At 42.8% G+C, this 288,358-nt stretch overlaps 4 protein-coding genes across 8 annotated transcripts; all 4 read left to right on the forward strand.

Moving 5' to 3' along the window:
- Nucleotides 1–1,059: 1,059 nt before the first annotated feature.
- lrrc8c (leucine rich repeat containing 8 VRAC subunit C) lies at nucleotides 1,060–27,945 on the forward strand. 3 transcript variants are annotated; one of them, XM_078560751.1, is made up of 4 exons: nucleotides 1,060–1,170; nucleotides 1,631–1,672; nucleotides 5,678–5,820; nucleotides 17,197–27,945. In XM_078560751.1, the coding sequence occupies exons 2-4, from the start codon at nucleotides 1,660–1,662 to the stop codon at nucleotides 19,486–19,488; spliced, it is 2,448 nt and encodes an 815-aa protein (XP_078416877.1). In that variant the 5' UTR covers nucleotides 1,060–1,170; nucleotides 1,631–1,659; the 3' UTR covers nucleotides 19,489–27,945. The 3 variants fall into 3 exon arrangements, with proteins under 3 accessions (XP_078416877.1, XP_078416878.1, XP_078416879.1); XM_078560752.1 differs by lacking the exon at nucleotides 1,631–1,672; XM_078560753.1 differs by lacking the exons at nucleotides 1,060–1,170; nucleotides 1,631–1,672; nucleotides 5,678–5,820 and adding an exon at nucleotides 11,355–11,426.
- A 48,461-nt stretch (nucleotides 27,946–76,406) lies between these two features.
- LOC144692201 (volume-regulated anion channel subunit LRRC8D-like) lies at nucleotides 76,407–164,230 on the forward strand. Of its 2 annotated transcripts, XM_078560764.1 has the most exons (3): nucleotides 76,407–76,443; nucleotides 91,869–92,010; nucleotides 161,009–164,230. In XM_078560764.1, exon 3 carries the CDS (start codon nucleotides 161,011–161,013, stop codon nucleotides 163,555–163,557), a length of 2,547 nt encoding a protein of 848 aa, XP_078416890.1. In that variant the 5' UTR covers nucleotides 76,407–76,443; nucleotides 91,869–92,010; nucleotides 161,009–161,010; the 3' UTR covers nucleotides 163,558–164,230. The 2 variants fall into 2 exon arrangements, with proteins under 2 accessions (XP_078416890.1, XP_078416891.1); XM_078560765.1 differs by lacking the exons at nucleotides 76,407–76,443; nucleotides 91,869–92,010 and adding an exon at nucleotides 120,498–120,867.
- Nucleotides 164,231–180,851: 16,621 nt separating this feature from the next.
- On the forward strand, nucleotides 180,852–200,952 carry LOC144692203 (volume-regulated anion channel subunit LRRC8C-like). 2 transcript variants are annotated; one of them, XM_078560766.1, is made up of 3 exons: nucleotides 180,852–181,367; nucleotides 184,789–184,928; nucleotides 198,562–200,952. In XM_078560766.1, the coding sequence occupies exons 2-3, from the start codon at nucleotides 184,791–184,793 to the stop codon at nucleotides 200,881–200,883; spliced, it is 2,460 nt and encodes an 819-aa protein (XP_078416892.1). In that variant the 5' UTR covers nucleotides 180,852–181,367; nucleotides 184,789–184,790; the 3' UTR covers nucleotides 200,884–200,952. The 2 variants fall into 2 exon arrangements, with proteins under 2 accessions (XP_078416892.1, XP_078416893.1); XM_078560767.1 differs by lacking the exons at nucleotides 180,852–181,367; nucleotides 184,789–184,928 and adding exons at nucleotides 186,800–186,902; nucleotides 187,088–187,189.
- A 31,782-nt stretch (nucleotides 200,953–232,734) lies between these two features.
- On the forward strand, nucleotides 232,735–262,845 carry znf326 (zinc finger protein 326). Its single transcript, XM_078560768.1, has 13 exons — nucleotides 232,735–233,157; nucleotides 240,821–240,886; nucleotides 244,241–244,322; nucleotides 246,945–247,392; nucleotides 252,418–252,586; nucleotides 253,942–253,991; nucleotides 254,362–254,464; nucleotides 254,549–254,663; nucleotides 256,204–256,351; nucleotides 258,569–258,671; nucleotides 259,834–259,964; nucleotides 260,743–260,838; nucleotides 262,014–262,845. The coding sequence occupies exons 1-13, from the start codon at nucleotides 233,046–233,048 to the stop codon at nucleotides 262,155–262,157; spliced, it is 1,767 nt and encodes a 588-aa protein (XP_078416894.1). The 5' UTR covers nucleotides 232,735–233,045; the 3' UTR covers nucleotides 262,158–262,845.
- Nucleotides 262,846–288,358: the final 25,513 nt, after the last annotated feature.

Genomic DNA, 288,358 nt, shown 5'->3' on the forward strand with positions numbered 1-288,358 from the left:
AACCTGGACTTGGGTATACAGAGCATAGTTTCAAAGTTTGTAGATGACATGAACCTTGGAAATGTAGTAAATGAGGAGGATCATAACAGACTTCAGGAGGACACAGGCAGACTGGTGAAACGGGCAGATTGAAAGCAAATGCAATCGAATGCAGAGAAGTGCAAAGTGGTTCATTTGGGAGGAAGAATGAGGAGAGGCCATAAAAACTAAATGGTAGAATTATAAAAGGGGGTGCAGGAACAGAGATTCACAGGGAGTGTGCACAGTTCTTTGAAGGTGGCAGGGCAAGTTGAGAAGGAGGTGAAAAAGGTGGAATGGGATCCTTGGGTTTAATAATGGAGGAATAGAGTACAAAAGCAAAGATATTGTACCAACATTTTATAAACCCTGGTTAGGCTGAAGCTGAAGTATTGGGGTCGATTCTGGGCACTACACTTTAGCAGGGCTCTCAAGGTCTTAAAAGGGTTGCAAAGGAGATTTACTGGAATCATACCAGGGATGAAAGATTTCAATTAGGTGGAGAGAACAGAGAAATTGGGATTGTTCTCCTTACAGCAGCGAAGGTTAATGGAAGATTTGATAGAGACATTCAAAATCATGAACAATTGACAAAAGAACCAGAGGCCACATGAAGAGAAGAAGCATTTACATAGCAAGTTGATCTGAAATACACTGCCTAAAAGGGTGGTAGAAGCAGATTCGATATTAGCTTTCAAAATGGAATTGGATTAGAACTTGACAGGGGGAAAACATTGGTGGGTTATGGGGAAAGAGCAGGGAAGTGGGACTAATTGGATAGTCTTTCTGAAGAGCCAGCACAGATACATTGGGTCAAATAGTCTCCTACCATGCTGTATCATTTTATGACCATGTGCGATTGTGCAAAAATTAGATCACATCATAACTATTCTGAGCATTAGCTGCGTATATGAATGCTTTTCCATCTGAACTGAATTTGAGCCAAGAAGAGGTCTTGTAACAGGTCAGCTGGATTTTTTTTATCGCACTATTTATTTTTCCATTGCTCCAGCAGCTTTACAAGACGTTTACCCTTTTGTGTTTTGCAGGTTTTGAGATCTGGAAAATCTGGAGATCTGGAAAAAGAAAATTTATAGAATTAAGCATCAGCCCTTTTTGTTTGCTGTTGCAAGAAGCAACCCTTCCCTGTAGGTAAGTGTGAAAGATAATTAAAATTCCGTACAGGCTCGGGTTACTAACACTGGAGTTTGGAGACGCTCTTATTGGTGCTGGTGGTTAGAAGCTGCCTTGTCGCTACAGGGGCTAGAATGCAGTCCATGCTGATTGTATGAAAGCCACCTTCAGTGGTGCTTGTATGAAATAAGTCCCAACCGTCTCAAACCAGACCAGAAGGAGCTTTACTCTGCATCTAACCATCTCATATTTGGCTCTGGGAATATTTTATGCTGACACTGGGTGCCTGAATTGGAAAGTAGTTTCCTCTGGTTGACTCGACTTAGTATTGGAAAAAAAAATGCTGAATCAGAGAGATGCTTTGTGCTTAAACATATGAGTTTCCAATTCAGACTTCTCTGTGGATACATTTTCTAAATCCAAATTAACTAATAGTTCAAGCATTTATTCATTTATTTATTTATTTTCTTTTTGGCAGATTGGAAACCATTTGCTCCTAATCGCTAGATGTCGGTCCCACGTGCGTACTTGTGACTCTGTTTCATTTTGCATGCTACAATATCCAAGGCCCTTTAGAAGGGAGGAACAGCACTCTTAGTAGACGTCTGCAAAACACAAATACTGAAATTCCTTGACCTTTAATCAAGAATGTTGATGAGTGACAGTGGGTAGGAATGAAGACAACGGTGAAGAGGCCGTTATTGCTTTGTTTCTACAGTGGGATTAATGTGGGGCGTACTGCACTGAACACAGCAGACTAAGAGCATCCCAGACTAATGTGGTCTGTGCTGAGTTTGATAAATTCAACCTTGATGGGGATTGTGGGGAAAGGTGGGGGTGGTGGTCGGTAGAGCGAGAGGCTCTTAAGAAATAGGAAGGTGAGAAAAGTCTTGCTGGACCCTTGTTTCTGATCTTTTTGGAGTGCGTATATTTCTGTGTGTGTTAGCATCTTGGGTGAGTACGGGATCAGCCTCCGCTGTGATGCTCCCCAGAACCGAATATCCTTCCAACACACAAGGATGATGGTACCAAAGAAACTATCAAAACCCTTACGAGTATACTCCAGTATGAGGCAACACATTCAAAAATGCAATTAAAAACCCGGGGCCAGGTTGGTGGATCGATGCACGACGCCGTAGAGATGCAAGACATGTACTGGTGCTCATGAATGGCTTCACCTTTCTCCTGCAATGCTAATTGTGATGATAAGCACTTCCTTCCATCACCCCCCCTTTGCCAACATGACCAACATCAAGATTTGACCCTGCTAGCTCCCTCCAGATCATCTGCTCCCTTGCTTCCAAGAAGAGTTGTGCTTCTGAGAGGACTGTTCCCATTATGCTCAGGAAGTGTGTTCCTGAACATGCCATTGTCATTAATCTCTCACCCTCAGTCTGCCTTTTCTTCTCCTTGGAACTTGACTCATGCTCAGGCAACAGTTGTCCGTACCTTATTAATTACTCCATTATAACCCTTACGCTGGTACTTTCTATGGAAGCTCCTGCTAACTCTCCAATTATTCATTACCTTGAACCTTCTGGTCTGTTCCATTATCATCAGTATGAGCTTCGTTCTGGGTATTCCACTCATCATCTTATTACCAGTGTTACAAATCTGTAGAATCCTAATCTTGATTATGTCCATGACTCATCTGTTCTTACCTTTAACATCTGTGAAGCATCTGACAAGACCTGGCATTCTGCATGGCTCAACAAATTACCATTGAATAGTCTCTCACCAATGTTCACAGTTATCTAATTTTCTCTGAAATGGCTCTCTCTGATGGCAACTGCATTCTTCATTCAGGGGTTTCCCAGGGCTTTGCCGCTCTGTTCTTTCTTCATATCGATGGCCTCCTCCACTCAACATCCGAATCTGTGGCGCTCTTTTGCTGATGTTTCGACTCTACAGTTCAGCAGCTTCCTTCAGATCTCGTGTTGTCAAGTGCTTATAAACTCTTCCTCTCAATGCATTGGCTGAATCACTACATCAACATCGCCATGACCCCTGTGGGACAATGAAAATCTTCTTTCTTTTAATCTTCCTAAGGCCCAGTTCCTTTAAGTCTCTAAAGATCAACCAGCAGCTGCCAGCTGTGATTCTGATGACGCCATCTTTAGTTCTTACTATTGATACTCCTGTTGTACTATCTCCTCGGACTACAATTGGAACTCTTAGATTTTTTTCCTTTGTTGTTTCAAGATTATTGTTTTCCTCTTTATCAGATGCATCATCTTTAATTCTTGTGTGGCTGTTGAGCCCATCGGCCAAGAGGTAGCTGCCACTCTTGTATCAAAAGAGGCCCTCCTAATATCTTTCTCACAAACCTAGACAAGTTTATCACAATCTTTCTTCTCTCTCTTTTCTATCATCAAGGATAAGTGCTTGATGGGCAAGCAGCCATTGTTTTTTGTTTATTTAACACATGTATCATCCCAAATGCTCTTTAATTCACCCCCTCCCCCCAACCCATCCTACAGCCCCCTAGCTGCTGTCTATCCTTCCTTCTGCTTACATCCTTCAGGCTTTCAAAATCCATACTTAACGCCGCTAATTGATACCTCTGATTTATCTCATCTGTTTCAATCCTTGGCCTCTCACCTTAGCTGCTCAGTTTGAAGTAAGTTTTTCCATCGGGTAACTCTTTCGAGTACATTCACAGTTCTTGACTTTTTTTTTGTTCAAAGTCCTGGAGTGGGACATGAACCCACAACCTTCTGACTCAAAGGTGAGGGTGCTATGAACTGAGCCACAGCTGACACCTCATGGGAACCAACTGTAACGACAGGCAGCGAGAGAGAGAGAGAGAGAGAGAGAGAGAGAGAGATGGGTAAAATCTGAAACCTAAAAGGCAACAAGAGGAAACAAATATATAAAATACGCTCCTGTTCTCTGTCAGAAAGATGATGTATTACATTCCAGAATGTAGAGTAAAAGAGGAATTGGTGTTGTGTATCAAGGCTAGCAGAGAAGGTTTTGTGGAGCAGTGGGTAGCGTCCCTGCATCTGAGCCAGAAGTTCTGGGTTCAAGTCCCACCCCAGGCCTTGATGACCAAGGAATGTGCATTCATGACAGAGCCATACAGGTTGAGTATTAAGCTGCAAACCCTTCCAATACATGCCAATGACAGGCAGTTAATGCAAGAGAGATTCCAGGTCAGCCATGTGATTGGAAAGAAAGCTGGAGCCTCTACCATCACTGTTCATAGCTCCAGACTACAACATGCATGTCAAAAGTGTATGTTGTCACAGCAACTCAGACTCCCTGAGTGAACTGTAATTGACCACCACATCAATGGGTTCATTCAACAGGAGTCTTCAATCTCTGGGACCTGGTTTGTATATAAATTAATGAGTTCCGAAGAAGAGTCGTATTGGACTCAAAACATTGGGCAGGATTTTCCAGTCCCACAGTGGCAGACGTGGCAAGACAGCCAAAAGTCCATTGACTTCAGCAGCACTGGTAAATCCTGCCGGTTAACTCTGTTTCTCTCTCCTCAGATGCCTGCCAGGCCTGCTGAGTTTTTCCAGCACTTTCTGTTTTTATTACTAATGATTAATGTCTGCTGGCTCAAATGATCCAAAACAAAATTAGTCTGGGCAGTCTTGATCCATTTCCTATTAGGCATAGGTATGCAGCACAAAAAGCCATTGATCTGGAACAAATTGCATTGAATGGCAGAGCAGACTCAACGGGCCGAATGGCCTACTTCTGCTCCTACGTCTTATGGTCTTACATTCAGAAAGACCCAGGATGGCCAGTGTGGCACATGGAGAAATATTAACGTGTAGCAAGGTCAGACTTCAGAAGGCCTGCATTCCTCATCTTCATCAAACCTCAGTAAGATTGCTGCAACCAAATTTTAATGAAAGACCTCCTTTTAACTGTTAGTTAATCATGCAGCAAACAGAGCATAAATTAAATGCAGTATGCCCATGGAAAAGCTAAATCAGGTGTCCATTTTAATGTGATGCGCTGAAAAACGAAAGTGGGGTTACTTTGGCGAACCAATGAAATTCTCACATTGCAAACTTTCCAAAATGAAAGAAAAAACTTGCAATTTTTACCATCCTCGGCACACTGGGAATCACTCACAATCAGTAATTGAAGTTTAATGTATTAACTTGATCCTGTCTACACCAAATTATAAACTCCTGAAAGTATTAAATCACTTTAGCCGCTGGTCACATCTTAAAACCTCATCTGAAGGAGTTTGGAATGGTTCTTACACCGTAATATATTTTACATGGCAGGCGGTGATACAACCATATGTGTATGCACAGTAGTATAGGTAAAATCTCTGGGTTAAACAGCAGTCATCATAATATTAATGAGGTGGGCATGTCCCATTTATTAACACTCTTGGAACTGAACAACACATCCAATTTTCGGCTCAATGGCTTAGTGTGTAAATTCAGCTTTGATGGCGGATGTAAGACTCTCACCTAACAACTAACAAACTTGGATTCACCCATGATTATACAGGTTTTCGATTTTTTTTCTTAAATTCATCTTATTTTTACAGGAACTATGATTCCCGTCACGGAGTTTAAGCAGTTTACTGACCATCAGCCTGCATTTCGAGTGCTGAAACCATGGTGGGATGTTTTTACCGATTACATAGCCATTGCCATGTTGATGATTGGTGTCTTTGGCTGCACGTTGCAGGTAAGTCTCCTCAGACTTCAGGGCGAGTCAACTATTTGTTTGCTCCCGCATCCTGGGGCGACTTTCGCGTTGCCGCGTCCCTGTTTGCAATTTAACAATGGGGTGGTAGCAGGACCAAAATAGTGCAACGGATAATTGACCAAAACAAATTGCTCAATTCGCCAAATTGCCGCAACAGTTAGAAGGCAGCCATTTCCAGCGAGAATTAAAAGGAATCCTCACCTGGAGTAAGGACTGGAGGGAGATTTGGTAAACTGTTTTTCTGGCAGTTATTTCTGTGTATTGAACCTTAAAGGCTCCTAAGTTTAACTTATTTGCTACTGTAGGTTTTTCCACACTGTCTGCTGATTTTAATGTGCGTTTGACAATTAAAGGTCTCTCTTTAAGGTGCTGCTGTGGGCCCGAACTGCCCAATTTGCAGCCTTCACACTGGCAAGTTACCGATTGAGGGAACACATTTCCTGCTGAATGAGGGTGAATGGATCAGGTCCCACGCCAACAATTAACTGCTGCCTGCTCATAAAGAGCTCAAAGCAAAAATCAACCCACGTCATCTAATTCAGATCGTGCCACAGATACCAGAAATACTGGCAAAGGCGGGTCAAGTTATAGTTTGACAAAGGCAGCCTAGCAGAGAGAATAATAGAGACCAGAAGAAAGTATCGCTTAAGTGTACGAAACCTTCCAGCCTTTGAGAAACTTTGACTCAGCCTTCCACTCACCACCTCAATAAAAGAATAAGCCCTACATTAGAGTCATTACAGTACAGATAGAGGCCATTCAGCCTATTGAGTCCATGTCAGCTTTCTGTAGAGCAATCCAATTAGTCCTTTTTCCCCGCTCTATTCCCGGAGCCTCTGAGGTTTATTTGCCTCAAGTGCCCATTCAATTTCTTTTTGAAATTGCTCCCCACCACCCTTGGAGACAGTGGGTTCCGGGTTATTGCCACTTGCTGCATGACAAAGTTCTTCCTCTTCCTGCATCTCTTGCCCAAGCCTTACATTGGTGGCTCCTAGTCCTTGTACCATGCTAACGGGAAGAGTTTTTCCTTGCCTACCCTATCTAAACCTGTCATTACCTTGTGTACCTCTATCAAATCTCCCCTCAATCTCATTTGCTCCAAGGAGAACAACCTCAGCTTCTCCAACCTAACCTTGTAGTTAAAATCCCTCATCCCTGGAACCATTCTGGTAAATCTCTTCTGCACCCTCTCAAGGACCTTCATATCCTTCCTAGAGTGTGGTGACCTGAACTGGGCACAGTACTCTCATTGTGGCCTAACCAGAGCTTTATAAAGGTTCAGCATAGCTTCCTGCTTTTGAACTCAATACCTCGATTTAAGAAGCCATGAATCCCATATAATTCGCTAAATTAAGTAGTGCTCTCACCTCTCAATCACAAAGTTCTGAGTTCAAGTCCCACTCCAGAGCTTGTGTACAAAAATCAAGGCTGACATTCCAGTGCTTTACTAAAGGAGTGCTGCATTGTTGGGACCTCAGTTTAACGTCTTTCAGATGAGACGTTAAACCGAGGCCCCATCTGCCTGTTCGGGTGGATGTAAAAAAATTCCATGGCGCTATTTCAAAGAGAAGCAGGGGAGTTATCCCTGGTGTCCTGGTGATATTTATCCTTTAGTCAAGATCACAAAAACAGATTAACTGTTCATTCTTAAATTGTTGTTTGTGCGAGTTTGCTTTGTGCAAATTGGCTGCCGTGATTCCTACATTACAACAGTAACCATTCTTCAAAAGTACTTCAAAGGCTGCAAAGCACTTTGAGACATCTAGTGGTCATGAAAAGTGCCATATAAATTCATGTCTTTCTTTTCTTCTTTCTTTCTTTTAACTGCTCTCTCAATATGTCCTGCCACCTTCAAAGTTCAATGCACATGAACCTCAGGTTCCTCTGTCCTGCACGCTCTTTAGAACTGTACCATTTCCTAGCCCTTCTTCAAAAATTGCATCATCTCACATTTCTCTATTAAATTTCAACGGCCACTTGTCATCCATTCTGCTAATGTCCTGTTGTTAGGTATCATCCTCACTTTTGGCCACGCTTCCAATTTTGCTACCGTCAGCAAATTTTAAAATTTTACTCTGTATTTCAATATCCAAGCAATTTGCATATATGTGTATATTTATATGTTCCCAAGGGTCAGCTATGTATGTGTGGCTATGCATATATAATGGGGAGCACCCCGTCGACTATCCTTCAGTCTGAAAAACAACCATTTATCATGACTCACTGTTTTTCTGCCCTTTAGCCAATTTTTTTTTTTATCCAAGCTGACACTCGCCCTCCTGTTCCGTGAGCCTCCATTTTGTTATCGGTCGTTCATTTGGCACTTTGTCAAACACTTTCTTAAAATCCATTTGGACAACATCCACTGCATTTCCTTTGGTAACCTTCTCTATTACTTCATCAGAAATATCAATTAGACTTGTCAAACACCATCTGCCTTTTACAAACCCTTGCCAGCTCTCCTTCATTAACCCAAACCTCTCCATGTGCCTGTTATTTTTTCCTTGATTATTGTTTCTAAAACCTTACTCCCCACTGACCAGCCTGTAGTTACTGGCGCTGCCCTTATACCCTTCCTGGAATAAGGATGTCATATTTTCCACTTTCCAATGCTCTGGCACTTCCTTCGTATCCAATGAAGATTGGAAAACATCTACCATCTCCGCTTCTACCAATATTTTGTCAACATCCTCTTCCTTAGTAAACACTGATACAATCATTCAATATTCTAACTTTGTCCTGCACCTCTAGCATATATCACCTTCTTTGGCCTTAATAGGCCTATCTCACCTCTTACTACACTTAACGTTTACATGTTGGTAGAAGATTTTTCAGTTCCCTTTTATGTTAACTACCATTCTATTCCCATACTCTCTTTGCCAGTGTTATTCTCCTCTTCACATGTCCTCTCAACTTACTGTATTTGGTTTGGTTCTTGCTTGAAGAATTCACCTGTCATGCATCATACGCCCTCCTTTTTTTGTTTCATCATATTCTCTATCAACCTCATCACCCAAGGATCCCTGCTTTTCCCTTTTGTTGGAAGGTACCTAGCCTGTACCTGAAACATCTCCTCCTCAGAGATCACCCATTGTTCTGTAACAGTTTTTTGTCAAACTTTGGTTCCATTTGATCCTGGCTAAATCACTTCTCATCCCATCAAAGTTAGCAGTCTTCCAGTTTAGAAATTCGACTTGAGATTGTTCCTTGCTCTTCATACGACTCTAATTAAGATATGAAGATCACTCTTACCCATGTACATAGTTGTTTGGTCCACTTGGCCCACCTCATTCCTCAGTGCCAGATCTCCAGCAATGCCTCCTTTCTATATGACCAAGAACTTACTGGTTAAGGAAGTTATCCTGAACACCTTTCAGAAATTCCTTCCCCTCCATACCCTTTACTCTAACATTATCCCGATCCATATTTGAGAAATTGAAGTCCCCCAATTATGGTGCTCTATAGTTCTTGTACATCTCTCTGATTTCCCTGGAGATTTGCTCCTTTATCACTTTCTCACAATTGGAAGGCTTATACGATTCTCCCATCAGGGTGATCATACCTTTCTTGCTTCCCGATTGTAACCAAATGGATTCTGTCCTTTCCCTCTCAAGGACATCCTCTCTTTCCAACACTACAATGTTTTCCCTAATCAGTACTGGCACCCCTCCTCCCTTTTCCCCTTCCCTTCCTTTTCTGAACACTTTGCACCTGTGAATATTAAATGTGCCTTAGCATTTTTAAGCCATGTTTCTGTTATTGCTTCTATATCATATTCCCACACATCTGTTTGTGCTTGTAGCTCACCAATCTTATTTATCACACTTTGCGCATTTACATACATGCATTCTAAAATTGCCTTTATATTCCTCATTGTCCTTCTTAGTCTACTGCTATCAAATAGGGTACTACTTCCAGCTCTAGTACTATTCAATATTCTCACTCTTTAATGCACCTTATTCCTCTTTTTTGCTGCTACATGCTGGTGCCAAACTCTTTCCAATTTAGTTTAAATCCTCCCCAACTACACTAATGGACATCCCCACGAGGACATTAGTCACAGTCCTGTTGATGTACAACCAATCATTTTTGAATAGGTGCTTCCTGAAGAACAGGTGTCAATGCCTCAACAATCTGAAGCCCTCCATCCTGCACCATGCCTCTAGAATTGATTGTCCCTATCTTCCTATCCCTACTCTTGCTGGTGCATGGCACTAAGAGTAATCCAGAACCTTTGAGGTTCTACGTTTTAAGTTCCTCTATAGCTCTTGAAAATCTGACCATAGGACCTCAATACCTGCCCTCTCTATGTCGTTGGTTATGGTGTGTACCACAACTTCTGGCTCACTCCCCTGGCTCATTCTCCGTGATGTTCTTTACCTGACACCAGAGAGGCAAAACACCATGTGGGACTCAACGATGGTTATGGAAATGCCTATCTGTCCCCCCAATCTCCTATAATGACTGCAGTCCCTTGCCCATTGGTGTCATCATCTGGTCTACACTCCTTCATGATGTCCTCACTCCCAGCACTCTCCAATGTTGAGTACTAGTTTGAGACTGGCACACATCCCCGAAGACTCCTGCACTTTCTGCCTCTTTCTATCCTTCTGGTTGGCTACCAATCTCCTATCCTGAACTCTCACCGTCTGTAGGATGGTCACCTCCTGGAGTGTACAATCCAGCAAACTCTCATCCTCCCGGAAGCTCCTCAGAGACACCAGCTGCCTCTCAATCTCAAAAACCCTGAACTTGAACTCAAGAAGTTGGAGACACTTCCTACTCACATAGTCCCCCAGGATACATGCAGTGTCCTGAAGTTCCCATTCGGCACAGGAATTGCAAACAGGAGGTCTCAGCCCATGATCTAAACAAATACTGTTTCCTCTTTTTGAGGCTGGTTTGTACCTTGCTTAAACTTTTAATTTTAATTAATGCCTATAGACATCAGCTCTCAGGTCTCGCTGTCTCCCCCTCTCTCAGGCTGCTCTTTGTTTTTTTTTACAATGCCAGGACAGTAACTCTTACCTCACTCACCAAATTCCCAGAGTTTAATACGCCATAGAAATGGTACTCTGTAGAACTGGACCCTGTGCTACTTACTATAGTAGCATCTTGGATCCCCCCCTTATTGCCTGAAAAGAATAATATTAATTTATCGCCTTGTGTGACTTTTTGACTCAGCATTTACCAACAGACATGACATTTGGCCGAAGGCTTTGAGAAAATGAATTCTACCCCCAAGACAAGTGTTTTGGCCTTGAAGCTGTTATTGCAGGTTTTTTGTGGCTCAAGACATTGGAAAACCACAAGAGTCAGAGTTAAACGGCCTGCAAATATCCTTGGTCAATAGCCAGCATGGTTTTCAGTTCATTCGCTCAGTGGGAGTCTTAACTCAAACAAGTAGTTGGGTTTCTTGGGCATCAGGGAGGAGACATTTCAATCTTGGTGGTAAATTTGATTGATATCTTGATTGCTCCAACCTTTTGCCCATTTTTTAGAGGGTTTTTTTTTATATCTTGCCTGGCACATGTGAAAGAGTGGGGACTGATTAAACATGGAGAGATGAAAGATTGAGTTGTTTTGTAAATACTGAACATTTTTGGTTGACGTTGCTGATAAAAGGTAGTTCCAATAGTCTAGTTGCTGACCCATTCTGGTGGAAGCATGCTCTCAGTACGCTTTCTGGGTTCTCCTATGAAAGTCCACAAATATCAGGGATACATATATTTACCAATAGCAGTCCCTTTCTAAACGCTCGGAGACCCCACTGCTGGCAACATGAACTGAAATAGTGTCCAGTGAGGAAACTATAGGAAGGATGTGATCACATTGGAGTGAGTGCAGAAGAGAGTTACAAGAATAGTTCCAAGGATGAGAAACTTGAGTTATGAAGATAGATTGGAGAGGTTGGGACTGTTCTCCTTGGAGAGGAGAAGGCTAAGAGGAGATTTGATAGAGGTGTTCAAAATCATGAGGGGGCTGGATAGAGTAGATAGAGAGAAAATGTTCCCGCTCGTCAAAGGATCGAGAACGAGAGGGCATGGATTTAAAGTATATTGCAAAAGAAGCAAATGTGATGTGAGAAAAAACTTTTTCACACAGCGTGTGGTTTGGGTCTGGAATGCACTGCCAGGAAGTGTGGTGGAGGGAGGTTCAATCGAGGCATTCAAGAGGGCATTAGATGATCATTTGAATAGAAACAATGTGCAAGGGTAAGTGGAAAAAGCAGGAGAATGGCACTAAATCATGATGCTCGTTTGGAGAGCCGGTGCAGATACGATGGGCCGAATGGCCTCCTTCTACACCATTAACAATTCTATGATTCAGTTGGGTGAAGAGTGAAAGTGAGGAATCAAGTCCTCCAAAGCTTCAGCTGTCAGGAAGAGAGTTTAACATGAAGTATTACTCATTCTGATAAATTAGAAAAGATAAATAGATTTTTTTTTAAATAAAAGGCTTACCTAAGCGAAGCACAATAATAACCTAGTCTTCATCTTGAAGGTGACCATTCTTCACTACAAAGACGAGATCAGTGGTACACAACACTGCAATAAAGGAGAAAAGATGTTACTCGTTTACAGTGTCTGAAGATAATTGTCATTTCAATTCCTCAGTAATACCATTTGTATGACTTGTTTCGGTTGAGAGAAGATGATATCAAGATAACTGAACGCCTCTGCTTTCCCCTCTTTATTTCATTGTCCAAACAGATCAACTCAAAAAGGGATTGAGAGGAGTAAGATTCCTGAAATAAGGTGCAGACAATTTGCTGCATAACCAAGATTTTGATATGACCTTACCATAACTCTAGTTTCATAAAGAGCTTATTCTTAAAATAAAAGAAAGGCATGCATTTATATAGTCCCTTTTATGACCCCAATATGTCCCATAACAATCAGCAAGCACATAAATAATTAAGTTTGTTCTGTTGTATAAAAGCGGTTTACTTCTCAGGGGCAATTTTGAATGTTAAGCATAGCACAGCTATTAGAATTACAGTCAGTGAGGTACTTTTGAACTGCCACCACTGTGGTAATGTAGGAAACATAGCAGCCAATTTGTGCACAGCAAGCTCCCACAAACAGCAATGAAGTTATGATCTGATCTTCTGCTTTTCATGTTGGTTAAGGGACAAATAGTGAAAAATAGTGCCATGGGATCTTTTACTTTCACCTGAGAGAGCAGATGGGACCTTAATTCAATGTGTCATCTGAAAGAGGGCATCTCTCTCAGTGCAGCAGTCCCTCAGCACTGCATTGGTGTCAGCCTAGACTTTTCTATTCAAGTCTTTGGAGTGGGACTTGAACAAAAACCTTAAACTCGGCATACAATGCATCATCGTGATGCTTAAGCAGTGTATCATTGGGTATCAAAGTGCCTAGATTCAAGGCGTCTCTCCACCTGTCCCAAAGGCCACTGCTGAGGGGTTTATAGTTAATTCACCATGGCAGGACATTTCTCTGCAAATTGATGATGAATTAAAACCAGCAAGCACATGGAATTTAAGCTCTGGGATGAGTGATAAATGGCCATCAATGCACTGGGGTTTATTTGTGTGTCGAGCGTTCATACTGTGGTGAATCTTCAGCCATTGAACAACTCTGAACAAGAACCATATGTGCAGCTTTGTTGTGTCTGCACCCCAACTTAAGCTGTAAAATATGAGTCATCAAAATGCAATAATGCAATATTCTTCAATTGATGTGAAAAATAATAAGCACTTATCAGATCAAAACTTCCTAATTACTTCGAGTTGTAGAGGCTATAACAATCCAGCAAATGTATTAGACACATGTTAGTAATGGCACAGAAATGAAGATGTTAAGTTATTTCAATAATGCTCCATCGTTGAATAGGGTTTCTCTTATTTCAAGTCCACAGGCTGCATGGTTTGCACTGTCGGACTGTGACTACTGGTGCTTGTTGAAAGGGAATGTGCTGCCATCTTGTGGTCTGTGTGGGCATTGTTGAAATGTGTTTGGCAGAGTGATAGACAGCCCTGGAAGGTGACCTGTCTAAGGGCCAGGCACTTGCACTTGGCCATTCTAATAGCTGTGCTAAGCTTAACATTCAAAATTTCCCCTGAGAAGTAAATCGGTTTTACACAATTATTTATGTGCTTGCTGATTGTTGGTCTTCTGCAGGTACCTCGGCAAACAATGATTCTCTGGTAAATTTTAATTGTTCCCGTGAGCACTGAACTATTGAGCTATAGGATGCAAAGAGTTGCTTAAGCAGCTCTATAGGTGTCAGCCTGAGCTCAGTGGGTAGCACTCTTGCCACTGAGTCAGAAGGTTCTTGGTTCGAGTCCCACTCCAGAGATTTGAGCAGGTAGTCTAGGCTGACACACCAGGGAGTGCTGCACTACTGGAGGTGCAACTGGATGAGACTGAAGGCTCCTAAAAAAAAACCCATGGCACTATTTTAAACAGAGCAGAGGAGTTCTCCCAATTGACCAATGAATTCCAACACAGCAAGTGTGGGCTACTGCATTTTGGTGAGAAAAATAAGGATTACTTAGAAAATAAGAAGTAAAGTGTGGTAGGGGACTGAAGGGATCTGGAAGTACAAATACACAAATCACTAAAGGTAACGTCTCAGGTTAACAAGGCAAAGCAAGCACCAGGATTAATTTCTAGAGGGATAGAATTGAAAAATATAAAGCTTTCATCTAACCTTGGTTAGACTACAGTTGGAGTACTGTGAACAGTTCTGGTCTCCATATGATATAAAGGATGGAGAAGGAATAGAGAGGATGCAAAAAAATTAACAAGGATGATATCAGATCTACTTTTACATGGCATTGGCGAAGCTGCATCTAGAGTATTGTTTACACTTTTGGTCTCCTTACTTAAGGAGAGACATACTTGCTTTGGAAGTAGTTCAGAGCAGATTCACTAGGTTGATTCCAGGGATGAAGCAGTTTTCTTATGAGGAAAGGTTGAGCAGGTTGGGCCTGTACTCATTGGAGATTAGAAGAATGAGAGGTGATCTTGTTGAAACATATAAGATTCTGAGGGGGATTGACAGGGTAGATGCTGAGAGGATGTTTCCTACAACTAGGGGGCACAGTTTAAAAATAAGGGGTCTCCGATTTAAGACAGAGATGAGGAGAAATCTCTTCTCTCAGAGGGTTGTTAGTCTTTGGAATTCTCTTCCACCAAGAGCAGTGGAGGCTGGGTCATTGAATATATTCAAGACTGAGCTCGACAGATTTTTGATCTACAAGGAAATCAAGGGATATGGGGAGAAGGCAGGAAATTGGAGTTAAGATCACAATCAGATCAGCCACAATCTTATTGAATGCTGGAGCAGGCTCAAGAGACAGAATGGCTGACCCCTCCTGTTTCTTATGATCTTGTTGGGAAAGGATAAACAGGGTATAGCTCTTTTCTCTTGAAAAGAGAAGGCTGAGGGGTGACTTAATAAACTTAAGAAAAGTTTTGTTAGATTAAAGACAGAGAGGGTGTTTGCACTTGTCGGGGAGGGAAAAACTAGAGGTCATCAGGTAATCACCAAGAAATCCAATAGGGAATTCGGAAACAACCTCTTTACTCAGAGAGTGGTGAGAATGTGGAACTGGCTACCATAGGGTGCAGAAAGTGAAATGAAAGGTGTCCATGCATTTAAGGGAGGCTACATAAGCATATCATGGAGGAGGGAACAGAGGTTATTCTGGTAATGAGGAGGAGTTGGGAGTTGAGTGGAGCATAAAGGCCGTTCTGGACTGGCCTGTTTCTGGGCTGTTTATTCAATGTAATCCTGTGTCCTGGCCAATGTTTACCTCTCAACCAACATCACGAAAAGAACAGATTATCTGATTATTTGTCTCTTTGCTCTTTGTGGGCTATTCCTTTGTATTGCTGAGAAAAGAGACATGTCAAAGCTTTTTACCTTGCACTTATCAGGACACTGTGCAAGAATACCAATATAAGGGGAAAACAACAATTCATACTGTATGAGAAGAGAGTGCTGGTTGGTTGGCAAGTGGAGTCTGATTGGTCTTATCAGCAACCTTGTAAATAGGGCCCGAGTCATTTGCTCACCATTTAAGCTTGATACTGAAATAGGGCACATCAAAATCATCCTGCAAGGACTACCCTGATCAGATCATTTCGCACTGTATAACATGCAAACTCAGGAACGGGCGTCAGGCCATCACTTTTGACCCCGAAAAGTGCCCAGTCTACCTCAGATTATCCTGGAAGGGCAAGGTATCTCAAAAATTTGAGCAACAGGTGAAGCTAGCTGTTTCACATTGTTACTATGCAATAGCAAAACGAGTGGTATTCGCCACTATAGGCTGCTGCTCTCAAGCCAAAAAAATGTTCTGCCTATCACACAATTGAGTAATGTGGTATATGAATTTCAGTGCCAGTCTGATGCTAGGTGTGTAGGCCGTCCGTCGCAAAGACTGGCGGGTTATATCAAACAACACTTCCTAGCCACTGTCCGCAATGGGCAAGGTACAGACAGTACCCAACCAGTCCATGCTTGCAAAATGCAAAGCGCAGTGTCCAACATTGATGTGATTCCGCGATTGGACATTTGCTAAATAATCCTCAGTGTGCTAAGAATGACGCTGACAACCAATTTAAGATTGTCAGTTAGGCTCACAGTGTGGCTCATTTGCATGTACTGGAAGCTGTATATATTAATACACAGAGGCCTGTTCTTTACAGGCAAAAAGAACATGTACACATTGCGCCTCTTTCAGCTAAACAAAGTAAGTGACAGCCATTCGCTGGCTCATTCCTCAGGGCCATGCCTTGACCAATCAGGGTCGTCAAGCTGCATGGTTTAAATTTCAAACAATGCTCGGAGGTTAACTGTCAGTCACCATCACTGGTGCATTCTCCAGTCAGAATCCACTTGCCAACCAATCAGCACTCTCTTCTCATTTGGTATAAATTGTTGTTTTCCCCTATATTGTATTCTTGCAAAGTGTCCTGATGAGTGCAAGATGAAAAGCTTCAACATGTCTCTTTTTTCAGCAATACTCAAGTGCTGTTCTACCAAATGACTATCCTCCTTTGTGTTTCCTTCATTACAACACTTCAAAAATATTTATTTGGTTGTCAAGCACTTTGTGATCTGCTTTGCATCAATACAAGTTATCTCATTCTTTACTGCAGGCAAATCCACTTTAATACTTTTATAATCTATGGAGAGTATGTATCACTAATTGAAAAGCTGAGGTCAGCACAGGCACCCAAAATGACGTCTTTTCGTCTTATAGTTGCGATGATTATATGATTCATCGATAAATATTTATATTTAAACTTGCTCAAATGTTATACTTTTTAATGGCTTGATTTTTTTTTTTCTCCCCCGCACCCGTCCCTTCCCCAGGTGATGCAAGACAAGATCATTTGTCTTCCCAAACGGAATTCACCCCACAACCTGCGCCCCGTTCAAAATCAAACACTGGTCAACATTTCTTCCGGTCCATTTGTGACACCAGCAACATTGCCATTACCACGTCCATCCTCTCACCCTTCCGCTGAAATGAAAGGATTGAAGACAAATCTTGATCTTCAGCAGTACAGCTTTATAAACCAAATGTGCTATGAGCGCGCGCTGCACTGGTATGCCAAATATTTCCCCTATCTAGTCCTGATACACACGCTGATCTTCATGCTGTGCAGCAACTTCTGGTTCAAGTTCCCCGGATCCAGTTCGAAAATCGAACACTTCATCTCCATCCTGGGCAAGTGCTTTGACTCGCTGTGGACAACCCGCGCCCTGTCCGAGGTTTCCGGCGAAAACCCCGAGGAAAAGGACAGCAAGGGCAGCCAGAAGAACCACCAGGTCAAGATGGCGCCGGGCCTGTCCAACTCCGAGGGCAACCTGGTGAAAACGCAGTCCTTGCGATCCATTCCCGAGAAGATAGTGGTGGAGAAGCCAACCGTCAGTGCCCTGGACAAAAAGGAAGGCGAGCAGGCCAAGGCGCTGTTTGAGAAAGTCAAAAAGTTCAGACTGCACGTCGAAGAAGGGGATCTTCTATATTCCATGTATGTGCGTCAGACCATCATCAAAGTCATTAAGTTCATTTTCATCATTGCATATAACAGCATCCTGGTCTCTAAGGTCAACTTCACTGTGGATTGCGAGGTTAACATTCAGGAGATGACAGGCTACTGTAAGTTTTCCTGCAACCACACTATGGCTCACCTGTTCTCCAAGCTGTCCATTTGCTACCTGTGTTTTGTTAGTGTGTACGGCCTCACCTGCCTTTACACTCTCTACTGGCTGTTTTACCGCTCCCTTAAGGAATACTCCTTTGAGTATGTCCGGCAGGAGACTGGCATCGATGACATCCCGGACGTCAAGAATGACTTCGCCTTCATGCTGCACCTGATAGACCAGTACGACCCTTTGTACTCCAAGAGGTTCGCAGTGTTCCTGTCCGAGGTCAGCGAGAACAAACTGAAGCAGCTGAACCTGAACAACGAGTGGACCCCGGATAAGCTGCGGCAGCGGCTGCAGACGAACGCTCAGAACCGGCTGGAATTGCAGCTTTTCATGCTGTCGGGGTTACCGGATACTGTGTTCGAGCTTACAGAGCTGCAGTCCCTAAAACTGGAGATCATCAACAACGTCACCATACCGGCCACCATTGTGCAGCTCGAGGACCTGCAGGAATTGTCCCTGTACCAGTGCTCGGTCAAGATCCACAGCGCTGCTCTGGCATTCCTGAAGGAAAACCTCAAGGTTTTGCGCGTCAAGTTTGATGACATCCGGGAGCTGCCGCACTGGATGTACGGGCTGAAGAGTTTGGAAGAGTTGCACCTTCAAGGCTCTTTGAGTCCTGACCTCTCTAAGAACATCACACTGGAATCCTTGAGGGAACTCAAAAGTCTCAAGGTCCTTTACATTAAAAGTAATTTGACCAAAATCCCACCGCCAATCGTTGAAACTTCGAGTCACCTTCAAACTCTGTGCATTCAAAATGACGGCACCAAGTTAGTGATGCTCAATAGCTTGAAGAAAATGGTCAATCTAACTGAGCTCGAGCTTATTCACTGCGACCTGGAGCGAATACCCCATGCCGTGTTCAGCCTGATCAATCTTCAAGAACTTGACTTGAAGGAAAACAATCTGAAATCGGTTGAGGAAATCATCAGCTTTCAACATTGCCGCAAGCTCACCTGCCTCAAGATGTGGCACAACAGTATAACTTACATCCCCGAGCACATCAAGAAGTTATCAAGCTTGGAGCGCCTTTACTTTAACCACAACAAGATTGAGGTTCTGCCTTCGCACCTCTTCCTGTGCAACAAGCTGAGGTCCTTGGACCTGGGCCACAATGACATCCGGTTCATCCCACCGGAGATCGGGGTCCTCCAAAGCCTGCAGGACTTTACCATCACCGGCAACAAAGTGGAGAGCTTGCCAGACGAGCTGTACTTCTGCAAGAAGCTAAAGACGCTAAAAATTGGCAAGAACAACCTATCAGTCCTATCCCCAAAGATTGGCAACTTGGCGCATCTCACTGTGCTGGAACTGAGGGGGAACCATTTTGAAGGACTGCCGGCAGAGCTAGGGGCTTGCCGGGCACTGAAGCGAAGTGGTCTCCTTGTGGAGGACGCCTTGTTTGATGTGCTGCCTTCTGATGTCAGGGAGCAAATGAAAATGGAATAGACTGTGGTCAAAAGGGGGCAGTCTGAATTTCAGCCATAATGTCACCACTTTTAATGTCAAGTGACCCTTGATGGGTGAGTCTGTTGTGAGCTGGCTGTGGTTTCTTTTGGTTTGTTTTGCTCTTAAATTGTATAACTCAAGAGTTACTGCCAACATTTTTACATTAATCTTGTATTTTGTAATCCATCATGTTCGTTTTAGCTGTGTGAAACAACGGATGGGATTAGTGATGATTAAGTAATTTGTGTCTTGCCTCTAATCTAGTTAAGGAATTTCAAAGGAGTGGATGTTACTGTGCTACAAAAATTGTGGATTAGTGTCAGAGAAAACTTATCAGAGCAGACCATTGCCTTCCTGCACTGAAAGAACATTATCAGTGAACATACAAGTGACAGAAACCTCTGTGTGTGAAGCTACGACCAGCCTTTTTTAAGAATATATAATATATATATATATAAAATCAGAGATCTGTTCTCAGTAAACAGGGGCCAGACAAGATGGTGATTTTTCCCAAATTTATTTATTTAACAAAAAAAGAAGTAAAATGTGCCTTTAGTAGGGTGTCAACACCCAAAACTGCTGCACAAGCTGGTATAACGTGCCACTAAACCACGCAAAGGATACCACAAACTGATTCAAATACTCATTGATTATCAATTATTCAATGCAATGTACTAGCAGGGAAAATGGGATTTTTGCACTAAACCAAAGGATTTTCATAAAGTCATTATGGCGCAGAAGGTGGCCATTTGGCCCATTGATTGTGTAACCCAATATGAGCTAGTGCTAGCTGAAGGGACACTGGAGAGTTGGTGAGAGGTTTGGGGGGAACCATTATGCCTCAATGTTACTTATTTAGGGCATACCTATATTTGGAGGCTGCAGTGGAACTAATGCTAAGCATGTAGCTGGGAACTGAGGTACGCTGGTGCGAAGTCTTGTCAGTTTGAACTGCATCTATACAATGTATAGGCAGTGGAAGACTATGACCAGGTTACAGTGTAGCATTTCAATATAGTGTTAATGGTGTTGTAGAAGATGGATGACTGAGATGCTGCTAAAGAGCTGTTGGTAAACAAAAAAAAACCGTTATATTACAAGGAATGTTTTTTAATAATTATATGTAGGTTGGCAGAGCATGGTGGGACAGTGTGATATAGTCAAAACGCTAATTAAGAGGATAGTGACAGCCGATATATGTTTATAGCCTCAAAATGGTCAAATGACAAGTTATTTTTAAGCAGATTACTAAAAGAAGCACTATACACCTATGTGTGTGTGTGTGTGTGTGTGTGTGTGTATATGTGTAATGTGTGTGTGGGTATATAATATATATACAATACAATTACTTATTTTATTTGTGGGGAGAGGTTAATTTAGAATGCAAGTTTAAAAATACAGTTTACCATTATACTACACCTGTCAATCTGAGATTATTAGGTCAAAATCATAATGTGTACCCGCAAACCAGAGTTATATTGTAGCATGCGTGGCAATCGGTCTTAACGCTAAGTTCAATGAAGAGATAACTCTGAGAGCATCTGCTTACACAACGTACACAGCTCCACTCTGCCAGTCTAGATATATATATGCACTTCCTCTCTACAAAGCCTTACTTCCTGTTGGCATATTTTTAATCACACGTCTGTGTCAACTTTTTCTCATTATAGATTTGTATTCCCACATTTATAATGGAAAGCAAATTCACACGTTAATGGTTTTAGCATGAAAAGGACTTTTGTTTATAAGGCTGCCCAATTACAGGCACTTTTCTTTAAAGCGAAAAGTACCTCCAGACCAGACCCAAGGTAGTCCTCCAAAATGATTGAACAGCAGAGGGTGCACAACCATCTACTGCTGATGGTTTCAGTCATCAGGTCAGAGAACCAAACTACGGCCAAGTTACAATGCTGCTTATGCATCAATGTGAAATGGAAATCACTTCGCAGTAATGTAATGGCATTAGGTGAGGACCGAAGAAATAGAATTTTATTGCTTTTGGTTATCAAGGGGATAACCAAGGGTTACCAGAGCCCTCTTCTTGAATGTTTACACCATCATTAGTCACTTGCTTCAGGGAATTAAACGTCGGGACGATCATGTGGTCGTGTACATTGTCCCTGGTTCGTTGGATGGTTTGGATGAATGGACCAACTGACCTTTTCTCAATCCCTGCTTCAGATAAACACCATTCCATACTTTATATAACAGAAGATTGTATGTACAGTTTAACACTGAACTGTTTTGTTCAAAATTCATGTATCATGGATAAAACCATTTTTAACTAAACGGAGACCATGAAGGAAAAGTGAAAATAAATGATAAGTGTCTAGAAGCTACTTGCATGTGCAGCTAAAAGTGGAGAGCTTTACTTTTTCACCCCACAATCCATGGGAAGTCCAAAAATGCATTCCTTCATCTTCCTTTAGCTAGAAACGTGCTTAGAAGAACCAGTGACTTGTATTATTTTGCACAGAATTTGTGTATAACAGGGCATCCCCAATAGAGGAGAAGGATTCCAGGTTCAGACCTTTATTTCCAACAATGCCAAGAACCTACCTGACCAATAATTACGGTCTTGTCGAATGCCCTATCGTTCAATTTTAGACTCCTCACTTCGCCCCCTGCCAAATACCATTCTTTGAGCAAGAAACAAACAGCCTGACCAATCTCCATCACCAGTTATTTGTAGATGTATGAGAGCAACCTGTCCTTTGAATATCCCCCTTCTGTGCACAGAAGTACCTTGTGTTTGACATCTCTGCCCTCTGAGAACGCAGTCAAGAAAGAAAGTCATCCAAAGCTCTCCTGCCTGTGCACTTAGTCATACCAAGTCCTGCTCACCCATTCCCTGTATACACCTGTGTTACACTGACTCCTGGTTAAACAATGCCTCGATTTTAAAATTCCCATCCTTGATTTCAAGTTCCTCCATAGCCTCACTCTTCCCAATCTTTGTAATCTCCTCCAGCCCTTCAACCCTCTGTGTGCACTCCTGTACTTCTGGCCTCTTGAGCATTTCTGATTTTAATCGCTTTACCATAGGTGGCTGTGCCTTCATCTGCCTCAGCCCTCAGCTTTGGAATTCACTTTCTAAACTTCTTCTCCTCTCTACTTCCCTTTTCTCCTTTAATATGCTCCTCAAACCTACCTATTTGACCAAACTTATGCTATCTTAATGCTACCTTATGTGGCTCAGTGTCAAAGTTTGCTTTATCACGTTCCTGTGAAATGCCTTGGAATGTTTTATTATGTTAAAGATACTATATAAATACAAATTGCTGTTGTTCTATTTAGAGAACACCTTTTCTCAACCTTAGGACATTCCAAAGCATTTTACAGTCAATAAAGGTCACACAAATAGCAATGTGATAATGACCAGATGATCAGAAACTCACTGAGTAGAGAGTTACGGATGTGACTGTTACCACTTGTGCTGTAGGAGCAGTGGCACAGCAATATATTTCCGCACTGCACCATTGAAATTGGAGTGGTAAACTTGCCCTATGGTACCTCGGAACATAGCCCAGTAAATACTTCATCACACCTTTCCCAAACCCAAAACCTTTAAGTTTGTTCCCCCACTCAAACAAGAGGGATTTTTCTTCTAAAGGGCAGCAGCATCAGACCTGGGACATATTGTAGATCTTTGTCCTTGGCTTTTATAAGTATACAAGGAAGGAGAATCAGGAACAATGATAGAATTAAGGCCACATTAAACCCGACACTATCTGACAACACTGGGAGACTACAACCTATGAAATTATTCTTTGCTTTATGAGCGTACAAGCCTTTAATATCCTTGTATAACATTTCTCTATGAATATTGCTGAAAAGAGAGACATGTTACTGAAGCTTTCTGTCTTGCACTAAGGACAAACACAAGAATGCCACATTTCAAACAATCACAGCAATTTACACCACAGGAGAAGAAGAAGGGGGAGGGGGAAGGAGAAAAGGGAATATAGTATGAATTGTTGTGATCATTGCAACATATCTCTCTTTTCAGTAACGTAATGTCTTTATGCATTATCGCAATGGAGGTGTTAACCCCATGGATTTTTGCTTCTGTTATAATGGCATTTCTGAGAAATGTCACGAGTGTCCTATGTGTTCAAGAGCGTGTTGCCACCATTTGTTTCAGAGAAAACATCTGTGTTATCCGACTGATCTTGTTCCCTGTAGCAAATATGAACATCACACAGAACTATGATGATGTTTTTTTTTTATTCTTTCATGGGATGTTGGCATTACTGGCAAGGCCAGCATTTGTGGCCCATCCCTAAATACCCTTAAACCAAGTGGCTTTCTGGGCCATTTCAGTGGGCAGTTAAGAATAGACCACATGGCTGCAGAGCCACATGTAGGGCAGACCAGGTAAGGATGACAGATTTCCTTCCCTGAAGGACATTAGTGAACCAGATGGGTTTTTCTGACAATTGACGATAGTTGTCACGATCACCATTACTGAGACTAGCTATATAATTCAAGAATTTATTAATTGAATTTAAATTCCACCAGCTGCCATGGCAGGATTTGAACCTATGCCCCCAAAGCATTAACAACGCCAGCTTCTGAAGAAGAATCATACAGACTCGAAAAGTTAACTCTGTCTTTCTCTCCACAAATGCTGTCAGACCTGCTGAGTTTTTCCAGCAATTTTTGTTTTTGTTTCAGGTTTCCAGCATCCGCAGTATTTTGCTTTTACCTCCAAAGCATTAGCCTGGGCTGCTGGATTACTAGTAACAGCGACATTACCACTGTACCACCATCTCCCCCATTCTTGAGGCAGGAATCATAGAACCACACAGCAAGGAAGGAGGCCATTTGGCCCATGATGCCTGTACCAGCTCATTGGAAGACCTTCTCCATTAGCCCCACTCCCTTACTCTTCCCTACAGTTCTGCAATTTTTTCCCCCTTTTTCACGTCCTCAATCCCCTTTTGAAAGGCTCCTATTGAATCTACGTCCATCACTCTATTTGGGGCAGTCACGACAACTTGCCGCATAAGAAAAGACATTCTCCTCATCTAGTTCTTTTGTCAAAGCTGTGGTTCTTTTAAAATTGATGGAGGCAAACTAATTATGAATTTGTTTTACTTTTCTCTTAGGCTGTGGTGGAAGGTTAATAAAACACTAAAGTCTTAGTAGGCCCAAAAAATATAATTTTGGGGTTGCCATATTCCATCACTTTATCTCCTCTGGAGATTCCTCAGAGGTTTTGTTATCCCAGTTCTGTGGAAAGCTATTAAAATGATTGTTGTTCAAAAAGGATGTTTGTGATTGGCCAGTAACAGTCCGGATATAGGAAACATCTCAAATCACTTCACAGTGACTTACCTTGTACTTGTTTGTTGTCATCCAGGCAAATGCAGCAGCAAGGTTTGAGATGAATAACTAGTTAGTCTATTTGGACCGTGTTAATTGAGGAAGGAGTAGTAGTCAAGGGCACCAGGAGAGCTTCTTGCCTTACTTCAGTCAGTGCCACGTGTTCTTTCACATCAGTCATGATTTTTTGGGATGTGGGCATCACTGGCAGAGCCAGCGTTTATTGCCCATTCCTGCTTCCCCATGAGAAGGTGGCTCATGGTTCACCGCGGCAGTCCACCCACCCCCCAGGATGGGATGCCAGACAGGGGGCGGAAAGTTGGATGCCATGGCAGCGGCGTATGCCCGTTGTCTCCCCGCCCCCCGTGGGTATTTTATCTGTGGTGGGCGAACATCAGGTGGCCTACCCACCCAGGGGACAATTAAAGGCCACTTAAGGGCCTCCTCCTACCACCGCTAGGATTTTTTCCACTCCACGTGTCCAGGCCTCGGGCTGCTTCCTGTTTAGCCACCCTGTGCTCATCGAAGGCCCCAATGTATTACCCCCCCAACACAGCGTTTCTCCTCCCCCTCCCTCCCTGTCATTCAGCCCATCCCACATCCCACTCCAGGGATTGCCAGCCTGGCCCTAGTGAGGCCCTGGACTTATGTTAAATTCTGAGTCCATTGACGGCTCCTCTTTGGGAACGCATGTAGTCCCAGCAGTGGCGCTGCTGGGTAAGGGCGGTGCTGGCCAGGGAGGCAGCACTCCCACCTCAAGCCAATTAAAGGCCCAACAGCCATTAAAATTCAGCCCCCATGTGAAGGGGCTCTCACTGCATTGTTAGGCAGGGAGTTTGAGGATTTTGAACCACTGAACATGAAGGAATGGGGGGTGATATATGTCTGAGTCAGGATGGTGTGTAAGTTGGAGGAGAAATTGGCGGGGGGCTGGTTTTTCCATGTGCCTGTTGCTCTTGTCCTTCTGGGTAATGGAGGTCGTGGATTTGGTAGGCTCTGTAGCAGAAGTCTTGGGTGAGTTACTACAGTGCATTCTGTAGATGTTACACGCTGATGTACCACTCGAACCCATGCGTCTAGATCAAGCAGACCAGATCAGAATGAGGATCTTATTGGTGTCAGGTTCATTTTTAATTCCTTACTCCCTTTTACCCAAATGCTCCCAGTCAAGCCCTGGGCCATTTCTGCCAAGAGAAGTCTGTAGCTGCTTTCTGCACTTTATCACTGATGCTGCCTTTTCCTTCAGCTTTGAAAGAAACGCACATTATCTTTTGTAATCAGATTTTTTTTTTAAAAAAATACTTTGATAAGCTGGATTTAACAGGTTGAAATATCAAGCCTGTGAAGTATTCTGTTTGAAATCTTCCTTACAATAAATAATATATTTTGAATAGTTCAACCAAAGAACATTAGAGCTGACTGACAGAACAGTCACTGTGTGTTTCAAGGTTGTTCAATGAGATACTCCATGATAAGCTACTGTAAGACACATGTATATGTGACATACATGGGCCAACTTAGATTTTTTTTCCTCCTCGGGCTCCTGAAATTCTATTGCCATTTGATAAATGCATTGAACTCGCTACTTGGTGGCTGAAGGAGAATTCATTCCTTAAGTATATCTCACCATAAGTTGGGAATATCACGCTAATAAGCTGCATTTCTTTTAAGGGCTTATCTATGATCGGAATGAAGCAGAGCGGAACTCCCTGGAGGACGAATTATCACTCTGTTTTGCTTCTGAGTTAGCTGGGGCCTTCCCACTCAATTTCCAGAAGCTTAGTCACGTACAAAGCCAAACCGCTTTGCACCAACGCTATCCCTGTCCTGTAAATGCACCCAAAGAAGCACGTTTTCATATCACAGAGACCCGCTTCAGCATTTCTGGTGGAAATGTTGACATGAGATCAACGCAGTGCTCTCTGAGTCACTCTTGCAATGTGAATTGGATTTAATACTAATTCAACTGCAGGAGGGCCTCCTTGTGTTCAAAATATTATTATCACTCACTTATGCACTTACTCATTACCACAAACAAAACAGTAATTACTTGTGGTTTCTTGTATCGTTGACAAAAGGCTAGGAGGGTTTGTGTATTTCTTTGTCTGAAAACCCGAATTATCCTCAAATAAGGAAAAACCCTATTATTGTAATCCAAAGTCATTATTTTCTTCATTTGCCATCTGATTATGAGATACCTGAGTGTCCACTACTGATTTTAGAACAAAATTGCCTTTTTATTTTTTTAATGTCAATTTTTATCACACTGTATTAATATATTATATTTTATTGACATAATAGTACGACAAGGCTGAATGTGTCAATTGTGAAACTTTGTATTCGTCAATTATATTTCAAACCGAAATATTATACATGATTATGTTTCAGCACAGCACTAACAGTTGTTTGAATGGACTCCTGCTGTATCTACCCCTGTACTAGGATAAATGAAACACAATAGCCCATATGTGTGAAGGATGTACTTGCTTATTTAATGCTGTTTTTACGACCTTTTCAGACAGCTGTTTCTCAGTTAGAACAATTCTATGAAGTGGTTAGCTACGGTTTAAAAAAAAAACAATGTTTTAAATTGAACCTTGTGCAAGAGTCTGCCAAAATTAGTGCTATTTCTGTAAGGGAATTCTACACCATGTATCTTGTGTTTTGAGAAACGAACAATCGAATTACTGCAGGATTGGAGTCACAGAAATTGTAGCTACTGAAAGAAGCACAATAATGTTCCCCTAATTACAATAGATTGGATGTAACTTGCTAATGACACAAATGACTGTTTAAAAACATATTACAGCTGAATTGTTCAGTACAACTAGTTGTACAAAGTTTGTTCAATTATAAACTGTGCACACAATTCTTTCACTTGCATTGGTGCTTGTTTTTTAAAGGAAAATGTGGAGAATTTGGAATGTGATAGGACACCTAATGTTATGTACTGCACCAAGTGTTGTGAATCTTGACTTACGTAATACTGCAGAGTGTGTTTCTCAGTCAAGTCAAGTCAATCTGTTCCTTCTGGTAGTTACTTCAATGAGAGCCTAAAACTGTTTTAGTTTGTCAGAAACATTTCATACATGTTAAAAAGAAAATAAATCCAATGGCAAAAGAATACAATTTGTTGAAATATTACTGCCTGCTTATTTATGGGCTTCATCATTCACACTTGTAGTGTTGTTCAACTGTATGCAGAATGAATAACAGATCACAGAATATTGCAGCACCAAGCCATATTTTCTACTTAACTTAAGAGAAAAATCTATAACATGAGGTCTCAATGCTTCACACTTGTATCCGATTTCCTTCAACATTCATTAACAAGGAAAATATACCAAAAAGATATATTCAGGTCACTGAATCTTTACATTACACTTGCTAGCAAATAATATCTGGAGTATTGGATGGGTTTGGGATGAAGTGTGCATGTGGGCCAAGTCACATGTCACATGGTTCCTGTGCTAGCTCTTTGAAAGAATCATCCACTTAGTTCCATTCCCCTTTTCCTATAACAGTTTAATCATTACTTTTCAAATATTTATTCACTTTCCCTTCTAAAGACTATTATGATTATGCTTTCAGCCCAGGTTCTGGCAGAACATTCCAGGTCCTCTTTCCCTTTGATTAAAGGCTATTGATTTTTAATTTACTTTGTTCTAGACTGTTCTTTTTAACCTGCAAATAAGGAAGAAAAATAGTTATTGCATATACTCCATGCATGGTTTTGAAAAAGCTAGCGATGAAGCTGAACCAGACCTGGGATCAAGTCTTAAGACTCTTAAAAATGGTTCTATGGCCATTGTAAACTTGAGTGATATTAATCGTAACAACCAGAAAAAACCTCTGTCGTACTGGGTACCAGAGGGAGTTTTGTTTAAAGCTGACATTACTGGGCAAAAGTTAACTCATTTGTTCATCTACAAGTCAGATGCTGCCTTGCACCCAGACATAAACAGTTCAAACTCCCTGCATTCCACAGGTTATACATGGGGGCTGGGCTATACTTGTGTGAAGCTCATCCTCGTGGCCCAGTGATACTCTCCATGTGTTGTTAAAATAACTGAACCACATTGTCTTAGTAGCAGTCCAACTGAGTGTCCTCAGTCCAACTATTTTAAGCTGCTTCATCAGAAGGTCAGAAGTGAGGATGTTCACTGATGACTGCACAATGCTCAGTTGCATTCGCAACTCCTCAGATGATGAAACTGGCCATGCCCACTCGCAGCAAGATTGGACCACATTCTGGCTAGGGTTGATAAGAGGCAAGTAACTTGCGTGCCAAACAAGTGCCAGACAATGGCCATCTCCAACAAGAGAAAATCTAACCATCTCTCCTTGACATTCAACAGCAATGTGATCACTGAAACCTCCACCATCAGCATCCTGGGGGGCAGGCGGGGGTGGGAGGTGGGGGGAGGGTGCAAAAAGTGACTATAAACTGAACTGGACTAGCCATATAAATACTGTGATTCCAAGAGCAAATTAGAGGCTGGGAATTCTGCAGAGTAACTCATCTCCTGATTCCCCAAAGCCAGCATCCACAAGGCATAGTGTGATGGAATGTTCTCCACTTGCCTGGATGAGTACAGCTCCAACAACACTTAAGAAACTTGACACCATCCAGAACAAAGCAACCTGCTTGATTGGCACCCTGTCCACCACCTTAAATATTCACCCTCCACCACTGACGCACAGTGGCAGCAATGTGTACCAACTACAAGATGCACTGCAGCACTTGACAGCACGTTCCAAACCTGCAACTTCTACCACCCAGAAGGACAAGGGCTGCAGATGCATGGGATCATAAGTTCCCCTCCAAGCTACACAACATCCTAACTTGGAACTATATCGCCATTTCTTCACTGTCACTGGGTGAAAATCCTGGAACTCCCTTCCTAACAGCACTCTGGGTGTACCTACACCACATGGACTGTAATGGTTCAAGAACCTTCTCAGGGGAACACCAGTTATAGAGCAAAATGCACTCAGGGGACTCCTGCATTACCTGCTCGGAAGTCACCCATTCCCCCTTTGCCTGCATTCCCTTAAATTGCAGTGTGACCGCCTCTAAAAACATTCTGCCTACATATACCCAGGGATGATGAAGGATGATTCTGCGATATGAGTTGGACTGTGGCAGGCTGTTGCTTGAATAGTCTATGGGACAGCTCTCCCAACTCTGGCACAAATCCCCAGATGTTAGCAAAGAGCACTTTGAAAAGGTTGACTGGGCTGGATGTGCCTTTGTCATATCCAGTGTCCCGGAATGTTGGCTGTTCTGTCCAGTTTTGTTTTTATTCAAATTTTTCATAGCGGTTTGATACAACTGAGTGGCTTGCCAAGCCATTTCAGAGGGCAGTTAAGAGTCAACCACATTACTGTGGGTCTGGAGTCACATGTATTCTGGACCAGGTAAGGACGGCCAATTTCCTTCCTTAAAGGGCATTAGTGAGCCAGGTGGGTTTTTACAGCAATCTGGTAGTTTCATCATCACAATGACTGATAGTAAGTTTTAATTCCAAATTTAATTAATGATTTGAATTTAAATTCCCTAGGTGCCATTGTGGGATTTCAATCTCTTGTCTCCGGAGCATTAGTCAAATCTCACTTGCCTAGTAACATAACCAGTACACTAGCCTTCTCACATACAGCCACAACCACTTGTGCTAAGGCACAGGCAGTAGAGACTTTGTTCCCTCACCACCCACCGCCCGCCCAACACCGCCGGTTCCCATTGACTTCAATTTGATTCAGCTTGGGCGTTGAGGAGGCAGTGGCCCCACACCTGGCTGACAGGGGCGGGGAGGAGGAGACCACTTCAGCAGGACCAGGAAGCCCAGGCCTGAATTAATGGCCAGCTGGCTGTCAATTGGCTCATGTTGTGGCTTATGCCCATATCTTGGATGAAGCCCCCCCTTCCAAGGGCTACATGCCAATGAGATGCTGGCAGCTCTCCAGTCCCAGCAGTGCCACCTGGAACGGCGTCCGCTGCTTGGACTGCATCCAGCCCCCAGCAAGGAGCTTCACTGAAGGTGGACACAGAGGGAAGTGGAGTGGTTGTGCCGGGCGCAGCAAGGCAAGCTCCAGCAAGAGGAATTGTGGAGAGGGGGTGGGTGTGGGTGGTCCACAATAGGGTGCTAGGTGTGTGGGCAACAAGTGGAAGTGGCAGTCAACATGGTGTGGGGTCCTCCATTGGACACAAGGTTAACGTTTGAGGACTTTGGGTCTATACTCGATGGAGTTTAGAAGGATGAGGGGGGATCTGATTGAAACTTACAGATTACTGAAAGGCCTGGATAGAGTGGACGTGGGGAAGGTGTTTCCATTAGTAGGAGAGACTAGGACCCGAGGGCACAGCCTCAGAGTAAAGGGAAGACCTTTTAGAACAGAGATGAGGAGAAACTTCTTTAGCCAGAGAGTGGTGAATCTATGGAATTCATTGCCACAGAAGGCTGTGGAGGCCAGGTCATTGAGTGTATTTAAGACCGAGATAGATAGATTCTTGATTGGTAAGGGGCTCAAAGGTTACAGGGAGAAGGCGGGAGAATGGGGTTGAGAAACTTATCAGCCATGATTGAATGGCGGAGCAGACTCGATGGGCCGATTGGCCTAATTTCTGCCCATATGTCTTATGGTCTTACGGTCTTAAGGTGCCCAAACTGGAGGACCCCCCCCACTCCAAAAGCCTGCTACAAGGCAGCTAGGGTTCACCCCACCCCCCACTTCACCCTTGCCACTGGCAAAATACCATCGGAGGTGGGTAGGTGACAGGCACTGCGCCTCTGCCATGCCACCCAAGTTTACACATGCCCCACCTGCTCCCCCACTCCCAGGGGTGGGGCTAAATTCCGGCCCTTGATACTACACTCAGTCAAATGCCATCTTAATGTCACGGTTACTCACCCTGGTCTCAAATTCCCTCAATATAATCACCTCGATGTTTTTAAGGTCAACTGGCAGCTACTTACAGTTCAACTAACGAATTGAACCTACACTAAAAGTTGTTTAAAGGCTTTTGAGAGCAGCCGTATTAAGTAAGCCAGTTTTATGGCTGCACCATGTAAAATTGGCTCTGTAAAGAGCAGGCGGTCCCGAAAACAAAGTAACTCCTGCCACTAACTGGAAAGGCAGCAGGAGCCGTTGCACATGTGCACTCTGCCCACACTACGGCCACTGACGCTTGCACAATGGTTCCTGACACCTTTCCAGTTCATAGTGGGAGTTTGGAATACAGGAACATAGGAACAGGAGTAAATCATTCAGCCTGTCGAGCCTGCTCCGCTATTCAAACAGGTCATGGTTATTGTCTGCCTCTACGCCATTTTTTCCCACTATCCCCATATACCTGGATGTCATTAGCATCCAGAAGACTATCGATTTCTGTCTTGAACATACTCAATGATTGGACTTTCACAGCCCTCTGGGGGAGAGAATTCCAAAGATTCACCACCTTTTCCAAGTGAAGAAATTCTTCCTCATCTCAGTCTTAAATGGCCGGCCCCTTATTCTGAGACTGGGTCCCCTGGTTCTAGACTCAGCAGCCAGAGGAAATATCCGGTCCATATCTACCCTGTCACGCCCTGTATGTTTCAATGAGATCACCTCTCATTCTTCGAAATTCTACAATACCAGGGGCACTAAAGGTCGATCTGTCAGTTATTTTTTCTTATTACTGAACTTTGTAGAAATTATTTACAGCTAAGTCACTTACCATTCGACCCCGAGAGGGGCATCAGAGACTAATGCAATCCTCACTCAACATCCATGAATGCACAGAAACCAGGCTGGATTCTCCTTTCCTAATCCAGGAGTGTCCAGGCTAATTTGTGCATCCCCACGGTCACTCCAGTGAAATCAGCCAACGGGCACAGGTTAACTATTAAGCCTTGGACCAGCTGATCTTCAGGGCTCAATTAAATGTTGCCCTTACTAAGTGAACCATTGAGGAAGTTGTTGGAAAATTGTGGATTTTCCCATCACTTCAACAGAGGTGAGTTCAACAAGGAAACCAGTCCTTTCAAAACTGACAAAATCGCGCATGTTTCAATACTTAAAAAAAGTTTCTATAGAAAATGGCTATTTGAAAAAAAGTGAAACACTTGTATGATGTTAAGGAGCAGGTTCAGGACATCCAGTGGATATTCCAACTTGGAACAGGCCAAAATGTCTCAGACGTCTTATTAACTTGGAATTCCATCACTGCATTGGAGTGTTTCCAACCCACTTCTCAAAATGATCTTTCCAGAATTTTTTTCTTATGTGTTAAAATCATTAAGCTTATATCATGTATAAAATATCAGAGTCCAATACATTTGCAGATGTGATTGCAGCCATAAACATCAAAACCTCGTTGTTAGAAATTGCGTGCAATCCAAACGGAAGTGGTGTGAGAACATGGGCCTTTTGTAGATGTAAACACTTTCCCATTCCTCTGAAAACCCATTTGCTGATGCAGTTCTAATCTCAAAACCCTTACGCTCATTGTTCCCATAGTGACAGGAGATTGCTTTCCATGATACATTTATGCTTATGTTTTAAACCATAAATCCATGGTAACTTTGTATTTATTATTACTAGTTTTGGGATGTTTAGTTCATTAATCACAGTCTTTCTGGCCTCCACGCCTCCACCAAAATTTAATCTCTCCCTAAATTGGCCAAATGTCAGGAACTGTTTTCCTTTCTTAGCCCAGCGATGTTCCTTCCCGCCTTCTCTTTCCTTCCAAATGGAATCAGTTCTTTTTTTCCAAATTAATCAGTTCTTTTTTTCCTTCTTCTGTTCTGGACTCTTTTTCCTACATCACAACTATGGCTGCATGTATAAAAGTTATTTATTGGCTGCCAAGTGTTTTGGGGCTTGCTGAAGTTGTGAGGGAGGCTTTATAAATGACAGCTTTTTCCCCTTGCATGTCTTTGCTTTTATCCTGGCTTCTCTGCAGCCATTTTGATTCAGGGGACAACAACATCGGCTCTGAGCTGGAGAGGGGGGTGGTGGGGGAGTGTGAAATTCAGTCGCGTAGCACTGTTTGAAGACCAACCTCAGTTTTTCAAGACCAGGCTGAGCCACCAGCCACTACCTGAAAGGCCCAAGCAACATTCTCCAAGGATATGGAGCACGCAGAAGCAACCTCCATGTATGCCAGGTGGTATTGGGCGGAGTTTTCCATTATGGAGACTAAGTGCGGTGTGACGGGCGGGGTAGTCGGCATGATTCGTGCTGGGCAATGGGGCGTGTGAACACGCACGATCTTTTGCTTTTCAGCTAATTAATTATGCATCTGCGAGGAGCTCGGTGAATCTCATGGCAGGGCGAGCAGGAAGTCACCAGCCTTGCTGTTGCCTCATGGGGTCGAAAGTCCTGGTGCCATATTTAAATCGCGCCCAGACAGACATTCACTTAATGCAGGCCAGGAGATCCGCACCACTCCTACAGAGTCCTCACGGTTGATGCTCATTCTGAAGAATCTGGTAGACGTGAGCAACCATATCCCACGACATATGAGGGTGCCTCCGGCATAGCCTTTTGCTCATCTCTAGATTAGAGAACCGTTGGCGATACACCCATGGTCGGTTCAATGCTCGCCATTGCAGTAGTCCATATTCACCAGCCTCTTGTCATAGAAACATAGAAACTAGTAGCAGGAGTAGGCCATTTGGCCCTTCGAGCCTGCTCCGCCATTCATTATGATCATGGCTGATCATCCAACTCAATAGCCTGCTCCCGCTTTCTCCCCATACCCTTTGATCCCTTTCGCCCCAAGAGCTATGTCTAACTCCTTCTTGAAAACATACAATGTTTTGGTCTCAACTACTTTCTGTGGTAACGAATTCCACAGGCTCACCACTCTCTGGGTGAAGAATTTCTCCTCATCTCAGTCCTAAATGGTCTACCCCTTATCCTCAGACTGTGACCCCTGGTTCTGGACCCACCCACCATCGGGAACATCCTTCCTGCATCTACCCTGTCTAGTCCTGTTAGAATTTTATAGGTTTCTATGAGATCCCCCCTCATTCTTCTGAACTCCAGCGAATATAATCCTAATCGACTCAATCTCTCCTCATATGTCAGTCCCGCCATCCCAGGAATCAGTCGGGTAAACCTTCACTGCACTCCCTCTTTAGCAAGTACATCCTTCCTCAGATAAGGAGACCAAAACTGCACACAATATTCCAGGTGTGGTCTTACCAAGGCCCTGTACAATTGCAGCAAGACATCCCTGTTCCTGTACTCGAATCCTCTGGCTATGAAAGCCTATATATCATTTGCCTTCTTTACCGCCTGCTGCACCTGCATGCTTATCTTCAGCAACTGGTGTACAAGGACACCCAGGTCTCGTTGCACATTCCCCTCTCTCAATTTATAGCCATTCGGATAATAATCTGCCTTCCTGTTTTTGCTACCAAAGTGGATAACCTCACATTTATCCACATTATACTGCATCTGCTATGCATTTGCCCACTCACTCAGCTTGACCAAACCACACTAAAGCATCTCTGCATCTTCCTAACAGCTCACCATCCCATCCAGCTTTGTGTCATCTGCAAATTTGGAGATATTACATTTAATTCCCTCATCTAAATCATTAATACATACTGTGAATAACTGGGGTCCCAGCACCAATCCCTGCAGTACCCCACTAGTCACTCCCTGCCATTCGGAAAAAGACCCGTTTATTCCTACTCTTTGTTTCCTGTCTGCCAACCAGTTATCTATTCATCTCAATGCACTACCCCCAATCCCATAGGATAAATAAGCACGAGAGGACATGGCTTTAGGGTGAAAGGGGAAAGGTTTAGGGGGAACATTAAGGGGAACTTCTTCACTCAGAGAGTGGTGAGAGTGTGGAACGAGCTACCATCTGATGTGGTAAATGCGGGCTCACTCTTAAGTTTTAAGAATAAATTAGATAGATACATGGATGGGAGAGGTCTGGAGGGTTATGGACTAGGTGCAGGTCAATGGGACTAGTGGAATAATATTTCGGCACAGACTAGAAGGGCCAAATGGCCTGTTTTCTGTGCTGTAGTGTTCTATGGTTCTATGGTTCTAATCCCACACGTTTTAATTTTACACGCCAATCTCTTATGTGGGACTTTGTCGAAAGCCTTCTGAAAGTCCAAATAAACCACATCCACTGGCTCCCCCTCATCAACTCTAATAGTTACATCCTCGAAAAATTCCAGTAGATTTGTCAAACATGATTTCCCTTTCATAAATCCATGCTGACTCTGTCCGATTCTGCCACTGTTTTCCATGTGCTCAGCTATTAAATCTTTTATAATGGACCCTAGAATTTTCCCCACTACCGACCTCAGACTGACTGGTCTATAATTCCCTGTTTTCTCTCTGCCTCCCTTTTTAAATAGTGGGGTTACATTAGCTATCCTCCAATCTGTAGGAACTGTTCCAGAGTCTATAAAATCTCGGAAGATGACCACCAATACATCCACTGTTTCTAGGACCACTTCCTTAAGTACTCTGGGATGTAGGTTATCAGGCCCCGGCAATTTATCGGCCTTCAATCACATCAATTTCTCCAACACCATTTCCCTACTAATACTGATTTCTTTCAGTTCCTCCCTCTCACTAAACCCTGTATTCCCCAATATTTCTGGTATGTTATTAGTATCCATAAGACCATAAGACATAGGAGCAGAAATTAGGCCATTCGGCCCATCGAGTCTGCTCCACCATTCAATCATGGCTGATAAGTTTCTCAATCCCATTCTCCCTCCTTCTCCCTGTAACCTTTGATCCCCTTACCAATCAAGAACCTATCTATCTCGGTCTTAAATACACTCAACGACCTGGCCTCCACAGCCTTCTGTGGCAATGAATTCCATAGATTCACCACTCTCTGGCTAAAGAAGTTTCTCCTCATCTCTGTTCTAAAAGGTCTTCCCTTTATTCTGAGGCTGTGACCTCGGGTCTTAGTCTCTCCTACTAATGGAAACATCTTCCCCATGTCCACTCTATCCAGGCCTTTCAGTATTCTGTAAGTTTCAATCAGATCCCCCCTCATCCTTCTAAACTCCATCGAGTATAGACCCAGAGTCTTCAAACGTTCCTCATATGTTAAGCCTTTAATTCCTGGGATCGTTCTCATGAACCTCCTCTGGACCCTCTCCAGGGCCAGCACATCCTTCCTGAGTTACGGGGCCCAAAATTGCTCACAATATTCTAAATGTGGTCTGACCAGAGCCTTATAAAGCCTCAGCAGCACATCCCTGCTTTTATATTCTAGTCCTCTCAAAATAAATGCCAACATTGCATTTGCCTTCCTAACTACCGACTCATCCTGCAAGTTAACCTTAAGAGAATCCTGGACTAGGACTCCCAAGTCCCTTTGCACTCCAGATTTCTGAATTCTCTCCCCATTTAGAAAATATCTATGCCTCTATTCTTCCTACCAAAGTGCATGACCTCACACTTCCCCACGTTGTATTCCATCCGCCACTTCTTTGCCCATTCTCCTAACCTGTCCAAATCCTTCTGCAGCCTTGCCACCTCCTCAATAATACCTGTCCCTCCACCTATCTTTGTATCATCTGCAGACTTAGCCAGGATGCCCTCAGTTCCTTCATCTAGATCATTAATGTATAAAGTGAAAAATTGCGGTCCCAACACTGACCCCTGCGGAACTCCACTAGTCACCGGCCGCCATCCTGAGAAGGACCCCCTTATCCCCACTCTCTGCCTCCTGCCAGACAGCCAATCTTCTATCCATGCTAATACCTTGCCTCTAACACCATGGGCTCTTATCTTACTGAGCAGCCTCCTGTGCGGCACCTTGTCAAAGGCCTTCTGGAAGTCCAAGTAGATAACATCCATTGGCTCTCCTTTGTCTAACCTACTCGTTACCTCCTCAAAGAATTCTAACAGATTTGTCAGGCATGACCTCCCCTTGATGAAACCATGCTGACTTTGCCAGATTTTACCATGCACTTCCAAGTATTCTGAAATCTCATCCTTAATAATGGACTCTAAAATCTTACCAACGATCGAGGTCAGGCTAATCAGCCTGTAATTTCTCATCTTTTGCCTCACTCCCTTCTTAAACAGGGGGGTTACATTAGTGATTTTCCAGTCCTCTGGGACCCTCCCTGACTCCAGTGATTCCTGAAAGATCACCACTAACGCCTCCACTATCTCTTCAGCTATCTGCTTCAGAACTCTGGGGTATAATCCATCTGGTCCAGGTGATTTATCCACCTTCAGACCTTTCAGTTTTCCTAGCACCTTCTCCTTGGTAATGGCCACCATACTCACCTCTGCCCCCTAACTCTCTTGAACTTTAGGGATGTCACTCGTGTCTTCCACTGTGAAGACTGACAGAAAGTATCTATTCAGTTCCTCCGCCATTTCTTTGTTCCCCACTACTACTTCTCCAGCGTCATTTTCAAGCGGCCCAATGTCCACTTTTGCCTCTCTCTTACACTTCATATATATAAAAAAAATCTTGCAATCTTCTTTTATATTACTGGCTAGTTTACCCTCATATTTAATCTTCTCCCTCCTTATTTCTTTTTTAGTTGTCCTCTGTTGGTCTTTGTAGGCTTCCCAATCCCCTGGTTTCCCACTGCTCTTCGCCGCATTGTATGCTTTCTCTTTAGCTTTTATGCTGTCCTTGACTTCCCTTGTCAGCCATGGTTGCCTCGTCCTCCCTTTCGTATGCTTCTTCTTCCTAGGGATGAATTTTTGCTGTGTCTCCCAAATTACTCCCAAAAACTCCTGCCATTGCTGTTCCACTGTCTTTCCTGCTAGGCACATCTCCCAGTCAATTCTGGCCAGCTCCTCCCTCATGCCTCTGTAGTTGCCTTTATTCAACTGTAATATCGTTACATCTGATTCCAGCTTTTTCCTCTCAAATTGCAGGGTAAATTCTATCATATTATGGTCACTTCCTCCTAAGGGTTCCTTCACCTTAAGCTCCCTTATCAAATCTGCCTCATTACACATCATTAAATCTAGAATTGCCTGTTCCCTAGTGGGCTCCACCACAAGCTGCTCCAAAAAGCCATCTCGTAGACATTCTACAAATTCCTTTTCTTGGGATCCACTACCAACCTGATTTTCCCAGTCTACCTGCATATTGAAATCCCCCATGATCACTGTAACCTTGCCTTTCTTACACACCTTTTCTATCTCCTGGTGTATCTTGTGCCCCACATCCTGACTACTGTTCGGAGGCCTGTACATAACTCCCATTATGGTTTTTTTACCATAAGTGTCCTCCTTTGGGAAGACAGAACCAAAGTATGTATTTAGTTGGTCAGCCATTTCTTTGTTCCCCATTATAAATTCCCCTGTTTCTGACTGTAAGGGACCTACATTTGTCTTCAGTAATCTTTTTCTCTTCACATACCTATAGAAACTTTTACAGTCAGCTTTTACGTTCCCCACAAGCTTACTCTCATACTCTATTTTCCCCTTCTTAATCAATCCCTTGGTCCTCCTTTGCTGAATTCTAAACTGCTCCTAATCCTCAGGTCTGTTGTTTTTTCTGGCCTATTTGTATGCCTCTTCCTTGGATCTAATACTATCTCTAATTTCCCTTGTAAGCCATGGTTTGGCCAACTTTCCTGTTTTACTTTTGCACCAGACAGGAATAAACAATTGTTGCAGTTTACCCATGCGCTCTTTGAATGTTTGCCATTGCCTATCCGCCATCATCCCTTTAAGTAATGAGCATCTCTCGTTCTTTTTCCAAGCAAATGAGATTACAGGGGAAGAGAAGAGGCGGGTGATCCTCTTAAGTACATGTGGGAATAAGATTCATGGCTTGATTCAAAGTTTGACAGTACCCAGTGCCCCAGGCTCCAGAAATTAGGATGAATTAGCAGACCTGGTGAAGGGCCAATACCAACCAAAGCCTTCAGTAACAATGCAAAGGTTCAAGTTTAATTCAAGAATTAGAGCCCGGGGGGGAGACAGTTGCAAGCTATGTGGTAAGCTTGAAGCAATTAATGGAGCTCGGTCAGTAGTGGTGCTACTGAGCCACCCCCGGTGTCAGGCATTGAAGACCCCCACCCAGAGTACATTTTGGGCCCTCAGTGCTTCCTGCAAGTGGTGTTCAACATGGAGCAGTAGTGATTTTTCAGCTGATGGGTGTGTGGGGGTACGGTACATTGTAATCAGGAGGAGGTTTCTTGCCCATGGTTGACCTGATGCCATGACAATTCATGCGGTCCAGAGAGGTTGTCAAGAACTCCCAGGGCAATTCCCTCCCGACTGTATACCGTTGATGGGACAGAACATACCCTGGGATGGTGATGGTAGTTTCTGGACATTGATTACACAAGTATGACTATGTCAGGCTGTTGCTTGACTAGACTGTGTGACAGCTCTCCCAATTTTGGCACAAGACGTTAGCAAGGAGGGCTTTGCAGGTTCGACAGAGTTGGGTTTGCCATTGTCACTGCCGGTGCCTAAGTTGATGTTGAGTGGTCCATCCTGTTCCATTCCTTTTTATTGACCTTATAGCAGTTTGATACAACTGAGTGGTTTGCTAGACCATTTCAGAGGGCAATTAAGAGTCAACCATGTTACTGTGGGTCTGGAGTCACATGTAGGCCAGACCAGGTAAGGACAGCAGATTTCACTCCCTAAAGGGGCATTAGTGAAGCAGATGGGTTTTCACAACAATCGACAATGGTTTCATGGTCATTGTTACTGAGGTTAGCTTTTTAACTCCAGATTTATTAACTGAATTTAAATTCCACCAGCAGCCATGGTGGAATTCGAACCCATGTCCCCAGAGCATTAGCCTGGGCCTCTGGATTACTAGTTCGGTGACAGTACCACTATGCCACCGTCTTCCCCATTATCCTATCACCAGTACCCTGAGTTCTCCTTCCCCACGCCCCAGGACTCCACTGTTGACACCACCAAGCCCGTTACCTAAGATCCCCAGCCCCACCCCCCACAACTTCGCTGGACACTCTCCGCACCCTTCCCGGTAAGCCTACCTCCCTTATCTAGCATTTGCTCCACTCAACCCTCCACTTCCAGCTTTCGTCCCCACTCTACCCTCCACTATCAGACTTCGCTCCACTCTACCCTCCACTTCCAGCCTTCGCTCCACTCTATACTCCACTTCCAGCCTTCGCTCCACTCTATACTCCACTTCCAGCCTTCGCTCCACTCTACCCTCCACCACCAGCCTTCGCTCCACTCTATACTCCACTTCCAGCCTTCGCTCCACTCTATACTCCACTTCCAGCCTTCGCTCCACTCTACCCTCCACCTCCAGCCTTCGCTCCACTCTATACTCCACTTCCAGCCTTCGTTCCACTCTATACTCCACTTCCAGCCTTCGCTTCACTCTATACTCCACTTCCAGCCTTCGCTCCACTCTATGCTTCACTTCCAGCCTTCGCTCCACTCTATACTCCACTTCCAGCCTTCGCTCCACTCTATACTCCACTTCCAGCATTCGCTCCACTCTATACTCCACTTCCAGCATTCGCTCCACTCTACACTCCACTTCCAGCCTTCGCTCCACTCTATACTCCACTTCCAGCATTCACTCCACTCTATACTCCACTTCCAGCATTCGCTCCACTCTATACTCCACTTCCAGCATTCACTCCACTCTATACTCCACTTCCAGCATTCGCTCCACTCTATACTCCACTTCAAGCATTCACTGCACTCTATACTCCAATTCCAGCATTCGCTCCACTCTATACTCCACTTCCAGCATTCACTCCACTCTATACTCCACTTCCAGCTTTCGCTCCACTCTACCCTCCACTTCCAGCCTTCGCTCCACTCTATACTCCACTTCCAGCCTTCGCTCCACTCTACCCTCCACTTCCAGCCTTCGCTCCACTCTATACTCCACTTCCAGCATTCGCTCCACTCTACCCTCCACTTCCAGCATTCCCTCCACTCAACCCTCCACTTCCAGCCTTCGCTCCACTCTACCCTCCACTTCCAGCCTTCGCTCCACTCTATACTCCACTTCCAGCATTCACTCCACTCTATACTCCACTTCCAGCCTTCGCTCCACTCTATACTCCACTTCCAGCCTTCGCTCCACTCTACCCTCCACTTCCAGCCTTCGCCCCCACTCTACCGTCTACTTCCAGCCTTCGCTCCACTCTATACTCCACTTCCAGCCTTCGCTCCACTCTATACTCCACTTCAAGCCTTCGTTCCACTCTATACTCCACTTCCAGCCTTCGTTCCACTCTATACTCCACTTCCAGCATTCGCTCCACTCTATACTCCACTTCCAGCCTTCGCTCCACTCTAGACTCCACTTCCAGCCTTCGCTCCACTCTATACTCCACTTCCAGCCTTCGCTCCACTCCATACTCCACTTCCAGCATTCGCTCCACTCTACCCTCCACTTCCAGCATTCGCTCCACTCTACCCTCCACTTCCAGCATTCCCTCCACTCAACCCTCCACTTCCAGCCTTCGCTCCACTCTACCCTCCACTTCCAGCCTTCGCCCCCACTCTATACTCCACTTCCAGCCTTCGCTCCACTCTATACTCCACTTCCAGCCTTCGCTCCACTCTATACTCCACTTCCAGCCTTCGTTCCACTCTATACTTCACTTCCAGCATTCGCCCCCACTCTACCCTCCACTTCCAGCATTCGCTCCACTCTATACTCCACTTCCAGCCTTCGCTCCACTCTATACTCCACTTCCAGCCTTCGCTTCACTCTATACTCCACTTCCAGCCTTCGCTCCACTCTATACTCCACTTCCAGCATTCGCTCCACTCTATACTCCACTTCCAGCCTTCGCTCCACTCTATACTCCACTTCCAGCCTTCGCTTCACTCTATACTCCACTTCCAGCATTCGCTCCACTCTATACTCCACTTCCAGCCTTCGCTCCACTCTATACTCCACTTCCAGCCTTCGCTCCACTCTATACTCCACTTCCAGCATTCGCTCCACTCTATACTCCACTTCCAGCATTCGCTCCACTCTATACTCCACTTCCAGCATTCGCTCCACTCTATACTCCACTTCCAGCCTTCGCTCCACTCTATACTGCACTTCCAGCCTTCGCTCCACTCTATACTCCACTTCCAGCCTTCGCTCCACTCTATACTCCACTTCCAGCATTCACTCCACTCTATACTCCACTTCCAGCATTCGCTCCACTCTATACTCCACTTCCAGCCTTCGCTCCACTCTGTACTCCACTTCCAGCCTTCGCTCCACTCTGTACTCCACTTCCAGCCTTCGCTCCACTCTATACTCCACTTCCAGCCTTCGTTCCACTCTATACTCCACTTCCAGCATTCGCTCCACTCTATACTCCACTTCCAGCATTCGCTCCACTCTATACTCCACTTCCAGCCTTCGCTCCACTCTATACTCCACTTCCAGCCTTCGCTCCACTCTATACTCCACTTCCAGCCTTCGCTCCACTCTGTACTCCACTTCCAGCCTTCGCTCCACTCTATACTCCACTTCCAGCCTTCGTTCCACTCTATACTCCACTTCCAGCATTCGCTCCACTCTATACTCCACTTCCAGCATTCGCTCCACTCTATACTCCACTTCCAGCCTTCGTTCCACTCTATACTCCACTTCCAGCCTTCGCTCCACTCTATACTCCACTTCCAGCATTCGCTCCACTCTATACTCCACTTCCAGCCTTCGCTCCACTCTATACTCCACTTCCAGCCGTCGCTCCACTCTATACTCCACTTCCAGCATTCGCTCCACTCTACCCTCCACTTCCAGCCTTCGCTCCACTCTATTCTCCACTTCCAGCATTCACTCCACTCTATTCTCCACTTCCAGCATTCGCTCCGCTCTATACTCCACTTCCAGCATTCGCTCCGCTCTATGCTCCACTTTCAGCCGTGACCTGCCTCCCTTGGTGCAGCGTCTGCTAACGGCACTCAATATGAGTGAAGTTATGCGAGGTCCCCATGAAGGAGAAAGCAATGTCTATGGACCTTAAAGTCGTGGAAGGGGTGACGCCCACAAAATGCCCACATACCACTTATATGCAGTCGCAAAACTGAACATTCTAATTTCTCGCCGGCGGGAAACTTAATTTGGAGAGGGAGCTTAATTCTGGAGAGATGGCCTTTTGATGAGATGCTAATGCATCCTAATGGGGTCCCCAACATGGTTTGTCGGGAAGCTCGTTCTGCCTATTACCCGCCCCGAAAGCCGTTGGAACAAAATTCCAGATTTTTTGCCTCCGATCATGTTAAGTGCCCCTGCCCGCCACAGTTCCCATGACTGGTGGGAGCACAAAATTACGCCCATTGATTCGGCGCTACCCTGAAATCACACAACACAACCAGTTCGTGTGATGCCAGGATCCCAAATTTGGCCAATGGATATGTAGGCCATTCATAATAGAAGAAGGGTGCAGATGCAAGATGGGTCCTACAACAACATTATTTAAAGGGACCGACGCCCCGATTGCAGGTAAGTTCCATTTCTGGAACTTTCGCTATTGCAAATTGTCTGAAAGTACTGTGAACTGTTTTTTTTTTGGTGAGTTCCAGCCAGATAGTGTGACATCATCTTCGCAAGGATGGCAGAGGAGTAGGTGGCCTGTGCGCACAGCACTTGAAGGCTGCAAGAGGCAGAGGGGAAAGTAGTGGCAGTGCCTCAGGGCCTGCAGGAGGTCAGGGAGATGGGGTAGAGGCCGTGGAGAGGAAAAACGCTGCACCATTCATTCAGTCAAGCTAGAGCCAGACTCCGTCATGCTCCTTGGCCATGGCAGGAGGCTGTACGGCAGGTCAGCCAATGAACCCAGCCTATCCGTGCGCAAACCCATTCAGCCGTCATGCTGCCCATCGAGGTCCTCATCTGCATCCTCTGTTGCAGTGTTCTTCTACAAAATTGGCCCCTGGTGAGCTGGCATGCAAGCCATTCTTAACCCCAGGCCTGGCTGCAACCCGCTCATGCCCATACGTTGATCCCGACTCTATGCTCCAAGGTAAGTGCAGTGCCAGTGTCTAAGCTGGTGGCTGTGAGGGTCAGGTCAAGCGCCAGGGCCTCTTGATCAGTGCTGTGCTGTTGTTCCCTTTCCTTCTCCTGGGGATCCTGTATCTGGGCAGGCGGCAGTTCTTGGGTGTCTGAAAGCAGGGACTCAGAAGTGGGGAGGTTGATGTGAGGGGCGTGGGTGGGATGGGCTGCAGCAGGTCCATGGTCACGCCATCAGCAGCTTGTTTATCAGGCCAGATAACAGGATAAGGGTGAGCTTGGAGTTGAGAAGTATAAGGCAATAAAATACTGTCTAAATGCCAAGGGCACAATGCCTGCCATCTACCTGCCTGCTCCTACTGCAACTTTGTCAGCGTTGCCTGCCCACCCACCCATGGTCCCTTTAATGGCAAATTAATGCCTACTCAACAGCATCGTCTCGCCACCGCTAGAATTTAACCAGTGGCAAGGCAGGCCCATGCCAAGTGTCCAACCTTTCAAGTGCGTGGGTGTTATGACGGAGCATTTGGTAACGCTGGGTTATTTAAAAATCCCAGAGGGAAACTTTAAACAACTGTCATAACCTATAATTTTAAGTGTCATGTTTGAGATGCGGCTCTAAATTCAGGAATCAGGCACCAGTTCTCGAGGTTTTACATGAAACTAAGTGAAACATTTTATTAATTTATACAGGTTAAAACATATATACACATGGCTACAAATTACTACTATCATAACTTTTAACAAATTCCCAACCTAATCTCCATTAAGGCAACAGCAACCCATAGGCTCAACCAGACGCCAGGCAAAGCATTTTCACCTTACAAATTCAAAATGAGGTTCCTTTCACTTTAGTCCCTTGCAGACACAGTGGTAGGTTTTCAGGCTTTGATCTTACATAGCCTCTGTTCTGCACATCCGAAAACTGCTCAAGTTATACCTAGCACCGCTCATTGAATATAAATTATCATTGTATCACCAGCCTCTTTTAACAATAAAACTCCTTTTATAGTACCAATTTTATTAGTAATATAAACAAACTGCTTGGTATCTGCTAGATAGGTGTCAGTTTTCACCCTACTTCTTGAATGCTGTATTCAAAAAATGTAAATACGCTCTATCTCTCTTACATATCAAAACTAGTGCATGTAAAAGCATCCAGACTAGCTGGCTTTAATCCAATTAAGACACACCCACAGACTAAACCTCTATTTTAAAAGAAAAGTATTTTCCAATAATATTATATACATTAGTAGCTTCATGACATCCCCCTCCTCATCAGAAAATGAACCATCACAGTTCTAAGAGACAGCTTCATTTTAATAACACATCTCACACTATCTCCTATACTTATTACTCTATTGCGTTACGAGATACATACATTAATATAACAATATATACACACAAATTCTTGGTATCAACAGAAATCACTCCAGTTCAGTGTCCATGGGTAGAATCTTACCTATGGCAGTTGGGCTGGGCAGGCTTGGCGGGGGCGGGCGCGGAGGCGATCACTGTTTGTGATCGGCTGCGCGCAGCCATTTTACACGAGTGGGCCAATTAAGGCCCACCCAGCGTAATGCGCAGTCAGTAGCATTCAGCGCTACCTGTGTGGGCGGGAGGAGGAGGGAGAGTCGGGGCCTGCGCTCTTCCGCACATGCGTGCGAAAGAGCGCAGCAATCTCCCTGAGGCACAGAGCTGCCTCAGGGAGATTAAGTACATGATAAAAGTTTTTTTTAAATTAAGTAAAAAAAATTGAAACATGTCCTCTCATGTGACAGTGTCACATGAGCTGGGACATGTTTGTGAAGTTTACAAAATTTATTTCTTAATCTTATAAAACCTTCAGGAAACCTCATCCCGCCCGTGGATGATGTTTCCTGGAAAACGCGAATGCTGCTTGGGCTCTTCGCCTGCCCGCCAACCTTAAAGCTGGACGGGCAGCGTTGTTAAAAAGGTAAATTACTTTTGTAATGGCCTTCATAAGCCATTGCCAGCTCGGCGGGCGCGCAGCCGCCTCCAGTGAACGAAATATCGAAATGATGCGCAATGACGTCGGGACACACACCCAACGTCATCTCGCATCATTTTACGCATCAGCGTGTTGGGCCCACCTCTGCACAATGATGGCAATATACTGCCCCAGGCTTTTTAAAAAAATGTCCCATTTTCTTTTAAGCTTCAAATTCTTGATAACACATCTACGAACAGATTTTCTCTTCCAGCAATGTGTATTATATGTAGATTAAATGGTTATAACAAGAGGCTTCACCTGAAAAGCCTTGCACTTTTTTCACGAAATTTGTCCAAAAGCTTCATAGGATTGTGGTCTTTATAAACAATTGTTTCTGATGAATTGCTTGCAACATAACTTTCAAAATGCTGCAACGCTAACATCAATCCCAAAGTCTCTTTCTCGATCGTTGAATATCCTCTCTGTTGTACATTCAGCTCACGTTAAAAATACCCTATTGATTTTTCAATTCCAGTGTCACCTTCTTGTAACAGTACAGCCCCAATGCTTATATCGCTTGCAATAACGGCCGACTTAAATTGCTTGGCATAATTGGGTACTGCCAATACTGGCGTCGCAGTTAATACAATTTTCAAACTATCAAATGACTTCTGACACCCCAGTGTCCATTGAAACTTCTTGTTCTTTTTTAATAGTTCAGTCAGTGGAGCAACCACTTGGCTAAAATTTGGTACAAATTTCCGGTAAAACTCACTCATGCCCAGAAATTGCAAAACTTCTCATTTTGTTGTAGATACTGGAAATCCACGATAGCCTTGACTTTCGCATCTCTCGAAGCCACCTTACCATGTCCAATGGTATGGCCTAGATACGTAACTTGCGCTTTTGCAAATTCACTTTTAGACAAGTTCATCACCAAATTAGCTTCTTGTAGTGGAGTAAATAATTCTTCTAGATGCTGTAAGTGCTCCTCCCATGTCTGACTGAAAACAATAATATCATCAATGTAAACAGTACAATTGCTTAGACCTGCAATTACTTTGTCAGTCTTTGAAATGTTGCAGGTGCATTCTTCATACCAAATGGCATGACTTCAAATTGATATAGCCCACTTGGCATTATGAAAGCTGATATCTCCTTTGCTCTCTCAGACAATGGTACCTGCCAATATCCTTTTAGCAAGTCAATCTTTGTGATAAATTTTGATTGTCCCACTTTCTCAATGCAATCCACCAACCCCAGTATGGGATATAAATTCACTCTGGTCACCACATTCACCTTTTGATAATCCACACACAGTCTTTGTGTTCCATCCAGTTTCAGTACCAGTACGATAGGTGAACTCCAGTTACTACAATCAGACACAATGATATCATTTTGAAGCATGAAATCAATTTCTTTTTGTACTTGTGATAACTTTTCTGGATTTAATCTATAAGGTTATTGAAGATGATATTCCTACACATGCATCATGTAAAGCTAAATGTATCCTTCCCAATTTATTTCCACAAACAGGTTTGTGTGACTGCAATAGCTTTTCCAAATCACTCTGACACTTGCTTGGAAGGTAACTCAATATTTCATTTAAAATTTCAAGCACCCCCTCATTATTCAATTTGATTAGATGAAAATCAGTTTCAGAGTCCTGCACTTCTACATCTTTCCCATCATCCACCATCACTAATTCCTCTTTTTGTTCCTCTTGCCTATTAAAGTACTTTTTAAGTATATTTACATGACACACCCTCTGCTTCTTTCTTCTATCTGGGGTATTTATTAAATAATTCACTTCATACAATTTCTTTTCAATCCTGTAAGGCCCACTAAATCTTGTATTTAATGAATCACCAAGTACTGGTAACAAAGCTAGTACTTTCTCTCTAGAAACAAAACTGCGAATTATAGCCTTCTTATCTGCTTTCACTTTCATCATTTGTTGTGAAATCTTTAAATGTTCCCTAGCCAGCTCACATGCTCTGTTCAATCTTTCCCTGAAATTTGATACATAATCCAAGAGAGTAGTTTCTGAATTTTGACCCACCAATTTCTCATGAATCAATTTCAGTGGTCCCCTTACCTCATGACTATAAACTAGTTCAAAAGGGCTAAAGCCAGTTGATGCATTAGGAGCGTCTCTATTGGCAAATAACAAAAATGGAATTCAAGTATCCCAATCCTGTGCATTATCCTGACAGTATGCTCTTATCATAGTTTTTTAAAGTTTGATGCCATATTTCCAAAGTCCCTTGTGACTCCGGATGATAAGTTGTTGATTTAAACTGTTTTATCCCCAAACTGTTCATAACTTCCTTAAACAGCTAAGACATGAAATTTGACCCTGGTCTGATTGTATTTCTTTAGGTAAACCATATCTTGTAAAAAATGTAATTAACTCCTCCACAATCCTCTTAGTTGTAATATTTCTTAAAGGTATCGCTTCAGGAAACCTGGTAGACACATCCATTATTGTCAGTAAATACTGAGTTCCACTTTTAGTCTTAGGGAGGGATCCTACATAATTAATCATGACCTTGGTGAAAGGTTCTTCAAATGCTGTTATTGGAATTAAAGGCATAGGCTTAATCACTGCTTGTGGTTTTCCTGTTATTTGACATGTATAACAGGTTCTACAGAATGTGACTACATCCCTATGCAATCCTGGCCAAAATAAATACCTCTGTATCTTTTCCTGTGTTCCCCTAATTCCTAAATGTCCCCCCATTAGAATTTCATGAGCAATCCTCGGAATCTCATTTCTATACCCTAATGGGATAACAATCTGATGCACCTCCCTCCAGCTTTCATTTGCTGAGACATGCTCCAACCTCCATTTTCTCATCAGAATATTTCCCTGAAGATAATAACATACTGGAATACATTTTTCTTTGGTTTCTGAATAAGCTTTCTGATATAATTGTTTTAATTGCAAATCAATTTTCTGTAACTCCACTAACCTCTTTGGGTTAAACATTTCAACTGAACTGTCCTGCATTCCTTCCTCCTGAACAATGTTGTCAAATACAGTGCCAGCTAATTGGATTTCGACACCTTCTTCTTGCCTTTGAACTGTCTGCTTATCTTGTTTGTCTTGTTCTTTCCGATGAGCCTTTAATCTCATTATAACATAATCAGGAAACAATCCAGGATGTTCCTTCTATAACACCTCTGTTGAAAACACTTCTACAGGCTTCTCAACTACCATAGACATTGCCCACATTTGTGATCCAGCTCTATCATTACCCAGAATAAGTTGAACCCCTGCAATGGGCAATTTTTACACCACCCCAACAGTAACTTGACCTGTCTTCCATTTGCTCTTTAAATTTTCTTTCCACAACAGAATAGATTTAGAATCTCTACTTATTATGAACCCCACTTATTATTACCTTCTCCTGCAATAGTCCCTTTGAACAGCAAACATCACTATCCTACAACATTAAGGATTGACTAGCCCCTGTGTCTCTTAAAATTTTAACATCTTTACCTACTCCACCCTATACATATGGAAAGACTTTCTCTTCACATACAAAGGTTTTAAACATTTCTGGAACCTGCTCCCCCAAATTCTCTTGAGCAAACTGTGAACATATTCCCACTTCCTTACCTTTCACTGATTCTCCCTATTTCACCTGTACACAAACAATTGGTTTCTCCTGTGCCTGAACCTCAGAACCCACAGTAATTTTACTTCCAGAGCTTTTCTGTACCGTAACAATTCCTACAGATTTTTCCTGCAATCTCCAACACACTGACTCTGTGTGCCCCATTTTATTGCAACAAAAACACTTCAATTTTTGAATGTCACTTCTACCTTCTGCACAGTCCATTTTATTCTGAGAAAAAACTTCCTGGGAACTTCCAGATACTCCTTCTCTTCCCTGACTACCTACCTTCCTTTCACCTTCCCACTTTTTATTCTTTTCTAATTTGAAAGGGCGGCAGAAAAAATGTTTAGCTCTATGAACTAACTCATAATCATCAGCTATCTCTGCTGCTTGTCTTACAGAATCAACCCTCTGTTCCTCCACAGGAGTTATCATTATTGAAGGGATTGAATCTTCAAATTATTCCAAAAGAATGACTTCCCTAAGAGCTGCATAGGTTGTCTCTATTTTTAACGCCCATATCCACCCGCCAAAATTACTTTGTTTTACTGTTTCAAACTCAATGTAAGCTGTCTTCTCATATTCCTAAATTTCTGCCTGTATGCTTCAGGAACCAACTCAAAATGCTTTTTTCACCACATCATAATTCACCAACATTTCTTCTGAAAGTGAAGCATATACCTCAAGTGCCCTACCTAACAGTTTAGACTGTAATAATAATGTCCAGTTTTCCGGTGGCCATTTCATCTGTTTAGCTAGCTTCTCAAATGAAATAAAGAATGCTTCAATATCTTTTTATTCAAACTTTGGAAGAACTTGTACAAATTTAAACATATCCCCACTGGGTTCTATTCTGGAGATAAATCCTTCCTCACCTACTGGCATCTCTTTTCTAACTGCCAACACTTTCAGTTGGAATTCTCTCTCTTTCTCTCTCTTTTTCTCTTTCCTCCTTCTCCATCTTCGCAATTTCTAATTCCCTTTTAAAAGCCATTTCTCTGTCCTTGGCTTCTAATTGAAGCTTTTTCATTTGCAACTGAAGAGTCACTACCTCCAGCTGTGACTCACTAGTGTTAGGTTTCACTTCCAACTGTAGGTGCTGTGCTATACTTTTAGCTATACCTGATTTCCTAGCACCCTCAGTAACCCTCAATTTTAACTTATCTGCGAACTCTGTTAACTTACTTTTGGTTATTTTCTCCAACCCTATCAGAGTTATCTCTTCTACTCCCAGACAAGTCTAGCAATTGCCAAAGCCATCTTGCAGCCTCACCACTTCTAAAATACCTCGCCAACTCCTGAATTCAAAGTGCCTCTCGTAATCGTAACCTTAAGATTCACCAGTTCCTAACCAATCAAGGAATTAGAAATATAATTTATCCCGGCAAGAGCCCCCAGTTGTTATGACGGAGCAGTTGTTAATGCTGAGTTATTTAAAAATCCCAGAAGGAAACTTTAAACAACTGTCATAACCTATAATTTTAAGTGTTACGTTTGAGATGCAACTCTAAATTCAGGAATCAGACCATCAGTTTTCAAGGTTTTACATTAAATTAAATGAAACATTTTATTAATTTATACAGGTTAAAATATATATACACATGGCTACAAATTACTACTATCATAACTTTTAACAAATTCCCAACCTAATCTCCATTAAGTCAACAGCAACCCATAGACTCAACCAGACGTCAGGCAAAGCATTTTCACCTTACAAATTCAAAATGAGGTTCCTTTCACATTGGTCCCTTGCATACACAGTGGTAGGTTTTCAGGCTTTGATCTTACATAGCCTCTGTTCTGCACACTCGAAAACTGCTCAAGTTAAACCTAGCACCGCTCATTGAATATAAATTATCATTGTATCACCAGCCTCTTTTAACAATAAAACCCCTTTCATAGTACCAATTTTATTAGTAATATAAACATACTGCTTGGTATCTGCTGGATAGGTGTCAGTTTTCACCCCACTTCTTGAATGCTCTATTCAAAAAATGTAAATACACTCTATCTCTCTTACATATCAAAACTAGTGCATGTAAAAGCATCCAGACTAGCTGGCTTTAATCCAATTAAGACACACCCACAGACTAAACCTCTATTTTAAAAGAAAAATATTTTCCAATGATATTATGTACATTAACAGTTTCGTGACAGTGGGCTGGTGGTGGGCAAGTGGGGAGAGGTGTGTGGGAGTGCCTCCTAATGGATCCCCTGGGCCTATCAGAGGTGCTATATCTCACCTCCCCAGAGGTCTTCCCCCATTCCTGCTTCCCCTCCCCGTCTGACCTTTCTACCCTAGCCCCCAAACCTCACCCCCCCACTGGCCCCTCCTCAGGGCCTGCCATCCTGATCCTGGCAAGACACCTCACCCGCACCCCCCTCCCACCCCCCGCCTTATCTGTCACTCCAATTCCAACTCCTTGGTGTCAGGAACTGGATGTAGTCCCAGCAGTGGCCACTGCTCCTAGTGGTGCTGCTGGGACCAGAGCGCTACCGGCCATTTTATTGGCTGGCAGCTCTCAGAGGAGGGCAGAAGTCTCATTTCCAAGCAACTAATACCCCTCTGAGTGTTAAATGCATGCGGGGCGAACCATCAGAGTGGGGGAAAGCTCACTCCTGAAATTTTCATGGGGGATGCAGGGGGTGGGGACTCTGGCACCCATTAAATCCAGGCCTTGGAGTTCATCTTCCTGGCCCTTTTCTCCTGCACCTGAGGGTGGTCCTTGAGGATCCCCAGCACCTCCATAAGACCAGAACATCTCCACTCCTGCCTATTTTAGGCCTTGGGCCCAGATAACCGTCCAGTGTAAGACTGTAATACTACATTGTTAGATATGCTGTGGATTAGATGGAGTTAAACCAAGAATGCATCTGGTGTTTCAGGCGGGGCCATTTATTTGAAGTCAGATATGCTAGACAAATGAAATGTTGTAATGTACAATCATGCCTCAGCACAACCAAAAGCACAGTAACTGCCCAGTTATCACCACTGTTTGGTGTGATCTTGCTGTGCACAAAAAAACTGCTGGATTTTCCTTCTTAATAACAGGGACTGGACTTCAAAATACTTAATTCTAAGTCAAGTGCTTTGATTCTCTGAGGGATATGCTAAAGTCATTATATAAATTTCAAGATTCTCATCCTTGTCTTTAACTCCTTCCGTGGCCACCTCCCTCCCGATCTCTGTAGTCTTCTCCGGCCCTGCAACATTTTGAGGTGTCTGAATATTCCCGATTATAATCGCTCCACCATTGATGACCATACCTTCAGCTGCCTTGTATTCCCTCCCTAAAGCTCTCTGCCTCTCTACTTCACTTTCTTCCTTTAATATGATCCTTAAAACCTATCTACCACTACCATCTAGAAGGACAAGAGTAGCAGATAAATGGGAACACCGCCACCTAGAAGTTCCCCTCCAAGTCACTCACCATCCTGACTTATCAGGGAATTATCAGAAATATATCGCCGTTCCTTCACTGCCATTGGGTCAAAATCCTGGAACTCCCTCCTTAACAGCACTGTGACTGTACCTACACTACATGGACTGCAGCGGTTCAAGAAGGCAGTTCACCACCACCTTCTCAAGGGCAACTAGGGATGGGCAATAAATGCTGGCCCAGCCAGTGAAGCCCACATCCCATGAATGAATAAAAAAAATCTTTTTGACCAAGCTTTTGATCATCTATCCTAATACGTCATATGTAGCTCAGTGGCAAGTTTTGTTTGATAATGTTTCGGTGGAGCGCCATGGGTTATTTTACTATAAGGCGCGATATAAATGGAAATAAATGGTAACTTGTTCTTCTGTATTGCTCAGATGCCTTTGCCTTTAGCAGCTGAGCTATTTCTTGCAGTGCCTTTGAGAATTTCTGTTCAAAACCCTCTTGCCCTTCTGGCGGTGACTGCACCTGACTGATAGTTAAATGCTAAGAAATTGGTTAGCCGCGATTAGTATTTGATTCTGAACATAATCCTCCTTCGTGGATGTAGGACTTGGAATTTTTGTATAATTAATTCTTGAAGCTTCCCAGGGACATTTTGCAATTCTTGGCAGAAAGCAATGCAGAACTTTTTCACCAAGGATATAAAGCGATAAGTTGCCTGTTTATCATCCTGTGGCTGGTGAACAGTGATTTATATTGGCTTTGGCGTTTAGTACCAGCATTCAGCACAAGGTTACTTCTCAGGACTACTCTGAGACAGGGTGGATTCGTATTGAAAAACGAAAGTCGATATTCATTGTGTAGAATATGCCGTCTTAAGAATAGCAGCACCTCAATTGCTCCTGGTTGTTGCATCATTTTCTGGTTCTCACTTGAAAAATTCACCTGAAATGCCTTCTTTTTTGTTTCATCATATATTCTATCATATAGTCTTGGTTCCCATGCCTTTCCCTCCTGTTGGGATGTAGCCTGGGCCTGAAACATCTCCTTAAAGATCACCCATTGTTCAGTTACAATGTTTCCCGTCAGGTTTTGGGTCTATTTTACCCCAGCTAGATCCTTTCACATCTCATTGAAGTTAACATTCTTCCAATTTAGAAGTTCTACTTTAGATTGTTTCTTGCTCTTCTCCATTACAAATCTAAACCTTATGATACGATACTCACTCTTACCCAAGTGTTGTCCCACAGACACTTTGTCCACTCGGCCCACCTCATTCCCCAGAACCAGATCCAGCAATGCCTCCTTTTATTTGGTTACTGGTCAAGACTGCTCGCTGGAACACATCTTAGAAATTCCTCCCCTTCCTTCCTCTTTGCTCTAACATTATCCCAACCAACATTTGGGTAATTGAAGTCCCCCATTATCACCACTCTATAGCTCTTGTATATCTCTGTGATTTCCCTGGAGATTTGCCCCTCTATCTCTCTTTCTCTCTCACTATTTGGAGCAGTAGTGTGATCATATTCTTTTTGCTTCTCAACTCTAACCAAATGGATTCTGTCCTTGCCCCCTTAAGGACATCCTCTCTTTCCAATATAACAATGTCTTTCTTAATCCATACTGCCACCCCACCGATCTTTCTCCCTTCCCTATCTTTTCTGAACACTTTATATCCTGGAATATTAAGCACCTGTCCTCACCATGTCTAAGTGATGTTTCATTTTGCCATTGCATCATATTCCCTACTTCATATGAGGGGGAATCGTGGAGGTGATGGACAGAGAGAGGGAGAGTTAGAGTGAAGAGAAGCAGAGTCAGGGGTAGTTGCAGGGAGGAGGGACATAGAGAGAGGAAGTTGTGGGGAGGGGGTGCAGTCACCGGCAACCTATATGAAAGGCAAGGCCAGACCTTGGCTGGGTCTGCCGGATCTGCTGGATAGAGAAGGCTGTGCCGGTGTCTAATTGAACCTGATAGAATGGACCAACTCTTCAAGAATAGAAAACTAGCTCCAGATGCTCAAATTTGCTGGCAAAGCCAAATGGGGTGTCATGGACAGGGTTTAATGTTTTTTTTTGTTATCTGTGATCAAAGTGTTTTAGGTTAGTGTGCTTTCATACCCTCAGAGTGCTTTGTCCCAACTTAAATGATTACAGCAGCAGCTTTTGTGAATTTTTAAAAAATCTTATTAGCAAACACTTGCCCTGGAGGTTTAAACGCGGGCGTCTTACATGCACTATCACACACACAAAGGTTAGGTTCGAGGAAGAAGAAAACAATACGATTACTATCTGGAATTATTTCAATCTCTTTTGTAGTAGGACTGTAGCTTCTTAGATGAATTGATACGTTAGCTGGAGTGAAGGTCCTGCAAAAGCACGGAGGATTCTCAGTAATCTGTGAGGCTTCTTGTAGTTGGAGTGCCAAGAGGTCGGCTCTCAGGTGAACTCAGGGTGACCAACCGTCCCTTATTTTACAGGGTTGTCCTGTATTTGAGGCCAATGTCCCACGTCCCGAGTCGAATGCTGTCAGGGCATTTTTTTTGCTGTAATTTGGTTCTTTAAATTATGCACCTTTGCACTTACTGCTCTCTTCCTGATTGTGCTCTCATAGCCCTGGCAGCAACCCACCACCACACCCCTGCCCCCCAGCCCCCCCTTTCTGGCTCTCACGCCCTGGCAGAAACACCCCCACCCAACCCCCACTCTAATGGACTTCCATGTCAGAGTGTTGTTTAATCTTCTCCGAGAAAGTTAGTCATCCTGGGCGAACTTGAAGTTGTGATAGGTTGGGGGAGAGGGTCCTTCTTCCACTTTCAAGGTATAGCTGTATATTACCTTGGCTGTGTAGCTGTCTTGCAGCAGTCTGATAGCTTCGATGGTATTTCTGATGGTATCTGTTCCAGAACAGCTTCTGCTGTTATTTTTAAAAGCAGGTAACAAACATGGCTGCCTTATCCAGGTAACCTGTTACAAATGCAAAGTTCTTTTCCAAATACGATGGCGTGTTAAGCCAGAAAACCTCCTGTGTTGTGGCTTTTCACACCCTGGGAGTTTCAGACACTCGGGTCTTTGCATTTGGGATGAGGATCCATCACAATGCAATGAAAGGTCGATGAGATGAGATCCATTTCAATTCATCTAACCCATTGAGCTCTGCTGCCTCTCTCTGTGGAATATGTCTTTGGGGAAGCAGAAAGATGAGTGAGCTGATATTTTATATTCTTTTCTGTTGACAGAGCATCCATAAAAAAGAGGGATACGTGAATTTCATAAGTGATAGTGATTGTCCATATTTTAATTTGGTATTTGCTTGAGTTTGAGGACTGTCTGGAGCTACATACTGCCAAGTCACATGATATGCTACAGCAGTTTTTGGTGTCCATTTTTAAAAATATAGTTTTAAAGTCTGTAGTATCTGCATGTCTGTACTGGGCGTGATAAAGAACGTGATAAAATCCTGACCTTGACAGGAAGCCAAGCCCTATTTCCTACTGTGGATGAAATTATACACAACTAAAAATGCTGAAATCAACATGCAACCTAAAGTAGTGCAGAAACCCATTCATAGTTCAAAAATGTCCTCTTGACAGCCCCAATTATAAAATCACCAATAATTGGATTATATAGTTAAAGATGTATTTTAACTCTTTAGCTAATTATCCGTTTTCCATCACGTACAAGTTTTGTCAGTTTTGTTTACACTTTCGCTAGCTTTCTAATCATTTATTATAGTGTTTTATATCACTTACCACTTGACATCTATTTTTATAATCCCTATTGTAAACATGGAGGTCTTGTGGTGTAGTAGTAGCGTCCCTATCTCTGGGCTAGAAGCTCTGGGTTCAATTCCTACTTCAGGACTTGAGGGCCACAGAAGATGCATTCATAATGTGGCCAAACAGGTTGATTATCAGCCTATAAATCCCCTCAATATGTCTGATGGTAGATGGTAAGAGTGGGAGAGTTTCCTGGTCAGTCATACTGCAAACCACTGCGGTACTTTGCCTAGATTAATTATAGACCAACCCAATGGAAGTCCATGGTTGCCAAAGCACTCTTAAGAGCACGGTACCTGGAGGAGGCAGACTGCAAACATGCTTTCTCATGATCAGAGATTTACCGATTTGACACCAGATTAAGCAGGGAAGTGTTTAGAGTCATCGTCTCACGAAGTGTAGGTGCTCCAAGCCACAACTTTGCCCACTAAGTATCCGTGGAATTAAGAAGGCCATTTAGCCGATCTTAATTGGTTCATCCAGAAAGTTGCCTTGCCCTCCTCATTACACCATTTATTTGTTTCCACTACGGCTTTTGCCTCCATTATTCTCTCTGAAAGTCTGTGCCATGTGTTGTTGCTGTAAATAAGATTTTCCTGATATTGGTCCTAAATGTACCTTTCACTTTAAAATAATGTTCTAAGGTTATTTTATTCATCGCCATACCTGTCATATATGTACTTATAACATCACCTCTTTCCTAGGTTGTAAAGTCTTTCTTTAGACAGTATATTTCCCAATGCCTTCTGTCTTCAGAATGGAATCCAATGATATATTACACCCATTTACACTTTTATTTCAACGGCCTTCGTTGGTAACTTATTTCATAGTTAATTATCTCTCAGTCAAAACGTTCTGCCTGGCTTCCCCTTGTGCACCTAACATGTTAATTTTTAGCTCTCCTATCTTTCTATCTTTTGAAGAAGTGAACTCTTCCCGATGTCCTGACCAATTTTTATTCCTCAACCAACATCGTCAAAAACCAAATATATATCCATTATCGCAATGCTGTCTGTGGGAGCTTGCTGTGCACAAATTGACTGCCGCGTTTCCTACAGCAGTGATTACTTTTCAAAAATACTTATTTGGCCCTATAATGAAATGAAGGACGCTATAGAAATGCAAGTTTTTCTTCTTCTAAACAGTTCAACTCTGTGTTCTACATAAAACACCAAGGGATTTTATCAGGACAGATAACTAGGGCCTTCATTTAGCATCTGATGCAGTGACAGCCCCTACCAGAATACAGCACTCCCACAGTACTGCATGAGAGTATCAGCCTAGATGATGTTCTTAAGACTTGAAGTGGGCTTGAACTCACAACTGCCAGGTTCAGAGGTTAGGGTGCATTGTGACTTTTTCTGTCAGTGAAACCTGTGGACCTCGTTGGTGCTTTCAATGCTGTGAGTTACTTTCTGAAAAAAGTTCTTTATGCTCCTACTGTTCTGGCTCAGTGAGAGACTATCCCTCTAACATCCTTTTAATTACATACGTTTGTTACTTTTCATGCTGCTGAATTCAAAATTCCAGCCTGGACTGCGATAAGTGCCCATTCTTATTTAAGTTTAGCCGCATTCAGGAAAACAATGCAAATTTATTCTGTTTGAGCCACTGTTGTGTCAAAAGGACATGAAGGCTCAAAGTCCCAGCATGGTTTACAAATTAGCCTTGTGCGATGACTTTGGTCCCATTTAAGTCAATCTTGGCTCCATTCTGAACTGTATTGGATTTAGTTGACCCCTGTAAATTATTCACTAGTCCATCGAATTTATATCTATTGCCCAATTTATTATTATTACGCTTGTTGTGAACTGATATTAAATCTTAGAATGTCACCCTGTTTTTGAAATGCAGCATATGGTACGAACCCAGGAAACACAGTCCTAATTAAACTCTCTACAATTATATAATTTCAAGAACATAAGTTTTTTTTTAGCAACTATCTGGCCATTAGATCCAGAAGTCTGTCATTTTCACATATTAACTTCACTTTTCTTCTTTACATGGTATATCTCTCAGTGCCTTCTCTCTTCAGGAAGGAATCTAATAATATATTAAACTTGCTTATACTTTTATTTCAAGGGCCTTCACTGGTAACTTATTTCACAGCCAATTATCTCTTAGTCAAAAGGTTCAACTTGGCTTCCCCTTGTACATTTAACATCTTGAGTTTTAGCTCATAGAATCATTGGCATCATTGCAGCCCAGAAAGAGGCCATTCAATCTATCTACTCTATACCAGATCCTGGTATTTGAATCCTTCCCCTCAGTTAACAATTTAGCCAGATCAACCCTTCCTAACCCTGAGAACTTCAAGCTGGCTACCTCAACATTTACTCTTTTCTGTAGAAACATAGAAGTTACGCCATATAGGAATCCCTTCAGCCCATGTTGTAAATTTGCAAACATCCAAAAAGAGTTGGATATATATCTCAGAGGGAAACATCTGCAGGGCTATGAGGAAAGGGCCAGGGGTTGGAATGAACTGGATAGCTGTTTCAAAGGGCCAGCACAGGCCTGATGGGCTGAATGGATTCCTTCCCTGCTGTATGAGTCTAAGATTCCATGATTCGTCTATAATCCCCAAAATTCTCATGCACCCTAAAGCTCATCCTAAACTTTCAGACTTTGAGATGTTCCTCTTATTATTGTTTTAAATGATGCCCTAAATTTTATCTTCATCTTTCATTATCAACTTTCTCTCCACTCACACTTGATCCCATCAATCCTTTTCATACTCAGCATCAAGCTGCCTGTAACCCTTAACCATCTCAAACCTTTTGACAGGGCCTCGCAAGCCACTCAGTTCAGGAGTAATTAGGAATGGGCAAGCACAACAAATGCTGGCCTTGCCAGTGACACCCACATCACATGAACACATTTTAAAAAGATGCCATTTAAGGTAAACGAGGGAGAAAACACCCCAAAATGGAGGTGCCATCTCTCCAATTTATTTTCAAATTTAAAAATAAAAATGTTTTTTTCAGCTGGGCCACTACTGTAGCAGGGGTAAGGTGGGGTGGGTGCAGGGGTTGGGGTGGTGGGGGAGGGGGCAAGGTTTGTAGAACAGTAGAGGCCCCCTTCCACAGGTTAGCCAGTGGCTGTAACTGAATGCAGGCAGGGAGGGCCTCTAAGCCTGCCTGGAGCACTGCCCCCACTTTGTGGAGTTGGACCAGCTTCTTCATGACTCGTGGTTCATGGATCTCAGAGGAGTCGTGGACCATCGTCTGGATTCAGGGACTTTTTTGAAAGGTAAGTTCAAAAGGCCTTCCAGCCACTCCCAATATCCCCTCATACCCTCCATGCTAACTCAATGCCAACTCATGCCCCCAGCCACTCCCCATGGCCCCTCGTATTCTCCATACCAACTCAATACCAAATTATGCCCCTCTGCTGCTCTCCACGGCCCCTCATACTTTCCATGCCAACTCATGCACCCCCAGCCGCTTATACGCTTCATGACAACTCAATGCCAACTCATGCCCCTCCCTTGACCATTCACTATGTACATAACCATTGAGCCATATAATAGCAATGTCAAGTTTGGAACTGCTGAGAAAAAAAAATCAGAAATGTTTCTTGAGAAAAAAACTGCTGTTCCTACAAACCTATAAAAGGGTCAATCAGACAGAGCATTAAAGTATCAATAACAGAGGATTCAAACACTTCACAACTCTCAAACTTGTCCAAATATTGACATAAGGGACCATAGAAAGAACTTATTATAACCACTTAAAGATGTCAATCAGGCAAAGTCAACAAATCACTTAATTGTCAAAACAGAATCCCTGTTAAGCCCATGTTTTTATTGGTTTGGGCTCTCAACCAAGCAGGTGGAAACCCAACCATCATCCTTTATTCTGAGGCAGGTTGGCTGAGTTGGGAAATTTCCTGACTTGAGCTACCCGCCTCAGTAGCAAAAATCCGGCCCTATATCTCTCTATAAAGCCCAGGATCCCAAATGCTTTATTAACTGCTTTGCTAACCTGTCTTGCCACCTTCAAAGATTTATGGACAAACATCCCCAGGTCTCTCTGCTCTTGCATCCCCTTTAGATTGTATCATTCAGCTACCAATGTTGCTACCAAAATGTAACACCTCCACATTTCCTGTATTGAATTTCATCTGCCATGTTTACCCATTCTACCAGCCTATCTATGTCATCTTGAAATCTATTACTATTTACCTCATGGTTTATGACACTACCAATTTCAAAAGCCCTGTACCCTCAAATTGTAGTCAATATATATCAAAAGCAGCAGTGGTCCTAGTACTGAACCTTGGGATGTGCCACTGTGCCACAGCCATTCACCACAACTCTCTGTTTTCTATCCTTTAGTCAATCTTGTATTCATCTTACTACTGCCTCTTCTATTCAAGGGCTTGAATTTTGCTAACAAGCTTATTATGTGGTACTTAATCAAACACTTTTGGAAGTCCACATACACAACATCAACAACACTCACCACCACCTTCTCAAGGGCAATTAAGGATGGGCAACAGAAATGCTGGCCTAGCCAGTGACGTCCACATCTCGTGAAAGAAAAAACAAAAACTTCCCTTGTTCACCCTCTCTGTTATCGAGTAACTCATTCAAATTAGTCAAATGTGATTTGCTCGTAACAGCTCCATATTGGCTCTCCTTTATTAGCCTGCATTTTTTCCAAGCGGCTGTTAATATTCTCTCAGGTTATTATTTGCAATAGCCTCCCCATCTCCGAGGTTAAACTAACTGACCTGCAATTGTCAGGTTTATCCTTCTCCCCTTTTTCTGAATAAGGGTGTAACATTTGCAATTCTCCAATCTCTGGCACTATCCCTATATCTAAAGAGGATTGGAAGGTTGTGATCGGTGCCTCTGCAATTCCTACCCATGCGTCCCTCAGCAACCTAGGATGTGAGCTGAGTGACTTATCCTCTTTAAGTACTGCCAGACTTTCTAGTGCCTCCTCTTTAGCTATTCTTTTAGTTCACCTAGCATGGCAGCAACCTGCTTGCTTACCGTAGCTCTTCCTAGTAAACGATGATGCAAAGCAACTCAACCACATCTTATATTTTCACCAGTAGACATCAATTTTGGTCCCTATCAGCCCCACCACTCCCCTGATAACTTAATGTACCTACTGAAGGCCTTTTATATTAGCCACCAATTTATTCTTGTACTGTCTCTTCGCACCTCATTTCCTTTTTCATTTCCCATCTGTACTTTTTATATTTAGTCTGATTCTCCATTGCTCCCTTTTTCTGCTTCAATCTACTCACTTTTATCATCCAGGGAGCTCTGGCTTTGGTTGCCCTTCCTTTTCATCTTGTGGAAATGTAACTAGACCATATCCAAACCATCTCCTCTTTAAAGATCTCCCATTGCTCCATCCATTTCTGCCTGCCAGTTTTGACTCCAATTTAACCAGCCACATTCCACCTCAATTCACTGAAACTAGCCCTCCTCCAGTTACGTATACTCTTTGTCCATACTAGCCATACTAACCTAAACCTTACAATATTATGATCATTATCCCTGAGATGCTCCTCAGCTGTGACATTCTCCACTTGACCCAGTTCATTCTCCAGATCAGTATCCTACTTACTAGTTGGGCAGGAATTGTCCATCACCATTGATGACTGGATATGGCAGGACAATAGACCTTCGATCTAATCTGTTGGCTGTGGGATTGCTTAGCCCTGTCTGTAGGACGCTGCTTTTGCTGTGTAGGTAAGTCCTGTTTTGTAGCCTCACCAATTGCAGAAAGTGCTAATCTTGGTGCTGCTCTCTCATTTGCGGATAAATCATGAATCAGAACATTAATATCTATTAGTATCAGCAACTTTAGATACATGCAAATTCATTGCAACATAGATTAAACTTTATAGCCTAGATTTTCTGTTCATCTTATTTTATTGCCAGTGTTAATTTGTTTGTTTTAGCAAGAAGCCATTCAGCCCGTCATGTCTGCCCTGGCTCTCTTTCAGCACAAATAGTTACAGGCAATCATGAAGAAAGATTCCAAGTCCTTACTCGCACGTCCTGCAGGGGGAAGGAGGATGATCTACATGGGGATGAATGTAAGAGCATACGGAATCAAATGATAAAGATGACCAGAGGGGCAAAAGGAAATGCAGGAAAAAGCATAGCTGCAGCTCAAAGAACATGACGGTAAAAGAATTAATTTTCAGTACTTCACCAGCAAGAGAAGAATTGTGTACTATAAAACATGCAAACAAATCTGAATTAGGGCAAACACAAGTCAGTAAATGTTTTGAGTGATCCCTTCCTCCAAGGGGGACATGAAACTCCCCAAATAGAGTTAAGCCAGAGAGGTGAAAAACCTTAAAACCCCGGGGATCGACTGTATATATCTGAGTGCTAAAGGAGACTAAGGCAAGCTATCCACAGCTTTGACAATGATTCTGAGGGAGTCACTGGACACTGGATTGGTAGCATTAGATTTCAAACAAAGCAATGTGGTGCACATACTCTAAACAGTGACAAATCAGAGAAAACGACAGACCCCCAAAGTCTTGCTTAAATCCCATGCGGAATAATGAAATCTGTTATTGGTGTTAACTTTAAGGCAAATTTAGGACTGATAAAGAATGTTTTTCTTCACACAGAGTGATTAACACCCACAATGGACTCCCAGATATGGAAGTGGAGGAGAAAACAATCAAGAGAAGCCCCTACTGCCCCCCTTCCTCAGACATAGAGTCCGCAGACAGAGGAGACCCTCTCCCCCTTCTCACACACAGTGTCCAAAGGAAAAGGTGAGACCCCCTCACACTCCTGTCTCACTCCCTTACCCCCTCCCCCACCAATGTTCCCTCTAGGCTCCAAGGCCCCGAAACAACCCAAAAGTTTCTGCTTAGGCTATGCACAAATTGGCTCCTTTAAATTACTGCACATGCACAGCTGTGCAAAATAATTTAAAGGGACCACATACTTAAAGAAATTGGCTCAGTGCTACAAAACAAAACAAGTGACAAGGGCACTCAGTGGGGTGCATACGTCCGCTACATTCTGTTAACTCAACATTATTAAATTAAGCCTTGAGGCTTCTCCCTGCCTGGTTGATGCTCTGTAACTACGATGCTGAAAAAATAAAACTTTTTATTAAAGGTTTCATCTCACTGAGGAGTCTTCAAGGCAATCCACATCCAACGACTTGCTATGAAAACTCTGATCACATCTTGACAGTTGTGACAAATTCTACCACAGCAGCTGAGACAATCCTCAACATTCTAAAACAATCAACAACATTCTAAATCAAACAACCTACAACATTCTAAGAGAAAAAGTCAATTTCCCCCATCTCCCGATGTTAATGGATCCTTTAAAAATGTTCCAAGATCTGGATCCAGGCCTGCATCTTTGCCAAGAATGAATCATTTCTTCCTTGAACCATACCTTATCTGTGTACCAGGTTTCTTTGGAATCCGTCCATTAGTTTTTGAGATATATTGTTTACAAACAGACTAACAAACAGACGTAAAAACATTACTTCCGCTCGTCTTCAGAGGCGGAGGTAATTGGAGGGTATGTTGTTCCTTGCCTCATCACAAATTCTCAGGAAGAGGCGAAGCCCCTTCTCTCTCCTTCCTCCACATGCAGAGTTCGCAGGAAGAGGAGAGATCTGCCCGCCCCTTCCATTTCCTTCCCCTCTACCCCACACACCGGGCCCACAGGGCTTTCATGTAATTCTGAATTGGTGAATTAAGGTGGGCCAAATAACCTTCCCAACTATAATTCACTTAGATAGTAGCACCTCTTTCCTGATTGCGGTTTCAAGCCTCACATCAAGACTTGGTTCTCCAGTGCAATACTGAGGGACGATACATTGTCACAGGTGTGGTCCTTTGAGATGTCAGACTGTGTCCCTCTCTGTTCCTCTGAATCAGATGATATTGAAGATCCCAATATTAGTATTTAAAGAGGAGCATGAATTTTTTATGGTATCCTAGCAAATATTCTTTCCCCAATCAGTGCCATTAAAAGCATATTAACTGGTCATTTATACTCATATCTGCATGTGGCAACTTGTGTGCAAAATTGCATTTTCATGAACAAAGATTGCACTTCAATTACTTAAAAGGAGAAGCACTTTGCGATATTTCTGTGAGACATGATGCAATATATAAATTCAAGTATTTCTTTGTGTTCTTTCTGTGGCATAAAGGTTGGGAGCAGTAATGATTTTCATTGTCCCTTATCATGCATTGTAGACAACTAATAGTTGTAAAAGGTTTCCAAAGCCCATGTAGCAACAACCCACCTACAGGCTTCTTGACTCTGTCCAGGCAACTGACTCTGAACTCCTAACTTTCTGCACTGTGAAGGGCCTGGCTTCTACATTCAAGCTCTTTGAGAAAAATAGGCAGTGTTTACATTCTACTAATGTATCTTGCTGTTCACCTTTTCGATAAAGCTCCACTTTCTTCATGCCTTTCCTTCATTTCTGCTCCCCATTTCCATTATTCTTTGAGTCCTTCTGTTACTGTCCACCAAAAATTCCCATTGTCTTTTTAAGGGTTAATGTTTGTACAAAATAGACAATGCCAGAGCCCAGACTCTGAGCGAACCCCACTGTTTAAAAGCTCCAAAAAAGGGAATGACAAGCTTGGCTTCAAATATACACCTGATAAGTCCTGTTTCACAATCTCAGGTAGTTTAATTGAAAAGGTACCGGTGTTTTATTTTCAACAATGTTGTCCAATACTTTTCACTTTATTTACCTGTTTACCTGTGTTGGATTTAAAAGGTACTTGCATTGTAATGGCTAATCTTGTACCATTGTCCACCCTATGCTAACCATCAATATTTGATTTTACACTTTAACCACCATTTTCAAACTTGCTTATACTGGTTTTCATCTGTAATATTGTCCACGTTTCTCCATCGTCAAGACCTATCTCTTCTTCAGCTATACATCATCTCTGTAACTCTTCTCCTAAGTCCTGTTTGGCGTCCACTTCACCTATGAAGTGCTTTGAGACATTTTGTTATGTTTAAGTTGCTGTTTAGTTGCAAGCTCTTACCTATATCCTTAAATCATTCAGGTTGGGAGAATTTGGCAAGACTGGAGACAGCAAAGCCCAATGTACTCATACAAGGGTTCCATTATGAAGTAGAGCCAAGAGAAAATTGATGCCAGAAAAAAGGAATCTCACTGTAATATAGAATGAGGAGCTACTCAGTGGTATTGTAAATGTAACAGGTCACAAATGCAGAAAAATAAAAAGTAGCAAGGAAAATACTTGAGTTTACTTACAAGTGTAGTGAACGTTTCTGCTTTCCAGATTGCTAGAACTGAAAATAACATGCCCCTTTGGCTGGTTGGCATGGGAATTGTCCCTTCTACAATTAACTAAACAACATATTCCAAATCCACGTTGTGTGTTGAGTTGCATAGCTAATTCAGTGCTTATTTAATTCTGATTGTGTCACTTTAATTCTTAGTGCCCATTGAATAACTTGATCTGTGTCTAAGAATTAGAAGAACCTTCAAGATCGGCACAGAAAAAACTGTTTTCAGCAGCCCCCTTTTAAATGTTCCAAATTTAGTCAAAGTATATAAAATCTGTTCTTTACGTTACATTTGGTACATGTTTTTCTGACTCCTAAGTATAAAGTAAAAGAACAAATTGTACTTTAGATCTTCCAGTACGTTCTGCAGTTAGTGTGGCTGTAATGGTCGAGTTGACAAAGACTGTAACCGAACCATATTGCCTAGAAGATCCAAGGGTTTGATTCCTGTATTCTCAGTCTGTTACTAATCTCAGCTGGATGGGCAGCACATAGGATATTGTACAGTTGTTTTAGAATAATAAAATGGACATGAGGCCTAGTTATGAAGGGGCTCAATAGGGTAACCTTAGAGATGTTTCCACTTGTGGGTGGGGGTGGCGGTGGGTGGAGTAGTGAGAGGAAGTAGGAACATAGTAACAGGAGCAGTCCATTCAGCCCCTCTAGTCAGTTCCGTCATTCATTGAGACCATAACTGATCTGTACCTTAACTCCATCTACCTACTATAAGCCCATATCTTTTTATACCCTTGCCTAGCAAAACTCCATTCATCTCAGATTTAAAATTATCAATTGAAATAACATCTATTGCTGATAGTGGGACAGAGTTTCACACTTCTACCACCCTTTGTGTGGCCAAATGTTTCTTAATTTCAGTTCTGGTCTGGCGCTGATTTTAAAATTATGTTCCCTTACCCCAGACCAACCCACAAGCAGAAAAAAAATCTCTGTCTACACTAACAATTATAAGCCTCAAAACCTCAAACAAATCAGCCCTTAACCTTCTGTATTCGAGGAAATACAAATCTAGTTTATATAATGTCTCCACATTTTCTACCTCTTGGTGCCCTGATTACATTCTGGTGAATTTGCACTGCACTACTTCAAGGAGCAATATATCCTTTCTAAGGTGCAGTGCCCTGAACTGTACACATTACTCCAGATATGGTCGAACCAGGGTTTTGAATGCTGGAACAATATTTCCTCCCCTTTATATTCTATCCCTCTGGTTATAAACATTCCATATAGTCCTTTTGTTTATTTTTTATACCTGGCTTATATATTTTGGTCATTTGTGTACATGGACCCCTATTTCACTTTGTGCCACTATTGTTTCTAGCTTTTCACCATTTAAAAATACTCCGATCTATCCTTTTTTGGTCCAAAAAACGATGACCTTCTGCTTAGCTGCTTTGAAATCCATCTGCCATTTCTCATATTACTATTTTGCTCTCCTGTCTTGACTCTACATCGTGAATCTACTCTACCCAAGCTTGATCCCTCACCCCTCGTTTACTTTAAAGCCGTCTCTACTTCCCTAGTTATGCGATTTGCAAGGACACTCGTCCCAACACTGTTCAGGTGTAAACCGTCCCAATGGTACAGCCCCTACTTTCCCCAGTACTGATGCCAGCGCCCCACAAACCGGAACCCATTTCTCCCACACCTGTCTTTTGAGCCATGCATTTGTCTCTCTAGTCTTATTTTCCCTATACCAATGTGCACGCGACTCAGATAATAATCCAGAGATTATTACCTTTGAGGTTCTGCTCCTTAATTTGCTACCTTCATACTGACTGTGCAGAACCTCTTTCCTAGCTCTACCTATGTCATTGGTACCTACATGGACCACGACAACTGGATCCTCCTCCTCCCACTGCAAGTTCCTCTCCAGTCCTGAGCAGATGTCCTGAACCCTGGCACCGGGCAGGCAACACAGCCTTCTGGATTCTCATTCTTCGCTACAAAGAACAGTGTCAATCCCCCTCACTATACTATCCTCTACTACCACTACATTCCTTTTAGGTCCCCCCTCTTGAACGGCTCCCTGTACCACAGTGCCATGGCCAGTCAGCTTATCCACCTTGCAGACCTTGCTTTCGTCCACACAGGCTGTGAGCACCTCAAATCTGTTTGACAATTGCAAAGTCTGAGGCTCCTCCGCTACTGTCTGCTCTGTCCCATTACCTGCCTCACTGATAGTCACATCCTCCTGTCCCTCACTGCTGACCAAAACAGATGGCCCTATTCTAAGAGGTTTGACTGTCTTCTGGAACAAAGTGTCCAGGTATTTCTCCCCCTCCCAAACCCCTTATGTTGCGGTGTCTGCAGTTCAGATTCCAGGTCAATAATCCTGATCCAGAATTCCTCAAGTTGCTTACACTTCCCTCAGACGTGTTTGTCATGGATCACCTTGGCGTCCAAAAGCTCCCACATCCCACAGTTCTGACATAACACCGGCCCTGCCATTCTAACTTATGTTATTCAGTTAAGTTACTTTAATTACTTTCTTCCTATGTATGCTGTGCTTATTGAATGCTCGTACCAATGACTACTAATGATTATATGCTTCTTAACTACACAGGTATGTGTTTTAGATGTTTGTTTTAACTATTTTATTTTTATTGTTTTATTTTAATTTTAAAGTTTTCAAATTTTGACTTAGTATTTTAACATTTTAGTTCCTTTTATTTATAGATCAACCTGAACTCTCCTGTCCTAAGCTGGTTTCTCACACACTGTCCCTTAGACTGAGCACTTATCAGCCATTCAACTTACTGTGATGTCACAGTTGCTTTGTTAACTAAGTCATTAGATAAAAGTTAACCAGTAATATACAAGATAGACACTAATAAATCCAAGAAGACATTCAGGAGATACTTTTTGACTCAGAGTGTGGTTATAATATGGAATATATAACCATATGGAGTTGTTAAGGCAAATAACATTTAAGGGAAAGTTGAATAAGCATATAACGGAGAAAGTACTAGAAGGAGATGGTGGTAGGGTTTTTATTTATTCTTTCATGGGATGTGGCCGTCACTGGCAAGGCCAGCATTTGTTGCCCATCCATAAATGCAATGAGAAGGTCATGGTGAGCTGCCTTCTTGAACTAGAACAGTCTATGTGGTGTAAGTCCACCCACAATGCTCTTTGGGGGATTCAGCGATAGTAATGCCATTGAATGTCAAGTGGAGATGGTTAGGTTCTCTCTTGTTGGAGATGGTCATTGCCAGGCACTTGTTTGGAGGGATTGTTACTTGCCCCTTATCAACCCAAACCTGGATGTTGTCCAAGTCTTCCTGCATATTTGCATGGACTGCTTCAGTATCTGAAGAGCCGTGAATGGTGCTGAACACTGCAATCATTAGCAACAGTGAAGGATTGGTGATATAGTGCCAAGGATGGTGTGTGGCTAGGAGGGGAACTTGCAGGTAGTGGTGTTCCCATGCATCGCCTGCCCTTGTCCTTCTAGTTGGCAGAGGTCGTGGCTTTAGAAGGTGCTGTAGAAGAACGTCTGTCGATTTGCTGCAGTTCATCAGTGGTGGAGGGAATGAATGTTTAAGGTGGTGAATGGGATGCCAATCAAGTGGGCTGCTTTGTCCTGGATGATGTTGAGCTTCTTGAATGTTGATGGAGCCACACTCATCAAGGCAAGTGGAGACTATTCCATCAAACTCCTGACTTGAGCCATGTAGATGGCGGACAGGCTTTGGAGAGTCAGGAGGTGAGTTACTCTCCACAGAATTCCCAGCCTCTGACCTGTTCTTGTAGCCATGGTATTTATATGGCTGATCCAGTTCAGTTTCTGGTAAATGGTAACCCCCAAGATGTTGATAGTGGGGAATTCACCGATGGTAATGCCATTGAATGTTGGAGATGTCCATTGCCAGGTACTTGTTTGGAGTGATTGTTACTTGCCAATTATCAGCCCAAACCTGAATGTTCTCCAAGGCTTATTGCATATTTACATGGGCTGCTTCAGTATCTGAAGAGCCGTGAGTGGCATTGAACACTGTGTAATCATCAGCGAATATTCCCACTTCTGATCTTATGATGGAAGGAAGGTCAGCGATGGAAGCAGTTGTATATGGTTGGGTCTAGGACACGACCCTGAGGTGAACCAAGGTGGGCAGAGGTTCATGTGGAGCATAAACAGCAGCAATGACCCTTTGAATAAAATGGTCTGTTTCTGTGTTGTAAGTGCTATATAACATTATATAATTTCATAAATTAAATAGAATTTATATTGCAGGAACAGACCAGTTTTTACACTCCACATGAGCTGCCTCCCACACTACTTCATCTAACCCTAACCCTTCTCCAGCACATACCATTTAATATATCTATGTTATTTGCCTCAACCACTCCACGTGGTAGTAGAAATTCCACATTCTAAACACACTCAGGATAAAGAAGTTTCTCCAGAATTCCGTATTGGATTTATTAGTGACCAGCTTATATTCAAAGGTAATCAGAGGTAGGTGGGAATGTGGAGTTGAGGCCACAATCAGATCAGCCATGATCTTATTGAATGGTGGAGCAGGCTTGAGGGGCCAAATCACCTACTCCTACTCCTAATTTGTATGTTCATATATTTAAGATCCCTAGTTTTAGACTTCTGCCCCCATCTTCTCCACATCCACCCTATCAAACCCCTTCACCATTTTAAAGATCTTTATTAGGTCACTCCACAGCCTATTCAGTCTTTCCCAGCAGTAGTTTCCTAATAGCATAATTAGCCTGGGCGGCCCTGGATTACTCCATTGAAAACATCAGCCTGACTTGCTACTGCTGATCACTGTCCAGGGCCACATACTGGAATCTGCACACAGGATGCATTGATGTGAACAATATTAGCCTTGGTCATGATACCTCCATCTCAAATAGCTTGGCAACTCTCACTGTCTAGACTGATACATGACATTAAACATGATACATTAAATAGACATTTAGGAAAGATACCAGACAGGGTCCATGAAACCCTAGCTCAGAGGTGGCCAAACTGCAGCTTGCAAGCCGCATGCAGCTCTTCACCACATCGAGTGCTGCTCTTCCCTAGTGCTTCGAAACAGGCTCATTGCGCTTTGGAGGGAGATCAGGTTAAACCGGACAGGGGTTTTAACACTAAGATAAAAGCAAAAAACTGCGGATGCTGGAAATCCAAAACAAAAATAAAAATACCTGGAAAAACTCAACAGGTCTGACAGCATCTGCGGAGAGGAACACAGTTAACGTTTCGAGTCCGTATGACTCTTCAACAGAACAGGAGTTTTAACATGTTGATTAAAAATCCCAGCAATTCCATTCACAACATGATAGATAGATAGAGTGAGATAAAAAGAAAAAAGACATGCTGATAAATAGTAGATAGCCCAACTTTTCACATCTCATTTAGACTTATTTAATGCAAAGCAAGTGAGTTGAATTGTGAAAGCAAACAAAGCTTTTATTTGAAGAAAATAGATAAGAGGGGAGAACAAAAACAGGCATCTGGCATCTTTACACTGTTAAGGCTAAATGAGATACATGGTGGCCATTTGAATTCAGTTTAATGAGGATCTGAGGGGTGGCGGAGGGGATTTCCCTCTGTCTCTCTATCTCCCTTCAGCTCGCTCGCTATCTCAATTAATTAAAAACATGACAAACACAGCAATTTGATATAATTAAAGGGCTGACAAATATTTCACAGTGCATTTATGAAGATCACACCCAGGATAGAGAGAAAGAGACAGAGAGAGAGAGAGAGAGAGAGACACACATACATGCAAATGAGATAGGAACAGAGAGAATGAGAAAGAACAAGGGAGGCATGGGAACTGAGAGGCAGGAGACAGACAGACAGACAGAGAGAGAGAGAGAGAGAGATAAAGAAACAGAGTGAGAGTTGTGAAAATGTTATGAAACCGGCCTCAATTTCATCCACTCAAATGGGAAGACTCACCAACAGTTCAAAAATTTTATTGAAGAGCTGGATCTCGAAGACAAGCCTGATGACATCTCTTTCCACTGCGTTGTGAGGTGGTTGTCACCAGCAGTGTTTTGAATAGGTTTGTGGAGCTGTTGGAGCTAATCATTGCTTTTCTTGAAGAAAAGGTCCTTCGCACAGCTGGAAGGTGATGAATGGATGCAGGATCTGGTGTTTCACACGGATATTCTGCAGTATCTACAAACTCTCAACTTGGCACTCCAGGGGAAGGATAAGATTATTTCTGACCCTGCTCAGTCAGTTTTCAGCTTCCAGGCTAAAGTAAGGCTTTTGCAAAGAGGCATGCTGTCAAGAAACTTCAATCGCTTTCCCCATCTCAAAAGAGATATTGAAGTAAAAGATCACAGACTTGAAGAATACGGAAACCAATTACAAGGGCTGCTTGATAATTTTCGAGCCAGGCTTTATGATTTGCAGAAGGTTGGGATCCTGCTTCACCTCCCTTGTAAACATGGATGACGTGGTCAATGCTGGTTGTCTAATTCTCGAACCTCTGGTTCCAGAAACATCTGCTGTAGAAATGGAACTATTGGGCTTCCAGGAGGACGAGGGTCCAACGATGATGCATAAATCGCAATCTACAATCGAGTACTGAAAGCAAGTGCCAGAAACAAAATATCCTCAACTCAAGAAAACTAGCGTGTGACTTGTTTCAATGTTCGGCACAACATACTGCTGTGAATCACTGTACTCTGTAATGAAGTTTGTAAAATCATGAAGCAGTCCCTACAAATCAACACCTGAGGAGCTCCCTGGTACAGCCTTGACAACATATCAGCCGGATTCTCAAAGGCCCGCAGCCAGAATGGGGACCCACAAGACCTCTACTAGCCCTAATTAGCCTGGGTGTAAAGTTTGTTCATGTCTTGGGGCACTCGAAGATTCTCCTATGCGACTCTTAGGTTCAGCAAATTTGGCCCGCCCCTGCCCTAGCCTAACCTGTGTCAAAAGCAATGTGTGTGAGTGTGGAGGGGTGGGGCACAATGAAATATATTGAATTGTCCCACTTTCAAAATATTAGCTTTGACATTTCTTCTGGCCGACAGTAGTAACTTCAACCTGGTTTGCAACGGTACAGTTGCTATATTTTCCCCTCTATTATTGATGTGAGAGTGACTGTGTAAGTATTTTTCAGGTTTCCCATCAGGGTGCTGGGGAGGGAAAACCCACGGTTATCGTCACTATTCACATAGCCAAGTGAGAGAGGGGGGGGGGGAAAAAAAACACCAGACAGTAGTTAATAACAGTATGTGGTGGCTCAGTGCCAGCTGCAGATGTCAATTCATAAAACGGACTGAAACTGCAAACTAATGAGCGATTTATAGTAAATGTGAATCTGCAGTGTTTACAGAGCACTGTCTCAGCTTCACTTCTGTTCCACTTCGTCTCCGATCCGGATTTTGATCCCGATTCCCGAATCCAGTTACCATAGCTGATTGATGAACCTTTGGAACCAACCGTCCGACTGAATTTCTTCGAGGCCCTCGGAGGATTAAACACAGAATCGTCTAATCGCATTTGGGGTTAATCCGTGGTTTGTTGTACTTTTTTTTAATCAGTTGCGTTGGGACGCATCTGGCGTTTTGTTTTTTAGGAGTGTTTCCCTTGTGACAGGGGGATTCCCTGCTAGATCGGCACGAAAACACTGAGCAGCACTTATGAACGCCTCCCAGAGATTTGTACAGCCTTGACAGTTGTGTTTGTTCAGGTGTGCCAGTGGCATTTTTTTTTAGAATCAACGGAAGCTAAGACCTTTTTGCTTAGACAAATAAGAAAACAAAGCTTGTTTGTAACCATCGACATCAAGGATTTTTCTTAAGAAAAACTTTTAAACTGAGAAGGTAAGGCTGTTGCAATGCTCACATTATTTACAGGCGTGTGGTTCTAGTGTATGTGCAACACCTGCACTAGTTGGGGGTCTAAAGACCTGCGAATTAACTTCTAGCTTCCTGTCTGCTCCTTTCTTTCGCATTGTGCCGTTGTCAGCTTGCAAACATTAAAAAGCGTACCTTTATATTTTGCATTACCCTTAATGCCCGGCACGTACAATACAGCTTCCCAGTATTCCTTGTACTTTATTGTCCAGTATCCCCCCACTCTCTGTTTAATTTAAAATAATAAGGACACTGGGAATAACAAGGATGTTTTTTGCTACGTTTCTGGAGACGTGGGTGCTATTTAAATGAGCAATCGGGTCAAGAAATGCACCGACCCAAGTTTTTTGACACGAATCTGCACGACTCGGTTAAACAGTGCCCCAATCTGTGTCCCCCTTACAAAGCAGTCCTACAGTGTCATCACTCACTCAAACACAAATTAAAGGAAACAAGAGTTGTATCAGGGAGTCGCTTGTGTGCGTGTGTGTTGATTTTTCAAGTGAAAGGCTGCATCTCACTCAAGGGTCGCTCACCCTTTGAAAGATCTCTGGAAAACTGAGCCCTGGTTGATTGGTTGGTGTGGGGGGGTTAATGTCACCCTAAACAGCCGGGGCGAGAGAGTGACAGCAGCGTTCGCCCTCAGCAACTTGAACCTCAATGTATCTAGACTGCGGCCACAGTTACCTTATTATTATCAGCGACCAACACAGTGCGCCGGGGGTGCGGGAGATGTTGGGGGGGGGGTTTGTTGAGAGAGAGAGAGAAAAAAAAATAAATCGTCCTTTAAGTTTCATTGCATTTGCTAAGTCTGCCCTTTATTAATTGATTTGCAAAGCTTTTTTTTGTGTTCTGGGCTGCTTATTTTAATGTCTACATATTTATATATAAAGTTGGTTAATTTTGGATCTTTGTGCAACATTTTTTTTTGCAACAAATATTTTTCAATGTCTAACTTTCATTCCACCTCCTCCCCTTTCCTGCTGCCATCCTGGGCAATAACTAAATGCTGCACTGAGAGATGGTGGTATATAGTCAGTCACCGCCTTCCTCTCTGGGATTACACCAAACGTGGCAGGAGCCGGTCGGCTCCGACTGAAACAGGTTCTGACTAGTCGAGCCGCGCCTGCCAGCCAACCCGAGGGCTGAGCCTATTTTTTTTTCACACAAAAAAGTAGCACTTGGGACATGGAAGAAAAGGGTCATTAATGATCCCGACCCAGAAATAAAGCAGATTTCACCGCAAATTTAAAAAAAAAATAACGTATAAAATATTTGTGTGTGTGTGTGTATATATATATATATAAATAAGGCAATTAAAGTGAGGAGACTGTTGTTGAAAGATGCACACTCTCTCAGTTGTAGCGGTGCTGCAATAAGCTCTTTGTGCCATGTTAAGAGTGATGAAGGTTGTGTGTGTGCAATTTGTATAAATCTTATCCCTATCCATTCGAACAACGCTTATTGGTGTTTACAGTGATTTTATTTTGTGTGTGTGTGACTAGGAAGTAAACAGGAGCTCGGCGTCATAAAAGCGGCGGCGGCAGCAGCTAAAGCGAAAGGATCCCCGCCGCAGAGGGGAGAGAATGAGCTCGCTTGCCCGCCTCCTCCTCCTCCTCTCACACTGGAGGGAAGCGCTCCGCTCCGGCTAGAGAGACCGCACTCATTCACACCGCTCCCAGAGAGTGGGGAGCAGGAGGCACACAGCGACTGGTCGCGCGGCGGCGGGAGGAGGAGGAGGAGGAGGGGGGGTGGTGGTGGGTGTGCAAGTGCCCGGTCACTCAGGACCCCGGTAAGTACCAGGCAGTGAGCCTAACACAGCATGGACTGCAGGCAGGGAAGCACTCGAGCCATCTCTCCATTGCCGCCCCGTGTGCATGCATCAAAGGCAAAAGCTCTGCCGCTTTATCCTAAGGCATAGCTGCCACCATAGCGGCTTCAGTATGTTTTTGGGGAGGGAGGGAGGGGTGGTGGGGGACAGCGGAAGCCTCGAGAAGAGAGAGGGGAGGGGGCTGTGTGGAGGGAAAGGAAGGAAAGAGCCGCTGCTTCAATGTGATGTTTCTTGAGTTTCTACTGCCTGTCTGCGCTCCTCTCGCTATGGCGGTCTGGGCTTTGCCAGTACACTGCTTGTTGGGGTTTTGGGTATGTCTGCAATGAGCTTCCCCCTCTCCCCTTCCAGTCAGTCCTCTTTAACAGCGAGCGTTTTAACCGAATCGAGCGGGGGATTATAATCTGACCTAAGGGGCGAATTGCGTCATGTTTTGCTAAATAGTAAAAAAAAAATAGTGTCAGCCGGTTTAATGCAGTTAGTTGAGTGATGAGTTTGGGATTTTTCATCCGCTGACATTTTCTGAGTTTTTTTTGTTTTAACGTTTGCTTGAGAGGAAATTTGGGGGGGGCGGGGGTGGTGTGAGGCGGGCAAGAGCTCACAAACATCACTCTTGAGGGCAGAATGACCTATTCCCAGAACATTGTGTTTTTGATCATTTTTGTTGTCACTCCATCAAACCTACCGGGTAGTGTAACTTATTGCAAGTTTTCAGAAAATATGTATTAATCTGAATGTCAAAGGATACAATTTAGAAGAACCCCAAAGGTTTGGTGGCAAATTGTGATTTCTCAAAGGGATTATAGTTTGGAAGTTGTTCCAACACATTGCCCACGAATTTATTTGCCTTGGATTTTTTTTTTTGTGACAATGTACTGGCTTTATTTTGTGGGAACTCACCAACACCTTCAGATACTGCTGCATTAGTAGTTGTTATACTCTAATTTGGTTACATAGTAGGTAGTGTGGCAGGAGTATATCATTTATGGTACTCAGAATTCTCAATTTTTCCCAATAACCTTTAAGCATAAGAAAGACAGTTGACGACCAGAAAGTCTCTTGGCCTCATTGAGCTTGGCCCAAATGCTCCAATTCAACCAACCTCTCATCCGATGGTACATTCTACATCCACAATGTAGAACCATAGAATTTTCCAGGACAGAAGGAAACCATTCTGCACTCTGAAAGAGCTATCCAACTTTTTCACTTTTTCAATATTTATTTACTTAACCTTTTCTTTAAAAAAAGAGGTTATTCTGTTACAAGGTTTGTTTCTGTTAGAGTATTGCATCCATGTCCTAACAGCTCGGGCCTAAGCAGCCATTTCTAGAGGTTTGAGCATAACTTTCTTGCTTTTGGACTCTAAGCCTCTGTTTATAAAGTCAAGGTTCCCTTATGCAATTTAGCAACCTTCTCAACGTGCCCTGTCACTTATGCCATTTAATACTTTGATTATGTTGAAGTGAGAGCCTTCTTTAACTTCCAGCCCTCTAAACTGTAGAGTTTGTTTATTTAATCTTACAAACATATGAGTTAGGAGCAGGAGTAGGCCATTCGGTCCACTGAGTCTGCTGCACCATTCAATAAGATCATGGCTGATCTGATTGTGGCCTCAACATTCCACTTTCCTTCCTACCCCCTAAACCCTTTGATTCCCTCATCAATCAACAATCTTATCCAATTCTGCCTTTAAAATATTCAATGACTCTGCCTCTACAGCTCTCTGGGGAAGAGAGTTCCAAAGACTCATGACCCTCTGGGAGAAAAAAAATTCTCCTCATCTCTGTCTTAAACTGTGACCCCTAGTTCTGGTCTCCTTTCAGCATCCACCCTGTCAAGTCCCCTCAGGATCTTATGTTTCAATAAGATCACTTCTCAATCTTCTAAACTCCAATGGATACAGACCTAACCTGATCAACATTTCCTCATAAGATAACCCCTTCATTCCATGAGTCAGTTGAGTAAACTTTCTCTGAGCTGCTTTTAATGCAACTTTTCACAACTTATCTTTTCACATAAGGAGACCAAAGCTGTTCACAGAAGTCTGTATGGTCTCACCAATACCCTACACAACTGTAGCAAAACATCACTACATGTATGTTCCATTTCCCTTACAACAAATGGCAACATTCCATTTGTCTTCTAATTCCTTGCATATCATGCTGTTTACATTTGGGATGGTTGTTCTTTTGCTCTTCTCTGCTCCCTTTTTAAATATGCCATCCAAATTGTGACATCATGTGAAAATAATTTCTATAGACCAGCTGTGTGGTTCTGATGAAGCACCATAACCTTTTCTTAGAACTAAAAGAGAAATCACTTTTAAACACAAAACAGACCTGTCAGCTTCTGGGAATAACAGACAAGTCAACACTTTAGGCTGGGCCCTACTTCAAAACAGTGAAATAAAGGATTAACAAGCCTATTAATAGAATTTGAAGGGGTAAAACAAATGAGCAGAAAAAAAACAGGGAAAGTTACCATCTCAATGATTGTGAGGTGATGCAGTGGAAAGAGGCATTAAAGAAACAAAGAAGATGTGGATAGCTGAGGCATTGGGAATTTTTTTTCCCCAAGGAAAAGCAAAAAAATGGGAAAGGTGGAAAACTTGGGGAGGGCTGCAAATAAGGCCCGAAACTAAAACAAAAATTGTCAATGCAGAACGTTAGGTCTACAGGTCCAAAGGGAAAGAACAGGTCAGTGTTCCCTCTTCCTGTTCTCCCATCTCACTTCCATGATGAGGAGTATTTCTTCATCCTCTTCTCTCTTTTCCCCTCCCCCACCCTCAATTTAAGAAAAAAAGCCAACATGTCACCCTGCCTTCTGAACATCAATCAACCTCAAATTGTCAGCACCCATTGCCTGTTTTTAAAAAAATAAATGGAGGATCTTGCAGGTACCAAAGGCAACATTTTAACCAAGGGCCACAGTATGTAGGAGAAAAAAACGATACTCTAAGTTTAAAATATTATTCTCCACATTGCCATGACATTGAAAGTGATGAAGCTACTCTCCTCAGTTCTTGTGCAAACTCAATCCCCATTATAACAGGTTTGATCCTTCTCCAAGTGTGCAGTTGTTTGTATTTGTTGATATTTAACTTCATGTGCCAAGAATTTATGACTTGGAAGTAATAATATGCAGGAAGAGCATTTTGAAAGACAGTCATCACCTAGTATGTAATAACTGATGATATTGAGAGCCCAAGTGCTTTTTCAGAAATGACCTCTAAGTGAACAAGGATCAATATTCAATCCATTTATAGTATAACGTGGTGCTCCATTGTATAACTTCTGTTGTTTAAAAGCTCCCTTAAATCCTAAACAACTGAAAATAACATTACTTAGCTCCTTTCAGTTTTCATTCCTAAAATAGCATTTTATTACCCTCGAGTGTGGATATAATTTTGTTTTCATACTTTCTTTTACACATGACATCATATTTCAAGCATCTTGTATAAAAGATACAGTGTGTGATAAATACGAGCACACCTTGAGGCAGAACTTCAATGCTGGTGAATTCGTCTGGTTGATCCTTGCTCCTGAACCTGAACTCTAGTCCACAATACAAAAACAAAGTTTCAGGGCCACTGTTTGACCATGACTGACTAAATGAAATTCTGTTTCTATTGTGTGCAATTACAATCATTTTTGTGGCATTTCACTAATCTATCCATGTTCCACCGAAACTTAGCGGATCCTTATTTAATCAGCCAGTGAGAAGAAATTCAACCCCATTTTTTATAGATCAGAATCTACACAGAGGAAAGTACAGATTGCAGAGTATGGTATAGGGCAGGTGGCAAGTGCATTGGATACTAATGAGATGGACATGAGTCTTGTTAAAGGACAAGATCAGGAACCAGTATATCGGGGTGGCGGGGTGGCGGGGTGGCGGGGGGGGGGGGGGGGGGGGGCATCAGTGAAGATTATGGGAGCATCGAAGAAAGTAGCGGAGAAGAGATTGAAATGTTTGGCCATCTGTTGTGGAGAGAGAGAGATGAGGGGGTGGAAATGTGATGAGGTGAGTGATGGAGATAGGACTGCCAGGGAGAAGGGGAAGGCCTAAGACCAGATGGAATGATGCGGTGGTGAGAGCAGCATGATTGGAAGAGGAATAGATGACTGAGAGGAGATGGAGAAGGGTGATCAAGCAACATTGTGATGACCCCTAGTAAAATGGGAGAAGCTGAAAAGTAAGAAGAGGCAAGTGCATTCTATTTCATTAGTTGCCTTTCTTGGTAAGGATGTACATTGGCAAACAAGTCCTACAGTGATACTTTATGAACTTTACACAGAATTGTTACTGCAGATTCACTTCAAATCAATGCATAATACACTGGCCTGCTTTTTTGGTGCTTAGTAGGGGGAGGAGTTTTGGAATCACAATTAAATGCTTATTTTTTTGTTTTCTGTTGGCTAACTTTATAGCTTTCACTTCAATTTTTCCAGCATTTATATTTTTTAAATGGCGTAAGAATAATTTTTATCCTCCTTTTTGTGTTTTTGTAATAAATGTAGCAGGAAAAGGGTGTAGCAAGCCAACTGGCTGAAGATCCGATTCATCGCTTTTGTAGGCACGGACTTCTATGGGGTCTAGGTGGTTTCCCCAGTCGATTGCACAATATTCAGTGAAGCAGAGATTTTGGAGCTGCTCTGCTGATTATTGAAATGTAAGAACATAAGGAATAGGAGCAAGAGTAGGCCTTATAATTTCCCAATCCTGTACCATCATTCAATGCAATCACAGCTGATCATCATCTACTTCAACTTCATTTCCCTGCTGTATCCCTGCACCCCTTGATTCCCTTGGTGTCCAAAAATCTGTTGACCTCAGTCTTGAATATACTCAATGACGGAGCATCCACAGCACTCCGGGGTAGAGAGTTCCAACTCTTTGAGCGAAGAGATTTTCTCCTTATCTCAGTCCTAAATGGCCAACCCCTTATTCTGAGATTATGCCCCCTAAACAACCTCCCAACATTTACCCATCAAGCTCTGTAAGAAATTTATACATTTCGATGAGGATACATCTCATTCTTCTAAACTGCAGGGAATATGGGCTCATTCTATTCAATTGCTGTTCCTGGGATAACACTCTCATCCCAGGAATCAATCTAGTGAACTTTCATTGCACCCCTTCTAAGACAAGGATAACCTTCTTTAGGTAAGGAGATAAAAATTGTACACCAGTCTCTCAGATCATGATCTCACCAAAACCCTATATAATTGTTGCAATTTCCTCACTCTTGTAATCTCCCTCTTGCTATAAAGGCTTTACATTTCTAATTGCTGCTGTATCTACATGTTTACTTTCTGTAATATGTGGATATCCAAATCCCTCTGCATACTACTTACCTCTTTAAAAAAACTTTACCTCTCAAAGGGTAATGTTGAGAACCAATGTCTTAATTGGTTGGATGGTCCTGGTTGTACAAACAACCAGAAAGTTACTGTTGGTTCCTACCAGTAAGCTTTTTCTGCATGAGTTGGTTCAACTCCAGCAGTCCCCCCCCCCGCCCCCCCCCCCACCCCTGTGTATACCTTGGAATTCCTATGCTTTGGCTGCTGCTAACCTATTTCTCAGCTCTTTGTACTGCAGTTGTGTCCTTTGCACAGCCATGATCTAACTGTAAAATGGAACAGGCTTGTGGGGCTGAATGAACTATTCCATGTACTCCATCTCTGTGTACAAAAATTTCTTTGTAGCTTGATTTGTAGACTCTTAATTATGACAATACGCTTCTATTGGTGAGAGGTTTGGCTAATTTTTAAAAAATGTTTGAAGAGGGAATTGCTGGTGAAGTGAATGAATGGTTTTGCATATGGCAATTTTATTTATTTTCCTTCAGGAACGCGAAACACTTAGTATTTGAGAAAAATTGCACCTTAAACAGTAGTTAGAATTGTAATTCTAAAAATTGTGGTGAAGCAGGGTATGTCGAGGGCATTCAAGTTCACCACTTTGTTGGTTAGCAGAGTTTAAGCAAAATCTTCTGATGTAAGGTTTGAACCTGGAGCATACAGCGGCCTAAGCTGCAACTCAAGTTGAAAAACACAAGCCTCCAGCTGTTACGTATTAAAAGATCTCTTTTGATCTCTGAAAATGGTGCGTGAACTAATCTGCTGTTTAGTTACAAAGCACAGTCTTCCGGCAACCAAATCAGGCACCAATGTTAGAGCAGTTGCTTGTTCGAGTAAAAGCAATAATTTGGCAGCTGTGTATCTTGGCCAATGCATTTGTGTAATGAATAAATAAGTGGACCATTCAAGGAAAAAAAAGAGGTCCCAGTGCCACATAATCCATATCATCAATTGAATCTGAGTAAAATGCTGAATAGTGCTGGAAAAGAGTGTTGTATATGAAGCATAGGTTTGTTGGTTGATTTTGCTCTGAAATGAGGACAAATGTAAGCACCCAGCTTTGATTCACCGGATCCTTAAAATTTCTAGCGTGATTTTGAGTTAAACAGACCAGGCAGGTTCTAATTTGCTTCATGGTCTCTTGTCAAGTTAGCTGATCTCAGCTAGGTGGGATGGAAGGGGTGAAAGGAGAGTGGAGAAGGTGATTACAGCTGATATTAGTGTTCCCACGTAATGAGGGGGAAATTTGACACGCCTGCCAAAGTTGGGAGAGAAGAAAAAAGTGCAAGCTTGTGAATTCAAAATCACACTCTGCTGTGATGTCTCAACCATTAGGTTATAATACTGATGCTCACATTCCATGTTCCCCGAGCAATTGCTGCTTTCAGTATGTCCTGAAGGGTTGCAAGTGCTCACATACTTACCTGCAGCATGAGTCACTTGCTTTTAAGAGAAAAGGAATGATGGGGAATGCACCTATTCTGTCCAGCATTCTCCTGTTTGATTCTGATTGTAAACTATATGTTCACCTGGCATGGACAGCAGGCGATGAAGCACAGTATTCATAATTGGGGCATGGATGTACATTAAGACAGCTCTGTTAGACAATGCCTCTGCTTGTGAAAGGATGAGCAGAGCAACATCTGAAGACTTCAAGGGGTGAGTTTTAACTTCAAAGAGAGTGGGTTTGGTAGCGGCTGGGAGATTAAAATCCCTGAAATTGACAGTGGCCACAGCCTGCCGACTTCTGCATTTAACTGCAGCATGTTGGGCTGTGTGAGAGAAACCTGCCCCGTGAGAGGCAAGTTGGCAATTTCAATTTGTTAATGTGTGATTAAGAGGTTTTTCTAATGGGTTTTCAACTTTAACTCTGGGTGCACAAAATTCTCGGGCTTATGGGAACTCCCCAGTGGAACGTGAGGGAACACGTTATAGTTGAGGAGGCTGAAAAAATGACAGGCAAAAAAAAAAATCCCATAAACGCTGAAACCTCATGCCTGCTTCCTCGTCTAATAGCTTTTGCTCTCGGTACTTTACAGGTGATTTCTACTCCTTTTGCACACCCTGCGCTGGAGACTGGCACTTCTGATCTCTCTGTGCCATCTATGATATATCCGATCAGCACGGGTGCCGCTTGTGTTGTTTTCGCTCTTGCCTCCAATGAGGATCAAGATGACCAGTAGCAGCAGCCTTTTACTCACACGCTACCACAGGGGAGAGGGGATGAACAGAGACATTCAGTTTGCAGGAGGTGATAACCACAACATAGGATATACAGGCAGAGAATCAGCTTCCTGGATACGCCTGAATACCAAAGATCTTTTGCCAGATGGTGACAGTCATTTGGAGCCTGCTGGTATAAATCCTGCTACCAAATGGACTTGGTACCCAAACTTTGCCAGTGGCTGTTAAAGTTAACTGCTGCTGCTTGTAGCTACTGCTATCAGGAGATCTGCTGTCATGTATGTCACGCTCGTCTGTCTTACATCATCCTCACACATCTAGTGTAGCTTGTGTGCAACCGCTCAGTGACGTCCATCATCCAACTACACCTAGGCCGACCCTTCTTTCTGCTGCCCTCCGCTTTATGCTGAAGGAGAGGCCTCTGTAACTTTTCAGCTCTGATCATGTGGCCAAAATACTGACATTTTCTTTTCTGGATGTCACTTTTGAGAGTCCTTTTTTGCTCCTGCAATTTCAAGCACCTCTTCGTTTTGCCTTATGGTCCGTATCTGGAATTTTAAGCTTGTATCTTAGCATCCATGTTTCAAAGGCCTCAATTTTCTTCCACGGATCTTTGATGTGTGATCAGTTACCACTGCCCTCGAATTCTTTGTTTCGGGTTCCTCCCGGGGTTCTGCAGTCGGCCTCCCACAAATGCAGCACATTTGTCACTGATGCTATGTTTACCAGAGGAGACAGTTATGTACACTTTCCACCACTGATGCCAGTCAGAAAATGAGTGGATGCTCAGGTTTGCATCTCCTGGCTGGCTTCTCATAGGTGCAGGGTGTCATCGGCTGCATGCATGAGGCGGTCAATGCATCTGCAGATCATCCAGGAGTTTTCAGGAGCCTCAAGGGCTTCTGCTCGACCAAAGTGCAGCTGGTCTGCCAACTACAAAAGGATGATTTATGAAGGTGTGTGCAACATTCCCTCAAATGCCATGATCCTTTTTGTCCTGTGACAGTCTACCCTTTCTGAGCGCTTTGCACTTCAGAACAGACTAACCTGCCAACTGTTTGGCAATGAGAGTTATCCTCCTAAAACGTGGCTGATGTCTGAGAGAAGCCTAAGCAATAAAGCCCAGCGGACTAATACAATTAAAGTCATGTACCACTTAACAGGCAGCAGGCAAAACTGGATAATTGGAAAGTGGTGCAAACAGATAATATTTATGTGGCTCATAAACAGAAACTTAACAATTTCAAATTATGTAACACATCCTTGTGCCGTGACAAATCTTTACTCTTTCCTTCTTCTGCTACACTTGTGTCATGTAATCCCTGTAGCTTCGGCAGAGGTAGAGACAGGCTTCTCAGACTCCTGTTGTAACTGCTGAGATGTTCTTAGCTGATGCCGCTTTGGTTTTGGAGTCTGAGGGCCCCACCATTTCCGTGTGCACCTGTGTGGGTGCAGATTCAACCATCGAGACACGAGGTGGGAGGGGAATGTGGGTGCGAAGTGGAAAGATTTTGAGCAGAGTTCCCACTTCCATGTGTCCTTTCACCGTTTTCCCTCTCTTGGCCAAACCCCATTTCCCTGCCAGCAATGAGCCGGAGAGCACTTGGCTGCAGATCACTGGAGTGCTGAATACCCGAGGCCAAAGTTTCATCAGTCCTAGTTAAAGTGCATTCAGAGTGTGCAAGCCATTGGTGAGAGTCTTCATGAACTCATTTGACTGCTGCATTTGATACCCCAAGCAGGCGGTCCTTCTTTCCATGGATGAAGACATTATTGCAAAGGCCTGAGACATCATGCCATTCATGCTTGAGACAAAGTCCTCCAATCTCTATGCAAGCCTGGACAGTGCAGCAGGGAAGTCTGCCAGTGCATTGTATATATTTTTTGCTGTTCCATATGTCTCCTTTGTTGGCTGCTCTCGAGGTTCAGCATCTACGTCCAGTTGAGCAGAGCTTGGTTCATTCTGCACCCTCTGATGCAGATTCCACTACTGCACCTGTCTCCACTGTTTGTCCTTGCTCACTTGTGTGAGATATCAGGTGGAAACATGTCCTATTAGTCCCACTGAAGTGTGAGCAACTGAATTGGTGCATGGTCTGCATGAGTTCTGTGATAGTGCATCCTTGGAGTGTGTGGTCTCCTCTCTGACTCCTGGACCATCTCGTGTGGGAGGACTTGATGGCCTTGGAAGAGATTGAAGGTATGTCACAGTAAGAATGTTCTAAGTGAACCATATGCACATGATCATACTACACCGGTTGCTGACATCAAATGAACATGAGAGGGTGTTGTATGCCATGTGACTGTGGTAGTTAACTCTGTCTTCAGGTAGCTGTGCGCACTTCATTTCCCTATTTCCAGTGGTCATCCATGTTGTGACTCTGCTTATCTCCTGGACCACCTCTTCTGCAGTTGTCTGTATTAAGATGACTAGAGGACTACCTCCAGTTCTGTGCTCTTCTGCAAGGATGGAAAGAAGTGACCTCTGGGAGAGGGTAATGGAATGTGTTAAATGGTTGGATGGATAACATTTGAGGGTGACTGAGGGAAAGGCATGACATTACATGAAGTTGAGGGTCAGATAAGGATGTGAGGAAGTGCATAGACTGAGGGAGTTGGGTGCACATGGAAGGTAAGTTGGTGTGAGGCGTGGGGTGCTGGCGTCGGCTTGGTGTGATGCACTCGGCAGCATGTGTTTAGTGTGCCATTGTGCTCTCCTTTCCTGCTCTGATCAGGTCATTAAACCTCTTCTGGCACTGTATCCAGGAGCGTAGCACCTTCCTCTTGCTGCTCACCTCCTCAACCAACTCCAGCCACACCTTGCTCTCTGTGGCAGGTTGCTTCTTGCAGTCGACAGGAAAGAGTATCACTCTGTGGGCCCTTGTAGGTCTAGGGAAGCATCTGGAAAGTGAGGCACAGCCTTGCCACATTGGGACTTCATCAAGCCAGTTGCTTCCTCTGTTCTCACACCTCTCAATCGAACAACTTTACAATGTCCTGTTAATTTTTGTTCTATTTTTATGGGATGTGTGCATCACTGGCAAGGCCAGCATTTGTTGCCCATTGTTTATTTTTCTTGAGAAGGCGGTGGGGAGTCACCTTCTTGAACCACTGCAGTCCGTGTGGTGTCAGTACACCCACTGTGCTGTCAGGAAGGGAGTTTCAGGATTTTGACCCCAGCAACAGAGATGTATCTCCAAGTCAGGATGGTGTGTGGCTTGGAGCAAAACTTGCAGGTGGTGGTGTTTCCATGCCCTTGCTTTTTTCATGCGTTTCCATGCGTCTGCTGCCCTTGTCCTTCTAGGTGGTAGTGGTCATGTGTTTGGAAGGTGCTGTCGAAGGAGCCTTGGCGAGTTGTGGGCTGCAGTGCATCTTGTATTTGGTACACACTGCTGCCAATGTAGTGGAGGGAGTGAATATTTAAGGATGTTAATTGTTTGGAAAGGTAGAAGCAAATGCAATGGCTAGAATACAAAATCACTGACTGCCCTTACCTCCAGAAAGATGCTGCTATCACCCCTCCCACCTGCCCCCCACCGCACCAACATATCGTCATGCTAGAACTAGCCCCCAATCTCCCAACCAGATGAGAGGTACTAGTACAAAATGTCACCAGTAAACATGCATTCAAAATGGCACACTTAAAGAGTTTGTGTTGTGTGGAAAGTTAGGAAAATTAAATGTATGATAGATAAAAGTTATATTAATATTTAAATAAAACCTCAACTGCTGGATATTTGAAATGAAACACCTAAATGCTGTAAATTACTGAACAGATTGATCAGCATCTTTAAAAGGAAAAGCTAGATTGAGTTCCAGCCACGTAACCTCTTTTCTTATACACTCCTCTCCGCCCCATGGCTTCCCTGTGTAACTGATCTGTATATTTAGCATCACAGGAACACAAGCAATAGGAGCAGGAGTAGACTATATGGCCCATCAAGCTTGCTCTGCCATTCAATATGATCATGGTTGATCTTGGGCTTCAACTCCACTCCCCACCCACTCCCCATGTCCCGTGCCACCTTGAGAGACCAAAAGTCTGTCTATCCCAGCCTTAAATGTGTTCAGTGATGGAACATCCACAACCCTCTGGGGTAGAGAATTCCAAAGATTCACAGCCCTTTGAGTGAAGTAATTTCTTCTCATCTCAGTTCTAAATGATCCGCCCCTTCTCCTGAGACTGATTTCCCGACCAGTGGAAACAATCTCTCAGTATCTACCCTGTCAAGCCCCTGCTGACTCTTGTATGTTTCAGTGAGATCACCTCTCATTCTTCCAAACTCCAGGGAAAATAGACCCAATTTTCTCAGCTACTCATCATAGGACAACTTCCTCATCCCAGGGGCCAGTTTAGTGAACCGTCGCTGTACCGCTTCCAATGCAAGTATATCTTAAATGTGGAGGCCAAAACTGCACACAGTTCTCCAGATGTGGTCTCACCAAAACCTTATACAATTCTAGCAAGTCTCCTTTATTCCTCTTGCAATGAAGGCCAACATGCCATTTGCCTTCCTAATTGCTTGCTGTACCTGTAGGTTAACTTTATGCGTTCCTACGAGCACACCCAAGACTCTTTGAACATCCACACTTGCAAGTTTCTCATCTTTTAAATAAAAAAAATTCAGCTCTTCTTTCGACCAAAGTGAATAACTTCACACTGCTATTTGCTATCTTCACATCTGCTATTTTAAAATAAACTGTCATCACTGGGTTTATTTGGCATTTTAATAACAGAAATGGTCTTGTTTCAGTTAGTACACCTTCTAGGTGCACAACATGTTGCTTGTAATTCATTATGTCTGATTGTTCTCATCACCACTAACAGACCTAATAATATTGGTCATTCACCTCGATGCACTATACCACTTAAGAAACTCTGTCTTGATGTAGAACATTGGCCAGAGGGTATAATTATACTGTTGAGTATTTTTCACCATTCAGATTGATACAGGATAAATTTTTACATCTCACTGTTGTGCTTTACTGCTGGTCAGAATGCTCATTGTCATAAATGATAATGAGTGGTTAGTTCTTTATTCACTCCTTTACGTTACAAGATATAATTATCAGCAAGACAGCAGAGTTATCCACGATAGAAAGAAAGAACTTGATTTTATATAGAATCCTCCAGGACCTCCGGATGCCCCAAAGCGATCTATAGCCGATGAAACTCTGACGAAAGTAATTTTGTTATGATGACTCCCACGAACAACAGTGTGATGATGGCTAGCTAGCTAATCTGCTTCAGCGAAGTTAATCGAGGGAGATATTGGCCAGGTCACTGGGGAGAACTCCCTTGCTCTTTGAAATGGTGCAATGGGATCTTTTTATGTCCACCTGAGAGGGCAGTGGGGGCTTCGGTTTAATGTCTCACCTGAAGAACCGCACCACCAACAGTTTAACGCTTCCCCAGTACTGAACTAGAGTGTCAGCCTGGAGGATGGTCAAGACTCTGGGGTGGAACTTGAATCCACAATTGCCTGCCTCAGAGGCAGGAGTATTACCATTGAGCCATGGCTAACAGATTGAGATTTAACGATATATTCTGGTATCATCCAAAAGTGGAGCTTATACTATTTATTTTCCTCACTGAAATGGTTTTTCTTTACCAATTAACGTTCTACAGAGCTCCCATGTTAAAATGATAAAGTAGTACTTTTCTGTTTCTGTACATGAAGAAAGAAGAGAGAAATGAAACCATTCTCATATTTGGCGTAGGAGTTAACCAATCATTTTTATTACTTATTGTTTTCTGTTGTATTCTTTTTCTCATTCTTCTGATATCAGAAGTATTATTGTTTAGCTTTAGGAAAAATGGAATATTTGTGCACTAATTTATTTTATAACTCCATAGTAGTGATGTTGGTTGAGGGAACACTGGACAGAACTCCCCTGCCCTTCTTTGAATCGCGCTATGGGATTTTTATGTAAACCTGTGCGGGGAGTAGAGGGCCTAGATTTTTGTCTTATCAGAAAGGTGACGCCTCCAACAGTGCAGAACTCACTCATTACTACATTTGATTGTCAGACTAGCGATTTATGTTCTCGTGTATCTGGAGTGAGAGTTGAACCCATGACTAGACTCACAGTGCACAAGAAGCTTAATGGTCCCATTTGCCATTAACATTGTCAGACTCACTACAGAAGCAAGCAGACATTTCAAGAAGGCAGGAATCCTATATTGTGAACCTTAGTGTTCTAAATGGCAGTGACTCAATCTTGGTACGTGACAGTGTAGTGTTCACTGTATATTTCAAAGTCTCTCCTTCAACATAAATGGGAGGTGGACTATTTGGCTGACCAGGTATGGGTTGATATGTGCTTTGTTTTGGCAATATTCAAGGACAGGCCGAGTTGCTTGTGTGCAGAATTGAAGGGATTAAGGGTGGCTTGCAAATCTGGTGCAGAGTGGACAACAACACTACAGTCATTCGCAAACTGTAGATCATATATATCTATGGTGGTCAGTTTAGTTTTGGCATGGAGTTGACTGGGGTTAAAGAGGTTTCCATTTAGATGTATTTCATACAGACACCAGAGGATAGTTGACTTTTGAGGTGAATAGCCACTGTCAGGTAGATTGTAAATAGTATAGGGGCTATCACACAGCTTTGCTTGATCTCGGTCTGAATTTTGAAGGTGTCTGTTTCAGATCTCCCACTCAAGACAGTTGCAATTGTAGGATTATGATGAAGTTTCTTGGACGCCCAAATCTTTGGAGCACTTCGCATACCTTGGGAGTCACCTCTCTCAAGAAGCCACCACTGACGAGACAATTCAAGACCAGACCAGCTGTGCCAGCTCAGCCTTCTACAAACTATGGCAGTTCCGAAGAAGAGTCATGTTCAAAATGTTAACTGTATTTCTTTCTCCATGGATGCTGCCATACCTGCTGAGTTTTTCCAGAATTTTCTGTTTTAGTAATGGCATTGAGTGTTTGACAACAAAGACCTCTGCAAGTCAACAAAAGCCTTAGTGTACAGAGCAGTTGTCGTCACCATGCTCCTGGACTAGGTATCAGCGACACCTTCGCAAGTGCTGAAGAAATTCCATCAATGTCTCCACAGCATCCTCCAGATTCAATGGGAGAACTGTCAAACAAACACTAGTGTTCTTCTTGAAGCGAGCTCCCCAAACATTCAGGCAAAATTCCTGCAAAATGAACTTCAGTGGGCTGGACACTGTCTGGACAGCTGAAAACTGTCTCCCTCACCAGGTCCTGTTTCCTCAACTCTCAAATGGCCAACATTCTGAGGGAGGACAAAGAAAACGCTTCAAATATACCCTGAAGCTCTCTTTGAAATGTAGCAGCATTGACATTAATGACTGGGAGGACCTGCTACCAGTCGTTCAGGATAACGATGATTTGTCCATCAAGCTGCATCACGTTTGAGTGCCAACATCAATGATGGGGCACAGCAGCAGCAGGAGAGAAAGAAAAGGAAGCAAATCCCGCCCTCTGGATCCCACTGCCTTGTGGGACATCCTGCCCCATGTGCCCAAAGATCTGTGGCCGAGAATCGGCCTGTTCAATCACATGAAGATCCATGGCAGAAACTCTCAACCCTGAGTAGACGTCATCCTCGAATGGAGGGACAGCCAATGATGACACTAAATGTAGCACAATCATAGCAAATAGCATTTTGTTTGTGAGTAAATAACTGAATACTTTAAGCAACAATTTGACTACTTTTGTGAAATCTGTAACAATCTTTGTCGCTGATTGCCATACTGTTGACAGGAACACAAGAAAACATTGAAGTGTCAACCAGGGAGGTTTTATTTAAATTGAAACAATTAAAATAGTGTTTAACCAGCAGAGTTTTCTGTATTTTTTAGGTATCCTGCCCTCTGGCATTGCTTTTTAAGTAAAAGCACAACTCTACAGATGTGCAATTATTTCAGAATGGAGCAGATGTTCTGACAGCCTCGTCTGGTGACGGTGAGCGGCGCTTGATCTTTCTGCATAGCGGTTAACCAAGTAAGTCAAGACATCTACATTTCTGTGTGAAACCAAATCCTGCAGCGGTGCTCCATGTGTTAAAGTTATGTTTCATCATTCCTTTATGTTAGCAGGAGCCATTGTGTGGGCCGTGTGGTGTGTTTGTGTCATGTTAGCATAGACACCAGTCTAATTTCCCTACTGTTATACCTTTCCCAAAGCCTGCATGTCATTTTGTATATCACATCTTGTATGATCTCATAGAATATTGGGCTGCCCTACAAGTTGCCCTTACAGTTAACTTGCTTTCACAGCCACTGTCACATCATGAAGTTCTTTTCAATGACAAGTTTTCTGTAACACACAGTAATAATAGAAGGTAGAAGTCATGCACTGGTCAGACTGCACTTGGAGGGCTGACCACACCTGGAGCACTTTGAACAGTACAAGGCACCACAGCTTAGGAAGTGCAGCAATGATCTACCAGAATGAAACTGAACTTCAAGGGTTAAATTGCAAGGGGAGATTATATAATCCGGCATTGTATTCCATGTAATTCAGAATCATGAGGTGATTTGATTGAACTTTACAAGATATTCAGGGGAATATATAGGGTAGATAAGAGGGAAGCTATTTCTGTTAGTTGGGACTATCTAGGACTAGTCAAAAAAATTAGAGCCAGGCCTTTCAGGGGTGAAATTAGGAAATCCTTCTACACACAAAGGGTGGGAGAAGACGTTTGGAACTAGATCAATTGTTAATTTAAAATCTGAGATTGATGGAATTTTTTTTTAACCAAAGGTTTTAAGAGATTTGGGGAGTTAGGTCAGAGGTCAGCCATGATCTCATTGAATGGTGGAACAGGCTTGAGGGGCTGAATGGCCAACCCCTGTTTACATTCCTGTGCAAATGTTTCTTTGGCCCAGTTGTTTACACATATTGTTATCTTCTGTCAATAAATTATAGTTATTGTATTAACACCTAAATATGTGATTCATATACTAATCGTCTACCTGGGTAGTTTGTTGCTCTGAATGCGTTTGAACAGTTTTCCTTTCAGCACCTCTTGTTTGTCAGTGCTATGTTTATGTAACCATTCGGTTTAGCTTTTAATTTTCGTCAATATTGTGAAGTGCAGCGATGTCATGACTAGGAATTCAGCAAAAGGTAATGATAGGAGAGTGAAAGGTTTGTATGGCACCCATTTGAGCCTTGACCTAATTATAGGTTTATCTCCTGCAAACTTGAATTGTGTTTTTGGAGAGAATTTTGAACTACAAGAAAACCACAACTCCTTTAAAGATCTGTGTAATAGTAGGTGCAGTCAGAGATGGATTGAGTTACATGATTGTATTGCCACTAAATTGAAGCATCTTTGGTTAAATGGGACTTTTTTTTACCTCTAATGTTAATGGACCAGTATGTTAAATAGCCCCAGTGACAAGTTAACAGGATCTGTTAATTCATTGATCATTTTTGCCACTCCTAATTTGAACTATTTCTCTTTCTTCCTACCAACCTTTTATTCTCGCCTCTTGAGTTGGAAGGTTGTGGATTCATGTCTCACTGTAAAACTCGAGCTCAAAAATCGTGGCTGACACTCCAGTGCCATACTGAGGGAGTGCTGTACTGTTGGAGGTGCTGTCTTTTGGATGACATGTTAAACTGAGGCCCAGTCTGTATTCTCAGGTGGACGTAACATTACTGGAGTTGTAACCCAGAGGCCCAGGCTAATGCCCCAGGGGCACGGGTTCAAATTCCACCATGGCAGCTGTGGAATTTGAATTTGGTTAATAAATCTAGAATTTAAAAAAATATTATTCATTCACAGGATGTGGGCTTCACTGGCCAGTCCATGTGGTGTAGGTACGCCCACAGTGCTGTTAGGGAGGGAGTGCCAGGATTTTGACCCAGCAACAGTGAAGGAACGGCGATAAATAGTCTCGGTAATGGTGACCATGACAACTGTCATCGATTGCTGTAAAAACCCATCTGGTTCACTAATGTAACTTTCGGGAAGGAAATCTGCCGTCCTTACCTGGTCTGGCCTACATGTGACTCCAGACCCACAGCAATGTGGTTGACTCTTGACGGCCCTGAAATGGCCTAGCAAGCCACTCAGTTCAAGAGTAATTGGGGATGGACAACAAATGCTGGCCTTGCCATTGATGACCGCATCCCATGAAAGAATAAAAAAGACCCTGTGACATATTTTGAAGAAGAACAGGGGAGTTATCTCCGTGTCCTGACCAATATTTATCCCTTAATCAGCATTATAAAAGCAGATTATCTGGTCATAATTGTGTTGTTGTTTGTGGGAATTTGTGCCCAAATTGGCTGCCATATTTCCAACGTCACAGCAATAGCGGCTACACTTCAAAAAGCACTTCAGTACCTGCTTTGGGATGTTTTGTGGCTGCCATAGAAGAAACAAAGACTTGCATTTCTAAGTCAATTAACAGTTTGCCACTTCACTTGGTCTCAACTGTTTTTTTTCTCTAATGAAATGTTTTTAATTGTATTCCCCCCAGCCTTCTCCAAGCACTTAGTCCCTGGGCAAGGAGCCTATTCTGCCAATACTGCTCCAGCCAGCCATGAGGATATGTTAGGGTAACTTGTCCCATGACTTTACCTCCCAGACTTCCACTATTCCTTCTGCTGAGATCAACCTGTCATTCTGCGGAACACTGGAACAGCAGAAGGCCATTCAACCCATCTAGTCTGTTCTGCCATTCAGCTAGATCATGGCTGACCTGTACCTTCCTTCCACCTACTCATCTTGCTTCTGCTACCCTTCATACCCTTACCCAACAAAAATCTTATTGACCTCTGTGTTGAAATTTTCAGTACACCCCATAGTCTCAACAACTGCTTGAGAGAGAGAGAGAGATCCAGATTTCCACTGCCCTTTTGTGTGAATAAGTACTTCCTGACATCGCCCGTGAAAAGCCTCCCTCTAATTTTAAGGTAATGCCCCCTTGATTTGAACTCTGTTCCAACAGAGGAAATGGTTTTTCTCTACTCTGTGGTAGAAAGTATTAAGAACACTGATGCATTACCATGCCAAAGCAGCACATTACCCAGTTTCAATGATAACTTCACTTTATTGATATGCTCGTGCTGCCTTTTTTTTATCCTGAAGCATTCCATTTGTACACTGGGTAGTTTTATAGCAGGAGTACTTCGTGGTGACTATATTCACCAGTGGTTTTTTTGAGAGACTTGCAAACAGGCTGGAATTAAACCTTCAGGTTTGACATTGCAGGTGTTTGAACAGTTTCAAAATCTCAGTCTTTGTCCTGACTTGAAAATTAGAATAATAGTCCCAGCCTAGCTTGCTGGTATTAATGCCTTGCTTATTGAAAGAGTTTTTGTCACTTTTTAAAAAAAAAACTATTCAGATGCATTCCATTAGGGACCCGTAATTTTATATTCTTCTGTTAGTCAAGTTTCCTAATGACCATTGCTTCACCAACTTTCAGTATAAGAAAGACCTTGCGTTTATCTAGTGCACTTATCACATCCTGGCATACCTCAAAATGCTTCACATCTAATGAGTTACTTTTGAAGCAGGCAAAGGCGGAAGCTAGTTTGTGTAAGGTCTTAGAAACAGCAAATTAATGAACGCCAGTTATTCTGTTGCAGAGGGAGGAAAGTTGTTCAGGACACAAGGAGAACTCCCCGTAATTTGAATAGTGCCCTGGGATCTTTTACATCCACCTAAACAGGTGGCGGATACTCTGGTTAAAGTCTCTTTCCACAACGTAGCACTTCTTCAATACTACACTGAAATGATTGGCTGAAGTCATGGGCTTAAGAATTAGAGCTTGAACCCTTAACCTTTGACTCAGAGGCGGGAGTGCCAGCAACTAAACTAAGTGATACAATTCCGAGACTTTGAACGTCAGTGCAAATGGTACAAACTTGTCACATTGCATACCATTCCAAAGAATGATAGGCTACTGAATGCAAGCCTAAAGGTCAGAAACTTAACAGGAGAGGGGAAATTGTAGTACTGAGTGGAAGCCATGTTTCACCACAGGGAAGAGGAAAGCATTGGAGTCAACCTCCAGGTCATATTTCTGGACACTCGAGCTCCATTAGCAGGGGTCTGAAAACCGGTTCCTGCACTTCTAGTTTATGGGTGATGGGACAAGATTAAATTGAGAGATTTTAAATTGACCACTCGATTTATTGGTTATTTAAATGAAGACTGTAATGCTCCTAACAGTTTTGCCATTCCTGATGTGATGTGTTCACTACAGGTTCCCCTTTGGATTTATCTTTGCTGTGCCTTATTGGCATCATTTGTTTAAGAATGCTGCTCCTTCTCTTCCCTGTAGCCCCCCACCCCCGGCAAAAAAAAAATTTACCCTTTCTAAATTGAGATTTAAGGAAAAAGGATGAGGCTTGAGTTGAACATAAAAATTGACATGGGCTGGTTGAGCCGAGTGGCTTGTTTCTGTTCTGTATATCCTGTGTAATCCTGTGTAACCAACTTATTTGGTGTCTTAGTTAAGCCAATAACAAGTTACTTCATTGGTGACAAAGTGATGTAATGAGCTGGCTGCATCCTGTCGACTGTACTGCTCACTGTTCCCTCCTTTCGGTTCCTCCAGAATTAATTGTTGGTTCAATGGAATCAAAAGCTCCTGAGACATTTGGGCTATTATACAAGTTAAGACCGTATAAGATTGGGCTGGCTAACAAGAGATTGATCTTGGTGCAAAAAGCCAGGAGAAGGTCGTGTTTATCCTTTGTGGGCGCGATTGGGGCATAAATAGAGATTTTTTAACTTGTTTATTTTATTGTATCTTAACTGCTTGATGCTAGAAGCTGTTTGGTGCTTTTCTAGTAGGCTGGTTTGGTCCAGCAGGTCATTCAATTAGTTGTAAATGTGCTGTGATTATAAACAATGAAGGAACTCCTAATGGAGGATGAAGGAACAGTGGAAATACTTAGATGAGTATGTTGCTCCAGTTTGTACAGAAGCATGTGGTAGGGGGACTGAAAGGGTACAAGAGGAGGGGGCTGGTAAGGTCATGATAACTGTATGATATGAATGCAGAAGGGTCTGCTGGGAGCAACAGCAGGCATAAATAAGAATGAAAAAGCAAAACACTGTGGATGCTGGAAATCTAAAATAAAAACAGAAAATGCTGGAAATACTCAACAGGTCAGGCAGCATCTGTGAAGAGAGAAAAAGAGTTGACCTTTCAGGTCTGTGACATTTGGTCAGAACTGGAAATGGTTAGAAGTTCAGATCATAACCTCTGCCCCAATTTTCTATTTTGTTTGATAGCAGCTGTTGGTAATGTTTCTGCACTCTCCACTTGTACCTCCTCCAGATCCACCATTTTTATTTTTTGTCTCTTTACTTGTCCCATTGCCATCTCCTTTTCACCTTGCACCGTCATTCCTTCCATCATTCAGTTTCTTTCGCCTTCCACCCTATCACAGGCCTTCCGTTTTGTTTTTTCCACCCCTCCCGCTTCTCCTGCCTCTGTACTTGCTTAAACCTGTTACATCTCTAATATCGTCCCGTTCTGATGAAAGATCATCGACCTGAAACGTTAACTCTATTTCTCTCTCCTCAGATGCTGCCTACCTACTGAGTATTTCTGACAATTTGTGACTTTATACCTCAAGGTGAGGTATCTAGTGGAGCTACTACCACAGGGTTACCTGCAGACTAAACACCAACTGCAGTGCTGTGTAAACGGAATTGAGCAATCCTGCAATCAATAGATCAGAGCAAGGGTCTGTCTCACAACCAGGCAACTAATGGGAAGCTCCAGGAACACTCCCATCCTCGACCACCAGTAGGAGGGAAGGTTTCAGTTAAAAGTGCCAAATGGATGATCCTACTCTGCCTCAAGTAGCGAGCTAATTCAGTTTATTCCATGTGACATTAAAAAACAGCTGACTGCACTGGACACAGCAATCAACATCTCAGCGCTAAGTGCCGAAGATCTATTCACTAGAGACAGCAGCTGTCCTAGCCAAGACATTACAGTACAATTATGACACAAGTATCTACACAGCAGTGTAGAAGATCACCCAGGTATATCCCATCAATGTGTGTAAAAAAAAAATATATATATATAAACAGTGGACAAATCTAAATCAACGCTGGGGCAGGGTTCTAGAGTTCACTGCCATACGCCATTTATGGGAGACAGGATGTCGCTGGACTAGTAATCTAGACATCCAGGCTGATGCTCTGAGGATGTAGGTTCAAATCCCATCACAACAACTTTTGGAATTTGAATTCAGTTAATAAATCTAGAATATAAAGATTGGCTCAGTAATGGTGACCATGGAACAATCATGGATTGTCATTTAAAAAAAAACCCATCTGGTTCACTAATGTCCTTTAGAGAAAGAAATCTGCCATCCTTCCCTGGTCTGGCCTACTTGTGACTCCAGACCCACAGCAATGTGGTTGACTCTTAACTGCTTTCTGAAATAGCCTAGCAAGCCACTCAGTTCAAGGGCAACTGGGGATGGGCAGCAAATGCTGGTCTTGCCAGTGATGCCCACATCCCATGAAAGAATGAAGGAAAAATAAAATTATGGGACCACTTTCGCTATACAGGCTGCAATGGATGAAGTAGAATACCTACCACCATCTTCTGGGTAACTGAGGGTGCCCATGGTTGCCACATTCCAAGAGCCAAAAAAAAAACAAATGCTAAATGGATCAAGTTCATTGGTTGTACTGTAGTTGGAAGATTGGGTTCAGTTTTGGTCCATACTGTTAGAAAGGATGTCAAGGACGAGGAGAAAAGGAATCATTAAAATGAGACCAGGAATGAAAGCCTTTATTTAAGACTGAGTAAGAGAAAATGAAACAGGGGTCTCTGGATTTTGTGGTGGTAATGATAGTGAAACTCCAATGAAATGGAGCAGCAACTTCAGGAGTCCACACTTTCATAACAACTTCTAGATTTCCACATTTTTCTATGAGTAATTCTGTGCTGTCTGACGTCCAGAGGTGGTGGCATGCCACTACTTTTCCCTCCCACCGCACGCACGCAAATGAAATCTTCCACTCTTGGGCAGTTAGTCTCATCATAAAAACCCCTTTTTTAAAAAAAAAAAATTACACCTTGTTGAATGAAGTGTAACAGGGTTTTTAACAACATACTAAGCTCGTAATTCCAGCTAAACACCCTCCTGACTGCCCTGAAAAGCTAATTTTATAATTGTCAAATTTCTTCATTATGATAAATTCCCCATTTAGAAGTTATTTTTAGAAGCTAAAATAACATGAACAAACTTTTATCTAAATCCAATCATAATCAATTATTTCGCTATCTTTAATTAAAAGTGAAGGATAAAATGCTTTAAACTTCCTCGCTTGCTGTCTGTCAGAATACTTCAATGTTTACCCTGCTTGCCGACATCACTGCTGCTGGCCACTGGGAGATCTCCTTGACTTGCTGCCTGATTTAAACTCATTGGGAAAGGGGGACCCTGTGCCACAGAGATTGCTTTGTGGGCAGCTTTCTCCGAGGTCAGCGGCGAGCGCCACCACTCTGCCACTGGCTACAAATTGTCTCTGACTTGCCTAAAACTGGTTGAATGGTATGATTTTTAGTAGCAGATAGCAATTTGGGTTACAGCCTTGTGTGCGAGAACCGGTGAATAGGATCTATTTTTGAGCTGCTAGTGTCAAATCCTAGTGTGGTGTTATTGTGAGCTTCTCGCCGGGCCCATATGTGATGTAAACTGATAGATATGCTTAGGCAGGCTCTCTCCCTGTTTGTTCCTTCCAAATAAATCTTTGCCGGAAAGCTTTCTTGTTTTCTTTAAGCTGTGCTTTTGTTCTCTCTGACAACTCCCCTGTACTTTTTAACCCCTCCAGCAAATTATTTATTTTTTTAAATGCTGGTGCATCTACCCTTGATGAGACCCCCTTCCACTGAGTGAAAAGCTCCACCAGATCACACGGAAATCACCACCAAACTAACTCTCTCCTTGAGCCCCGCAGATTCTAGTGCTGGGAAGCAGGTGCTCAGTGGAATGTGATGAAGCCGTGTCAACCTTCTTGTGTTGCAGTCTTGCTATTTCTTAATTATCCTATCAGTCCCATTTGTCCCAAACCTTTTTACTTGCTGTGTAACTCTACAGTCCTATCAATATTAGCTTTGTTGTCAAACTTTTGACCTGTTAATTCTCTTATACGTTTTTTAAAATCCTCTCCGCTTTTCTTACTGCCATTTGCTGCGGATGCTCATTCCTGCTTTGCTGAGTACTTGTATTGTTCAAAAGAAATTTCTAACTTAGCACTTTTTGCTTCTTTTGAAATTGTACTCCTGTCAGTTTACTAAAATGCTACTGTAAAAACTTGATATATCCTCTTGAATCAACATTTTAGGCGGGGGAGAGAATAGAGGGCTAATAGGTGACTTTCAATCTTGTTCTGATAATGTTCAAGCCTGTAACCAGGTGACAACACAGCTATCATCTTGAGTTGCCAGCCTCTCTTTTTAACAAGTGGCTGTAAATAGTTAATTTTCCATAAATTGGCTTGATTAGCATTTTGGAACTTTGTTGAAAGTTAAGTAGTGCACTATATATACTTAATGCATTGCCTAGCATTCAGTGCAACCTTCTTCAGAGAAAGAAGCTAGGTTTCCTCTAACAGGCTGAAGAGCTTTCTGACTGTGTTTATATTGGACTGCCTTGCTGAGATGGGTTGCTTGAAGCCATTGGGTGCGTGCAGTTTAAACTTGCTTTAGGTCCCAATTTGATTTGAATTTCTGATAGCTAACTGGACATAATCTTTTTATGGCAGTCTTGAAAAATTAGCATTCAAGGGAGTGTAACTTTACTGAAATAAATGGGAAAATGGTTTTTATTACCCAAAATGAACAGTATGTGTTTGGGGGAAGTAAAAACTTAAATGGTCTGGATTTTGCTGTGAGTGATAACGGAACAGCTTTTGCCATTCACTTCATGTGCAGTGACCAACAGACACTTAGCGGGTTTGTGAGCTGCGATGTCTACTCATGCACCATCCATCCCCTCTATTATTTCCTCGTTTTCCATTATTAATTCCCCAGCCTCATCCGCTAAGGTGCTAACTTTTACTTTAGCTACTTCCTTCCTTTATATATACTTGAAGTTCTTGCTGTCTGCTTTTCTATTTCTTGCTAGTTTGCTCTAATAATTGCTCGTAATGTATTTGGTTGGTACACCTATTGGCTGAAGTGACCCTGCATCGAATAATTAGTGTTCTGGTTACTTACCTGTTGTAGACTATAATGTCTAAGGTGCAGCTTCATCAGCACTTTGTTTTCTAAAATCTCAGAGGGTCATTCTGACTTATGGTGCAAATTGTAATTAATTATTCATGAACTGTCATGTGCAAGAGTTCTAAAGAATGCTAATTATGCATTTGAAACGTGCCTTCTATAAAGGTGTGATTAGCATCCTGAATTTGATGGAAAACCTTCCCTTGTTCAGTGAAGTTTCAAAATCCTTGAACAAAAATTACTTTTAAAACATGAGTGGAGTGGTTCAACATTAGACTTGTAGGTGTAGAATATATATGATCTATAGTAACGGTTCATTTCGAGCCTCGTGATCTGTAAGTATTGTTGATCTGGTGGTAGTCTGCAGCATTGTGCAGAAGAGAGGAATTGAAACTAAACAGCACAGCAGAAGAATATGATAGTTAAACTGAGTCAGTGAATCACGAAAATTCAAACCAGTGTGAGAAAAATGTTAAATCTGTGACCAAATAAATGTGGTGAAAATGGTGCATAAGAGTGCTTGAACACAATATTTGTTGGGAGAAAGTGGAAAGTGCTTTGCAACTCCTCTCACCATTTTTGGTTTTAAAAAAAAAAATGGTTCTCTAGTTTTCAAACACAAGGCAACATGTGACTAAGACACGCATGAATTAATGGAAGTGTTACAACAACAACTACCATTTATATAGATAAAAGCAAAAAACTGCGGATGCTGGAAATCCAAAACAAAAATACCTGGAAAAACTGAACAGGTCTGGCAGCATCTGCGGAGAGGAACATAGCTAACGTTTCGAGTCTGAATGAACCTTCAATGTTAGGGCAGATGGCCAACAACTTTGTCAGTGTTAGGTTTTAGTGTGTGTCTTCAAACAGGAAAAGAGAGGTTTAGGGTGGGAATTTTGGAGCTTGGAGCCTATGCAGCTGAAGGCATGGTGAAGTGGTGAAAATTGGGGATGCGCAAGAGGAACCACACTCCGACCTGAAGGCTGTAAAGCTGGAGTTGGTTACAGGAGTTGGGAGGAGCAATAGGGAGGGGTTTGGAAAGGATGATGAGGGTTTTATAATTGAGGCATTGCCTGGCTGGTAGCCAATGCAAGACAGTGAGCACATGGTTGGTGGATGAGCAGAATTTGGTGTGAGTTAGGATATGGGCAGCAATCTTTTCGATGAGCTCAAATTTATAGAGGAAACAAGGTGGGAAGCCAGCCAGGAGTGCATTGGAATAGTTGAGTCTAGAGGCAACAGAGGCATGAATGAGTATTTCAGCAGCAGATGAGATGAGGAAGGGGTGGACATGGGTGATGTTACTGAGGTGAAGGTTCGTATCATGGTAACGGAGAGCCTACAGGGTCGAAAGCTCAGCTCGGTCAAATAGGACGTTGAGATTGCACTAGTTAAACTTGAAAAAGATTTCTGTTGCCATGCTGTATTACTGCATTCTCTATCTTTGTAAATAGGTTCCTACAAGTTGTCCAAGGCAATGTGTTAACAATTGCTCCTATCTTTTTGGAGCTGATGTTAATTAACTTGCTTCATTCTTTGAATAAGCATGATCTTGTTTCTGCTTTTGATAAGGAATTGCTAAAATGCCTCTCAAAATGCAAAGTTAAATTACTCTTGCACATTAACTTAGTCAAGTGAAACATATTAAAAACATTTATCATTTTTGTATATCACCTGCAATACTGTTAATTTATTACAATTATTGGACCCATGGATAAAATGCTTTTATACAGATGAGTCTCTTAATGTATTAAGACTTGTTTTTAATTGATCAAATTGCAGGCTTGATCCAGGATTTTTCTTCTTGAATCTTGTTTACATGAAAGTCATCATCTTTATTACAGAACACTCTGCTACACTCTTTGACACCTTTAGCCAGCACCACCACTATTAACAACCCTTTGACCTTTTGTTTATGACATCTTTCGCAATCCCACCTTTGCCTCCGCCTATCTCTGGTCTTCTGTCCAGCTTCACCTATTCCACCCCCCTTAAACAGTATATAGTTCACCACATTTCTACTTCCCTTTAGCTCTGAAGAAGAGTCATACGGACTCGAAACGTTAACCCACTTTCTCTCCACGGATGCTGTCAGACCTGCTGAGTTTTTCCAGTATTTTTCGTTTTTGTCACGGATTTCCAGCATCTGCAGTATTTTATCTTTAATTCTGCTACTTTAATTGGATGAAAACAATAAAAATCTAAATTAAATGTACTGAGACATGTATTTATATAGTTTGTAATTGTGAATGTACCCTGTACATCTCCAGCCCTGAACAGCACAATCCTCAGAAAGCAATAACCTGATAGAAGATTAATCATGGTGCTTTGAGTAGAAATCAAAGGCCATGGCCTCGCTTTAGAATTTCTTATGTAGTTTATTTTGCATTAACAGCATAGTAAGAATCTTCATCATTTATTTTTGTTTTAAATTTTTAACAGGGTAGTTGTTGTCCATCTTAACTTAAAAATAACCCCTCCCCAGCAATACCATGAATCTCCTTCTTCAAGACTTCAAAATCTGCCCTGAACTAACATTATAAAGTCAATGAATTTCTTTATTGAACAGTTTACTAAAGCTGAGAAGTGTCGTGTTTCATTTGGGATTGGCACTGGGATGCTGCAGCTCATCTTTGACTTTGACTCCGCACTAGGGAAAGGTGATCTTTGCTAAAGTTCTTGCCTCTGAATGGTATCTGATGATTTCCACAAGAAGGGCACAGATTTACATGTTGGGTGGGAAATGGTATCAAGCCTGGCTGTGGTGGCTATTTTTGTTTATTGCTCAGGCTTGTGCTTATAAATACCTAGGGCTGATTTTTTTTTTCTCTCCCATATGGGAACGAGTACATCATTTGAGTGGAAATATTGTGCCACAGCCAGCATGCTGGTTTGCTCCCACCATCCCTCCCCTAGGCTATTTTCCTGGAGGTGGATGGGGGTCAGGAGGGCTACCTGCCCCCCAGGTGGCTGGAATTCATTTGAGGCAAGTTAGTTGATTATTTATTGAAGTCAACTGGAATTTCCCAATTAGCCTGAAGTTGGTCCTCCTGGTGCCAGACCTAGGGGCCAGTGCTTTGAGGCCCTCCCTGTCTGCTTGGCCTGAGCTGCAGTCTTAAGCTGCCTTTGGAGGGGTTATCCTACCACAATGGTAGCCTGGCTGCTGAAGCCGTTTTTATTTCAAAGTTCTTAAAATGTGCAGAGAGGGCATCTCAAAATGGAGGCATCCTCTCTCTGTCTCCTTTACCTGAACTGCAAGCTTCCTCACCTTCCAAGCTGGAGGACTGCCTATTGGCTCTCTAGAGCCCACTCGCTGACCTTAATTGGAGGGGCCAGCCCACCTTTGGCCGCTGATTGGCCACTCTTGAGGGGACTTGACAGGGTAGATGCTGTGGGAGAGACTAGAACTAGGGGATAGAGTTTAAAAATAAGGGGGTCTCCCATTTAAGATGGAAATGAGAATTTTATTTCTGTTTGAGGGTTGTGCCTTTGAAACTCTCTTGTGCCGAAAGTGGTGGAGGTAGGGCCATTGAACATTAAGGCAGAGGTAGATGATGGAATTTGAATTCAATAAAAATCTGGAATTAGAAATCTAGTGATGACCATGAAACCATTGCCGATTGTTGTAAAAACCCATCTGGTTCACTAATGTCCTTTAGGGATATGGTCTGGCCTACATGTGACTCCAGACCCACAGCAATGTGGTTGTGGTTGACTTTTAAATGCCCTCTGAACAAGGGCAATTATGGATGGGCAATAAATGCTGGCCTACCCAGTGATGCCCACGTCCCATGAATGAATAAAAAAACATACAAACTCACACGGAGGAAAAATTTTATTTTTGTCAAACTTGCTTTTGATACGCATGTTGCTTGTGAGTCTTTATCTTAGACAAATACCTTTTAGGCCTATATCTTAGACAAATACCTTTTTATCTAATGAGTCTTTTTTTGTGGAAGGTGGCGAGTTAGATCCAAAATTGGCTCAGCGACAGGAAACAAAGGGTAATGGCTGATGGATGTTTTTGTGAATAGAAAGGGGTTTCCAGTGACATTCCACAGGGCTCAGTGTTGGGACCCTTGCTGTTTGTTGTATATGTTAATGATTTGGACTTAAATGTGGCAGGCATGATTGAGAAATTTACAGACGATACAAAAATTGGCAGTGTTGATAGTGAAGAGGATAGCTGTTGTCTCCAGAACATATAAATGGTTTGATTGAGTGAGCGGAAAAGTGGCAAATGAAATTCAATCCAGGAAGGTGTGAGGTAATGCATTTGAGGAGGGCAAACAAAGCAAGGGAATACTCAATAAATGAGAGGATATTGAGAGGAGCGGTGGAGGCGAGAGAGTCTTGGAGTGCATGTCCACAGGTGCCTGAAGGTGGCAGGATAAGATGGTAAAGAAGGCATATGGAATGCTTTCCTTGGACGAGATATTAAATACAAAAGCAAGAATGGAATGCTGGAAGTGTATAAAATGTTGGTTAGGCCACAGCTAGAATTTTGTATACAATTCTCGTCACATTGCAGGAAGGACATAATTGCTCTGGAGAGAGTACAGAGATTTACAAGAATGCTGCCAGGGCTCAAATTGCAGCTATGAGGAAAGATTGGATAGGCTGGGGTTGTTTTCCTTAGAAAAGAGGAGGCTGGGGGGGGTTAACCTAATTGAGGTGTACAAGATTGAGGGGCCTAGATGGGGTAGACAGGAAAGACCTGTTTCTCCTAGCTGAGGGGTCAGTTACCAGGGGCATAAGAACTAGGAGCAGGAGTAGGCAATTCAGCCCCTCGAGCCTGCCCTGCCATTCATTACGATCATGGCTGATCTCATTTTGGCCTCAACTCCAAGTTCCTGCCCTCTCCCCATAGCCTTTCAACCCGTTACTAATTAAAAATCTGTCTATCTCCCCCTTTAAATTTATTCAGCATCCCGGCATCCACTGCACTTTAGGTAGTGAATTCTACAGATTCACGACCCTTTGAGAAAAGTAATTCCTCATCTCTGATTTAAATCTACCACCCCTTAGCCTAAAACTATGGCCTCTCATTCTAGAATGCCCCACAAGGGGAAACATCCACTCCACATCTACTTTGTCTATCCCCTTTAGCATCTTATATACCTCAATTAGATCTCCTCTCATCCTTCTAAACTCTAGCGAGTATAGGCCCAAACTGCTTAATCTTTTCTCATAAGACAAGCCCCGCATCTCTGGAATCAATCTAGTGAACCTCCTCTGAACCACCTTAGTGCAACTACATCCTTCCTCAAGTAAGGGGACCAAAACTGTGCACAATACTCCAGGTGCGGTCTCACCAATGCCTTGTACAGTTGCAACAACACTTCCCTATATTTATGCTCTATTCCTTTCACAATAAATGTCAAAATTCCATTTGCCTTCCTTATTACCTGCTGTACCTGCATACTAGCTTTCAGCGATTCATGCACGAGGACACCCAAATCCCTCTGCACTGAAGCATTCTGAAGTTTCTCTCCATTTAAATAATAAGTCGCCTTTTTATTCTTCCGACCAAAATGGATAACCTCACACTTCAAGGTGATTGGTAGAAGGATTTAGAGGGGACGTAAGGAAAAACTTTTTTTACCCAGAGGGTGGTGGGCATTTGGAATTCACAGCCTGATTTGGTGGTTGAGGCTAAATTGCTCAACTCATTTAAAAGGTTCCTAGATCTGCACCTGAAGTTCTGTAACCTGCAATGTCATGAATCAGGTGCTGGAAAGTGGGATTAAAATGAGTGGCTAGCTTTTTCTCTCTTTTTTGGGCTGGCACAGATATGATGGACTGAATGGTCTCTTTCTGTTGCATAACTTTTTTCTATGGTTTCAAACCATGAATATAAGTAGAAGCAAAAATATGTAATCTTGTGTGAATTTTGATTTGCATATGAGCTGTTAATGCTAAGAAATGGATCACTTTTTGTAGTTAAGGCATCTAGTGTCCACATCAGACACTACCATCAGATATAACAATGCTTGATGCAAAGTAAATCTCCTATTGATCTGTCCCAATTGCAAAACAACACCATTTCCAAGAGAGATTGGATTAATGCCCCATTGTGGGGCCTTTTTATAACCAGCAATGTGAGAGGACTTCCATCTCATCAGTTTAGGCTGGCTCTCAATGTTGTTTAGAGGTGGAAGGTCAGTATGTAAACTACTGCACCTTGTAATCTATCGTTCTCCCACCATTCCTCCAAGCTAGATTCTGAGCATCAGAAAGCGAAAATGTGGTAAATGAATCTGGCTTTGGTTAAGGTGCTACAGCATATAATGGTGTAGTGTTCATATTCTTTAAAAGCACAACACAAAAAAATCTTTCTGTCAGTGTGCCTATAGAGACCATTTAGGTCTTGTTCTTTGACATAGTGGTTCCTGGGAGAATGTTTTGTGCAGCATGCGATTTTTTATTTTTTATTTTTCCCTGTTGTGTGGGATGAAGGGAACATAGCTGTTCTGGTTTAAGCCTCGAGCATGTTCTGTTATGTCTGTCTGAAAGTAGTTGTCCCCGGAATTATGTCTCACGCGGGTTATCTCCAGCGAAGGGTCGAACATTGCATCTCTCTACGACATAAACCATCTTTTGAAATAACCCTCTGCTTTCCACAAGCTCATGTGTATGGATACGGTAATGACTTCAGCATTTTAGGTTTTTAGTATTCCACAGGATAATTGATAATCTGCCTACAATCATTTGTGTTGTCTTTGTTTACACAACTTGTCTAAGTAAACGATAAACTGGTTGGATGAGTTTAGATAACCTTTGGTGAGAGTGAATTCCAATATAATCAGGATAGGTAGTCAAGACTTTGACCCGTTCTATACTGGGGCCTGGACTATAAATGGAGTGAAAATACAGCCCTTGCATCCATCTTGGGAGTATTTCACCATGCCACATTCTGTTCTTTTGTGTCTTCTCTTGTTTATCTTTCAATTTCTGTCACACTATGATTTACCTTTTATTAAAACTCTCCTATGTATTCCCTGACTCAATTCCCTTGTAAACATGTTTGATTTAAGGCAGGCTGCTATATAGAACTGAATAGCCAAATTCGGTAAATCTCAATGTATACCCATATCAGGTTCTGCGGACAGTGCTCCCAGTCACCACATCATGGAAATAGAACGTCACATCGCACTAGGCAGATTCAAAACAAAAGGGTGTGTCTTCTGGTCCCACTAGCAGCGGAAAGCTTGGTGAGCGGGGGGAACTTAATTTACTGTAAGGCCAAATATCAGTTTCTCGACAGTGGGAACTTAAGTTCTCAGTACTTTAAAGGTGGGTCGAAAATCCCAATGAACAATGTTGGGAAGTCCTTTTGCCTGCATTAGCATGTCGTGCATGCTCATTAAAAGGCCACCTCGCCGGAATTAAGCAACCCCTCCAAATTAAGTTCCCCTGCCAGTGAGGAATTAGAATGTTCACTTGTGTGCAGTTGTAAAAGTGGGGTGCACCTGGTGAGATTAACTTCTTCCATGATTTACGCTCCCGTTGCCGCTGCATTGTCCTCTTTGGGGAGCGTCTATAAATGCCAGCCAATGCTTGAGACCAGGTGGTGACGGCGCAAGTTGTGTGGAGGATGACCAAGGAAAGGAAGGAAGGGTTAGCGGGGAAGCTTGGAGCAGTGACCGGGCAATGGTTGAAGGGATAGTGCAGGCTGTCCAGGTGCCCTTTTTAAATAAGGCACCTGGACCTTCGACCCCATGAGGTAACGGTGGGGACCGCGACTTCCTGTCTGCCCTGCCAGGAGATTCGGCGAGCTCCTCGCGGATCCAGCTGAGTAGTGCAAGATTGCGTGTGGTCAGCCGTCCCGGCCCACGGCGCGAATCAACCCCACTTCCGCGCCTGCCACCGAGCTTAGACTCCAGAATGGAAGGTTCCGGTTAAAACCTTTGTTCCTTCCAAGCAGCGAGTTTTTTTTAAATAAAAAAAAAAGGCCAGTTAATAAGGAGGGAGACTGCAGGTCTGATTTTCGGCTCTAGAAAACCCAATCTACCCAGTTTTGCGCACTCCCATGATTTTTGTCTTTTAACATGGTTGTTGGGTTCACAGTTCATTTTGTGAGCCGTGATAGGGTGGTTGAGGAGAGGGGATGTGGAGGTGGGCTGTTTAGTAGGTCTACTTTAGTTCTCCAACACAGCAGCCCAGCTCCCAATATTGTCTAAACGTTTTGCACCCCCAAACCACCCCATGCCCCTTCAGATCGTCCATGCAACCTCCATGCCCTGCCTGTCGCCTCCATAGGCACTCCCCCAGTACCACTCTGTACACTCCATGTTCCCCATTTACCCTCCATAGTCATTTGGCCGCTTGTCCTAATATCTCCTCATCTGGCTCACTGTGACATTTTTTGCTTGGTAATGCTCTTGTGAAGCATTTTGGGGACATTTGACTATGTTGCAGGTGCTATATAAATGCAAATATTTGATAGCTGAGGCTCTTTCTAAATTTGTGTTGATTCTGCTAGATAACTGAGTTAGGTTGAGGTTTCTGGCTTTGCTTTTTACTTGCCGGATGATGAAAGCTTAATAGACACGTGGTTTAAGAGGAAATTTCTGCACAATGATTGCATGTATCAGAACAGAACCTGATATTTTACCACCCTGAGTGGCCACCATACTTTTATAGTATATACTACACCATACACCAAATTTAAAAAAAAAAAGGAACTGAAATTTTCCTCTTCAAATGTGCCAATAGTTTGGAAGTAATAATTGTCTGTGAGATTCAGTGAATTTCATTGATGCCACTCATGGTCAACAATGTGGTAAGACTTTCTAATTGTTGAAGATGGGTTTCTCAAGCAAATTCACTTGCAGTGCAAAAATTAATCTGCAAATGGAAGAGAAAGTCTGAGATACGAACTGGTGAATTAATGGCTCTTTCTTTGCAGTAGCTTGGACTTTGGCAAACTGGCTTCTTGTTAAGGGACAAAGTCTAATAAACATGCTTAATTCATGTGCTGCAGTAATTATGATAGCTGAGCCATTGATTGTTCCAGTGATGGCTACACTTTTTTAAAAATTCATGGAATAGGAGTGTTGCCAGCAAGACCCACGCTTGGTGCCCAACCCAAATTGCCCTGAGAAAGTGGTGGGGCACTGCTGCAAGTAACTGAAAAATTTGAACAACAGGCTAAGCAAGTCGTTTCACGCTGCTGCTATGCAGTGACTATACGAGTAGTATTTTCCACTAACAGGATGCTCCCATCAATCCAAAAGAATGTTCCACCTACCAGACAATTGAACAACATTGTGTAATGGGTTTCAACGCTGGTGTGATTCTAGGCATGTAGGTTGTACGATTTGTTGGTGGAATCAAGCAGCATGTTCTTTCGGATGTTCCGAATTTTCATACTGACTGTATTCAATAACCCACACTTGCAAAACCCAAAACAAATCGTCTGCTGTTAGATGAGATACCATGATTGGGCAGCAATTGCTGAACGATCCTGAGTGTGCGAAAAGCTTCACTAACAACCAAGTTAAGATAAAAGTCGAGCTCGTAACTGGTTCACTTTCGCTTGCTAGCAGCGACATACATTCTTACACAGGGACCTGTTCTCTGAAAACAGAAGGAATGTGTTTAAGTCTTACGCCTTTTTTTTGAATTACCCGTGAGCTGTGTCCATTTATGTAGGTGAACGGGTAGCACGTTCATTTGTCCACAAAATGATATATTTCCCCTGTGGAGTCCTATGGCAAATTTAAAATCTCAACTGAACTGGCTGAGATAGGTGGGATGTGTACAAATTATTCTCTCAAATTCTGGAATTGAATGGTAGGGATTGGGGTGCAGGATTGATACTCACCTGAAATTTGAACTTTGCTATCAAGTTGCCTGTTTATTTAACACCTGGCCTCTCCATTGCGATAGTGCTCAGCATGGGCACTTGAGGTAGAGAAAGAATTGTCTGTTTGAGTATTACACTCAAACAGATTTATCATGCAACGGGAAGTGCTTTTTAATATTTTAGACTTAAGTCCTCACTTGGATGTATGAATATTGTGATTTGAGCACTGTTTGTAATTTGAACTGTGTTTTTCTTGATAATGTTTTTCCTACTATTGGGCGGCATAAAGACCAATTAATGTACACACTTCCTGTAGAACTGAGTATGCTGTTCTGATACAAAACAGAATTTACTTGATAATGTCTTTCCTACTATTGGGTGCCATAAAGACCACACACACACACACACACACACACACACACACACACACACACACTTCCTGTAGAGCTGAATATGCTGTTCTCATACAAAACAGAATTTAATGTGACTGATAATGTGCAGCATGGTACCTATAATCTAATTTCTAGGAAGCTAAGTTAAGCTTACTGGAATTGTGACAGATGCAATCTGCATGTCATTGGCAAGTTTCAGTACTTGTTTTTGATGCATTTTGTACTGTCAAGATCCAAGGTTCCCACGAAGCACTCTAGTCCTAAAGCCCAACATGGGATCCACTGTTGGAACTCCATATCCCTTTACCCGTGCCCACGTTTATCCCTGTACCCCATCAGCTACAGTCCTTTAGAAAGCTTCAGCCTATCCTTGCACAGATTCATTGGGGGACAAAATTTTTTTTTAACAGATCAGCGCAGCTTTAAGTAATATTGATGTCAGTGAATTCTTCAAAGCATCTGGCCGTAGAAAAATAAAGGCCTCACTGTTTTCTTTTGTGCACCATGGAAATGTAACATGTTTCAAACAGCAGAATAATTCTCGTGACTTGCCAAATGCCTTCAGTAGCCACGTGCACACTTTTTAAACTAGGTTATTGGATACTCTACAGGGATTCTCTATTGTGTGTGGGCTGCTATACAGCTATGGGAGGCTGCAGACAGTGGGCGGTATTTTCCATTCTGGAGACCTAAGGGCGGAAAGGTCAGCGTTATTCCCGCTGGGCGGTGGGATGGCCGAACACGTGTGATCTTCCACTAGTCAGCTCATTAATTATGTATCAGCAAGGAGTTCAGTGAATTGTATGGCGAGGTGGACAGGAAGTCATCGGCCCTGTCATTACCTCATGGGGTCCAAGGGTCCTTGCGCCATATTTTAAAGGTCATCCGGACAGCCATTTACTCGGTGCAGGCCAGGAGCTCCGCAATACTCCTCCAGAGTCCTTGTGGTTGCAGCTCATCCTGGAGAAGCTCCTATGTGTGAGCAATCCCATCCTGGGACATACGAGGGCACCTCCAGCATTGCCTTATGCTATCGCTAGATAAAAGCACCACCGGAGATACACCCATGGTCAGGCTAGTGCTTCCTGTTGCAGTGGTCCATGATTGCCAGCTTCTTTACGTTCTAGAGGCCCTGCTGTGTCTTGCTCCTCAGGCCCTTGCTCCTCCTGATCCTGTGCTAAGGAAAGTGATGGACCCTCCTTCTCCTCATCTGGATAAGAGCCATCACCAAGATAGTGTTGCCTGAGAGTGATACATTTAGTGAGCATGTCCTTTACAGGTTTCCCTTCATATCAAAGCCAGCAGGCCAGTGCTAAGCCCTTCACCTGGCCTCCACCTAGACAAGGGATCCCCATCCCCACTCCTTCCTGGTAAAGGACATCATGGAGGACCAGAGATGGGTGTTCCTCTGGTTCATACGTGACTGCGCTTGAAGACATTGCTCTGTGACCAGGGTGATGAGCGCCATGTGCAAGAAGCCTCCCTCTGACAATATTCAACTTGTCTCCACCACCCTTGAGACTCTATGGAGAGACCATTGCCTTGGCAGCATGGAAAGGCTAACCACATGATCCCTTGTCAGCCATGACCATTTACCTGGGAGGATGGAAGTTTGGAGTCACTGCCGTCCATCAGCCGTGCCTCCACCTCCCTCCTTCCCTTCCTCCCCGCCTCTGATGGCAACAGATGGTAAATTGTACAGAATGAAAGGCAGCTCCACACCTCTCTGGGATCTCTGTTATAAGACCCATGAGTCAGGAACAAACCTGCTGCCATGTGGGCTTTACCATAGAGAGGATAACACAACTGAGCATAGTTCACATCCAGTCGCCCCCTTTAATTATTAGGATGTCCTTATAGTCGGCCACTTGTGCTGACCTTGAACTCCACCCACCTGAAGAAGACCATCCTCCCACTTCAGGGGATCTCATTTATTGACGAACTACATGGTGAAGGTCAGATTTGAGAGATGGTGCACTCACCTTCCACACTTGGCCTGTCACCTTCTACCCTCCTTCCCCCTTCCTCTTCACCACCCCCCCACAACCATCATCCTTGACCCACCCAATATCACCATTCCTCTCCTCTCTGACACCCCTGAAACTCCCCCTGTTATCCTGAACCTTATCAAGATCCACCTCCAGATGCCTTCCTTCCCCTTGAGCCGACAACACGTTACCGTACCCGTGCCCACCCTAACCCTGCCCCCTCCTGTTATCCGAACCACCTGTGTAGCCCCTCTCTGCCAAGCCACCCCCTCCCTGCAATAAAGCCTTCACCTATCAGACTCTCACCCTGGACCTGCCACCCTACCACATGCCACTCCTCCTTTCTGACTGACTGTTCCCTCCTATCACCAGTTCCCCGAGTTCACGTCTCAGGACCCCCACCAGCCCTGCCCTCCCCTTCCTTGGTAAGCCTGCCTCCCATGTCCAGCCTTGGCGCAGCTTTTGCTAATGGCACTTGATAAGGCGAAAGCAACATCTACTGACTGCAAAGTCATGGATGCCAGGCGCGATGCCAAAAACTGAACGTTCTAAAGTCTCGCTGGCAGGGTGCTTAATTCTGGTGAGGTGGCCTTTCAGTGAGCATTTGTGAGATGCTAATGAATGCAACTGAGGTTCCCGACATTGCTCAGCTGGGAACTCGATCCATTTTTAAACCCCCTTGAAAGTCAAGAGAACAGAATTCTGAACTATTTTTCTATTGGCGGGAAGCTGGTTTTTCCATACACGCCAAATTTAGTGCCCCCGCCCACAATGATTCCCACTGCTGGTGGGAGCGGAAAATTCCACCCAGGCAAATTAGGATCTGCGCAACCTGCTCCCAGATTTCCGCCATTTTTGCTCCTGATGATCTGTGTGGCAGCGGATGCAGCCTCTGAGGTAACATGCCATTCAATGTCTCCTTACCCGCTATGGGGAAGGGCCTAGTCTCTGCCCAGCATCATTAGACAGGTTGAGTTAAAGCTGGGAAGCTACAAGAATCATAGATGTGAATCTGTGTCCAGCCGCTCATCAGTGGGTGGAATTGTCGGCTCTTCTTTGTGGTGGGCATCATGGCGGGTGTGAATTCGGCAGAAACTGGTTTCACGCCGGCGTGAAATCACAGCGGAATCATCCGATGGTGTCTGCCATAGCGGATCGCAAGGCCCCCTAATGGGATGCAAAGGAAGGCCCGACTGGAATCGACCCCCCCCACCCCACCACGCCCGATTTACCGTTACACCGACGGGAAAACCCGTCCGCCCAGAACCCGCCTGGACAAATGTGAAGTGCAGAAGCCGGGGCTTACCTTTTTAGGGTCTTTCTCAGATCGCGGGCGTCCGAAGAGGTGGTGATGCTGGAGCTGTGCAGCTCCCGATTGAATGGCGGAGCAGACTCAATGGGTCGAATGGCCTAATTTCTGCTCCTATGTCTTATGGTCTCCCGGACCCTGGAGGAACACACATGCTGGGTGGATTCTCATGGACGTGGCTCCACCACAAAGCAGTTTACGGAAGGTGGGAGGTCTCCACGCAGCAGCTTCAACTTCACTGAGGCTTCGGAACATCACGGACTTCACCGTGGGCTCATGGCACCTTTCGTGGTCTCCTTTGAAGCTTCAGACCCGCTACAGAACTTCACGGACTTTGCCATGGGCTGGTACGGATGATTGGCGAAGGTGGGTGGTGAGGTGGAGAGGAAGGTCTAGGTGTGAGTGCGAGAGGAAAGTGTACCTGAGTAGGGGCTGAGGTTGAAAGTAGTGTGGGGTGGGGGGCGAAGGTGTTGGGTGGATGGGGTTGGGAGGGGGAAGGAGGGAGTACAGGGAGGAGGAGGGTGCAACAAGGGAGGAAGGTTTAAGATGGGGAATCTAGAGTGGGGAAGGTGTCCGGGGGGATGGGTGGAAGAAGGGAATACGGGGAGGGGTAGAATGTCCAGGTGAACTTAACAAGGGAGGGGTCTGTGGAGTCAATAACTGCCTTCTGGGGAGCGAACTCAGGGTGGGCGTAGTAGGATGGAATGGTGAGTGTGAGAGGGGGCAGAGAGTTGTGAGGGTGTGTTGGTGCCGGTAGAAGGAGTGGTGAGGGCGGTTGGTGGGGTCACGGAGGCAACCATGGACCCTGGGGGTGGGAAGGGGGAGGTCGGGGAGGTCAATGTGGATGGGGGAGGGATTTTAAGGAAGTCACGGGACGCGCATATTCACCTGGATATTCGTGAAGGAGAAGGGGTCAGGCTGTAGGGTAATGTTGGGGAGGTTGAAGGTGATGCCAGTGGGGTGGACTGTGATGGGGGAAAGGACATGGGTGATTGGGGGAGGGGAAAGGACAGGTGAGCTTATCAGAAACTTTACTACAACCATTTTGCAGATATCGAAAGTGAGCGGAGCTTTGTGTTGGACTGGCACAGGTGCTGTATGGGAGTGCAGTCAGTGGGTGGGCGGAGATGCAGGTCAGCTCAGACGGACAACTGAAAGAATCCCAGCAGGCAGCATTGAAAATGCTCAGGACAGTGAGATGAGTGTGATGGACGATGGCTCCATGTGCGTGGGAGAGTGCTCGCAAGAGGCTCTGAAAGGTCCTGCCACACGTACAATTCTCCCTTCAGATTTCCTCCTGGCCTAGCTGTGTGCAGCTGAACTGCTAATGCGGGGAGGATGCAGGTGGAGGATTCGTGAAGCCTGTCAATGAAGCTGAAAAATATTACACATTATTCAGTGAAAGCGAATACATTTTCAGATTATAAAGCAACAAAATCTGTTCACCCATGCAACCACTGAATTTCTTAACTTTTCTAGGCCTACCGCTTCTTCTAGGTGCTGCCCTGACGTCATCAGCAGGGGTGGAGACAGCCCATGCAATGATTGGTCCTGTTGCCTCTATTACTTTAGCATGCGTCCTCTGGAGAGCTGAGGCCTTGATGGTCTCAGTTTGTTTCGGCTGTCCTCTTGTGGGCCAGCTGCTCCCTCTTTCGTGACACAGGACGAGGTTGAGGGGCTCACAGGCAAAGGGGACTCTGAGGGAGTGGACAGCCTCTGAGATTCCTGAGTGAATGACCCAGGGGTGTCCACCCACTGCTGCTCCTCCCTACGGGTGCCCGAGGGCCCCAGCCTGACTCCTTGAGGAGAAGGTGCACCTGGAGAGACATCGAGGTGCCCCATTTTCACCCTTGCGTTGCCACTGTAGGAACTCACCCTTGGCTACCGTGATGGAGTGCAGGTCTGCATTCTGCTGGACCAGGGTCTCCATGGCGTCCACCATGCTACCCATGGAGGCCTCCATGTGTGTACATGTGGGCACCATTTCATCAGAGAGGAGGCAGACACACTCCTCCAACATGCATCCCATTCTCTGAGGGATTCCAACTGTTCTGTGTGATGTTCCTTCTGCTGACTCTTCACGATGAGCTGGGAGGCCAAATCCAGAGGCTCTTCATCTGACTCAGGCCTGAATGATGCCTCTTCCCCAGCAGTTCTCTGAGTGCCAGGGAGCTCGGCTGAACCTGCCTCCTCCAGCTGCGGAAACACATCTGTGTGGTGACCATCAGATTGTTAACCCAAGCCTGTTCTAGATGTCGGTCCCACCAAGGTGTGTTATTCTGTGCTAGTGGAGATTGTGGGTAAGCGCTGTGACTAGTCTTTCAGGCTACTTATTTCCAGCTCTTCAATGGAGGAGGTGTCCTCTTGGCTGGAAGTGAGGACCTGGATGGGACTGAGGAACTGGCTGGCTGAGGGTGTCAGTTGCTTGGCAGAGCTCCCTGTGAACAAATGTAGAGATAATTAGTGCATGTCAACAGAGTCAAAAACAGGAGAGGGAGCACTCATTGAGTTGAGAGGGATGATGTGGTGCAGGATCCTCATGCTCGCCACCGACCTCACCATCACTGCAGGCACGGTCGATGTCATCCCCAGTCAGTGTGAAGGCAAGCTCCTCAACGTGAGTGAGGGGCCTAATGTCGGCTACTCCATCACGCGGTCTGGGACCCCTCTCTCCTGTTGTGAACCAGCTCCTCCTGCATAAACACAGATGAATGTGAGCAGGACATATGCTACGGCAGGTGATAAGGATGCGTGGAATGTTTGTGTGGTGAGCGGAGCCATGGATGGGATGAGGACCTGAGCTCCAGAAGATGAGAGTCTGCTGGAGAGGTGAGGGTGTGTGTGAGAGTTAGTGGTGTTGTCCTTTTGAGGTGTGAAATCCCCGTGGATGTGTGATGGGTTTGGAAGTGTGTTGAGAATGATGAGGTGGTTGACTTACCCTGGCGGAACAGATGAGATCATTCATCCTCTTCCTGCTCTAGATGGCTGACCCCACCTCTGTGCTCCGTTGGCACTGACCGCTGCTGCCAACACCTCCCAGGCTGGATTGGTGACTCTGGTGGACCTCCGGTGGCCAGAACGGGCTAGAGGCCTTCCACTGCATCCAGCAGACACCCCAGAGAGGCGACACTAAATTTGAGGGCTGCCGTCACCTTTGCTTTTGGGGCCATCAGTCACCTGGAGCAGTTCAGGTCTGTGCGCTTTAAATATGGTACCCGGAGCGAGGAGGTGTTGAGGTCACAGCATGGCGGGCAAAACCGAGCCTGCCCACCAGCAACCTGACGTTTCCTCCTCGTTTCCTGTGCATGCACTATTAATGAGGCAGGACATGCCAGGAAGTGGACAATACAGCGTGAAAATCTGTCATTGCGGCTGGTGGGTTAAACGTGGCTTTTCACAACTGCTGCCACACTTAGTGCAATTCTGGGACGATTCTGCCCAGTATCTCCCACACTATCAGCCTGCACTGTAATGAAGACATTTCTTTCCTAAATATACAATGGGAAATCCCCTTGCCACCTTGGAATGTTAGTGCACACTTTATGGTAGGTTATCTTCATACTTTCTTTAAAGGAACGCATGGTCACTTTAATCGAATGGTCTTCCTCTCTAATGCTTTCTTGTTTACAGAGCTTTTTTGTTAACCTGAACTTGAGGTCTTTAATCGGAAGTAGTAGAGCGGGGATGGGGAACCTTTCTCTTATCGAGGGCCTCTCACACACACAAAAAAACCAGTCACGGGCCACACACACACAAACCAATTTAATTTATTTATTTTTACAGAGAATACAGAAACGTTCAACTCACCCACTGCTTTAATGCGATGGCTGAGTTTGCTTTTCCTTAATGAGCCTTGCTATTGTAGAGGCATGAATACTGTGGGCTGTGATTGCCACTGGTGGTGACCTTTAAATGGTGGAGCTTTTCTCATCACCACCTTCTCAAGGGAAATTAAAGATGGGCAATAAATACTGGCCTAGCCAATGACGCCTGCATCCAATGAATGCATAATAAAAAGATGGCACAGTCTGGACTTGTCTCCCTTGCTAAGCTCAATTTAGGTTCTGGGACTAGATTTTGTTATGGGGTGGTCCTCTGATATGCCCTGGTGTCCTCCAAATAGGAATGGCCAGGGTCTCTTTGAAAGAGCAGAACTGGGTCTGCATTGAATGCCAACTGAAATGGTAAAAAAATGAGCGCACTGTTTAACGGCAGGAATATCACCGAATGTCCCCATCAGACAATGTGCAGTCTTGAACTGGTTCAACAAAATACTCTCTCAATCAGGTAAATGGCTCAGGGATTCATAAGGTACCATTGAATTCTGGATTTCCAACTTTTTAGAACCAGAAACACTGAATGTTGATAGCAGAACAGGACAGGACAGAGACATTCTCTTTGTCATATTAAATAAGAATAAAATATTAACCACTTAAGATAGGGGGGAGCAAAAGTACAATCTTCTTCTACCCTGGGGGAGATTTTGGCATTGATGAGCAGAGTAGCTAATATTCAACCAACCCAAACAATACTTCATCGCTGCGAGTAAACTTCTAATCATCCCTGGAGATCACCTTTTATAAGAGTTTTGTTTCTGATGTGAGCAGGTTTGCTTTAAGGTTACTGACATAACTGTAATAGTTACTTCCTTGAACTCTTGCAAGAAATTTGCTTTTCACAGATGTGATACTCTGAGTTAACCGTTAGTGTGCAGAGATATTCAGATGCTTGATGTGAACATTTTAAATAACACTGGGATAGCACAGGGAGACGTAACAAACTGAAGCACATCCTGATGCCAGTGGAGATTTTAACGCCGTGTTTCTGTTAAGATTCCAACAATTCTCTGCTGAGAACATTCAAAGCTTTACCCGACCATCCACCAGCACACTGGCACTCCCAGCTGATTTATGGTCAGTCTATCCGTCGCTGATTCCTCACCCCAGACACTGCTCAAGATGTTAGAAAGCAGCATTTGAAATATTAGAAAATGAGACAGGAAAAATCTGTTAAAGGAAATGTATGGTGCACAAAAGTAAGCAGCTTTGAATATGGCCCTGATCATGAATCCCTTTCTTTATGGTTCAGTTCCTATCCGTGTCCTTTTCAGTAGCTTCCTGAACTCTGGGCTGGGGCTCACTTACGCTGTCACTTCATTTCCCATGGTGTTGGCATGGACTGAAAAAAAAACTAATCTGAATATTTAAATAATCTTTCGTTCGTCCCTAATTATTTGTGTTTTCTCTTGCTCTATGACTATTTATTTAGGAATTGTTTTCTCTTTTTTTTAATCCCCACCGCTGGCCGGATGAAGTGCAACAGGCTATGCCCAGCCCACAGGCTGGGGGTTCCCCACCCCTGCAGTAGAGAGAGGCCTGATATGGAACAATGTAGGAATGTGGAAAATTCTTAAGCATGCATTTAATGCAGTTGTCCAACAGCAATAATGGGAGCGAGAGTGAAACAGGGAGGGATTTTTAACGTGGAAATGGAATTGTCCTGAAAGAATGAAAAAAAATTCAAACCAATGGTGGGTAATTGAGAATTCCTCCTCTCTTTGACTCCTCCTCCTTATTTCAGTCCACTTTGCTTAGATCATCTGGGAATTCAGTTTTTTAATGTATTAAATTCTCACCTTGTGTTATTTTGCAGAAAGCCAAAGGGAATAATTATCAGAGATTGGCTTGCAATGCCATTGCCTCAATCCTCCATTCTGCGTTCACTAGGGATAATAATGTTATTGAATTTACTCCCTCCTAATCCTCAAAGTTTGGCTCACTGAGACTAATTGTAACATCTCAACTGCCCCATGGGGAAGGTGGGCTAAGCAAAGACTGGGGATTGAACCTGTGACCTACTTCTGTACAGCTCAGTTACTTCTTGGACATATTTGCTAAGTCACTGGCAGATCTATGTTAAGCAGACCTGACCTGCATTGGATCTGAAGGGTGGTGTTCAGTGCACAGTCGGAGGTTCTGAAACCAAATAAGGACTTGTTGAAAAGGCTCTCTTTGCTGTGTTATTATAAACAACCATGTTGGGAGGAGACGGGGAAGAGACAATAAAGTAAGCTACAACCTGACTGTTTTTACCCTTGCAATAGACTCTTGGCAGTTGTTTGTATGGAAAGGTGAGATTTATTATGACTTTTTTTTATCAAGCAGTCTGCTGAGTTGTAGCACTATGGTGCAGTTTGTGTACATATTTTTCTTATCTGGGTTTGACTGCAGGCTTAATTTTGGAATTTGTTTCCCTTCTAAGGTAGTTATGAAGGTTATTTGAGAAATATGGGTAGTCTCAACTCTGTCAAGCAATAAAAAACTCTTCTTCAGCACCAAATAGGCAGTTCTTGCTAGGTCAACAAATGAGTGTTGTGAGAAGCAGATCTTAGCAAATCAAAAAGAAAGCTTTGCATATATAACACCTTTCATAAACTTTAATGCCCTAATATGTTTTTACAACTAATGAAGTAATTTAAATACAGTAACTTATGTAATGTAGGAAATACAACAGTGAACAGCAAGCTCCCACAAAGAGCGATGTGATAACAACCTGATAATCTGTTTTTGTGACGTTGGGTGCCTGAAAGGAATGGGGTCCCATTTCCTAACCTAATATTCACCAAAAAGAAAATTAGCTGCCGGGGATATATTTAAGTATGACAGTATTTTATCAGACTGTCATGAGTTTTGTGGCACATTTTCCACAGCTCTGTTCTTACCACTTGAATCCTAGTGGGAAGTGACTGGTGCATGTCCGTACCCAACACTGTAGAGCATTAAAACATGGACAAAAACACATCTTCAATCACAGTTTGAATAAAAATAAACTGGATCATGTAGGATCATCCACTTTTATATCACTCCACCGATGATGCCAATTGGATTGTTCACAACTCATTTCCTTTCTTGCGCACAACCAAGAAATAATGTAAAAATAAAATTTGCATTGAAAGAACTAAAATTAATGGAGATAATCCAAATTATGGAAATAAATGTTTAAAATAATGTAAATACTGCAAGTAGACAGTAGGCTTTTAATATGTATAAAAAAGGAAAGGTAAATTTATGTTTTGGATGTCAATAAAAGATCAACAGCCAAAATAATTTCTTTAACCGCATTTTCCACTTCTTAATTTGTTAACTATTGCATGGAAGAGATATTAGGTAATGAAATGGAGCCTGGCTTGTTTTGTCAATAAAACACTCTCCTTTTCTCTTCCTGCCATTCGTACTAATAAATGTATTGTGAATGTTTCCAGTATCTTCAGAATGCCATAATTTGTTCCCCGTTATGTTGAAAATTATCTGTAAATAATTTTACCTTTTTGTAATCATTCATGGATTGTGGGCATCACAAGGAAGGCCAGCATTTATTGCCCATTCCTAATTGACTGGTGAGTCAACAATGGTAATGCCCTTGAATGTCAATGGGAGATGGTTAGATTCTCTCTTGTTGGAGATGGCCATTGCCTGGGACATGTGTGTGGTGCAAATGTTGCTTGCCACTTATCAGCCCAAGCCTCAATGTTGTCCAGGTCTTGCTGCATGCGGGCACAGACTGCTTCAGTATCTGAGGAGTTGCAAATGGTATATTGAACACTGTGAAATCGTCAGTGAATGTCCCCACTTCTGACCTTATGATAAAGGGATATGGGGGAGGTGGTGGCATAGTGGTATTGTCACTGGGCTAGTATTCCCGAGTCCCAGGGTAATGGGGGACTCTGGTTCGAATCCCACCATGGTGAAATTTGAATTCAATAAAAATCTGGAATTAAAAGTCTGACGATGACTGCAAAGCCATTGCCAATTGTAAAAACTCATCTGGTTCACTAATGCCCTTTTTAGGGAAGGAAATCTGCTGTCCTTACCTGGTCTATCCTACACGTGACTCCAGACCCACAGCAATGTGGTTGACTCTTAAACGTCCTCTGAGCAAGGGCAATTAGGGATGTGCAGTAAATGCTGGCCTAGCCAGTGACACCCACGTCCCACGAACGAATAAAAAAAAATGATGAAGCAACTAAAGATGGTTGGGCCTGTGATCTACTCTGAGGAACTCCTGCAGTGATGACCTGATAATGAGATGATTGATCTCCAACAACCACAACCGTCTTTCTTTGAGCTCTGATTCCCATTGACTCCAGTTTTGCTAGGGCTCCTTGATGCTGGTCTTGGTCAAATGCTGCCTTGATGCTAAAGTCAGTCACTCTCCCTCACCTCTGGAATTCAGCTCTTTTTTGGTCCATGTTTGGACCTAGGCTGTAATAAGATCTGAAACCAGTTGGTCCTGGCGGAACCAAAATAGAGCATCGGTGATCAGGTTATCGGTGAGTAAGTGTTGCTTGATGGCAATATCGATGACGCTTTCTACCACTTTGCTAATGGTTTGGAGTAGGCTGATGGGGAACATATGTGGGCAATTTTCCACATTGCTGGGTAGATGCTCAGGTTGTAGCTGTTTATAGCCTTTGCTGTAGTGTGCTCAACCCTTTCTTGATTTTCATGTGGAGTGAATTTTTGTTTTTATCTATTCTTTCACGGATCTGAGCGTCGCTGGCTCAGCCAGCATTTATTGCCCAATCCTAATTGCCCTTGAGAAGTTGGTGGTGAGCTGCCTCCCTTGAACCGCTGCAGTCCATGTGGTGAGGGTACCCCATGGTGCTGTTAGGGGGGTGGTTCCAGGATTTTGACCCAACAACAGTGACAGAATGCAATATAGTTCTAATTCAGGATGGTGTGTGGCCTGGAGGAGAATTTGCAGGCAGTGGTGTTCCCATGGGTCTGCTGTCCTTGTCCTTCTAGGTGGCAGAGATTGCTGGTTTGGAAGGTGATGTTAAAGGAGTCTTGGTAAGCTGCAGTGCATCTTGCAGATGGTAGACACTGCTATCACAGAATCATTGAATTATTACAGCATAGAAGGAGATCATTCGGCCCATGTCTGCACCAGTTCTCTGAGCAATTCACCAAGTGCCATTCTCTCATCATTTCCCCACAACTCTGCACATTCTTCCTTTTCAGATACCAGGACACAGGCTTGGTAGACTTGCAGTTTGGTGTTCTCAGTCAGCTTGTTGTTGTTCCACACTCTCTTACTCAGCTTTGCAAAAGCTGCAGCAATTATGTCTATGGGTGTATTGATTTCAGCATCAAGCGACAAACTGCTGGTAATTGTGGAGCCTAGATATGAGGCTATTGACAATCTCCAGCGTCACATTGTCAATGTTGTTGAATGGTGGTATGCCAACATCCTGGACCTGTTTTGTCTTCCTGATTTTAATTGTCAAACCAAACTATTTATAGGTGTGAATGTGCCTACCCGTCTGCTGTTGAAGGTGTTCCTCGGTATGGAATGCCGGTGTGGCGTCATCAGTGTAAGCAACTCTCCAATGAGGGCTTAGCGTACATTTCACAGAATCACAGAATTGTTAGTGCAGAAGGAGGCCATTCAGCCCATCGTGTCTGCACCGGCTCTCCAAATGAGTAATTCATTCAGTGCCATTCTCTTACCTTCTCGGCATAACCCTGCACATTTCTTCCTTTTCAGATAACAGTCTAATTGTCTTTTGAATGCCTCAATTGAACCTGCCTCCACCACATTCTCAGGCAATACATTCCAGACCTTAACCATTTGCTGCATGAAAAAGTATTTTCTCTCATCGCTTTTGCAAATTACTTTAAATCTGTGCCCTCTCATTCTCTCTCTTTTCATGAGTGGAAGCTGTTTCTCTCTTTCTACTCTGTCCAGACCACTCATGATTTTGAATACCTCTATCAGCCTTCTCCAATGAAAATGGTCCTAACTTCTCCAATCTTCTCCAATGTATCTTCATAACTGAAGTTTCTCATCCCTGGAACCATTCCCATGAATATTTTCTACACCCTCTCCAATGCCTTCATTCTTCTTAGTGTGGCGCACAGAACTGGATACAATACTCTAGCTGAGGCCAAACTAGTGTCTTACACAAGTTCAGCTTAACCTCCTTTCTCTTGTACTCTATGCCCCTATTAATATAAAGCCCAGGATACTGTATGCTTTGTTAACTGCACTCTGAGCTTGCTCCTGCATCCTGTTTAGAATTGTACCTTTTATTTAATATGGTATCTCCATATTCTTCCTGCCAAAATGAATTACATCACATTCTCCACATTGAACTTCATCTGCCACCTGTCCGACCATTCCATCAACTTGTCTGTCCCTTTGAAGTTCTACACCATCATCCTCACAGTTCACAATGCTTCCAAGTTTTTTGTATTATCTGCAAATTTTGAAATTGTGCCCTGTACACCAAGGTCTAGGCCATTCATATATATCAGGAAAAGCAAGGGTCCTAACATGACCCCTGGGGAAGTCCACTACAAACATTCCCTCAGCCCAAAAAGCATCCATTAACCACTACTGTTTCTTGTCACTCAGCCAATGTTGTGACCATGTGTGTTGGTGATGGAGGGAGTGAATGTTTAAGATGGTGGGATGGGATGCCAATCAAGCAGGTTGCTTTGACCTGGATGGCGGTGGATTGGATTGGTTGAAGATGGTTTATGTGATGCTGGGGGCCTCAGGAGGAAGCCAAGTTAGATCATCCACTCAGCACTTCTCGTTGAAAGTGGGTTCAAAAGCTTCAGCCCTGACCTTTGCAACGTCATTGAGAATGGATATGTTCATGGACCTTTTCCAAATCAATCAGCGTGTGGCTTGGGAAGCAAAATGCTGAAGGTGCTAGAAATCTGTAATAAACAGAAAATGCTGCAAACTTTCAGTACTTAAGGTAGCGTCTATGCAGAGAGGAGGGTAGAGTTACCATCATCACTTAGGCAGTCACTGAATTCATCTCTGGAAATCTTGTGATCTGCACAACAGTGTGCAGGAAGTGTTGACAGCTGGAACAGCTTAAGCTCTGGGTTTTGGAGCTTGAACAGCAGCTGGTGGTACATTCTTAAGGCCAAGAGTTTCATGGGAGCAGTTTCTGAATGTTGTCACCCCATAGCTTAAGGGTGTGCATGCAGGGAATGGGTGACCACCAGGCAGTTAAGGAGGATCAGACAGGTAGTGCAGTAGTGCTTTGAGTGCATTTCACTCTCCAGCTGGCATTTGGTTCTGAATACAAGTGAGGGAGATGGTTCCTCTGGGGAATTGCAGTTCATGTGGTGTACATGGACTTCCAAAACATGTTTGGTAATGTGCCACATAACAGGCTTGTCAACAAAGTTGAAGTCCATGGAATAAACGGCAAGGGTCTGAAGTTTGCTGAGTGGCAGGAAATGAGAGTAGTAGTGAATGGTTGTTTTTTGCAACATATAAGCTGGGCCTCCCCCTGGTCAGTCACAGCTCCACTGCTTTTCTTGCTCTATTTCAATGACCTAGACTTGGGTGTGCAGGGCACAATTTCAAAATTTGAAGATGGCACAAAAATTTGAGGTATTGTGAGTTTTGAGGAGGATATTAATAGAATTCATTAGGATATAGAGATGAAGCAAAATGGGTGGACACGTTGCAGATGAAATTTAATGAAGAGGTGCATGAAGTAATATAGTCCGGTAAGAAAAGAGAATATAAAAGGATGCAATTCTAAAGGGGGTGCAGGAGCAGAGGGACCTGGGTGTATATGTACATAAATTGTTGAGGTTGGCAGGACAGGCTGAGAAAGTAGCTACTGAGACATGTTGGATCCTGGACCTTTTTAATTGAGGCATTGAGCACAAAAGCAAAGGGGTTATAATGAATATTTTATGAAGCACTGCTTCAACCTCAATATGGGCACCGAGCTTTAGGAAGGATGTGAAGGCATTGGAGAGAGTGCAGAAAAAATTCACGAGAATGATTCTAGGGTTGAGGGACTTCCGTTATGAGAATAGATCAATGAAGCTGGAGACCTTCTCTGTAGAGAAAGGAAGGTTAAGAGGAGATTTGATAGAGGTTTCCAAAATCATAGACAGAGTAGATAAGGAGAAACTATTCCCATTGCCAGAAGGGTTGAGATCTAAAGGATATAAGCTGATTGGCAAAAGAACCAAAGGTGACATGAGGAAAAACCTCTTCATGCAGCATGTGGTTAGGATTCGGAATGTACTGCCTGAGTGTGTGGCGGAGGCAGATTGAATCGTGGCTTCAAAAGGAAATTGGATAATTATTTGAAAAGAGAAAATTTGCGGGGCTACGTGGAAGAGGCAGGGACATGGGACCAGCTGAATAGCTCAGTAGAAGCTGAGAGCTGGCGCAAATGTGACAGTTTAAATGAATGCCATACTTCTGTGCTGTTACCATTCTGTTATCTTCCTTTAACTTTATAGTCCCCGAATCCCCCACAGCCTGCTTCTAGATCCATAGACAAGGCTGTGCCAGTATTGCATAGGATTTACAGCACAAAAACAACAGATAATTATGTACAGCTGGAATGAGCTTGTGTTTAGGCTCCACACAATCTTCCTCCCCCTTAGCTTCATGTAACTACAGCTACTGCTCCTTCCAGTCGTTTCTCCCTCGTACATATCTAACATCTTAAAGGCATCCATGCTGTTTGCATCAACTACTCCATATGGTAGCAATTCCACATTCTAACCACTCTGAGTAAAGAAGTTTCTCCTGATTTCCTTTCTGGATTTGTTACCATCTTTTATTTGCTGTGAAGGACTCAAAATAGGCTGTGGAGGGATATAAGCTAGTTAAGTGATTGAACAAGGAGGTGGCAGATGGGGTATAGTTTGGGGAAATGTGAAATTATTCACATTCGTAAGAATAATTGGAGAGCAATTATGTTTTAAATGGTGAGAAATTAGTAAATGCCATTATTCAGGGAGATTTAGATGTTCTTATGCATGAATCACAAGAAGTTAAGATGCAGGTACAGCAAACAATTAGAGGGGCAAATTATACATTAGTTTTATATTCCAACCCAGTGAGGAGAAATTTCACCTCTCAGAAGATTTTGAATCTTGCAAATTCTGAACCTCAGGGATCTGTGGATACTTGATAAATGGATACATTGAAGACTGAGATCAATAGAGTTTTTGACACTAAGAAAATAGAGGATACGACAAAAAATGTGGTTCATGTAGTAGATCAGTCAAGTTCTTATTAAATGAAGGGGTTGTATGGCCCACTCCTATTTCTTGTGCTCTTATTTATGACCCCTAGTTTTGAACTTGCACATTGCAAAATCTTTTCTGTTATGATGTGGCAGTTGATGTGTGCGAGGCAAACTAAATTCACGAGGGAAACTTGGCCATGCTATCACAACAGTTTTGCAATTTGTATTTATTACGAGAAGATTTGGGCACTGAATTCAGAAGTAATGAGTCCACTAACACCTTTAGAGATTTTAAAAACTAAAATGTTTATTAAGAAAAGATTTCAAGCGCACACGTAAGATTACAGTTACTTAATATTATAACAGATCCCAAAATTCCTAATTAAACTGACTCCCAATTACACACACCCTTCTAAGGCAACAGTCCAAAATAGATTTTAAATTTAAATAGCAAGCCTGCAAACTTACCACAGCACCCACTCGACAGTGGAATTCCAAAGGCTTTTCTCCAACTTTAGTTACTGGACACAGCAGACTTTTGCTAATGTAGCTGGAGGTTTCCCTGAGGCTATTTTACACACTCCTTTTAGTTCTTATATGCCCCCCCCCCCCCCACATCAGCTTCCTTCCTTTTATATGTTTCTCTCTCTTTAATCTGTAAATTCCATTGTTCTATATGTCTTTGGAAATGTACTTTTCCCATAATATAAAAAGCTTTCATGTTATCAATATGGTCAATAACTTTTGGGAAAAATAAATATAGTAACCTTGCCCTATTTATCTTGTTAGTTGTAAACATCCTACCATCCCTTTGAAACCCAAACAACTCCTTCACTTATCTAAAAATGCAAATTTCCTTCACACCCTATATGCTAAGACCTCATCCATGTTTACTCATTAGCATTTCAAATGCCTTTTACCCCAAACTTCTTTTGATAATTTCAAGCTTGCAGCCTATCTGACTCTAATTTAATTAAATCAGACAGAACCATCTACACACACCCATAAACCTGCTGTACAATAAACCACAATAATATTATTGAAACTTATTATAGTTTCATGACATCTGTCTCCCGTATCAAAACCCATCATAATTTTGAAGACCTCTATCAAATTACCCTGCAGCCTTCCCTTTTCTAGAGAAATTAGCCCCAACCTGTTCAGTTTTTCCTGATAAATATATTTCGTAAATTCTGATATTTTTGTGAAAATATTTTTGCACCTTCTCCATTGCCTCTATGCCCTTTTTGTAAAATGGAGATCAGTGGATGTATTCCATTTTATTTTTCTTCTCACTTGTACTAGTTCTGGTGCTTTTAACAAATACTATTCTATATAAAATACAAACGCTTATCAAAATCTGACCAAATTAACTGCCACAAAATCATAGAACTTGGAAATCGAATAGATGTGATTTAAGCTTAGAAAATACTGATACTGGCAAGAACTTGGCGCTCTAATTAGAATTGACCCTTGGGCCTAGTTCCACGGAGGTAAACTTGAAAGCTACAAATGGTCTGTTTGGCTTTGCATAAGAATCCTAATGACTTAATCTGGGCTCATTAGTCCAATGCCTGTTGCCTGAGTGGAACGGGGTGGGTGGGTTGGAGCTGCTGCTGTACTGAGCAGTATTAGAGCTGTGAAGAATGGCAAGTCTGCTGACAGTAGCATCACCATAAAGCAGGGACAGGTTACTTGTTGCAGACAATACTATTATTGCACCAATTGAAAGTACAGATTCTTTTCCTACATGAACACAGGCAATCGTCAGAAATATTGTCCTCTTCAGCCTCCAGAAGCCAGCATTAACTAGGAATTGCTTATTTTGTGAGGCAATCTTCTTCAAGGTGGTTTCTGTTCTCCTTTTCCCTCCTCCCACCCCTGCTGTCCTTTTCTCCCCACCCCTGCTCTTGTTTCTTCCTCAGGCCTCTTTCTCCCTCCACCCTCGATTTAATATTATGTTGAGGGGAGGCTTTTCTTCCATCAGTGGCTTAACCCAAATGTTTCTTGCAATTCATCAAATTAAGATGCATACAAAAGTATTCTTCTTTGTGGGGATAAAAATAAATGTTTTGGGGCAGCTAAATATAGCAGAATTACACAGAAATCTAGCCATTTATTTTTACATTAGCATTTATTATCCATCCCTAGCTGCCCTTGAGAAGGTGGTGGTGAGCTGCCTTCTTGAACCACTGCAGTCCCTGTGGTGTAGGTACACCCACAGTGCTGTTAGGGAGGGAATTCCAGGATTTTGACACCCTGACAATGAAGGAACGGTGATATATTTCCAAGTCAGGATGGTAAATGACTTAGAGGGGAACTTCCAGCTGGTGGTGTTCCCATCTATCTGCTGCCCTTGTCCTTCTAGGTGGTAGTAGTTGTGGGTTTGGAAGGTGCTGTCTAAGGAGCCTTGGTGAATTCCTGCAGTGCATCTTGTAGATGGTACACACTGCTGCTACTGTGCATCGGTGGTGGAGGGAGTGAATGTTTGTGGATGTGGCGCCAATCAAGCGGGCTGATTTGTCCTGGACGGTGTCAAGCTTCTTGTGTTGTGGTAGCTGCACTCATCCAGGCAAGTGCGAAGTATTACATCACACTCCTGACTTATGCCTTGTAGATGGTGGACAGGCTTTGGAGAGTCAGGAGGTGAGTTATTCGCCACAGGTTTCCTAGCCTCTGACCTGCTCTCGTAACCACAGCATTTATTTTGCTAGTCCAGTTCAGTTTCTGGTCAATGGTAACCCTCAGGATGTTGATAATGGGGCATTCAGTGATGGTAATGCCATTACACATTAAGGGGCGATAGTTAGATTCTCTCTTGTTGGAGATGGTCATTGCTTGGCACTTGTTTGGCAGGAATGTTACTTGCTACTTGTTGGCCCAAGCCAGGATATTGTCCGGGTCTTGCTGCATTTGGACATGTACAATTAGTGCATGTCCAAGTTCAGGTACAATTAAAGAAAAATTGTAGATACTAAAAACACTTGCAAAACTGGATACATGGTAATACAAATGAACAATGAATTAGCTGTTGAATAACCAATCTATCGCTGGAGATTGATCAACTTTACTTTTGGGCCTGTCTCCTTGCCTTCCTAGTTAATTTACTTTTTTATTTCTATTGTATACCATTTTTTATTTCTTGTTTTCTTCTATATTATTCTCTATATTGGTCATATGCTTTATTTTTTTAAAATCAATTCTTCCTCTAATCTCTCTTTTTATCTATGGGATCTCTGCTGTTGAGGCATCCCCTTTAGTCCTAGTAGGAATGTCTTTAACTTACCTACACTACATCAATCTTGTATTTAAATACCTCTTACTGAGTAGTCCACTGTATAATCCACCATTTATTTTTCTAAGCAGTCTCCCTTCATCCCACTGAAATTGAGTTATTTTCTAGTCTAACATTTTTATCTTGCACTGAAGCATCAGCTTCAGCTTGCTGATTGTAAGCACTCTTATCTTTTGAGTCAGAAGGTTGAGTTCGAGCCCCACTCCTGGGACTTGAGCACATAATCAAGATACTTCTGTGTGTCTGTGAAGGAGCACTGCGTTGTGTTCTGGATGAGACATTATTCCAAGGCTGCTCAGGTGGATGGAAAAGATCCCACACCAACGTATATCCTTCGAGCAATGTCACTAATACAGTTAATTGAATTTAATTTCATGTGTATCATTGCTGTGCTTGAATTGGCTGCTGTGTTTGGATTACATAAGATATTTGGTACAGAAACAAGCCATTCAACCCAACCAGCCATACCCACATTATAACAGTGACTAGACTTCAGAAGTAATTAATTAGCTGTGAAGCGCCTTACGATATCCTGAGGTTGTGAAAGGTGCTATGTAAACTCACAGGTGTTTGCTCTTCTGAATCTTAAATCCAATTAAATTATGGTCACCTTTTGCCATATGTTTTCCTATCGGGAGATTGTTTCCTTTTATTCTTTTGCCATCCAAGGCCAGCTCTAGTTCTGCATCCTTTGCTTAGGTATCAATAATGATTAGTTGTTTTCTTAAAAACTACAAACATGTATTGCTATACCAAGAGCCTGAAGCAAATTGATTCTGTCCAGCAGTTAGATAGGAAAGTGAGTTTCTGAACAGCACCAGTATTGTTAATGACTTGATTTCTCTAATGTCATCTCCCCGAGGTAATGCTCTGGTTTCTTAGACTTTCCGGAGTTTGGTATACAAGGATTATTGAACCAGACAAACTACTCTATCCCTGAGACTAACTGCCTGGCAGGTGTAAATATTAATATCTATCCACAATTTTTAATTATAATTAAGGAAGGTGTGACTGCAAGTGAGGCATATATGGGGATCCAGAAGATAGCAATGGAGGAGCCTCAGCCTTTGCACTTGTCTAACAGGTTCGGTGTTCTTGCAGCTTGTGTGGACGAGAACAGGGACTGCAGGAAGGATGAGCAAACTGACTACAGCTCTGTGGTGCGGTGGGGGCATTCAAGTTGGGGGAGTTTAAAGGAATGTGGTTGCAGTATAGTTAGGAAGATAGGTACTGTTCTCTACACAGAGTGAGAGTCCTGAATGCTGTGTTGCCTGCCCAGTGCAGGGTTAAGGGCATCTCCTCAGGGCTGGGGAGGACCTTGGTGTAGGAGGGGAAGGATCCAGTTGTCTTGGTGCTATGGGTATCATGTTGGGATTTGAACCCATGTCCCCAGAGCATTGCCCTGGATTACTAGTCCAGTGGCATTACCACCACGCCACCACTTTAATTGAAATGTTTAAAATTGAGGGGTTTTGATAGAGTAAAAAGGGAGAAACCGTTCCTGCTGGTAGGAGACTCAGTAACTAGTAAGCACAGATTTAAGGTAATTGGAAAAAAGAATCAGAACGGAGATGGGGAGGTTTTTATTTTTAAATGCAGCAAATTGTTGAGTTGGATCACATTTCCTGAAAGGGCGAGAAGCCGATTCAATAGTAACTTTCAAATGGGAATGAGACAAATATTGTTAAAGGAAACATTTGCAGGTCTATGGGGATAGGGCAGGGGAGTAGGGCTAATGGATATGACTTACAAAGGGCCAGCACAGGTATGGTCTGAATGGCCTCCTGTGCTGTTTGATTCTGAGTGAAATAATTCATGTTAGTGATACTGCAAATGTGAAAAAAAATAAACTGGCGGTTTTAGGACAGAATTTGAGGCTTTCTCCATCCTTTAAATTTCCTATGATGGATAGATGTGGGAGCATGCTTATTTGTCAGGAATAGGTTCATGGGTAAGGAAATTTGGGGAAGGGGGCAATGTGGGGCAAGCTGCTTTATAGCATACTTCCTGAAAGTTGTTAGGGGAGAGTTCCCAATCATATAACAATATTATAAGAAATCATTAGAGTAGATCTTTTCATTCTTTTGAAATTCCCAATGGCAAAATTAAAGCACATGGGATAGGAGGTAATATAGTGGCATAGATTAAGGATTGGTTAACAGGCAGAAAACAGAGGAGGAATAAATGGATCATTCTCACATTGGTAGGCTGTGACTAGTGGGGTAATGCAAGGATCAGCACTTGGGCCCTAGCTGTTCACAATAGATGTCAATGATTTGGATGTGGGGGGGCGCCAAATGTAATATTTCCATCTTCACAGATGATGCAAAGCTAGGTAGGAATGTGTGTTGTGAGGAAGATGCAAAAGGGCTTCAAGGGAACTTGGACAGACTTAGTGAATGGGCAAGAACATGGCAGATGGAATATAATATGGGGAAAATTGTGAGGTTATTCACTTTGGTAGGAGGAACAGATTTTCAGGGTTATTAAATGGTGAGAGATTAGAAAATGTAGATGTACAAAGGGTGTCCTTGTCAATAAGTCACTGAAAGCTAAGGTGCAGCAAGCAGTTAGAAAGGTTGATGGTAAGTTAGCCTTTATCGCAAGAGGATTTGAGTACAGGAGTAGTGAAGTCTTGCTTCAATCACATAGAATCTTGGTTAGACTGCACCTGGAGAACTGTGTGTAGTTTTGGGCCCCTTACGTTAGGAAGGATATTATTGCCATTGAGTGAGTGCAGTGAAGGTTCACCAGACTTGTTCTTGGGATGGTGTGACTGTCCTATGGAGAGAGAGTGGGAAAACAGGGCCTGTATTCTCTAGAGTTTCGAGAATGAGAGGTGATCTCATTGAAACCTACAGGGATAGACAAGGTAGATGCAGGTAAGAGGTTTTCCCTGGTTGAGGAGTCTAGAACCAGGGGACAAAATTTCAAAATAAGGGAGATGTCACTTAAGACCAAGATGAGGAGATTTTCTTGCCTCAGAGGGTTTGAATCTTTGGAACTCTTTATCCCAGAGGGCTGTAGAAGCTCAGTCATTGGGTATGTTTAAAGTGGAGATTGACAGATTTCTAATACCAATGACAGGAGGATATGGGAATAGTGTGGAAAAAAGGCATTGAATTGGATGATCCATGATCGTATTGAATGGTGGAGCAGGCTTAAGGGGCTGATTGGCCTACTCTTGCTCCCATGTTCCTATGTAGCTTCAAAATTGTTCAGTATTGAAATCTGTGTTACATACCCATCAATAGGGGCTCACCATTATGCGTCAGTCTCACTAGGACTCTCAGCTTAACTTTCTTAGGCTTGCAAACTAACCATTAAAGTTTTATCCCCACTATAACACTGCATTCCCTGAAGGACCCAACATTTTAAGTACAGAATGAAAAGTTCATTAATTTTGTCAATCAAATGTTAACACACACATTCTTGTGATCCCTGTGGGAGAGCTGTAAACCAAAAGAACCAAATTTACTGAATGATCCCCAAATGAAGAAATTAACAAGATTTCACTTTTTAAAAATTCCTACTTTAACATGAATCAGAACCAATATAAGTTAAACATGAATTAACAGGTAAATGATGCTTCAAATAAGAAGGTAAATTTCACTTTAAATAGTTGATACAATATAGATGCATCTTACACAACCATAAGCACCCGCATCGCTCCCTGCATGAAGGTGGTGCCATATGCAATCTCCGTTTTCCAATTCGGCCTCTGGTATGTCAGATAGCTCACTTTGCCACTCAACTGATTCAACCCTCGAATCTGATTCACCGGAGGCCATGTTCTATTCGAGTTTCCCTCAGATGATCGTCAACTGAATGGCACATTCCTGCAGAATCTCCTTACCTAAATTCTTGACGGCACAGAAGTCTCTGGGGAATCTCTTTCTCTGGTCCCTTCAATAATCCCTGTTAAACAGTTTGGCCACCTCTTGTAAAACACCCAGCTCTCTCGAGATTCAGGCCTTTCTAGCTCACTCGCACAGCACCTCCAAGAGCTCCTGTGTCTGTCTGCTGGTCGCTTTCTGCCTCCAGCTCTCTCGTGTGTCTCCCAGCCACAAGACGTCTGGTCATACCTTCCTTCCTGTTGATACTGCTTCCAAGTCAAGGGTCACTGGATCACATGGTTCTATTTTTATTAGCTCAGAATATTATTGATTCCTGTATGAGTGACCACCACACCGGTCATTGTGCAGATGAAGTCCTGTCTTCACGTTGAAGATACCCTCCATCGTGTTGTGTAGCACTACCACCGTGCTAAATGGGATATATTTCGAACAGATTAAGCAACTCTAGACTGGACATCCTTGAGGCACTGTGAGCCATCAGCAACAGCAAAATTGTTTACAACCACTATTTATAACCTAATGGCCTGGCATATCCCCCGCTCTACCATTACCATCAAACTGGGGAATCAACCCTGGTTAATGAAGAGTTCAGGAGGGCATACCAGGAGCAGCACCAGACATACATAAAAATGAGGTGTGAAGCTACAGCACAGGACAGCTTGCATGCCAAACAGCAAAAGCAGCATGCAATAGACAGAGCTAAGCGATCCCACAACCAACAGATCAGATCTAAGCTCTGCAGTCCTGCCACATTCAGTCATGAATGGTAGTGGATAATTAAACAACTCACTTGAGGAGGAGGCTCCACAAACATCTCCATCCTCAATGATGGGGGAGCCTCATCAGTGCAAAAGACAAGGTTGAAGCATTTGCAACAATCTTCAGCCAAAAGTGCTGAGTAGATGATCCATCTCGGCCTCCTCCTGAGGTCCCCAGCATCACAAAAACCAGTCTTCAGCCAATTAAATTCACTCCATGTGATATCAAGAAACCGCTGAAGGCACTGGATACTGCAAAGGCTGTGGGCCCTGACAATATGGCAGCATTTTATGCTCCAGAACTAGCTGCATCCTTAGACAAGCTGTTCCAGTACAGCTACAACACTGGCAACTACCCAGCAATGTGGAAAATTGCCCAAGTGTGTCCTATCCATGAAAAGCAGGACAAATCCAATCCAGCCAATTAATGTCCCATCAGTCTACTCTCTATCATCAGCAAAGTGATGGAAGGGGTCTCAGCAGTGATATAAAGTGGCACTTACTCAGCAATAACCTGCTCACTGATGCTCAGTTTGGGTTCTGTCGGGGCTGCTCAACTCCTGACCTCATTACAGCCTTAGTTCCAACATGGAAAAAAGAGCTGATCTCAAGGTGAGGTGAGAGTGACATCAAAGCACCATTTGACCTAGTGTGGCGTCAAGGAGCCCTAGAAAAACTGGAGTCAGTGGAAATTGGGGAGTGGGGGAAGCTCTCCACTGGTTGGAGTCATAACTAACACAAAGGAAGATGGCTGTGGTTGTTAGAGGTCAATCATCTTAGTCCCAGGACATCACTGCAGGAGTTCATCAGGGTAGTGTCCTAGGCCCATTTATTTTCAGCTGCTTCGTCAATGACCTTCCCTCCATCATGAGGTCAGAAGTGGGGATGTTTGCTGCTGATTGCACAATGTTCAGCACCATTCACAACTCTTCAGATACTGAAACAGTCCATGTCCATATGCAGCAAGAGCTGGACAACATTGAGGGTTGGGCTGATGTGTGATACAAATGTTACTTGCCACTTAAATGCCAGGCAATGACCATCTCCAACAAGAGAGAATCTAATCATCTCTTGACATTCAATGGCATTACCATCACTGAATCCCCACTATCAACATCCTGGGGGTTACCATCTCACCAGAGGATGTCCTCCTGTTACTATACTCCTCACTGTTTATATTTATAAGTTTTGTTTCAGCTGCAAACTTTGAAATTATGTCCTGTATGCTCCAACTCCATTTGTATATATCAAAAAAATCAGTGACCCTCATACTGACCTCTTGAGAGAGATAGGAACATAACGAATTGGGAGCAAGAGTAGGCCAGCCGGCCCTGTGGTCCTGCTCCACCATTCAATGGGATCATGGTTGAACTGATTGTAACCTCAAATCCACATTTCTGCCAAACCCCAATAGCTTTTCACCCCATTGCTTATCATTCTACCTCTGCCTTTAAAAATATTCAAAGATTCTGCTTTTACCACCTTTTTGAAGAAGGGAGTTCTAAAGACTTTCAACCCCCGCGAGAAAAAAATTCTCGTCTAGTCCACCGTATGTTTCCCTTCAGTCTGAGAAACAACTGTTCCAACACTTTTCTGTGCTATATTTGTCAACCTGTGGGTAAAACTGTGCTGAAAAGTTGTGAATGCAGTAGAGTTGGTCTTATCCATTTCTTAATTTGCAGTGTTTCCAAATTAATTTTTAATAGGCCCCAAAATGAGAGATTTTTTATTTATATGGCACTTCACCACATCTCTCAGGTTGTCCCAAATAGAAAATGAATCCATTTTGAAGTGCAGTCCATACACAGGAAGGTTCCATACACAGAAATGAGATGAATGATCAAGCATTCTTTTTTTTTATGGTCTTAGCTTAGGAAGGTTTGTTGACAGAGTTAATTGAATAGTGCCATGGGATATCATGTCCACTTGAACATACATGTTCAGATGTTTTTGCAACCACATGGGAGAAAAGTCTTGTCAAGGCTTTGGATTTGGTGGGGGTGGGCTTTCAACTGTTGCATTCTGTAGCACAGAATCAGTCCATTCAACCCATCGTACCTGACCCAGCTTTCTGAAAAGACTATCCACCTAGCCCTAATTTTACTGTCATTCCTTTTTAAAAATGTTAAGTTTTCTTTTTTCAAATATTTATCTGCTGTTCTTTTAGAAGCTATTATGGATTCTGCCTCCACTGCTTAGGGAATGCAGTCTGGTGCTGATGATAGCACTAAGTAGCAAACACATGAATCGAAATCAGTACTGTTTGACCAGGAGACCATTCAAAAAATGCTTGGTTTTATAATGACATGCGAGTAATGATTTTGCCAAGTCCAACTCCTGTTTTGCTGTTGGTAAATGAGAATAGTAGACTAGCTGACTCCCCTGGTTACTTTTGTGTTCTCGTCTCTGTTGCTATTTTTTTTCTTTTGCAGGTTCACAGACCATAGTTCCTCAACCTTGCTGCCAGCTTCAGAAATAATTCATCACGTTCTCCTCTCTCCTATTGCCTTGAGTAGAATACCAATGGGGGCAGGGAAGAGATGAATTATAAGTCACAAGACATGAAGAATTTATTGGAATTTCCAATTGTGGAAATGATCCAGCTCCAGTCCAGAACCAGCCATTAGTTTGAAATCATCTCATTCTGATTTCCTAAAATCTGCATTTCATGTGGATTCTAATCTTGGATTTTTTTTAATACAAGACTAACCATTTCCTCAACTTAATTTCTCTGGTCAAGCAGTCAGTCCCACATGCTCTCGCATACGCACAATTTCCTGATGTGAATGTTAATAAAACCAGATTTTCTGTCAGTTAGTTATTAACAGAAGCTGCTTTGTGCACCTCGAACCCCTGGCACTTTTAACAGAGTGACTTAATTGCAACCTGTTAAATAATGTTCTGTCGATTTCATTTGACTTGTTCTCGTACAAGATGTGGATCTTCTTCATCGCCCTCATTTCTATTGATTGTTAATCCTCAGCATACCCAAGACAGTTTTTGTTGTACAGTATTGAGATGAGATAGGAAACTGTACCTTTTCTAAAAATCCCTGATAAACAGATGCTGCAGTTTAACTTGATTTTGTTGCTAATCTTGCAATGTAGCTGTAACTCATTTGGGAGAGAAAATAGCACAGTGCAAGTATAAGCAGTTCCTCATATAGAAGTACCTTCTGCATTTAAATGATGAGAATTCTAACCAACATTAGCATTTTCATATTTCGGTTACTTTTGCAAACGTCTGACCTTTATTTTCCTCTTGGCAACAACTTTGAAAGTAATGAGTCAGAAAGACCTGCCGTCATAAATCCCAGTGCGTATCTTTAGACTCCTTTTAGGAATATTTATTGCCATCTATGAATCAGTGCCCTGTAGTTCATGAAGTCACTGTATGTTGTGCCTGCTTCACTAATTATATCCCATTTAAGAGAATGCCTTTGGGGAATTACAGCTGGATGGAGGGAGGGTGCCGAGAGGATGATTCCCCTTGTCAGAGATAGTAGAACAAGGGGATACAGTTTAAAAATAAGGGGTCTCCCATTTAAGATGGAGATGAGAGTTTTTTTTCCCTCAGAGTCATTAGTATATGGAATTCTCTTTCTCAGAGAGCAGTGAAGGCAGAGTTGTTGAATATTTTTAAGACTGAGTTAGATAGACTCTTGATTAACAAGTGAGTCAAAGGTTATAGTGGGTAGACGGGAAAGTGAAGTTGAGGCCATAATTGGATCAGCCATAATCTTATCAAATGGTGGAACAGGCTTAAGGGGTCGAATGGCCTACTCCTCCTAATTCATACATTTGGAGTGAGGAGGAGAGGGATATAACTTGAGTGAATTCAATCTAATTAGAGATCTGTCTGGATTTAAAGAGGACAACCTAAATTAAAACATGCACCATCCTTGTGAGAGATCTTCTTTGGCTTTGCTGATGCTTATGTCTGTAGTTTGATCACGTTTTTTTCCTGTGTGTGGTAAGTTGTATTTTCCTTTCCAAGTTCAACCCTACTTTTGATGTTTTTGCCTGCCTGTGTCCATTGCAATATCCCTTCCTGTACTAGCTGTGCCCCTGTACCAGCTGTGCCCCTCTCCATCTCAGTATTGCTTCCTGTACCAGCTGTACCCCTATCCATCTCAGTATCTGTCCCTGTGCCAGGTATGTCCCTATCCATCTCGCTAGTCTTCCTTGTATCAGGTATGTCCCTCTCCATTTCAATATTCTTCCCTGTATCAGGTCTGTCCCTCTCTAGCGTAGTATCCCTCCCTGTATCAGGCATGTCCCTCTCTATCTCAATATTCCTCCAGTTATTTCTCTCTCTCTCGCTCTCCATGTCCTTTCTCTACTGGATCTCGTTCTCGCTATCTATCCTTGCACCTGGTATGTCCTTCACTATCTCTGTATTTCTTTCTATTTTATGTCATACGAAAATAGGAGAAGAACAGTAAGAAGTGCGCATCCGATCTATCAAACTTTCCCCATCTAATAGGTGGAGTAGCTTCATGTGTTGTATTTTCACTGTCTAGTTATGGTAACCCCTGGAAGAGGCTACTTAACAGAGGAGAAAAAAAATTGTGACCAATTCAAGAAATATTACATGTTCAGTACAACTTAAGATAAACAGATAACACTAATTTTGAATTGATAAATTGTACATAGGGAGAAAATGCTGCTCTGCCTACAGCGAAAGAATGTGAATAAAAGACATCCTTAACCTTGTACCCTGTTGAAATCTTTATTACAAAATGATAGGACAATGAAGTAGCTCTAAAGATTAGAATCTGTAAGGCATTAAGTTTAGTAGCTTAGTCCCTTAAAGGGTGTTGAGTCATGCATACTGTATCAATCTTTCTGATCTCTCATTATGTCAATGTTAAATTATGTTCTCTTACATAATTGGTGCTTCGATAGAACATATTCAGCCAGTGCTGTCTCACACCAGGGTTGTCTCTCACTATCAACACTTGCTCATTTTACTTCAGCTTTGGCACCGCAGGTGACCAGAAAATACTTGACCAAGCTGAAGATTGATTTGCCGACTGAGACCTAGTATATGGTCACATAAGATGTGCTTGGCTACATTATGTTATGCTGGAAATCCTAGTGTTTATATCAGTAAAATGGGGATTCTCATGACTATGGTTATAAATTCTTCATGAGCTGCAGATTTTACACAATGTGTATGACATTTTGTATTCTGGGCCACCAATGAAATTTATCATTGCCTCCTACAGCCAACTATTAAAATATGTTGCTGCATTTTAAAGATATCCCTCATTTTGCAGAGTTTGCTAACTTCGCGCAAGCTTGTGATCTGTGAAAGGGCTTACTTCCCTATCCGTGAGTAAAGCGCCTGAATGTCATAACCTTGTTCTCTTGTCTTTAAAAGTCAACCTGCTTCCAACCAATTTTAACTGGTGGTGAAGTTCAGTGTGGGTTTTCTTCGCATTACAGATTGGATTGCATGGGCCAGTGAGAGTGTGAAGAAACATATTTAATATTTCAGTATTGGGCTGTACAGCAAAGTGCAGCAATTCCAAGACATAACTGGATAGATGATTAAACTTTGAAAAGGCTATTACTTTTTCCCTGATGGCAGTTAGTCAGATAATGCTGCAGGCAGGGCAGAGAGTACATTTTGATACTTATTAGATATCTCTCCTGGAGTTTTGTATGTGTATGCTCTTGATTAATCTGAATGTAAAAATATTATCTTAGACCAAGCCATCAGAGCATCTGGATTGTGGTAGATTGCAACAGTAGTAATTAATACCTCAGGACTGATTTCCACTGAGAGGTGATAAGTAAAAAGTAATCAATTAACCTGGCTGTGGGAGTTAAATATATAAGCAATCAATCTCTCATTCTCATTCACTCGTGCCAGAAAGCAGGTGAATGGGTTCAGATGTGGTGCTTTTGTCTCCTAGTTGAGGTATGTAGTGATTAATTTTGACTCTTCCAAATCATTCTAGTTGACACCATTCCTATAGAATAACAAAGGACATAGTTGTGATGGTGCATTATTTAAAAAGTCAGCACCAATTTTTTGGAGTTAGTTTGGAGTTAACTTGTTCCATGAATAATTTAATAGAATGTGACTTTGAATTATTGGGCCCTGATTCACTGCTGTGCCTTGTCATTTGGTGAATGTTGAAGTCTCTTGACTGCCACCATTTTAAAAATAAAATGGTTTCTGCCACTCCAGTTGCAAAATGATTGGACCAGTCATGGGTGGGCAGTTGGAGACTTCTGCCTGCCAGTTTTTGAGCCACCAACCCCCTTCCAAATCCTGGGTGATGTGCATGGGCAGTAGATGCCTGTGCTTTCTGCAGCATGACTGGGGTGTCCATGTCAGTGGGGAAGGGGCAAGAATGTCAAAGTGGTAATGTTGAGAGCTCAGCTGCTTAGAAGATGATGGAAAACTATGTTCAAAAAGAAAGTTTCTGCAATTCTAAGAAGGGAAATATATAAAATAGTGTAATAGATCGTGATGTGGAATCAGTTTGGGTGGAAGAAGTCACCAGTGGGGGGAGTCTTTAGGCCCTTGAAGAGCTGCCTCACTGTAGGACAAAGTATAAATCGGAAAATAATGGAGGCGTGTAAGAAGGGCACTACAATTGCCATGGGCGATTTTAATCTGCATACTGACTAGACAAATCAGATTGGCGGGGGTAACACGGAAGACGAATTTGTAGAGTGCATCAGTGATTGTTTGTTTGTTTGTTTCTTAGAGCAATACGTTGTAGAACCTACCTGGAACAGGCTATTTTAGATCTAGTAATGTGCAATGAGGTGGTACTAATAAGGGATATCGTGGTTAAGGATCCTCTAGGAGGTAGCGATCACAACATGGTAGAATTTCAAATACGGTTTGAGGATCAGCAACTCTGGTTTCAAACCAGTGTTCTCAACTTAAATAAGGGCAATTACAGAGGTATGAAGAAAGAATTGTCTAAAGTGGGCTAAGAAAATGGGCTAAGGGGAAGGTCAGTGGATGAGCAGTGGCGGACATTTAAGCAGATATTTCATAACACTCAGCAAAAATTTATCCCGGTCAAAAAGAAGGACTCGATGAGAAGGATGAACCACCCGTGGTTAACAAAGATGGTCAGGGAGAATATCCAATCAAAAACTAAGGCATACAAAGCAGCAAAAACTAGTGGTCGGCCAGAGGATTGGAAATTTTTTATGAACCAGCAGCGGATGACTAAAAAGCTAATCAAGAGGTAGAAAATTAATTATGAAAGTAAAATGGCAAGAAATATAAAAACAAACAGCAAGGGCTTCTATGGATATATTGAGAAGAGAGTAGCTAAAGTGAGCGTGGGACCCTTGGAGGGTGCGACTGGAGAATTGATAACAGGGAACAGGGAAATGGCAGATAATTTAAACTAATATTTTGCGTCGGTTTTCATGGTGGGGGACACTATAAACATCCCAAAGATATAAGATAAGCAAGGAGCTAATGGGAGGAAAGATCTTGTAACAGTCTCTATCACGAGGGACAAAGTATTTGATGAACTAATGGAACTAAAGGCAGACAAGTCACCAGGACCTGATGGCTTACATCCAAGGGTTTTAAAGGAAGTGGCTGCAGAGATAGTGGAGGCATTGGTCGAAATATTCCAGAAGTCTCTGGATTCTGGGAAAGTCCCAGCAGATTGGAAAACCGCTAATGTGACGCCCCTGTTCAAGAAGGGAGGGAGACAAAAAGCAGGAAACTATAGGCCAGTCAGCCTAACATCTGTCGTTGGGAAAATGCTAGATTCCATTATTAAGAAAGAAATAGCAGGACATTTAGAAAACCTGAATGCAGTTAAACAGAGTCAACATGGGTTTGTGAAAGGGAAATCATGTTTGACAAATTTACTAGAGTTCTTTGAGGATATAACAAGCAGAGTTGATGAAGGGGAATCAGAAGATGTAGTGTATTTGGCTTTCCAGAAGGCATTTGGTAAGGTGCCACATAAAAGGTTATTGCACAAGATAGGAGCTCATGGTCTTGAGGGTAATGTATTAGCATGGATTGAGGATTGATTAACACACAGAAGACAGAGTCTGGATTAATGGGTCTTTTTCAGGTTGGAAAGATGTAACTATTGGAGTGCCACAAGGATCAGTCCTAGGGCCTCAATTATTTACTGTCTATATTAATGACTTGGAAAAGGGGGCAGAGTGTAACATATCCAAAAATAGGTGGGAGGGCATGTTGTGATGAGGACATAAGGAATCTGCATGGAGCTATAGATAGATTGAGTGAGTGGGCAAAAACTTGGCAGATGGAGATAAATGTAGGAAAGTGTGAGGTCATGCACTTTGGTAGGAAGAATCAAAAAGCAGACTATTATTTAAATGGAGAGAGGCTCCAGAAAAGTGCAGCAGAGGGACCTGGGTGTTCTTGTGCATGAAACAAAGTTAGCATGCAGGTGCAGCAAGTAATTAAGAAGGCAAATGGAATTTTGGTCTGTACTGCAAGGGGGGGTTGAAGTATAAAAATAGGGAAGTCTTGTTACAACTGTACAGGGTGTTGGTGAGGCTGCACCTGGAGTACCGTGTAGTTTTGGTCCCTGTATTTAAGAAAAGATATACTGGCATTGGAGGCCGTTCAAAAGAGATTCACTAAGCTGATTCCTGGGATGAAGGGGTTGACTTATCATGAACGGCTGAACAGATTAAGCTTTTATTCATTAGAGTTTAGAAGAATGAGGGGTGATCTTATTGAAATGTACAAGATTCTGAGGGGGCTTGCCAGGGTAGATGTTGGGAAGATGTTCCCACTAGTGGGGGAAATCTCGAACTAGGGGACGTAGTTACAGTATAAGGGGACACTTATTTAAAACTGAGATGCAAAGGAATTTCGTCTCTGAGGGTAGTGAATGTCTAGAATTTTCTACCCCAGAGAGTTGTAGAGGCTAGATCACTGAAAGTATTTAAAGAGGAGGTAGATAGATTTTTGAAATATCGGGGAGTTGAAGGCTGTGAGGAGCTGGCACGGAAGAGGAGTTGAGGCCTGGGGCAGATCAGCCATGATCTTATTGAATGGAAGGGCAGTCTTGAGAGGCCGAATGGCCTACTTCTGCTCCTATTTCTTATGTTCTTTCATGACTGCAAAGTGCCTCACAGCCAAGTAATTATTTTGAAGTATTGTACTGTAGGGAAACGCGACAGCCCACTTGTTCACATTAACGTCTCTCAAACTGTGCTAATTAAGTAAAATGGCCACTCTCGCTCTTAGTAGTGCTGGTTGGAATATAAATGTTGCCCAGCAAACAGCAAGAATCCTCTTGTAATGCCATCCTCTGAGAGGCCACAGTGTAGTTCTGTTTACCATCTCATTCAAAAGATGGCACTTCCTTGATACTACACTGATATTTCATAGAATATCTTCCCGCAATACATGCTGACTTCTGTATGAAGCTATTTTTCATTGGATATCCCAAGCTTCCCACTGAGTAACACGAGTTGTATTTTATGGATGCTGTATTCTGCTGCCGCACCATCTCCTCTGGCTAAAAAGTGTGGGAGGGGATCTACCCATGATCCTGACTGCTGGCCCACAGCAATTTTACGATGGGAGCAGTGTTAATTGCTTTAAGGCAAGACTTCTGCCTCTTTCTCAGGAGGAAGTCCCGCCTTAAGAGCGCTGCTGGCCAATTGGATGTCTGGTAGCTCTGTAGTCCCAGCAGTGCCAGCTGAGTGTGATGGCCACTGCTGGGACTACTGGCAGTCCCACCACACTGAGGGGCCCATGTATGTCTGGGATCGGGAGTGTTAGTGTGATGGATGAAGTGGTGGCACTGGGTTCAAGTGGCTAGGGGAGGGAAGATGGCCTTGGTGGGGTGGGGGGGGTTGGGTGCCACCAATGGGCCCAGGGGATCAAAGAAGGTTTGCCCCCCCCTGCCCCATCTTGCCCAACACCAGCCCAAACAGCTAATGCTTCTGGGCTTCCTGCATGACGTAGATCCCACTACATTGGGGAAAAGTGCTCTGTGTGGTGCCTTGCTTTTTGGGGACTAGTGGGGTGGCTGCAGGTGCGGAATAGAATCGGTCCCGCCAACCTCGGACACAGATCGTTGACGGACATGGGCTGCTGCACGAGGGTGGGCTGTTTAAAAGCCCTGTCTCAGTTCTGTGGGACTTCGTCCCAGTTGTTTTGTTAAATATTAGGTGCTCTAACCCTCACCCCTTACACCCCCCCACCCAGTCCCCATGCCCATATATGCCAACCCATGCTGCCCACTCACCCCAATAGCCTCATATCCTTCATGACAACCCATGCCTCCAACCATCTGTATGGGCCCTTATAGCCCCTATGCCAACTTAATGCCAACTCATGACAACCCATGCCACCAACTCACCACCCCTCACCCCACCATGCCAACTCACCCAGTATCCATCATGGGCAGACCTCAGGAGCCATGCTGAGATGAAATAAAATAAAGTTCTCAGAGTGAACTCTGTAACAGATACTATAAAAAAAAATGCCCCATTCAATACATTTAAATCCCCTCGAGTAGTTAATCCCTGATTAAAAACAACCATTTGTATTCAGAACCCCACATCAAAGACTTTAATCCATTACTAACCTGTTTGAGCTCTCAATCAAACTGTGAATTTACAACACCTTACTGTGATAATGATATGTTGTAAAAAGTAGCCAGGCATTAATAATACTATATTGATAGCACTTAGGGTTATGTCAGCAAACAGCTATTGAAACTGCTAGGGCAGATTTTTTTTCAACTCGCACAGGCAGTTTTTCTAGCCATTTTAAATAAGTTGACAGCTTGACAGTTCTACAGTATCCACTCTTCAAGGGCATTTATGGTCCCTCTCTAAAAATTGGTAACTCTCACTGTGGGATACGGTCCTTGCTCCAGTGAAAATGGGGTCTATTTGAACTCAGTGCTGAGTTCATTTGGTCCCACTGAGCTTGGGTTTCCCGCATGTGGGAGTCACATCCCGCTCCCTATTCTTCCCCCCACCACCTTTGCAAAAATAAATTGTGTTGGAAATGTGGGCAGGACCTCTAGATCGTGGTCCTGCCTGCTGCTTTTAAAGATCCCTAGAGTCTCCATGATTCTGCAAGAATCCAGCTCAGCATTTCAGGTCTGTAACTCCGTTTCTCTCTCCACAGATACTGCTTGACCTAAGTATTTCGAGCATTTTCTATTCTTATTTAAGATTTCTAGCATTAGAGTATTTTGCTTTTGTAAAGAAACACATTGTTAGCTACCTTTCCTCTTACCTTCTGAGTAAAAGGTTGCCATTTTGTAGTTCATTTGCAGTTAACTAATTCATATGTTTGACTTTTCTTCGTTCTCCCAAATAATAACAATGATGATGAGTTTGTCACCCTTAGGGAAAACTATTTCATTAATAATCATCACTGAAGAAAATTTAACAATGGTTGTTTAAGGTGGTCGTGCAGTTGCTTGCTATAATTATATAGGACTGCTCCTGTCTCCTTTTTATCCCAGCAAGACCAATGTACTTCAATGGCCCTAATAGATTTTATATAGTCTACTCCAACAATCTCTTCAATAGCACCTTCCAAACTCTCAGCCTCTGCTGTCTAGAAGGACATGGGTCAGCTGTGCCTGGGAACGCCCACCTGCAAGTTCCCTCTAAGTCTCTCACTGTCCTGGAACTATATCACAAGTTCCTTCTTTGTCACTGGGTCAAAATCCAGGATGTCCCTCCTATAAGCATTATATGTGCACCCCTACACCATGTGGATTGCAGCGGTTCAAGAAGGCAGCTCACCAATATTAATAGAATCCAAGCCAGTTGGTGAAGTCAAAACCAAGACCGAGTTTTTTTACTGAGAGAGTTTATTGATTTTGTTCACTCCATAGCTCTCCTCTCTCTCATTGTCCCAGCTGTCCCCTATTTATATTCTTTTAAAAAAAATAATAAACTAATTGACAACCCCTTAAAGAAGTACTGTGACAGAAAGACAAAACTTTAAAGGAAACTTAACAAATCAAATTAAAATGTTGTTCCTGGGGCTGATGATGCACTCCAGCCCCTGCGTTGTCCCCTATTATACTTTCTTGGAAACCAATTAAACAAATGAATTAACAGCCCCTTAAGGGGGCACTGTATCAAAAAACAAAACTTTCAAAGGAAACTTATCAAATCAAATGGTGTTCCCTGGCTGAGGGGCACTCCAGACCCTGCGGCACCCACCGGTCACGGAAGGCCTCAAACATACAGGTGGACACTGCCTGCTCCCTCTCCAGGGATACCCGGGCACGAACATAACCACAGAAGAAGGCAGACAGTCAGGTCTAGTCCCCTAGTTATATGCTCTTTTGAAGAAAAAACAATAATCCGTAAAATAAATTAACAGGGGTGACAGGCCCTTAAAGGGGCAAGACCCCTATTATTTGTTCAAAGTACTTGAGGTACACAGGTGAAGGGCATTGTTTAATTAACATATAATTAACATACAATTAACAACCACCACCTACTCAAGGACAAATAGGGATGTGCAATGTACACTGGGCTTATCAGCAATGTCCTTCCTCATCCCTTGAATGAATCAAAAAGTGTACTTCCTAAAGTGGTGAAGAGCAATACTGGAGGCCACCAATATGAGAGAGTCACCAAAAATACCAGTAGAATAATTCAGAAGAGACTTCTTTACCCGGAGAGTGGGGAGAATGTGGAACTTGCCACCATTATAAGGGGAAGCTGGATAAAGGCACGAGGGAGAAAAGACTGGTGAGATTTGCTGATAGAATTTGGTGAGGAAGACTGGGAGGAGGCTCAACTGGAGTAGCAACGGCAGCTTGGGCTGGTTGGGCTACCTAGCCTGTTTCTGTGCTGTATATTCTATTTAACTATATTTAATCTTGTATGCTTTTGAGGTAATTCTTAAAATGCTATAGGAGTTTTATTTACTGCATCATCGTATTGTGCCTAATATAAATGTCAGTCTCCTAAAATTCATTGGGGATATGGGACTCATGTTTTAAAACCCAGTTCTTGACTGCCATCTTGAATTATTGGTGGCGAGCATCACTATGAATCGGAGAATTCCAGAGTTCCTGTATATCATGTGTCTTGCGTGGGAAATGCTGAGCCAGCAGACAGAAATGAAAACATGGAATGAAATGAAAAGAAGGGAATCAAAAGGAGGAGGATTAGAGGATTATTTGAGAGATCAAAGGAAATATGCTATTAATTGGTTAGTGGTGGACGCAATATGCAAACCCATTCTGACGGAGACGAGAGACTAATAGCTGGAAACAAACACGTAGCCAGCACGAAGATAGAGAAAGCCAGCAGCTTTAAAGGGATCCAGTAGCTGTTCACAGGCTTTCGGCATGACTGGATGTTTGCTGCTGAAACCCTCCTCCGTGCCTTTGTTACTTCTAGAAGCAACTATTGCAACAGCTTCCTACCTTGCACACTTAGTAAACTTGAGCTTATCCAAAGCTCTGCTGCCTCTATCATATCTCACGTCTAGTCCTGCTCGGCCATTTCCCTTGTGCTCAGTGATCGACAATGGCTCCCAGGCTGGCAAAGCTTCAAATTTCAAATTCATATCCTTGTTTTCAAATTCGTCTATGGCCTTGTCCCTTTGGTATCTCTGTAAACTACTCCAGCCCTGCAGCCCTCCTAGATCTCTGCACTCCTCCAATTCTGGCCTCTTGTGAAACCCCAATTTTCTTCGCTGTGCCGTGCCTTCAGCTGCTTAGGCCCTGAGCTCTGGCATTCCTTCCCTAAATCTCAGAATCACAGAATCTTAATGGCACAGAAGGAGGCCATTTGGCCCATCATGTTTGCACTCGCTCTCCAAATTAGCATTATGACCAAATTAGCATTAGTGCCATTGTCTTGCCTTTTCTCCGTACCCTTGCACATTGTTTCTATTCAAATAATTATCTAATGCCCTCTTGAATGCCTCGATTGTACCTGCCTCCACCACACTTCCAGGCAGTGCATTCCAGACCCAAACCACTCATTGGGTGAAAGTTTTTTTTTCTCATGTCACATTTGCTTCTTTTGCAAATCACTTTAAATCTGTGCCCTCTCATCCTTGATCCTTTTACGAGCAGGAACAACTGCTCCCTATCTTAGACTTTATAATATGCTCAAGAGAATCCGAGGCAGCAATTTGTATAAGTTGGATATGTTTGGATCCGAAATGCTGTTTAAAATGATCCGCTGAAACATGTTGTGAAAATGGATTTTTTAAAAAACATTTTTGGGAATATGGTGGTATTCTGTAGAGAAGAGTGTGCGCATGTGTGTGTATATTTGTGTGTGTGTGTAATTAAACTGGGAGGAGGTTAGTAAAGACGGTTTATCTGTGGGAACAGAGAGATGGAACAAAGGAGCTAGATGCAAGCATTTGTAATGAGAGGCTATGGTGAAGTTGAATGTATGAGTAAAAAGGTTGGATTTTAAAATTTGCATTAGGTGATAGGTAAGAACTTGACTTTTTAGCTATTAAATTTGAAAGGGAGTTTGGAAATGACAAGGGACTTTTACAACTTACAAATGTTTCATAGGTAAACAAGGGAAGGCTATTAAATTTTATTTTGTCCAAAAGCTGAGGCGATAAGAAGGCATGAAAGATTTTTTATATTTTGGAAAAATTGAGTTCAAAGACGTGCTTATAGCAATGGAGTCGATGAGCAAAGGGGAAAAGGATATTTAAGGGAAGATGTTTAGCTGAGTTGTGTTGGCTGTGTGGGGGACCTGAGATCAGCTCTGTGCTGAGAAAATGTTTGCATATGTTTGTGAATTTGAAGCAGCCATCCAGTGTGAAACCAGAAAAGTCTTTGTTTTCAGAAAGCAGTCTATTTCTAAACCTTCTTTAAATTTCCAAAGCAGAGCGGAAGAGAGTGAGAAGTTGTGTGGCATGCCTTTTACTAAATTGACAGCAATTTTGCCTTGGGTAATATTACTGGATTCTTATGGTTAAAAATCTATAAGAGAGCTATTGTCAAGTAGTTCACTTGTGTATTTTGACCAAGTGGGTTTTTTTGGGGAAATGTTTTGTAAGACTGTTTAACCGTATAATTTTAATTTTGTGTGCTAAAGTTTTTTTTCCTCCTTGTTAAATAAATCTTTTAATTTTAGAATCTTAAAAGTGTTGCTGGGATTCTATGCTTCTGGGATTAATAGTTTTCCCCTTAACTTTTATTTTGTAATTTAAAAACATGATCAGTAAGACAAGTTTCTGGGATTTGGCTTGCTCAGCGAATAACATCGGCTGTGGTTGTAACAATATCAGGTAATGTTATCTTTTTGAAAAAAAACAAAACTAAATAAAAGGTCAAGAGGGAACTGAAGAGGGAGGACAATAGTGTAAACATAAGCTGTTGGCAATTATTCAGCCTTTCCTTTGCAATGATATATTCATAGCAAATTACTTTTTAGTGAGAGACTACAGAATGCTGAAGCAAAAAGTTAACATTCAGGTACAAGAAGTAACTAGGAAAGTAAATGGAATGTTGGCTTTTATTGCAAGGGAGATGGAATTTAAATGTAGGGAAATCTTACTACATCAGTACAGGATGTTGGTAAGATCTCACCTAGTAAAAATACTGGGTAGCATTTGGTTTTCTTATCTAAGGAGAACAAAGAAAAGTACAGCACAGGAAAGACCCTTCGGCCCTCCAAGTCTGCACTGATCATATTGCCCGTCAATTTATACACTTGCCTTGGAGGAAGTTCAGAGAAGGTTCACTAGGTTGATTCCTGAGTTGAAAGGGTTACCTTTTGAGGAAAGGTTGAAGAGGTTGGGTCTATACTCATTGGTGTTTAGAAGAAAAAGTGGTGATCTTATTAAAACATATGGAATTCTTAGGGACTAGACAGGGTTGTCCCAAGAGAATGTTTCCCCTTGTGGGGGAATCTAGAAAGAACTAGGAACATAGTTTCAGAATGAAAGTGTTTAAGACGGAGATGAGGAGGAATTTTTTCTTCTCACTGAATCTTTGGAATTCTCTTCTCCAAAGAACTCTGGGAGACCAAGTTATTGAATATATTCAACACTGAGATAGACAGATTCTTTAAATATAGGGGAGTTGAGGGTTATGGGGAACAGGCAGGGAAGTGGAGTTATGGCCACGACCAGATCAGCCATGATTTATTGAATGACAGAGCAGGCTTGAGAGGCCGAATGGCCTACTTCTGTTCCTGTTTCTTAAGTTCTTATGTAGGTGTTTAAATGTCCAAAGAAAGAACTTGTATTTATATAGCCCCTTTCACAACATTAGGCCATTCTAAGCACACTTAATGTAGGAAAAATGGCAGTCAATTTGTACACAGCAAAGCCCCACAAACAAACGTGGTGATAATTTATTTTAATGATGTTGTTTGAGGGACAAATATTGGCCAGGACACTGGAGAGAATTCCCCTGCTTGCCTTTCATACAGTGCCATGGTGGGACAGACTGGGTCTTGGTCTAACATGTCATTTCAAAAGATGGCACCTCTGATCGTGCAGCATTCCCTCAGCAGCACATTGGAGTATTAGCCTACATTTTGTGCTAAAGTCTGTGGAGTGGGAATTGACCCTGCAACCCTTTGACCCAGAAGTGGGAGTGCTAACACTGAACCACAGTTAACACATTAAATACATAAATAAATCCCAAATATTAACATTTAATTCATGGTAATTGGCTTTTGATTCACCACTATGTTCACTGTGACATGTTCTAACTAACAAAATAAGGAGTAAGTTATTGGCGTGCTAGATGACAAAATGTGCAGCATACTTCACTGATCTTGTCATCTCAGGATAATATGTGCCTCCATCTCTAAAGGGCTTTTACTTTAGTAAAGAGGCTTTTACTTTAACAAAAATAAAAATACCTGGGAAAAACTCAGCAGGTCTGGCAGCATCTGCGGAGAGGAACACAGTTAACGTTTCGAGTCCGTATGACTCTTCAACAGTTCTGTTTTTATTTTTGTTTTGGATTTCCAGCATCCGCAGTTTTTTGCTTTTATCTTAGGCTTTTACTTTAGTTAAGTTATCAAGTTAAGAGACTTTACCCTGTTTACACTCTGATTACAGCTGGATCAGTTCTATAATACTGGAATATAGAATGTAAATGTGAGAGGGTTGGATCCCTGTGTTTGTATTGCTACAACCAGTAACCGTATCCCAATGACACCATTGTGGAGCCCACTTCTGAGGGTCCATGATTGCATTGGTAATCTGCATATCAGGTCATTTACACTATGGAGCAACATTGTTTGAGACAGTGCCATGTACTTGTCATGGGCTGGACTCTTGGTGTTAAAGGGTCTGTTTTCAAAGTCCAGTTTCGGCCAATGAACATTAAAGTTTTGCCTCATTAGATTACAGCAATAAGTTTTTATCCTTTTTTACTGTGGGCTACTATTCAAAAGTTTAAAAGCTGCCAGATAAAAACCTTGTCTTAAGCCATGGGGAGGATCACAGATTTACTGAGATGCTCTAAGGCCTTTCATCTCATTTTATTTAGTTACCCTTCTCAGATGCCAGGATACCAACCCTAGATTCTTCCTATTGTCAGATTAGTTCAATGTCCTGGCCTTGACAACTCTTGCACTACTTCAGCTGTTGATGACTGTGTGAAGAAATGATTCCTGACATCTGGTTTAAACTAACCTTTCACAACTATGCTTTTGTATTGACGTATGAAGTTTACTTTTGACTATCCTGTTAAGTATTCTGTGCATCTCCTATAAGGTCATCTCTCAGCTTGAAGTTCAAGGGCTGAATTTTCCGGTTGGTGTGCAGTGGCAGGCCCTGCACGTCCGGTGACGTCGGGCGAGCGTCCCAATGTCTCTGTGCGCCATCGCGATATTTCACTGGGCGGGCGCGCGATGATGTCCGACACGCGCCTGCCATTAATTAACGGGCCACTTAAGGCGCTTGACTCACCAGTCGACACCGATTTTTCGGCACCCGTGCAATCTTCGGGTTGGCACAATGGGCAGGCGGGTAGGACATGTTTATATTAACCTTGTCCACCTGTGGGATAACCGGGCTCACTGGGGTCGCAAGTATGCATAGTCAAGTATTTATTTTTGAAAGTTTTTGAAACTTGCCTGTGTGATCTGCAGTACTTCAAAACGCATACCAGTTGCTTTTTTTGTACTTTTAACCTTCAGGTCAGCACTCTTGGGCCTGCAGGTTTCAGGAAACCTTCCCTTAGCCTGGGAATGGGAGCTGAACTGTCCACTGGAGGCAGCTCCTCTGAGGAGGAAGGGAGGGCTAGAAGGGGGAGCAGGCCAGTAATGCACAATCAGCCTCCAGGAGAGCCACCTTTGGGAGGACAGGCGCAGGCACCAGGGGCGCAGGGCCAAGAGGTAGCCCAAGGCGGAAGGGGCTGCAGAAGACGCCACTATCCTGCTGCCAGGGTATACAGGCGGCGAAGCAGCTACCTCAATATGTCTGAGTTGCAGTGCTGAAGGAGGCTTCGTCTCTCAAGGGAGACGGTCAACTATATATGTCAGATCATAGGGCCTGAGATCTCTGCTAACTGTGTGGATGGACACCCCATGTCAGTGGTCACAGCTGCCCTCAACTTCTACGCCTCTTGCTCCTTCCAGAGGTCGGTGGGTGATCTTTGCGGTGTCTCCCAATCAACTGTCCATACTTGTGTCAAGCAGGTTACTGACGCTCTGTTCAGGCATGCATTGACCTTCATCCGCTACCGTTGGGACCAGGCAAGCCAGACACAGTGAGCCAGAGGCTTCGTGGCCATTGCTGGCTTCCCCTGCGTCAAGGGTGCTATAGACTGCACACATGTGGCCATTAAGGCGCCAGCAGGTGAGCCCGGTGCCTTTGGCAACAGGAAGGGATTCCTCTCCATGAACGTGCAGATAGTGTGTGATCACAGGATGCTGATTCTACAAGTCTGTGCAAGGTACCCAGGCAGCTCCCACGATGTCTACACCTTCAGACACTCCCAGGTGCCAGGGCTCTTCAGTGCTCCAGCCTGGTTGGATGGATGGCTGCTGGGTGACAAGGCCTATCCCCTCTGAAGGTGGCTCATGACGCCTCTCCGCCATCCAAGAACAGAAGCTGAGCAGCGGTACAATAGGAGCCACGCCTCCACAAGGGCTGTGGTGGAGAGAGCCATCGGTCTACTCAAGATGTGCTTCCGATGCCTGGACCGCTCAGGGGGCGCACTCCACTACCTCCCCCCTAGATCGTGTGTCGGTGATAGTGGTTGCATGCTGCGCTCTCCAATCTTGTGTTGGAAAGGGGGGGACGCAGTGGACAATGAAGATGTCGACGCAGTGGCTGCAGCTGCACATGATGAGTCCAGCAGTGAGTCCGAGGATGAGCACGCACAGGGAAATGCTGAGGGGGTAGACGCTGACCCGGGCATGCTCCAGGGAGGCAGGGATACCTGGGAGGCTTTAATCCAACAAACCTCCAGATAGCACACCAGAGATGAATCACCAAGACAAGCCTGGGCTGTAGGCTCGTTTCTCGACACCTAAGTGCAAAATCTGCCAGGTTAAGAACAGTCACTAAGGGCCTTTTTAATAAAGCTGAATTTCCAATAAAGCACTCATTACATTTTTGGAAACCAAACACATGCAGAAGAAGAGGCACCCTCAGCCATGGTGACATATCTGAATTTAATATGTCAAGCAAACCAACTTATTCCCAAAAGAAATGACTATTATTACAAATCAAAAGAAATCATAAGGACCTTATCTCAGGCCAACACAAAAGCACCAGTGAAAAACCCGTGGTGTGCCTTTATATTTTCTTTTCCGAATGCTATGTCTTGGTGCTGCCCCATCGCTTGGAGTGGCATCTGAGACAGTCTGCTGTCCTATTGGCCTTGATGACCTTGGCGGTCGTCCTCTGGTCCATGGAGCCTGTGCTGGCCCCACCTGGGCGTTCCACAGCTGGCATCTCCCCAGTCATCGCAGCCTCATCGGATGCTACAGTCACTGGGAGAGGGGCGGAGGAGCTGCCACCCTCATCCAGAGCGCCCTGAGATGCCTGCAGCTGCTGTGCCAATGTGAGGTCGCTTCGAGCCTCCCTGCTCACCGTGGATGGCTGGGCACCGAGCTGGAAAAGTTGATGCCTAGACCATCTCTCACACTGGCACTGACCAGCTGAGGTCAATGCCGATGTGAGGGCTTGCTGGTTCGAGCACACCCACAGGAAGCCCTGACGGGTCTCCTGGAGTAGCGCCTCTCCAGATCCAGGGCCTCCTGCTTGAAACGGCTAAGAATGGCTATTTGTGCCTGGCCGCCGCCAGTCCTCACATGCTCTGCCGCGTTATGAGCATTCTTCTGAAAATGAGAGACGAGCATTAATTAGTTCAAATTACACATGGACTCTCTTCGCACACGGCCCATCCCAACCAAAGTGGGACATATCAGGCCTCCAGTGCCTCCTCACCCCACTGCTGCTGAACACTCACACAAAGATGCTAGGCCTGCTCCCCCTGCCCCTTGGACACATGCTGCCTACATCACATTAGGCACTACACAGTATATCCTTCCATAGCAAGGAGGCGCAAGCACGTGGAGCGCAGAGGGCAGCAGATGGTTTGTTGCCATGCCACCTTGAAGCTCCCCTCCCAGCATCTCAGCACCCTGACTTGGACTTGGCGCTGTGTTTGAACTCCTGGACTAGGTGCAACTCCTCCAGGTTGCCCCCAAACCAGTCATGTGGGACTCAGTGTAACACATGCTGCGGGGGCAAAACACATCTCTTCTTCACCCTCTCAGGCTGACCTCAGCATGGGCAATATCTGCTGGCCCACCCAGCAAAGGACACATGCCGTTAATGATTCAATGCAGTCACTACAATCAGACAGTGGGAGGGGGTAAGCCGACCTGCTGGGTCAAATGACTAATGCCAACATGGTACTCACCCTGCCAAAGTGCAAAAAGTCATTGAAGCGCTTGCGACACTGGATCCAGGTGCACCGCACCACACTGCGGGTGCTCATCACCTCCGCCACCGCCTCCCAGGCACGTTCTGCCATGTTGGGGGGGGGGCGCCGCCTCCCATCCTGGGGAACCAACACCTCCCGCCATGATGCCACCATGAGGGCAGCAAGGCAGTCATCTGAAAAATAAGGGGTGCGCTGGCCTGCTGTCCTACCCTCCGGCCTGGCCTGCTCACCAGAAGCCCTCTGGTGAGCCCTTCCACTTGCCATTGTGAGCAGCCTTGCAAAGACTGCCAGCGCTTCATATAAACAGGTCGCCATTGAGCCCATCGGACAGTGCGCTCCTCCCCCCCCCCCCCCCGCCGCTGCCTGCCCGCCCGCCCACTCCAGCTATCAGGAGTCACACATTATGCTGGGCATGCCTTAATTGGCCTGCCCGCGTAAAATGGCAACAAGGACACGATCGCCACCCCTACCAACCAGAAAATTCAGCCCCAAGAGTCTGAATTATCGCTCATAACTCCTGCCTCCAGGGATTTGAACTCCACTGATTTCGGGAGTGTAATCCAACGGCCTGTGTATTTGGTAAATTGCTCCTTCACCCTATTTAGATATGGTGCACCATGGGTCAGTGATCATTACTTTTATTTATTTCCCCTTTTGCACCCCTACCCCCAGCTAATGCAACCCCTCTCACCTGATTCCCAAAAAAGTCAAAAGTTTATTGTTATGATATGATCACACAAAATGTTAATGTTCGTTGGCTGAAAACTGACCTTTGGAATCTGACCCTTTAATACATCAAGGTTAATGTGCCTCCAATCACTGCCATTGCTCCAATTAAACATTGGGAAGACTAAAGCCATTGATTTAAGTTCCTGTGACAAACGTGACTCTCGAGCCACCAGCTCCATCCCTTCTCCTAGCAACTGTCTGAGGCTGAGCCAGACTGTCATATTTGACCTCATGAGCTTTCAATCATATAGCTGCAGCTAAGACTGCCTTTTTCCATTTCTGTAACATGGCTCGACTCTGCCCATGCCTCAGCTCTTTTGTGGCTGAAACCTTCATCCATGCCTTTGTTACCTCTAGATGTGACTATTCTAATACATTCCTGGCCAGCCTTCTACATCTGTAAACTCAAGATCATCCAAAATTCTGCTCCTATATCCTAACTTTCACCAAATCCCTTTTGCCCATCACCCCTGTGCTCGCTGACCTACACTGGCCCCTGGTTAAGCAGCAGCTCGTTTTCAAATCCTTCCATGGCCTTGCTTCTGCCTTGCCCCTCTTTATTTCTACAATCTCCTCCTAGTCCCACAACCTTCCAAGATATCTGCGCTCATCTAATCTGGCCTCTTGAGCATCCCCAATCTTAATTGTGTCACGTTTTAATTTGGCCGTGTCTTCAGCAGCCTTGGCCCTAAACCTCTCCGCCTCGCTTTCCTCCTTTTAAGGCACTCCCTAAAACCTAGCTCTTTGGCCAAGTGAGGTGGAGAGGTTTAGGGCCCTTTATGGGCTCAGTGCCCCAGTTTGTTTATAATGACTCTGTAAAGTCCCTTGCAATGTTTTATTACATTAAAGGCGCTGAAAATACAAGTTACTGCTGCTGCTCAGCCCAGGCACCAACCTTGTTATGCTTCTTTTGTAAGATCTTGGCTTCCTTTCTGAGTCAAAAGTTGTCAATCCCTTGCCCCTACCCAATAGAAATGTGACGACTTTGCAATGTGGCTGCGACTTCAGATCATTCACAATTACCAAGAATAGAAGGGAGCCAACATGGGACATATCACTTAATACCTTCACCCTCCTAATGCAATCTAACATCACTTAATGCCTGCTTCCCTCCTTCCCTTTAGGTAGTTACTGATCAAGCGCTAACTCTTGATAGTAACCTTAGTCACCAACGAGTAGCTTTATCAGAAGATCATCTTACATCGCATTGCTTCCCCTTGTCCATTTCTAAGGCCACCTGCCAAGAACAGAATAAAACTGTCAGTCAGCAAGAAAGATGTACCTCCTTTAAAGCAATGCTGATTGTTTTCATGCCTTAACGGTGGCAGCAGCTTAAGGGTTAAAACTGACTTTCTTTTGCCAGAAGTTATTCATAAATCATTGTGTGAGATGATGGATATCTGTTTTTAGTTTGAATCCATTGTATATGCACTTTGCTCCATGCAAATTGGAGGCTAAAACTATTTCTGTTGACTCAGTTCGGGCTATGATGAAGCTTTTTTATTGTGTCACTTAACACTTGGAACTAAGGCAATCATTATAAACTTACATTAATTAGTAGTGTGTAATGCCACTTTCTCCTAAAAGTGAGATTTCTCTATACAAATATTTCATTTGCTTTACTAAATTTAAAAATAGTATTATAAATGAGCTTTTAACCTAAGACTACCTATACTAGAGAATAAATTATAACTCATGGAATATAAATGAAATTGTGAATCTGTTCCCATAAAACACTACTTTTAAAAACAAGACTCTGAATATTGTGTAACAAAGAGCAAATTAGAATGTAACATCGCTCTTCAAGAAAGGAGAGAGAGAGAGAAAAAATCAGGAATGGCTGGCCAGTTTGCCCAATATCAATCATCAGGAAACGCTGGGATCTATTATTAAGGAAATGATACCAGGGCACTTTACCTATTGAGTCAAATGGTTTTATGAAAGGGAAATTGTGTTTGACAAATTTATTAAGAGTTTTTTGTGCATCTAAATGCCTCACCTTTTTCTTTTCAAGATGGTTCCTGAGTGGTCAGTTCGTGAGGGAGCTCCTTACCGTGTATCTCCATCGTTGGCCATCCACTGCCAGCTGTTACTCTTTCTCCCCCAATCTCCTCTCTTCCAATACTAATGTTCTAGCTGTAGTAGTAGGTATATTTTAGCCTTAATGACAAGTTAACTGCTTGTTTAAATTGCTATTGTTCATCCTTGACCATAGCTGGTATCTGCTTTTCTCAGTGAGCAGTGGATCCCGGACTTCTCTGGAAATCGAGACTGTTTCTGCGCTGAACTAAACTGTAAAGCTCTGCTGTCTCTTATCTGATGCTCAGTTGCTTCCTTTGGTAGGAAGAATGGAAAAGCAGAACTTTGAAAAGACGAGAGACTAGTAAATGTTGGCCCTTAGAGGGAATTGGGTGTCCTTATATGCAAGTCAGAGTTAACATGCAGGTACAGCAAGTGGTTAAGAGGGCAAATGGTATGTTAGTCTTTGTTCCACATAGGTTGGAATAAGAGGAATTAAGTCTTGCTGCAATTTTTTTTTTCATTTATGGGATGTGGGCATCGCTGGCTAGGCCAGCATTTATTGCCCAGTTTCTTCACTCGAGTTGTGAATCGTTTGGAACTCTCTACCCCACAGTGCTCTGGATGCTCAATTGATGAGTACATCAAAGGATGAGATTGATTAAATTTTGGGCTCTAAGGGAATCGAGGAATATAGGAATCAGTGGGAGAGTGGAGTTGAGATTGAAGATCAGCCATGATCCTGTTGAATGGTGGTGCAGGCTTGAGGGGCTGTATGGGCTACTGCTGCTCTTATTTCTTGTGTTCTTAATTTCTCTCCCTCTGTACACATATTAAAACCTGTTACATCTCTAACTTTTGCTGGTTCTGATGAAAGGGTCAATGATCTTTCCTCTGTTACCCCTCCACAGATGCTGCCTGTCCTGCTGAGGATTTCCAACATTTTCTGTTTGTAATTAAAGAATTAAACATCTTCCTTAGTTGTAAATCACTAGACATTGTTATAATGTGAACTAACCAAATTCTAAAACACTTTTTATTCATCTTGTTAATTAGGATTTTTCTTTGTTTAAATTGGAATGAGCTTAAATTCAAATTCTGTCAACATTTTAATTGTATGTACAAATTTTGCTTGTTCCAAAAAATTGCCAAATGCTTTTCTCTTATCTGTCTCTTTCTGAAATGCAGTTGCACAGGAACAACTAGCCCTCCTGATGCTGGTCTGTTTTTAATTCATTCTTGGGATGTAGGCATCGCTAGATAGGCCAGTATTTACAGCCCTTACTATTTGCCCTTGAGAAGGTGGTGGTGAGCCGTCTTCCATCAGGTGGACATAATAAATGGCTATTTTTCATGTGACACAAGATGGTGAATGTTACCATTCATAGACAAATAGCCTGCCACCAGGCCTGACCATAACCTTGTTTGCACTTTGTTATGGTGTAGGCATAATTAAAAGTAAAAACCCTGGCCATCTTTTCATTTCCTTACTCCAGACAATTGAGACCCATTGTCTAACTCAATCGCATCAGGGATTAAACCAGGGATCCTTTGTGGCTTGCAGTAGTACACTGAATTGCACAACTGACCTATTAACTGTGCAAAAAGGGGAATGCATCCAACTCCTAAAGTGGAAGGTGATCTTTCTTAGTCCCAGTAATTTTCTCCATTGTTTATTCTACCTTTTTTATGTATTTTACAGGAATGTTTACCCTCACAGAAGTTGCATCTCTTAATGACATACAGGCAACCTATCGAATCCTGAAGCCATGGTGGGATGTATTCATGGATTATTTAGCCATTGTAATGTTGATGGTAGCTATCTTTGCGGGCACCATGCAGCTGACCAAAGATCAAGTCGTGTGTCTTCCTGAGCCCCTATCAGATGAGAGGTCGGAAACCCAGCGCAGTGTCACTGAGAGCCCTGCGAAAGGTCCCAAAACATCTGTCGTACCAGATTTAGAAAGCGTTACGTCTTCAAGGGGGAGCCGGAATCATGCTACTAGGGGAGCATTTGAAAGCATGTCTACAATAACCGTTGACCTACCTGATGACGTACAAAAAGGCCCTTTCAACTTTGGGCGCCCAACGAACTTGGAGTACCAGCAATATATTTTCATCAATCAGATGTGCTATCATATGGCCTTGCCTTGGTACTCCAAATACTTTCCCTACCTTGCTCTAATCCATACACTCATCCTGATGGTCAGTAGCAATTTCTGGTTCAAGTACCCCAAGACCAGTTCAAAGATCGAACACTTTGTTTCTATACTGGGCAAGTGTTTTGAGTCTCCCTGGACCACAAAAGCACTCTCTGAAACTGCGTGCGAGGACTCGGAGGAGAACAAGCAGCGCTTTAAGACCTCTGTGGCAAAGCATTTATCAACTGGCAGCGAGGAAGAAAGCCCTTGCTCCAGCACACCCATGATATCCAGGACTGGGCCTAAATTTTCAGCTGAGAAGCCAGTCATTGAAGTTCCCAGCATGACTATTTTGGACAAGAAAGATGGGGAGCAGGCCAAAGCCCTTTTTGAGAAAGTTCGTAAGTTCCGTGCTCATGTTGAAGACAGTGATTTGATATATAAACTCTATGTTGTCCAGACAGTCATAAAGACAGTGAAGTTAGTGTTTATTTTATGTTATACACTTACTTTTGTGACTTCTATAAAGTTTTATCATGTCTGCAAACCAGAGATAGAACATTTGACTGGATATACTCAATTTTATTGTACTCACAACATGGCTTTTATGCTGCGAAAATTATTAATTAGTTACATTGCACTCATATGTGTTTATGGACTGGTTTGTATGTATACTTTGTTTTGGCTGTTTAGGCGGCCCTTAAAGGAATACTCGTTTGAAAAGGTCCGTGAAGAAAGTAGCTTTAGTGACATTCCAGATGTTAAAAATGACTTTGCATTTCTGCTGCATATGGTTGATCAATATGACCAACTTTACTCGAAGCGCTTTGGAGTCTTCCTGTCAGAGGTGAGTGAAAACAAACTGCGGGAGCTCAGTTTGAACCACGAATGGACTTATGAAAAACTCAAACAGCATGTCTCTAGGAACCCTCAGGAGAAGCAGGAGCTACACCTCTTCATGCTTTCCGGGGTGCCCGATGCTGTGTTCGACATGACAGAGCTGGAGGTACTGAAGCTAGAGCTGATTCCTGAGGCAAAGATTCCTGCCAAAATTTCCCAAATGACAAATCTTCAGGAATTGCACCTTTACCATTGCCCCGCTAAAGTGGAGCAAACTGCCTTCAGCTTCCTCCGGGACCACCTTAGGTATCTGCACATCAAGTTCACTGATGTTGCAGAAATTCCCACCTGGGTCTATTTGCTTAAAAACCTGCGTGAACTGTACCTAGTTGGTAATCTGAACTCTGAAAATAATAAGATGATAGCTCTAGAGTCACTTCGAGAATTAAAACACCTGAAGATCTTGCATCTGAAGAGTAATCTGACCAAAGTTCCTTCAAACATCACTGATGTTGCGCCCCACCTCATCGCGCTGCTGGTTCACAATGATGGAACGAAACTTTTAGTACTGAACAGCTTGAAGAAGATGATCAATCTAACCGAGCTGGAACTGCAGAACTGTGAACTGGAACGGATCCCACATGCCATTTTCAGCTTGACCAACTTGCAGGAACTGGACTTGAAATCCAACAACATTCGCACAATCGAAGAGGTGATAAGTTTTCAACATCTGAAGCGCTTGACATGCCTTAAGCTTTGGCACAATAAAATCATCACCATCCCTTCATCCATCAGCCTGGTGAAGAACCTCGAGCTGCTTTACCTTTCTCAGAATAAACTGGAGTCTCTCCCAGCGGCTGTCTTCACTTTGCAGAAGTTGAGATATCTGGATGTAAGTCACAATTCCATTGCTGTCATTCCAGTGGAGATCATGTGCCTCCAGAATTTACAGCATTTTGCAATGACGGGAAACAGAGTGGAAATTTTGCCAAAGCAGGTTTTTAAGTGCACAAAGTTGCGGGTTTTGAACGTGGGCCAAAACTGCATCACTTACATTTCAGAAAAGGTTGGCCAGCTGGTGCAGCTCACACAGCTAGAGCTGAGAGGGAACTGTCTGGACAGACTTCCAGCAGATTTAGTCCACTGCCGCCTTCTGAAGAAAAGTGGGCTTGTCGTTGAGGATCACCTCTTTGACACCCTGCCCTCTGAGGTTAAAGACCTCTTTAATCAAGACTTTAACTCAAACTCAACGTTTGGCACAGGAATATAAATTATTGAGCAAAGCATATGTAGGAGCTTTGGACCTGAATGTTTGTTTGCTCGTTAACTGGAAAAAAAATGTATAAATTAGATCAAGGTACTTAAAACATGGCAACTGTTTAAAAACTAGATAAGGTGATGCTGGTTTTTTGCCCTGAAAAAGCGCTCAAATCATTGTAATAAATTGTAACCAATTAATTAACTGTTGGTCACTGGTTGTCTTATACAAGTCTGTCAATGACTGAATATTTGTTCATGTATCCATGTTTGTAAATGGGTGTGATTTTAATTTATTCCTGACACTTCATTTTTCATAACCTGTTGAAGACTGCTCTCTAGCCACTCCAAATGCATGGCCTCTTTCAGTTTTGCTGCTAATCTGGCCATTACAAAATTTGTGAGTGAGCACCAGTGCATCTTAAACACTACTTTATTTTCCTTCTTGCGGGAGCCAGCAAACTGGCTCCTCTCCTTTACAAGCCCAATTAAGATCAGAAGTTTGTCATGATGGACATAAACCCGTATTTTGTCTCTGGTATCACATCACCTGTTTGTAGTCTGTATTTCTGTAGGAAGAGAGTTAAGTTCCAGGCTCTAAACTGTGTGGATTTAGCACAGAATGTGCCAATATCTAACTCCTAGCACCAATTTCAGCTGTTTCTAAATAAAAGAAAACAAATTTACTTCAAAGTAATTGGTTTTTTTTGCTTGATATGAAGAAGGAAGGCCTAAGGAGTCTAATTTCATTACCAGGGCCCCTTCCACATGTGCTATTCACCTCAATAAGTCAAATATACCTATTGATTCATTGAGAAGGTGCCTTCAGCCTAGAAAATTGTGGAAACCGGTCATTCCTGACCTCGACTCACATTCCCAGATATCCCTCTGATGAAATACAATAAGGGTGTATCTAGACACATGTCCCATTCAGCGTCTCTGTGCAATTTTATAGTAGTGCTTCATGTTGGCCTTCACAGCAATCATCAGGCAGAGTTTGAACCAGGAGGGGGAAAAAAAGCATGAATACTGGCAACTTTTCCCCCTACTTGGCCAGCTCTAAATCAATCTGCAGATTCACAGGTTTCTGCGTAAATGAATGGGGTTGCTCTGGGATCCACCTTGGTTCTCCTCCAATATATGTCATGCTTGGCTCTGGAGGAGACATGAAATTATACCAAATGATTCGCTTAAATCAAAGATCCCTCCCAGCAGAGAGATGATATCTTCAATACATAAGAGAAACACATTCTCTGGCCTTTTCTTCCAAGTGTTGGAAAATCCCGGTCATGCTTTTATTGCATCGTAGTGGTTAGCTGGCATGTGCATAAGAATTCAGAAACACAATAAAAGCAGTTTGTTATTAAGAAAAATATAATTACAAATTATCAGCTCTGTGGCTTAGCAATTGGCATGAGCTACAGAACTGTACGGATGAGACGGATCCCAGATCCTAGTTAAAGCTGCTGTAGAATTCCTACAAGTTGATTTCTGTGTCCCCGCCTTAAGGACAAGAGCCTTTACTGAATCTGCCACAGGACATCAGCTGGAGGTCTGTGTGGGGAACTGCTTAATGCTGGTGGAGTTTCCGTGCACCAACTCCCTTTGCAATTGAATAGTCGATAGCACTCAAAACTTGGGCAAGGTATGTTGATATCTGGAAGAGAGGGTGAGAATGTGGGAGAATTTGGATGGGGGAATGGGGAATTGAACTTGAAAAGAGATCATTATCCTCTCACATGATGAGTGTACAAATAGGACAACAGCATAGGCTGATGCTTCCAACTGTTCAAAACTACATCTTGGAAATAGATTGCAATTATATAGTACCTTTCAGGTCTTCAACATGTCCCAAAGTACTTCATAGACAATGAATCAGTAATCACTGGCATAATGTAAGTATTGAATCATAGAATTGTTACAGCGCAGAAGGAGGCCATTCAGCCCATGTCTGCATTGGCTCTCCGAATGAGTAATTCATTTAGTACCACTCCCTCACCTCTTCATAATCCATTCTTCCTTTTCAGATAACTGTCTAATTCCCTTTTTGAATGTCTCAATTGAACATGCCTCCACCCCAAACTCAAGTAGTGCATTCTAGACCTTAACCGCTCGCTGTGTGAAAAAGTTTTTCTCATATTTCTTTTACCAATTAGTTTAAATCTGTGCCCTCTCGTTCATGATCCTTTCACGAGTAGCAACTGCTTTGCCCTATATACCCTGTCCAGACTGCTCATGATTTTAAATACCTGTCAAATCTCCTCTCGGCCTTCTCTTCTCGGAGGAAAACAGTCCTAATGTAACCAATCTATCTTCATAACTGAAGTTCCTCATCCTAAGAATCATTTTTGTGAATCTTTTCTTCACTCTGTCCATTGCCTTTTAGATGAAGCAATGAGCATAATCTAGTCACTAAAAGTCTAAAATAAAAACCAACGTACAACCAGTCCATCAGCATGTGGAAATACAAAAGCTTAATGCTGAAGTATTAAGGTCCAGACCTTCTGTTGGAGCTGAGTATTTCTGATCAAGTACCCAACATATCCTTTCTCTTTACGGCCCTTCACAGATCTGATGTTTATTTCCAGCATCTAGACTTATCTAAACGTAGACATTGCTTTTGGTGATACCAATAGATAGTCTTTTAACTACTATTGCATAATCATTTGGTGGTAACACCACTATTAAAACAGTGAATTGAGGAATGTTTTACAAACATGTTTATTGTTTGTCCTTTATCACCAATATTAATACCTGGGCCCTAGATTGAGGTCTTTACAACCTTCAGACCGAGCGACAAAAAGCTGCAAATAATCTGCAATTAAGAAGACTTGCATTCTGAAAAAGATGAAATAAAGTCAAAAAATGTGTGCTAGGTTGTAGATATTGGAGGAATGTCCTGCGCATCACGTTAAATGAGGTTTTCTTTTAGTTGACATTCTGTGCCTGAATCTTAGTAAAATTCAGCACAGTTTATTTAAGCACAAAGTGCAATCAAAAAAAAACTTAGTGATAGGACAGCAGATGGTTTATTTAGTGACCTGTCATGATGGAAGCCATGGTGGATGCATTAAAATGGAAGCTAGATAAACACATGAGGGAGAAAGGACTTAACGGATATACTGAAAGGGTTGGAGCAATATAAGGTGGGAGGAGGCTCGTGTGGAGTATTAAAGCTGGCCTGAATAAGTTAGATTGACCTATTTCTGTGCTGTAAGTTCTATGTAACTCTATGTAAGAATTCAGGGAATCCAGCTAGTGTATTGAGTCCTTGTGCTGACCGATGCTATGTGTTCTCCTATTGAGCTTGCTTACATATCAGATCTATGGTGCAGCGATCAGTAGTTATCAATAACCCTGTTCGGTTGAGCACAAAATTGGCTTTGCAGACACTTTGAGAAAATTCCCGCTTGGTTAACACGGAAGCCAAGAGCTTTTAGTGGCCACGATTGAAGAGGAAATGTGCTGAAAGAATTCTGGGTAAAGTGCCACACTCTGTGCTGCACAGGTTTATTTTAATGTGCGTGTTTTAATATATGAATGCAAAGCCATGACAACTGCGTGCGAGAACATATTTATCTTTTTAAAAAATGGCATTTGGCAACATTCTAAGCACAGATGAAAAAATGCAAGTGGCCCAAATTCAGGTCCAGAATGTTAGTTATTACCCTGTTTAAATTGAACAATGACCACTTTTTAAAAGCTAGAATACAATTAGGCACGGTGGGCAAAAGACATTTTTATATATAGAACAATTGAAATTTTAATTGTAGTGCAAATACAATGCACCCAATATTTTTCTGAAGCTTTTTTAATGACCTGAATGAATGTGAATCCACAATCGTGGCCTGTTTGTTTCAACCCTACTGCATTGTGAACTTTATTGGTTTTTGCCACTGCACGATTTCCTCATGGATGTTTGAAAGATATCGTGGTAGAAATTGGTCTCTGGCGGTGATTTGAAATGGCCATTATTAAATCAACTGGCCATTATACACATAGCCTAATATTCTGTTCTATTATAGTCAATGGAATTAAATATCAAGCACTGCATTGAACAAGTGGTCGACTGTATTCTGCCTGTTTTGCACCACCTCTGGATGAATTTCTATCCCATAGTTTACAATTAGTCCTACCATAGTAACTTCAAAAGAAACTTGAACAATGTCGGTCTTGTTCTTGCATGCCTGTATAATTAATATTCCATTTGGTTACCAGAAGCCAATTATTTCTTCTTTTAAGCTGTAATTTGGAACATGTCTTGTTGAATTTTAGGCAAAATGTTGCTGTCGTAAAGGCAACACACTATTAATTGCTAATCAAACCAGTCTCAGTTGTTTTCAGAACACAATAAAGGTGCTTAAAATGTTCATTTACTGCATCCTGCTAATGCAGCCAGGACATTTGTTACCAGGTCATGACTGCCCTCTAGTGCAAATACAATGGCATGGTCAGTGAATTGTACCAGAAAGTGTGGCTTCTACCTCCAACTATGTCTGTGAGCCTACAGACGCCCAAAAAGACCAAAACCAATATCTATTTGCCTGCGTCACTGACCAGAAATGTAGTGAGTTTGAAAGTGAGGTGATTTGTTTTTTTCCTATGGAGTAGATTCTTATCACATTAAAATTCACCATTTGTACAAAATGTTAAAATGCAGTTTCCTGATGACCTGCAGAACTGAAATCAAATTGGCCAGCCAGTCAGTATTGGACTATTGCTTAATTAACTCAAAATGGCAAAAATTCTGCCTTTTCTATTGGAGTCTTATTAAGATGAGTTACAGCTAGTTTCTAATGTTGGTGGCTTTTAGAAGTGATTTTTTTATTTTGTTACTTGAAAATGGTCCTGTTTTGATGCACAATGTTATCTGCAGTAGGAAATGGCAGACAAAGAAAGCTGTCTAGATCCAATCTGAATGCCCAAGTGTTCATGATGCATTGTGAGCCTGTAGTTTACTAGTTTTATTGGTAATTAGGGGGGAGATGGTAGCATAGTGGTAATGTCACTAGGCTACTAATCCAGAGGCTCAGGCTTTGGGGAGATGGGTTCAAATCCTACCACAGCAGGTGGTGGAATTTAAATTCTATTAATAAAATCTCTAATATAGAGCTAGTCTCAGGAATGGTAACCATGAAACTATCATTGATTGTCGTAAAAACCCATCTGGTTCACTAATTTCCTTTAGGAAAGGAAATCTGCCATCCTTACCTGGTCTGGCCTACATGTAACTCTAGATCCACAGTAGTATAGTTGACACTAAACTGCCCTCTGAAATGGCCTAGCAAATCACTCAGTTCTAGGGCAATTAGGGATGGGCAATAAATGCTGGCCTTGCCAGTGATGCCCACACACTGTAATAGGACCTATTCCTGCCAAAGTGGGTCTTTTTTTCAGTTTTTCCACTCTGAGCTTCAAAGATGTATAGAACCTATATTGTGCTGATAAGGGCTGCAAAAACAATTGCAGAAATTAGGTAGGGACAGTTGGCCTTATATAGGCCATTTTTTGTTTGATGTTGCCATCTATGATTTCATTTTTTGCTGTTATTGCTGCTTATATTAAGCAATCCTGAACAGCACATCCAACATTTGGAGATCCTTTTGAATTTGCACATTTCATAACAGTGAACAAAAGCTAATTGTGTGTTGAATCAGCTCCCATTTGCTACGGGGACTGAGATATAACAGTCGGTGTTGGGATTGATAATGCACAGTCTGCAACAACCTTGTAAACTTGAGTGGATTCTATCAGTTTAATTTTCTAACCCATCAGATTTTGGTTTAGCCAATTCAACAGTGCCAACTCTTAAGAAACAGTCAAGCTACTGGAGAAGTCATGAAGAACAATGAAGAATATAACATTTCAAATTAGGATTTTTTTATTGTAAATTTAGGGAAAAAGCACTTGAGCATCAAGATAATGACACACCAAACTGTATTATGGAATTATAAGAATACAAATAAAGATGATAATTAAAATGATTTTTGTTTATTTACTTATTCATTGCAAAATCAACTCATCCGATTATTTGTCATTCCCTATTTTTCACCTTCTGTTTGATTAGCTTGATAGATCCTGAGAAAGCACCTTCTGGACACGCACATGAAAAAGCCACCATGACATGGGTTTTAGGGGGAGGTGCAGTGCTGCAGTGGTAATGTTACTGGACTAGTAATCTAGAGGCCAAGACTAATGCTTTGGGGACAACAATTAATAAATCTGGAATGTAAAGTTAATCTCAGTGATGGTGACCAGGAAACTATCATCAATTGTTGTAAAAACCCATCTGGTGCACTAATGTCCTTTTAGGGAAGGAAATCTGTCATCCTTACTTGGTCTGCCCTACATGTGACTCCAGACCCAATGGTAATATGATTGACTCTTAACTGCCCTCTGAAATCGCCTAGCAAGCCACTCCATTCAAGGGCAATTAGGGATGGGCAACAAATGCTGGCCTTGCCAGTAACACACACATCCCATGAAAGAAAAAAAAATAGATAGACAATGCTTTACTCCTCAGAACTTGCCTTGACCCTTTTCATTTTCCCCAAACTAAAACTTCAACGCTCATTCTATCCTCTTGCACCAAAAATGGGTGGGGGGTGGGTAGGGGGTAAGTACTTTGACGAAGGATTAGATAGACTGGGGCTGTTTTCCTTAGAACAGAGGAGGCTGAGGGGAGATTTGATTGAGGTGTACAAGGTTATGAGGGGACCAGATAGGGTGGATAGAAAGGACCTATTTTCCTTAGCAGAGAGGGCAAAGACTAGGGAGCTAAAGTGATTGGTAGAAGGATTAGAAGGGAGTTGAGGAAAAATGTTTTCACCCAGAGGGCAATAGGGGTCTGAAACTCACTGCCTGAAAGGGTAGTGGAGGCAGAAACCCTCAACTCATTTTAAAGGTGTCTGGATATGCACCTGAAGTCCTATAACCTCCAGGGCTACGGACCAAGTGCTGGAAAATGATATTAGGCTGGGGCTTGTTTTTTGGCCAGGGCAGACATGATGGGCAGAATGGCTTTGTTCTGTGCCATACATTTTTCTATATTTTCTAAATTTTCCAAATAACTGAAAAGGAGGAATGTGCAGGGATGTGGTGAGAGGACAGGGGAGCGGCAGTACGTGAATTGCTCCTTGGGAGAGGCAGCATAGACACAACAGACCGAATGGCCTTCCTCTGTGCTGTAACAATTCTAAACATATTACTTTCACCATTTGGGTAGTTAGTTGGCAGAGCAGAACGCTGCCTATAATAGAGCCCGTCCAATTTTTCATTTCCAAATAAAAATGATGTGGGTTCGACAAGGGAGAGGGGTATTCTGCTCTGCCATTTGACTGCCCAAGCAGTAACGGTGAACATTGCCTCCATTTTCTCCAGTTTATGAGACTATGTTAGATTAGACAGACATTAACACTGGACTGCAAGCACAATTCCTTACGCTTTTTCTCGTCTTCCCAAGAGGCTAAGGTGTTAGCACCGGTCAACAATCCTTCAGGAAACTACTTAAGCAGTCCATTTTCTGAATAAACAATGAGAGCTAACCCTTCAGATTGTCACAGTAGCAACTGGTCTTATCCTCCAGTGATAGCCATGTAAAGGGCGAATCAGGTACATGTAACAAGAGCTTTCAACATTGGAATTTTCCATTCAGTACAGAGTTGTATAATATGCCTTTGGCAATGATCCATGCACTACATTGTGCTCATCAAAAGCAAGTTAATTGCCACCATAGCACAATCAGCACTTTTGTACTGAAAGCCTATAGTTAAGAAAAAGTGCGCTTATGACAGGTGTCAGGTAGAAAATACAATTGAGAACCAACAGGAATACAGAAGGTTCAGAGGGGAGGTGAAAAAGCACATTAGAGAAGCGAAGAGGGATTATGAGTAAAGACTGGCAGCTAATATAAAGGGGAATCCCTAAGTCTTCTATAGGCATATAAATGGTAAAAGGGCTGTAAAAGGAGGAGTAGGGCCGATTATGGACCTAAAAGGGAATTTACACATGGACGAAGGGGCCATGGCTGAGGTATTAAATGAATACTTTGCATCCGTATTTACCAAGGAGGTAGATGCTACCCAGGTCATGGTGACAGACAGGAAACTCTGTCATTAGAAGGGTTCAAAATTGATAAGCAGTAAGTGTTGAATAGACTATCAGTACTTAAAGTTGATAAGGCACTGGGACCGGATGAGATGCATCCAAGCATATTGAAGGAAGTGAGAGTAGAAATCGCAGAGGCACTGTCCATAATCTTTCAGTATTCCCTAGACTCAGCAGTGGCGTCAGAGGACTGGAAAATTGCAAACATTACGCTCTTGTTCAAAAAAGGTTGTAAGGATGAGCCCAGCAATTACAGACCAGTCAGTTTAACTTCAGTAGTGGGCAAGATTCTAGAAACAATTATTCGGGATAGAATTAGTAGTCACATGGAAAAATGTGGGTTGATAAGGAAGAGCCAGCATGGATTTCTAAGGAAGAAATTATGTTTAACTAACTTGCTAGAGTTTTTTAAAGAGGTAATAGAAAAAGTTGATGAGGGTAATGCTGTTGATGTGGTGTACATGGACTTTGAATAGGCATTTGACACAGTGCCACACAACCAACTTGCGAGATAAGTTATTGCTCATAGGATAAAAAGGACAGTAGCAATGTGCATACAAAATTGAAAAATAGGAAACAGAGTAATGGTCATTGGACATTTTTCGGGCTGGAGGAAGGTTTGTAGTGGCATTCCCAGGGGTCCGTATTGGGACCCTTGCTTTTCCTGATGTATATTAATGATCTAGATCTTGGGTATGCAGGGGACAATTTCAAAGTTTGTGGATGATATGAAGCTTGGGAGTGTTGTGAACTGCAAGGAGGACGGTGTGAAACTTCAAGAGGACATAGATAAGTTGGTGGGGTGGGCAGATAGGTGACAGATTAAGTTCAATGCGGAGAAGTGTGAGGTGATGCATTTTGGTAGGAAGAACATGGACAGACAATATAAAATAAGGGTGAAATTTTGAAGGGGGTGCAGGAGCAGAAAGACTTGGATGTATATGTGTATAGATCATTGAAGGTGGCAGGACAGGTGGAGAGAGCAGTTAATAAAGCATAGGGGCATAGAGTACAAGAGCAGGGAGGTTATGCTGAATTTATATAAGACACTCGTTAGACCTCAGCTAGAATATTGTGTACAGTTCTGGGCACCATGTTATAGGAAGGATGTGAACACATTGGAGAGAGCACAGAAGAGGTTTACAAGAATGGTTCCAGGGATGAGAAACTTCAGCTATGAGGATAGATTAGAGAGGTTTGGACTGTTCTCCTTGGAGAGAAGAAGGCTAAGAGGAGATTTAAGAGAGATGTTCAAAATCATGAGGGGGCTGGACAGTAGATAGGGAGAAACTGTTTTCCACTTGTAAAAGGATCAAGGATGAGAGGGCACAGATTTAAAGTGATTTGCAAAAGAAGCAAGTGTGACGTGAGAAAAAACTTTTTCACACAGCAAGTGGTTCAGGTCTGGAATGCACTGCCTGGAACTGTGTGGAGGCAGGTTCAATCAAGGCATTCAAGAGGACATTAGATGATTATTTGAATAGAAACAATGTGCAAGGGTACGGGGAAAAGGCAGGTCATAATGCTCATTTGGAGAGCTAGTTGGTTACAACAAAGGTTTAAGTTTCTTTTTCACGAGGATATGCCCTTTCCAAATCCGAATGTAATTAACTATTTAAGCTTGAACAATAAGGAGTCAATCAAACAAGGTTTTCTTGAGTCAAAGAAAGAGCAAATTTATTAAGCCCTTAACCTGAGAAAAATAATAAAAATGCGATGTCAGGCCTTTATGCAGTCATTCGGGCACACACACACACATGCAGTTATCAGAAATAAGGGGAGTTAGAGTCCAAGTAAAAAAAGGTAAAAGAATATATGGTTAAGTGTCGTTTGATTGTCCTTGAGGCATAGATTTTAAACACTGTGGCTGTCTTAAGTCAGCTGGTTTCTTGGATGCAGTCAGATGTAGAAGATGTTGCAATTATTATGAGGTCTTGTTTCGCTGGTAGGTTTCTAGTAGAGTCAGCTTCTCGAACCAGGTGACCCACTTATTCCAAAAGAGAAAGAGGGGGAGAAAGCAGCCTGTTTCCTCTGCTGAAGGCTTTCTTGACAGCACTGTGTCATTTGTAACCTCTCTCTAGTGGCTGGGCAGTCTTGCCCTGAAATACTTCACCCATTGTGTATTTCCAAGAGGTTATGGGCGTATCTGTCTGTGCCAGCTATTGTTTCAACACCCAGTATTTTGCATTTCTAATGTCTCTTTCTTGGATAGTTACGGATTTCCATGGGTGGCTGGATTATAGGAAATGTCTCTCTCTTCACACTCCCCTAAGAGTAATTTGTTTGTTTCTCACCTTCACCTTGGGAATGTGGCCTTGCATTTTTAAGCAGTTTGCTCTGTCTCAGTTCAAATTGCAAAATTTCCAGTCAAGTGAAAGTTGAAAAATCATATTTTCAAAAATAAAGGGGCATAGCCTCACGATGTAACCTGGTCTGGTCTACATGTGACTCCAGGCCAACATGTGAATCCAGATCCACACCAACAACTGCCCTCTGAAATGGCCTAGCAAGCCACTCAGTACAAAGGCAATTAGGAATGGTCAACAAATGCTGGCCCTTGCCAGCAACACCCACACCCCATGAAAGAATAAAGGAAAAAAAATTAGTGGTGCCAAGCAACTCCAGGAGGGAGCTGCTAGGTTGGTATCAGTAGCAAAGGCAGATAGCAGACATGATGGGGCCTGCCACTACCTTGCTGAATATAGCAGGAAAATCCTCAGAGGGTTGGCTGCATTAAAACCATAGGAAGTGGTCATGCAGCCAAAATAAAGGTTGTGCGCTTGACCTGGCGTAAGATGTCCTATGAACCAATATTTTTCAACTATTTAAATCAAACTTTCAGATCTCCCCAGAATGAACTGCTGGGCACAAATGTGCACCAGATTGTTCGAGTTATTACCTTAGAAATGTCCCACACACAACACATATAAAGGTGCAGATTTATCTATGATAGGAAATTTGGACTTTTTCCTGAGTACCCAAGATGAAATGATTGCAAAAGGTCCAAATTGTAACATGTCCATTTTCTGATTCAGAGGCAAGAGTGCTTCCAACTAAGCCAAGCTGACACTTCAAGAGAGATAATAGCCTTGTGGCATGCAAATGATGGTGGTAATTCCAAAAGTGAAAAAAGTCTTATCAGGTGGCTACCTAATCTATTCCCCCCACCCACCCCACCATTTTCAATGAAGTTGCTCCACTCTAGGTATCACTCGGTATTTTATTATTGTGTTTCCGGCTCAAAAGTGAGATATATATTTTTCCATCTCCTCTTAAAAACCTTTTGGAGGTGATTTTATCTAAACCTACCCTGTTTTGCCTGCTGCCTAATTTTATTTTCTATTGAAATCAGCGATCCAGATTTTGCTGCCTATGGCTTTTTCTATTTATCTCGGGTCCAGTTTTTAGCAGTTGTCAGCAGAGACTTTCACTCATACGGTGTCTCTTTGAACTTGTTGCTCTCCACAGGGGATCAATGGTATTTGTGAGCAGGCAAAGCAGCTGAGAGATTCTTAAACCAATCACATTCATGACTCCTAACTAAGACACAGGCTTCAAAGCAGGAAGTTAAAAAATCAGAAATACAAAGAACACTGAAATCTTGTGCAGAAGCAAAATAAAGATTGGGACATATGTGTGGAATTAAGAGAAAGACATAAAAGAGCAAAACAGAAAAAAAATTCTTTTCAAATTCTGCAACATGAATCTTCCTTTGAGGGACTGAGACTCCACATTTATAAAATTAAATTTTGAGGATCAATGAGGTTGTTCAGTAGTAATTATCACTTACTATGCTGTTAAAAACAAAGTTACTCCAGACTGAACAGGTTGTAACTTTTACAGCCATTTTACAGCAAGAATAGTTGATAATTAGCATAAGATATTGCCATGATAGTGATCTTTGTGGAGTTTTTATTGTCGAAGGCTGCAGCGGTGTGTTCTGTGGGGGGAAAGGGTATCACTGATAGTGACTTCCAGATTTCCACCTCTAACTGCATGTCAGGAGTTGCTGTCAGTTTTGCCCAGTAATAACGAAGTACACTGACAGCTTCACCATTATTAGTAAAGCAAAATATGGGGGACTGGAAAGTAAAAGCGGGCTAGATCTAATCAGTTTCCATGAGTGGGTTATGGTTAAAATGATTCTCCACCACCTCACTTTAAAATAATTTATTTCAAAATCCAAGATTTGCAACTTTTTCACAATGCTCCAAGAGGGCCACTCCAAATTCATGTTCAGTACTGGTTAACAATGCAGGTTCCTGTAGTATAATGATTAATGTGGGACTGGGGAAATAGTATGGCCCACATAGTGATGTAGAGAGTCACATGATGGTAGACTGTGTGTAGTAAAATCTGGAAAAGCCAGGATGGAGACAGCACCCATGCATGGCAGTACCTTGGATATGGTTATGGGTTACCAATAAACAGTTCATGTTTAACCATAACCTCCAAACCTCTTAGTGAGACACCAAACAACCTTACAACAGTTCCCCCTAATCTGATTGGTAACAGATATTAATCAGTTGTCTTAAAAATAAATAAACATCCCCTCTAAAATGTCAGAACATAAGAACAGTCAAACTAAACAAATCTAATATCTTCTCTGTTGCCTTCTTGTATTTAAATCATAAATGTGACCATAAAAAATTCATTTATGAAGAAATGACCCCCAAGGATGGTAAAAAATGCTGCAGTACTCAGTTCCAGGGCAGATTTTAATGAACTTAACCTGTGACATCAGCTGGCAAGTGAGTTTTATCTAGGTAATCAGCCACAGTCCAAGAGGGACCATGGACATAACTCTCTATTAAAGAGAGGCGATTGGTTATATAGCTTGAGTGGCACCAATCTGCATCAAGTATGGGGCAGGTAAGGAGGCAGGTCCCAAGTCTACCTCATCCGGACCAGGAATTGAACCCACACTGTTGGTGTTATTCTGAATCACACATTAGCTATCTTTGGCTAACTAAGCTAACCAGTCCCTCGGTGAATTTTTTTAACCTCAGCAATTTTTTTTCAGCTCTCATTTCATCTTTTGAGTTGAAGCACCAAATTCATACTGGAATCTTACATGAAAACCATGGTTGAAAGAGATTCCCACAGAGAAAAAGCTTCCTAATATTATTGTAGGATATTTTAAAGCAGGTTTGTGTATGTGAAGTTATGTATGTATGGTTGATTTAATTGGGCTGGAGATGGATAGACTGCAAGATTTAAATTATCAAAGAGGTGAGGTGTAAAACAGGCATTTAAAATGGAGATGAGTAAAGCTAGGGTGAGGTCAGTAGATATGGTGTGAACTAAATTTGCATTTTTAGATAAGCAGAGAAGTGTTTGATTTTTCAAAGGGACATGGAGAATGTTTACAACTAGTAAGATAAATAAGGCAAGGTTATTACATTGGTGGGGAGGTGACGATATAGTGGTATTGTCATTAAACTAGTAATGCTCTGGGGGAGCTGGGTTCAAATCCCACTGCAGCAGATATTAGAATTTGAATTCATTAAAAATCTAATAATAACCATGAAACCATTGCCAGTTGTTATAACAAACCCATCTGGTTTATTAATGTCCTTTAGGGAAGGAAGTCTGCTGTCCTTACCTGAAATGTGACAGACCCACAGCAATGTGGTTGACTCTTAAGTGCCCTCTGAATTAGGGATGGGCAATAAATGCTGGCCTAGCCAGCAATGCCCACATCCCATGAATAAGTTTTTAAAAATTATTTTTCCCAAAGTGCTGGCCATAATGAACATGAAGATTGTTATATCTGGGAAAAGTAACTTCTAAAGGTAAGTGGAAACAATGGGATTTACAGATCAAAAAGGGAGAAATATATTTAAAGAAGGATAGAAGGCTCTATGAGGTGTGGCTGTGTGAGATCTTGGAAGGTCATAGAGGTCTACAGCACAGAAAAAGGCCGTTCAGCCCATTGAGTCTGCACCGATCAAACAAGCACCTAACTATTCTAATCCCATTTTCCAGCACTAGGCCCATAGACTCGTATGCCATGGCATCGCGAGTGCACACCCAAATACTTCTTAAATGTTATGAGGGTTTCTGACTTTCAGGCAGTGAGTTCCAGATTCCCACCACCCTTTGGGTGAAAAAATTCTTCCTCACATCCCCTCTAAACCTCCTGCCCCTTACCTTAAATCCCCCTGGTTATTAATCCCGCCTCCAAGGGGAAAAGTTCCTTCCTGCCCTATCTATGCCCCTCATAATTTTATACACCTCAATCATGTCCCCCTTCAATCGCCTCTGCTCCAGGGAAAATAACCCCAGTCTATCCAATCTCTCCTCATAACTACAACTCTCCAGCTCCGGCAACATCCTGCTAAATCGCCTCTGCACTCTCTCTAGTGCAATCACATCCTTCCTGTAATGCAGATTCCAGAACTGCACGCAATACTCTAGCTGTGGCCTAACCAGCATTTTATACAGTTCCAGCATAACCTCCCAGCTCTTATATTCCTTGCCTCGGCTAATAAAGGCAAGTATCCCATATGCCTTCTTAACCACCTTCTCTACCTGTCCTGTTACCTTAAGGGACCAGTGGACATACACACCAAGGTCCCTCTGATCCTCGGTACTTTCCAGGGTACTACCATTCATCGTGTATTCCCGTGCCTTGTTTGTCCTGTCCAAATGCATCACCTCACACTTATCCGGATTAAATTCCATTTGCCACTGATCAGCCCATCTATATCCTCCTGTAATCTAAGGCTATCCTCCTCACTATTTACCACCCCACCAATTTTCGTGTCATCCGCAAATTTACTAATCAACCCTCCTACATTTAAGTCTAAATCATTTATATATAGCACAAACAGCAAGGGACTCAACACCGATCCCTGTGGAACCCCGCTGGACACAGGCATCCAATCACAAAAACACCCCTCGACCATCACCCTCTGCTTCCTGCCACTCAGCCAATTCTGGATCCAATTTGCCAAATTGTCTTGGATCCCATGGGCTCTTTCCTTCATTATCAGTCTCCCATGCGGAACCTTATCAAAAGCCTTGCTGAAGTCCAAGTAGACTACGTCACATGCATTGCCCTCATCTACACACCTGGTCAACTCTTCGAAAAATTCAATCAAATTGGTCAGAAATGACCTCCCCTTAACAAAACCATGCTGACTGTCCTTGATTAACCCCTGCATCTCCAAGTATAGATGAATTCTGTCCCTCAGAATTGCTTCCAATAGTTTCCCCACCACTGAGGTTAGCATGTACAGTGTGAAACAACCTTCGGGAAAAGCTTCTAGCCACCCTGCAGAAGTTTGCTGTTCCAGTAACCAAAGTTGTGTTAAAAGCCTTTGAAAGTCCATTGTCCAGTGGTAAAATTGCTGGATGACTTTATAAATTTGGAATCGATTTGGACTGTTGCCTTAACACCAGCTGGGAGTTTGGTTAAGTAGAAATTTTGGGAACTGTTGTAATTGTGTAATTGTAATCTTGTGTGTGTGTTTAAGTTTGTTCTTTTGTTAATAAATGTTTTAGTTTAATCTTTAAAATCTCTAAAGGTGGTAGTGGACAAATTACTTCTGACTTCAGTGCATAATGCTTCTCGTAATAAATACAAATTGCAAAATTGTTGTGAAAGTTTGGCCAAGTTTCCCTTGTGGATTTGGTCAGCCTGGCAAATACCACCTGCTATATCATAATAAATGACACTCAACAAAAGAAAAACTCAAGAAACTTACAGCCACATTTTCTGACTATTCTGAATATCAGAAGTTAGAAGGATTTTGCAGGAAAGTAGAATTTTCAAATCCTACCCCAACTGTTCTCTCTGAAGGCCCTGCCTGACTGGTGGCTGTACTTTAGGTGAGTCTAGACGGTGATTGCTGGAGCAATGGAGTCAAGTCCAGTGTTGTCTTTAGCTCTTGTCCACACACACACACACGGGTAATAGGTAACAACCAAGTTTGAGGATTCTTTTGTATGCTGGGGGTGTGAAGACATGAAATGGCCCACCACAACTAGTTGATGAGCACATCAACTATTAGCTTTTCAAAAAGTGGAAAGAAGGAAAAACCAGTTCAAAATTTTCAAAAATCTGTAATACTGGCAACAGTAATACTGGAGTCCCATTTAAGGTATACAAGACTAGTTTGGACAAGTTTTATCGGTATCCTTCATTTCCAAGTTTTACTGCTTTTTCCTTTTCTGTCTGTGTTATATTAAAAAAAAAAATGAAGGCACCTACTGTAGGTCAGCATTTTCCACCATTGCAGAAAGGTGTTGCCGATAATTTGTACCTGACTCACACCCTGATAAGCAGATATGGTACCTCTCCAAAAGCGACACCATTTATCTTTCAACGGTTTTTGTCAGGTCGCCCATTGCCTGTAACAAAGATGGCGGAGGCTGCTCAACTCAAGTCGTCACAGCCTGCGCTGCCAGGATGCTCTTTGACCGACCCGAGCATTACAAGGAGACTAAAAACATTCTGTTGAAGGGTCATGAGGACTCGAAACGTCAACTGTACTCTTCTCCGCCGATGCTGCCAGACCTGCTGAGTTTTTCCAGGTATTTCTGTTTCTGTTTTTCTATAACAAGGAGACTGTCCGCTCAAGACGTCACAGGCCGCGTTGCCAGGATGTTCTCTGTCGATCACGCACGCGCGGCCTTCAAAGCTCCCAGGCAGCCCCTAACGTCCCCTTCCACACTCAATCCCCAGCGCGCGGGAACCGTTTAATTTAAAAGGCCAATCAACCGTCAGCAGGGCTCGCGCGGGCCGGGGTTCAACGGCCCTGGGGCCACAAGGCGGCCTGATCAGTGAGAGAGCTCAGGGGTAAAGGTATTCTCTCAGCCTCTCCAGGGACCTGGTGGTTTGGACAGGCGGGATGGCAATGAAAGATTGGTTAAAGAATATGTAAACAACATTCAGATGGAGGAGAAAAGAAAACCATTAATTCAGAAGAAGATTAGAAGTTAGCAATGGTCTGTTAGGTGTTGAGGTGTGTGTGTGGGTCAATCCAAGTCAATCCCATAATATGAGCGTTTAACAGGAGAGGACTGATCAGATATAACCTCCCCCCCTTCCCCAAAAGAAATATGGCATATAAATTCCGTGTATAAATATATATATATAATCCCCTCTGATAAGTTTCCCTGCCTCTGTACTTGCTTGAAACCTGTGACATCTCCAACTTTTTCTAGTTTTGATAAAAGGTCATTGACCTGAAACATTAACTCTGCTTCTCTCTTTCCACAGATGCTGTCAGCCCTGCTGAGTCTTTATGAACATACGAATTAGGAGCAGGAATAGACCACTCGGCCCTTTGAGTCAGCTCAGCCATTCAATAAGATAATGGCTGATCTGATTGTGACCTAAACCCCACATTTCCACATACCACTGATAATCCTTCACGCCCTTACTTATCAAGAATCTTTCTACTCGGCCTTAAACAATATTTGAAGTCTCTGCTTCCACCGCCTTTGAGGAAGATTCCAAAGATTCACTACCCTCTCAGAAAAAAATTCTCCTCATCTCTGTCTTAAATGGGCGACCCCTTATTTTTAAACAGTGATCCCTAGTTCTAGATCCTTCCACAAGAGAAGACATCCTTTCCATATCCAACCTGTCAAGACCACTCAGGATGCTATATGTTTCAATCAAGTCGCCTCTTACTCTTCTAAACTCCAGCGGATATAAGCCTAGCCTGTCCAGCCTTTCCTCATAAGACAACCTTTGCATTCTAGGTATTAGTCTCGTGAATCTTCTCTGAATTGCTTCTGATACATTTACATACTTTCTTAAATAAGGAGGCTAATACTGTACACAGTACTCCAGATGTGGTCTACCAATGTCCTGTATAACTGAAGCATAACCTTTCTACTTTTGTATTCAATTCTCCTCGCAATAAATGATAACTTTCTATTTGCTTTCCTAATTACTTGTTGTACCTGCAGACTAACGTTTTGCAATTCATGCACTAGGATACCCAAATCCCTCTGCATCTCAGAGCTCTGCAATCTCTCACCATAATAAGCTTCTTTTTTATTCTTCTTGCCAAAATGGACTATTCCACATTTTCCCACATTATACCCCATTTGCCAGATCTTTGCCCACTCACCTAACCTCTCTATATCCCTTTGTAGCCTCCTTATGTCCTTTTTACAAATTATTTTCCTACCTATCTTTATATCATCAGCAAATTTAGCAACCATACCTTTGGTCCCTTCATCCAAATCATTTATATAAGTTATAAAAAGTTGAGGCCCCAGCACTGATTCCTATGGCACACCACTCGTTACATTTTGCCAACCAGAAAATGACCCATTTATGCCTATTCTCTATTTCCTGTTAGCCAATCTTCTTTTCATGTCAATAACTTACCCCCTACACCATGAGCTTTTATTTTCTGCAATAACCTTTGTTGTAACACCTTATCAAATGCCTCCTGGAAATCTAAGTATTATACATCCATCAGTCCCCCTTTACAGCACATGTTCCTTCTTCAAGAACTCCAATAAATTGGTTAAACATGATTTTCCTCTCACAAAACCATGTTGAATCTGCCTGATTACCTTGAATTTTTCTAAGCACCCTGCTATAACATCTGTAATAATAGCTTCTAACATTTTCCCTATGACAGATGTTAAGCTAACGAGCCTGTAGTTTCCTGCTTTCTGTCTCCCTCCGTTTTTGAATAAAGGAGTTACATTCACTATTTTCCAACCTAGTGGAACCTTCTCCTAATTGAGGGAATTTTGGAAAATTAAAACCAATGCATCAACTATCTCACTATGGCCACTTCTTTTAAGACCCCAGGATGAAGTCCATCAGGACCCGGGGACTTGTCAGCCACAGCTCCAACAATTTGTTCAGTACCACTTCCCTGGTGATTGTAAATTTCTTGGGCAGAATTTTACGGCCCCGTTTTGGTGGGGACGGGGCCGTAAAATGCGGTGAGCCATTATAAACCCCATTGACTTCAGCGGGAACGTAACATCTCGCTGCCGTAAAATTCTGCCCCTTGAGTTCCTCCCTCCATTCCATTTCCTGATTTACAGCTATTTCTGGCATGTTATTGAATCGTCTATAGCAAAGACCATTGCATCTTTGGTTTTTGTTTCAGACCTTCAGCATCTGCAGTATTTTGCTTTTATATATTAAGTGCCCTCCTTACCCCCCCACCCCCACCACTTCCCATACATATTAGAAAGCCTGTCTCTTTTTTTTCATCTGATGTTGTATATTTTTTAAGCAATCTATTATTTCTATTCTCTGTATGGTTTTATAATACATATACAAAGTCCCCTTTTTTATGTATATATATTAAAGATCCCTTCCATATACATGTAATATATACACACATATATATAAGCCCACTCTTCATATATACAAAACCCCTGTGGTGTTGATAACAGTCAGTTGATGAATGTAACCTTTTATATGTTGGATAGCAAGAGAATTGGGGAGATTTAAGCGACTCAGTCCCCAAACTGCCTACAAACCAGGGTCAAAATCCACATAGTTACAGGTTTACATAAATGATTTCCATTCCCATTGTTAAATAGAAAGTTTTAAAGCCAAATGCTGACACAAGTATTAACAAAACATGGAACAACAGGAGGTTGGACAGAACTTGCATCCATGCATAAGATCTGTATATAATGTTGACAGTGACATTTTTCCCTGTGTTATAGACAGTTTGTTGCCTACTTGTTTTGAAGATTAGTTGTTATTTAGTCTTAATTTTAAGCCATTGGACCAGCTGACAGGTTGACAAGATCAGAATTTTGGCTAATTGAAGCCTTTATGGAGTGGGACCGATTAAACGTGTTATCTGTATTATGTGGAATTTTATATTGAGGTGTTTATGTACTGTTTGCAGTTTTTGGCCCTGTGAACTGTATTTATTTTCAGCCAGTCTGCTAGGATTACTAAAATGAGAAAAGCATACTTTACTGCTTTCCTAGAGCTCTGAAAATCACTGAAACATGATCATGTGAAACTCTGACAGGGGAATGTAGGAAAGCATGGGATGAGAAAAAAAGACCATTTCAGTCCTTCGGTACCATTATTTCCACAAGTCAATCCACTATTTAATCTCCAAGTAAATTAGGGCAAAAACTCCAGAATGCCTGTGGATCCTAACATGCTACTTTATTCATGTTAGATGGGGTGCATGTGTCACCTCAGCAGTATAAGAATCCTCATGTTGCACACAGCATTTAATCATCTTCCGCTGTACTTATTACTCAGAAATCCATTCCTAACAATCTATTTATCTAATTCTCTCTTCGATAATGCCATTGTCTGTTTATTTGGAAGTCTATTCCAAGTATGAATAAGTTGGTGATGGGCAAAAGAATTCTAATCTTGCCTGGGACTTGTTATGTTTTATTCTCATCTAGATTTACACCTGAAATCTAAGTTAAATACCAGCTTATGCCTACAGTATCCCATTCCATTCAGCATCCTAAGACCCAGGTACATGTTCTCTTAATCTTCTTTTCTCCAATAAAAATAGCTTTAGATTTGTAAGTCTCTTCCTAGGGCTCCAATTCCTACATTACTCTAATTCCTAGAATCATTGTTGTTCTTGTGTCCTCCAACACATCAGTGCCCTATTAAATGTAGGTACATTAATCAGAAAACAATTTTCAAAGTATGACCTTACCAATGCCCCAGTTAATCAAGGTGAGAATAGCACAATTGGACTCAATTATAAAATTCTCATTCTAGCTTTCAAATCCCTACATGGTCTCACTCCTCCCTATGTCTGTCACTTCCTCGAGCCCCGCAATCCTCCAAGATATCTGTGCTCTGTTAATCCTGGCCCCCCTGAATATCCCTGATTTTAATCAATCTGTGGTTGTACCTTCAGCTGTCTAGGCCCAAAGCTCTTGAATTCCCTCCCTAAACCTCTCTGCCTCTCTACTCCTCTTACCTCCTTTAAGATGCACCTTAAAACCCACCTCTTTGACCAAGGTTTTGGTCATCTGCCCTAATATCTCCTTAAGTGGTTCGGTGTCAAATTTTGTTTGATAATGCCGAAATGTCTTTGGATGTTTTAATCCATTCAAACGTGCTACGTAAATACAAGTTATTTTTGTGATGAAATGTTTGATGGCAATGATTTATATAGCTAGTAACATCTTTTTGTTGCTTTAGGTATGTTTTCAGTGGTTGAGCTGAAATATTTTGGAGACCAAAGAGCTACATTTAAAATCTTGAAACCATGGTGGGATGTTTTCACAGATTATTTAACTATTCTGATGCTTATGGTAGCAGTTTTTGGAGGGACATTGCAGGTAAAATATTGTTTGTATTCACAAGTATGTATATAATATGGCTCAATCTACACTGCTCTGATTTATCTGGTTTATCAACTATCCATTCTAACCATAAAACAAAAAATGCTGTAAAAGCTCAACAGATCTGGCAGCATCTATGGAGAGAGAAACAGAGTTAACCTTTTGAGTCCATTTGACTCTTCTTCAGAGCTAGAGAGAAGTAGAAATATGATGGATTTTATACTGTTTAAGAGCGGATGGAGCAAGATAAAAGGTCACCCTGACTTTATATCTTGTTCCACCCCGTCTTAAACAGTATAAAATCCATCACATTTCTACTCCTCTTTAGCTCTGAAGAAGAGTCATACGGACTTGAAATGTTAACTCTGTTTCTCTCTCCACAGATGCTGCCAGACCTGCCAAATTTTTCCAGCATTTTTTGTTTTTATTTCAGATATCCAGCACCCGCAGAATTTTGCTTTTACTTTTGTCCATTCTAACAACATTGTTTTTGTATTGATGTTTAATGTAATGCTGGTTCAGAGGAAATGGCAGGTTTTCTAATGATTTCACTAGGTTTCTAGCTATTGAGTGGTTAAAACCCTTTAAACTGTGGGAGAAGTAATAGGTACCATTCTACTATCATCATAGAATGCAGAATTATTCCAGATGCAATCATATTATGACTAATATAGCTACACTTTCTGTAACCACAATTAACTTAAAGAAATATTTGGACTAAGTAATATACCTGCCCACTTTAATGAAACATACACTCATTTTAATGCATTTGGTTTGGAAGATTGTTCTTGTCTGCTTCAGTGATCGCCTGAATAAATTACTTCCAGCAACATTTTTATGTGGGATTGAATGGTTGAGAGTTGTAAATAAAACTAATCTTTTTTAAGTTCAAAACATAAAACATGAGTGAAATAAAGGAAATCAGTTTGGATTCAGTTCCAACCTTACTCACTTTGTATAATCTATAAATTGATATTATCTTTCTATGGTCTCAATAAAATGTGAAAATATTAATTAAAAATAACACAGCAGTTACGTTTATTTATAGACTGCTTCAATACTATCATTTGAGGTTAACATTGTCACATAATTCACACAATGATACAACACGGAAAGCAATAGATACTGGAAGCAGTTGCATAGATTTAGACCACCATGCATACTGTGTCTTGTACATAATAGCCCTTACTTATATAGCACTTAGTTTACGTACACCATCACTGTCCCCATCTCACAGAACAAGAATGGGGCCAAATATATTGAAATTTGTATATCCTGAGGCCAAAATGCACCCACTATTGTGTTCAGGGGCTCTTAAACGATGGAAGAAAGTGGGGGCAAAGATGAGTGTGTTGTAGGGCAAAGGACAAAGTTTCAAAGGAGAGGAGCTCAATTAAGAAGCTAGCACAAAGGCCACTTTAACAAATTAAGCTAGACAAGAAATATCAGAAAACCTATAAAACAATGACTTCCTGATTTTGTGGCCTGGAGAGGGAATCATCTATTATTGTAAAATTAGATTGTACATGTCAACCCAGGCCACTTGTCCATTAAAACTGGAGAATAGTGCATGGCATAATGAAAATGTTAAAAGGGGGAAAACAAATATCCCTGAAAAAAGGCATGATTTCATTGATCCTCAAAAGCCCAGTTTGCCAAGCAGAATGTTTTGAACACCACATATTTAATCCAACAGAGGGCGGTAGTGAGAAGTGACTGAGAAGCATTCTGGGAGAAGTCAGGGTAGTCACCACAACTCAGAAGGGGATCGAGGAGAAGGACCCTTGCACTCAACAGGAGGAAGAGCATCCAACAGAAGGCAGTAGTGAGAAGTGACTGAGAAGCATTCTGGGAGAAGTCAGCACAGTCACCGCAACTCAGAAGAGGATCGAAGAGGACCCACTGTCAAAGAACGGAATAGCCCCAAACATTACATTGCTGTAGTGTTTCCAGCGCTCCCTCCTCTCAGCTGTGGCTCAGTTCATAGCACCCTCGCCTTTGAATCAGAGGGTTGTGGGTTCATGTCCCACTCCCGGAAACCAAGAACTGTGATTGTACTCGAAAAGAGTTGCAATCTGTGACTGTTGGTAACTCGAACGAGTTTCCTACGGGTAGGAAGTAGACGATAGAGATTTAATCCTCAAACCAAAAAAAAGAGAGAGGGAGAGTCAGTACCTTCAGGAGTGCACCAGACCTGCGAGGGACACTCTTCTGAAAGGGGATTTTAAAAAAAGCAGCTGATTGCTGAGTAAACCCTGGTTAGTTTTTTTTTCAATCTATTAAAGTAATTCATTGCTTAATACTGAGGTAGGAGCTAAAAAAAAGTATAGAGTAGTACTGTATAAGTATAATTAGTCAAGAAACAAGGTTCCTAGCTAACATAAATAAGGCACCGAGCTAGCGTATTTTTTAAGGGAGTAACTAGCTTAATCGAGAGGGACGTCATGGCAGGAGAACTCAGACCCGTGATATGCTCCTCCTGCAGGATGTGGGAAATGAGGGACGCTTCCAGCATCCCTGGTGACCATGTGTGCAGAAGGTGTGTCCAAATGCAGCTTCTAGCTGGATTTCGGAGCTAAAGCTGCGGGTGGACTCATTGTGGAGCATCCGCGATGCTGAGCAAGTCGTGGATAGCACGTTTAGCGAGGTGGTCACACCACAGGTGAAGATTACACAGGCAGAAAGGGATTGGGTGACCATCAGGAACAGTAAAAGACTCAGGAAGGTAGTGCAGGAGTCCCCTGTGGTCATCCCCCTCTCTAACAGATATACCGCTTTGGATACTGTTGGAGGGGATGGCCTCTCAGGGGAAAGCAGCAACAGCCAAGTTCACGGCACCGTGGGTGGCTCTGCTGTTCAGAGGGGCGGGAGGAAAACAAGTGGCAGGGCTATAGTGATAGGGGATTCAATAGCTAGGGGCACAGACAGACACTTCTGTGGCTGCAAACGTGAATCAAGGATGGTATGTTGCTTCCCTGGTGCCAGGGCCCAGGATGTCATGGAGTGGCTGCAGGACATTCTGGGGAGGGAAGGTAAACAGCCAGTGGTCATGGTACACATTGGTAGCAACGACATAGGTAAACTAAGGGATGAGGACCTGCAAGCTCAGTACAGGAAGCTAGGAGATAAATTAAAATGCAGGACCTCAAATGTAGTAATCTCAGGATTACTCCCAGTTTCACGTGCTAGCGAGAGCAGGAATAAAAGACCAAATGAACACGTGGCTAGAGAGACTGTGTAGCCGGGAAGGATTCAGATTCTTGAGGCACTGGACCAGTTCTGGGGAAGGTGAGACCTGTACAAACCAGACAGGCTGCACCTAGGCAGAGCTGGGACCAGTGTCCTTGTGGAGGCTTTTGCTAGTTCTGTTGGGGAGTATTTAAATTAGTGTGGCAGGGGGATGGGATCCCAAGAGTAGGATCAGATAGGTCAGATTCAGATCAGAAAAATGGAGGTAGAACATTTGCTAGGGACGTTGTGATAGACATGGAGTTACAGGAGAAGCAAAGTTCAAAAAGTGTCCAGCAAGGGAAATTGACGGGGTTAAACTGTTTATACTTCAATGCAAGGAGTATTACAAACAAGGTAGATGAGTTAAGGGCACAGGTAGACACATGGCAGCAGGATGTCATTGCTATAATGGAGACCTGGCTAAAGGAGGGACAAAACTGGCAGCTTAATATCCCTGGTTATAGAGTCTTCAGACATGATAGAGTAGAGGAGGAGATAAAGAAGGAGGGGGGGGTAGCACTAATGGTTAAAGAATCAATTCCAGTTGTGAGAAGGGATGATATACTAAATGGGTCAACAAACGAGGCTTTATGGATTGAGCTTAGAAATAAAAAAGGGGCAGTCACACGACTGGGAGTATACTACATACCCCCAAATAGTGAAAGCGAGATAGAAGAACAAATTTCTGCTTGTAAGAACAAGAGGGCAATAATAGTAGGAGACTTCAACTATCCTAATATCAACTTGGATTCAAACAATATAAGGGGCACTGAGGGAGAAAAATTCATGCAGTGTGTCCAGGAAAATTTTTTCAACCAATTAGTGACAAACCCAACGAGAGGAGAAGTAATTCTAGACCTAGTCTTGGGGAGCGAAGAAGGGCAAGTGGGTGAAGTGACAGTTGGTGACCATATCGGGGACAGTGATCACGATTCAGTTAGATTTAGCATTACCATGGAAAAGGACAGAGATAAGGCAGGAGTAAAAGTCTTGAACTGGGGGAAGGCAAATTTTGCAGAAATGAGAAGGGACTTGGCTGAGGTGGACTGGACAGCACTGCTGGAGGATAAAACAGTGGAAAACCAGTGGGAAGCACTAAAAAGCGAGATCCTAATTGTACAAAGTAGACATGTCCCCTACAAAAATAAGAGTGGTACTGCCAAATCTAGACCCCGCTGGTTGTCTAGAGGAATACAGGGGAAGATCAAACAGAAAAAGAAAGCGTATGATAGGCACAAAGAACTAAGCACTGCAAATAGCCTAGACGAATATAGAAAGTGCAGGGACGAAGGAAAAAAGGAAATCAAAGAGAGGGCATGAAAAAAGATTAGCAAGTAAGGTTAAAGATAACCCAAAGATGTTTTACCAATACATTAATGCTAAAAGGTTAGTTAAGGAAAAAGTGGGACCTATCAGAGATGAAGATGGAAACTTGTGTGTAGATGCAGAGGCTGTGGGAAGGGTTTTGAATGAATATTTTTTCTCCGTGTTTACAAAGGAAAGGGAGGATGTAGATATAGTAGTCCAGGAGGAACACTGTGAGATATTGGACGGGATAGTCATAAAGAGAGAGGAAGTACTCGAAGGGTTGAAATCCTTGAACGTTGATAAGTCACCAGGGCCAGATGGATTGTTTCCGAGGCTGCTGAAGGAAGCCAGAGAGGAGATAGCAGATGCTCTGAGGATGATTTTCCAATCTTCACTAGATACAGGAGAGGGACTGGAGGACTGGAGAAATGTAAACGTAGTTCCATTGTTTAAAAAGGGATCAAAGGAAATGCCAAACAATTATAGGCCAGTTAGTCTTACAACGGTGGTGAGCAAATTAGTAGAATCAATCCTGAGAGATAGGATTAACTGTCATATGGAAAGGCATGGACTAGTCGGATGGTCAGCATGGATTTGTTAAAGGAAGGTCTTGCCTCACAAATTTGATTGAATTCTTTAAGGAAGTGACAAGAAAGGTTGATGAAGGTAGTGCAGTAGATGTTGTGTACATGGATTTTAGCAAGGCATTTGACAAGGTTCCACATGGCGGATTGGTCAGGAAAGTAAAAGCCCATGGGATTCAGGGTAATGCGGCAAACTGGATAAAAGGTTGGCTTTGTAACAGGAAACAAAGGGTAATGGTCGATGGATGCCCTTGCGAATGGAAAGTTGTCTCAAGTGGTGTTCCACAGGGCTCGGTGTTGGAACCCTTGCTGTTTGTGTTATATATTACCAATTTGGACGTGAACGTGGGGGGCACGGTTGGGAAATTTGCAGATGACACAAAGATTGGCCGAGTAGTGGATAGTGTAGAGGATAGCCACAATCTCCAAAACGATATAAATGGGTTGTTGGAGTGGGCGGTAAAGTGGCAGATGGATTTTAACATAGAGAAGTGAGAGGTCATACATTTAGGGAGGTCAAACAGTTACAAGGATTATACAATAAATGGGAATATACTAAGAGGGGTAGGTGAAGTGAGAGACCTTGGCGTACAAGTACACAGGTCCCTGAAGGCAGCAGTTCAAGTAGACAAGGTTGTAAAGAAGGCATATGGAATGCTCTCCTTCATTGGCAGAGGTATAGAATATAAAAGTAAGGATATAATGTTGGAATTGTATAAAACACTGGTGAGGCCACAACTGGAGTATTGTGTGCAGTTTTGGTCACCATATTACAGGAAGGACGTAATAGCTCTGGAGAGAGTGCAGAGGACGTTTATGAGAATGTTGCCAGGGTTAGAAAAGTGTAGCTACGAGGAGAGATTGGATAGGTTGGGGTTATTTTCCTTAGAACAAAGAAGGCTGAGAGGTGACTTGATTGAGGTGTACAAAATTATGAAGGGAATAGATAGAGTGGACAGGATAAAATTTTTTCCCTTGGTGGAGAATTCTAGAACCAGGGGACATAGATTCAAGATAAGTGACAGAAGGTGTAGGGGGGACATGCACCACCACGCAGAGGGTAGTGGGTGTCTGGAATTTGCTGCCCAAGTTGGTGGTAGAGGCAGAAACTCTAAATTCTTTTAAAAAGTACCTGGATCTGCACCTTAAGTGCTGTAAGCTGCAGGGCTATGGGCCAGTTGCAGGAAGGTGGGGTTAGAAAGGTCACCTGGGTGTCCTCGGGCTGGCATGGACAGGATGGGCCGAATGGCCTCCTTCTGTGCTGTAACTTTTCTATGGTTCTATAAGTGAAGGTAAACATAGTCCCCAGCCAGCAATCTTCAAAAAAGAACAACCATTCTTGCCTGCCATAAACTTATCCACAGATTTACTGATTTTGTAAACCTCCACTTTGCCTGCATATACAGAAGTGATAAAAATTAAAGAAAATAAAATTATCACTCTTTTATCCCATGTACCCACCTAAAAATACAAAGATGTTGGAGACTAACAGCACAGAAGCTGTTGCCCATACTCAACTTTTTAAAAAAGAATCCTGAAGCACTGCATGGTTCAACATTTTATTTGTGAGCTGTTTTCCCCACTAATTCTCCATGTACCAAATAATGGGTAATGCGCTTTTTTCTATTTCATATTTTTTCCCTACATTTCAGCAGTGACTATAGTACTTCATTATCTGTAAAGCACTTTGGAATGTCCTGAGTTCACAAATAGTGCTAAAGAAATGCAAGCCTTTCTCTCTTTTTTTGAGTTAAACAAAGGAGCACAAAACAGTCTGAGGTGTCTTTTTTGCTTGCCCTCTCTTGGTGAAGAAACACCTAATCTCTGAGCCATGGTTGAGATGAGAACTTGCTGTAAAGGGTAATCCTGCTTCCTAGAGTCCCATAATGCACTGCGTCCAGGGTTCGGCTTATCTTTTTGTGTTCACAGACTACAGTGCTTTCTCAGTGAGTCTTTATTGAACTGATGTAAAATAACTGCTTTAAGGCAGAGGTCACATGACTGCGGCAAGCCAGAGAGGACATGTAGTACAGTTGCATTTCAAAACCCAAACATCCCTTTTTCATAATAAATAAAAGATACAAACAACCCCCTTTTTCCTAAGGAACAAAAGACAAATTTGCATGCACAATCATGTGTAACTGTGAGTTACCCAAGTTACCCACTATTCTCCCTACCCACTATTCTCATGCATTAACAACTGTTTGTTCTACTGGTCAGCCTCTGCACCTGCCTTGCATACATAGTGTTTAAATATTGTGCAAGTCTCTTAATGGTATGCTTGCACGTGGCCATTGGCTGTTCATCTGGGTGATGTTCCTTGTCCGGAGGGTGTCGTTCCCATGGCATTTCTTGCCTGTTTTCCATTTCTGTTGTTGGGGACCGTGGACCTCTGGAATTGATGGTAGGTCTGCACTCAGTACAGATGGTGAGAACCCTTCTCCCTGATGGCCAACTACAGTGAAGGAACAGCTTCAATACTATTCGTATATGCCTGTGGTTGTGCCGGTATATTCGATTGTTCACTTCACCACGTATGATTGAGGTGACAGTTTCTCTACACATGTCCCAGGTTGCCACATGGGCTGACTCCTGTTGAGAGCGCTGAAGGTTTGCACCGTGACTAGCTCTCCAATGCTCAACTCTGTCAATGGTTTGGCAGTCTTGCCAAATTGAAATTTGTTTTTCTGCCATTTTACCTTGCTTTTTCCACTCACGCCTGGTACTACTATTTTCAGTAGCTTTTTTACTATTGGAAGAGTAGTTTTTGTGCGGCATAACATTAATCTTTGGACTGGACGACTTTCCATGCCTTCAGTTGGTGTGTTTCTGCACTTGAGCATTGCCTTGTATACATTTGTGCTAGATTTGTTTGATTTCTCGATGATTCCTTTGACGATTTTCACTGCCGCCCCAGCTTTTCCATTCAACTGGGGATAGTGCAGAGATGATATGTAGTGTTAAATTTCCCAATCCTTTGTGATGCGGCTGAATTCTTCACTCGTGAACTGAGGACCATTGTCACTCATCACAATATCTGGAATGCCGTAATGACTGAAGTATGCATTCAGGCATTCTATTCTTCCTGTTGTCGTTAAAGTCAGCTGGTCTAACTCCCAGTAATCAGAATAATAGTCCACAGTGAAGAAGTCTACTCCCAGTTTCATTCATGGGATCATCTGGGATGTCATGTGTCATCAACAGCTCTCTAGCTTGTTTAGCTTGGTACTCATTACAAGCACCGCACTAGCCTCTGTGGTCTTTAATTTCATTGCTCATGTTTAGCCAGTAGAGCACTTCTTTTGCCTTTCTCAGTCTCGATTCAATTCCTTGATGGCTTGCATGGATGCACTTTAGTATCTTTCCACTCATCTCCTTAGGGATGATGACTATTTCCTAAGATGCCGTCTTGGGCTGTCAATTCATCTTGATATGCCTAAAATACTCTTGTGACCACAGGTGTGTCCTTGATGCTCTCAGGCCATCCATTCATCACTACTTCCTGTAGCACTTGAAGATTTGCAACGTGTTGGGTAGTTTGCTTCATTTGAGCAAGGTGCTTGTCTGTCAGATTCAATGTCTCTGCTGGGTTGATGACTTCCAGATCATGTCGAGCAGCTGCTTCACATTGAATCTGAAAGATTTCACATTCTGTTGTAACATCCTCAAATTGACCTGACTCACTGGCATCACACTGCAAGGTGACTTTTATTATTGACATCATAATCCTTCAGCACTGGAGCTTTCGCCACTAGTTGTTTGATTTTAGTGAACGCTGCTTCTTGTTCTGTTCCCTAACACCACGGCACATCCTTGGTAGTGAGCCAGCGTCATGGTTCACACTCCGACGACAAATTAAGCAAAGATTTTGCTAACTAGTCCACTAATCCAACAAATTCAACAGATGCTTTCACATCTATTGGTTGCTGCATAGCTGCTACAGCTCTCACCTTGTCAGGATTCAAACAAAGACCTTTTGCTGTCAGTACGTGACCTATGTACTTGAATTCAGGCATCTTCAATTATAATTTTTCTTGTTCAGCTGCAGGTTCATCCAGTGATCTCTTTCTAGCAGTAGTATTAAATTCTGATCATGGTCAGCTATGGCTTCTTCCATTGTATCTCCACATCCATAGACTTGTAGATCATCCACTATGGATTCCACTCTGGGAAAATCACTGACTATCTCAAGCTGTCTGCGTTGATACTCTTCTGGGGTTGTGGAAATGCCAAACGGCACGCGCAATCATCTGTATCTCCCTCATGGCGTCCAGAACGTAGTTAGAAAACTGCTGCTTTCATCTGGCTTCACTTGCCAGTAACCATTCTTCACATCTAGAGTAGTAAAGATCTTTGCCTTGGCAAGTTGCAGCAAAATTCCTTCGATGGTTGGCATAGGGTAGTGAGATCTCTTCAGTGCTTTATTTAGATCCTTTGGGCCTAAGCATACTCGCAGCTTTCCAGGTTGTTTCATGCTACCATGCCGCCAATCCAGTCTGTTAGAGGTGTCACTTTCTTGCTTACTCCCTTCTTTTCCAGCTCTTCTACCTTGTCCTTTAGATTTGACTTGAGGGCAAAGGTGGAATCTTCTCGGCAGGCACTGAACTACTTCTAGATGCTATTCTCCTAGTAGACATCCCAACCCTGTAAACCCATCTTTACACTGCTCTAGGATCTGTTCAGCAGTCAATGGTTTTGTGTGCTGCAACATGTTGTGATTCTCTATTGGCATGTTTAGGGCTACCTAAGCTCTGCTGAGATGAGTGGCTGTTGCATCTCATCTATGATCTGGAACTTTAGATCTTCCTTCTTGCCATTGCATTGGGCTCTCAGACTAACTGTCCTCTCGATATGAGTATCATGCAACCATATAGCTTCAACCTTAATTTTGAGGGCTTCATTTGTAGATTGCCATGTTGAGTCATTTCACACAAGTCTGTGAAGGTCATGATGTTGCTATCTGACACTTCTTGTTCACTTGATACTCTCCTACAATCACCATTGTAACAGTCACAAACCATTTATCACCTATAGAATTGACAGAAACAACCTGTTGTATCATGTATAGTGCTTCATCACACTTCTGCTGATAACTTCTCCAGTGACCATCTGTATAGGCTTGATTTGCTTCTTTCTAACCAAATACTTGTGTGCAAAATGATTTGGCTTCTTGCAGTTAAAACACTGCTATCCTCACGCAGGGTAGTCTTTCTTTTCCTTTGTACGATGTCCTCCGCAGAATTTGCATCTTGTCGTTTGTCCACGATTGCTCTGATCCTTCGGCCTGTAATGTCTCTTAGCAAAATGTATCTCATGGTCTTTTCTGCCATACATGTGCTCTAACTGACGTTTTGCAACCTCCACATTTCTGCTCACGTCTATACCTTTCTTGAGCGTAGGTTTCTCCTTTTTCAGTAGACTTGCTGTCACTGAGGGGTCTTGAATGCCTAAAACTATTCTATCTTTAATTAGATCATCTTTTAGTTGTCCAAATTCACATGATTCTGCAAGCTGTGTTACTGCAGCCACATACTAATCAATTGCCTCATTTTCACCTTGAGCTCTAGTGTTGAATAACATTTATACGTAACATTCATTTGGGGTTCAAAAGGTTCAAGGCTTTCAAAATCTCTGCCATCTGTTTTCCTTCTTTCTCGGTTAGATTTTAGATGGTATACAATTTATAACAGTCCCTCCCCAGCAGTGTTAAAAGCATGGCTACTCGTATCGGCTCTGGATTGTTAATTAAATCTGTTCCATTGCAAATGGAAAAACTGCCAATTATGCCACATATAAAGAGCGCAGAAATATCCCTGAGGCACAGAGTTTAAGTTCTGAAAATTTTAATAAAGGAAGAAAGAAGTTTATGACATGTCTCCTCATGTGAAAGTGTCACAAGAGCTGGGACATGTCTATGAATGTTATTAAAAATTTTTACAAAGCTTTAAATACCTTCATGAAACCTCATCCCGCCCGTGGATGAGGTTCCATGATAAATGCAAAGGCTGCCTGGGCTCCTTGCCTGCCAGTTTATTGTTTTAATTGATATTTAAATGGCCTTAATAGACCTTTGACAGTTCAGCGGGCGCGCAGCCCGCCAAACTGAAAATCTGAATGACACGCGGTGACTTCGGGACGCACACCTGACATCACTGCACATCATTTTACGCATCGGCAAATGGGCACCGCCCCCGCTCGCCGACCCGAAAATTCTGGCCCATGTTTCGTGTTCACAGACTGCAGTGCTTTCTCAGTGTGAGTCTTTATGGAACTGATGTAAAAAGTCTGCTTACAAAATGAGTGACAGAGGTCACATGACTACAGCAAGCCAGCTAGGACATGTAGTACTGTTGCATTTAAAAACCCAAGCAACTATGAACACTGTTTTCTGTCAACCCTACAAAACTGGAACATGCTGCTTAAAAGACTAATAGGTCGAAAAGGGATCGGGCAGTGAAAGAGTGTATCATAATGGGGTGATAATACTGAATGCTCTTAATTTTTTTGGGAGCAGGGAGACGGATAAGCACATTTTAAAAGCTTTTAATTTAAAAAATACTGATCATCTGACTACATCAATATAAATAGCAAATGGCTCTTTATAGACTTTTTAAGTCATTTTCAGATGTTTAAAATTAGGTTACTCACAGGCAGTGGACTAAGTATCGATTTAAAATACTTATTCTTTCGTATTATCCCCATTTTCAGGTGCATTGATAATTCTGCACCAGGTTATCATTCAAATATATCTTTCAAGAATATTTTTAATGCGATTTTTAAAAAACATTATCGTAAAACATTGATCGTTTCATGGCTGATTTTATGCTCGCTGATATGCAAAATGAATTTGAGGGTAAACTTGAAGAATAAAAACACTTCTCAAAAATAGTGCAATTTTGAGCATAATTTGCACCCAGATTGCCTCCAAAGTAGAAACCCTTGGCCATTATCTTCCTGGTCTGCAGTGCTTAGTTCTGCCATTTACCAATAGTTGAGGTGCACTGGGACTGTTTGTTATAAGAGGCCCTAACGACACTCCTTTAAATATATATCCTTTTAAATGTAAAGCTGTAATTTCATGAAGAATACATACAATTTATTTTTTAAGACAAATGGTGGTTTAACTGTTAAAGGATATATATATATATATATATACAAATTGGAGGTTTCTCTACATTCTATTGCTCTAAATGCGAAAAGAAATGCAGAAACATGTGTACAATGTTGTCAGAATTACAGTAGCTTAGATTTAATAATTATTTTCGCAACATAGAATCATAGAATGTTTACAGCACAGCAGAAGGTCTTGTGGCTAGTCGTGTCTGCACCAGCTCTCTGCAAGAGCAATTCATCTAGTGCCATTCTCAGGTCTTTTCCACATAGCCCCGTAACTTATTCCTCTTCAGATAATAATCCAACTCTCTTTTGAACGCTTCGATTGAATCTGCCTCCACCACGGTCTTAGCAGTGCATTCCAGATCCTAACCACTCGCTACGTAAAAAAGTTTTTCCTCATGTCACCATTGCTTCTTTTGCCAATCACCTTACATCGGTATCCTCTGGTTCTTGATCCTTCAATGAATGGGAATAGTTTCTCCCTATCTATTCTGTCCAGACTCCTCATTATTTTGAATACCTCTATTTAATCTCTGCTCAGCCTTTTCTTCTGCAAGGAGAACCACCCCAACTTCTCCAACTTTATTGAAGTTCCTCATTCCTGGAACCATTCTTGTGAGTCGTTTTTGTACCCTCTCTAATGCCTTCACATTCTTCTTAAAGTGTGGTACCCAGAGCTAGATGTAATACCCCAGTTGAGGCTGCACCAGTGTTTTATACCTGTTCATCATAACTTCCTTGATTTTGTACTCTCTTCTCCTATTTAAAGCCCAGGATCCCGAATGCTTTTTTAACCACTCATTCAATCTGCATTGCCCCCTTCCATGATTTGCGTGGATATAGCCCCATGTCCCCCTGCTCCTTCCATTTAGAATTGTACCCTTTATTTTTGCCTCTCCCTGTTCCTCCTACCAAATGAATCATTTCATAGTTCTCTGCATAAAATTTAATATACCACTTGTCTGCCTGTTGTACCAATCTGTCTGTGTCCTTTTGAAGGTTAATGCTATCCGCCTCACAGCTCACAACACGTGCAAGTTCTCTGTCATCCAGAACTTGTGAATTTGTGCCTGTACACCAAAGTTGGTAATTAATATATATCAAGAAAAGCAAAGGTCCTAACACAGACCCCGGGAAACCACAATATAAACTTTCCTCCAGTCCGAAAACTACTCTTTGTGTTTCCTGACACACAGCCAATTTTGTATACCTGTTGCCACTGTCCCTTTTATTCCACCAACTCTAACTTTGCTCACAAGTCTGCTGTGCAGCAGTTTATCAAATATTGTTCAACAGAAAATAAATGGGGAGACATCCCCAGTATCTAATGGCAGTCCTATATCGTTAGTTGAATTTATGGCAAATTTATTTTGTCTTTTGTATTTAAACAGATATCAACAGACAAGATAATATGTGTCCCTGTGCCGGAAGGCTTCTCAATGGCCACTATGCAATGGAACAAAAGTGCTCTTAAAGGTCTTAAACTAAATAGTTTTGATTCGGGATTTAAGACCGACTTGGACCGTGAACAATATAATTTAATGGATCAGTATTGTTATGATCATGCAATTCAGTGGTATTCAAAATATTTCCCATACATAGCTATCATTCACACGCTTGTATTTTTGATAAGCAGTAATTTCTGGTTCAAATTTCCAGGAACAAGTTCCAAAATTGAGCATTTTATATCAATCCTTGGAAAATGTTTAGATTCTCAGTGGACTACTAAGGCACTTTCAGAAACTGTCTATGAGGATTCAGATCTACAGATTCCACAAAGAACAGTTTTATCAACTGAACCATCCGTATCTTGCTCTTTGAACCTACAGCAGTCCTCCGATACTGCCCTATTACTGGGACAAAAGGAATCCAGTAATGACAGACTGTGTGAGAATGAAGCACAAGCGTCATTGTGCAAACCTCCATCTAAGACTTTCAAAACTGTCGGAGGTGGTGTTTATGGTCATGCTGCAGTGAAAATCCTAGATAAAAAGGAGGGTGAACAAGCAAAAGCATTGTTTGAAAAAGTCAAAAAGTTTCGTCTTCACACAGAAGAAGGTCATATTCTTTATATGATGTACATAAGACAAACTATTTTACGTTCTGTTCAAACAATTCTCATTCTTGCCTATTTTGTAACTCGGATTCCTCAAATGAAACATATTGTCCACTGCGTAGATAAAATTCATATCACAGGTTTCACAGAATTTTTCTGCATCCATGGTCTTTGGAGGATATTCAGGATGTTGTCTACTGTGTATGTTGTTGTCATATTTATTTATTGTATAACCTGTATCTACACATTGTACTGGATCTTCTATTTTAAACTTAAGGAATATTCATTTGCATATGTCAGAGAAGAAACTGGGATTGATGACATTCCTGATGTGAAGAATGATTTTGCATTTTTACTGCATCTGATTGACCAATATGATAAACTGTATGCTAGGAAGTTTGCTGTGTTTCTATCTGATGTTAGTGAAAACAAACTCCGTCAAATAAACCTGAGCTATGAGTGGACACATGAGAAGCTTCAGCAACGTATTGTTACTAATGAAGACAACAAAACTGAATTACATCTCTTTATGTTGCCCGGTATTCCCAATAACGTTTATGATATTTATAACCTGGAAGTACTAAAGTTGGAATTTATTAAGGATGTCTCTATTAGTGCAGCGATTTCACAGCAAACTTCACTCCAAGAACTGTGGGTGTACAACTGTATAATAAAAGTAGAAAATCGAGCACTTGCATTTTTAAAAGACACAATAACAATTTTAAGAGTTCGGTTTTCAAATGCTTATGAAATACCACAGTGGATGTACTGTCTGAAGAATCTCCGTGAACTGTACCTGGAAGGAAACCTATTAATCGACAATAAAACTTCCATTGTCCTGCAGTCATTATGTGATTTAGAACGTCTTAAATCTTTGCACCTAAAGTCCAATGTCACCAAAGTACCTGCAGCAGTCACTGATGTTGCTCATCACCTTCAGCACCTCACAATCCACAATCAGGGCAAAAGGTTCACCACTCTTAACGGCCTTAGGAAGATGCTTTGCCTGTCTGTTCTAAAGCTGTATAACTGCGATCTAGAGAGAATCCCAAGTGCTATATTTAGCTTAAGCAATCTTCAGGAATTGGACCTCAAAGACAATAATCTGAGAACGTTGGAGGAGCTGGCTAGTTTTCAGCATCTTCGTAAACTCACTACACTCAAACTTCATCACAACAAAATTACACAGATTCCTCTATACATTGCCAAGGCCAGCTCACTGGAAATGCTTTATTTAACTAAAAATAATATTACTTTTCTTCCATCAAATCTATTTAAACTCACTAGGCTACAACATCTTGAAGTTGGTCATAATAATATTACAAGCATTCCCATTGAAATAGAACAACTGGAGGACCTTCATTACTTTGACATTGAAAGTAACAAAGTATCTGAGCTACCTTTGGAACTGTTTTACTGTACGAAGCTTAGAGTGCTGATACTTTCACACAACCTTTTGACTTCCATTCCACCCAAGGTGAAAAATTTGACACAACTGCGACAACTAGATTTGAAAGGGAACAAATTGCAATATTTACCACTTGAGCTAGCAAAGTGTCAGTGTTTGAAAAGGAGTCAACTGAATGTGGAAGAGGACATTTTCAACACACTTCCATATGACATCAGAGAAGAGTTTCTAAACAGAGAATCTAGGTGAACAGCAAGTAAACTTCAGTTAAGGTTAAATGAACTATTTTCCTCAGATTTTCATGCAAATCAGAAGTATATACTGTTTGAATAGATCCTTGTATTTCTTTTATTCAAGACAAATTTTTCAAACCAGATCTTTCACTTTTGTAGTACCTTTAATGTAGTGAGATATTTTAACTGGACACACTCTCAAAAAAGATATGCCAATTGTATCAGGAGAAGAGCTAGGGGAGACCAAAGAGCAAAACAGAGTTTTCTAACAAGGAGAGAGAGAAGTAGCGCAACAGAGAGTTACAGGGCAGCTGGCTTAAGTTTCTGCCATAGAAGGAGGAATGAATGAAGGAGGGAGGGGCAGTGGTTAGAATAGGAAGAACAGAGAGCAAGCAGAATGTGAGGGCTTCTCAGAGGTGGGGGAGGAGCAGAGAGTCAAAGGGATTTATCGATGGGGATGGTAAATTCAATGTATTACTGAACAGGAGACCAATGGAAACTGACAACAAGTTATGTATGGTGAAGCAAGACAGATGTAAGTGACAGAGTTTTGGTGGAGTCTGAGATGCTTGATGAAAAGATTGTTAGAGAAATCAGTAGGTGATAAATCTGTGGATGTCAGCAGAGACACGGGTGGAAACAGGCAGTCTTAATAAAGGATAAATTCACAGGATTATGAGGAGAGGGCAAGGGAGTGGGCCTAATTTGATAGCTCTCTCAAAAAGCTGCACAGTCACAATGAACTAAATTGTGTTTCTGTGCAGTACGATTTTATGATTTTTGCCAACAATAAATTGGAGAAGGTTCTAGTTTATCCATAGCTTAATGTCAGACAAGCAGTTATACAGTGATTGAAGATTTAGGGCAAAATTTAGCCCTCAATGGACGGGCGGGCCCCACCGGCTCGGCAGCGGGCGGGCAACCGACCTCCGCCGCCGAAACGGGCACCACAGCCATTTTGAGTGGGCGGGCCAATTAAGGCCCGCCCAGTGGGCTGCCCAATGGGACCCGCTATGTGCTTCCTGTGCGAAGGGGGGGGAGGGATTCCCCAACTGTCAAAGTGCGCTCTTTTGCACATGCGCGCGAAAGAGCACACTGCTCCCTGAGACTAAGTGCTGTCTCAGGGAGATCGGTGAAAGTTTAAAAAACATCAAAAATAGCAAAATAAAAAAATTATTAACATGTCCCCCTCATGTGACAATGTCACATGAAATGGGATATGTTAATAAATATTACATAATTTATTAAAGATTTTTTAAACAGACATGAAACCTCATCCCGCCAGTGGATGAGGTTTCATGTTTTTTCTCCTTCCCGCCGGGGCTCCTGGCCTGTCCACCAGCCTTAAGGTTGGACGGGCAGGGCCTTTAATTAACTTAATTATCCTGTCTATGGCCTCAATTGGCCATTGACAGGTCGGCGGGCGAACAGCTGATTTCGCTGTCCGCCCACCTTTCTGAATATTTAAATGGAGCAGGATGACGTCAGGAGGATGACGTCAGGGGTTCCTCCCGACGTCATCCCGCGTCATTTTCCCGTCAGCGAGCGGGCCCCGATCCCAAATCGCCAACGGAAAAATTCTGGCCTTAAAGATGCAGGCTGCATATGGAGCATGTTTACGGAAGATGTCTGTTGAGGGGAAGGGTACAGATAAGGAATCAAGGCATCTAAGGATGGAATTGTGGAGCACAACTGAGGTGTTGTTGCTGAGGAGAAACCATTCCAAGACATGCAGGAAACACTTGGATAGATACTTACATACATACAAATTAGGAGCAGGAGTAGGTCACTCGGCCCCTCAAGCCTACTCCGCCATTCAATCAGATCATGGCTGATCTAATTTTAACCTCAACTTTATATTCTTGCCGACCCCCGATAACCTTTCACCCCTGTGTTTATCAAGAATCTATCTCCTGCCTTAAGGATATTCAAAAACTTGAGAAAGAGAATTCCAAAGACTCACAACCCGCTGAGAGAATATTTTTCCCCTCATCTCTGCCTTAAATGGGCAACCCCTTATTTTTAAGCAGTTCTAGATTACAAACATACGAACATACAAAAAAGGGACAGAAGTAGGCCATTCGGCCACTCAAGCTTGCTCTGCCATTCAATAAGGTCATGGTTGATCTGTTTGTGTTTTGAATTCCACATTTCCATCTAACCCGATAACCTTCGATTCCCTTGCCTAACAAGAATCTATCTACCTCTGCCTTAAAAAGATTCAGTGACCCCCACCTCCACCACCTTCAGAGGCAGGGAGTTCCAAAGTCACACAACCCTCTGAGAGAAAAAAATTCTCCTCATCTCTGTCCTATAAGGGCAACTCCTAATTTTGAAACAGTGCCCCTTAGTTCTGGACTCACCCACAAGGGGAAACATCCTTTCCATGTCCACCCTGTCAATACTGCTCAGGATCTTATATACTTCAATCAATTCAGCCCTTGCTCTTCTAAACTCCACTGGAAACAAGCCCAGTCTGTCCAACCTTTCCTCAGAAGACAACCCACTCATTGCAGGTATCAATCTAGTAAATCTCCTCTGAACTGCCTCGAACACATTCACATCCTTCTTTAAAAAAGGAAACCAATACTGCACAGAATATTCAAGATGTGGTCTCACCAATGCCCTGTGTAACTGAAGCATAACAACCTTACTTTTATGTTCAATTACTCTCGTAATAAAAGATAGCATTTCATTAGCTTTCTTAATTACTTGCTGTATCTGCATAGTAACTTATTGTGACTCATGCACTGGAACACCTAGATCCCTCTGCACCTCGGAATTCTGCAGCCGTTCTCCATTTAAGTAATCTGCCTTTTTATTCTTCCTGCTAAAGTGAACAACTTCACATTTTTCTACATTATGCTTCATCTGCCAGATTTTTGCCCACTCACTCAACCTACAATTGCCTGCAACCTCTTCACAACATACTTTCCTACCTACCTTTGTGTCATCTGTAAATTTAGCTACCAAGCTTTCACTCGCCTCATCTAAGTCATTGATATTAATTGTAAAACGTTGAGCCCTGCCTCATCACATCCTGCCAATCAGGAAAAGACCCATTTATGCTACTCTGTTCTCTGCCAGCCAGCCAATCTTCTATCCATGCCAATATGTTACTCCCTACACCATGAGCTTTTATTTCCCGCAATAACCTTTGATGTGGCACTTTATCAAATGCCTTCTGGAAATCCGAGTACAGCACGTCCACAGGCTCCCCTTTATCCACAGCACATGTAACTCCTTCAAAGAACTCCAATAAATTGGTTAAACATGAATTCCCTTTCACAAAACCATGCCAACTCTCCCCGATTACCTTGAGTTTCTCTAAGTGTCCAGCTATAACCTCCTTAATGATCAATTCTAACACCTTTCCACAACAGACATCTAGCTAACTGGCTTTTGGTTTCCTGTTTTCTGCCTCTCTCCCTTCTTGAATAGAGGGGTTATATTTGCTACTTTCCAGTCTGAATGGAACCTTTCCAGAATCTCAGGAATTTTGGAAAATCAACACCGTCACATTTACAATCTCATTAGCCACCTCTTTTAAGAGTACGATGAAGTCCATCAGGACCCAGAGACTTGTCAGCCTGCAGCTCCATCAGTTTGCTCAGTACTGCTTCCCTAGTGATTATAATTTCACCAAGTTCCCCTCTCCCTTCCACCTCCTGATTCACAGCTATTACTGGAATGTTTTTTTGTTTCCTCTATTGTGAAGACAGAAGCAAAATATTTGTTCATTGCATCCGCCATTTCCTTATTATCGACTATTAACTCCCCACTGTCACTCTCTAGAGCACCAACACTCACTTTACTTACTCTTTTCCTTTTTAAATATCTGCATAAACTCTTGCTATATGTTTTTACATTTCTAGCTAGCTTCCTCTCATACTCTAATTTCTTTCTCCTGATTAACCTTTTAGTCATTCTCTGCCGTTCTGTACATTCTGACCAATCATCTGACCTGCCACATCTTTGTGCGGTTAGATGCTTTTTCCTTAAGTTTGATGCTTTCCTTAACTTCTTTAGTTACCCATGGATTGTGGGTCCTCCCCTTAGATTTTTTCTTTATAGTAAAGTATTCTGAGATATTCCTTAAACGTCTGCCACTGCTTCTCTATTGACCTATCCCCTAGCTTAGTATCCTAGTTCACTTCAGCTAGCTCAGCTTTTATGTTCACATAGATGTCCTTATTTAAGTTTAAAATGCTAGTCTTAGACCCACTTTTCAAACTGGATGTAAAATTCAGTCATATTGTGGTCACTGCTACCTAGTGGTGCTTTCACCCTGAGCGCATTAATTAATCCTGTCACGTTACACAATACAAAGTCTAATATAACCTGCTCTCTGGTTGGTTCCAGAATGTGCTGCTCTAAAAAAAAATTATCTCGAAAGCATTCTATGAAGTCCTCATCCAGGCTACTACTGCCAGTCTGATTTTTCCAGTTTATATGTAGATTAAAATCATCCATGATTATTGCTGTCCCTTTATCATAAGCACCCAATATTTCTTCTTGTATACTTTGTCCTACATTGTGGTTATTGTTAGGGGGCCTGTAGACCACTCCCACTAGTGACTTCTTTCCCCTACTATTTCTCATCTCCACCCAAACTGATTCTACGTCCTGATCTCCTGAACCAAGGACATCTCTAACTATTGCACCAATGCCATCCTTGATTTTTTTTTTAAATTAATTCACGGGATGTGGGCTTCACTGGCTGGAGCAGCACTTATTGCCCATCCATAGTTTCCCTTGAGAAGGTGGTGGTGAGCTATCTTCTTCAACCTCTGCAGTCCATTTGGTGTAGGTACACCCACAATGCTATTAGGGAGGGAGTTCCAGGATTTTGACTTAGCGACAGTGAAGGAACGGTGATATATTTCCAAGTCATGATGGTGAGTGACTTGGAGTGGAACTTCTAGGTGGTGGTGTTCCCATCTATCCATTGATCTTGTCCTTCTAGATAGTAGTGGTCGTGGTTTTGGATGGAGCTGCCTAGGGAGCCTTGGTGAATCCCTGCAATGCATCTTGTAAATGGTACACACTGCTGCTACTGTGCATCAGTGGAGGAGGGAGTGAATGTTTGTGGGTGTGATGCCAATCAAGCGGGCTGCTTTGTCCTGGACAGTGTCAAGCTTCTTGAGTGTTGTGGGAGCTGCACTCATCCAGGCAAGTGGGGGGTATTCCATCACACTCCTGACTTGTGCCTTGTAGATGATGGACAGGCTTTGGGGAGTCAGCAGGTGAGTTACTCATCGCATGATTCCTAGCCTCTGACCTGCTCTTGTAGCCACAGTATTTATATGGCTAGTCCAATTCAGTTTCTAGTCAGTGGTAACCCCCAGGGTGTTGATAGTGGAGATTCAGTGATGGTAATGTCATTGAGTGTCAAGGGGCGATGGTTAGATTTTGTGTTGTTGGAGATGGTCATTCCCTGGCACTTGTGTGGCCTGAATGTTACTTGCCACTTGTCAGCCCAAGCCTGGATATTGTCCAGGTCTTGCTGCATTTGGACATGGACTGCTTCAACTGAGGAGTCAAGAATGGTGCTGAACATTGTGCAATCATCAGCGAACATCCCTACTTCTGACCTTATGATGGAAAGAAGGTCATTGATGAAGCAGCTGAAGATAATTGGGCCGAGACACTACCCTGAGGAACTCCTGCAGTGATGTCCTGGAGCTGAGATGACTCACCTCCAACAACAACAACCATCTTCCTTTGTGCTAGGTATGAATCCAACTAGTGGAGTGTTTTCCCCCTGATTTCCATTGACTCCAGTTTTGCTAGGGCTCCTTGATGCCACACTCGGTCAAATGCGGCCTTGATGTCAAAGGCAGTCGTTCTCACCTCACCTGGGGAGTTCAGCTCTTTTGTCCATGTTTGAACCAAAGCTGTAATGAGGCCAGGAATTGAATGACCTGGCAAAACCCAAACTGAGCGTCAGTGAGCAGGTTATTGCTAAGCAAGTGCCGCTTGATAGTATTATTGATGACCCCTTCCCATAAGACCATAACACATAGGAGCAGAAATTAGGCCATTCGGCCCATCGAGTCTGCTCCACCATTCAATCATGGCTGATAAGTTTCTCAACCCCATTCTCCCTCCTTCTCCCCGTAACCTTTGATCCCCTTACCAATCAAGAACCTACTATCTCGGTCTTGAATACACTCAATGACCTGGCCTCCACAACCTTCTGTGGCAATGAATTCCATAGATTCACCACTCTCTGGCTAAAGAAGTTTCTCCTCATCTCTGTTCTAAAAGGTCTTCCCTTTACTCTGAGGCTGTGCACTCGGGTCCTAGTCTCTCCTACTAATGGAAACATCTTCCCCGCTTCCACTCTATCCAGGCCTTTCAGTATTCTGTAAGTTTCAATCAGATCCCTCCTCATCCTTCTAAACTCCATTGAGTATAGACCCAGAGTCCTCAAACGTTCCTCATATGTTAAGCCTTTCATTCCTGGAATTGTTCTCGTGAACCTTCTCTGGACCCTCTCCAGGGCCAGCACATCCTTCCTGAGATACGGGGCCCAAAATTGCTCACAATATTCTAAATGTGGTCTGACCAGAGCCTTATAAAGCCTCAGCAGCACATCCCTGCTTTTATATTCTAGTCCTCTCGAAATAAATGCCAACATTGCATTTGCCTTCCTAACTACCGACTCAACCTGCAAGTTAACCTTAAGCGAATCCTGGACTAGGACTCCCAAGTCTCTTTGCACTCCAGATTTCTGAATTCTCTCCCCATTTAGAAAATAGTCTATGCCTCTATTCTTCCTACCAAAGTGCATGACCTCACACTTCCCCACGTTGTATTCCATCTGCCACTTCTTTGCCCATTCTCCTAACCTGTCCAAATCCTTCTGCAGCCTCCCCGCCTCCTCAATACCACCTATCTTTGTATCATCTGCAAACTTAGCCAGGATGTCCTCAGTTCCTTCATCTAGATCATTAATGTATAAAGTGAAAAGTTGTGGTCCCAACACTGACCCCTGCGGAACTCCACTAGTCACCGGCCGCCATCCTGAGAAGGACCCCCTTATCCCCACTCTCTGCCTCCTGCCAGGCAGCCAATCTTCTATCCATGCTAGTACCTTGCCTCTAACACCATGGGCTCTTATCTTACTGAGCAGCCTCCTGTGCGGCACCTTGTCAAAGGCCTTCTGGAAGTCCAAGTAGATAACATCCATTGGCTCTCCTTTGTCTAACCTACTCATTACCTCCTCAAAGAATTCTAACAGATTTGTCAGGCATGACCTCCCCTTGATGAAACCATGCTGACTTTACCCTATTTTATCATGCACTTCCAAGTATTCTGAAATCTCATCCTTAATAATGGACTCTAAAATCTTGCCAACGACCGAGGTCAGGCTAATCGGCCTGTAATTTCCCGTCTTTTGCCTCACTCTCTTCTTAAACAGGGGGGTTACATTAGCGATTTTCCAGTCCTCTGGGACCCTCCCTGACTCCAGTGATTCCTGAAAGATCACCACTAACGCCTCCACTATCTCTTCAGCTATCTGCTTCAGAACTCTGGGGTGTAATCCATCTGGCCCAGGTGATTTATCCATCTTCAGACCTTTCAGTTTTCCTAGCACCTTCTCCTTGGTAATGGCCACCATACTCACCTCTGCCCCCCCCCCGACTCTCTTGAACTTTGGGGATGTTACTCGTGTCTTCCACCGTGAAGACTGACGCAAAGTACCTATTCAGTTCCTCCACCATTTCTTTGTTCCCCACTACTACTTCGCTAGTGTCATTTTCCAGCGGCCCAATGTCCACTTTTGCCTCTCTCTTACCCTTTATATATCTAAAAAAACTCTTGCAATCTTCTTTTATATTACTGGCTAGTTTACCCTCATATTTAATCTTCTCCCTCTTATTTCTTTTTTAGTTGTCCTCTGCTGGTCTTTGTAGGCTTCCCAATCCCCTGGTTTCCCACTGCTCTTCGCCGCATTGTATGCTTTCTCTTTAGCTTTTATGCTGTCCCTGACTTCCCTTGTCAGCCATGGTTGCCTTGTCCTCCCTTTAGTATGCTTCTTCTTCCTAGGGATGAATTTTTGCTGTGTCTCCCAAATTACTCCCAGAAACTCCTGCCATTGCTGTTCCACTGTCTTTCCTGCTAGGCACATCTCCCAGTCAATTCTGGCCAGCTCCTCCCTCATGCCTCTGTGGTTGCCTTTATTCAACTGTAATACCGTTACATCTGATTCCAGCTTTTTCCTCTCAAATTGCAGGGTAAATTCTATCATATTATGGTCACTTCCTCCTAAGGGTTCCTTCACCTTAAGCTCCCTTATCAAATCTGCCTCATTACACATCACTAAATCTAGAATTGTCTGTTCCCTAGTGGGCTCCACCACAAGCTGCTCCAAAAAGCCATCTCGTAGACATTCTATAATTTCCTTTTCTTGGGATCCACTACCAACCTGATTTTCCCAGTCTACCTGCATATTGAAATCCCCCATGATCACTTTAACCTTGCCTTTCTTACACGCCTTTTCTATCTCCTGGTGTATCTTGTGCCCCACATCCTGACTACTGTTCGGAGGCCTGTACATAACTCCCATCATGGTTTTTTAACCTTTGCGGTTCCTCAACTCTACCCACACAGATTCTACATCATCTGACCCTACATCATTTCTTGCTATCGATTCAATTTCATTTCTTACTAACAAAGCAACCCCACCCCCTCTGCCAACCTGCCTATCTTTTCGATAGGATGTATATCCTTGGATATTTAGCTCCCAGTCCTGATCCCCTTGCAGCCATGTCTCTGTGATACCCACCACATCATACCTGCCAATTTCAATCTGCGCCACAAACTCATTTACCTTATTTCGTATAATGCGTGCATTCAGATACAACACCTTCAGTCCTGTATTTCCTGTCCCCTTTCTCATTGTCGTCCCTTTATCTGATGTGCTTGAAGTTAGATTCCTAGCTCTTTACAAACACTCTGTCCTATTTTGTGTTCTGGGGACTTTAATAGCCTCTCCTGGGCTCTCCTTTCTTTTCAGTTTTTTCATAATTTTCCATGAAGTTGTATCCACCCCCACAACACGCTAACCTGCTGTTTTGTTTCCCATTAGTCATACTTCTTGGAGTTTTACCCTTCCCTCCCATTACTTTCCTGATGATGGAGGGTAGACTTATGGGGCAGTAATTGGCCGGGTTGGATTCCTGCTTTTTCTGTACAACAGTGCTACCCCTTCACTTTTACCTAGCTTCCTATTCTTGTTGAATATCATATACTCCTCAATATTCAACACCCAATCCTTGTCACCCTGCAGCCACATCTCCGTAATGGCTATCAGATTATATTTATTTTCTTCAATGGGCGCTATCAACTCATTTACTTTGTTATAAATGCTACACGCATTCAGATACAGAGCCTTTAGTTTTGTCTTTTTGTTATCGTTGTTACATCTAGCCTTGACTTTTGGTGTATTCTTAGTTTTTATCTCTCTGTCCCTTCCTGTTATTCTATGACCCTCATTTCCCATATTACTATTATGGTCTCCTGCTTTGAAACTACCCATTGATTTGATACATCTACCTAAGCTTGATCCCTCACACCCCCCATTGTCTCATTGAAAGCCCTCTCTACTTCCCTAGTTATGCGATTCTTAAGAACTAACATCTTAGCATATTCAGGTGTAGACCACCCAAACAGTACAGCCCCCACATTCCCCAATACTGGTGCTAGTGCCCCACGAACCAGAACCCACTTCTCCCACACCAGTCTTTGAGCCACCAATTCATCTCTCTAATCTTATTTGCCCTATGCCAATTTGCACGTGGCTCAGGTAATAATCCAGCGATTATTACCTTTGAGGTTCTGCTTCTCAATTGGGTACCTAGCTTCTCATACTGACTATGCAGAACCTCCTTCCTTGTCCTGCCTATGCCATTGGCACCTACATGAACCACGACAATAGACCTGCCCCCCTCCCAAGTTCCTCTCTAGCCTTGAGCAAATGTCCTGAACCCTGGCACTGGGCAGGCAACACAGCCTTCTGGACTCGCGCTTTGCTGCGGAGAACAGTGTCACTCCCCCTCAATATACTGTCCCCTACTACCACTATATTCCTGTTTGCTCCACCCACTTGAACGGCTTCCTGTACCATGGTGCCATCCACCTTTCAGGCCTCACTTTCGTCCACATTAGTTGTGAGCACCTCAAATCTGTTTGATAATTGCAAAGTCTGAGGATCCTCCACTACTTTCTGTTCGGTCCCATTACCTGCCTCACTGATGGTCACATCCTCCTGCTCCTCACTGCTACCAAAACGTATGACCCTATTCTAAGAGGTGTGACCGTCTTCTGGAACAAAGTGTCCAGGTATTTCTCCCCCTGCCTTATGTTGCGTAGTGTCTGCAGTTCAGCTTCCAGATCAATAATCCTGATCCGGAATTCCTCCAGCTGCTTACACTTTCTGCAGATGTGTTTGTCAAGGATGGCCTTGGAGTCCAAAAGCATCCACACTCCACAGCTGCAACATAGCACCTGTCCTGCTACTGTTACTTATGTTATTTAGTTAACTTAATTTAATTACTCACTTAATTAACTTAGAATAATTTCTATGTATGCCACACCTCTTTCCCCCGTGCACCGTATTCCCACATGAATGTAATTCGCTACTCACTCAGTCTCCATCTCACTCCAGCATAGTCGCCTGTCTCCTCGCATGCACCTTACTGACCCTTATTCTCCCACAAGAGGAATCATCCTTTCCACATCCACCCTGTCAAGTCCCATCAGGATCTTATCTGTTTCAATCAAGTTGCCTCTTACTCTTCTAAACTCCAATGGATACAAGCGAAGCCTGTCCAGCCTTTCCTCTTAAGACAACCCACCCATTCCAGGTATTAATCTATTAAACCTTTTCTGAACTGCTTCTAATGCATTTGCATCTTTCCTTGCATAAGGAGACCAATACTGTACACAGTACTCCAGATGTGGTCTCACTAATGCCCTGTATAACTGAAGCATAACTTTCCTACTCTTGTATTCAATTCCCCTTGCAATAAACAATAACATTTTATTAGCTTTTCTAATTACTTGTTGTACCTGCATACTAACCTTTTGCGATTCATGCACTAGGACACCCAGGTCCCTCTGTATCTCAGAGCTCTGCAATCTCTCACCATTTAGATAATTTGCTTCTTTTTTATTCGTTCTGCCAAAATGGACAATTTCACATTTTCCCACATTATACTCCATTTGCCAGATCTTTGCCCACTCACCTAACCTCTCTATATCCTTTTGTAGCTTCCTTATGTCCTCTTCACAATTTACTTTCCTACCTACCTTTGTGTCATCAGCAAATTTAGCAACCATACCATTGGTCCCTTCATCCAAATCATTTCTATAAATTGTAAAGAATTGAGGCCCCAGCACTGATCCCTGTGGCACACCATTCGTCACATCCTGCCAACCAGAAAATGACCAATTTATGCCTACTCCCTGTTTCCTCTTAGATAGCCAATTTTCCAACCATGCTAATATGTTACCCCCTACACCATGAGCTTTTCTTTTCCACAATAATCTTTTATATGGCACCTTATCAAATGCCTTCTGAAAATCTAAGTACAGTACATCCACCAGATCCCCTTTATCCACAGTACTTGCTACTTCTTCAAAGAACTCCAATAATTTAGTTAAACATGACTCCCCTTTCACAAAACCATGTTGACTCTGCCTGATTACCTTGAATATATCTAAGTGCCCTGTTATATCATCTTTAATAATAGCTCCTAACATTTTCCCTATGACAGATGTTAGCTAATTGGCCTATAGCTTCCTGCTTTCTGTCTTCCTCCCTTTTTGAATAAAGAGTTACCTTAGCTATTTTCCAATCTAATGGAACCTTCCCTGAATCCAGTGAATTTTGGAATATTAAAACCAATGCATTAACTATGTCACTAGCTACTTCTTTTAAGACCCTAGGATGGAATCTATCAGGACCCAGGGATCTGTCAGCCCGCAGTTCCAACAATTTGCTAAGCATCACTGTCCTGGTGATTGTAATTTTCTTGAGTTGCTCACTCCCTTCCAATTCCTGACTTACAGCCATTTCTGGGGTGTTACTTGTATGCAAAATACCTGTTCAATTCATCTGCAATCTCCTTATTTTCCATTATTGACTCCCCAGACTCACTTTCTATAGGACCAATGCTCACTTTGTTAACTCTTCTTCTTTAAATATCTATAGAAACTCTGTCTTTATATTTCTAGCTAGCTTTCTCTCATACTCTATTTATTCCCTCCTTATTAATCTTTTAGTCATTCTTTGCTGTTTTTTATACTCTGTCCAATCTTCTGATCTGCCACTCATTGTTGTGCAATTATATGTTTTTCTTTGATGTTGATACTATCTTTCACTTTTTTTTAGTTCACCACAGATAGTGGGTCCTCCCCTTGAAATTTTCCTTTCTTGTTGGAATGTATCTATTCTGTGTTTTCTGAAATATCCCCTTAAATATCTATCACTGCATCTCTATTGACCTACCCCTTAACCTAAATTGCCAATTCACTTTCATGCTCTGCTTTCACGCCTTCAAAATTTCCCTTACTTAAGTTTAAAATACTAGTCTTAGACCGACTCTCATTCCCTCAAACTGAAGGCACCCAGGGGTGCCTTCACTATGAGGTCATTAATTAATCCTATATCATTGCACAATACCAGGTCCAGTATAGCCTGCTCCCTGGTTGGCTCCAGAACATGCTGATCTAAGAAATTATCCAGAAAATATTCTATGAATTTGTATCCTATGCTACCTTTGCTCATCTGATTATTCCAGTCTATATGTAGATTAAAATTCCTCATGAAAATCGCTGTACCTTTCCGACAAGCTCCCACTATTTCTCCTTTGATACCCTGTCCTACTGTGTGATTACTGTTAAGAGGCCTGCACACCACTCCCACAAGTGACTTCTTACCTTTATCATTCCTCATCTCTACCCAAACCACTTTTATATCCTGGTTTCGTGAACTTAGGTCATCCCTCTCTATTGTGCTAATGTCATCTTTAATTAACAGAACCACCCCTCCACCTTTTCCTAACTTCCTATCCTTCCTAAAAGTCACATACCCTTCAATATTCAGGTCCTGATCTATGCCAAACTGCAGCCATGTCTCTGTAATGGCTATTAGATTGTACTTATTAATCTCTATTTGCACTATCAATTCATTTGCTTTGTTTTGAATACTATGTGCATTGTCCTTTTATTATTTTTGTAACCTCCAGCCTTATCTGTTGTTTTACTCTTAGACTTGTACTCTCTGTCCCTTCCTCTCACGGTCTGTTTATCATTTCCCATATGAACACCTTCCTCTCTTCCCTTGACTCTACTCTTTGATATATCACATCTGACCACATTTGATCCCTTGCCACCGCCCCCTCCACCCCATCACCACCCCCCCACCCCCCCATAGCTATTTAGTTTAAATCCCTCTCTACTTCCCTAGTTATGTGGTTCACAAGAACACTGGTCCCAGCTTGGTTCAGGTGTAGTCTGTTCCAATAATCCACAGATTATAATTTCTTAGGTTCTGCTTTTTAATTTAGTGCCTAGCTCCTCATACTATCTATGCAGAATCTCTTTCCTAGTTCTACCTATGCCATTGGTAGCTAAATGAACCACAACAATTGGATCCTGCCCCTCTCACAACAAGTTCCTCTCCAGCCCTGAGCAGATGTCCCAAACCCTGGCACCAGGCAGGCAACACAGCCGTCTGGACTCTTGGACTTTGCTGCAGAGAACAGTGTCAATCCCCCTCACTCTGCTATCCCCTACTACCACTACATTCCTGTTTGCTCTCTCCACTTGAATGACTTCCTGTACCATGGTGCCATGGATAGTTTGCTCATCCACCTTATAGCCCACACTCATTCAAACATGCTGAGAGAACTTCAAACCTATTGGACAATTGCAGAGGCTAACACTCCTGCAATCCTGCCCTCTGGGTCCCCTTACTTGCCTTACTCGCAGTCACATCCTCCTGTCCCTGACCACTGACCAGATCAGAAGACCGTATCCTAAGTGGTGTGACTGCTCCTGGTACAAAGTATCCAGGTAACTTCCCCCTCTCTAATGTGTCGCAGTGTCTACAGCTCAGCCTCCTGCTCAATGACTCTGAGCCGAAGCTCCTCAAGCCACAGGCACTTACTGCAGATGCGTTTTCCCTGGATCACACCAGCATCCAGGAGCTCCCACGTGCTGCAGCCTTGACACTTCACCTGTCCTGCCATCCTTAATGTGTTTTAATTAATCAGTTAATTATATTATTCACTTATTTATGTTGCTTTTTTATATATTTTATTAACTTTACCACCAGTTTGTATACTATTATAAACTTTAGGACTGAAACAGACCATAACCACTTACCAGATACTCACCAAACAGCTAGATCCTTTCCCTGTAGTAGAGTCAGAACCAATTCCTACAGGGTGAGAAAAGTAGAAAAAGCAAAAGAAAGTAAGCACCTTCTTCCCCCTCCTTACTGAACTCCCCCACTCACCAAACTCTCAGGAATGCACTCAGTTCCTCAGCTGCACTTGTTTGCATTTTAGCATCCTGGTGTCACTGTTTCTCAAGTTAGCTAACTCAGAACAGATGAGGGGCTAGATTCTGTCCTACTGTCAATTAGTTCTCTGGCTGGCCCAGAAGAAGTCGGGAATGATGTGGCTGTCAAAATACGATCATGTGGCGGCAAGCTCAGGAATATGTATGACGCGAGCTTGCCACTGGATCAAGTGGCAGGAACGGCTCTAATGTCAGGAGAAATGTGTCACCTGATCCCCATTTGGGAGAAGACGGCATATTTAAAGGGCAGAAAGCCCTGATCAAAAGCTAAAATTCTGCATACAGACTTTCTGAGGATGAACTGCAATTGAACTGGCCAGCATTGTCAAGTGTGTGAATATCACAACAGAAAACTTTTGAGAGTCCAGGTAGAAGAAATATCTATCTTTGTAAAAGTTCAGTCAGTGTTATCAATGGATTCTACTGTGTTTGGGGATGTCACAATCTACCCAGTGAATTGTCCTACGATTCAGCGAGAGCTCTCTGCATGACCCCCTCCAGGCTGTTTGGCTGCAAAAGGCCATCATGAATAACTAAGGCGGTCCACATGAAGGTGGCTTCGGAGGTGAATGGTCATGGACTCCTTCCAAGGGACTGGGTCTAGTGCTGAAAAAGGATTAATGACCTTCTCTGCACTGTAAGGGTGAATTTGAGTTTCATACTGTCAAGAAGTGGATGAAAGGTGGGCTGGAATTTAGGGGCACTGAATAGATAATAAGGGCTAGAACAGGCATTGAAATTCCAGTTGGTTAGGCTGCATGTGTGCACATCACTGGAATCCACATCTTCCTCAACACCTTACCCAGATTTCCTGAGAGAATGAGGTGGAAGGACAGCTGGATAACCTGACACCTCATGGGACCAGGAGGCAATCCAGCAGTAAAGGGTTCTCCTCAGCATCACTGGAAATGTAACTTTTTTCCCCATTATGCTTGTAGGAAAAGAGGGCCCACACGCCATGGAGAGATCCTAGATCGGGGGTGATTGGTACTCTGACAGAGTTAGAGCTGGAAGCCCTAGAGCTGATAGGGGAGCAGGACGGTCAGTCCATATCTGATGCTGAGTTTGGATTGGCGGGCATGGAGAGTGAGGAGGAATTGTGCTTACCATTATCTCTGGCTACGTGGCAGCATACTGCACCCATAGATGGTAGTGGCCCTTAAAATCATCACTCCAGTAATTGTTTTTATGCTTCATGTGCAGGTTCGACTGCTGCAACAAGTCTTGATCAGCCCCCATGTGTTCCACCTTACAGCTCTTCGGATGTCTCTGAGGGTGCATCGTCACACCTGACCCCTGAACCCAGCACCAGCACAGATATGCACAGCTCAGAGGGGAGTTGATCCAGGCCGGCCGGGGTCACAATCTGGTGAGCATCACACAGTCATACAGATGCAGATAAGGGAGGCAATGACAGGTGAGGTCACTGGCAGTCAGAGGACTGTTGGAGGGCAGCCCACTGCTGCATCCCCAGCTGATGAAGGGCCTCTGATGAGGGCCATGCTCAACCTTTTGGATTGCAGCTGCAAACAGGGGAGAAACTGGCAGAGCTGGCTGAAACTTTGAGCAGTCATACGCAAGCAAAGGAGGAATCCATCCATGGCATGACCTCTGTCATGTCAGGTAGAAGACATTGCTTCTTCCATAAGGGGGATGACTACCATGAGAGGCAGGCCCAGGGGACCACACAGTGGATGCCAGGTGTCAGCACAACCCTGCAGATCATTACTGGCACCATGAGCTCACTGCAGCAGTGGGTCAACAAGAGGATGTCGGTGCCCCCGTTCAACCCTCCAGGTGCACCTCAGTCAATGGGAAGCAAGGCAGTATCATGTTGCGCTGAGAGGCCATGGAGATGCAGCTTGACACACTTGAAGGTTCGTCTGAAGTCATTCTGAGTGTTGTCAGGGGCTCCCCAGGTCCTCTGGCAGTAACCCAAACTTATTCAGTGGCAGTGGCCACAGAGGACTCACTTGCACTGGTGTATGCCCTGGCTCATCCAGGCTGCCAGAGGACACCGGCCATGGGACAGAGAGAGCAGCAACTTCTCCTACCACACCTGCAGATATTGTAGCTGCACCTCACCACAGCATGCAGAGGCATTTCAAGGAGTTCACTGTCACTCAGTAAGGTAGCACTGGTGTTTATATTATTGTGTTAAGGAAGAAATGTTATTGTCACATGTTGTTGTGCTTTATTCAGTGTGTGTTTTCATAAGAGGTCCTCATGATGTTTCCCCTTCAGAGATGTATGATGTTTAATAACTTGTTTAAGGAGCTGGCAGATGGTGATGCAGACCTCTCTGTGATGACAGAGGAAGAGAGTTGTGAGCTCTTAGATGCAACAATATGTACCATCTAAGGAAAATGGGTAAGGCTGTTGATTTTATGTCGCTTAATGGTGACCAGGTGGTTGGAAGCAGGTCAGTATGAGGGGTCCTTTGCCTCCCATGCATTAACATCCATGGCACAGACATTGATCCCTTTCACCACTCAAAGAGGAGTAAAGTGTGAATGATTCCCATTGTGTAACACCCTCTCCCTTTCTTTCAAGGCAGCCTCTGAAGTGCCTCCGCTTATGGACTCAGATATGTAATGCCACTTTAATGAGTGCCCCCCTGTCTCTAGATTATGCGCTGTCTTTTTTATTTCTGGAACCAACACTTTAGGCTTAATCACTTCCAATCTCAGACTCTGCCCCTCAGAGTGTTCAACTTGTCTCCATACATATTGTTTTACTCTGAGGTTCCTCAATACATTTGTAATACTCTTGATATTTACAATATACTTTCCGTGTCAGACATACAGCCTGAGGGCAAAATGTTTCAAATTGAAGATTATAGAAAGTTCAATAGAATTCAACTTTTCTCCATACAGCATGTCCCACTCTAGGGTGCCTCAATGCAATTTCAATGCTCTTGCTATTCACAATGTACATTCCATGTCAGGCATATAGCCCGAGGCGTTCTACATAGTTTCCAGCCCCCTCGGTGTATTTGACTGAAAGACCTTAGACGGTGACTTTTCCCCATTGCACCTCTGCGGCTGCTACCCCAAGATTTAGTGCATCCCTCAGCATGTAGTCCTGGACCTTGGAATGTGTCAGTCTGCAACATTCAGTCAAGGAAACTCTTTGCACTGGAAGACCAGCAGGTTTCAGGCGGATCAAAGAGCGTCTTTCACCGAGTTGATGGTTCTCCAGCTGCAGTTGATGTTTATCTCAGTATTTGTCCCTGGGAACAGCCCATAGATCACAGAGTCATGTGTCATGGAACTGCTCAGACTGAACTTCCACAAAAACCCCTGCATCTCTTTCCGGATCTTCTTTGCAAAGGCACATTCCACAAAGAGGTGGACAATGGTCTCTTCCCCACCACAGCCACCTTGAGGGCAATTTGTGGAGGGAGTGAGACTGGAGCGAGCAAGATGGTGGGCGTAGAGTTGTTAAATTGTGCAGGTCTCTAAATGTGTACACGTTGTCATTGCCTGCTCGTCTGGATGATGTTCCTTCTCCAGGAAGTGTCATTCCTGCGGTACTTGTTGTTGCCATGGTAACTGTTGTCCCATTTCCATTGTTGGGTACCGGTGGACTCTGAGAGTGATGGTTGTTCTGTACACTGTGCAGCTGGTGAGATCTCATCTTCCTGATTGGCTGCCTGCAATGAAGGAACAGCTTCTCTAGTTGTTCGTATATACCTGTGGTTGTGCTGGTATTGATTTCCACTGCATACGATCAAGGTCACAACTGCTCTATGCATGCCCCAAGTTGTCATGTGGCCTGACTCCTGTTGAGAGTATTGAAGGTTTGTACCCTGACTAGCTCTCCAATGCTCAACTCTGGCAATGGCTTGGCAGTTCTTGTCAAAATAAAATTTGGCTTTCTGCCGTTTCACCTTGATTTTTTCACTTATGTCTGTTGCTACTTCCGGTTTCAGTGATTTTTATAGCTATTGGAAGAGTAGTTTGGGTGCAATGTGACATTAGTCTTTGGACTTGACTACTTTCCATGTCTTCAGTCGGTGTGTTTCTCCACTTGAGGACTGCCTTGTATACATCTGTGCCAGATTTTCTCGATTTCTTGATGATTCCTTTGACGATTTTCACTGCCGCCTCAGCCTTTCCATTCAACGGGGGTAGTCTCATAGACTCATAGACGTTTACAGCATAGGAGGAGGCCATTTGGCCCATCGTGTCTGTGCTGGTCAACAAAGGGCAGAATTTTCTGCCTGTCAGGTGGGCGGGCCTGACCCAAACTCCGGCGGGAGGGGAGACGATCCCCGCCGGAGAAGTGGGCCCCGCCGCCATTTTATGTGGGCGGGCCAATTAAGGCCCACCCAGCGTGACGTCCGGCAAGAAGCGCTATGTGCTTCCTGTGCGGGTGGGGGGGATTCCCCAAAAGCGAGAGTGCGCTCTTTCACGCATGCGCACGAAAGAGCGCACATCTCCCTGAGGCTAAGTGCTGCCTCAGGGAGATCGCTTACACTTATAAAAATATTAAAACTAGAAAAAAAATTATTCCCTAACACGTCCCCCACATGAGATGGGACATGTTCATAATTAACATAATAAATATATTAAAAATTTTAAAACCCTGAATGAAACCTCATCCCGTCCGTGCATGAGGTTTCATGTTTTCTCTGTTTGCCGCCGGGGCTCCTGGCTTAAGGTTGGACGGGCAGGTATACTAAGTACTTTAATTGATCTGTCAATGGCCTCAATTGGCCATTGACAGGTCGGCGGGCGCACAGCTGATTTTGCTGCGGGCTCGCCTTCCTGAAAATTTAAATGGGGCGGGATGATGTCGGGGGTTCCGCCCGACGTCATCCTGCATCATTTTACACGTCGGCGAGTAGGCCCCGCCCCCTGCTTGCCGACAGCAAAATCCTGCCCAAAGATCTGACTACAGTAATCTCATTTTCCAGTGCTTGGCTTATAGCCCTGGAGGCTATGGCAACGCAAGTGAATATCTAAATACTTCTTAAATGTTAAGAGAGTTTTTGACTCAACCACTCTTTCAGGCAGTGAGTTCCAGACTCCCACCACCCTTTGGGTGAAGAAATTTCTCCTCAACTCCCCTCTTAGCCTTCTACCTCTTACCTTAAATCTATGTCCCTGCTTATTGCCCCTTCTATTAATGGAAAAAGTGCCTTCCTAGCCACCCTATTTATGTCACTCATAATCTTATACACATTTATCAGATCCCCTCTCAACCTTCCCTGCTCCAAGGAAAAAACCCCTGCCTATCCAGTCTTTCCTCATAGCTCAGACCCTCCAGCCCAGGCAACATCCTGGTAAATCTCCTCTGCACCCTCTCCAGTGCAATCACATCCTTCCTATAATGTGGTGACCAGAACTGCACACAGTACTCCAGTTGTGGCCTAACCAGCATTTTATATAGCTCCAGCATAACCTCCCTGCTCTTGTATTCTAAACCTCGGCTAATAAAGGCAAGTATCCCATATGCCTTCTTAACCACCTTATCTACTTGTCCTGCTACTTTCAGGTATCTCTGGATATGCACACCAAGGTCCCTCTGATCTTCAGTACTTTCTAGGGTCCTACCATTCATAGTGTAATCCCTTGCCTTGTTAGCCCTCCCCAAGTGCATCCACATAGTGCAGAGGTGGTGTTGAATTCTTCACTCATGAACTAAGGGCCATTGTCACTCATCAAAATGTCTGGAATTCCGTAATGACTCTAGTGTGCTTTCAAGCATTCGACTAGCTCTCCTGTCGTTGTTGAAGTCAGCTAATCTACCTCCCAGTAGTCAGAATAGTAGTCTACAGTGACAAGATAATCAGTTCCTGCTATAGTAAAGAAATCTTCTGCCAGCTTCATCTGGGATGTCACGCGTCATCGATGGCTCTCTAGCATGTTTAACTTGGTACTCGTTACAAGCACCGCACTGGCTGATGTGGTCTTTAATATCATTGCTCATGTTTGGCCAGTAGAGCACTTCCCTTGCCTTCCTCAGACTTAATTCAATTCATTGACAGCTTACATAGATGTGCTTCAGCACCTCCCCTCTCATCTCCTTAGGGATAATGACTCTATTTCCTTTGTACAAGATGGCCTTCTTGGGCTATCAATTCATCTCGGTATGCCCAATATTGTCTTGTGACCACAGGCGTCTCCTTGATGCTCTCAGGCCTCAGACTTAACGAAGTGAGTTTCTTAGAACACCCAAGCTAACCCATGCATCTCTCTCTTCATCATTACTTCCTGTAGCACTAGGAGAGTTGCATCTGGTTTTGTAGTTTGCTTGATTTGAGCAAGGCGCTTGTCTGTCAGATTCAATGGGCAGAATCATCCGCTCCCTTTGGCGGTGAGCGTCATGGCAGGTATGAGTGGAAAATTTGGCGGGAAAGCCAAAAATCGATTTCATGCTATTGTCCACTCTGCCCATCAATGGCAGGCTGCGTTTCCCACCGCCGGACATCAAGAACTTCATTGTAATACATCTGCACATTATCATAAGCCCAGCTCACCAGAATCATCACACCTCACTGGATCATCTGAGCACGTCAGCGTCATTGCAAGCCAACGTGTTTCACAATAGCATTTATAAGGCGTGCACCTGGCGAGCTGCACTTCGAGGGGAACTCGGAGATGAGTGCACAGTAACATTGTACAGCACTCATGAGCTCGCTTGATGAACCTCAAGGTTGAGGCGAGGACACAGGCAAGTTGCTTTTTCCCAGTTGGCTGACAGTGCAGTACCAGGGCAAGGGCTGCGCTCTGGTTGAGACGAGTTGTGGGTTGGGTGGTGGGGTGAAGGGCAGCATTCCAGTTCAGGCCCTGGAGTTGGTTGGGTGGGGGGTGCGGTGGTGGCAAGGGCTGCAGTTCAGTTGATGGTAGTACACAAGCACATGCTGGGGGTGGGGGGGAGGGAAGCGGCCATGCATTAGGGAAAACTTGTATAAAGTGACCATTCCTTCACAGCTGAGACAGTTCAGGCACAGCTACATTGTCATGCTTGGAGTGGGGCCTCTAGCTTATCTGCCCACTCAAGCAACACAGAGGCCTGAAAGTACCACCAAATGCTTCAGAGCTTTTCACCCCTCGGGCTCAGACTGCAAACTAATGAGCATTTTAGTGGGCTGCAGAACAATTGGACGACGGCACACATTGTACAATCTCCTTGCGAAAGCTGGCCATGCAGTGTTACAGGTGGAGGTGCACACAGCCCCTTGCAATGTCATCATTCAGGTTTGGACCAGTCTCCCCCCATGGTTCAAGCTAACAGTGCAGCCTTGCAGTGTGGGTTAGGAGAATGCCTGTGCCTGAGCTGAGAGCACAGCGTGCAGTCCAATGGGCAAAGCTGCCGCCAATCGGTCAGGTGGAGTGGGGCAGAGGAGGGTGGTGTTTCAGGCAGCCATGCAGCGCACCAAACTCTGGCCATCCAAGTGATGGCCAGCACTCTCTGGGATGCACTAAGGGGCCTTCAGACTTAACGAAGTGAGGTTCTTAGAACACCCAAGCTAACCCATGCATCTCTCTCTTTCACCCTGCAGGAGTACATCTGGAGCATGGAGCCTGGTGAACTAGCTGTATGCCTCACTGCTCACAGAGAGTGGAGACAAAGGAGAAGAGAGTGACGGAGGTGCTGGCTGGGCAGAGGGAGGAGCAGCACCCTCAGAAAGAAGGGGCGGCTGGGGCTCCTCCACACACTGTTGAAGAGCCACAGCGAGCCATCACTGGTCAGCGCCTAGCTAGACCCAGGGTCTATTGACGCTGCTTTCCATTCCTGCAGATGGCTGAGAACCAGTGTCACTGAAGATGCGCATGTCTAGGGAACTGGTTGGTCACATCTGCCATCGACTGCAGGATTTGACGCCATGGGGAGGTAGAAGGCATCCACTGCCAGTAGCCATGAAAGTGACTGCAACGCTCAATTTTTACGCAAGTGGCTCCTTTCAGGACTCCTCAGCTGACCTCTGTGGGATATCACAAGCCTTCACCCACAAATGCATCCATGAAGTCATGGATGCCATCTTCGCAAAGGTAAACAACTTTGTGCAGTTTGTCCGGGAGCAGGAAAGCCAGGATGCAGGACCACTGGGATTTTCCCAAATCTCAGGTTTCCCACATGTGCAGGGTGCCATCGACTACATTTATGTGGCGCTTATATCTACGTGGCAACAAGCGGTCAACAATGGCTGGACATTCAGCTGGTGTGCAACCACCACAAACGCATCCTGCAGGCCTGCACATGGTTCCCAGGGAGTGTCCACGACTCCTACATTCTCAGCTGGTCTCAGATCTCTGACATCTTCCAGGTTCCACAAAGGCTGTGGGCTTGGCTCCTTGGGGACAAGGGCTACCCGCAGAGGATGTGGCTGATGACACCTATGCGGCAGCCTCAGACTGCAGCAGAGAGTAGGTATATCATGTTGCAGCTCGCAGTTTGGTGGAGCAAACCACCGGGATGTTGAAAATGAGGTTCCAGTGCCTGGACCAGTCTGGCGGAGCCCTGCAATATAGTCCACAGAGGGTTTCGCGCATCATCATCGTTTGCTGCGCCCTTCACAACCTGGCGCTGCAATGGGGAGAGGAGCTGGCTGAGGAGGAGATGGAGAAGCTGGAGGTGTCCTCCAATGAGGAGGACCTCGACAGTGATGATCGTGAGGAGGTCCCCGAAGGCAAGGATGCCACCGATGAGGCCCTCACACTGGCCAGACGAGGCTGGCACACTCGGTAGGCCCTCATAGCTGCTAGGATTGTGGAGGATGATGACAACATGTAGTGAGAAGATGTCAGAGATCCTCACAATGCATCTGTGAACATTTGACTCCAGTCTGGCTTATAGCAGCGTACATACCCTCTGTGATAAGTCTCTTATCATGGAGACACAGCAGAGGCAATATTTCTCACTAGATTCCAGGAGGATGATGACGACATGCAGTGAGGACACTCCATAGATCTTCACATAGCCTCTGTGAACGTCTGACTCCTGTCTGGCTAAGGACAGCCCGCTCACGCTCTGTGATCAGGGTCATAACTTTAAGTGCACCGGATCCTTTGTCAGCCTTCAGCACCTGACCCCCTTCAGGAGCACAGTGCCACTGGTTACATGAAGAGATGGGGGCGGGGGAGGTGGGGAGGGTGGTGTCCCCATCTCAAAGGTGCAGAGAGCACACAGAGAGAATGACAGAACTCAGTGATGCCTGCCCATGATGTTCTGGCAGCAATGACAAGCACCATCAAGGTGCAGGCATCACTAATATGTCCAGTGAGTGCAAAGCTGGACCATCACTTTCATCTGAAGGTTAAACACTGCACAGGGAAGAAGCCCTGGACTGCGACACCTGCCTTTATCTTATGCAGAAAGGTTTCACATCTGAGTGACACAAACACTGCTCACCACAACAAGGAGCCATAGGCAAGGAGACGTTCTTGGGAGTTTATTTACAATAGTGAACAGTATGCACAAGTGATTAACACCTGTGCTCAGATTGTGCAACTACGTCTTTTTAACCTTCTAAACTCTGCCCTGCTACGTCTTGGTGCTCCCCAGACATCCACAGCGGAGGTGGAGTCAACCTGCTGACTGCTACGCCCTGTCTGTCTGTGCTGACCTTGATGGGCGCCCTCTGGAGGGCCGAGACCTGGAGGGCCCCGGCCTGCTTTCAGGGTCCTGCTGCGCGGCAGTGGCATCCTCCTCGGCCTGTGGAACTGGAGCTGCGGGGATCACAAGAAGAGGGAATTTGGATGGGCCGGACACTCCAAAGTCACATGGGTGGATGGCCCCAGGGTGTGCACCTGCTGACCCTTATCCCTATGGCTGCCCAAGGGCCGCTGGCTGACTCCTTGAGAAGAAGGGGAAGCTGGAGTGAGATCGAGCTGCCGCAGACCCGTCTCTTGTTGACACTGTCAGAGGCCAGCTATGGTGTCAGCAATGCATTCAGCCCGTGCAGCAGCGCAGGACCAATGCCCTAGACCAAAGTCTCCATGGCAGCCGCCATCCTACCAGTGTTGACCTTGGTGCGTTGGCATGCTGGTGCTATCCATCATGTTTTGCAATCTGAGGAGTGCAGCGGACATCCCTTCCTGATGTTCCCAGGCTGCCTTCGCAGCTTTGCAGCAACTGCGGCATGACTGAGTCCAGAGGCTCGTCATCTGACTAGGACTCAGTAGATATCTGGCCATGAAGCAGTCCTCCAAGTGCTAGAAACCTGGAAAGTCCCTGTCGCTGCCTGCTGTGGATCAGACAGTACGATGTGCTCATCAGATTGTGACCCCCGAGGCCACTCTAGAACTAGGTCCCACTGAAGTGTGTGTCTCTGCGCTGGCAAAGGGTGTGGGTGAGCGCTGTGATGGGTCCTCAACTGGAGTTTCAGCAGATTCCTCTTCTGAGGTGCCTTTGGGCTATCGAGGGCCTGGGTCTCGGACTCCCTCAGCTGCTTCCCAGATGTGCCTGCGAAAGCAAGGAGAGATAATTAGTGCATGGCAGTGGCCTATGAAACAGGACACATCACTCACAGCATAGTTGTCTGATGGATATTGCACTGCTGGATCCTCACTTGGTAGAGCACCGCCGACCTCACTGTCAGCACAGGACCGGTCCAGATCTTCACTGGCCAGCTGGATGACTTTATTTTCAAAGTCTGTTAGAACCTTGATTTCAGGCATTCTTCCAGCCGTCTGCAACCTCTCTCTCTTGTTGTGTGCCAGCTTGTCCTGCATGAATACAGGTAGAAAGAGTGTAAGTAGGGTGCCTGCCAGACTAGATGATAAGTATGCCTGGCGTGTGTGTGTGTGTGTGTGAGTGGTGCCATGGACAGGATGAGGACAACGAAGGTGTGTGTGAGAGAGTGAAAAGTGATGTTTCTCGAACTGACAATGACTGAGATCCCTGTGGATGCGTGATAGGTTTGTGACTGTGTGTGAGTTGAGGGTGATGAGAAGAGTGACTTACCCTGGCAGAACAGAGGAGATCATTCATTCTCTTTCGGCATTGGGTGGCTGTCCTTTTTCACAGGGCGCTGGCACTGACCATCGCTGTCACTGCCTCCAAAGCCGGATTGGTGATGTTGTTGCCTCTCCTGCGGCCAAAGCAGGGGTTAGAGGACATCACAGCATCCATAGGGCATTCCAGGGACACATCGCTAAATCAGGGGGGTGCAGTCTTTTTGCCCTTCAGGGCCATGTCTTCTGTGCAGCAATCCTGGGCTGAAAGCACTTTGAGGTGTGTGCGTGGCTGCACTTTAAATATGGCGTGCAGCATGAGGAAGTGATGAGGTGATGGTGTGGCGGGCGAATGAAAGCCCACCCGACATCGAAACGGTGTGTCTCCTGGGAATGCATGATTAGTGAGGCAGGATTGGGATGATATGGTGAGAAAAGCCGCCATTGCGGCAGGCGGATAAACGTTCTTTTTCCTGCCCGCTACCACACTTAGTGCAAAAATTGGATTCCATCCAATATCTCTGCTGGGTTGATGTCTTCCAGAGCATGTCAAATTGCTGCCTCATGTTGTATCTGGAATATTTCACATTCTGTTGTAGCACCCTCAACATTCTTCATGGAGTGCTGCTCTTGACAGCATGTCAGCAATATACATCTGTTCCTCTTGCTTTTACATCCTGTCCAGATGATATCTCTGTAAACAAAGTAACATTCTTTGCAGACGCTTTGGAGCAGATAGCAGCGGTTTGAGAAAAATGCTTTGAAGTGGCTTGTGATTGGACTCCACTGGCACTTTGACTTTCCCAAGCAGGTATTGATGAAAATGTTCACAAAATCAATAGCCAGGCCCTGTTTCTCGATCTGAGCTTAGGATGCAAATGCGACTGGTTGTCCTTGCTGCATTAAGGTTGCTCCAAGTCTCACTGACGCCACACTGCAAGGTGACTTCATCATTAATGTCTTCAGCACTGACATTGTCATCACTAGTTGTTTGATTTTGGTGAATACTGCTTCTTGTTCTGTGCCCCAATACCACTGCACATCCTTGGTAGTGAGCTTGCGTAATGGTTCACACTCCGACGACAAATTAGGCAAAAATTTTACTAAACAGTTCACGAATCCAACAAATTGTGGCACTGCTTTCACAATCGTTGGTCACTGCATCGTTGCTACAGCTCTCACCTTGACAGAATCTGGGTGGAGACCTTTTGCTGTCAGTATATGACCTATGTACTTGACTGCAGGCATCTTCTATTGCAATTTTTTCTTGTTCAGCTTCAGGTTCACCCGGCAAGCAATCTTTAACAGTCATATTAAATTCTGATCGTGGCCGACTATAGCTTCTTCCATTGTGTCTCCACATCCATAGACTAGTAGATCAACCACTATAAATTGCACTCCGGGAAGATCACTGACTATCCTACAAATAGCATGCACAACCATCTGTATCTCCCAAAAGGCACCCAGAATGTAGTTAGAAAGCTGCTGATTTCATCCAGCTTCAGTTGCCAGTAACCATCCTTTGCATCTATGGTAGTAAAGATCTTTGCCTTGGCAAGTTGTGGCAAAACTGGTGGTTAGTTGACATGAGGTCATGAGATCTCTCCAGTGCTTTATTTAGATCCTTTGGGTCTAAGTGTACTCTCAGCTTTCCAGGTTGTTTCACTGCTACCATGCTGCTAATCCAGTCTGTAGGCATTGTCACTTTCTTGAGTACTCCATCCTTTTCCAGCTCTTCTATCTTGTTTTTCGGGCTTGACTTGAGGGCATCTGGAACTCTTCTCAGTAGATGCTGAATTGGTCTTACACTCTCATCTACATCAAGATGATATCCAAACCCTGTAAACACATCTTTGTACTCGTCTAGGATCTGTTCAGCAGTCAATGTATTAGTGTGCTGTGACAAGTTGTAAATCTCTGTTGGCATGTTTAGGGTTACCAGTCCAAGCTCTAGACTTGCTCCGGCTGAGCTGAGTGGCCGTTGCTTACCGTCTATGATCTGGAACTCCAGATCTTCATTCTTGATATTGCATTGGGCTGTCAGATTAATTTGTTCTCTTGGTATGAGTATCATACCATCGTATGGCCTCAACCTTACTTTCAAGTGCTTCATTTTTGAATTGCCATGTTGAGCCACATTGCACAGGTCTGCGACAGTCATGATGTTTCATGACGCACCAGTGTCTATCTGACATTTCTTGTTCGCTTGATGCTCTCCTTCTGCGGTCATCATTCTACAAACCATTTATCACCTATAGACCTGACAGAACCAACCTGTTGTATGGTGTATAGTGCTTCGTCAGACTGTTCTGCTGATATCTCTCAGTGGCCAATTGTACAGGCTCGTTTTGCTTCTCTCTAGCCAAACACTTGTGTGTGAAATGAGTTGGCTTCTTGCAGTTAAAACACTGCTTTCCCCACGCTGGGTAAAATCCTTCATTTCCTTTGTATGATGTCCTCCGCAATATTTGCATCCTGCCCTTTCTCTGCGATTGTTATGCTCTTTCGGCCTGGAATGCCTCTCAGCATAAAGTATCTCCTGGTCTGTTCTGCCACACGTGCTCTAGCTGACATTCTATAACCTCCGCGTTTCTGCACACTTCTATCGCTTCCTTGAGAGTAAGTTCCTCCTCTCTCAGTAGACTTTCTCTCACTGTCAGATCTCTTATGGTTAAGACAATTCTACCTTTAATGAGATCATCCTTTAGTTGCCTGAATTCACATGATTCTGTGAGCTGTGTTACTGCAATCACATACTGATCAATGGACTCTTTTTCACCTTGATCCCTAATGTTGGACACATATCGTTCATAAGTTACATTCACTTGGGATTCAAAGCATGCCTTCAAGGCTTTCAAAATTTCTTCAATCTGTATCTTCTGTTCTGCGGATAAATTTAGGGTGGAATACAGCAGTGATAGATGTGTTGCTATTCAAACTGGCTCTGGCTCGTTAATTAAACCTGTCGCAATCTCATAGTATAGTTTTGCCATTGCCTGTGGAAAAAATTGCCAGTTTTTTCGCATATCCGCTTTCATTTTGACAGGAGCTGGGAGAGGAAAATTTGCAGCCATTTTTGTCTCACCCAGTATTTTAGTTGCAGCCTTCAGCTTGTGTTATTAGCTTATCCTTGTCTGTGTTTCTTTTACAGCAGCTTTTAGTGGGTTGGAACATTTCTGTGTTCCTCTTTCAGTGGTTGTGGCTCATCTTCCAGCTTTTTAAAACTCAATTTCAGCTCCACCCCTGACACCATGTTACGAGCTTAAAGTCTATAGTCTTTCTAGTGGAATGTCTTTATTGAGCTGAATGTAAGATGGTAGCCTGCAGGCAGTCCGTCATGGCAGAGTCACATGACTATGGCAAGTCAGATAAGACAATCAAGGTCTTCATCTGTCTACATGTGGCATCATATACTCTGGCTGTGTGTACAGCCAGCAATATTGTGAGCTTGACCAAATCATGTTGTACTTCAGGGGGTACAGAGCCCCAAACGAGCAGATCAAACAGCCTTTCATCTGTGTCCTTAAATGCTGCCATAAAATGTAAATTTTCAATCTTTTTATGAAATTATCAACAGACACACCTGATTCCTGCCTCTAGCCTGGAAATTCATATTAGTAGACCCAATGATTTGTGGCTGGAGGTGTGTGTGAATTTTTCAAGAATTTTGTCTGGGTTTTTGCTGTCACCTTCACTTAGCTCTCAGCTGTTAAACCAATTTATCCCTTTCCTGCCCACAAAGGATGTAGCTGACCTTTTCCTCTTCATTAGTGCCTTTTAAAACAACCATTGAATGTCAGTCTGCACTTTTATTTAAACTTAAACCTCTATGACATCAGCCTCCCAATTCATCATGGAATAGATCTGTGCATTCATTGCTGTGGCGATGACCGTGTTTCATTTTTGAACGATTCAGTTTTTCTCTTTACTAATTCAGGTTGATTTTTCAATCTAATTCTGCATTAAATTCGCTAAAAATGTTTGGGGTTTGACCCGTAGATATCCCACTGCCCGCATGTTATGTTTTCTGATCCCCATAAATGAGAAATAATCACAATTTAGACTCATACTTAATGAAGCTCCAGCGTTTATTTCTTTCAGCTCCCAATGGGCATGGTGGACTGATACTTTGTTGCACTACACACCAGTGTGACTGTCAATGTGGCACCCCGGAATATATATTCACATTACAATTAGTTCCTAGCTTTTTATGAGTAATATAACAATATAACAAATGGCTCCCAGATCATCTAGAAACTTTGAAAGATTATATACGGCATATGCAATGTTCTCATCTACTTGGGGAACTGTGTATATTTTTGGGAGACAGGTATGAAAATCATGAAAAAAACTAATGATTCCCAATCCCAATGAACGATACTGACCAAGAACAAAAACAGAAAATGCTGGAAAAACTCAGCAGGTCTAACAGCATCTGTGGAGAGAAAAACAGAGCCAACGTTTCGAGTCCGTACGACTCTTCTTCATAGCTAAAAAAGAGCTTTTTAGCTCTGAAGAAAGGTTATACGACTCGAAACGCTGGCTCTGTTTTTCTCTCCACAGATGCTGTTAGACCTGCTGAGTTTTTCCAGCATTTTCTATTTTTGTTTCAGATTTTCAGCATCTGCAGTATTTTGCTTTTATGATACTGACCAAGAATTGGTTTCCTTTTGAAAGTCGGGCATAAAGTGACTTTCTGTTGTGTTTAGACCGACACAATTAGGTGTTTCTCTGGGGTGACCAACTGTTATGAAATAAGAGGCACTATGACTAATGGACCAGGAAAGGGATGGAGGGTGGGGAGTGGTGGTGCTGGTGACCAATTTGAGGGGGTTTAAAGGAGTAGAAAATCAGATTTAAAACAATTTTATATTGGACCTAACACAGATGTTTAATATATTAGTTTTGCTGGTCGACTCACGGACTTGCAGCATGCTTAAATCACTCAACTCCCAGGCTCAGTTTCCCACAGGCTGTCCTAGAAATATGAGGCAACAGGCAGTACCCACTCTCCAGCTTGAGCGCTGTCACAGCTCTGGCACCACTCCTGCAGCTACTCGTCTAGACCCCCATGGAAGGCTCTCCCTCTTTCTCCATGAGAGTTGCTCACCCTCCATGGGACAAACAGTCAAAATATGGGACAATCCCTTAAAATACAGGACAGTTGGTCACCTCTCTGTGTACTGACACTGTACAGGAATTGAACCACGAGTTTATCCGTGATAGGAAAAGCCTGGATAAGCAATACTGATGGTGTAACATTCTTGCTAGCAATAAGTTAAAACAACAATTAATATTAAATGGTAACAGACAAAGGATGAAAACAAAATCCTAGAACAATATTTGAATGGATGTTTTCTGTGAGCTGGATGTTGGTGATGATAGGGCAAGAGGTTAGTTTAGTTAGATAATGAAAGTTTGGGGGCAGTGACTGTGAGACAACGCAGGGTGGGGTGGGGCAAGAGTGGGCACCACACTATAGGAAGGATGTGAATGCATTGGAGAGATTGCAGAAGAGGTTTACGAGAATGGTTCCAGGGATGAGACACTTCAGTTATGAGGAAATATTGGAGAAGTTGGGACTGTTTTCCTTGGAGAGGAGAAGGCTAAGAAGAGACTTGATAGAAGTTTTCAAAATCATGAAGGGTCTGGACAGAGTAAATAGGGAGAAACTGTTCCTGCTCGTAAATGGATTGAAAACCAGAGGGCACAGTTTAAAATGGTTTGCAACAGAAGCAAATGTGATGTGAGAAACAACTTTTCACACAATGAGTAGTTGGGGTTTGGAATGCACTGCCTGGAAGTGTGGTGGAGGCAGGTTCAATTGAGGCATTCAAGAAGGCATTAGATGATTATTTAAATAGAAACAATGTGCAGGGGAACAGAGAAAAGGCAGGGGATTGGCACTAGGTTAAAATGCTCAGAGAGCTGGTACAGACACGAAGGACCGAATGGCCTCATTCTGCACCGTAACAATTCTCTGTGACACACCGCGGGCCGGGGGAAGAGAGAGTGCGGGACACCGCGGGGCCGGGGGAAGAGAGAGTGCGGGACACCGCGGGGCCGGGGGAAGGGAGAATGCGGGACACCTAGGGGCCGGGGGAAGGGAGAATGCGAGACACCGCGGGGCCGGGGGAAGAGAGAGTGCGAGACACCGCGGGGCCGGGGGAAGGGAGAGTGCGGCACACCGCGGGGCCGGGGGAAGGGAGAATGCGAGGCACCGCGGGGCCGGGGGAAGGGAGAGTGCGGCACACCGCGGGGCCGGGGGAAGGGAGAGTGCGAGACACCGCGGGGCCGGGGGAAGGGAGAGTGCGGCACACCGCGGGGCCGGGGGAAGGGAGATTGCGGGACACCGCGGGGCCGGGGGAAGGGAGAGTGCGAGACACCACGCGGCCGGGGGAAGAGAGATTGCGAGACACCGCGGGGCCGGGGGAAGAGAGATTGCGAGACACCGCGGGGCCGGGGGAAGGGAGAGTGCGAGACACCGCGCGGCCGGGGGAAGAGAGATTGCGGTACACCGCGGGACCGGGGGAAGAGAGAGTGCGAGGGACCGCGGGACCGGGGGAAGAGAGATTGCGGCACACCGCGGGGCCGGGGAAGGGAGATTGCGGCACACCGCGGGGCCGGGGGAAGAGAGAGTGCGGCACACCGCGGGGCCGTGGTAAAGAGGCGGATGGACATGGACAGCCTGAGAGGAGCGAGCCGGGGTTGGGGAGTCAACGAAACGGAGGGATTGAGAGGGTCGAGCCGGGCCTGGGGCTCCACGGAGTCGGAGAGCCTGAGAGGTAGGAGACGGTGTGGGGGGGGCGCCGGCCACTTTCTGCCCCTTGTTGTTTGTGGCTGCGTTTCCTAGGCGCCGGGGGGGGGAGGGGAAAAGGCCTCAACATCGACCGCATCCCCGGTCAACCGGCCCTCGGGTGTGAAGGGGGGCCGGGCGGGCAAGCCCGAGGAACGGATCCCCCTCCCCGGGGATGGCGGGCGGTGCGGGCGCCCGTTCCAGGCCGGCAGCCTGTTCGTTTAAAATGGCGGCCGTGCCGATTGCAGCGGGAGGGGGAGAGAGGGCGAGGCCGCTCCGTCTGCCCGGGCAGTGGAGCCACTTCCTATCCCCATCCCCGTGTGTGTTTAAACAATCCACAGTGTGTGAAACAAAGGCAGGAAAGGTGGATGTTTAAACCCCCCCCCCCCGGCCCGGATGGCCGGCAGCCATTTTGTGAGCAGTTGCTGGCGGATCCTCGGCTCCCGCGCTGCAGAGAAACCGATTCCCAGCCGGAATCCAGCCCACACCCTTCCCCCAAATTACATCCCCTGCATTAAACACGGCCGCCTTTTATATATTCTAATCCCGCAATCTGGATGCATTTAATAATTCTATAGGTTTCCTTTGTTTGGTTTATTCCCATTGTGGGCCCCTCTTTCTGGATGCAATTCACCGTCTCGTTATGGGTTTTTTTTAATCAGTAAAACGAATTTCAGTTGGTTGTTTAATTGCACAGTTGAGCTTTATTTCATTATAAAATCAAACACAAATTGCTAGAAATATAGACTGAAGATTCGGGTGGCATTCCTAGCTCAATTACATTTCCAACTCTTTCAATTGATTAACTGCCTTTTAAAACATGTAATGCTTTGTTAAACATGATGTTCAATTCTGGCTTACGTGTGATTAAAAGATTGCTGTAACATAACTAGGTAAACTAATTGGGGATTCTGCCCAGGGTTGTATTAGTTTTGCCTGGGTGTAGTATATGAAATGCTGAACCATAAATGGGAGCTTGATTTTTTTTTGTGAAATAAATAGGGGCCTAAAAAAAAAATCAGCTTCTGGTTCATGTAATCAGTCCATATCCCAGAATTCAATTTTGAATACCAGGATCACAATTGATTCTTCACCGTATTTCCTAAATATTTATTAAAAATAACCCCTGCATCAACTCATCTGCTGCAACTGTCGTCTACTGCTTACCTTGAGACGTGACTATTTCAGTGCTGTTCTGACCAACCTCCATAAATCTGAACAACCAAATTGGCCTGTTTCCTAACTCTCACCAAGTCCTGCTCAGTTGTCACCCCTCTGCTTGCTATCTACCTGTTGTTCCTGGTCCAGCAATGCGTCAATTTTAAAATTCACATTGATTTTCAAATCCTTCCACCTCTCCCTCCCTCTTACGTTCTAGCATTAATTCCCTTCAAGATCCCTCCTCTTCTAATTCTGGCCTCTCGCTTAGTCTAATTATCATTGTTACACTGTTGGCAGCCATGTCTTCAGCTACCTAGGCCATAAACTCTTGAATTCCATCCCTAATACTCTCACCTCCCTCTCCTTTAAGATCGACACCTTTCAGCAAACCTTTGGTCACCTTGCTCGAGAACTGTTAGAAAAACAGAAAACGGTGAGAGTGGCGGTTCCTCTGAGGAGTGCAGCCACGCTCATGGCACTGCGAGTGGCTCAGCTGCACGGTGGGGGGGGGGGGAGGAAAAAGAGGGGAAGAGCAATAGTGGCAGGAGACTCGATAGTAAGGGGGACAGACAGGCGTTTCTGCGGTGTAGACATGACTCCAGGATGGTATGTTGCCTCCCTGGTGCCAGGGTCAAGGATGTCACTGAACGGCTATATAGGGCATTCTAAAGGGGGTGGGAAAACAGACAGAGACCCTGGTACATGTTGCTACCAACGACATAGGTAGAAAGAGGGATGAGGTCCTGCAAGCAGAATTTAGGGAGCTAGAAAACAGATTAAAAAACAGGACCTCAAAGGTAGTAATCTCTGGATTACTTCCAGTGCCACGTGCTAGTGAGTATAGAAATAGGTTAGTCCAGATGAATGCGTGGCTGGAGAAATGGTGCAGGAGGGAGGGCTTTAGATTTCTGGAACATTGGGAGCTTTTCTCGGGGTGGTGGGACCTGTACAAAGCGGATGGGTTGTACCTGAATCGGAATGGGATCAACATCCTTGCGGGGAGGTTTGCTAGTATTTTTGGGGAGGGTTTAAACTAACTTGGCAGGGGGGTTGGATTCTGTGGTGTTTTGTGTGTGGAGCCGGAAGACGTAAGTAAGGTTCTAAATGAATACTTTATGTCGGTGTTCACAAGTGAGTGATGACATGGTATGGAAATCAGGCAGAAGGACTGTGTTATTATTGAAGAAATTAGCATAGAAAGGGAGGAGGTTCTAAGCAGTCTGGCAGGCTTAAAAGTAGATAAATCTCCAGGCCCGGATGAAATGTATCCCAGGTTGTTGAGTGAGGCAAGGGAGGAGATAGCAGGGGCGCTGGCAATAATTTTCAATACCTCTGGCCACAGGAGAGGTGCCAGAGGAGCGGAGGACAGCCAATGTGGTACTGTTATTCAAAAAGGGAGGAAGGGTAAACCAGGGAACTACAGGCCAGTCAGTCTAACCTCTGTGGTGGGGAAACTATTGGAAGCAATTCTGAGGGACAGAATTAATCTACACTTGGAGAGGCATTGATCAAGGACAGTCAGCATGGTTTTGTTAAGGGAATGTCATGTCTGACCAATTTGATTGAATTTTTCGAAGAGGTGATCAGGTGTGTAGATGAGGGCTATGCATTTGACGTAGTCTACTTGGACTTCAGCAAGGCTTTTGATAAGGTCCCGCATGGGAGACTGATAACAAAGGTAAGAGCCCATTGGATCCAAGGCAATTTAGCAAATTGGATCCAGAATTGGCTGAGTGGCAGGAAGCAGAGGGTGATGGTCAAGGGGTGTTTTTGTGACTGGATTCCTGTGTCTAGTGGGGTTCCACAGGGATCGGTGTTGGGTCTGTTGCTGTTTGTGGTGTATACATATATACATATATATATATATAAACAATTTAGACTTGAATGTAGGAAGGTTGATCGGTAAATTCGCGGATGAGACGAAAATTGGTGGGGTGGTAAGTAGTGAGGAGAATAGCCTTAGGTTACAGGAGGATATAGACGGGTTGATCAGTGGCAAATGGAATTTAATCCGGATAAGTGTGAGGTGATGCACTCGGGCAGGACAAACAAGGCACAGGAATACACGATGAATGGTAGGACCCTGGGAAGTACCGAGGATCAAAGGGACCTTGGTGTGCATGTCCACCGGTCCCTTAAGGTAGCGGGACAGGTAGATAAGGTGGTTAAGAAGGCATGTGGGATACTTGCCTTTATTAGCTGAGGCATAGAATATAAGAGCAGGGAGGTTATGCTGGAACTGTATAACCTGCTGGTTAGGCCCACAGCTAGAGTATTGCGTGCAGTTCTGGAATCAGCATTATAGGAAAGATGTGATTGCACTAGAGAAAATGCAGAGGAAATTTACCAGGATGTTGCCTGGGCTGGAAAGTTTTAGTTATGAGGAAAGATTGGATAGACTGGGGTCATTTTCCCTGGAGCAGAGATTGAGGGGGGACATAATTGAGATGCATAAAATTGAGGGGCACAGATAGGGTAGACAGGAAAGAACTTTTCCCCTTGGTGGAGGAATCAATAACCAGGGGGCATAGATTTAAGGTACGGGGCAGGAGGTTTAGAGGGGATGTGAGGAAGAATTTTTTTTACCCAAAGGGTTATGGGAATCTGGAACTCACTGCCTGAAAGGTTGGTAGAGGCAGCTACCCTCATAATATTTAAGAAGCATTTGGATGTGCACCTGCGATGCCATGGAATACAATGCTATGGGCCTAGTGCTGGAAAATGGGAACAGAATAATTAGGTACTTGTTTGACGGGCGCAGACTCAATGGGCCGAAGGGCCTTTTTCTGTGCTGTAGATCCCTATGACTCTATGATCTGTCCTAAAAATCTCCCTTCTTTGCCTTGCTGTCAAATTTTGTTTGGTAAAGATCCTGCGAAGCATCTTGGGATGATAAAAGTGTTATGTAAATGCAAGTTGTTGTTGACAGTCTGAGACTGAGAGAATTTTGCCAGTACTGAGTACTTTTTTAACTGGGGTTTTCATGTACAAATGGGGATCTCTGAATGAGGACCCTCTAATGAGCACCTGGACCAATGGAAAGCATCGTAAGCTTTGAAGAAAACCAGGAAACTGCGGTGCCTTTGATCACCCACTTTTGAGATTGAAATTTCTTTCTAAATAGATGAAATCAGAGTTTGGTGGCAAATCAAGTTGTTAGCCATGTCTGGGAGCTGATTGGAGATTAGCATTGAGAGTTAAATAGAGGGGAAGATGGCACAAGGAGAGATGATGCTTCCTAGCATCATGTGTTTTGATGAGTCTTTAGCCATTTCTGGCTCTCAGTACTTCCCCCAGATTTTTGTCCTTTTATTTTGAGTCTTTGAAGTTGGAAATTAAAGGTATGACTGCGCAAAACTGCATTCGAGGGATTGATTTCAGCAAATTTGTCACACTGTATAGCAATATGAAAATCTTTAATTAAAAAGAGTTTTTATCTGTGTAGGACACTGACAATATAAATACTTTTCCTGGAGTGTAAATTTCATAATCTAACTACAGTTCAAAAAAATGCTTCATTTGGCTGTAAAGCGCTTGTGAAAGATGCTTTATGCGTGAGTTTTTAACATTTTAGGTTATCGGACACTAGAATAGTTATGTTGGGTGGCAGAATTTTATGAAAAAGTTCTAACTGGAGCATTTTCATGAACTTTGCAGAGATTACATGTCCATTCACAATCGATTACTCAGTGCATGTTCCTAGAGTGGTGCGCAGGCTCCATCTAGTGACCATTGTGGGTGGTGCTTTCGTTCTGTTTGTTATGAAGCTCTGATAAATACATTGTATGTAATTTCATTTGAAATGAACTGGAAAGGGAGCAAGTAAAACTTCTAATTCCACTTTTTAATTCTACATGTTTCGGGTACCACTCTACAGTTGCATGATAGTGATTGCCCTAGGTCAGGGAGTACTCGGGGAAAACTGCAATGATATACTTATTAGGAACATAAAATGCTTGTTATAAAAAGGTGTTTATTTTGCTGAAAGGCAGTAGCCCAGTGGCAATGTTACTGGCTAGGAATCCAGAAGCCTGTCTATTGATTCAATCCCACCACTGCAGCTGGAGAATTTAAATTCGGTTAACTAGATAAACCTGGAATAAAGAACTACCATCAGTAATTGTGACCATGAAACGTCCACATTGGTGTGAAACTCTAGCTGATTCAGTAATGCTCTTTAGGGAAGGAAATCTGCCCTCCTTACATGGAGTGATCTAAATGTGACTCCACACTCGCAGTAATGCGGTTGACTTTTAACTGCCCCTCTGAAATGGCCTAGCAAGCTGCCTCTCATTAATAAATTTTTAGAAATTGCTGTGCTGGGGATATTGTGTCTGGGACTTAGCCAACATCTGTTTTTAGCATTAGCACCTTTACTCGACACTACTACAAGATGGTTCAGGATCTCCACATTGCAAGTGTTCGAAGCCTTGTTGACAATTCTTATGCAGATTAATCCACAGATAGATGGATCCATAGAGTACTCAGATTCTGGCACGTATTTGAAGAGGGAGAGTAGACCCTGCTCACCAGAGCTTTGCTGTGTATCAGATTGTACATGTGAGATGAGATTTCTTGTATTAGGCAAGACTATATAGAATGTGAGCAGAGTATAATTGGGTCTTGCTCGGTACAGCGACCTGCAAGTTGAGCCCTGTACTAACCGTGGTGTGACTGAACATGTTGGTGAGATAATGGGTGGCAGTGCAATCCAAAATTGGTGCATATAGCTTTGGTCTATTGCAGCTCATTGTACACTAAGCAGTGCTGAATATAGTGACTGTATTTTAGCTATCTGGTTGTGCTGCAATGTTGTAAATTGACATTTTTTCCTTGTTCCTGAAATTGCTGACTCCCTTTTGAGATATGGTTCCATAGGTGGTGATCAAGCTCTGATATCTCATCCAACTATTTCCAAATAAATCTCGATAGGGATAGCAGATTATTTTACTCTGGAGGATATTGAAGGACTTGTGTTTACATAAAGCCTGCATAGTCTCAGAACAGCCCAAAGCACTTGACAGCCAGTGAAATACTTTTAAAGTGTTGTCACTGTTATGAGTTAGGAAACTAATGTATCAAAGCATTGTGATCATATTCTTCAAATAGGAAATCTTGGATAGAGATCTGAGGCTGATCTGGGAAATCTTTCCCTCCTTTTTCGTCTCAATAGTCTCAACCACTGTGCAGGCTGATATCAGCTTACTTGGTGCAGACTAGAAATTGAACCTTGGGGGTCTTTCTGGTTTTTATGGTTCTGACTTTGTCCTTGGAACCCAACCTACCGGAGTGGTTTTCTGAAATGTTAAAATGTGGAAACTCATTCATTCTGGAAAAATCCTTGTCCACTTAGTTTCATTACGTATGCAAATCTCTGTGTCACTTGCTGCAATTTCTGTATTTATGGGCCTAGTTCTGTGTTGTCAGACTGTAGCCTGGTATTCTGTAATATAGGGAAAAACTTTCCTAGGTGGTTTAAAGGCTTAATTTTTTAAACAATAGTTCAACCAAAAAATGGGTGCGTGGGTGCAACAAAGCTTACTCAGAGAGAGGCTTTATAAGGAGTATCTTAAAGAAGGAGAGGGAAGTAAAACAGAATTAGGAAGGGAATCTGAGTTTAGGGCTTAGCCAGCTGAAGATATGACTTCCCATGATATAGTGAAGGGGAGAGGAAGTGAAATTACAGAGATGGGGAGTGGTGAAACCACAAAGGGATTTAAACACAAGCATGAGAATGTTCAATCAAAGATGTTGAGGGATCTGTAGCTAAAATAGGTCAGCAAGTTCAGCAATACTGGATGAACAACTAGGGGCACACCCTGGGCTGCAGTGTTTTCAGTGGAGGCTTGTCATGGAAAGTATTGGAATAGTTGTGTCTTATGATGACAGTTTAAGCAGCAGGTGGAGTGAAACGGAGGCATGTAATGTTTTCAAAGTGGAAGTAGGCAGCCTTTGATTGGAGGATATCAATTGAAAGCTGGGCTTGGGTGGAGCCTGATGGGGGTTGGGGAGGAGAATGGAATCAATGGAAGGGTGTAGCATTGGTAGTCTTAGCAAAGTTTAACTGGCTCACCCAAGACCAAATGTTGGGCAAACAGTCTTAGCAGTACAAACCCTAGGCCGTTCTGGTTCGTGGGTCTGCATCACATCAGGTGGTGGATTTGCTCATCAAGGTGTTCGAGAACCTCAACATCAGGAAATCTATATAATGCATATGATTAACAGTTGAGATAACCTCGATCCTAAAAGTTGCTGTAACATAGCCCATTCCTCGTATGTTATGCAGCTGGTCAGTGTAAAATTAACACCTTGAAAGACTTGTCACCAACCTCAGTGAATACAAAAATCATAGAAAAGTGGTTCCATCCAAGAGGACTTAGGCAAATAACCCTCAATAAGGCAATACTGCAACCATCTGAGAATTTTGGGGATTTCATTTGGTTTATCCTTGACATGGCTATATTGTGATTTGAATTTTCATTGGTGCATAGGTGGATCGGAATGGCTGAACAGCGGAAGCAACAGCAATTGGAGCACCAGGGATAACTGGAAATCAGGTGGGATCTGAATAGCTGAACAGCAGAATTGGAGTATTGGGGATCTGGAAAGCAATTTGACTTCAATATTCACTTAATTTGCCTCTACAATTTTGAGTGATGCAGTAGGCATCTTCAAGTTTATCAGTACAAAAGGAAAATATTGCATATACTGGGAATCTGACTTTAAATCTATATAATGCATGTTATTAGCATTTGAGGTCATCTCAACTCTACAAGTTGTTAGTACGCTGTAAGATATTCCAGGCATTTTTTTCCTTGTATCCCAGTCTCTACGGATGAGCATTTTACCACCGTTTAAAGCCCTATAGTCTATAAATAATATTTTTGCTGTTTGCCTGATTTGAAGTGTTTTCCTAGGTGAAGTGGAAATATTGGGTGATTTTCCTTGTATAAATTTGTGATAAATTTAGCATCTTCCAGCGGATATAAATCGCTGCTGGCCCTTCACATATTTGCAAGATATCTTCATGCTACAAAACTTGAGGATTTAGGAACAATCCTAGTGACTGATGACTTGGAGTTCCCACCTCAAAATTGGGTCTCTTTTTGTTTATAAAACAAACCGTTTTACACCAATATACATGATGTTAGTAGCTGTGTCTTATCAAACAATTTGCACTTTCTGTGCCAATTTTTTAAATGTACTACAGGGATCAGGATACATTAGCAGTTTGCTTTACAAAGCAGTTGTAAAGTTTGCACTGCTAATACAATATCAGTTAGCATCTGATTAATACAACTCAATGGAAAATCTGCTAATGAGGTTGACAGTAGAGTAGTGATAATGAAGTCAAATCAGAAGTTGAACCCTGTAGCGTAGTTTCTGCGGTGTGTTGTGTGTTAAAGTCTGAAGTGTATTAGTGTATTTGTGTTATATTTTGCTTGCAGTTTACAAAATTGGTTCAGGCAACACATGGTTTGATTAGTGTTCAGTCTTCCATTGCAAAACCTGATGTGAATGGTGTCACAGAAATCACGAAAGGTTTGAGTTTGTGTGCATCGTTCAGAGAATAAATTTCTTTACCAATGCATTTGGGGAAAATTGGAAAAAGGCAAACTGAAAGATTACTTGCTGGGATTAAAATTGGCAATTGGCATACCCCCTAAAAGAACTGATGAATCTCTAATATACTTTTTGATGATGTAAAAATTAAGTACAAGGTTGAATGCACGAGTAAGGCAGACTTTAACTTTTAGCTGGCAGTAGCGGATCGGCCACTATTTTATACATGCTGGCTTATAAGTCTTTCCAGTTAAGTCACTGGGAAGGAAAATTGGGCAGTGGACAAGCCCATTCACTGCTGCCAGTTTTCTACCACTGTTAAGATCAGTGTTAGTCTTGTGAAAACTTGGTATTTGCCTATTCTTGTTAGGGCTGCTGTAGACCCAGCATGTGGAATTCCTCACTGTTAAGATTTGCAAGCAAAATTTAAATTATAGGCAGGTGAAAAATGCAACCTAGATGTACAGCACAATCAAGTATCAACTCAGGAGTTTGGGCACATCTCTTAGACAGCTGAAAAATGAATTTAATATCTTGAAATCTCCCTGGGATTCCTCATGATTATCATATCCTGTGAAGATGTGAAACTTTGAAGTTTGTCCTGCAGCATTGATCCCTTATTTTCTGACTACAGGAGTCTCTGCCTTAATTACTATATGTTTTACAATTGGAGGACGTAAATCCCAGGCTCCCTTTTTAGCAGCAAATGAATTTCCTGAAATGAATAGCTTAAGCAGTAATTTGTGATTAAGTCTGTTGAGTACAATTATTTGTGACTGCTTGAGCGGGTGAATTTTTGATAAAAAATCAAAAGGTCTAGTTCTTATTGCTTCAGGGTTTTGCAGGTTTAGAAAAATATTCACCATGGAGAATATTGATGTCAAGTCTTACATTTCAGTTGCAATAAGCTTGACTCGAGAAATGCATTCATCAAGGGAAAAGTTGGCATGATTGGAGGAAAGTGGTGGGGGGCAGCATATATGTGGTCTAAAATATGAGTAGGAAATTCGAACTGTGACCATGAAATTGGGCTCATCTAGGGTAGAGGCAACAGAACAATTAGGCAAAAGCAAAATATCACAGAGGCTGAAGATCTGAAACGAAAACAAAAAGTGCTGGAGATACCCATCAGGTCAGGCAGCCATTCTGGATAGAGAAACAGAGTTAATATTTCAGGTCAATGGCCTTTCATCAGCTATAAGGCAGACTAGCCCACTGGAGTGTTAAGAATCAGATTTTAAAAATAAAAGTGATTTGGGTTCAGTGAACAATGCCAATTACAAGGTAGGATACTCATTCCTGTTCATAATGGGGTAAGTGTTTTGCAAACTGTTGGTTCTGCTGAGTAAACCAAGGGCAACTCTTCCAAAGGCAATTACTGATGGAAAAACAATCACATCCCATGAAAGAATTAGAGGTTAAAATATGATCTTGTGTATGGAGCTGCCTGGGTGTTGACCATATGCATTTTTAATATGTGTAAACATTCCTCAAGAGTAGTTGGTTGAACTTTGATCAGTTCATTGGGAAAACCATTGCTCTGTTAGGCTACTAAGAATGGAGTCTTCCTAATTTCTGTCAGGAAAATTTCCAAAATGTTGCTCTTAATAAATAGTTGGTCCCACATATATATGAATCTTCCTTGTTTCACTGGGGCAATTAATATTTTGAATATATAAATCATGCTGCTGCATGATGTGTAAGAAAATTCTGATAGTTTTGCAAAATAGGGAATTTCTGTTCGCAATTTACAGCAGTTGCCTTGGGCAGGAACTCGAAGAATGCCGAAAGCTGTCAGTATGGACAGGAGACCGGTATTGGTGTGAAAGCAGAAGGGGGGAATGGGTGTCAGTATCTGTCAGCTTTTTTAATGTCTCAAATTTTTCAGGTGGTAAGCATGATCCATGTTGTTACTTGCCTGTTCTTCACAAGTGAATCCAAAGAGTGCCTGTTAGTGAACTCTTACCCGCCTACCCAAACTCCAGCTCTGAGATCAGCCAGTTCAGTAGGGAACAAGTGTTGAACCTGGGGCCAAGTGTCTGTATGACCATGCTATGTTCTATATTTATCCACAGTGTACAAGATGGGGATTTAAGCTGAATAAATGTGCATTAATACAAAGAAAATGAGAAATGTTCACTAATCCGATCTCGCTCTCCCTGTCAGCTGTTGCATGCACTATGATAATTTTTGTCTCCCTTTTGCCTTGATGCCCAGCTCAGTCATTTAGTTTTGAATGCTGCAAGTGATCGGCCTGTTAAATATTTCATTAGTTAACTGTTAAATGTAAATATTCATTTTAATGAGCGCTCAACTGAAAAGATTAACTTTTTTTTTTTTAATTAAAGGTATGATGAGTGGTGACTATGAGCGTAGCTCTTATGGGAGCTCCAGGTCTTTCCTGGAATCTTACCCAAGTAGGAGTGAGAGGTAGGTGAAGCAATCTTAGTCACCTATTATTGTGTATCTTTAGAGTCATGCTGCAGATTTTTAATTCAAAGATAAGGAAAATGTATTGAAATAATTACAAATTTCAAATCAATGCTGGAGTTCAGATAAGGTCAAGTTAACCAGGCAAGTTGTCTTTAAAAATTCATAACTGGGCACAATTATTTCATTTCTAAGGCAAATTGTGTTGGCCTGCTTTCTGTTGCAGTGGTTGATTTATACCAGTAGAAGCTGCTAATTAGACTTCCTGAAATTTTCCTGGCACTTTAGCCAAAAAGGAATAGGTACGATTTAATTATTTCACTGTCCTATTGGGTTTAGAGTGATAGCTTTTTTTAGATTAAATTCAGGAGAAGCTGGTCATTGGTCACCAAAGCCAGCACTGCCAAAATTAAGACTACATTTTAAAATGACAAGTTTTTGTAAATTGAAATATAACCTTGGGGTTGGGGGGCGTGGTGGAAACCTCAGCTATTATAGTAAGATGTAAAGTATCCAAATTGTGTAGCCTCCACACAAGGTAAAAAAAATTACAATTAATTAAGAGAAATGCTATATAATTTCTAGGCATAATGGGTTATTTTCAGAAGACACTTCTTGCTCTGGGGTAACATCAATACAGTGGCAGTTCTGATTATGCTGAGATGAGATGTTAAGAGTTCCTTAAAGGGGGACAAATACTTCTGCTCTGGTTTTAGATTATTTAGGAATAAATGAAAAATCACTAATATTTTTATCAGAAAGTTGCAAAAGCTTTCCATTCCCCAGCACTCCTGTTTCTCACCTAATGAGCACAAAAACTTACCAGGATTTTTGTCATGGGGAAATTAAAAGGATTTTATGAAAGTACTTCTCACATTGAATTTGCTTGATCCTTAATGGAGATGGCAATTTAAAATGTCTAAACGTTGGGGCGTTTGAAGCACGATGGAAATAGCTTCAAGCATAGCTCAGACAGAGGAGATGATGGAATTCTTTCCCTAATGGCCTTTATTGTCTTAAGTCAAAGCTCACAAGGCATGCCTTTAATTGTATTTCCAGTGGGCATGAAGCCAATCCACTTAATTACCCTGAAAACATAACACTACTTTGTTAAAATCACTCTCCAAGTTGCACACCATCTTGACATGGACCTGTATTGCCCTTCATTGTCACTGGAGGTCTCTATCTAACAGCGCTATGGGTGTGCTTACACCATGGGCTGCAGTGTTTTAAGAAGGCAGTTTATCACTACCCTCTCACTCCTGGTGTTGGGCAATAAATGCTAACCTTGCCAATGATGCCCCAGTCCCACGAATGAATGAAGGGAACAGTGAGAAAGAGTGAAATAGAGGTGTTAGACTATACTCTTCCAAAGCTGGGATTGAGGCTTGCTGTCTCAGAGCATTGTAGGGTGACCTCTACATTGCACTTTGACTTGAAAGAGCTTGATGTACCCCACCACATTGCCATATCTCACTGTGGGTTCTTACATACTTGAGCCCTATTTGAATTTTAGAACCCAATTCCAAAACTGTCTGGCTACAATAGCCAGTAGTATTTGCAGTTTTAAGTAGGGCTTGTGTCGTCATTCTGTACGCTTATATGTGAAAGGATTTGTAAGCTTTACTTCTAATGTTGATTCTCATAGTTCAGCAAAATATTTCATAAAGTTATATTCAAGTTTCTGTGAAACCATGGCTGAAATAACCCTCCGAGAATGAGTCTGCCTATGGATATTCAGACTATACTGTATCTGCTCTAAGGTGCAGGTGATAAGATCATAGCCGCAGAGCTGACCTGGAATGTCTAGTTTTTAACTCTCAAAAGATGTCAACATATCCACGACATATAAGCGTACTGATGATTTCAGAAACTACAAAAACTATACCAATCATAATCTTGTTCAGAGGCAAAGCTGTTGGAATTTTCATGCTAAACAGCTGCAAATATGAAAACTAATTGGGTTAACGTTACTTTTGCAAAGAAGGAAAAATGCCCTGGACACTTGTTTAAAGAATGTGATTTTTAAAAAAAACAATTTCAATAATGCAAATATTTGCATAATTTGGTATAAGGAATTCAGACAGAATATTCTAAAGGCTAGCTGCTTATGACTCTTGCTAACTGAATATGCTTTCATATTCTAGGTAGGTTTTTTCATTTTAGTGAAATGCTTTAACTTTATTACTGTAAATAAGTTTTCACGCTCATTTATTTAAAAAAACAGGAAAGTAGCAACTTAAATGGTCAACATTTAATACTGATTGCAGTAACTGTGCATTGTCTAATGGTTTTAGTACAAAAAGGACTTCTACTTAATTCAGGAAAAATGAACATAGAAGAGCAGTTCTAAATTGTGGACTGTCTTTATAATTGTTTATAAATCTTCTCAAATCATGGTAAAATACTACCTTTTGAGTTTGAAAACTTATTTTCATAGCACATTTAACAATATTTAACTAATGCTGTATAAAATTTATACATACGTCAACAAGAATATATACCTACGAAAAAGGGAATGAGTATTTGAACCCTTTTTAGCAGGTAAACAGTGTTTTGTTCTGGTTTTTATTGTATGTCACTGGTAACTTTACCGGTTTCCTTACTGTGCAATTTTTCCAGGTTTGGACCTTATGAGTCGCATGACTCCAGGTCTGCTCTGGATGGCCGTGATCTGTATAGATCTGGCTACGATTTACATGAACCAGGACGAAGTCGCTTTGGGGATAGCTATCCTGATCGATCCGAGAGCTCCTACAGGAATTTCGGTGATCAATACCTTGACCCTTATGAAGGTAGAAGCCAGAGCCGATTATATGATAATGGCAGGTCTAACTGGGATGACACCTACACACATTCAAGTTCAATGCCTAGGGTGTGGGCTGATACGGAAACAGGAACAGGAAGAGGAAGTTACTCTTCCTACAGCAGCTTTTCTTCACTCCTTTCGAAGCCTTCATCTGTAGGCTCTCGGGGGAGGGGAATGCTTGCTTATACTGGCAACGAGTATGGAGGCGGATCCCTTTCGATTCTGGGAGGACAAGGAGGAGGCAGAGGTCGAGGCAGAGAAGTAAGTACAGAATCTTTGAGATTCTATTCCCTTGCCACCATTTTATGAAGGGTACAAAATTAACTTTTTCTGGTCACTAGCATTATTTTGCTAGTGAGGGAAAATAAATTATTCACATGAGCTAAAACAGTTGATTCATAGTATAGTTAATGCGATATTTTAAAAGTGAATTGAAAATTTTCGTTAACTGTAGGTGTTAATTTTGGACCCCATTTTAAAACAGTAAAACTATTTTGAGTTGATATTCTTACCATAAGTACCTTTTCCCTTCCTAAAGCCCCTCAAAGTTTGGAATATAATGTCCATTATAGGGATTTTTAGTATTTGAAAATAAAACATTTTCCCAGAGCATTGGGTTGTATTAAAATTTCCTCTGAACTTGGCTGTTAAAGTCTCAAAAATGTTGATGCACCAGCTTTCATATGTGATGCAGTCTGTAATATTCTGCCAATTCACGAGCATTCTCATGGGAGAAATGGAAGGCTTGGTTGCAGGTGGACCTTGTGGTTGTTTTGGCTCTTACATCCATCCACCATGGTCAGGTAGCTTTGGAAATTGTGCTGGACTCAGCACAATTCTTAAGACTTGTTAAAGGTCTGAGCTCACTTTTTAAAAAAATGCCCAGTGCCATTTTAGTTTTAACACCAGGCCTGATTTGCTCGCAATGACCTTGAATCAGATTAGGCCATCTGGTGTGTCCATACCTATCTTTTTTACCCTCTGATCTGAATCCTGAAGCAGAATTGCTGGAGCTGTGCTCCAACCCACTGCTTAATTAAACTCTTCAGGAAAAGTAAAACTTGTGCTCATTGTGTGCATGAAAACACATAGTGTGATTTATGGTGACAATCAGAATGGCCAAATACTGTACCCCGTTTCTTGAATCTTACAAATGATTAGATTGATAAATGTAGCTTTTGAGAGTAGAAAGCTATTTTCTGGTTGGGAGAGGATAGGGGTCATAGTCATAATGACAGTGAAAAAGAGAGGCTACTTGCTTATTTTAAAGAAATTGATTTGAATATTTCCAAGTTGATGCAACATTTTTTTCTAAGCATTGTAAACTTTTACATTTTATATTCATTTATATCTGATGGCAAATTGGATTTCGCAACAAACGGTTTTCTATAGAACAAAATCAATTGGGTGAAAACATACAAAACAGTGCCAAGAACAGTTTAACTGCATATTTATGTTTAGATTTCTCCAAGATGTGTGCACAATATGCCTTGAATATCTGTTGACTTGTGCATTTTTATAATTATGAACAGTTTGGGCTTGTACATTGTTTTTGATGATGAGTTATATCCGTTCTTATTTGATGCAAGGGACCTACAACTAAATGAGTGTACTCTAAATATAAGATATACTTATTTGTGATTTTGGGAAGTGTTCTACATTGTTTAGATGATAGGATTTTAGTGTGCTGCAAGATGTCTTCTAATAGTGTACACAGTGGGTAAAATTAAATGGTTAAAATGTTCGATCATTCATGCTGTACCCTTTTACTGGATGTCTTAAACTATGCTTTGTAACTACAGTACATTGTACTACTATTTGCCAGCATCATAGTTACATCTCATCCCAAAATCTGAGTTACTGAGCAATCTGATTTGGACAAAATTTTTGCAGCTATGAATGTCCTCCATTCTAGCTATACCACAGAAATGCATTGCACATCAGTCAGCTAGCAAATTGGCTAAGTTATGCATCATTAGGAAAGTGGATTTTTTTCCCAAATATCTCAGCTGTGTAGTGTTTTGCTGAAACATTTTCTATGTGGTAACAGTCGCAAAAGTTGTATTTTTATGTTCAACAGAGCAGCCTGTATTCAGCTCCAGAACTTCAGCTCAGCAACAATGATTAAATGCTTACACATTATGCCCAAAGAACATTAGAAATAGGAGCAGGGGTAGGCCATTCGATCCATCGAGCCTGCTGCCTATTCAGTAAGATCATGGCTGCTCTGATTACAGCCTTATCTCCACTTTTGAGCCTGCCATCCCTCCTCATAACCCTTGTCAATCAAAAATCTGTCCAACTCAGCTTTGGATATATTCAATGACCCAGCTTCTGCTGCTGTGGAAGAGAATTCCAAAACTAATGATCCTCTGAGAGAAGAAGTTCCTCCTCATCTCCATCTTAAATGGGAGTGCCCTTATTTTGAAACTGCCCCCTTGTTCTAGATTCCCCCATGAGGGGAAGCAACCTCTCAGCATCTACTCTGTCAAGGCCCTACCCAGTGTGATGTCATCCCATTTGTTTTGTTCCCTCTTTGTAGAACTTGTACATCATATTGGGCAGGAGAGAAGCCGCTTGTACCAATGAAAAGATTTTACAAACACAATTTTTAAATTTTACAACCAATTTCATTTCCCTTCCTTAAAGAATGTGGTTGAATAGCCCTTGACATCTCAGTACCTTTAAATATTTCACCATTAACACTGAAATTTTGCACTCCATTGCCGTTATTAGCAATACATCATACCATTAGAAATAAAATCATCACATCCTAGACCGATGACCAAGCCAACAGCATCAACTCAGCTACTTGTTTGATATATTTATCTTCATGCTGCTGCTACCTCCTCTCCTGCAGTAGCCCTACTCCTCTGAAATCTGCTTCTGCAAAACAATTGTGTGCACGGCACTCAAACTAGAAAGCAAGTGCTGCAGCCGTTAAATCCAAGAGCCCTTGAGTAGCAGAAAAGCCACATGTGGCTCATGAGACCTGTATCAGCCACTGCCCAACTAAGTGGAATCACTTAACTTCTCATGAGACTGGAAAGCTGTAGAAAGATGCATTTACAAAATTAAGCATCACTTTATTTTCTGATGAAGCAATACTGGCTGGTTGAAATAATTTACTTGGCACCTGTGGTGTTAGAAGATTACATCATGCTTTTCACTAGCAAATTAGAATACAGCAATAGGTTCCAGTTTGTTTGTGTTTTTAGTCCCCCTTGAAGAATGCCAAGACAATAAAAACAGTATTGATATGCCACTACTGTACTTAGTTACAAAGCATGCTATAAGCATCTTAAGTGATGTTTTAAAATATTCTCCTGCAGAGGTTATACACTTTTGAAATAGCAGTTTTAGGATTTTTTGTTCACGATTTCTTGACGAGAGCAAAATTGTCCTATTTACATCAGTATTTGAGCTAGTGACTAGAACAGCAAAAATCTAAATCAGTCAAAATGTACTTGAAATCATCTTTGCATTTTAAAATAAGTATTAGAACACAAAAATAATATTAGATTGGTGGAATATCCCGAACAATTACAGCATTTGAAAACAGCTCTTCCCAAATCAGACAATTCATTTTTACCTCAACTGCAGCACATAGCATGCAGTTAATGAAAGAGATTTAAATTGGGGACAATTGAGCAAAAGTTCCTGAATAACCCAATTGTCAAATATATCAACTATAACTGGTCTCATTAAGCCAGTTTTATCAATATATGCAAATTACTTGAGTAATTCAGGGCATCAAAAATCTAGATTTGGGTGCAGAAAGCCATTTATTCAAATGAATGGGATTTGAGTAATTTTGCACATGGCCTCTTCATCTGCTGTGATTCACATCCTAAATTAGCATATGTGAAATTGTGACACCCCACATGACCATTCATTTATAAACAAACTCTTTTACTTTTTAAAAGGATAGCTTAGATATTTTGTCTTTGATGTCTTGTTTTTTTGTTCCCTCTTGGCTCTGGCAGTGTATCTCCTGAGGCTGAGTGCGGAACATAATTCCCCCTGCGCCTGTTTGCTCGCAGCTGGAACTGCTCCAAAGGTAGCCTGTCAACAGCTGGTGTGACCCAGGGAGACCAAAGAAGATATTGCAATTTCTCTTTTACCCCAAAAATATGCAGTGTGATCTATACCGATGTGCTCTCTTACAGCATGAGGTCAAAATGCAGTAGCACTGAGAATATTTGTAAAGCTGTGGGTTTTGCACTTTTTGAAAAGGTTACTAAAAATATATTTATAGAATAATTGGATTTTTTCCAGATGTTTTTGCTTGATTGTCCTTAATTTAGAATTTTTTTCATGAAATGCATGTTGTGCGCAATGAAGTTCTTAATTTGTGAAGAGCTGTTTTCAGATGCTGTAGTTACTCAGAAATAGTCCACTATTCTAAGATTATTTTTGAATTCTAATATTCCCTTTCAAGTGCAAAGATGATTTGAGTACATTTGGATCTTTTTCTGTTCTGTGCACTGCTTTTTGTATACCTCTCTGCTTTCATATCATGAATGAATGACTTTCAAAGCCTACCTCTTATCAGTTGCCTTCTTTCCTGAATTAAAATTATCATCATAGGACAGTGAGATTCTGTTGCACTGAAGGCTTGAGCTAGTATCCAAAATATGGCTTGAATGATGAGCCATAGAACTGTTACAGTCATCACAAAATAGATAAATGAAACCTGTGATCTAACAATCATCTTCAGATCCAGTTTCAGGTGGCATTTTAAACACGACCTCTCCAGATATAGATTCAAAATCTGAATAATTATTTGCACACATAGTTTCATTGTTTAACTAGGACCTGGGTATTGCCAGTTTAAAGCGGGGATGGGGAGATGAGGAAGAAGTTAACAGGAAATGATAATATTTGAAGTGTGAGGAGTGGGAACTGAATTTCTACAGTAAATCTAAGCACTAAAAACCTTTTAAAGGCCAGGGAAGATAGGTGAATCTTAAAAGGTTAGATAGTGCCAGTGGTAAGCATTTTTAAGGATATTTTTCTTAATGATATTCCAAACATTGTACATTGAAATCAGTGAAATTTATCTCCAGAAAGCTTATTGTTACGAGGCAAAAATTTTTACATGACTTACAACTGATTCAGTGCATGCTTGCTTTTTGAAAAGTGACTATTTTTAAGATTAGGGTTGTAAACTTCCACAGCTTTTAGTTAGATTTAGACATTGGCTAGGCTTACTTGTATGAAAATGTAGGCACGCTTATGGCCAGCTTTGTGACATTTGTGCTTGGTTTTTAAAATACATTACAGCTATCAGACTTAGATATGTTCTCAAGAGCTGGGAGTGGCCTGTCATACAACAGAGGTGGGTTTTCATCAAATGTTGGAAGAGGCATGAAAAGGAAAGGGGCACAAGCCAACAAAGCTGCAATAAAGAAACAGAAAGTAGCAGCTGCTGAAAAAGCTCTAAAAGCAGCTGGTAAGTACTGATGCATTGCCTTATGTAGAACACTCACTTGTCTCAATGGTACCGACACAAGGAACTGAACTGGTAGATTAGGTTTGTTACTGGGCAGGATTAGTAGTAAATTTGCTCATGCTAATTAATTGAAAACTTTGGCCTTGACCGAGAGTAGTCAGAGTCAACCAATTACCATGCTTACTCGAGTAAGTCAATCTTGTGTAAAAGTTCACCCCCGACTTTCAGCTAAAAAATCCATAATTATTCACATACCTCATGTAAAAGTCAACCCAACTTTCCAAGGACACTCCGCTCTGACTCAGTTCACTACCCCATTCTGCATTCAGAGTAACATAATGGAGACCAGGATTTGAAGCCAGATTTTTATGATCTTTCTGCATTGGTGTTAGGTCACAGAGTGCAATTTGCCTACTGAGATATCGGGGAACTTAATTCCTCGTTGGAATGGCAGAGGTAAGATTGGAACAAATTGCAGAGTCAGTGTGCACAGTGTATGTGAGCCACGAACGTATTGAACTCTCCCAGAAACGGACTAAGCTCAATGAGCTGTCATGAACAGGCCTTTGGCCCCATAGGCAAAGGAATGGGGTTATTAAAAACTTGTTCTTTAGACTTCCTTCTTGCTCCATTCCACTTCCTTGAGAGCCATGAACATTTGAAACTGAGAGCCAGAAAACCCAGCATGGTTCTCTGCTGGCTGAGAGCGCCATGGGCGTTGAGGTAAGCCCCTTGAAAATATTACCCAGGTAAAAGTTGACCCCTTAACATTTTGCTGAATAAAGGGCCTCAAGAATTCAACTTTTACACGACTACAAACAGTAATTTTTAAAATTACTTCTGAGTACACTGAGTTGCATTTTTATTGAAGGCGGGTTTAGCAGGCCATTCCTGTCCACCTCCAGATTTACCCTAAACTGTGTGCTGTCAATTAGATAGTAACAGTACAGTTGCTGCCACTGCTCTGGCACATTCTAGATCAACTTAAACAAAAAAAATAATTTTAGTAATACTTCAGAAGTAAGGTGGCTTTATTCTAAAATTTGAAACTTGTGGTCTTTTTACTCTGGTATGCTGTGTATTATGAAGAGGGCCATAGTGTAATGCAGTTAGTGCATTGATTTTTAATTTAGTCTGCTCAATAAAGTATAATCCAGGGTACTATGAAGCATCAATATTTGGAAAAATAATGCTGTTTTTACACTAACTTGAAATGCATGTACTATTGGATGTCATGCTTCATAATGAAATTGAGTTATCAGCATTGCTTTGCTGCTGTCTATATATTCGTAAATGCGTGTTAATGTGTAAGACTAGCACAATGACGGAAAATTATCCATTTAAATTTATTTCAGTGGCCAAGGCTCAGGCTAGCAGTGCTGCGACCAAGACATCAAAGGCTCAGGTAAAAGTACCATTGAATCTGGATATTTGTTTCTTGTTAGATTGGAGAAGTGCTTTTAGTATCTTTAATCTGGTACTACTGAATCATGCTGAAAAGGTGGGAGTTGCATGAAATGAACATTTGAAAACAACGTACGAGAGAACTGTTTTACAGAGGTTTAGATAAAGCACATTATTGGGCAGAGTTATGGAGAATACACCTTACGGTATGTTTTACCTGGCTGCAGTGCCACTCTGCAAATAATTGAAAACATACTATTGCCTGGCACTAATGTCCCTTGTTGGAAGGTACAAAATTATCCATGAAGTTAGATTGCAGCTTTACAAATTTTATTATCTCTATTTAATGTTTTCATTCTGCCCCTTTTCAGCATACTGCAACAAATGTGGTTCAGAATCGAGAAACAAAGGATGAAGATTTTACAAAGGACGCATATGAACCAGATGCATATGAATGCTTTGACAAAAATGAAGGTAGGTAAATTCATTCTTCCTAAAGTATTTGGTTATGTAACTTTCATTAGTGCTTTTTTTAAAAGAACAATTATCATCATCAAGGTAAAAAGAAAACTGAGAATGAAGATGAAGAGGAGAAAAAAAAACTTGAGGCAAGAAGAGAGAAGCAGCGGCGTAGACGTGAGAAAAATACTGAAAAATATGGAGAGGATTACCGGTAAGTCTAAATGTAATGGAGCCTACTTATTATCAAAGCCAGTTGTTAGCAAGATAAATGCCACAAATTGTGTTACAACATTGCATTAAGTTATTTTTTAAAGCACTTGGATTAGGAACTCCACTTTATATCAATTTCACCATGGAGTGAAGAGGATGTCTAATTCTGGTATGTTGTTAAACTGGTTCTGTTTGAAAATTCACCTGGAAGCATACTGGAACCTGGCACAAATTAGAATCGCCTAGGTATTTAGGAGGAGCATTCAAGTTTCTTGGAAAGGTATTACATGTTGCTTGTTTGTGCAGTTTTAGTTGAAATCTCTTTGATTGGGCAAATGGACAACTCATTCGCCTGTCCTTCTTTTGAACACTCTGCCAGTACATATTTAGCTCCATCAACCCTTGGTCATACTGCTGCAAGTACCATCTGACCTATAATGTAAGAAAATGCCCACCCTTTGAATTCAACAAAAACGTTGAAGTGTATCCTATCACAGAAGAGCAAGTTTCAGCAGTCTGCTTGACTATATTGTTATCTATTGATATTCATGTATAGTGTGTTCACTTTATTGGAGGCCAGAGCGGTGAGGAAGCTTTCAAATGCATTTAGCTGTTAACCATAGTAAAAATGCTCAAGGATTTGGTGGGAGAAGAGAACTGGAGAGGGAATGGAGAAGAATATACGAACATATGAATTAGTTGCTGGAGTAAGCCCCTCGAGTCTGCTCCCATTCAATAAGATCATGGCTGGTCTGATTATAACCTCAATTCCACATTCCCCCCTACCCCCGAAAACCTTTCATCCCCCTGCTTATCAAGATCTATCTAGCTCTGCCTTAAAAATATTCAAAGACTCTGCTTCTATCTGTACCCTCTGAGACAAAAAAATTCTCCCCACCTCTATCTTAAATGGAAGCCCACACCTCTATCTTAAATGGAAGCCCACACCTCTATCTTAACTGGAAGCCCACACCTCTATCTTAACTGGAAGCCCACACCTCTATCTTAAATGGAAGCCCACACCTCTATCTTAAATGGAAGCCCACACCTCTATCTTAAATGGAAGCCCACACCTCTATCTTAAATGGAAGCCCAGCCCCTCAGCCTTTTAAAGCTGGAAACTAGCCATTCAATGAATACAATCCATTGAACTTAATGCCCTTTGAAAAAAATCCATGATGTCTATCTGGGGATATTGGCAGCATAAAAATTCAATAATGCCTGGTTGCTGTTTTAATATTTTTCACCCCCTTCCTGTGCAAGAAAAGTGTGTGTTGTTTTAGTTCCACTTTCAAATTCACTAATGTGACTTTCCTGTGAAGTCGATTGCACTTCTCGGAGTGTAGTGAAGTTACTGAGTTAGGTTTAGGCAGCTTTGCACCTAAGATGTCTAGTTCAGAGCAGAGACTAGAACCTATTGAGGAATGACAAGTGGGAACGGCTCCCCAAAATCATTCTATAATAACTATTTTGGATGACAAAAGTAGAATTCAGAAATTTCTGTATGTTGTGCATCTGAAATTGAACTTTTATCTCTTTAGGAATGCATTTACATGCTCCCTTTGTAAATTCCGAACCACAGAGGAACAAGAAATTGAGGCTCACCTTGAAACTCCTTACCATAAGGAAACTCTTGAGTTCATTGGAAAGAACATTCAGTTTGAAAAAGGAGCTGCTGACTTTCTTCATGTACGTTATGTCTCTTCTGTGAAAGTGTTTTGAATTTTGAACTGAACTGAACCTATATGTAATTTTTAAAAAAACCTATGCCTATCCCAGTAACAGTCCATACAAAGTTCTGTATTGGTCTGACTTAATTTGAGATTTGTCTCCATGCCAATACCACAGCATATTTCATGTCATTCATAGTTTACAATTCCTAGTTGGAAGTTATTTTTTGAAGCATTTTAAATTCTATGGAGTGAATGTCATAATTGATCAGCAGTACAGACTTTTTTCATTCGTTCATGGGATGTGGGCTTTGCTGGCAAGACTGGCAGTAGTTGTTGGTGCAATGTAAGGATAGGACTTGCATTGTTGTGGTGCATTTCACAACCTCAGGATGACTGAAAGCACTTTGCAGGCAATCAGCTGTTGTAATGTAGGGAAATGCGGCAGCCAATTTGTGCATATCATGAATCCACAAACAGAAATAGGAGACGTGTCACCAGAATGATTGGCTCTAGTGATTTTGTATGATAGATATGTCTTGGTGAGTACCTTGTCACATAGTGCCCTGGAACCTTTTATGCTCGCCTCAGAGGCCAGACAGAGCCTTTGTTTTACAACTTATCTGAAAGCTGGTATATCCAACGGTGCATTGTTCTTCAGAGTGTCAGCTTGGATTGTGTGCTCAAATTTATGGGGTAAAGTCTCAAATCCACAGCTTTCTGTCTCAGTCTAGAGTACTACTACCAAAACTGAATTGGCCTATACAATAAAACTTATGAAATTGGCATTTCAAGACTAGTTCTCCGGTTTGCCTAAGTTATAAACAGCTTTGATTTTTGGTCTGATTTGTGATGTCTGTTGGACCTCTTGAATAGATCACTGTCATGTTTTAATTCCTGAGTATTCATTATTCTGCACATAATATAATTTTCCTTATACATTTTTTTCTTCAGAAGTGTATAATTTGTTACTGACAGCCTTGTTCATATTTTTTTATGCTACAAGGCATTAGTGGGCTGCTTGAATACTGAATTAAGTTACTTAATTTTCTTACATAGACCCTTATGTTAATCAATGCGGAAACAACCCAGCCTGTGGCATTCATATCCTTGCTGCTAAACAGCTCTAGTTTACTGTGCAAATTGAGCCTGCCTATTGATTAGTAACCTGCAGGGTTTTTACAGCAAACTATGGAGAAGGTTCTCTTTCTTGATTTTTTTTTAATATATATATATAAAAAATGGCCACACAGTCTTTTTTTTGTATGAAATGTTGGTTTATCTAAAGTAGAAAATTAGCTTAGGAAATAGTATTATGTTTACTATTTAATTCACAAAGGAAATATTCCTCATTTGGATAGCAGATTGAAAAGTTGGCCTGATTATATAGATTTATCAATATTGTTTTAATTTATTTATATTGCTTGCATTGTTGCACAATCAGGAAGATACATAGCACAAAATGTTCAGTCTTAATGGTGAGGCTGTGATATAATCTTGGAGTTTGAATTGTAAACTGTCTATATAGAAAGGTTGTCAGGCTAAGTGGGAATACGGAGCTGAGGATACAATCTGATCAACATGATCTTATTGAATGACGGAGCAGGCTAGTGGGCCCGAGTGACCTACTCCACCTAATTCTTACGTTCGTACGTAATACTTGCAAATATATACTGCCTTATTGCATTAAATTCTCAAACTACTTAAGACTTTTGTGAAGTGCAGTTATGTTGGCGAATGCCTCGGTTGAAGTACACAGGCAGTGCTGTGGAAACAACATTTAGCTGAATTAGCTGTTGAGACGTTTTTGATGGTGTGGTTCAGGGAGGAATGTGGGCCAAGGCACCAGAAAACTTCCTGCTCTTTGGTTAGTGGCATGAGATTTACAGCATCCACTGGAATAAATCTGTGAGGCCTTTAACATCAGGATAACTTGCAGTGCAGCACTCCCCTGTATTAAATATCAACTTAGATTACGAGATGAAAACTGGGAGTGGGGTTTGAGTCCATACTCTCCTGAGCCCCCAGAGTTGAAAGCGCCATCATCTGAGTGGTTTATAATTTCATCTGAACTCTTAATCAGATTACTATCTTTTAACCCTTCCTAGGCCATCAATCTTTTAATTTCAATTACATTTAATAGGCTATGAATAACATCATGTTTTCCTTCCAAAATAGAATTGCCTTTAATGATCTTTTAACAAGACTTTGAACATCATGTTGAAAATCTATTTAGGCATCAATGGTCAACAAGAATAAAAAGATTGCTGCTCGTAAACAGCTGCAACAACAAGAGCAAAAGGAGCCAGCACAGAAACTCACAAAGGATGTTTTGATGGGTAAGTTATGTATTGGCATATTGTGAGTCCTGCATTTCTTATCTATATAGTTCGGTTTGCTATATTGAGAGTGAAGCTTAATGATGGACATCACTGGTTATTGGCTTTTAAACACCTCCACAATAATGAATGAGGTACAATTATCTGTAGTTTCTTTTTCTAATAAAATACCGTGGCTGTTTTGATTATACAGCAGTTCTGAATGTAGTGTTTCCCTTTCAAAACATTTATAACATAGTTGAGTAGATAGAGAATGTGAAAATTAAAGTTTCATTGGTAACGATCTTCCTGTTGAAAGGATAGATTAACCATATTCAGATTTACGCAATCTGAAGCAAATGGCTGTCAACATGAGAGTTTCCTTTTAACGAAAAATGGCAGACTTGGATATATGGCTCTACTATAGTATATTCACAGTATAGTGAATAGTTGCCCTAGTACAGATCCTCATAGGACACAAATAGTCACTTCCTTCCAAATAGCGGACATATCGATTATCCCTACTCTGTCGATCACCCAACCGATGATCTAACCAATGTAATAATTTGTCTTCAAATCCAGGAGTTTTAAAGTTAGCTAACAGCCTTTTATGTGGAACCTTATTGAAATCATTCTGGATATTGATCTAAACTACATCATGGATAATATGTAAATTGTACTTCAGAATGATCTTTTTGTTTACAATTACATTTGTACCCAACATGTATTGACTAGCATATAAAATATATAATGTGCGCATGTGTTTTGTAGCATAAAACTTTTCTTTGCCATCGATGAAAATTCTGAAGAATGAAATACTGAACAGGTTTTAACTATTTTGTAATAGCGATATAATTAGGTAGACTTCCTGCAGATAGTATTTTTCAGTCTGTTTATGCAGCGTTTCACTATGAATTTCATACATTTGAAAATTGTATCATGCAAAACAGACCCAGTTATTCATAGATAAAAGTTAAATCGCATTGTGAAAGCTGGGCGCAATGCATCTGTCTACTTATGAACAGAAATGAATGAAGGCATTTTAACACAATTGTGCATTTTTTGGACTGAGTTCTTCAAACGAATAGAGGTGAGCCCAAAGTGGGAATCACTTCTCAGCATCTATTGTCTTAGAATAAGCCTTATTAAAATGCATTTTTATTTTCTTCTTTTTGGTTTATAGGAGTTGCTCCAGATGACCAAATGAAAAGAGTTGAAGCTGTTCAGTGTGCAGTCTGCAATACCTATATTCCTTTCCTATTTCACTCTGTACAGCAGCATCTGAAGTCCAATGAACATACCAATAGCAAGAAGGTATTCTTTTCATAAAGCTTCCACAAGTATTTGGGACCAGCAGTGTTGTTTTTAAAAAGTTCTATCAAAGTATCTCGCTGTTCAATAATTTTTCCTCTATTATGGGTGAGATTGCAACTTGCATTGGTTTATAAATGGTATTGACATTATGTGCTGTATACTATTTTTGAGCTGACCAATAACAAGTTACTCTTGCACAGTGTCATTAACGTTGCAGAGTGCCCCAGTAAAGAAAGGAAATGGTGCCAGCGCTGACCCAGACTCAAGAGATAAAAATGGGAGAGAATCTGTTAATAGCTGAAGATTTTTGCCGCTGAGTGGGAGCAAATGTGAAACCCACAGTAGCTCTGAATGGGAAGAACAGAAAGGATGGGCTGAGCTATAGAGCTAGAAGAGATGGGGGGGTGGCAGGCGAGCTGTGGGTGGTTGGAGGGTGATTAGCCGTGGAAAAATTTGTGTATGAAAACCAAGATTTTGAAATTGATCCATCACATATATAAGGACTCAGGGGGATTTGGCAGGGATTGATTAGATAGGCAAGTGGAGCTTAGTTTGACATAGGTCTAGTCAGAAATTGAGATGTAAAAGAGGCTGATATCATTTAAAAGTTAAATCCAAGGTGCTTCAATGTAACTTCTGCATCGAGGGTATTTAAGTTTCTTGTTCTTAATGGGCTTTGTTGCCTCACTGACCATTTAAGCTTTAAGGGTAGGTGAACACACTTGTACTAATGAATTATTTTTCCTCCTCTTAGTGCTAATTTTTCTTTTTATTTCAGAATTACCATGACCAGGTCAGAAGGGAAAGCCTCCTCACGGCCAGCAGCATGCTCAACAACCCAACCGTAAAGGCCAAATTTGACATGTTCTTAAAGGTAAGGCTGAAATGATATGAACGTGCAAATCACTCAAGTTTGAGTCACTATTTGAAGAGGAGATATTAGCACATTACCTTGGGACCTAGGGAGGTGGCACAAAGTGGTGGAACATCTTTACAAAAGGTGGTAGGGGGAGAGGAGCTCAAACAGTGCCACATTAGGACTTTGCTATGAGAGCTGTTCTGTGGTTTAGGTAAAACTTGTGATATGTACAGCTAACTTGGTGGCTTTGATAAGTTTGGTAAGTTTCTGCCGATGCCAAAGTATAGATAGATCCATGCACAATGAGATAGCGGCATGGTTTGAGTGTAAACATTCTGGAGGGCATTATGGAAAAGAGAGTCAGCAGAATTGAGTAAGTAAGAGGGGCAAGGTTCAAGTCGGAAAGGTTATCTCACAACGTAAGCTGGCTGATGTAGTTGACGTGGAATATGAGGCATTTGGGCTGCTGCTTTTATCATATGTAACTTAATTTCTTCGTGTCTAAATATAATGCATTTAAAACAAAATTACATAGGACATATGACACCGAAACAGACTATTTGGATAGTCAGTCCATACCAGTGTTTATGCTCCACTCAAGCTGTCTTGTTTTATCTAAATCTACCATCATAGCTATCTATTTCCTTCTCCATCATATGCTTGCCCAGTTTCCCCTTAAATGCATCTGTTCCATTTGCTTCAAAGCATCGCGTTCCACATTTGTGTTACTCTGGGTGAAGAGGTTTCTTCTGAATTCCATATTGGATTTCTTGGCGATTATCTTAGATTGATGGCCTCTATTTTAAAGATCTTTAGGTCGTGCATCAGCCATTTTCTCCAGAGAGAAGGGACTCAGCCTGTCACTCCTTTCCTGATGTGTATATCTGCGTATTTCTGGTCTCATCCTTATAAATCTTCTCTGTACCCTCTCCAATGCCCCTTTTTTATAATATGCCAACCAGAACTGCACACAGTATCTAATTGTGATCTAAGCTAGGTTTGATACAGGTTTAGCATAACTTCCTTACTTTTCAATTCTGTTCCTCTAGAAATGAAACCTAGTGCTTGGTTTGCTTTCCTGTGATTCAATTATTAGCGATTGAACCTCTTTTCCCTCTCTGCCCACCTCAATAAAATAATTTTATAGTAAAAATTGTGTATTCATTATTGGATTTCTTGCTTGTGTACAGGGTGAAAATCCTTTTGAAAATCCTCAGGAGCAGCAGCAACAACAACAACAAAAGCCGCCAGATCAAGCAGCAGAGGAAGCACCAGAACAAGATGAAATCAAGACTTATGTGGAGGAAGGGGAAAATGAACCAATTAACCAGTAGCGACTTCAGAATGGGCATGTAATAATTTGATCAATTCTGAACCTGTAAAAATGCAGCAGTAATGAGGAAAAAACGTTTGCTTTGCTAATCTTCTAAAGCACTGGTGTGGTGGTTTAATATTCATTGGCTGATTGTAACCAAAATGCTTTTTCTGCAACCTGTGTATTAGTGTTTTCTGTTAACAAAATAGTGATAGTTTTCCATGAATAACCATGTATTAATAGAGAAAATGTTAACTGCTCTAAATACTAAAGAAATGTTAAGACTGAGCAATGAATGACTTGGTCAAAAATGAACAGATGTAATAGAATGAGAATATGTTCAATGGGCCCTTTGAGTTTGCAAATACTGAATAATCTTCATTAATGTCTTTTTTAAAAAAAATCTTTTTATGCATCTTAGTGTGTATGCTGTTTAGAACTTTGTAGTGTTCAGTAACCCAGCGCTTCTTTGTTGCATTGTTTAGAAAGGTAAGGAAATACTGTAATTTTTCTTGGACCTTTATATTGGAAATAATTAGAATACAGTTGTGACTAGTTTGATAAGCGACTACTGGTTCGTATTGAAAGGTTTTGCTTGTTTACCTGTATTGTAAAGTCAAAGCCTGACTTCATCATCCTTTCATTGATGTTATCCTATGTATACCTTTATACGCTACTAATAGCAATAAAGAATTTTAGATATGTAATCTGTCTTAATTTGTTTTGTGAACAAAATTGAATATTTGACAGCTACATGGCTACTTTCCCAGTTGCCCGTTTAAAATTGGAGGAGTGTGCAAATGTTGCCTAAGTGTGACATTCAAAGCCTGAGCACTTTTCAAGAAGTGTGAGTTGATCAGAGGGAGCTTTGCCTGACTAAAATCTAGTTCAACTTTTAAGATAATTACTAATGGGGTGTCTGTGGATGTTATCTTTATGGACTTCTAGAGAGCAGTTGATGAGGTTCCATGCAAGAGATTATTTGTAAAACTGAGGGCACATAATGTTAGAGGTAGCCTTTTGACCTGGGTTAGAAATTGGTCCATAGGAGGAAGACGAGAGTGGATATGGGTAGAGTGAGTGACAAGTGCTGTCCCTCAGGGATCTGTTCTGTGGCCTTGACTTTTCACCATAAGGATGTGTTACTGGAAAACATTTTAGACAGTTTTCTGGAACAATCAGGGAATAGTTTATTTTAACTCTAGTATTGTGTAATGGTAGAGTTAATTGACAATCGTAGTAAAAGATTTAGGGAAGAATGATAATATAGAATATCATGTATTGGATTTGTGTGTATGCAAGTTGCAAACTAGGATCTCAATTTTAAACAAAGCCAATTGCAAAAGTATGAAGAGTGAGTAGGTTGAGGTTGATTGGAAAAATAAGATGACTAGATAAGCAATCTAAAAAATTTTTTTAAAAATCATAATTTTCAATGAATGTACATTCCCTAGAGCATTGGGAAAATGGTACAGCCATGGCTTACTAGAGAAGATAAGGATAGCAAATTAAAGGAAGAAGCTTTCAATGTTGCTAAGAAGAGTAATAATCCTGAAGATTGGGAAGGTTTTAAAGATCAAAGGATGATCACGAAATTGATGAAGGAGAAAATAGAATGAGTAAGCAATTGTAAGAGCTTTTATAAATATGCTAAAAGGAAGAGAGTAGTGAAAGTAAAGGTGAGTTTCTTGGTGACAGGAGAAATTATGGGTATAAAGAAATGGTTGAAGCATTAAACAAATGTTTTCTGTCTTCACGGTGGGGAAGCCCCAAAAAACATACCAGAAATTTCAGGGAACCAAGGGCCTAATGTGAGTGAGGAACTTAAAGTAATTAATATTAGTACAGAAAAAGTACAGGAGAAATCAATGGGACGAAAAGCTGACACATCCACTTTACCTGATGGGCCTATATGCTATAATGGTTTTAAGAGAGAGTGGATGGAATGGTTTTGATCTTCCAGAATTCTCTAGGTTTTAAAATGTTCCTGGTGGATTGTAAAGTAGCAATTATAACCCTGCTGTTCAAGAAAGGGGGGGGAGAAAATACAGGGAACAATAGGTCAGTTAGCCCAACAGTAGTAAGGAAACTTAGAATCTGGTTAAGGATGTGGAAACATGGCACTTGGAAAATCGCTATGATCTGGCAAACTCAACATGGTTTTATGAAAAGAAAATCACGTTTGACAGATCTATTGGAACTTTTTGAGAATGTAACTAGCAGGGGAACTAGGGAAACTGGATTTTCTGAAGTCGTTTAATAAGATGCCACACAGGAGCTTGTTGCATAACATTAGGGCTCATGGGATTAGAATAATACATTAGCATTTATTGAGACTTGATCAATGAACAGAAAACAGTTGGGATAAACAGGTCATTTTGGGATGTGTAACTGGCAGAGTGCTGCATGGATCAGTGCTTAGGCCTCAGCCACTTATAGTGGCTTAGATGAGAGGACTGAGTGCAAAGTATCCATCAACATCCTGGGGATCACCATTGACCAGAAACTTAACAGGACCAGCGATATAAATGCTTTGCCTACAAGAGCAGGTTGGAGGCTTGGAATTCTGCGGTGAGTAACTCGCCTCCTGACTCCCAAAGCCTGCCCACCATCTAAAAGGCACAAGGCAGAAGTGTGATAGAATACTTTCCACTTGCCTGGATATTGTCCAATAACACTTGAAACTCAGCACCAGGATGGAAGTGGGAAGGATGTTTCCCCTCGCGGGAGAATCCAGAACTAAGGGTCACTTTAAAAATAAGGGGCTGCCCATTTAAGACACAGCTGAGAATTTTTTTCTCTTGGCGTCGTGAGTCTGTAGAACTCACCTCAAAAGGTGGTGGGAGCAGAGTCTTTGAATATTTTTAAGGCAGAGGTAGATAGATTCTTGATAACCAAGGGGGTGAAAGGTTATTGGGAGTAAGCAGGAATGTGGGGTTGAGGCTACAATCAGATCAGCCATGATCTTATTGAATGGTGGAGCAGGCTCGAGGGGCCGAGTGGCCTACTCCTCATTCGTATGTTTGTATGCACCATCCAGGGCAAAGCGTCCCACTTGATTAGCACCCCAATCTTCACCTTAAACATTCATTCCCTCCACCACAGATGCACAGTGGCAGCAGTGTGTACCACAGGCAAGATATACAACACCTTGCCAAGGCTTCTGCATCAGCACCTCCCAAACCTGCAACTCCTGCAGCTGGCAGACACGTGGGAACACCGCCACCTGCAAGTTCCTCTCCAAGTCATGCACCACCCTCCTTTGGAGCTATAACACTGTTCCTTCACTGTCACCGGGTCAGAAACCTGGAACTTCTTTCCAAACAGTACTGCACCAAATGATCTGTCCCTTCTCAGGGGCAATTAGGGATGGGCAACAAATGCTGGCTTTGCTAGCAATGCTCAAATCCCAGGGATAAAAATAAATTCCTTGTATTGCTCTCCACCAATATTCCTCCCAACCCTATTTCTTTCCAGTTCTGGTGAAGTCATTATTAGAGTTGAAACATTTTGTTTCTCTCTCCACCGATGCTGCCAGACCTGAGTTTTTCCAGCACTTTATTTTTTATTCCAATTTTTATTCCAATTTCTTTCTGTTTGCCCTGGAATAAAATGCTCCCTCAAATCTCTTGCCACTGTACTTTCAAATTTCTAACTTTGGCCAACAACTTAATGACATTTCAGTAACTACCCTTCTGCTAAATCACACCCTCTGCCCATCATTTGATGCCCTTACCTTCATTAAGATCATTACTTTTTGTCTCATCCTAGTTGTGGCCCCTGGTTTACCCCTCAGCTCCATTCCCTTAAGTCTGAGAGAGGCAGATTTGAAAGTAACTTGTTTAACCATTCATTGCCTTACCTGGCTGGACCTATACCTATACATCATTATCAGGTCCTCCGTTGCTAAAGCTGCTCTGTTCAAAGATTATCCAGGAATGCAAAAATAACCCCTTCACCACAAACTGTTGTCTTAAATCACCCTCCACTGCCTCCTGTGAGACCCTCTAGCTGGTCTAAATATTCTTGCCTTTACTCTGGATATCAATGGCACACAACAACTTGGATGATGCTCCACCAAATGTGATACACCTTCATTAAATCACTAAGCAATGGTATATACTCACAATAATACCAGTTGCTTAGCTTCCCTCAAACCGGAGCCCTTCCCAGTTGTCAATCCACTACCGGCCCCTCCTTGCATGACTCCTGAGTGACCGACCAAATCACTAACCCACTGCAGCCTGGATGTTTCTGTGCACACTTTCTTTAAGGATTTTCTTTGCTATAGCACTGTGCAATTTAAGGTAAAGTCTGCTTTTAGTACATTTAATTGGTTTTTAATTACATCGCTATTCATCTCCATGCTTTCTCCAGATGTCTCTTGGTTAGGCCCCCTTTGAAGGTCACACTTGAGGTACCATAGCCAGCTTGGCTCCACTTTGTTATCTCTGACATCGCTATCAATCTCCAAAGCTGGGAAAGGGAGGCACAGTTATTGTCCCTTAACGAGGCACAGTTTGTTTATCTTCCCTGATATGAGCACTCCTGCAGTTTAAGTTATTTTGCAGAACTTGCTAATTTTAGCGAGGTTTTGGCAACATTAACCATCCTGCTTTGCGTCTTTGACCCCGCAGTGCAGTTCTTTATATATCTTCGGTCTGGGTTCTTCTTTCACCTCAATGTTCCATGTGACCACAATGAGACAGACTTTACACACAGGGTTACACCATAACCAGTCTACATTAATTAATATTAAAAAAAAGGAACAGTTACATAGTTAAAAAGTGATTTTACATTAAAAAGGGAAATGATACACTGGCTTCCACTCCCCCACCCTCGCCTCCAAAAACTAGTGAGGGTCTCATACTCTTGTCACAAAGGTCAAGACCATCTATTCAGCTGCCATTACCGTTCCCTTCCGCTAGCCTGCAGGCCAAACTTTCCCTACTGTTCCCCACTGCCCTAGCCCTGAACTTGTTTTCTTTAGGTTCTATCCCACCTCCTGCTTACTCTTTCTGCCCATGATACGTACCTCCTGTTCCCTCGATCCTAATGTGGCCAAATTCGACTACCTGGTTGGCATTCGTTAGACTGTTACCATGGTAAATAACCCTCCTCATTCTTTTCGACCTATCTGGCCTTTGACAGAATTGACCATGCTATCCTCCTCAAGGTTCTCCATCTTCCGGCTGGATGGGACTGCCCTTGTTCCTTCCCATTCTTACCTATCGGATTGTAATCAGAGAATCACCTGTTGCAATAGCACTAAACTATTCATGTCTTGTTCTGCACATATCTATTAAGGTATAGGCAGTAGTTCTAGGTGTTGCCTTTTAGTGTGTCTCTTAGTGTGTAACAGATTAGTGAATGATTGATTATAATGTGGTAGATGTTGTATGTGCTGACTTTCATAAAGTGCATAATAATTATTTCACAGGAAGCTATTTTGCCTGAACTGAAACCTCTTCAGATAAAAAAATACAGTTGCGCAGCTAAGCAAGCAATGATAATTTAAAAACTGTGACCAACAGAATACCTTGAACCTCAAATGTTCAATCCCTAATTTTTTCACAACTGCCAATTCACTTTGCTAAGGTTTCCAGGGTGCAGGCAACCCATGCCGTTTTGGCAGATTGCCCGTTCCTCATTTTTGAGGGGGCTTTGACAGGGTAGACGCTGAGCAGATATTTCCCCTTGTGGGGGAATCTTGAACTCAAGGGCACAGTTCCAGAATAAGGGCTCCCCCATTTAAGACGGAGACGAGAAGGTATTTCTTCCCTCAAGAGGGTTGTTAATCTTTGAAATTCTTTAATTCAGGGTACTGTGGAGGCTGGGTCATCGAATGTATTCGAGGCTGGGATTGAACTATAAGGGAGCCAAGGGTAATGGGAACAGGGAGGAGAGTGGAGTTGAGGCTAAGATCAGATTAGCCATCATTTATTCAATGGCAGAGCAGGCTCGAGGGGCCTCCTCCAATTATGTTCTTACAAGCCTAAAGAAACAGTATTGGCAAATATTTGACCCAGCAGGATATTATTGTTAAGCCCAATCCAGTTCCCATCCAACACATTTTCCAAGAAGTCTCTAGATAGCAACTGGCAGCAGGAACCCGAGTGTTGAAGCCAATTGTAGCTGCCCCAGCTGATATCAGCCAACTCGGCATAGAATCAAACTTAAGAACTTTCTCATCTGTGTGATCTAGTGTTTCTCTAGTCAGTGCCTTTATCTATTAGGCTATTAGGGAGGGTTAAAAACAAAATAAAATGATCTTCTTGAAGTTACTTAAAATTAGAATGGATTACATTAGCAATGGAAACAAAGACTTGCACTTCTACAGCACCATTCACAACCTCAGGATGTCACAAAGTGCTTTATAGCCAATACTAATAACTCCACTGGTTGGAATCATACCTAACACAAAGGAGGATAGTTGTGGTTGTTGGATGTCAATCATCTCAGTCCAGGACATCACTGCAGGAGTTCCTCAGGGTAGTGTCCTAGACCCAACCATCTTCAGCTGCTTCATCAATGACCTTCCTTCCATCATACGGTTGGAAATGGGGATGTTTGCTAATGATTGTACAATGTTCAGCACCATTCACGACTCCTCAGATACGGAAGCAGTCTGCGTCCATATGCAGCAAGACCTGGACAACATTCAGGCTTGGGTTTATAATTGGCAAGTAATATTTGTGCCACACAACTGCCAGGCAATGAAAATCTCCAAGAGAGAATCCAACCATCTCCCCTTGACATTCAATGGTATTACCATTGCTGAATCCCCAACTATCAACATCCTGGGGGTTACCATTGACCAGAAACTGAACTGGTCCAGCCACATAAATGCTGTGGCAACAAGAGCAGGTCAGAGGCTAGGAATCCTGCTGTGAGTAACTCACCTCCTGACTCCCCAAAGCCTGCCCATTCTCTATAAGGCACAAGTGAGAAGTGTGATGGAATACTCCCCACTTGCCTGGATGAGTGCAGCTCCAACAACACTCAAGAAGCTCAACACCATCCTGGACAAAGCAGCCCACTTGATTGGCATCCTATCCACCACCTTAAACATTCCATCCAACATCAACGCACAGCGGCAGCAGTGTGTACCATCCACAAAATGCACTGCAGCAGCTCACCAAGGCTCCTTTGACAGCACCTTCCAAACTTGTGACCTCTACCACCTAGAAGGACAAGGGCAGCAGATGCATGGGAACACCACCACCTGCAAGTTCCCACCCAAGTCACACACCACCCTGACTTGGAACTATATTGCCATCCCTTCACTGTAACTGGGTCAAAATCCCTTCCTAATAGCACTATGGGTGTACTTACACCAGATGGATTGCAGCAGCTCTAGAAGGCAGGTCACCCCCCACCTGCTCAAGGGCAATTAGGGATGGGCAATAAATGCTGGCCCAGCCAGCGATGCCCACATCTCGTGAAATAATTTTTAAAAATGTATTTTTGAAGTGCAGTTACTGTTGTAATGTAAATGAATTGCAGCAGCCAACTTATGCACAACAACCTCCCACACTCAACACGTTGATAATGACCTGTTTTAATGATGTTGACTGAAGGATAAATATTGGCCAGCAGACCAGGTAGGACTCCCCACTCTTCAAACTTGCACCATGGGGTCTTTTACATTCATCAGCGAGAGCAGGTGTGGCCTCAGCTTATTGCCTCATCCAAAAGACAACACCACTGACAGTGCAGCTCTCTCTCTGTACTATACTGGATGAAAGCTTTGATTTTCGTACTTAAGTCTCTGGAGTGGGTATTGAACTTTTGACCTTCTGACTCAGAGACAAAAGTGCTACCAACTGAGTTCACAGCTGATACCATGGTACTGTTATGAGAAGTAGGATGTTTGGAGGTAAGAGGTGAGGTTTCAGCGATGGCTACGTAGATAAATCACAAATGAAATTTAATATTAGAAAAATATATTTGATATAGATACTGTACTGTAAACAGCAAATGTGATTTCACGTAAAGGGCATAGGTTTTTGTAGTTGAGGTTTGAAAATTTTTTTAGCTGTACTGTGTGACTTTAGCTGTGGTTTTATCCCTTGTGAATTTGTTCCCTTTACACCTTCTTGATGTGTCCCTGTACCACACGGTTTCCCAAAGCGGTCAGTCTGGAGACCTGTCATCGTGCCTCTGGCAGCGATGTTTATGTCATTGGCTGGTAGGCAATTCATAAATGGTGGGTGGTCCAGTGTAACATGCCCATAAACGTGCTCTTTCTTCCTATAGAGAAGATAATACCTCCTCAGGGTGACATACCAGTTCGAGGTTAGGTAAAGCCGTGTGAAAACCAACATCTTACTGTTAAGAGGATGCGTGTTTCTACCCGTAAGTTTATATCAATTACTGCTCAGCATAATAGAGATCACAGCAGTTATTGTTGACGTTCATAGAGTATTAATCATACCATCATTATTATTGGCAATAACTAAACATATACTTAGCAGCAAGATTTAAGCCAAAGCCTTGAGAGTTCACCAAAGAATCCAAAATACATTAAAGTTTTGAACCTGTGCTTGTTTGACATTGAATTCCGAAGTATCTGTTCTAATGCTCAATTTTTAAACTAATCCCCCAACCTGCTTTGTGACAACTTGCAGGTTCCGTGGCATTACCTCGGTCAATAGTAATTTAATTGTCATGTCCTTGCAGCTCCTAAGGCAGATGCTTACCTTTCAAGGCTGAAGTGAACAAAGTTGGATTTTTGCTGTCCTTTGTCTTTGCAATAATTTTGGTTTTAACTTTCCCGTTTGACAAGGACGATGTATTTGCAGATGAATCAGAACTTGTTATCAACTAGTCACTATAATGTCTTTTGATTAGGTACACCGTCCAAACTGACTGCTAGCCTCAATATATTCCTTATTAATTAAATAAAGTGAGCCGGTCTTTCGATTATTCTTTAAAACACGCTTTAACAGACAAAAAATAAAAGTTAAAACTGAAATAAAAGTGCTTAGCTCTTTCTTGCAGCACTACTGGTAAAGTGAATTGGTGCAAATTTGAAATCTCACTATTAAAACGTCCTAAGTTTTGAAGCACAAAGCATTTAGACCCTCGAGGAAAGGGAAGTGAAGTTAAATGGCAGGTATCTTCAAAAACATCCTACAGCTTTTTTACGAGGAATGTGTTCAGTAACAATTTCTCTTCCTTGCCAAGTGCTTCTGTTTATTGTTCTTAACTATTGACATTTATCTCTACACAAATCTGTCACAGGAACGCCATACCCAGGATGACTCTTGGAATACCATACTCCTATTTTTTTCCCAGCCTAAAACCTAAAAATAAGTATTGCTCTACTCCCACTTGTATTACACGTGTCTTGGCAACCCATTGATAAACTCATAAATCTCCATTCTCTTGTTTACTTCATTCATAAGCTGGGCCATGTGAATCAGCTCATATATACAGAGGTGAACAGGTATGCAAAGCTACTGTCTTCTCCTTATGTGAAGCACTGAATCCCCTGCGGACAAGCATCCAGTGTATTTTAGTACTTATTAGTGCTGATTTTGCATCTTCTAAGGTTGGGACACCTGCTCAGGTCCATCAGCCAACTACACCCAATGCTGGGGTTTGTGGAGGTGGGGTAAAAGACAACATACTATAAAATGCTAAGGCGCGTTGGCTGCAGGAGGCTCATATTATCAGGCATTTGAGCCTGTTGCGTGCAGCAAGAGTGTGCCTATCCCTGGTAGGGCTGTTGGCAGAGGCTTCAGCCTAACTGCTGACACATAGGCAAAAGCAACTTTTGAACTGAAGTAACCTGAGTTCAGTCACTGGCCTGAGCTGGCTGGACCCGGTTTGAAGTAGCTGAGTTTCGCGAAAAAACAAAGGGAATGTGATAAGACAAAAGTCCTTATATAGGAAAGGAGTAATGAGGTAATGCTACCTAAGTCCTTGGGATAGAGCCAATAAGAAGATGCCACAGACTAGGCGAGCAAGCCTAAACCAACGGGAGAGAGACAGCACAGCTTGAAGAGATAAGATTCAGAATAAGAATGGAGAATCTCGGGCGTGGAGCCAGCGAAGGCTCTGGAGAACAACCATCGCAGAAGTGGAAGAACCTACATCAGCAACATAGAGACGGCGTCGAAAGAGAGAGAGAACGGAACGCCTGGCCAGCGCCAGCTCTCCTTTTCGGGTATTAGCTTTTATATTCGGTGACCACTCAGGGAGTGTCAGAGAAACCTAGTGGGTGTGCGTTTAGATCCTAGTTTAGGTATAAAACTGTATAGCCTGCTGTAAACTGCATATCTATAACCAGACGTATAAGCTATATGTATATGATCTAACGATGTGGATAAAGCGAACTGAGAGTTAAGAGAGAATTGATTCTTCTCCTCTTTGTACTAAGCCAATAACTGTTACCGGTGACCTCTGGTCAACACTGCAGTACATCTTGTAGATGGTACACACTGCTGCCACAGTCCGTCAGTGGTGGAGGGACCGAATGTTGAAGGTGGTGGATGGGGTGTCAATCCAGCAGGCTGTATTGCCCTGGACAGTGTTGAGCTTCTTGAGTGTTGTTGGATCTGTGCTCATCCAGGCAAGTGGAGAGTATTCCATTAGACTCCTGACTTGTGCCTTGTAGATGGTGAAAAGGCTTTGGGAGTCAGGAGGTGAATTACTTTCTGCAGAATTCCCAGCCTCTGACCTGCTCTTGTAGCCACAGTATTTATATGGCTGGTCCAGTTCCGTGTCAGGTCAATGGTAACCCCCAGGATGTTGATAGTGGGGGATTCAGCGATGGTAATGCCATTGAATGTCAAAGGGGAATGGTTAGATCCTCACCTGTTGGAGATGGCCTTTGCCGGAAACTTGTGCAGTGCGACTGTTACTTTTCACTTATTAGTTCAAGCCTGAATATTGCCCAGGTCTTGCTGCGCATGGACACAGACTGCTTCAGTATCTGAGTAGTTGCGAATGGGACTCCTGGAGGGTTGTAGGGCTGGAGGAGCTAGCAAGGGCAAGGCTGTGGAGGGATTTAAACATGAGAATAATAGACAAAAATTATTTTAACTAAGATAGTATTTATTTTCCTGCTTGTTACAATTGACATTCTGCACCAATATTTTCACGAAATCTGAGCCCGCTCACACAATACAATCCCTCAATCAGCAGATAGAGGGCACCATAACTATTCCTCAGCTGCAAATGACAAGCACCTAAAACAATAACTTATCTCTGAAACATGTACATTGGAGAGTGGCTTATTGTTCATCCAGTAAACAGTTGTTACAAGATGAGTTATTATAAAATACATTTCCTGCAGCTTTTAAAGGTGAGAAGAAACGAAAGGGTTGTACATTTTCTTCACGATAGCATAAATAGTAATTAAGATATGAAGCGAGGATTGAAAAATTTCCCTGAATCTAACAGCTGTGGCTAGTAATTTTCTACTGTTGCTGGTTGAAATGGTAGCCGTATAATACATAGTAATTCCTCCAGTGGAAAGCTTTAACTGTCGGAACGTTAACAAATAACCTGTAACAGGTTTTTGACAAAGTTTTTTATGCACCCTGCAGACGCCAGCAGCTATTTGTTGGCTTTATAGGTCACAGTTATTGCAGCAGAATGCCATTTAATTATGTCATAATGCAAACAAGCAGCTCTGTGCTGATTAATTCCTGAGGTCATGGGTTGAGGCACTTAATCAAAATGAAAGTACCATTAATTGCATAAACTTCTATAGTGTTGAAAGAATTAACGATGAACTTTAGAAAGCCAGAAAGATTAGGACCATATTATCCTCTAGGTGTTCATTTTAAGGACAAGTTAGATATGACTAGACAGATATGGCTAGACAGACAGGTGGGAAAGAATGTGGTAAGATGCGACAAATAATCCCTCCGTCTATTTTAACTGCTGTCTAAAAATGGGTGCATAGAAATTGGAAAACACATTTTGACCATTAAAGCTCCATTCTGGAAATACAGTGCAAAATGTTGGTTTGGTTATACAAATTGCATCTAAAGTGCGCATGAATGTTTCCTTTGTGGTGCAGCTGCAGCTACAGAAACCGAGGATTTCAAACATTCACGGCTGAGGTCTGAGTGATTTAGAGCCTTTGTAATGGGCAATAACGGAGAGGATTTATAGTTAGGCTGGTCTTGCCTCTGCCGGTTGCTAATCTGAAGAAGCTATTTCTTTATAAAACGACTCATTCTGCCAAACATTTGAAGTGAATAATTAATGTAGTTCTTTGTGAGTTACACAGGCTTTTAGATTGATCCCCATGTTCTGTGGAAGAATAAAGAACAAGTGCAGGATTTGCTCTCCCTCTCCCCAATTGACTATTAATGACGGCAAGGAAGATTGAAATTAAGGGCAAGGATTTGGAAGTATCAGTATAGCGTTGACACAAGTGAATAGCACAGACCCCTGCTCACAGAATGGGTGTCACAGACATTGTCAGCTAGCTGAGTGCAGCCAGAATTTGAGGAGTGTGCCTAAGAGGCTGCACAAACTGATTATGTTCAGAGAACTGAAGATATTCAGTTCGCATTACTTTGACAGATCTGTCACTTTTTTTTTTGGTGTATGAAAGACCACGATACATATTAAAATTAGCATAATTTTATTGTCTGTGGCTGGATGTGGTGCTTGAATGTGTATGCTCCAGGTCTGTTTCTCTGGTGCAGTTCTGAGTTGTGAACTTTCCAGCCCCTTCTCTAGCTGGCCTTACTCTTAAGTGCTCCCCCAGCTGACTGAGCAGCCAAGGTGCTTAGCCCTCAGCTAGCTGACTGGCTGTATGAGATTTGTCAGAACGCCTCTCCTTATGGATAATGTCTGATCTACCTGCACTGGTGCCTGGGAAACTGTTTGCTTGAAGCAGTGCATGGGGCTCAGTGTTTTCAGCGGTGGTTCCCGCATTCGCTTAGACAGTGCTATATGATAGTAACCAACTGCCCCCAACCAAAGTGCTGACCGGCTGAACTTGCTCATCTGCGCACAGGTCACTGTTGTAGCATATAGGCTCACGGGTCCCAATAATCTTCGTCAATCTCTCATTACCTGAGGTTTGTGGGTTTGTTGCCTCACCTGCTCTCTCCATGACAACATGCACTGTACTATACAGTTTGATGGCACCACTTCCGACAGTCTCAGATTGAAGGGTGGGGTGAAACAGGGCTGTGCCCTAGTCCCCATTTTGTTTGGCATTTTCATCTCCATTCTCCTGACTGTTGCCTTCCCTGCCGATATGGAAGGAGTTTACCTGCACACTAGGTCAGACAGCAAGCTGTACAATCTGTCCAGACTGAAAATAAAGGCAAAATTACAGCTCGTCTCGATCAGAGAACTCCCTTATCCTGAGAGGGCCGCCCTAGTCGCTCACATGGACCGTCTCTCTCGTGCCTGTAGCTTTTTGTCTCTTGCTACAAGTGTTAAGAAAACTGTGATTCAGACAGTCATTTGCTAGGACCGAATTTGAGTGTTGCTGAAAAAGGAAATGTCGAAGCTTTTTGTCTTGCACTCATCAGGACACTTCGCAAGAACACCAACGCAAGGGGAAAACAAGAATTTATGAGAAGAGAGTGTGGGCAAGTGGACTCTAATTAGTAGAGCCATTGCCATAGAGAAAGCACCAATTGATGGTTACTGACAATTAACTGCCAAGAATTGTTTGAAATTTAAACCAGGCATCTTGATCCTGACTGGTCAAGGCATTGCCCTGAGGAATGAGTCAGCGAATGGCAGTCACTTATTTCATTTAGCTGAAACAGGCGCAATGTGTGTACATGTTCTCTCTGTCTGCAAAGAACAGGGCCCTGTGTATTAATATATGTAGCTTCCAGTACACACAAATGTGTCACACTGAGCCCGACTGACAATCTTAAATTGGTTGTCAGCATTATTTTTAGCACACTGAGGATTATTTAGCAAACGTTGTCCAATTGTGGAATCACATCTAAATGTTGGACACTGTGTTTTGTGTTTTGAGTTTTGCAAGCACGGGCTGGTTGGGTACAGTCTATACCCTGTCCATTGTGAACAGCGGCTGGGACATGCTGTTTGATACCACCTGCCAATCTTAGGGACGTATGGCCTACATACCTAGCATGACATTCGCATTGAAATTCATATACCACACTAATCATTTGTGTGATAGGCAGAACGTCTTTTTGGCTTGATGGCAGCATCCTGTTAGTGACAAATACCACTCATGTTGCTACTGCATAGTAGCAGCGTGAAACAACTAGCTTCACCTTTTGCTCAAATCTTTGAGATACCTTGCTTTTCAAGGGTAATCTGAGGTAGACTGGGCACTTTTCAGGGCTGAAATTGACGGCCTCAGGCCCGCTCTGAGTTTGTGTGATAGACAGTGTGAAATGATCTGATAAGCCATTATCCTGCAGGTTGCCTTTGATGTGCCCTACTTCAGCATCAAGCTTGCATTGTGAGCAAATGGCTCGGGCCCTATTTACAAGGTTGCCAATAAGACCAATCTTATAGCGTGTGGAACTGTAAGAATCCCAACGCGTATATTGACCAGTGAAGGTAGGCTTGTGGTAGACTGTGGTATAGAATCTCCTGGCAGATTTCTCCATTAGTATATCAAGGAAAGTGATTTGACTGCTCCATTTGAAAGGTGAGCGCAGGATGGAGCCCATTAAGACATGTAAGGAAGTTATTACATGCAGCTGCGGATTTAAATGCAGCAAACGTATCATTCACAAATCAGGAACATGTGAGAGGTAGGAGGTTAGGTGTCATTCCATTGAAGATACTTTTCTCATGGAACCCAACAAAGATTTTGTGAGATAAAAACAAAAAACTACTGCAGATGCTGGAAATCCAAAACAAAAACAGAATTACCTGGAAAAACTCAGCAGGTCTGGCAGCATCGGCAGAGAAGAAAAGAGTTGACGTTTCGAGTCCTCATGACCCTTCAACAGAACAGTTCTGTTGAAGGGTCATGAGGACTCGAAACGTCAACTCTTTTCTTCTCCGCCGATGCTGCCAGAGCTGCTGAGTTTTTCCAGGTAATTCTGTTTTTGTTAAAGATTTTGTGAGAGTTGGGCCTAGAGGGGATCCCATGGCAACACCATCTGTTTGAGCATACATGGTGTCATTAAAACAGAACTCAACTGTACGAGTTGCCATGCTCATAAGTTCAATGAATACTGATTCACTCAATGGTGGTGGGTCTAGATCGCCATGATATAGTGCTGCAGCACAAATATCTATGGCTTCCTTAAGTGGAATATTGGTGAATAGGCTAACAATGTCAAATGAGCACATGGACACAGCATGGCTATCGATATGCAAGTCCTGTATAGTCTTCGCAAATGTGAAGGAGTCCTTCACTGTGTATATGGAAAACTTGGTCAAAACGGCTTGTAACAATTTTCCCAACCATTTGGCCAATTCATACTGTGCAGAACCGGTCATCGATAAGATAAAACGTAAAGGGATGTCATTTTTGTGTGTCTTGCGCAGCCCATCCATACGCAGATGCAGCAAACTGTGAGGACGAATCCTACCACATATATCACGTGGCAGCTCATCACTCTTACACAAGTCCGGCAAGCATTTTATTAACTTGCTTGCAAGCAAGGCTGTCCAGTCACGTTGAGCGGCTGGTCCAATGGATATGGATTTGGACCGGTCATTAAGGATGGCATGCATTTTGTTGATATAGTCACACTTGTTAAGGATGGCTATTCCCGTCCCTTTGTCAGGTTTACTGATGTGTATGTCTGGGTTGGTCTTAAGGCCTTGCAACGCTGTAAGACACTCGTGTTGCATTTGAAAATCAGACAGTTCGTTTGGAATCCTGCAACATGTGTGCGCTAGATCAGTTAGGTGCATTTTCAAAAATTTAGTGTCTTCAGTGGACGCTGGTTTGTGGTGGGAGAGTTGGGAGTAGAGATGTTCAAACTCAGTTTGATTTGGGTTGATGGCACACCAGAATTGAAACCATGAGTAAGAACAAGCTCCTCGCTTTCCGAGGGTACATGGTGTGGCGTCGTTAATTGTGTTGCCAAACCTCTTCGGCTTAAGTGAGTTTATGGTGTGGACATGTTTCAGATAGGTAGTGTTTGTGGTGCGATCAACTATTGAAGCAATATAGCAGCATAAACAGATCAAATCAAAAAATGAAAGAAATTTGCGGACCTCAGACCAAGTGCAGTGTAGGGTGCTGCGTAAATTAGTAACCCTGTTACCAATCTGTTCAATCTCATCTCACATGAACACTTGCTCAATCGTGGGACTGTGTCTCACTTTAGCATTTGGAAATAAAAACTGGCACAACCTTCGGTTTAATCCACGCTTGGAGAAATTCAATAGGTAGCTTACCTGTTGTTGATACCCCTCATTTGGTCTTTGTTGTACCTCTGTCTCAGGCACACAAATAGTCGTTTGATAAAAGAGATGTGTTGAAGCTTTTCATCTTATACTCATCAGTGTCCTGATTGTGGGACAGGGTGTGAAATCTCTGCCCTTGATCACATTAAATAACACCCTGCTGGATGTGGTTAGCAAATTCTGCTACCTTGGTGATAGACAATCTCTCTCTTGATACAGAAATCAATGCACTTGCTCATATTCACTCCCTCCATCACCGATGCACAGTAGCAGCCGTGTGTACCATCTACAAGATGCACGGCAGTAACTCACCAAATCTCCTTTAACAGCACCTTCTAAATCCACAACCTCCAACACCTGGAAGGACAAAGGCAGCAGATGCACGAGAACACCTCCACCTGGAAGTTCCCTTCTTAACCACACACCACCCTGACCTGGAAATATATCGCCGTTCCTTCACTGTCGCTGGGTCAAAATCCTGGAACTCCCTCCCTAATAGCACTGTGGGTGCTCCTACACCACATGGACTGCATCGGTTCAAGAAGGCAGCTCACCACCACCTTCTCAAGGGAAATTAGGGACGGGCAATAAATGCTGGTCTAGCTAGTGACCGCCCACATCGCTGAGCAAATAAAAAAAACACTCATAGGGAAAGCAGCCATCACTTTTGGCTGACTCGCGAAATGGTCTATTCCTGCTCCTGTTCTTATAGAATGCTCACAGGCAATTGCCAGCTCAGCCTTGTTTGTGTTGTAACAACATCTTCTGTTGGAAAATAGATCCCTAAGGTCTAAACTCTGATATAGGTCAGGATCTCCATTATACTTGTCCACTCTTTATTGTTGTAAGATGTATGTGGCTCGGTAGCTCTCATGAAGAGGTTTCTGACCCTCATATGGTTTAACAGTAAGTGTTTATCAACTACTAGTAACTATGTACATATACGTATACAGTATAAGAACTAAGCTAGGAGCTGTCTCCATGCTTGCTTCTACACACATCTCTGTCCAGTATAAGACTTCCCTCTAGACTCGAGCCAAGTGTTCCTTTACATTACAGTGTGGAAGGTACTGCACCCAGTCCTACCTTAACCTTTTCTAATCCAGAGCCTTATAAAACACTTCCTCCAAGGCTTTATCTAATGTGTTTACAATGCAATCATGCATACCCAACATATTTACATTACTTCCCCTTCTCCTCCTCTCAAGTCTCTATGTTAACAGGTTCAGGTGATCTGGAGGCTTTATAATTCTTCCAGATCCTGTCTTTATAACAGTTAGAGGAGTGGTAGGCTCTGTTGCAGTGGGCAAACCTTGTTGATTAGGAGGTTGCTTTGATTGTGCTTGTCTGGGTGCTTAGTCATCTTCTTCAAGCTCTCTCCAGTATATAGTAGGAGGATCACCTTGAGGGTTGAGGAGGAGGCTCCTCCTGACTGAACCTTCCAGGGTACTGACCAGGTACAACTGTGGCTGGCCAACGTCTCTCCGGACAATAACGTCCTCTCTTTCAAGGTCCTTAATCCAGAACCTGTTGTTCTTAGGTAACTGTGGCAGGTGTCCAGTGTGGGACCTTTTGTTGGAAGTAGAATCCTGCCTCTGCCTGTAGGACTGGTCTTGGTCCTGGATGTTTTGCTAGCCATTGGCTGCCAACCTTGGTGTTAATTTCTGTGGCAGGATTGAGAGTTGTAAGCGAGTTTTCTGCCCAATCAGGAGTTCCAACAGGGCTAAGCTGTACTGTAGTGGGGTGGACCTGTAGGTTAATAGCGCTGTTGGGAACTCTTTGTTCTTCTTCAGGAGAGCTTTTAAGGTGCGGACCCCTCTTCCTGCCTTCCAGTTTGACTGTGGGTATCTTGGGGAGTACAACGGTATTGGAAGTTGTAACTGATGGCAAATTGGGCAAAGTATTCGTTTGCGAATTGTGGATCATTGTCTGACACAAGCCTGGTCCATGGCTTGCGAACATCTCCTTCAGTGCTCTCACCACCGCCTCTGTGGTTGTCGTGTATAATTGCTTCACCTCAATCCCTCGGGAGAAGGAGTCTACCACAGTGAGGAAGGACCTGCCATTAAAGATGAAGAAATCGATTCCCAACCATTCCCATGGCCTGTAGGGTATAAGGGGCTCCCTATGGTCTGGCTTGTGTAGTGCACACACCCGGCAATTCACTTTCATTTCCTCAACTGCCCTTGAAATGCCAGTCACCACCCTGTGGATTGGGCCCGTGCCTACGTTCGGTAATGCCCAGGTGGCTCTGGTGAGTTTTTTGGAGGATCTCCAGCCGAAGGGAGACTGGAATGACCAACCGCTCGTTGTATACTAGTAGATCATCTATCAGGGCAAAGTATTTCTGCTGTTCAAACCAGGTTTTCATGATGCTGCCGCCTGGTCTCTGCTGTGGCCACCCTTAGTGACAGTCTTGATGGATACGGGCACACTCCTTATCTCGCAGGTGTTCCTGGTGGATTTGCTGAAGTTTCCCTATGGTAGCCAGCAGTTGTCTCCTCACTAATTAGGAGTATGATTCAAACTCCTTGATCAGGTAGGTATCCTGTTCCGCAGGAAGGTCCACTGTGGCCCAGAAAGTGTGTCCGCAGTTGTCTGTTTTTTTTCCCTGAAAGCATACTGTCTCTATGATGAGGCATAGACAGAATCTCTGGACTCTGTGGGCATCTTTTCCAGCTCCTTCTCACATAGCAGTTAGACCAATGGTTTATGGCCTATTTTAATGGTGGCTTTCAGGCTGATAACATAATCAGAAACATTCCCGCACACCCACTGTGACTGTGAGAGCTTCTTTCTCGATCTCGATACCGTACCTCTGTATCTGATAGTCCTTTGGGCGCAGAGTGCACTGGTTGGCGACATCCATCCAGTTGTCCCCGAAATAAGACTGCTCCCAGGGTGTGGACAAAGCATTCTGCTGCTTTTGTGGTGGTTAGAGATGGGTCATAGTGGGCCAGGATGTCAATGGCTTTGATGCGACCAAATGCTTGCTCCTGGTGCATGTCCCGGCACTACTCCTGTCTTTTTTGAGAAGGTGCCGCGGTTCTGTGACCTGTGCCAGATTGGGTAAAGATCTTGCCGACTGGTTCACCATACCCAGGAACCTCTGGAGGTCCAGAATCGAGGATGGGGTTGGGAACTCGCTGATAGCTTTCATTTTCTGTGGGTCCCCCCCAGCGATGCCTTTATTTCTGACGACGTGTCCTAATTACCGAATAGAGGTCTTGGAGACATTGCATTTCTCACTCAGTGTCAGCCCTGCTTCCTGCAAGTACTCTAGGATCACCGTCAGCCTCTTGTCGTGTGCTTCCACTGTCGTGTTGTGAACCAAAACATCATCTATTTGGTGGGTGACGTCCTCTAGGCTCTTGTAGAATGGCCGACATCGCACACTGAAATGTTTCCGGCGCCAAGACAATGCAGAATGGCAAGCGGCAGGAACAGAATCTGCCACAAATGGGGTGATAACCGTAACCAGCGATCTGGACTTTTCTCCTGGTGGAAGTTGCCAGAAAGCCGCTGTTAGCCTTGAGCTTTGAAAACGCCCGTGCTTTTGGAGAGTTTGGTCAGGCCTTCACCCACCGAGGACATTGGGTGGACTCCTCTCATCCTTGCTTTATTGAGCTATGTCAGGTTGAAGCAGATACGGATGGACCCGTTTGATTTTGGGGCTGAGGCCCATCCTGGAACTGTTGGTTGTGAGACTGGGGAAGATGAGCCCGTTTTGGTCATCTGGTCCAGCTATTGCGGTACTCGCTACGTGAGCGGGTGCAGTATTTTCTGTGGTGTGAGCAGGCACATGGGCTTGGTATCCTCCCTTAATGTAATACTGGATGCAGTCCTCAGTCAACCCCAATCCAATATAGTGTCTAAAAACTTCTTTTTAAATTTGGAACCAGGTCCTTGCGGGTTGACCTCGTCAATTTTCTGCAAGAGGTTGAGGTCAACACGGGCTTTTCTTCTTAAAAGGGAACATTCTTGGTTGAGGACAACAAACAGGGTCCCTCATATTCTTTTGTCTTTGTACCTGAGTGTCGCCTGCAGAGTCACCTTTAACTGGGAGATTGATGCCCCCTGCTCCCTATAGCCATGTTGTGGGTGGCATCAGCCACAGTGTCACCAGCCATGGTTCCTGGTCTGAGAGGACACTAACACTGGCTCCTGTGTCCAGCTTAAAGTTTGTGAGGTGACCATTCACCGAGATATCCGCGTTCCACAACGAAAACCCAGGGCCTTTGACCTCACCCCAAGAAGCATGTTTGCGTTCCCTCTTGGTGTGGCATTCCAGCCTCGTGAATTGTCTTGGGATCATCTGTGCATCTGGTGGTTTTAGCCTTGCACAGCTTTCTGAAGGGTCTCGTGCAGCTGCAGTTAAAACACTGGGCTGAGGTTGCCGGACATTGGCCGTGCCTGTGGGGTCACTTGGCTCCACAGCGCTGCTGTGGTCACCCACCCTCAAGTGGTCAGTTAGGGTACTGCTTCCCCTGCCCTGGAAGGTCCCCTGCTCTTTGGCCGTTTTACTAGCCGGACAGTGGGAGTTGCTCTGTACCGTGACTTGCTTTGCCCCTTAAGGCGGATCTGCGCTGTAAACGGATTTTGGATTGTCTGACAATCTGAATGGCCTTTTCAAGGGTCAAACCTTCCTTAGCTTGAAGCATGCCTGAGAGTGTATCGCCGGCAGTCCGACAACAACTCTGTCCCTGATTAGCTCTGATTATATGTCACCGTAGTCCCAGCCTTCAGCTTCTGTCTTTTTATTTAGACCTGAAGCAACCATATATCTAAGGAATCTCTTTCTCCAAAGTCCCCAATTTTGTGACAGGTTTGGGCCTGGGGTGAGTCCAAGCTGGTCTGATAAAGGTAGATTTTTGATCCACGGTCGTTAAACTTTAAATGTGTGTACAGCTTTAAATGCTGTTAGGGAATCCAAGATGGCGCTGCCATATGATTCTTCACAGCGAGGTTTCCCCGCGCCTGCCAGTTTTGGTGGGCTCCCGCGGTAACCGTTCGCCGTTCGCGATTTCTGTGTTTTTAATTTTTCAGCAGTGACTCCCTGGATCGACCTCTCTGAGTCTTCCCCGCAGCATCTGAGAACCTTCCGGTTACGAAACTGTCAAAGTCCCAGCTTTTTGTGGGTTTTTTTAAACTCCCAATTATTTGTAACTCACTCATTTATTTATTTATTCTCAACCAGAGCGTGCTTGGCCGCCAGATGGTCAGGCATCGACGCAGGGCTCGGGCTGTTTGTGGTCTGTTTTAAAACAACAGTTATGACTGCTGCTGACCGAAAGGTGGTTTGTAAACTTGTTCTGGCCAAGTCCATCCCTGCTGGGTCTTCTGGCTCAGCGCTTTTATGAAGCTGGACTTCCACGGGATTCAGTGGACATCTGCTGTAGTGTGGAGTTTTATTTCTGTCTCCTGCTCCCAATCCTGCTTCGACCTGACGATCTCCTCCTGCACCTTCACTTCTGGTGTTTTCTGTCAGGTCGGAATGCTGCTTTATCAGTCTTCCAGGTTTTATTAAATTTCTTCTCCAGCTTCTGTGAGATTCTGGGTTGTTCCGATAGCTGCCACCATGTTGTAAGATGTGTGTAGTTTGGTAGGTCTCATGAAGAGGCTCTGAGTCTTATATAGTTTAACAGTAAGTGTTTATTAACTACAAGTAACTATGTACATATATACAGTATAGTGCCTAAGCTAGGAGCTGTTTCCATGCTTGCTTCTACACACATCTCTGTCCAGTACAAGACTGCCCTCGAGACTCAGGTCACGTGTTCCTTTACATCGCAGTGTAAGCGGTATTGTACCCAGTCCCGTGTTAACTCTTTCTATTCCAGACCCTTGCACTACACTTGTCACCTCACCTTTTCTGTCCCTTCATTACCAGTGCCCTGTGCTTCTCCATGTGCTTCCTCATGCCCATCACTATATAGGTTTTGTGAGGTGTCTGAAACTAGTAGTTATTGTTGAAATTGGGAGTGCTGCTCTGTTAAGTGTTTCTCTGCAGCTGACGACTGATTGGCTCAACTTGTTCAGTGAAAAGAGCAGAGAAATCAGAAGCAGATAATCAGACTTAACCAGATTAACCTGACATCAACAATTAACCAATTGTAGATTTGTGTGACAAAGATGGCGGCTGAGTGAGTCGGGCCTTCAGGATTATCCGTGTCATCGAGAGGTAAACTCGGGATCAGCGTCAGCTCTTCAGGTCTTGTGTTAGAGTGAGACAGGCAGCAGCAAAATGCCTCAAAACGAATATGTTGAATTACACCGTAAGCGATATGGCTAACGCTTGGACTACCATGAGGAGAAAAGGAAGAAGGAGAGTCGTGAAGCGCACGAACGTTCTCACAAAGCCAAGAGAATGATCGGTCTGAAGGCCAAATTGTACCACAAACAGCGCCATTCAGAAAAAATACAGATGAAGAAGACCCTCAAAATGCACGAACAGAGAAACACAAAACAAATTGATGTAGCAGATAATGCATTGGGCTTCCCCTGCACATCCATTCAAGTTCATCTGAATGCCTCCGAACCTAATGGAACAGATCGTATGTTGGGTTAATAGTTTCTCCTGGGAACTACTGATAGTTGTTGCATGCAGGTGACCTTCGACTCCCGCAGTGAAGCAGCCCAATGTTGCTCGCCCGCCCAATGTTACTGGTGCAAGGCTGAGATACCCTTGATGAGCTGTGGACACCAAGCGGGCACCCTACCCCCTGGCGGTGGGAAGGCGGGAAATCACCTGTCTTCCCTGCTGATCCTGCCGGCTGATGGGGAGGAAGGCTACCCACGTCTTTCCCCCCTCGAACAAGCTGGAGTTTTTTTTGTGGTCCTGCTCCTGGCTCAACAAATTAGGTTTTCCCACATTACAACAGTGACTATCCTTCAAAATCCTTTATGCCACTATCAGCACCTCCTTTAGCCCTTACCGCTACCATTAACACTCCCCTTGTCTTTTTGTCAACATCTCAAAAAAGGATAATCTGGTCATTGTCATGTTGCCGTTTGTGGAATCTTGCTGTTTGCAAATTGGCTGCCTTGTTTTCTGCATTACAACGGTGAATACACTTCACAAGTATCTCATTGGTCGTAAAACTTCAAGTCATGGAAGGCGCTATATAAATGCAAGTCTTTCCTTTCTTTCTATTACTTGCATTGTTCACTTCGCCCTGTCCCTTGTTGTGATTGGCTGATGAATAAATTGTATAGCATAAATTTAGCTGCCCTTCCCACACTACTGGACTGAAAGCAGCAGATGTGTCAGGGGAAGGTTTGGAGCTCTTGGGCACGAAATAACAGTTGCCATATTACGAGAGGAGTTGCTGAACTTTGATTGAAGGCTCCTTCCAAGTCATGATGAAAGTGGCTTTAGTTTGTGGATGCTCATTTATGAAGAGATTTAATAGTTGTTTCCTATTCCTTTGTGTTCTCATTTACTTACAGATCAATATGGACTGTAACATTGATTTATTCTCCCCCTAGCTTTTTTGTTACATTAGTTGTCAAGAGATATAGAAATGCAAGCTTGTTTGCTAAGTAGAAAAAAAATGTACTTGTTATAAATGTCTCGCACATCCTGAATAAAGCTTATGTTTCTTAGATACCGTTACTTTCAAAGTAATTGAGCAGGAAGGTTTGTCTGAGAGATATTCAATGTTGTTTGTCTCATCTGTTCCCCAGATTTAACACAGATCCAGATGAACAAAGAGTTTTGACCCCCATTTATCTCATTCTCCAGAACCAACTGGAGTTCATCTTTAGCATTAGCACTTGGAGAACCAGGCTGAGTCCACCAGAGATGTGTACCACAAACAGAAGAGCAAAGTACCGTGCTCGCTGGAAATTGGAAATAAAAACAGCATTTTGCGTTTGTATTAGTGTTTAATTCACTGTCATTTCTCTTTCAGGAATGCTCACCTTGAAGAAATTCTGCTTGTCTCTCTGATGGGATTTCCATTTATCTCTTTTACCTTTATTGCTTTCTGCTTCCCTTCTTATGTTTTATCAGATATCTGTGAAAACCTACTTTTACAAGTCACATCTCCTTCCTTAGCTTCCGTCTTCCACCCTATCACAGATCTTCCCCTTTGTTCTTTTTTCCATCGCCCCCTTTTCACTTGCTTAACATGGGCACAGACAAAATGTACTTGCTCTCTTGCTGCCCATAATCAGTATGGTTTGTATGGAAAGAGATGTGCCTTTTCTTACCTTTGGGGTGTGTATTGCAATTAAACAATTCAGCAGCAAGCATTTACACACACACACACACACACACACGCGCACACACATGCATACACACATGCACACACACGCGCACACACATGCACACACACATGCACGCACATGCACACACACACACACACGTACACACACACTACAGTTAATTCAGTCTCTGATTCACAATGTCCAGGCTCCTATGTGGCAGACCTATCCTCTGGTTTCTTGAGTGGATTTGATGATTTAAAGTTGAAGTGAGGGTTATGTAATGCAAAGGGTTCACAACAGGTTGCAAGGTTTCTTGAAGTTGAATATCTAGGAGGTTGGTTCTCAGATGAGCTTTGAAACTGGAACAGGTTAATTACTATGGATGCTTGATGACTTGTAGCTAGTTTCAGAGTCTGGTTCTCAGACTGGCTGTTGAATGATGGTTCTTAAAAGGCAAAGATGGAACAGCCTTTCTCTGTAGTTGTTGTCTTGTCGGTGTGCTTCTGCAGTCTGCCCAGGTCCCTTCTGGGTCTTGGGATAATAAAGGATCTCAGTGTCAGAAGCCAGTTTCAGTCACATGGTAAACAGCCATTGTCCACCCAGCATGGCCTAAACCTAAAAGGTCACTGATATACAATAGGAGATGGTGGACTTTCACACTTAATTGGTGGATAACTGATCTCATCAGCTTTTCTTTGTTGAACTGCAAATCTGGAGATATAGAGTCTAGGGCGGGAACTTTTCAGCCCCCCATGGTGCATTTCCCCATGGCAGGGCTGGTGAGCCATTGAAATCTCCATTCACATCGACAGGACCTGAAGATCCTGCCAGTGTGAGGGGCTGTAAAATTCTGGCTTAGGAATCCATTGACTCTATGTTTTGAGTAAGCTTTGGACCATGGCAGGTGTGAATTCCACAGATAACATTCATCTTGGTATGTCCAATCCCGGAGGGGGGGGTGGATTCCACCCATGAGTTATTCATTTCAGAACCTTCTGGAAACTTGATTGTCTATGTTGAGTAAGCAAAGGTCACCTGATCCCTTTGCAGCCATCTTATCAGTTCATCAGTATCCATTTTAAACAAATAAAAGGTGGTTCCAGAAGCTTCCATATGAGCTCAGTCCATGCTTAAAGTTATGAATATGATATGCTTTTACTGGGCATGACAATACCTATTACTTTTCTATCTTCCCTCAGTTCTGATGAAAGGTCACCATTGACCTGAAATGTTAACTCTGCTTCTCTCTCCACAGATGCTGTCTGACCTGCTGAGGCTTTTCAGCATTTTCTTTTTCGGCTATGCTTATCACAAATCTGGGCATCCACATTTTACATTGCCCCTATGATTTTCTGTCCATTAAAATTAATAAATACACCTAAATTCCTGATATACATGCCCAACATGCAAAGGTCTAAGTGAACAGCATCATGAAGAGTCAAGACTTTAACGTCTTTGCTATGATTCAAGTTTCTGATACATTGCTTAGGGTCACACTCAGTGAGAGATTCAGAGATAGTGTCCACCTCTCCAAAGTGCCTGCTGTCACTGTGAATCAGGTCCGGCCTTCTCATTTAAGCCCTTTCCTGAGTTTTGTGATGGAATCCGTGGTTTCAAACCTTGTATTTTTTTGAGACAGGCCTTGATTGAAAAGGGAAAGGAAAT

This window comes from Cetorhinus maximus, chromosome 17 (genome assembly GCF_964194155.1).
Source record: "Cetorhinus maximus chromosome 17, sCetMax3.hap1.1, whole genome shotgun sequence".
NCBI lineage: Eukaryota > Metazoa > Chordata > Chondrichthyes > Lamniformes > Cetorhinidae > Cetorhinus > Cetorhinus maximus.

Excerpts from the sequence above, each read along its gene's own strand:
- lrrc8c (XM_078560751.1), top strand. Across the intron at positions 5,821-17,196 it reads TCTTTGGCTGCACGTTGCAG|GTGATGCAAGACAAGATCAT; the intron begins GTAAGTCTCCTC and ends TCCCTTCCCCAG.
- LOC144692201 (XM_078560764.1), top strand. The coding sequence starts at position 161,011 with ATGTTTACCCTCACAGAAGTTGCATCTCTTAATGACATACAGGCAACC.
- LOC144692203 (XM_078560766.1), top strand. The coding sequence starts at position 184,791 with ATGTTTTCAGTGGTTGAGCTGAAATATTTTGGAGACCAAAGAGCTACA. Across the intron at positions 184,929-198,561 it reads TTTTTGGAGGGACATTGCAG|ATATCAACAGACAAGATAAT; the intron begins GTAAAATATTGT and ends GTATTTAAACAG.
- znf326 (XM_078560768.1), top strand. The coding sequence starts at position 233,046 with ATGGACATGGACAGCCTGAGAGGAGCGAGCCGGGGTTGGGGAGTCAAC. Across the intron at positions 253,992-254,361 it reads CCAAGACATCAAAGGCTCAG|CATACTGCAACAAATGTGGT; the intron begins GTAAAAGTACCA and ends GCCCCTTTTCAG. Across the intron at positions 260,839-262,013 it reads AATTTGACATGTTCTTAAAG|GGTGAAAATCCTTTTGAAAA; the intron begins GTAAGGCTGAAA and ends GCTTGTGTACAG.